General features: G+C 48.6%; 6 protein-coding genes, 1 long non-coding RNA gene and 1 pseudogene across 13 annotated transcripts in view; 3 read left to right on the top strand and 5 right to left on the bottom strand.

The window, feature by feature from the left end:
• The window catches only part of FOXJ2 (forkhead box J2), a 24125-nt gene extending 6328 nt beyond the window's left edge, over positions 1-17797 (top strand). The window contains exons 2-11 of one of the 2 annotated variants that reach the window (XM_083149740.1): positions 6144-6462; positions 8030-8104; positions 9656-9736; positions 9900-10031; positions 10227-10362; positions 10646-10861; positions 10937-11038; positions 11842-12060; positions 14100-14207; positions 15177-17797. In XM_083149740.1, the coding sequence (XP_083005866.1) occupies positions 6144-6462; positions 8030-8104; positions 9656-9736; positions 9900-10031; positions 10227-10362; positions 10646-10861; positions 10937-11038; positions 11842-12060; positions 14100-14207; positions 15177-15283 (1495 nt within the window). In that variant the 3' untranslated portion in view covers positions 15284-17797. The remainder of the gene's footprint in view (positions 1-6143; positions 6463-8029; positions 8105-9655; positions 9737-9899; positions 10032-10226; positions 10363-10645; positions 10862-10936; positions 11039-11841; positions 12061-14099; positions 14208-15176) is intronic. The other variant, XM_083149741.1, reaches the window with a different exon arrangement.
• Positions 17798-17862: 65 nt separating this feature from the next.
• LOC146009409 (uncharacterized) lies at positions 17863-45441 on the bottom strand. Of its 2 annotated transcripts, XM_083149738.1 has the most exons (18): positions 45367-45441; positions 42839-42985; positions 41582-41638; positions 40793-40851; positions 40525-40690; positions 36282-36388; positions 34565-35776; positions 33358-33502; positions 32767-32913; positions 32347-32571; positions 31433-31560; positions 31175-31302; positions 30966-31093; positions 23316-29060; positions 21999-22127; positions 21820-21921; positions 21653-21706; positions 17863-19820 (listed from the first exon to the last, which is right to left on the bottom strand). In XM_083149738.1, exons 2-18 carry the CDS (start codon positions 42950-42952, stop codon positions 19602-19604), a joined length of 8865 nt encoding a protein of 2954 aa, XP_083005864.1. In that variant the 5' UTR covers positions 42953-42985; positions 45367-45441; the 3' UTR covers positions 17863-19601. The 2 variants fall into 2 exon arrangements, with proteins under 2 accessions (XP_083005864.1, XP_083005865.1); XM_083149739.1 differs by lacking the exons at positions 36282-36388; positions 40525-40690; positions 40793-40851; ... (1 more) ...; positions 42839-42985; positions 45367-45441 and having other exon boundaries at positions 33358-33498; positions 34565-34667.
• Positions 45442-51317: 5876 nt separating this feature from the next.
• On the bottom strand, positions 51318-60974 carry LOC146007302 (C3a anaphylatoxin chemotactic receptor pseudogene; annotated as a pseudogene). The gene is made up of 2 exons (XR_014444321.1): positions 60840-60974; positions 51318-53449 (listed from the first exon to the last, which is right to left on the bottom strand). The product of XR_014444321.1 is annotated as a C3a anaphylatoxin chemotactic receptor pseudogene (transcript).
• A 9348-nt stretch (positions 60975-70322) lies between these two features.
• LOC146007301 (C3a anaphylatoxin chemotactic receptor-like) lies at positions 70323-72455 on the bottom strand. The gene has a single exon (XM_083145649.1). It carries the CDS (start codon positions 72450-72452, stop codon positions 71451-71453), a length of 1002 nt encoding a protein of 333 aa, XP_083001775.1. The 5' UTR covers positions 72453-72455; the 3' UTR covers positions 70323-71450.
• A 40754-nt stretch (positions 72456-113209) lies between these two features.
• Positions 113210-153666, top strand: LOC146009408 (uncharacterized). The gene is made up of 3 exons (XR_014444654.1): positions 113210-113462; positions 114593-114692; positions 153373-153666. It is a non-coding gene; the product is annotated as an uncharacterized LOC146009408 (long non-coding RNA).
• Positions 136096-164926, bottom strand: C3AR1 (complement C3a receptor 1). 2 transcript variants are annotated; one of them, XM_083149735.1, is made up of 2 exons: positions 164838-164926; positions 136096-138421 (listed from the first exon to the last, which is right to left on the bottom strand). In XM_083149735.1, exon 2 carries the CDS (start codon positions 138410-138412, stop codon positions 137336-137338), a length of 1077 nt encoding a protein of 358 aa, XP_083005861.1. In that variant the 5' UTR covers positions 138413-138421; positions 164838-164926; the 3' UTR covers positions 136096-137335. The 2 variants fall into 2 exon arrangements, with proteins under 2 accessions (XP_083005861.1, XP_083005862.1); XM_083149736.1 differs by lacking the exon at positions 164838-164926 and adding an exon at positions 149940-150077.
• A 22425-nt stretch (positions 164927-187351) lies between these two features.
• On the top strand, positions 187352-203135 carry NECAP1 (NECAP endocytosis associated 1). Of its 2 annotated transcripts, none has more exons than XM_083149734.1 (8): positions 187352-187510; positions 188647-188747; positions 194758-194862; positions 194969-195050; positions 195452-195560; positions 196010-196193; positions 200857-200947; positions 202348-203135. In XM_083149734.1, the coding sequence occupies exons 1-8, from the start codon at positions 187416-187418 to the stop codon at positions 202391-202393; spliced, it is 813 nt and encodes a 270-aa protein (XP_083005860.1). In that variant the 5' UTR covers positions 187352-187415; the 3' UTR covers positions 202394-203135. The 2 variants fall into 2 exon arrangements, with proteins under 2 accessions (XP_083005860.1, XP_083005859.1); XM_083149733.1 differs by having other exon boundaries at positions 202345-203135.
• Positions 203136-206780: 3645 nt separating this feature from the next.
• PEX5 (peroxisomal biogenesis factor 5) lies at positions 206781-230250 on the bottom strand. Of its 2 annotated transcripts, XM_083149731.1 has the most exons (16): positions 229988-230250; positions 229761-229907; positions 225696-225731; positions 225075-225207; positions 224888-225001; positions 216329-216428; positions 216158-216248; positions 215270-215389; positions 213589-213663; positions 213010-213129; positions 212503-212646; positions 210209-210279; positions 209911-210111; positions 208964-209129; positions 208727-208884; positions 206781-208645 (listed from the first exon to the last, which is right to left on the bottom strand). In XM_083149731.1, exons 2-16 carry the CDS (start codon positions 229896-229898, stop codon positions 208441-208443), a joined length of 1872 nt encoding a protein of 623 aa, XP_083005857.1. In that variant the 5' UTR covers positions 229899-229907; positions 229988-230250; the 3' UTR covers positions 206781-208440. The 2 variants fall into 2 exon arrangements, with proteins under 2 accessions (XP_083005857.1, XP_083005858.1); XM_083149732.1 differs by lacking the exon at positions 215270-215389 and having other exon boundaries at positions 229988-230249.
• Between the last annotated feature and the right edge of the window lie 1816 nt (positions 230251-232066).

Genomic DNA, 232066 nt, shown 5'->3' with positions numbered 1-232066 from the left:
GGGAAAGGCAGGCAGTAGCACGCAGTGGGGCAGATGTATCATAGCAGCGCTTATCGCGCCGCTATGATACTTCCTGCTTCGCCTCAATAGCGAGGCGAAGCAGGAAGGGACATCGACAAGATGTATTAACATCTTGTCTGCCGAAGCGGGGGAGCGTTAACTCCCCCCTTCGGCGATGTCCCTTTCTGGAGATAGCGCATCAGTTAATACTGATGCGCTATCTCCTGTCCCCCGGCCGGCCGCACTGGGCATGCGCGAGATCTCGCAAAAAACGCGAGATCTCCAGCGCAGCCCTAGCCAGAAGCAGGGCTAGCGTTGTCCCCACAGTGGGGGATAGGACAACGCTAGCCCTGAGCTGGCGAAGCGGCCGGGGCGAATTAACGCCTTGAAGGCTGTTAATACATCGCCCCGGCCGTTAATCCCTGGGGGGGATTGCAGGGACAGCCCCGCCGAGTGTAACTCGGCGGGCTGTCACTAGCGCACGTTAGGTGCGCTAGTAATACATTAGGACAGACGTAATCCCCCCCAGTTAACCAGCGTTAAGTGCATTTTTGCACTTAACGCTGGTTAATACATCTGCCCCAGTGTGAGGATAGACAGGCAGTATAAGGATATGCTAGATGAAGCGGACAGTGTGGGGATAGGCAGGCAGCAGTGGGTAGCATGGGGATAGGCAGGCAGTAGCGGGCAGTGTGGGAATAGGCAGGCAGCTGTGGGCAGTGTGGTTATAAGTAGGATGCAGCAGGCAGTATGGGGAAAGGCAGGCAGCAGCAGGTAGTATGGGGATAAGCAGGCAGCAGTGGGCAGTGTGGGTATAGGTAGGATGCAGTAGGCAGTATGGGGATAGGGAGGCAGCAGCGGGTAGTATGGGGATAGTCAGGCAGTAGTGGGCAGTGTGGTTATAGGAAGGATGCAGCAGGCAGTATGGGGATAGGCAGGCAGCAGCAGGCAGTATGGGGATAGGCAGTAGTGGGCAGTGTGGGGATAGGCGGGCAGTGTGGGGATAGACAGGCAGTAGCAGGCAGTGTGGGGAAAGGCAGGCAGCATCGGTCAGTGTGGGGATAGACAGGATGAAGTGGATAGTGTAAGGATAGGCAGGCAACAGCGGGCAGTGTGGGGATAGGCATGCAGAAGCAGGCAGTGTGGGTATAGGCAGGTAGCAGCAGACAGTGTGGAGATAAGCAGGCAGCAGACAGTGTGGGGATAGGCAGGCAGCATCAGGCAGTATGGGGATAGGCAGGCAGCAGCAGACAGTGTGGGGATAAGCAGGCAGCAGCAGACTGTGTGGCGATAGGCAGGCAGCAGACAGTGAGGGGATCGGCAGGCAGGAGTGTGCAGTGTGGGGATAGGCAGGCAGTATCAGGCACTGTGGGGATAGGCAGACAGTGTCAGGCAGTATAAGGATATACTAGATGAAGCTGACAGTGTGGGGATAGGCAGCAGCGGGCAGTGTGGGGATAGGCAGGCAGCAGACAGTGTGGGGATAGGCAGGCAGCAGCAGATAGTGTGGGGATAGGCAGGCAGCAGCAGACAGTGTGGGGATAGGCAGGCAGCAGCAAACAGTGTGGGGATAGGCAGGAGAAAGTGGAGAGTGTGGGGATAGACAGGCAGCAGCGGACGGTGTGGGGATAGGCAGGCAGCAGCAGATGGTGTGGGGATAGGCAGGCAGCAGAAGACAGTGTGGGGATAGGCAGGCAGCAGCGGACAGTGTGGGGATAGGCAGGAGGAAGTGGAGAGTGTGGGATAGACAGGCAGCAGCGGACGGTGTGGGGATAGGCAGGCAGCAGCAGACAATGTGGGGATAGGCAGGGTAAAGTGGACTGTGTAGAGATAGACAGGCAGCAGCGGGCAGTGCGGAGATAGGCAGGCAGTAGCGGGCAGTGAGGGGATAGGCGGGCAGTGAGGGGATAGGCAGGTAGTAGCAGGCAGTGTGGGGATAGGCAGGCAGTAGTGGACAGTGTGAGGATATGCAAGATGAACTGGACAGTGTGGGGATAGGCAGGCAGCAGTGGGCAGTGCGGGGATAGGCAGGCAGCAGCGGGCAATGTGGGAATAGGCAGGCAGGTAGTGTGGGGATAGGCAGGCAGTAGCAGACAGTGTGAGAATATGCAAGATGAAGCGGACAGTGTGAGGAAAGGCAGGCAGCAGCGGACAGTGTGGGGATAGGCAGGCAGTAGTGGGCAGTGTGGGTATAGACAGGCAGTAGCAGGCAAGATGTGGGGGGATAGGCAAGATGAAGCGACATTTTGGGGATAGGCAGGCAGCAGCGGGAAATGTGGGGATAGGCAGGCATCAGCGGGAAGTGTTGGGATGGGCAGTGGATAGTGTGACATAGTGGGGATTTTGAAGGCTGAGGCTGACATAGGGTGTATTGGGCAGACAGAGGCTGACATAGGGGAGATTGGGCAGGCAGAGGCTGACATAGGGGAGATTGGACTGACATGGGGGGGGGGATTGGGCAGGCAGGGGCTGACAAGGCTGACATGTCGGGGATTGGGCAGGCAGGGGTTGACATAGGGGGGATTGGGCAGATAGATACGGACATGGGGGGGGGGGGGTAGGGCAGACCGAGGCTGACATAGGGAGGGATTGGGCAGACAGCGGCTGACATAGTGGGAATCGGGCAGGTAGGGGCTGACATAGGGAGGTGGATTTGACAGACACGGGCTAACATAGGGGGGATTGAGCAGACAGCGGCTGACATAGGGAGGTGGATTGGACAGACATGGGCTGATATGGGGGGATTGGGCAGGCAGGGGCTGACATAGGGTGGATTGGGTAGGCAGAGGATTACATGGGGGGGATTGTACAGACAGGAGCTGACATAAGGGGGGATTGGGCAGACAGGGGCTGACAAAGGGGGAGGGGTGTTGGGCAGACAGAGCCTGACACAGGGGGGGATTGGGCAGGCAGAGGCTGACATGGGGGGGATTGGACAAGCATGGGCTGACATGGGGTGGATTCGGCAGGCAGGGGTTGACATGGGGGGGATTGGGCAGACAGGGGCTGACATGGGGGGATTGGGCAGACAGGGGCGGGATTGGGCAGACGTGCTGACATAGGGGGGATTGGGCAGACAGCAGCTGACATAGGGGGGATTAGGCAGGCAGGGTCTGACATAGGGGGGATTGGGCAGGCAGGGGCTGACATGTCGGGATTGGGCAGGTAGGGGCTGACATAGGGAGGTGGATTGGACAGACACGGGCTGACATAAGGGGGATTGGGCAGACAGCGACTGACATAGGGAGGTGGATTAGACAGACATGGGCTGACATAGGGGGGATTGGGCAGACAGAGGCTGACATAGGGGGGATTGGGTAGGCAGAGAAATACATGGGGGGGGGGGGTGTTGGGCAGGCAGAGGCTGACAACATAGGGGGGTGACTGGGCAGACAAAGGCTGACAAAGGGGGGGGATTGGGCAGGAAGGGGCTGACATAGGGGGGGATTGGGCAGACAGAGGCTGACATAGGGGGGATTGGGTAGGCAGAGGATTACATGGGGGTTGTTTGGCAGGCAGAGGCTGACAACATACGGGGGTGACTGGGCAGACAGAGGCTGACAAAGGGGGGGATTGGGCAGGAAGGGGCTGACATGGGGGGATTGGGCAGGCAGAGGCTGACATGGGGGGATTGGGCAGGCAGAGGCTGACATGGGGGGGGGGATTGGACAAGCATGGGCTGACATGGGGGAGATTGGGCAGACAGGGGCTGACATGGGGGGATTGGGCAGACAGGGGCGGGATTGGGCAGGCAGGGGCTGACATAGGGGAGGGATTGGGCAGGCAGGGGCTGACATGGGGGGGGGGATTGGGCAGATGTGCTGACATAGGGGGGATTGGGCAGATGTGCTGACATAGGGGGGATTGGGCAGATGTGCTGACATAGGGGGGATTGGGCAGACAGCGGCTGACACGGGAGGATTGGGCAGACAGCGGCTGACATAGGGGGGATTGGGCAGACAGCGGCTGACATAGGGGGGATTGGGCAGATGTGCTGACATAGGGGGGATTGGGCAGATGTGCTGACATAGGGGGGATTGGGCAGATGTGCTGACATAGGGGGGATTGGGCAGATTTGCTGACATAGGGGAGATTGGGCAGACAGTGGCTGACATAGGGGGGATTGGGGAGGGGGGAGGCACAAGAGATACAAATGGGCATACTTTACATTATTACAGACTGAATTTAAAGATAATGAACGATACAATGTGACACATAAACCAGTATTAACATCCTCAGACCAGTATAATATCACAGAGAGGCATACAGCGACAATCAAGACGGCTAAATTAGAGACTGAACGTAAAATAGCAAAACTAATCCCAAAAAATTCTACAGTTGTATAAATGGGAAATGGTTAAAGAAGGAAAAGATTGGCCCACTAAAAAATAAGCAGGGTACCCTGGTAATAGAAGGAAAAGAGAAAGCGGAATTATTCAATACATTTATTGCTTCGGTATTTACAAGGGAAGAATCTTCAGAAGATCTCCCACAGATTAAATGCTCGGATTTTGATTGCTCCCAAACTGTATGTTTGAGTGAGGAAATAGTCAAAAATAGATTACAGAACCTAAATAGTAACAAATCTCCTGGCCTGGACAAAATACACCCTAGGATACTAAAAGAATTGAGTTCTGTCATAGTACTACCATTATATCTGATATTCGAGGAATCAATATACTTGGGGACAGTACCAAGGGACTGGCGCATAACTAATGTAGTACCAAAATGGAAGAAAGGTAGCAAAACTAACCCAGAAAATTATAGACCAGTTGTGGGGAAAATATTAGAAGGAATAATAAGAGATAGTATCCAAAATTTCTTAGAAGAGGAGAAAGTGATAAGTAAGGCTCAGCATGGGTTCGTCAAAAATAGATCATGTCAGACTAATTTAACTAGCTTCTATGAGGAAGGCAGTAGGGAAATCTGTTGATGTAATACTGCTTGATTTCGCTAAAGCTTTTGACACGGTGCCTCATAAAAGGTTATTAATGATACTAGGTAATTTAGGGTTAGGAGATAAAATTTGTAATTGGATTAAAAACCGGTTGCACAATCGGGGACAGAGAGTGGTGGTAAATGGCATACATTCCAGCTGGGGTAAGGTCCAAAGTGGAGTCCCACAAGGTTCAATATTGGGACCCACCTTGTTTAATATATTCATTAATGATATTGAAAGTGAGTAAAATTGCAATATTTCGGACGACACAAAATTGAGTAAGGAAATTAACTCATGAGAGCATTCGGAAACCCTACAAAGTGACTTAAATAAACTGGAAAGGTGGCCAGAAAGGTGGAAAATGCAGTTTAACGTTGAAAAAATTAAAAGTAATCCATTATGGGAACACAAATGAACAAGCTACCTATAGGCTAAATTGAGTTCTTATAGGGAATTCTGCAGTAGACAAGGATTTGGGGGTCATCATAGATGAAAAATTGGGTAATAGTGCACACAGCTCAAGTGCAGCAGCAAAAGCAAACCGGACACTGCCATGCATTAAAAGTGGAATGGATACAAAAGATGCCAATGTGATAGTGCCTCTTTACAAGGCATTGGTGAGACAACACTTGGAATATTGTGTTCAGTCCTGGGCAGCGCACCTTAAAAAGAACATAAATGAATTGGAACAGAGAAGGGCAACTAAGCTAGTAAAAGGTCTCGAATCACTAGAATACAAAGATAGGATAACCAGGCTGAATATGTTTTCACTGGAGAAACGGAGGCTGAGAGGTGATATGATTAGTATGTTTCAATACAAGACTGGGAATCATATTGAACTGGGAGATGATTTGTTCACTAACAGGCCTATACTTAGGACACGCGGGTATGTACTAAGGCTCGAGGAAAATAAATTCCGTAATGAATTAAGAAGAGGATTCTTCACCATTAGAGCAGTAACATTCTGGAACTCATTGCCGGTGGGGTGATTACAGCAACTACTGTTAATTAATTTAAATCAAACCTGGAAACATTTTTGGCCACTAAAGGAATCCTATAGATATGACTTACTCAAGTCAATAGTTACACGTTAGATAGGTTGAACTTGATGGACTAACATCTTTTTTCCACCTTAATTACTATGTTACTATGTATTATAGCATTGTATTAAGTTCTGGATTAATACGCTATCATTTCCTCTCAGCCACAAGATGGCGTCGGACCTGGGAAGCAGCCTGACCTCTATAGACTGGCTGCCACAGCTGACCATCCAGGCTGCAATGAAGGGGTCCCAAGGGGGCACTGGTGGACGAAAAGGACCCGGATCTCCCACTGACCCCAATGCCATGCTCACCAAGGAGGAGGCGGCTGCCCACCGAGATGGGAAACCCCCCTACAGTTACGCAAATCTCATCCAGTACGCAATCAACTCTGCACCTGCCAGGCGCATGACCCTCAGTGAGATCTACCGCTGGATCTGCGACAACTTCCCGTATTACCGCAACGCCGGTGTCGGGTGGAAGGTAACCTGACCGCTGATAAGCTCTGCAGACAAGTGACAGCTAATAACAGTAGCCCTCAATGATCCAATGCCCTGGGAGGGTGGGCAGAAAGCATAGTGATGGTAGGAGCTAAGAGGATGGAGGGCCCTGCCTGTGACATCTAACAGCCTAAAGCTGAAAATAGGGGTTTGATATGAAATCCCGGTGTTCAAATTCCCGACAAGGGGGGGAGGTACGTGGATGCCCCCCCCTTGCCGGATCGCTGCGCTCGCCACGCAGCGGGCCCGGTGCCTCACTACGCTCGGCACACAAATTTATTCTCCATCTATGGGTGTCGTGGAGAAAGTGTCGGGATTTCAGTGGTCGGGATTCCAGCATCGGGATTTTGAACGCCGGGATTCCGACTGCCGGGATTATAACTGCATCCCGAAAATAGGACCATTGGGCCAGTGTGTACCAGCGATCTATATCTGCAACCCGGCCGATGCTAAATATATCGAAAGATATATCGGCACATCGTGCTGTGTGTACGGGTGATCCTGTAGCAAGAGCTGGTGGAGATCAACTTGTGAAGTTATGCAGGACGAATCGGGCATTGTGTATGGGGAACACACTGCCCAATCCGATGCGAGCTGGGGGTGGTGCAGCACTGGGCCGTCCTGTATGTGGGGCTGCGAGGAGGTCATCCGGACAGAGGTGAGAGTCAGAGAAAGCACTGTGGGCCGTGATGAGGTCGGAGATGTAGAACGGGGAGAAGTATCCTTAGTACCCAAGATTTCTGCAAAGTGCTCAATTAATCTCACCGCAGAGGTGAGAGGTCATTTAGGGGCCACTCCGAAGGTGGATGATGGGGATGGGAAGGAATTCGGACCTGTGTCTGAATTGGCGCATTATACCATTACCAGCCACAATATGAGACACCAAACTCCGCCAGCCCCAGATCACAGATCCTGTATTCCACTATAGAAAAGCTAGTGATCCTGTTTTCTGGGTGCGATTATATGTGGCTGCGGAAGGATCAGACTGTAACGTGGTAGAACCAGTTTGCCCATCGTATGCAAGACCTGGCTGTAATCTCAGCACAACATCTGGGCTAGGGACCTTATCCTGGTTGACTCGCAGTCCTGCGAGTCCCTCAGACGCACGCCGCGATCCCCGCACAGCCTTGGGTGCAGGGGAAAAATCATTCGATGCCCGGCGACCAGCGAATGATTTCTTCAGCTCTCGCAGATCGGAGACTCTCAGTTTCCAAGCACCCTGTGCGGGAAGCTGACATCCGCTGACGTCAGTTGCCCGCCCCCCCCCCCCCCCAGCAACTTTTCCATGGGAACGCCCATAAAACACTGGGTGTACCCATGGGCAAATCCCCCGGGACGCATCATCACTCCCGCCTGCTCGGACTTCCGTGTGCGAGCACACAGAGGCTGCACATGGGCATAAATAACTATGCGCAGTTGCCAAACGAATGCACGGGGGACCGATTAAATCAGAATCAGCCCCTAGGTGTTGGGATAATCCATCTGTTCCTATAATCACTGCATCCTGATCTTCTTAAGTTAACTTAATGATCCATGTCTGTCTTTTCCAGAACTCGATCCGCCACAACCTGTCCTTAAATAAATGTTTCCGGAAAGTGCCGCGTCCCAGAGACGACCCTGGAAAGGTCAGTATGGTGATGTTGGTGGCGGGGGAATTATTTTACAATGGTAGAAAGTAGGTTAGGGGCGGGAGATATGGGTCACGTGCCTCGATCTTATTTGGCGGATGTCCAGTATAAGAGACACTGTAAACGTATCACCCAGGCACAGCGCTGTAAGAAAGCACATTGGTTACTACGGGTGTCTGTCTAAGGCGATTCTGCAGGCACAGGGGACATATCCGCAAGATGGTTCTACAGGTGCTGATTGTGCTCCATGTGAATCTAAGGTGTGTTTTTATGTACTAGAGCAGAGAAACCTAGAAAGGAACAGGTTCTTCACAGCACATAATCACAACGGACTGTATTACGAAGGGTGTGTAATGTGGATGCAGATCAACAGTGTTTCGACAGTCAATTGGATGAATCCACTTCCATGGGCTAACCCTAATCACCCCCTTCATCGGCTAACCGTACAGCCCCCTTTAATGGCATAACTTTAACCCTTTCAAGTCCCAACGTCTAGTCAGGCTCAACAGCCCTAGCGCTAGTAGCAGATCCAGTGGTGAGCCACTTTAAAATAAGAACATTAACGTCGTTCAACATTTGATGTAGAACATTTTTGAATAATAATAAAAAATATATATATAATTAATTTAAACCGGACTGTTTGAATTGCAAAACAAACTTTGGACTGCAAAAGGTTAACCATCCACTTCCACGGACTAACCGCCCCTATTCCACAGGATAACCATAGCCTCCCGCATTCCACGGTGTAACCTTAACCATACCCTTCCACAGAACAACTCTAACCGTCCCTTCCGTGGGCTATCCCTAACCGTCCCCTTCCACGGGCTAACTATGTCAATTTCACGGGACAACCCTAACCGTCCTCCTCCATGGGATAACCCTAACTAATCACTTCCATGTGCTAAATGTAACCATCTCCTTCCACGGACTAATCCTAACTGCCTCCTTCCATGGGCTAACCCTAACCGTCCCCTTCCACGGGATAACCCTAACTAATCACTTGTGCTAAATGTAACCATCTCCTTCCACGGACTAATCCTAACTGCCTCCTTCCATGGGCTAACCCTAACCGTCCCCTTCCACGGGATAACTGTCGATTCCACGGGACAACCCTTACTATCCACTTCCATGTGCTAAATATAACCATCTCCTTCCACGGACTAATCCAAACCGCCTCCTTCCATACCCCTAAGTGCCCACTCTCATAGGCTAACCCTAAACTCCGCCAAATGCCTAACCCTAACCATTTCAATCTTTTGAACCCTGTTGGCCTATGTCCATGTTGACCATTTAAATGTCAACCTTTTGCCCCGTTGACCAAATGACTATGTACGGTCCGCTTTCCATCTGGATACCATATAATATACGGCTGGGGTAAGTGGTCTCCATAGAACAATCTATGTAGTAAATGAGCTGTGGAAGAGACCAGAGAATCACAGCACGAGGCATACTGTAGGACAGGGATGAGAACGCAGAAACAGGGATCTAGAATAACTGGAAGCCATCACCAAGAACTAGCTCATGTCCGTTCTGCCATCTGATTTCTAGGGATCTTATTGGATGATTGACAGCTGCCCAAAAGAAGACGTTACCCTGCCCCGCCGGAAGAGGGCGCACCCAGACGACGAGGTAACTGGTCCCCACCCCTCCCTATTGATGCTGGTCCTTACCAGCATCCGTATCATTTCCCAGTCACCCACCAGATCCATGTCACAGGATGAGACACAATGTAACGATAGTTGTTGGGGCTCAGCATAGAAGGATGCGCTAATGTAATGATTTCCACTCACAGCTCTCCCAGGACTCCACCGAACAGGAGGTCAATAAGAGCCCATTAAGTTCCACCAGTGAAGTGTCTTTACCTACAGAAAACACACAAGGACATCACATGGACAATAACTCGCCTCTCCCCAGCTACAGCCAGGTGAGTGACTTGGGGGTACTCCAGTCTGTCTTCCAATGTTCCCTGCTCTGTAACAGCTAAAAGTCTCTCTTCCTTGTGCTCGGAGCTACCTGCCCGGAACCCTATCCTCAGCTGTCCTGGTCTGAATTGACCATGTTGATGAGTTCCAGGTCTATGTCTATATCTGAGTAACATCCACGTTCTTGTGTCCCCCAGGCAGCCCCAACTCACATGCCGCCAGACTCCAGAGCGTCTTCATACAACAACGACTGCTACAAGTTTTCCTTCTCGGAGATCCCAGACCTCAGCTGCTCTTTCCGCAGTCTGTACCGTACATTGCAGGGTAAACAGGGTGAGAATGGGCACGGGGTAGAGTAGGAGCGTGCCAGGTAACCGAGGAGAGGCTACAAACGGCTGCAGATAAATGCACTTCATCCTAGATGAGAAGACCCTTTAGAAGTCTTGGCAGGGGTAAATCGGCCCCGGTCTCACCTCGGTTCCTCTGGCATGTTAGTACGCCTGTAAGCACAAGCAGCTTAATGACTTAGGACAGGGCTAGTAATGGATTAGTTCAGTTGGTTCTCCATAACCCACGTTGCAGACTAGCATCTGATTGTCTCCGTTACTATCTCCAGGACTCTCACCTCTACCGACGGATGTACAGCCGCCTCAGTCATCCAGCTGCTGCATGTACCAACATAATTCGGCAGAGTCATCCTCGCTGCACCCACACAGTGTCCCCAACATTAGCAACCCCTCTTCTCATCATCAAAGCCAGCACCAGCACCAGCAGCCCTCCTATTTACCCTCCCAGCAAATGCCCAGGCCCCCTACCTCCGGGATGTCTCTAGGTAGGTATTCTACTCTGGAAACTTCTCGCCACCTGAGCATTCGACAGCAGAGCTTACACTCTTATCTTTCCCCAGAGCTCCCGAGCGACTGGAGCTCCAATATAGACTCTCTAAAGGAGAGCTTCAAGATTGTCAGCAACCTAGACTGGTCAACGGTGGATCTGTCCCAGTTCTCAGGTGAGTCATAAAAGGGATGAGGGTCATGTTGCCCTGCAAGGATATGGCAGGTAATGCTTATGGGTATGGGTCATTAGGGAGATCAAACTAAGGTCCACATGTATTGGGTTGACCACTGAAGGTCGACAGACCTTAGGTTAACACATGAGAAAGGGCGACATGGCTCTAGGTCAACACAAGCATTAGGTAGACATTGGGAAGGGTGACATGGGTTTTTCACTGGGGTTTTTTTTTGTCCCAAATGTCGAACTGAAGAAGTGCACTGCGCCCCCTCGATACTCTCGCCATTCTTCAGGCACGTGCCTCGATGCGCTCCGCGCACTATTACATTCTCCCACCACACCGTAGTGGATGGTAGGGCATGGTATAGCGCCTGTCGGGTCAAAAAAACTTGAAAACCCAATGTAGACCTTTTGACTCTTGACCTTCCCAATGTCAACCTAATGCTTGTGTCTACCTAACGCTAGGTCAACCTTTTTCATGTGTCGAGCGAGTGACTTTATTTATGTGCGAAATAGGAAAAGGATAAAATGCACAAAGATAATAAACTGTAATTTAACATGGAATAAAATTGAGGTTTTAGCATAATATTTTGGGCCCACCTACCACGGCCAGGAGAACTCATCAGAATGGTCCCTAACATTCCTAAGGTGGAAGTCTAGTGCTAAATAGTCAGTGGCTCCCCCTACTGGTGACTTCTGGGACAAATATGATGCATGATGATTGTTTATAGGATCTGCTTTTTATATTATACAAATAACGAGCATAGACCGCGTCCTCAGACTGTTGTCTCCTTCCTCCAGACCTTATGGAGAGCCTACGTCAGGCGGAGCTGAAGAACTGGAGCCTGGATCAGCATCACATTGCCAGCCTCTGTGACTCCTTAAGCCATCTGCTAAATCACACGGGACTCCTGCCACCAACACATGGGCAATCTTCTTCCTGCCAGGCTCCATGTCTGCCGCCCACCACCAGCAGTGCCTGCGCACTCCAAGGCGGGAAGCCTGGGCACACCATGGCAGGTAAGAAAGGGACAATGCGGGGGCAGGTGACCGCTGGTGTAAGAAGAAATTAAGATCTCGATTCTGAGCCAGTACATCATCCATTTCGGACTCTACTGAAAATACGTCCGGGTCTAATTGGGGAAGCGCAGCCTCGGAAATACCTTCAGAATGTATTGGGCGGTAACTTGGAGGTGGCCCTGTGGTTACATGTAGATGGTCCGTCTTATGGGTGTGTTGCTAAGGGGTTGGAAATGGAGAGGCCAGACTCTTGCTGGAGAATCTGCTCCTAGCATGAGGCTGGTGCGAATTTTGATGGTGCAATGGATGGATTCATATGAAGATGTGCCAAGTGGTATCTGAGCATCTAAAAATGCTCAAACCAAGTGTCTCGGCCCTTGCAGATGCATGCTTAGACACGAGGCAATGGCATGAAGCGGATATTGCAGAATATCGCAAAAGGAACACCGGCAACAGACTCCGAGGGGTGCTGCAATGCCCGCCTCACAATCAGGCCGTTTAAAAGGTTTTGAAGGATCTACGCGCGCTTATAAAAGGTTGCTGCCTCTAGGAAATGTGCAGGAAGGGCCAGTTCCCAAATAGCCCTTAATTAAGTATATGGGTGTGGTGCACTTCCCACTTCGCACGTCTTAGAATCGTGTTTAATATATATTCAAAAAGTTCTTATCTGTATCTGCTGTCTTCTCTAGTCAACCTCACATTGCCTCAGTCTGGCAGTCTTGGTCCTCAGTATATATAAAGCAAGAAGAGGATATATGGTACTTTGTGTAGAATTGACAAAATTTCTATAATCCGGTATCAATCAAGCTTTAGAAATACCATCCAGTACTTCACATAGGAGCGAACCCCACCTCACTTCTACAAGACGTTATACTAAACATATCATGGTATCTTTCAATAATCTCCAATGAACAGGTGTATCCCACTCACTTCTACAAATAACTGAAGCTTATCAAGGTATCTTTTTCCAGATGCGTACCGGTACTCACGTCGTCAGATGTATTATGCAACACATAAAGGTTTCTTTCTCCTTATGTCAAAGGTGGAGCAGACATCTGAAAAAGGGGCAATTTATTTATAAAAGTAGCATGATATCTATATAAAATAATAAAATAGAGGAAAGGTCCTACAATCTGAGTACTTGTGTCGGGAGAGAAGACAGCCAGACCATCCAGATAACTGACTGCTTCACTCAGGACAAAACACCAGAAGTTTACCTTAAGGTTCCTCTCCAATAAAAAAGTATGTACTGGGCCAATATGTTTTGAAACTCCAGTGTTTCTTCCTCAGGGCTGTAGAGGACTTTAAAACCCCGCAAATGAGGAAGAGTCTTCTACAACCCTGAGGAAGAAACACTGGAGTTTTGAAACAGAGTGTAGGACCTTTCCTCTATTTTGTACAGATGTCAGGTTACTTGTATAAATAAATTGCCCCTTTTTGAGTGGTCTGCTCCATCTTTGACATAAGGAGAAAGAAACCTTTATGTGAGTCATGATACATCTGACGACGTGAGTACTGGTACGCATCCGGAAAAAGATACCTTGATAAGCTATCATTTGTAGAAGTGAGTGGGATACTCACGTATTCGTTGGAGATTATTGAAAGATACCATGATATGTTTAGCATAACTTCTTGTAGAAGTGAGGTGGGGCACGCTCCTATGAGAAGTTTGGTGTGAAGTACCGGATGGTATTTCTACAGCTTCACTGATACCGGATTATAGAAAATTAGCCAATTCTACACAAAGTATATCCTCTTCTTGCTTTTTATGTACTGCGGACCAAGACCGCCAGACTCTCTGACGCAAAGTGACGTTGACTAGGGAAGACAGCAGATACAGAGAATAACTTTTTGAATATATATTAATCACGATTCTAAGAGGTAGCGCCGTGGGAAATGCACCACACCCATAGGCTGTTGTTAAGTAAATAGATCAGAGTAATGTAAATTAACTTTAATATATTAAAAAGATGGAAACATAAATGGTGGGTGAAGAGGGGACTAACCAAAAGCATTAAATTCTTCTTTTTCACCTCCAGTAACCTATGGGCAGAACCAGCCAACCGCATCTGTCTGTGGTCACAATTTCACTGCACCCCCTGGATATCCCATCCAAAGCCAGGCGCCCCCAACATACAGCCAGCAAGGTGAGGCTTCCACAGCATGGGGCAATAACCTGATTGGGAAATGTTAGTGAATTGTCCTGCAGACATATTACATACAGTAAAGAAGCAATAGTAAGGAATACGTAAAGATGTTATATGTAACCTATCTACTTGTGAGCTGATGATTTCTATAAGTATACATTATATACGACTCTGGGGGGGTAATTCAGATCTGCTTGCTAGGCTGCGATATTTAGCCGGCCCGATGAACGCATCCCCCCACCGCGATACGTTGCGAGCGGATATGCGCGCTTACACATCGGTTTGCAAGCACCCGCACACAGGATAAATCCTCCGATGGTTACTCACCATTGCAAGACTTTTCCTCTGCTCACAGCCGAAGGGTGGCCCAGGACTTAAGGCCCCTACACACTACCTTAATTTGGGCCAATTTTGCCCATTCCAATGTCTCCGGCTTGCAGGTCCGACCTCGGACATCTCTCCTGGCACCGGGGAACAGGGGTTGCATGCGATCCAGCACAAGTAAAAAGACCGCAAGCGATGGACCTTCCCGGGCGGCTCGCGGGTGTTCGCCCTGGCATACACTGCTGCCCAGCTTTACTTTTCAGCTGCAGTGTTCTCCTGATGGCGGCCGAGGCGCTGATGTCACGTGGCCTCAGCCGCCCACCCCGAGCACGCAGGGTTTCTATGGGCGCACCCACCGTTATTGTGGGCACGCCCATGAAGTGCCGGGTGTCCACCCCGGAACACCCTCTACCTGTCAATCATTGTGCAAGCGCCCCGACGAGTGAAAATCTCACCAAAGGCGGTCGCAGCGGGACTCTGCACATGCGCGCGAGTAGACCTCCACCAATCGACAGCAGATCTGAATCAGCCCCTCTGTGCGAATGGCCCGAGTGTACTAGAGAATGTCACTGTAAGTCTGCACAATATGTCCCCAAGTAACAGCCAGTGTCCCTGTTTTGCTGACCCTTTTCTCTCCCCCAACAGGTCGCCACCCCCAACGCCCTATGTACCCGCCCAGCCGCCCGGCCCTCCGCTATCCGCACAGCAGCGACGAAATACAAGACGAATTTGACTGGGACTCTATTGCTTAGAAATTCTGCGCACCACCAACGCCCTGGAGGAAAAGAAATATAGGAGGGTACAACAACCCCTCCAAGTGTATAGATATAAATATATATAAATATATAAATGTATCTTCGCCTGACAATCAGGGACAACATGCCCCTCTCACCGGACAGGAGGAGACAACCATAGCAGACCAGCACCCCTCCCCATGCACAGCCCCTTCCTCCCTCCTCTCCCTGCGGCGCTGGATGCAGCAAAGCGGACAGTGACTTCTCTGCCTACAAGGAAGCGATCCCTCCAGTCTCCAAGTGCCAAGTATACTGGTGCTAGCACGGGGGAGGACTCTCGGTGTACGCGGGGAGAGGAAGGCCTGATCTATTTATAAGGAGTACACTGATTGCACAGCACAAAGTGTTACCCGGCATTTGCAGCCACCTTGGATTTGAGATACTCGTGAGATTGTACACAGATGGAATCCACCCCCCCCCCAAGCTCCTGAACAGACCTGAAGATCAGGACACAGCTCTCAGTGACCAGCTTCATGGTTCATCTTCCCGGTATTGCTGCAGCTTCACCTGTGGATGTAAAATATTGGTGCAATAATGGCGACTTAGTGCAGACCATCCCGCAGTCAGGATTCTGGTGATAGAGGTGTACTCGGTCCGTCTGTATGCGATGTGGTGCCTGTATCCCGATGACTGAGAAGTGTATGCCGGTCAGTCAGTCTCTCATGTTGCTGATCTGAGAAAGGTGTAGGCTACCAGTCAGTCAGTACCCTGATGACACAGAGGTTGAGCCATTGGTCAGTCAATACCCGGATGAGAGGTGTAGGCTATCAGCCAGCTGGCATTCAAGTGTAGGTCAGTCAGTCGCTACCCAGATGATGATAGAGATGTAGACCACCGGTCAGTTAGTATCCTGACTACAAAGATGTACAAGATCACAAGTCAGTCAATATCCTGACAGAGAGGTTTGGACCATCAGTCATGTAGTCGGTATATTGCAGTACTGGTCAGTCCGAGTCCTGGTGTTATACAACTGACAGTACCAGTCGGGTCCAGTCCTCGTGTTACACAAGGGCCAGTACCTGTCGGTCCGAGTCCCGGTGTTACACAAGGGCCAGTACCTGTCGGTCCGAGTCCCGGTGTTACACAAGGGCCAGTACCTGTCGGTCCGAGTCCCGGTGTTACACAAGGGCCAGTACCAGTCGGGTCCAGTCCTCGTGTTACACAAGGGCCAGTACCTTTCGGTCCGAGTCCCGGTGTTACACAAGGGCCAGTACCTGTCGGTCCGAGTCCCGGTGTTACACAAGGGCCAGTACCTGTCGGTTCGAGTCCCGGTGTTACACAAGGGCCAGTACTTGTCGGTCCGAGTCCCGGTGTTACACAAGGGCCAGTACCTGTCGGTTCGAGTCCCGGTGTTACACAAGGGCCAGTACTTGTCGGCCCGAGTCCCGGTGTTACACAAGGGCCAGTGCCAGTCAGTCCTAGTCCTGGTGTTACACAAGGGCCAGTACTTGTTGGTTCGAGTCCCGGTGTTACACAAAGGGGAGTACCAGTCAGTCCTAGTCCTGGTGTTACACACTCGGTAGTGAATGTCCAAACTGATCATGAAGGGTAGGTGGCCTACGAAAGAGGTGGAGCATTTATAACTCAGTGTCCTGCATATAAGAGGCTCTAGCCAGGCAGCACCCAGGTGATGAAGTATAATGTATGGGCGAGTGGACTCCCGATGAGAAAGGGGTGTATTGTGCCAGTAAATGTGTCCTTGTAATAGATGTACAGTGTTGGTCAGTGTGTGCTGGTGTAACTGTTGTGGTCAGTGTGTGTGTAGTTATCAGTCCGTACACTGGTACGTCATTGCTGGACAGTCCGTGTTCTTGTGTGAGTGGTAGGCAGTGCAAGTCTGGTGAGAACAGGGTACACATTGCTCATTGGTAAAGTTGTGTTCAATACCCATCAGTCGTCTGTCATAGGGAATACAAAGAGTTGGTCCGTCGGTAGAATGGTGTTTCCCGGTGATATTGGATGTTACGTTTTGTTCAGCGTCAGTCACGCCTACTCCTGCCATGCCTTCTCCAAGCTTAATGTCACCAGGAGCTCAGGAACGGTCCTAGAAGCCACCTTTATAAATCACCGTTTTCAAACGAAAAACCCGTTCTAACTACCCCGCAAACCACCACAAGGACTCTTCATAGACCAAGCACTTCATTCATGTAGCCCGTTTCAATCTCCTGGCCGCCAAGCCTGTGTTGTTTTACGGTGTGGCCATGTTTGCCTATGTAATGCCCAACGCAAAATAATTTTGCCATCCTTTCTCGGCTTTTGCCGTCACACTTTTGGTACTCTAAACCTGGCGAAACGCGTCAAGGGGGGCGATCCACATAGAGACTGCGGCTAAGAAGCTGGTTTTCCTGGCATCGTTAAATCTGGCCGCTGTTGTTCGCCATGGGAGCCATCTTTACTATGTAACGCCCTCTTATATGTCTGTTCAGAACGAGGCTCTTTGGACGCTTATTAAACATATCAGCAGAAAGTGGCTATGTGGGTGATGCTTCACGTTATTTCATTGGCTCGGTGAGTAAGGACACAAGACGGCCGCGCGCTTAGGTATTGTAGACCCATATATTTCATCTTACAGAACATATGTACACAGATACATGTACAGGTTAAGCCGCATGTTGACTGCAGCCTCCTCGCGGGTAGGAGGTTACCGTACTGCCTGTGTCACAGTGTTAGATACAATATCAAAATTCTGTACATAATACTGTTTTTGTTAAAATATATAAATAAATATCTATATATATAAAATAACTGTATAAAATTAAATTCCTCTAACATCCCGGTAACAGCAACCTGTCCGTGGACCACAAAGTGAATATTGCCACATTAGGAATGCGTGTAAGTTCACCCTAAAAAGTTGTATGAACATTACCCATACCACATCCTTACGTGCAGGTTAGATACACTCTGTAGCTAAATGTATCTTACAGGCATCATATGTCTGACATCACCATCAAGAATAGACATGGTTCTGTATGGGTGAGACAGGCGTGATCTTATCATATACACCTGTGCTACAATCACACCAATCAATCATCTCAACCAGACCCTGCGTCATTCACTGATTTGCTATCACGCTTTATCGCAGACACTGACCTCAAGACACAACCTAACCTTGGTGTGTGCCACACACAGACCAATCTGTCCCCACAGCCTGACGCCACGTCACCCATACACTAATCTGTCACCACAGCCCGACCCTGTGTTACCTATACACTAACCTGTCATCTGTCACCACAGTCTGACCCTGTGTCACCCGTACACTATTCCGTCACCAGTCTGACCCCGCATTACCCATACACTATTCCGTCACCAGTCTGACCCCGCATTACCCATACACTAATCTGTCACCACAGCACAAATCCACATCACGCGTACGCTAATCTGTAACCACAGCACAAACCCACGTCATGTGTACGCTAATCTGTCACCACAGCACAAACCCGCGTCACCCGTACGCTAATCTGTCACCAGTCTGACCCAGCTTCACCCGTACACTAATCTGTCACCAGTCTGACCCAGCTTCACCCGTACACTAATCTGTCACCAGTGTGACCCAGCTTCACCCGTACACTAATCTGTCACCAGTCTGACCCCGCGTCACCCGTACACTAATCTGTCACCAGTCTGACCCAGCTTCACCCGTACACTAAGCTGTCACCAGTCTGACCCAGCTTCACCCGTACACTAATCGGTCACCAGTGTGACCCAGCTTCACCCGTACACTAATCGGTCACCAGTGTGACCCAGCTTCACCCGTACACTAATGTCACCAGTCTGACCCCGCTTCACCCGTACACTAATCTACAACCTCACCATGAGCTGAAACACTGTTACTGGTACCTGACCCTGTAACACACAAACACACTCCATCCCGTAACACTCACACTCCATCCCGCAACACTCACACACTCCATCCCGCAACACTCACACACTCCATCCCGCAACACTCACACACTCCATCCCGCAACACTCACACACTCCATCCCGCAACACTCACACACTCCATCCCGCAACACTCACACACTCCATCCCGCAACACTCACATATACAGTAGGGGAACCGTGTAACAGACTATTATTGCTTGAACCCTGTACCGGACGATTTGTCATCACAGAAGCACCCTGTACTTTGAGTCACCGTAACTGGACATTATATGCCACAGCAATCTCCCAGTTTAACTGGTCCTGATGAATGTAAACTTAAAGAAGAGATCCTGAAACACTCTGTCCTCCTGTGAGTTCTGTGCTCCAAAGACGGCCTATTCCCTCCTAGCACAAAGTCAGACGGTGGGGAGCCCAAGGCTGCGGTTCAGTGTGTCATCCAGTCGAATCGCTTCTCGTTCTAGTACCTGAGGTCGAGTGTCAGAGGTCACAGCGTCCAGAGAACGAGTTAGATCATGCCGTAGGCTTAGAAGGTCATCAGTGGTGCGTGAACAACGCTGTATGTAGCGGGTGCGGTGACTGCGTTCGGCTTCAAGCTGCGCTTTTAGGAGAGAGACCTGTGGGGGCAAAGGTCAGATCACTGCATTTAGGTGTCTCTCCAATGCCTGCCACTACCTCTAGCAGCCCATCCTGGTGCCAGCACCCCACCCTTCAGACTCTCCCCCCACTCCAAAACAATGCAGCCCATATAGAGCGTATCCCCATACTGCTCCATCCCATAGCACCAGGTTACCCCGTGCTGTTTTATAGTGTTCTAGCATCTTATTCTCTATACATCTCAACACAGTTACCCCCATACTGCTGTTATACCTCTCCATACACTATAATATACTTCTACCTTCATAATGTCTTATTATACCATTCTGTATATACAGCTACCGCCATACTGCCTTGTTGCAGCGTCCTATACACAGCAGCACACCACTACCACCATACTGCCTTGTTGTAGCGTCCTGTACACAGCAGCACACCGCTACCACCATATTGCCTTGTTGCGGCGTCCTATACACAGCAGCACACCGCTACCACCATACTGCCTTGTTGTAGCGTCCTGTACACAGCAGCACACCGCTACCGCCATATTGCCTTGTTGCAGCGTCCTATACACAGCAGCACACCGCTACCACCATACTGCCTTGTTGTAGCGTCCTGTACACAGCAGCACACCGCTACCACCATACTGCCTTGTTGCAGCGTCCTGTACACAGCAGCACACCACTACCACCATACTGCCTTGTTGCAGCGTCCTGTACACAGCAGCACACCACTACCACCATACTGCCTTGTTGCAGCGTCCTGTACACAGCAGCACACCACTACCGCCATACTGCCTTGTTGCAGCGTCCTGTACACAGCAGCACACCACTACCGCCATATTGCCTTGTTGTAGCGTCCTGTACACAGCAGCACACCACTACCACCATACTGCCTTGTTGCAGCGTCCTGTACACAGTAGCACACCACTACCACCATACTGCCTTGTTGTAGCGTCCTGTACACAGCAGCACACCACTACCGCCATACTGCCTTGTTGCAGCGTCCTGTACACAGCAGCACACCACTACCACCATACTGCCTTGTTGTAGTGTCCTGTACACAGCAGCACACCACTACCATCATATTGCCTTGTTGTAGCGTCCTGTACACAGCAGCACACCGCTACCGCCATACTGCCTTGTTGTAGCATCCTTTACACAGCACCACACCGCTACCGCCATACTGCCTTGTTGCAGCATCCTATACACAGCAGCACACCGCTACCGCCATACTGCCTTGCTGCAGCATCCTATACACAGCAGCACACCACTACCGCCATACTGCCTTGTTGCAGCATCCTATACACAGCACCACACGGCTACCACCATACTGCCTTGTTGCAGCATCCTATACACAGCACCACACCGCTACCGCCATATTGCCTTGTTGCAGCGTCCTATACACAGCACCACACCGCTACCACCATACTGCCTTGTTGTAGCGTCCTATGCACAGCAGCGCAGTACACCACTACCACCATACCGCCTTGCTGCAGCTTCCTATACACAGCACCACACCGCTACCTCCATACTGCCTTGCTGCAGCGTCCTATACACAGCAGCACACAGCTACCACCATACTGCCTTGTTGCAGCGTCCTATACACAGCCCCACACCGCTACCACCATACTGCCTTGTTGCAGCGTCCTATACACAGCACCACACCGCTACCACCATACTGCCTTGTTGCAGCGTCCTATACACAGCCCCACACCGCTACCACCATACTGCCTTGTTGCAGCATCCTATACACAGCACCACACCGCTACCGCCATATTGCCTTGTTGCAGCGTCCTATACACAGCACCACACCAATACAAACATATTACGTTTTGTATTCCCCTGTCACTCACCTGCATCTGTAGCTCTCTCACATGCAGCCGTGATGTAGTAGAATTGCCGTCATCCTGCATAAGTCATGTGTCAGGAGAAAAGGAGATTTATCATCAGCGAATCACAAGAAGCCTAGCTGTGATATATAATACTCAATAATCATGTGACATGGACATATAACACCTACCCTCTTATTACTGGCTGCCAGTGTCCTGTCCCGGGAGTGCTGTGAGGTTTCGGCTGTTAGCTTGCGCAGTTCCCTACGGATGCTCCTCCTGTCGCTCTCCACCTGCGTTAGGCCACAATCGGCGTAAGAGTTAGATACCTGCAGACACTCACCCTACCCCTGCATCGAGTGGCACTCACTTCCTGTAAGGTCTCACTCAGATGATGCTTGTCATTCTCCAGCCTTGCCACAGCCTCTTGCAGGACCTCCAGCCTCCGCTGTACGTGGTCTCCGCTCTTTGTGCCAGCAGAGTCTGCAGGTGTGTAAACCTGCGTAACAAAAACAAGGCCTTCATTTTCCCCAAGGTCTAAAAAGGTCCTGCGGATTAAAGTGGACCTGTAGGTAAGTCTACAGCAGTAGTGTCAATCTCATGGCCCTCCAGCTGTTGTGGAACTATACATCCCAGCATGCCCCGCCACAGATTTTATATAATGGATTGCTAAAACTGTGGCAGGGCATGCTGGGACGTGTAGTTCCACAACAGCTAGAGGGCCATGAGTTTGACACCACTGGTCTACAGAAATCCACATAGTTGACGTGCCCACTGTCGGCATTCACAGTTTAGACATATCAATGTCAATATCTGATGTCGGCCTCCGGTCCATGTCACAGTGATGAGCATGGGAAGCAGACAGGATGCCGGCGTTCGGTATACACAGCTGGATTCCCTACATCAATTAGGATGCCGGCGCCAGAATCCCAACTGTATGTATGTGGGCAGCGTTAGAGCGCGGCTGGGGAAAGATTAAGCTGTGGGGGGATTAGGATACACTTAGAAGGAAGGGTTAGGGGCAGGGATGCCAGATCATTCCTTTAACAAGTGCACATATAAATTACACAAGTTCTTGACTGGTCATCGAATGTAGTGACAGTTGGCATGAACTCTGACCGCTCCCAACCATGCCAACGGTCATTACATCCAATGAGCAAACAAGAACCCGTGCTCCAATGGGACAGGACAAGAGACTGAGGTGAGTGACTAAACATTCTATGCTGCTGCTCCTGTACGTCCCCATGTGCGGGAGAAGGCCTTATCCTCAGATTAGGGGAAATGTTTGGTCCTTAATGTTTTGTGATGTGAAGCACAGTGCACAACCTGTGGGTATAGCTGCCCATGGCAACCAGATTGTAACAATTTTCTTCTAGATGGTTCTAGATAAATAAGTAGAATCTCATTGGCTGCCATCTACACTTCTATAATTCCCCAATTTAGTATATATACACACCAACTCTCTAGCAGCCTCATTAGAAAAAAAGGATAAGAATCAATTAAGCGAAGCACAAAGCTATAATGGGGTGTCATTAGAGTGCAGCACAGGAACAGACCGATGCTAAGATCCTTTTTTGTTTTAATGTACTATTTAGTCCACTTAGGTCATGCTTGTAATTTGGCAAAAAGTGTTGCCACTGTCTGTGCTATTGTGTGATCGCATTTACAAGTCACTAGGTCATCTAACCTTGTTAACCTTCTTCCCGGACTCCAGTTCATGAGATTTCTGCCTCCAAGCGATTTCCTCAGCCTCCATTTGTCTTAGTGCAGTCTCTGCTTTGTCTAGCCTCCTCTTCAAGTTCTCCTCCCTCTTCTTGGCTTCATCTCTATCATTATATAGAGCTCTCATATCTACCCAAAGCTCCTTCACTCTGGCCTCCTCTGTTTGCTGAATGCTGGTAAGGTTTTCGGACCCGTCTTTGAGCTCCTTATTTTCCCCACTAAGTAATTGAATGTCTCCTCCGGCCTCTTCCTGCCCAGTCTCCAGTCTGATCTCTGCAAATTTTCTTGCAGCACTTTGCTCGACCTCCAACCTCTCTTGTTCTCTCATAAATTTTTCTTCTTTATCTATAGTCCTCTTCCCAACCACCAGCTCTTCTATGTGCTTCTGTATACCCAAGGCAGAAGCTCTAACCTCAGCCTCCATTATAACGTTGTCCTTCATCTCCAGAGTCTGGGAAAGCTCGGACACTTGTTTCCTCAGATATATATTTTCCTCATTCTGGTTCTGTCTTTGCTCCTCAATCTCTTTCTCCTTATCTGCCAGAGCTTGCCGAAGTTCTCCTATCATAAGACTCAGAGATTGTATCTGCCTACCAGCACCATCTGCTTCCTTTTTTCTTTCTTCTAGAGCAAGTGAAAGTTCTGTCACTTTCTGTATTAAGGCGGTTTCTTTTTCCTCAATGTCACGTTCTTTCCCTTTTACCCTTTTCTCATTGTCCGTTAGAACTAGTCTCTGTAATCCTCCAATCTTTTCTCTTAGAGAATTCATCTCTAACTCTGTTTTCTCTGCTTCAAGTTCCTTCCCTGCTAAAGCCTGGGAAAGGTCCCTCACTCTGTTGCTCATAGAGGTCTTCTCTTCCTTACTGCGGCTCTTTGCCTCATCTATTTCTTGCTGTTTACCCACCAGTTTTTGGCTAAGTTTTTCTATGGTCTCTCTTAGTGAAATCACCTCTAGGATGGTCTTGTCAGCGGTATTCTCTTTCTCTAGGAGAGCCTGGGAAATATTAGTCAGTCTTTGCTGCAGAGATTTCTTCGCTTCCTCACTCTGTCTTTTCTCTACTTTTCTCTCTTCCTCCTTATCAGCCAGTATTTGTCTAAGTTCTCCCAACTTTTCTCTCAGGTCTTTAACCTCAAACTTGGTCTCATCTGTTTCTTTCTCCTTCTCCATAAGAGACCAAGAAAGTTCTGTCAGTCTCGTCCTCAGGGCTTTCTTTTCTCCCTCTACCTGTCTGTCATACCTCTTAATTTCCTGCTCCTTGTCTTGGAAAACTCGTCTTAGTTCTGCGATCGTTGAGCGAAGAGTTCCCATCTCGAACCTCGTCTTCTCTGCTTCTTGTTCTTTTTCTACTAATGCCTGGGAAAGGTCCTTCATTCTGTTGCTCATAGAGGTCTTCTCTTCCTTACTGCGGCTCTTTGCCTCTTCTAGTTCTTGCTGTTTACCCACCAATTTTTGGCTAAGTTTTTCTATGGTCTCTCTTAGTGAAATCACCTCTAGGATGGTCCTGTCAGCTGTATTCTCTTTCTCTAGGAGAGCCTGGGAAATAATAGTCAGTCTTTGCTGCAGAGATTTCTTCTCTTCCTCACTCTGTCTTTTCTCTACTTTTCTCTCTTCCTCTTTATCAGCCAGTATTTGTCTAAGTTCTCCCAACTTTTCTCTCAGGTCTTTAACCTCAAACTTGGTCTCATCGGTTTCTTTCTCCTTCTCCGTAAGAGACCAAGAAAGTTCTGTCAGTCTCGTCCTCAGGGCTTTCTTTTCTCCCTCTACCTGTCTTTCATCCCTCTTAATTTCCTGCTCCTTGTCTTGGAGAACTCGTCTTAGTTCTCCAATCATTGATCCAAGAGTTCCCATCTCTAACCTTGTCTTCTCTGCTTCTTGTTCTTTTTCTACTAAAGCCTGGGAAAGTTCCTTCACTCTATCACTCATGGACTTCTTCTCTTCTTCATTGTGTCTTTTCTCCTCGTCTATCTCCTGTTGTTTATCTACTAATGCTTGTCTAAGTTCTCCTATTGTCCCAATCAGTGATTTCCTCTCCAGATTTGACTCAGAAGCTTCTATCTCCTTCTCTGCAATAGCCTTGGAAAGGGAGGTCAGCCTTTGTTTCTTCTCATCCTCGCTCTGTATTAATTCTTGCTCCTTGTCAATGATAACTTTCCTAAGTGTTTCTAGATTCTCTGCTAAAGATTTCAGCTCTAATTTTGTTTCATTGGCTTCTCGTTCCTTCTCTACAAGAGCCAGGGAAAGGTCAGTAACTCTTTGATGAAAATTTTTTTTCTCTTCCTCACTTAATCTCTTTATTTCTTCCTCCTTATCAGCCAGCATCTGCTGTTTATCCAATAGGGCTAGTCTAAGTTGTTCTATGGTCTCTCTTAGTGAAACTACCTCTAAGTTGGTCCCATCAACTTCTTTCTCTTTCTCCACGAGAGCCTGGGAAATAGATTTCACTGTTTGATGCAAAGATTTCTTCTCTTCCTCGATATTTCTCTCTGCCTCCTTTCCTTCTTTCTCCTTATCAGCCAGAACTTGTCTAAGTTCTCCTAACTTTTCTCTTAGGGATTTAATCTCCAACTTTGTCTCGTCTACTTCTCGCTCTTTCTTCATCATGGCTGACTTGGCATCCTCATTCTGTCTTTTTGCCTCGTTCATTTCCTGTTCCTTGTCTATCAGGACTTGTCTAAGTTCCCATATATTTTTTTCTTTCTCGTCCTCCTCTCTTGCTTTCTCCACTAGAGACTGGTTAAGTTCTGCAACTCGCTGTCTTTGAAATGCTAGGCCTTCTGTGATCTCTCTCTCCCTCTTCTCCATTTCTTTTTCCTTCGCGATAAGATTACCCCGGAGTTCTTCAACATTCTCTTTTGATATTTTCAACTCTGTTCTGGCCACTTCTGCTTCTCGTGTCATCTCTGCTAGAGCTTTGGAACATTGTGTTATTTGTTCCCTCAGGGCATTTTTTTCTGCCTGGCTACATCTCACCTCCTCCTCAGTCTCTTGCGCTTTATCGACCAACACTTGATCAAGTTCTGTTATCCTCTCTCTCAAGAATTTAATTTCCAGCTGTTTGACCTCCATTTCTCTTTTATGTTCTCTTACAGCTTGAGAAAGATCTGATTCTCTCTGTTGGTGATATTTTTTCTCTAGCTCAATTAGATTTTCTTTCTCCGTTATCCCTCGCTCTTTGTCCATCAAAACTTGTCTAAGTTCTTCTATTTTCTCCCGCAGGTAATTTATTTCCACTTCCTTCTCCTCGGTTTCTAGCTTCTTCTCTGACAGAGAGTGGGAAAGCGCAGATACTTTCTGCCTCATCAATGACATCTCTTCTTCAATCCGTATCTCCTTATTCTTTAGCTCTTTTTCTTTCGTTAGGAGTTCGCCTCGGAGCTTGCCTATTTTCTCGGTCAGATATTTCATCTGTTCTTTGACCTCTTCCGACTCATTTTCCTTCTTCATAAAATCCTGGGTAAGCTTCAATACCCTTTCCTTCAGACTCTTTTTATCCATCATCTCTTCTTCACACTGCCTCTCCTTTTCTTTCAAAGTTTTTCCAAGAAGGTCCAGTCTTTTATTCAGGGCTGTATCATTTTCAATAAATTCATGGCTGATCTCCTCTATTCTCTTCTGAAGACCTTTCAACTGTCCTTCTCTCTCATCATACTGGTTATCATGCTCTATGAGCATTTGGGAAAGTTCTGCTATTTTCTGTTTCAAAGTCAAAATCTCGCCGTTGCTCTGGGTCTTCTCGTCCTCTGCCTCGCTCTCCTTATCTAGTAGGAGGCGTTGAAGCTCCTCCGTTTCTCTCTTCAGTTCTTGTAATTTAGCGCCCATCTCCCGTTCCTGCAGATCCCTTTCTTTCAGAACTTGCAAAAGCTCCATGGCTCTCTCATTTAAAGCCCAGGTCTGTCTATCGATCTGCATTCTGGCATCCCCCACCTCAACCTCCTTCTCAAGTAAAGCTCTGGAGACCTGTTCTAATCTCCCATTCAATTCCCTGGTGTCCTTTTGCCTTTGTTCCTCAACCAACTGTCTGTCTTTTAGGGCCTCAGAAAGCCTCTTCTCCAGATTATGATTAGTCCTCTGCAATTCTCTCTTCTCCGTCAACTCTCTCGTATTCTCTTTTCCAAGAGCTTCTAGTTTCTCATTGAGGGCATACCGCTCTCTCTCAAGTTCTTTCTCCAAGTCTTCAGCTTGTCTCTCTTTTTGGTTTAATTCCACAGAATATTCCGACAATCTTTCCCTCAGGATTGTTTCCTCCATTTTTGCTTGTCGCTCTTTAGACTCTTTCTGAGACTCCAGGCGCTCTAACATGGCTTCTGCCGTGGACCGCGCTCTTTGACATCTCACCAGGTTCTCTTCAAGACCCGTAATCTCTTTCTTTTGCTGCTCTGCAATTAGATGGAGTCGCTCATTTTCCTGCTGCCAGTCTCGCGCAGTATCTTGCAGCAAGACGTAAGCCTCATTCCTCTCCTTTAAGGCTTTTCTCTGGAACTCTAAGTCATTAAGAATAGTTTCTTTTTCTTCTTGAACTGTAAATAAAATTTCTTTCAAGGATTTTATCTCACCGTCTCTAGCACCTAACCAATCTGCCTGAGACTGCGCTAAACTGAGAGATTTCTCTTTTTCCTCTGTACACTGCCGGAGAGTCTCACTTAATTTTACAACATTCTGTTCACATTCTTTTTGTTTTAAAGCCAGGTGATCTTTCTCCAACTCGCATTCCACGAGTCTCGCTCTTAAGGATTCAATCAGAGCGTCTCTTTCATTTAACATCAGCCTTTGACGGGACACTTCTTCCTGTGCGCTCTCTGTTTCGGTCTGATGCTCCTTTAGGGAAACTCTTAATGTCTCTATTTCTTTATCCCTCTCTCCCAGGACAGTAACTGTGGCCTCTTGGTCTGCTTGGCATTGCCGGAGATGCTGATGCAGAGCCGACTCTTCCTTCTCTACCCTCGCAGTTGCAAGAGACAGTTGTTCCAGACCGGTCTCTTTTTCCTGCTGAAGTACTGTTATTTCTTCATTCAAAATGTTAATTTCACGTTCTCTTTCTGCCACCTCCAAGCTGCTTTTATGTTGTGCTTTCAGTGCGTTCTCTTTCAGTATTTCACTCTCTTCGAGACGCTTAGCCATCTCGGTCAGCTGTATGTCTGTTTCGGTGCATTTCAGGATCTGAGCCTGTAAAGTAGCAGCAACGGTCTCTTGCTCCAGCTGGCACTGCAGAATGCTCTCTCTAAGGGTCTTGATTTTGCGCTCTCTCTCTTGCACGGTCAGCTGGATTTGTGCGACAGTGGTTAAAGCGGTCTCCTTGTCCTTGCTGCACTCTTGGATATTCCTTCTGAGCTCTGTAATCTGTAACTCTCTCGCTTCTAACGTAATAGCCTGGTCTGACAGAGCAGTGACGGCGCTCTCTTTTTCCTCCGCGCACTCCTTTAAGGACTGCTTTAAAATCTCCATTTGATGGTCCTGTTCACTCGTGATAAGTGTTTGGCGCTCTAAGTTTTCTAAAGCAGTCTCTTTCTCGCACTGGCTGTTTTTCAAGCGGTCTCTGAGCTCAGATACTTCTCTCTCTAGTTGTTTCAAAGAGAGGGTGACTTCCTCCAGTTCAGACTTAAGTTGCTCCGTCAACTGCCTTTCTCTTTCCAGATCCTCTGCTTGGCCTTCGGCAGCCTGTCTCAGAGACTTTTCTTCCTGAAGTTGCTCTCTCAGAGTGTCCAGGTCGTTCTGGGAGAGGAAAAAGAGACCGAACGAGAGTGAGAGTCAGCAAATAAAATCACTACCCATCCTAAATACCTGTGCAGCAGCGGTTTTGAACAATCAGCCTTCAGCTGCTGTGAAACTACACGTCCCAGCATATCCTGCCAGAGATTTAACCTGCCCTAATAGATGTGTAACAGAGAATGCTGGGATGAGTAGTTCCAAACAGCTGAAGGTCTGCATGGTGAATTCCTCCTTGCCTTCATTTCCCCTCCCCATTAACAACTTCCTAGCATGTAATGTAAATGACTCCTACAGATGTGTCCACACACATCTATCCTCCTTTATCCATTAACTAGCGTCTTATTTGCAAAATGAAGTGAATCGGACTCACATACCACTAAAATATGTGCTTTGTCTATAATCAGCGTGTGAGTATCTGCACTAGAAATGGAACATTCGTTTTTTGTTTTTTTTTTAATCAGCAGAAGCTGCTTGTGTGCTGTATTTGATCTAATTTGTTATTTACCTGAGTCACCCCCCCAACAAACAAAAAAAAGACGCCCAGCACTACCGAGTCGAGCAGCGGACTAGGAGGCCTGTTTAATGCAGAAGGAGGATAGATTTACATGGACACAGCTATAATTGTACATACCTACAATAAAAAATAAAAAAAAAACAGTTCTCCTGCTGACACTGCCGTTTCTTACATTAGAATCGCTGGAACCCACTGGTAGCCGTGAGTGGGACAGGATCTGTGCTGCTGCCAAGCTCTTTGTAAGTAACAATAGCTCCCAGGTCCAGGCTTCCCCTCATAACCTCAACACCTATGCTGACTACAATGGGGTATATTCAATGCTTTTTGTGAGCTGTGACAGCGAGCAGTGCTGCCTGCTCGCTGTCACAGCTCGCACGGCCAGTATTAAACTGACCCCCCTGCACCTGCCGTTTCCACTGGGTTTTTACAGCGATGCGGAAACACTGTGTGCGGCCGCCAAAAAAGGCAAGGCTCGCGGGTAAATGCAACGGGCTCCCTGCATTAGCCGCAAGCCTCGCTGTTTTGGGGAATCCTCGCCATCATCCGACAACAAGGATTACCGCAGAACAATGAATACGGTGAGCAGCCGCCGCGGGGGTTAAATGGCCTCGCCGGCCGCATTGAATACTGCCCAAAGTGCTATACCAGGACAGCAAACTGCATAAGGCTCACATTATCAGCTGCAATTACAGTATAACCCAATATGGTCATAGGCTAGAACTATGGGGCTGATTCTCAGTGGGACGCAAGTTCAAATGTGTACGGAACCTACAGTATGTGCAAACTGTGCACCGTGCATGTGCCGCAGAAAGCAATTGCAGGCCGCGTACTTGCTCGCACACAAGCGGAGAACGTACAAGATCTGTTTGTTGCCCGATCACTCTTTGCACGAGCTGGGTCTTTCACGCAATATTACAGACCTGATCTGTCTCATGACCGTGTAGGCCAACTTCCATGCTCATCTGGTTCATGCTGACAGATGGGAGGTCTATGTCAGGTGGGTATCTCGTTCCCAGTAGGTCCCAATACTAAAGCGGAAAACTTCTGCAGAAAAATAGTAAGTGGCGCAGCATTTCCCGTGAAGGCAGATGGAGAAGTGGCATAGCTGGGCAGGTACTCACATAAGGTGGTAAAACGGCTGCCCATGTCCATAGGTATAAACAGCAGCAGATACGCCAGACTCCGATTCAGCTCCATAATAGGGGTCAGCCAGCGCAGAGCCTGCGTTATAATCAGTAGGGCCTGCAGAGCATTGTAGGAACAGTGGGAAGAGCGGTCACCCAATATCACACATGTTCCAGGTATGGTCACCACTAATCTTTCACAAATTTCATCCCATCAGACTAATAATCTGTATCTGCCATAACAGAGATCCCACTCGCTAGTCTGGTTACCAGATGCAGCTCCTCGCTCCGCGATCTCTCCGCTGCATGCTCCTCTTCCAGGTCCGACAGCCTCTGGGAAAGGGCGAGAAATCTCTTCTGCGAGGATTCCTGTTCGGCGTAGAGGAGGGAAACTTCATCTGCAACAGACCAGAAATATCTGTGAACAGCCGTTCCGCCTTCGCCCAGCACGTGGCGGCACGACGGACCTCCAGGCTCACCTTGGACAGTGTCCTTGGACTGAGTGACTGTTGCCACTTGCATCTCTAGCTGACTACACCTGATCTCCAACTGAGAGGATCGTTCTTGAGAGGCAAAGAGAGAGTCCTCGAGAGACTGTTTCATGGACCTACGAGACACAGAGAGAAACGCCTGGGTTACAGATACAGTAACACCCTTACACAGGTGACACCACTGACGTAAATAGTGACAACAGGAGCTCCATCATAGAAAGAAGATTAAAGGTGACCGTTCCTTACTGAATGTCACTCAGCTTCTGCCTCAGCTCCTGGCCCTCTCGCTCGCTCACCCCAAGCTGCACGCTCAGCGTAGACGTCTCTGCATCCTGTGACAAGCGCTCCTGTTCCTTCTCCAAGTAACCTCTCTCCTATCAGACAAGACAGATGATACCAGAGATGAAACTAGATACAGAAATGGAAGGAGAAAAAGCCACTGGGGGTCATTTACAAAGCATCTCCCACACGCCGGTTATATTACGGGGCCGATTCAAGGAAAGCTGATGGGACAGCATGGCCACATTGGTAATGGCACAACATTGCTCCTTTTCCCTCACTCCCCCTATAGCGGTGCCCAGTACAAGGAGAGATGTAGCTTCGGTGTAATTATCATTAATGGGCACAGCCGCCACATACAGCGAATCGCTGAATCGCCCTGTGCGGTCTATGGTGGTATAAATGGTGAATGGAAAGTCAGACAGAAGGAGTAGATGTCAGAGGGAGGAGATCCAGACAGCACCTGCCAGGAGCAGATACACTGGGACATTGCTGATGAATGGGGAAGACGCCTAATAATCTGCTCTACTCTTATATAGATTTTACAAATTAGAAGGAGAACAATAAGTAACATACATGTACATGGATATATTATTCTATATAAGGGTCCTGGTGAGGACGTCAACATTTAGAAAGTAGACACTTTCTGTTGTAACAACACTTCTGTATGTTACATGTCGACAATGTCCCTTTCGATTTTCTGGCTGTCAACAATCAGAACTTCACCACTGGTGTCGGCAGGCCCTTCCGCAGCTCCATGCAGCGGGAAATGGACGATTACATTTACCACTTTAATTCTTTACAAAGGTTTGAAACCACTCTGAGCGCGTACAGGAGTGCAGTCACCCAGAAAGATGGTCCCAGTCTGTCTATCCAGTCACCTGTCTCATTAGTTCAGCCTGCAGTCGGTCTCTCTCTCCACGGATGTATCTCAGCTCAGCTTCTGTGCGCTCTTGGACAATCTCGCTGTTCTGCAGTAAGAGCTGTCCCCTGGCGACCTCCGCTGTCTGCTCGGCCTCGCGCTGCTGCAGACGCTGACCGGCTGCAGCTAGCTGTCTCTCCAACTCCTCCTGAGTCTCTCTCATAGACGCCATCTCTTTCTCCTTCTGTAGCAACAAAATTAAAAAGAAGCAGGTACTGTGTGGGTGCATGCGGGGGGAGAGAGCGGAGCTGAATAGCTGCGCCCTCTTCCCAGGAACCGGGGTGCTGTCCCGCGCCACAGTCTCTTACCGCTCCGGCTGCTCTCTACAATAGAACATTAATATAAATCAGACATTGTGTAGTAACCTGGGTGTCCTCACCTGCTGCAACAGACGGTTCAAATCAACTTTATCCAGAGATAGGGCCTTGTTCAGGTCCCCCATCTTAGCCACTGCATCGTGCAGATCTTCTGTCTCCGCTCTGTGCCGGTTCCGCTCCAACTGCAGCTCCGCCACCTCGTTTTCTGCCTGTAAGAACATCGATATTTTAACCCCTTCAGTGGTGTTTTTTTTGGGGGGGGAGCGCTCTGCCTCCCTGGGTCCGGGCAGCGCCGCTGCACTGTCAATCAGCGGCTGCCCGGACCTGCGCCCCCCGCACCGCGTCCCTGTCCCCGGCAGCCATCTTGTCATAAGCCGGGGACTTCATACAAAACCTGGAGGGGGGGGGGGGGGGGGAGGAGGAGGGAGTCGGAGGGAGCCGGGCAGCGCTGAAGCTGCCTGAGTTCAGTGATTGAACTCAGCAGCGCTGCCCGGCTGTAAACAGTGGCAATCCCGAGAATTTTCCGGGCTTGCCAGACTGGGCACAGCCCGGAAAATTCTCGGGATTGCCACTGAAGGGGTTAATAGGAAAAAATAATAAATGATTATGAAATAAATCCTGTAATGACTCCCGCAGATAACTGGAGACGATACCTTGTAGAGAGCGCTCTGTAATCCTGAGCTCTCCTCGCGGGACAGATCGGCCTGCAGACGCGAGCGCAGCAACTCTTCCCGTAGTAGCATCAGATCGTGGAGCAGATCAGATCTCTCAGCCTCCATGGTAATAAGCGATTCCTGGCTGGACAAATAGCACGAAGGGTGTGAAGACGGTGTTTAGGTAGAACGGTACGGACAGTAAAAAAAGTCAGCAGGCATTGAGTCGACATGAAAGAAGGTCAACTTGGAAAAAGGCCGACTTTCATTTTCTCCATCATTGATGTCAATGTCGACATGGATATACGGTCATTAGGTCGACACGCATTTGGTCGACTACTGAAGGCCGACATGGCGTAGGTCGACACATGAAATAGGTTGGGAGGTCGACACAAGCATTAGGTTAACAATGACTAGGTCGAAAGTCAAAAGGTCGACATGAGTTTTTCACGGTTTTATTGAGCCGACATGTGCCGACAGGACGGTATTTCATGCCCTACCATCCACTGGGGCGTACAGTGAGAATATAATTTTTTTTTAAATGCATGAAAAACTCATGTGGCCCTTTTCCGTGTCGACCTTTTAAAGATGTCGACATTTTTACCAATAGCGGTCGACCTTGACTGCATCCTAGTATAAGTAGGTGCACTGGCAATTGGAAGTGGAGAACAAAGTTATAGGGATATTGCAGATTAGTGACACAGGCATGGGAACCTAGACCGGGAGGATTACATAGCTGTATCGCTCAGTCTGTGGGGCAGATTCGATTATCCATGAGGTCCGTGCTATGTGTCGGTGAATATGGTACCACTATAGGGCGCAAGCAAAGATGAGCGAGGCTTTCCTGGCCTAATGCCTGTGCAGCACTACTGTGAAAGCACTACTGTGAAAGCACTACTGCAAAATGTTCGGATATTGCCCTTATACAGTAAATTAGAAGCCCGAAAAAGAAACATCATTTCTATCCTGATCAACAAAAGCTCCGTGCATCTGACCTAACAAGCACCTGCCCATAGCCCCACCTGGCATCTCGCAGTAGACCGAACAGGGGATGTGCCCTACTGACTTATTCAACGGTATTAATATGGCTGCTCTCTGAGCAGTAATTCTGAACATTTACTTTATGTGCCTGTTAAATCATTTATTTGAGAGATGGATGAAGACAATAATTAAACAAAGGAAATGAATAGTAAGCCATTGTACTTACTGATTGCCTTGCAATTCTTGCTCCATTTTATGAAACCGTGACTCTTCCTCCATTTGGGAAGCCTTCAGCTGAGCCAGAAGATTCTCCGTCTCCAGAAAACTCCCTTTAAGCTGTGAGCTCATGGTACAAACTTCCTGTTCTAGCTCTTCGACGTGACGTCTCTTTGATTCTATTTCCTGTTCTGATGACCCTACTTTCAATGTGAGTGATTTTACTTCCTGCTGGGATGCCTCTAACTGTGATGTCAATGACTTTACTTCTTGTTCTGCTGACTGAAGTTGTGACCTCATCACGCTTGCTTCCTGTTCTGCTGACAGAAGTTGTGACCTCATTACAAGTGCTTCCTGCTTTTCAGACTGAAGCTGTGACCTCATAACGCTTGCCTCCTGTTCTGCTGACTGACGCTGTGACTTCATTACCCCTGCTTCCTCTTCTGCTGACTGAAGCTGTGACTTCATTACCCCTGCTTCCTCTTCTGCTGACTGAAGCTGTGACTTCATTACCCCTGCTTCCTCTTCTGCTGACTGAAGCTGTGACTTCATTACCCCTGCTTCCTCTTCTGCTGACTGAAGCTGTGACTTCATTACCCCTGCTTCCTCTTCTGCTAACTGAAGCTGTGACTTTAGTACCCCTGCTTCCTCTTCTGCTGACTGCAGCTGTGACTTTAGTACCCCTGCTTCCTCTTCTGCTGACTGAAGCTGTGACTTCATTACCCCTGCTTCCTCTTCTGCTGACTGAAGCTGTGACTTCATTACCCCTGCTTCCTCTTCTGCTGACTGAAGCTGTGACTTCATTACCCCTGCTTCCTCTTCTGCTGACTGAAGATGTGACTTTAGTACCCTAGCCTCCTGTTCTTTTGTCTCTAGTTGCGACGTGAGTGTCCTGAGCTCCAATTCTAACATCCGTACATGTGAACTTTTGTTTTCTACCTCCTGCTCCAGTGTCTCAACTTGTGCTCTCAATGATTGTTCTGCGCGCCTAGGTGTCGTAGATGATGGGTCTACTTTCTTCATTTCCGGTTCCACCTTTGCCCCCTCTTCCTGACCGGTCATGTCCACAGACTCCAGACCATGATCCCATGTAACGATCAGATAGCTTGGGGGCTTTGTTTTGCTCTCTGGACCCTGCAGCCTCCATGAGATGACAGAAGAACACGAGGTTTGAAGAAGACGGATGCATCTTGTCCAATCAGCCCGAACCGCAGATAAATCCCTGAGGGGGTAAAAATCACAACTGTGCTGTAATCCGGCCCCAGTTAACATGCTTCCCACCACTAATGTATTTTCACTATAAAAGGTAAAACAAATGGGAAGTTCAGTCTCTACGATTAAGCCTTATCCACATTGCATTTTTCCATTGTACACATGCACTGTGGATCCACTGCTGTTGGACTTACCTGCGTAACTTGGTAATAAAGAATTAACCAATCAGCTCCTATTATTTTTCAAACACAGCCAGTAACACAGCAGTTAGAACCAGATTGGTTGGTACTTTATCTCTCTCTAGTCTTGATAAATACCCCCAAAAAATACATAAACATGTCAATTTGAGAAAGAGCAAGCCACGGCTAAGTACTTCTCACTCTGCAGACGTGTTTTATAGAATAATAGTTAGCGTAGTCAGTCAGAGCCAGAGCCGAGAACGACATTCAATATAGGTCGTAGTACATGAAAATTAAACATTTGCATCCATGCAAAGCTGTGACGGGCATCTTTACCTCTCAGTTGCAGTCTTCAGCTCCCGAAAATGGCGGTGAAACGTTACCACCTCTGTCCATATACGCACGAGACGAGTCTGCTCTCCCTGTATGCGGCTGTTGTACAGCTGTATTGGAGAGGAAATAATGTATGGTCACAGCACTATCACAGGGGAACCAAGCAGACACAGAGAGAAATCGCTCATCATCCCAATAGTATTTCTTTTAAGTATAGTTTGACTCGACTTCCGGCAACTCAGAGGCTATGCCATTTACATTGCTAAGCTTTAGGTTTTAAAGAAACTCAGCAAGCACATAAAAAAGGCTGGTTGACTGCATGAAAGCAATGTAACAAGCTGAGTTATACAGCAGATGGCACCAGAGGAGACCCTTCCCTATTACACAAAGCCAAAGAGCACACTGGGCCCAGTTTGGATTGGAAGCAAAGCAAAAACAGCAAGCAACTATGCACAAGGGCAAAAACCATGCAGCACTGCAGGTGGGCAGATGTAACCTGTGCAGAGAGAGTTAGATTTGGGTGGGGTGTGTGGAAACTAAAATCTAAATTGCAGTGTAAAAATAAAGCTGTCTTAACATGTGTTGGCTACATGCAGAAGCTGGCAGTATTTACCCTGCACGGAAATCATGTAAGGGTATTTGCTCCTCATGGTAACACGGTTCGTTCCAGATACAAAGTAACTTGCTCTTTCTGCTTTACTCCAAAGCAGGTCCCCTGCTTGCTCTACAATCTGTCCAGGCCTCGTCTAGAGAGATCTATGGGGCAGTATAAAGCAGTGGGGGATCTCTACCAAAACACTTCTCTCCTGCCCACTACTGCTGGCTGGTGCAGAGGTGTTAAGTGGTGATAAAAAGGAAGGTGATAACGCACCAGCCAATCAGCTGTGTTTGCAAAAATGACAGGAGATGATTGGCTGGTGCGTTATCACCACTTTATCTGCTGCTGCAGTCTTCCCAGCCCAGAACACAGCAGCATGTGTTAGGCTGGGGAGAGAGGCTGTGCTGCTATATAGCAGACAGGGAGAGAGCAAAGCCTGCTGCTGAGTATCCCCAGACTGTCCCCAGCACAGCACACAGCAGCATGTCTTAGGCTGGGGAGAGAGGCTGTGCTGCTATATAGCAGACAGGGAGAGAACAGAGTCTGCTGCTGAGTATCCCCAGACCGCCAACAGCCCAGCACACAGCAGCATGTGTTAGGCTGGGGAGAGCAGCTGTGCTGCTATATAAAAGGCTGGGAGAGAGCAGAGCCTGCTGCTGAGTATCCCCAGCCCAGCACACAGCAGCATGTCTTAGGCTGGGGAGAGAGGCTGTGCTGCTATATAGCAGGCAGGGAGAGAGCAGAGCCTGCTGCTGAGTATCCCCAGCCCAGCACACTGCAGCATGTGTTAGGCTGGGGAGAGCAGCTGTGCTGCTATATAGCAGGCTGGGAGAGAACAGAGCCTGCTGCTGAATATCCCCAGCCCAGCACACAGCAGCATGTGTTAGGCTGGGGAGAGAGGCTGTGCTGCTATATAGCAGTCAGAGAGAGAGCAGAGCCTGCTGCGGAGTATCTCCAGCCCAGCACACTGCAGCATGTGTTAGGCTGGGGAGAGAGGCTGTGCTGCTATATAGCAGGCAGGGAGAGAGCAGAGCCTGCTGCGGAGTATCTCCAGCCCAGCACACAGCAGCATGTGTTAGGCTGGGGAGAGCAGCTGTGCTGCTATATAGCAGTCAGAGAGAGAGCAGAGCCTGCTGCGGAGTATCTCCAGCCCAGCACACTGCAGCATGTGTTAGGCTGGGGAGAGAGGCTGTGCGTTATCACCACTTTATCTGCTGCTGCAGTCTTCCCAGCCCAGAACACAGCAGCATGTCTTAGGCTGGGGAGAGAGGCTGTGCTGCTATATAGCAGGCAGGGAGAGAGCAGAGCCTGCTGCTGAGTATCCCCAGCCCAGCACACTGCAGCATGTGTTAGGCTGGGGAGAGCAGCTGTGCTGCTATATAGCAGGCTGGGAGAGAACAGAGCCTGCTGCTGAATATCCCCAGCCCAGCACACAGCAGCATGTGTTAGGCTGGGGAGAGAGGCTGTGCTGCTATATAGCAGTCAGAGAGAGAGCAGAGCCTGCTGCGGAGTATCTCCAGCCCAGCACACTGCAGCATGTGTTAGGCTGGGGAGAGAGGCTGTGCTGCTATATAGCAGGCAGGGAGAGAGCAGAGCCTGCTGCGGAGTATCTCCAGCCCAGCACACAGCAGCATGTGTTAGGCTGGGGAGAGCAGCTGTGCTGCTATATAGCAGTCAGAGAGAGAGCAGAGCCTGCTGCGGAGTATCTCCAGCCCAGCACACTGCAGCATGTGTTAGGCTGGGGAGAGAGGCTGTGCGTTATCACCACTTTATCTGCTGCTGCAGTCTTCCCAGCCCAGAACACAGCAGCATGTCTTAGGCTGGGGAGAGAGGCTGTGCTGCTATATAGCAGGCAGGGAGAGAGCAGAGCCTGCTGCTGAGTATCCCCAGCCCAGCACACTGCAGCATGTGTTAGGCTGGGGAGAGCAGCTGTGCTGCTATATAGCAGGCTGGGAGAGAACAGAGCCTGCTGCTGAATATCCCCAGCCCAGCACACAGCAGCATGTGTTAGGCTGGGGAGAGAGGCTGTGCTGCTATATAGCAGTCAGAGAGAGAGAGCAGAGCCTGCTGCGGAGTATCTCCAGCCCAGCACACTGCAGCATGTGTTAGGCTGGGGAGAGAGGCTGTGCTGCTATATAGCAGGCAGGGAGAGAGCAGAGCCTGCTGCGGAGTATCTCCAGCCCAGCACACAGCAGCATGTGTTAGGCTGGGGAGAGCAGCTGTGCTGCTATATAGCAGTCAGAGAGAGAGCAGAGCCTGCTGCGGAGTATCTCCAGCCCAGCACACTGCAGCATGTGTTAGGCTGGGGAGAGAGGCTGTGCTGCTATATAGCAGGCTGGGAGAGAACAGAGCCTGCTGCTGAGTATCCCCAGCCCAGCACACAGCAGCATGTGTTAGGCTGGGGAGAGAGGCTGCACTGCTCTATAGCAGGCAGGGAGAGAGCAGAGCCTGCTGCTGAGTATCCCCAGCCCAGCACACAGCAGCATGTGTTAGGCTGGGGAGAGAGGCTGCACTGCTCTATAGCAGGCAGGGAGAGAGCAGAGCCTGCTGCGGAGTATCTCCAGCCCAGCACACTGCAGCATGTGTTAGGCTGGGGAGAGAGGCTGTGCTGCTATATAGCAGGCTGGGAGAGAACAGAGCCTGCTGCTGAGTATCCCCAGCCCAGCACACAGCAGCATGTGTTAGGCTGGGGAGAGAGGCTGCACTGCTCTATGGCAGGCAGGGAGAGAGCAGAGCCTGCTGCTGAGTATCCCCAGCCCAGCACACAGCAGCATGTGTTAGGCTGGGGAGAGAGGCTGCACTGCTCTATAGCAGGCAGGGAGAGAGCAGAGCCTGCTGCTGAGTATTCCCAGCCCAGCACACAGCAGCATGTGTTAGGCTGGGGAGAGAGGCTGTGCTGCTATATAACAGGCAGGGAGAGAGCAGAGCCTGCTGCTGAGTATCCCCAGCCCAGCACACAGCAGCATGTGTTAGGCTGGGGAGAGAGGCTGTGCTGCTATATAGCATGCAGGGAGAGAACAGAGCCTGTTGTTGAGTATCCCCAGACTGTCCCCAGCACAGCACACAGCAGCATGTCTTAGGCTGGGGAGAGAGGCTGTGCTGCTATATAGCATGCAGGGAGAGAACAGAGCCTGCTGTTGAGTATCCCCAGACTGTCCCCAGCACAGCACACAGCAGCATGTCTTAGGCTGGGGAGAGAGGCTGTGCTGCTATATAGCAGGCAGGGAGAGAGCAGAGCCTGCTGCTGAGTATCCCGAGCCCAGCACACAGCAGCATGTGTTAAGCTGGGGAGAGAGGCTGTGCTGCTCTATAGCAGGCAGGGAGAGAACAGAGCCTGCAGCTGCAGACAGCAGTGTGTTCTGCGCTGATATATAGTGACCAGCAGTAGTGGGCAGGATAGAAGGGTTATGGTTGAGAGGAGGGGGTGTACTGGTAGCACCCTTTCCCCCCTGCTTCTCCTAGATCCAGGGGACTGGACAGATTCATCAATCACCATGAGCGGCAGGACTACCAGATTCAGGTAACGGGAAAGGGGGCGCTATGTGTAAAACAAGAGATACATGATTTGGTAAGGGAGCAAACACTTTACATTAGCATGAAATGAATGGATGCATCTCCCTCCATTACTGATCACATGACCCCACTTACACCTCTCTCAGACTCCCAATCACTTTCCTTCCGCTCTAGTTCCTGCAGGGCGCTAGACCAGTCCGCCGTCAGTTTGTGGATATCTTCCCCCAGTATTGTATTGGCTTCCTGTGTGCGATCCAGGTCTTCCCTGAGCAGCGAGTTCAGTGCAGCCAGACTCTCACACCTGTAGATGGGGACTCCCCGTTATTCCCGGCATACCTGCCTCATCATCCTCATTACCCTACGTCAGGCGCGTGCTTCGTCCGATCCGCTCTCCTTAGCTCACCTCTGCTGCTCCTCTTCCAACTTCTGAAGGGCGTTCTCCAGCTCCGATTCTCCACGGCTCTGTGGCAGAAATACAAGGCCGCACTAGGTATCTGCTGTGTATCAGGAATAACCACAGCGCCTGATTCAGGGCTGCACGATAGGCTGCGTATATACAGAGCATAGCGAGCAGGATAATGCTGCCCCGGCAACACGCGTCCTCCCCGCTCCCCCTCGCTACACTGCAAGCCCATGATCATGTGATGTCATCCACCCGCCCCGAGCAGGCAGGGGGGAACGGCTGCTTTCCCTGGGGCCCGCCAGCGTTTCTATGGGCACGCCCACTGTTTTTGTGGGCATGCCCTCATAAATAACGCTAGAGAACCTTGCGACTAGTCAGCTTCAAGTGAATTCGGTTACTCCATACTGGCTCTACAGAACATCGAAAGCTCATCCAATACCGTCACCACCCTTTTCCAATGATATATGGCCAATGATGTGTGATGGAACCCCCCACACCCCATGTCTTCGAACGTCAACCCAACATTATTGCAAAGAATAGAAACCACATCACAATCTCCTGCTGTAACGTGATGCTGACTCTTAGAACCTCATCACCTACTGTTTCTGCTATGGCTACACAAGCATCTATCCAGGACCAGCATCCACGTCTCCGCCAGCCCCATGCTCCTCACCCACATTCCCCATCTCCCCCACAAAGTCCGTCACCCATGTCCTGCTACGCTAGAGTCCTAAAGCTTTCCCCGAGATCGGTCTTTACGATTGTCCCTGTCCGTCCGTCGGTCAGTACCAGGTTCCACTCCTGAGTCTGCTGCAGCTCCTGATAACGATTCTTGTACTGTACAACCTGAGAGGAGGGAAACAAATACAGATGCGCTTAGAACCAAAGTATACAGCAAACATTTACAGTGTAAATGTCAATCACGGGTGGAATAGTCATAGGTCGGACCATGATCAGTCTATCAAATCCCCGGCTTGTGAGACCTTTCTGGAGGGTACGATATGGGAGGGTGGCACAGCCATTAGAATCATGAAGTTTTATAATATAGCAGGATGAGTCCCACTCTCGCCCACTAACTACCCTTATAAAAGAAATTGATGGCTACAACAGATATTGCTGGCTTATTGCTTTGCTGAAACATTGTTGCTGCAACTATTGTGGAAAAGAGGGGAGGTATATCAGCCATAAGATTTTGGAATTCTTCAGAAAGAAATGGGTGGTGGTCTCCTAACTCCTCACTGCCGGCGCCAATTGTATAGTATTCTAAATGGGGTGATTTTCAGGGCACTATTCGGGAAGGCACATTTTATATTAGAAATTTTTAAATTAGAAAAAAAAAAAAACATATTTAAAAAATTGCACACTGCACTGGGATTCCGCCCATTAACCCCTTTGCTGGTAATCCCGAGAATTTTCAGAAAATTGTTGGGATTACCGCTGGTTAGAGCCGGTCAGCGCCGCTGAGCTGATGGCTAAAATCAGCGGCGCGTCCCCTTCCCCTCCCATCTCCCTCACCCGGCTATGTGACAGTCTATGACTGTGCGGCGATGTCATGCCAGTTGCCAGGGGCAGGGCCGGGTTGACAGGGGGCAGAGCCGGGTAGCGTCTGATAAACAGTTCAGCGGCGCTGCCTGGACCTGAGGACACAGTGGTGGGTTTTTTTTTAGGGAGCGCTCCCCAGAAAAAACTCGCCCAGTGGGGAGCGCTGCCTAAAGAAAATAAAATACCACTGAAGGGGTTAAACATGTCATACTCTGCTATGCCCATTACAAGCCTGTCGTAATGACAATTACACATTATGGCAAACACTCCAATGCCTCTTACACATTATACCACACACCATAATGCCCATTACACATGATGGCACACACCAAAAGTTCTCAGTGGCAAGTCAGCACGGTGGGGGGCATCGTAAGGATGCACAGTGCCACACACAAAAAGGGCAGGGTGCATTTTGAGGTTTTAAAAATGGGCAGGGTACAGCACCCTGCAAAAGAAGCTTAGAGGGAACACTAATACATGGTGAGTACATCCCCCGCCACTCACTTTGGCCTGCAGCTTCTCCACCAGGACCGCCTGGCGCTTCTGAGCTTCTAGAGAGTTCTGCAGCTCCCTCTGCAGAGCCAGCCAATCCCGGCCAAGCTCCACCCCTTGCGTCATTGCTACGCGAGAGTGGTCTGCATCCACTTAGACCTGGGCAGAGATACAGACAGTACAGTACATATTAGCAACACCAATGTCGGACACATTTCAATGTCTGAAATTACAAATAATCTATATTGGTTTATTTTACAACAAATGTCACATTATCCTGGTCATGTCAATATTGGTCAGACAGATTTGGATTTACTCCGGCTGCCCAATACTACTTGGCCTTTTAGTCACTACGAGATTGCCTACGCGAAATGATGCCACTGTGATACCTTTCAGCTGTTAGGCTAGAGATCTCTCCTTCCGTTACCTCTCACTCATGGCAAGGTAGCGGCTAGTTCCCCTTTGCCGTAAAGACCTGGGGAGGAGAGGGGGTGGGGAGAGGGGGCGGGGAGGGGAGGAGCAAGGTTGAAACAATGGACCCAAACGGATCCTCTGCTCCGCTTGCCACCGTGCCCAAAGTGTGGCGGGCGAAGTGAGCCTGCGAGGGTCCATTCGAGTCCCTTGTTCAGACCTAGCTCCTCCTCTCCCTGCCCCCTCCGGCGAAGGGGAACTAGTCACAACCCTCACGGAAAACCCACCTGTAACTCCCACAGACTCCTCACCACCACAGAAACCAGGTGCTCTGCTACTTACGCTGCTGCTGCCGTATCATACCAAACCCCTTCGTCCCCCACCAGACATGACAATGACCACAATGATGGTGAAGAAGCTGCACAAGTGCCGGATGACTCCCCAATGGTCATTTCTCCGACATCATAATCTCAATTGTCAGGAACCTGGCAGTCGGAATCCCTGATTTACACATCTGTTTTCCCTCGTAGGGGTCCTAGATTCCCATAGTCAGAATAGAAAAGGTGGCAAGCCCAGCTCACCACCGAGCCCACAGCACTACGAGCCTGCAAGGAGCGCCCCATTGTCGCGCTCCTGACAGTCAGGATTCCGATGTCAGAGAAACAACCGTCAGAATCTCATCTGTCGGAGAGTTTCACCATACCCAGCTGCACCTTCCACGTCAATCCTCACAGAACCAAATCTTTCATTCACCGGCTTTCAGATCCACCTCTTCCATCCCAACTATCTTCAAATTCCACCATATGTCATCCATTGGGCAGTAATGGTTAGCATTACTGCCTCACAGCGCTGAGGTCATGGGTTCAATTCCCACCATGGCCCTAACTGTGTGGAGTTTGTATATTCTCCTCATGCTTGCGTGGGTTTACTCCCACAATCCAAAAATATACCGGTAGGCTAATTGGCTCCCAACAAAATTAACCCTAGAATGTCTGTGTGTGCATGTGGTAGGGAATATAGATTGTAATAGTGTTCACTCTAGGATTGACAGCAGGCAGGGTACCGGGGGGCGGACCGGGTTTGCCGACGTCACAGCTGGGGGCGGTCCCGGGCCGCCGACGTCACAATAGGGGCGTGCGCGGGCCGCCGATGTCATGAAAGAGACGTGCCCGGACCGCCGACGTCATGAAAGGGGCGTGCCCAGCCCGCCGCCGTCATCAAAGGAGGCAGGCCCGGCCACCACCGTCATCTAAGGGGGCGGGCCCGGCCCTTCCGAAGCCACCATGCTGCCGGGGAAGCGCCGGGCATTGCCGTCTACGGCGACGCTGGACTTCCCCGTGAGGCTGTTTTAGAAGGGCGCTGCGAGAGGGGCAAGGCGCATTTTGCCCTTTAAAAATCGGGCAGGGCGCAGCACCCTGCTAAAACAGCCTAGCGGGAACACTATTGTAAGCTCCACTGGGGCAGGGACTGATGTGAATGTTCAACAAGTCTCTGTAAAGTGCTGCGGAATATGTGTGCGCTATATCAGAAACTGTTAATAAATGAATAATAAATTTAGTACAGGCTTCCCCACTTTCTCTCCTCTGACCTCAACTTCCTCATCAAGTTGAACTCTAAACGCTGCCATCTCTTTCCCTCTCCTCCTCATTTGACCTCTCCCAATGGACCTCCATCAGTGGTCCCTCCTTTGACCAGGCTTTCCCCTCTCTCTCTCTCTCTCCTGTATGACACTGTGTATAATCCCGTCTCTCTCTCTCTCTCCTGTATGACACTGTGTATAATCCACTCTCTCTCTCCTGTATGACACTGTGTATAATCCACTCTCTCTCTCCTGTATGACACTGTGTATAATCCCCCCTCTCTCACACCTGCATGACACTGTGCATAATCCCCTCTCTCTCACACCTGCATGACACTGTGCATAATCCCCTCTCTCACACCTGCATGACACTGTGCATAATCCCCCCTCTCTCCTGTATGACACTGTGTATAATCTCCTCTGTCTCCTGTATGACACTGTGTATAATCTCCTCTGTCTCCTGTATGACACTGTGTATAATCCCCTCTCTCCTGTATGACACCGTGTCCCCCTCTCCAATGTACTATCATCCCGCAGTCCCGTTTCTCACCTCATTTTAAATCTCCCGGCAACTGGATTCACAGTCTCCAGGTTTGGATTGTGTGACCTCTGACCTATCTCAGACGGACATCAACCAACCACTTCCTGCTCTGAGATCATGTGATCATGTACAGCCTCTCCTAGCGACCGCTCCGTCCGTCCCCACCAATCAGAGCTGTCAGTTAGCAAATCTTGCACCGCCTACACCCTCCGTCATCCCGCACAGCACTTCGGGAGTTGTAGTTTTCATTCTGTTCTTTGCCTTCTGTTATACAGTAATGTATAAGATACCATTATAAATTCACCACAGACTTTCTTTATGTAAGTTGATGTAAGCACATCCCTATCTATTGTTCCACTCTGAGGTGATATGAAATATATTTTCCATGAGCAATCCTTGCATGGGGGATCCTGATAAAGAAACCTATTTAGTTTTTTTGACATATGTTGAATGTAAGACAAATGTGAGCTAATAGGAGTATCTTGTAATAATAGACCCACACGTTTTATTGGTTCTGTCTTTTTTTACTGATACAAACATTTATCTTCCTTTACAGTCCTCCACAAATGGTCGTCGACTGGAGGAGACACATCCTTGCGTCCCTACTGGACCTCTAGCGCCTGTCAGGGGTGTGCAGCATATACAACGTTACGCGTAAGTGCCAGATTATTGAAATGCTTGTGCGCCTTCAAGCAAGAAACCCGTGGCAATGAGCATGTAACCCCTGGCAACAAGCATGAAAACCCTGGCAAGGACAATGTAGCCCCTTGCAAATGAGCATTTAACCCCTGTCAACAAGCATTTTTATCTCCTGGCAATGAGTTTTTGAAAAGTTCTGCAAGTGGAGCTTATTATGGGCCTGGTTCTAGTTGCTTCAGTCCATGGCGTGTTCTCACGGGGGACCAATGTTTCTTACTGCGCATATTCACATATGCTACCCTCCCAATGGATGTTTATGCAAAACATGCATTCGCAAAGCGGCGGGGATATTTGCACGGCAGTGGGGGGGGGGGGGGGGGGGGGGGGGAGCCAACCAGAATGACCCCCTATGTTACTTGTGATTCTGTGAGGAGATCTCAAAAATATGCACTGTGCCGGGTCCTGAGGGCCGAGTTTGAGAGCCTGTGCGGTAAACCATCAAAAATCAATGTCCATCTTTAGATCTGCAGCGATGTGACCCTTTAAATCGTTGTAAATGAGCATACGTATAAGAATGAATAAAAAACAATGCTGGCTATTATACACTAAGGAATTCTGGGATGTGTTACTTATTTTGTGGAATATGTATACTGTATTATTGCTTGGTTGGGATGGTGTCAACCAATGTTTTCTGCTGTCCAGGCTTTTTTGACATCGGTATGACATTTGGACGATACAGTCTTTTAGTTTTTACTGCCCCACTCCTGACATACCATTCTGCACACTGGGGCTAATAAAATACCATGCACAGTCTAATGGTGGGTACACACCAGAACGCTGTGACCTCAATTCCACCATATTCGATCTCGACCAATTGTACGAAAATTGGGCATGCTTTGGCATGTTTTAGATCCGATCCGATGCGCGCCCCCGCTGGAACGTTTGGTCATTTTGGAGATCCTACCAGCTGCAGTCAGGATTTGTCGATGATCCAGATCTTAACCAGATTGTGTGCACCATACAGATCGTGCGACCATTGTACAATCGTCTCACGATCTGCTCGTTCTGGTGTGTACCATACATAAGAACCGCAGTCAAATTATGACAAATGTGACCACAGTTCACAGCGCAATGGGGGGTGGTGACCAAACGTTGGGGGGGAGGGGGTGGCGGTCAACCATTTTTGGGACACAGTTCAGACAATGAAAGCATGTCCGGACCGTTTCAGTGGGCGTGGTGGCTGTGTGACATCACGCGGAGCTGCTACTGCATGAAAAATGGCCTACACCTGTCTTCGCAGCTGGGCTGTGCAGCCAGGAGGCAACCGGTAATGTGCGAGTGCTTCGGGGAAGGACCCGGCTTGCGAGGCGGCTTTGCCCTCTGCTGGGTGGCCTCCATGCAGTCTAACACTGGGAGTTTCCGCAAACTGCAAATCATTCTGATTCATTCCAATTTTTGTTCATTTGAAATTTGTGTCATTATAGTCTATGAATAGTGTTGTGTTTAGTACAATAGTGAATAGGGGTCTCAACCTAACGCGTTTCACCAGTTCAACTGGCTTTATCAAATTCAACTTTGATAAAGACAGTTGAACTGGTGAAACGTGTTAGGTTGAGACTCCTCCACTCTCAGGATTGGATCCAGCCACCCTTCATTATACACCACTCGCATCCAGTGCCGCTCCGGAGATCCTTTTACAGGAAAACACCATCCGTTTCCGGGACCCCCCCAACAGAGATCCATCTCCAGGTGAGCTCCACCATCCCCAGCCACCTGTCTAGACACCAGCCTCCCAGGAATCACCAGCAAGGGACCACTGACAGAGACGCATCTCCCGGTCTGGCTCGCACATCATAGCCACCTGTTCCAGTAAAGTCCCCCCTGGGTAATACCCTGAGGACCAGTGCCTGTCCCCAAACATCTGACCTCCCAATACCTCCAGGTGAATACAATATCACAGTCACCTCCAGGAGGTCATCTCATTGCCATAGACTTGGTCTCATCTTCCACCGGCCAGGGCTGGCCTCACGTCCTTCGGGCTGTGATTGGATGCACAATTGCACCACTCCAAGCAGTGGAATTACATCACAAGCGGTCACGGTAAAGTGCACTTACCAATTGGACCACAACTTAAGATCTGTGTGTTGGTGGCTCCAGCATCCATCCTGACAGTGAGATTTTATATATCAATATTTTTAATAAGTTTATGCCAATGTCAATGTATTTATTTTATGTGTGTTTTTATTAAAACACAAAACAAGAGAGATAAATCTGCACTCTATTGCTTTGGGACCTTTAAATGTAGGTCTTACCACCTACAGTATTAATTTCTTTTTGTGGTGGGGGTGCTATCCTCACAACCTTTGGTAAGCTTATGTAAACAGGGAAAAAGAAGGGGTTGTAGGGTTGGATGCACACCTTTATTGAATTTTCTGATGAAGATTGATTTTTCTTGATTGTTTTTTTCTTGATTTTTCTTAGTTTTTCATAAAAATGTCCTCCTGGTTTTTCTTTTATTAACTGAAACCAGGGGACATGGGGACTATTAGGCCTGGTACACACCAGAACGATCCTGATTGTTAATAGATCGTTAGCAGATTGTGTGATGGTCGCACGATCTGTTGGAGCACACGATCTGCTAACTATCTGCTAACGATCTGCATCCAATCTGATCCCAATCCGATCTGAATCTGTATCCAGTTCAATGGATCTTTTACAGATCCTACTTGCAGCAGGTAGGATCTGTAAAACGACCAAACGACAGCGGGGACGCGCATCGGATTGGAATCGGATCGAAACATGCCCAATCTACATACAATCTGCATCCAATCGGTCGGAATTGGATCCAGATTGATGGAATTGAGCCCTAATCGTTCTGGTGTGTACCCCCCCTTAGATATGGTGAAATCAAGGTTAAAATGACATACAGTTACAACATTAATGAACCATAAAGTGCAAAGGAAAAGATTGACGGTGAAAGAAAAAATAGTTTTAAAATAGTGCAGAGCTAGGGTTGCTGTCGCAGTGATTATGGTTTTTATTTTTATTTTATGTGCGTGAATTGGCTCTGGTATACCTAATTCTTTATTTCTGCCTATTATTGCCTTTATAGATAGTTCTACTTTCTGGCACAGAGCCCAAGTCTATCTATTTCACAGTAGCAAAAAATAGCAACAGTAAAGTACTTGTGTTTGGCTCAGATCAACATTGCACCAGTCTATTGCTCAATTATGTCTTCTTGTTCCCTTTTATGTGGGAGATGGTATCAGCTTTGGTATTTATTGCAATCGTCAGAGTGGATATTTTTGGTTTATCAGAAACCTACAACTCGGGTTTCTTGGTTATTATAGTGGTTATACTGTTCCTTTATGGGGTTTCTGCCTGGACCGGCAGTAAACCTCGGCAGGGTCCTGTATTTTCTGGTTTGACTTAGAGTACTGTAATTGTGTGTCTGAGCTAGACAGTTTCTATGTACATCTCAAGTGCTATATTTCTGCTATCCCTTTTTGGGGATTAATTTTGCCTATGGCGGCCGTATCCCTCCTTGGGATTCCCAATATCACTGCATATTATAACATCAGTATACATTCATTATTTATAACAGCATTGCCCTAGCTCTGCACGTCCTCTGTTTTTATTAAAACAATTTATAACTTATATCCCATGGTGATCATTCCTCCTCAAATCAGCGCTGTGCCATTACTTTTTTCCTTTTTCTTGCTTGTGGGAGTAACTACCCCACTTTTGCACAGCAACTGGGATCTGAACCAATTCCAGCGCCTTTTTATCCCTTAGGGGTTCATCCTTTATGGACAGACAGATACCCGGCAGTAATGCTGGCATTCAGGTAAGTTTAGATAAACTGTGAACATAGATAAATAACCACTGGATAAATCCAGTGGTTACCTCTCCCAGCCTTGGTAGGTATAGTGGGTGAGATCACTGCAGCGCCCCAGAGGGCTGGCGGTGGTGTCTGTTGTCCCTTCCGTCTGCTTCCGTCTCTGGCCTGGATGCCGGTCACGTGTGTACACCACGTGACTCGGCAGGATTCCCTGACGTACGTTTCGCTGCGCATTGGGATCTGTCTGCATCTGTCTCACAGGATACACTCATTGTTGGCCTATTATGTCAAATTTACAATCAATTTTTGTGTTATGCATAACAATCTTTTTTGAGTGTGTTCATTTCTGGAGATTTAAGTTTTTTTTTTTAGAAAAAGTAACATATGATTTAAATCCTTATTACCACCAATACATCATGGTTTAAGAAAGGAAAAATGAGGCTCACACTTGATTTTTCTTGAATAAACCATCTCCAAAGGACCTACACCTAAGGCCATACTTGCCGACTTCTTGAAACTCCTCTCCGGGAGAAGCCCGAAGAGGAGTGAGAGGGAGGCGGGAAGAGGCTACGTTTTGGGAGCGGGGTGAGGATGACGTCACTAAGCCACACCCCCATGACTGGCAGCTGCAACAATTTGTGTGTCCGTGGATGGTGGGAGGAACTAAAATTACCCGAAATGACAGGGCTGTAGCGAAAATGCTGGAGACTTGCCCACCTTCCCGGGTGGCCGGGAGGGGGACCCGATTTGCGGGACCCTCCCAGCCATTCCGGGAGGGTAGGCAAGTATGCCTAAGGCAGAACTTGCCACATATTACCTATACATTTTTGCAGCGCTTTTTTAGCTTATTGTTGAACAAGGACTATTCCAGGGTTGCCTGCCTGACCCTCTCCTTCAGGGAGAAAATGCTCTGTTCCTGGACTTCCCTGGTAATGTAGGATTGCCAGCACCTGTGGGGACACCTTTCTTATCAATTACCATGCTCCACACAGGTGCTGACAATCATACATTACCAGGGAATGGTAATTACAGAGCATTTTCTCCCTGAAGGAGAGGGTCAGGTAGGCAACCAATTTATTTTTAATAACAGTGACTATCAACATCTTTTTCTGTGATGCAGGGGTGCTCCCAACAAGAGTTTTCTTTCTCCCTCTGCCTCCCTTGGCACTAACAATTCTATTGTCAATCTCGGGTGCACCACTGACAGTCAAATACTAAGGAACCCTAAAAAACAAGTTATTTCAGGGGTAACCTATGATATATATGCCTACAAAGTAGGCCTATGTCAGTTATCACAGGAATCCTAAACTACAACATTCTCTTGGTATTATACCACTTACCAGTTCGGGACTACTCTCAACCACCCCATATTCCCCTTCCCCACAAACATACATATCAATTTGTGACTGCTACAAAAAGAACCAGACTTTATTCATCCTTTGAATGAATGTGATTCAATTCTGTAATATTGTGGCTATTATGCTCTAAACATAAGTGTTGGCATCCTTACAGGTCCCAGGGCAGGGAGTCCTTTATTTGGTGGCACAACAATTATACTGCCAGAGGCTTTTCATGTTGGCATGAAATATGTACGTACATTAAAGCTTGAGGAAAGTATTGATTATTACAATTATTAACAAATTAAGGCATTTCAAGCAATAAAATAAAACCATCCGGAACATTTATAAGAGAGACTACATGATGACATCATAAACAGTGGGTAAACAGTGGGTTAGGCTTATGCGTAAGTGGCCAGGGGGGCATATGTAATAGGGTCAGAGTTGGCCAGAGGTGTGGGATGGCGTCCGATCTTGGACATTGTTTTAAAGCGGCAATCATTTACATGGTAAAACCATGTCTTGTAAATGATTGCAGATTTTAAAATAAAAAACACCCGAGATCAGTCGGCATCCCGCACCTCCGGACCTTCTTACATATGCTTCGTGATATTGTATACTGGCAGGACAATACTGTATGCAACAGTAGGACCAGGGGCTCTTTAAGAGCGAAGGAGGCCTGTGTGCAGCCCCCTCCATCCAGGCCTCCTCCTCTCTGATGGCAGCAGCGCTGTAGAGTCTGAACGCTAGAGGGCTCAGTCTCTGAAGCAGTAGCTATTTTCAATGCAGGTACAGATGGAGACACCATCGCCCTCCACCAGCAGCCGCCAGATACTGAAATCTGGCGCGCTGCCGGGGAAAAAGAGATTGGTTCCATCTGAACTGCAGTGCTGCTTTCGGAGGAGTCAGTATTAAAAAAATATGTAGGGTGTGGGGCCCCCTGGACTGTTTGAAATGCACATGGTAAAACCCAGCACCCATGGGAACTGCCAAGCGGTGGCAGTGACTTCCAATTGGACGGTCTCCCTGCTAATCACAGCCAGAGAGGCAGTCCCAGAGCTAGATAGTTCAGGTGCAAACAGCAGAGAGAGTACTTTGAGTGGGAAGCCACTCCCCTGATATTATGGTAGCCCGATCTGGCCTCTGGGATCTGCACCCAATGCTCTCCCTAGACCACTTAGTCGCTTGTTAATTTTTGCAATCCCATGCATGCACACATGCCTCACATTTCCAAATAGACAGCGGACCCCACAGGGAATTACAGGTAGGAGTTGCCCTGGTTTGCTACACTGCCCACGATGGTGGCTTCATTCCTGCTGCGAACAGTGGACTTTCTAATTGTATCTTCCCTAAGCGCGCTCTCCATGAGCTTGTGCAGGGATTGGCGCAGCTTGCTCTTGAAGTCTCTGCCAATGAAGACGTATAAGATTGGGTTGATACAACTGTTGGAGTAAGCCAAGGCCTGGGAGATCCCATACAGAATAATTACTGCCCTGCTGTCCTTGTATAGTAAGGTTACGCCAATGACATGGTAGGGGGCCCAGGTCACAAAGAACGCTACAATGATGCTGAATACCACCTTGGTGGTTTTGCCACCTTCTTTTATAAACCTGCTCCCTTGTACTTTAAGCGTCAGGTGGATGTAACAGGCAGAAATAATCACAAATGGCAACAGAAATCCGAATGTCATACGTGTCATAGTAATGGTGTAACTTATGGTTTTGTTGTCATGGTCACTAAATAAGTAATACTCATAGCTGCATATAGCGGTGTTCTGGATTAGGAAGATCTTTCTGTGAATGAAGATGGGGAGACACATCAGGAACGACAACATCCAAATGACCATGCAGGCCAAACACGCCATCCTCCGGCTGCGGTGATTCTGTGCCCACACAGGCCGCACAACCAGGACACAGCGGTCAATGCTTATAGCCACCAGGGTGAAGATGCTGGCACACATATTAAGAGTTATGATGGAAGGTAAAATCTTGCAGAGCGCTGGTCCATACAGAAATTCCCGGTAGAAGAACTGTGCGAAGGTGAACGGGATACTCAGGCAGCAGGTCAAGTCGGCAAGTGCAAGGTTCCAAAACCAAATGGTGGACACTGTCCATTTCATCTTCACGCCAGTGACCCATAGCACCAGGATATTGCCAGGAACACCCACCAGAAAGGTGATAGATAAAACAAGCTTGGTGAATAAGTGATCATGTTTGAAATTGGAGGTAGATGTTGGGTAACTGTCTTCATCACTGTTATTAAACATCCTGACTCCCTGTTGACATATTGAGAGTATAAATTATTTCTCCTAATATATATATATACATATTGAACAATAATCCACAGCGGGTTGGGATCATTTGGTCTATTGCATTATGGTAGAAAGTCATTAGGTCGAATCCATTAGGTCGACATGCTAAAAGGTCGACATGATTCTAGGTCGACATGGGAAAAGGTCGACATGATTCTAGGTCGAAAGGTCATTAGTTCGACAGGTCATTAGTTCGACAAGGTCATTAGTTCGACATTGTCTATGTCGACATTCACAAGGTCGACATGGGGTTTTTCACTGTTTTTTTACCTGAATGTCAACACAGTCGACATGGACACAGTTTAAAGTGCACTGCATCCCCTCGCATCGCTCGCTGCGCTCGCTATGCGTCGGGCACGGTGCCTCGCTACGCTCGGCACACTATTTTATTCTCCCACCACGCCCTAGTGGATGGTAGGGCATGAAATACCGCCTGTCGGCACATGTTGGCTCAAAAAACAGTGAAAAACTCCATGTCGACCTTGTGAATGTCGAAATAGACAATGTCGAACTAATGACCTTGTCGAACTAATGACCTGTCGAACTAATGACCTTTCGAACTAGAATCGTGTCGACCTTTTCCCATGTCGACCTAGAGTCATGTCGACCTTTTAGCATGTCGACCTAATGGATTCGACCTAATGACTTTCTACCATAATGCAGTAGACCAAATGACCGCATCCCTCCACAGCATAGTCAAGTGAGCCAATGCTCAAAATAAATCCTTCAAAATCAAATAATTTATTAGCTTTATTTAAATTCCTATCTACAACGGCCATGGTGGACTAGTGTTCCCTCTAAGCTTCTTTTACAGGGTGCCGCACCCTTACCTTTTTTAAAACCTAAAAATGCACCCTACCCTTTTTGTGTGTGGCACTGTGCGCCCTTATGCTACCCCCTACCACGCTGACATACCGCTGAGAACTTTCAGTGTGTGCCATCATATGTAATGGGCATTATGGTGTGTGGTATAATGTGAAACAGGCATTACAGTGTGTGCCATAATGTGTTATTGTCATTACAACAGAATATGTAATGGGCATAGCAGAGTATGACAATGTTTAATGGGCGTAATCCTAGTGCAATGTGGAATTTTATATATACGTGTTTCTGTTTTGTTTTTTGATCTACTGTAAATTTCAAAGATAAAATGTGCCCTCCCGATTAAAAAAAAGTGCCCTGCTTGGTGGTCTGCACCCTGCCCTAAAATATGGTGCGGACCACCAGGCAGAGCACTTTTTTCAATCGGGAGGGCACATTTTATCTTTGAAATTTACAGTAGATCAAAAAACAAAACAGAAACACGTATATAAAAAATGACACATTGCACTAGGATTACGCCCATTAAAGAGATGGTAGAACTGCAGCAGACATGGTCATAACTTCTGCATCCCCCCCCCCATTATAATTTTAGGTGATAACTAATATTTGTGGGTATCCTTTGGTACCAGCTGTTCCTGGCGTATATATGCCGCACATACTGAGAGCCACGCATCGACAGATTATTTATGATGTGCCCATGAAGAAGGGGGGGGGGGAATGCGCAAATATGAGTGGACAAATTCAACTCGTATTGCACAGTTATTCTGGCGCTGTTATATATCAAATATAGAAAATATATGTAATATATATTACACCACAAATGTGGTTCAATATAATTGATCCACTGCTGCTGCAGATGGCTTTATATGAGTTGGCTAGAGCTCATAAGGAAAACGTCAAAGAAATATGGGGTTTAAAACCACTTTGCGCTGCTAGTGGATGAATGTTATAGGATACCACCGGACAGAATGATACTGGACACTCTGTTCAATATTTAAGTAAATTTATAGAGAAAAATATAAAAATGATACATATATCAAAAAAGGACATAAATTACAACATAGATTCATATAATAGTATACAATGTTAAAAGCATTAATCTATATGGCCATGTGTAGGTCACGTTTGCAAACTAATATGTGTGGAAATACTCCGGAGTATATTGGTGATGAGGATTAGTAGCAGTCATTCATAGCAGTTTGAATGCATAAGCAGGAGAGGGGAGGAGGAGAGGGGTGAGGATATGGGAAGCAGGTTAGCCAGCGGCACAATCAGATGTAGCTCAGTCAATTCAAGCTTAAACAGCAGGTTAGTGCGAAGCTGAAAGGTATGCAATATATCTCACCCTCCGTTGATATGTTTGAGGGGATACGTGTATCGGGGAGCTTCTGATGGTAATTGGCTCAACCCGACCACAGTGCAGAGATAATGCGGGGAGCTTGTTGGGTCTTACCGCTCAACCCGGGATCCAGTAGTAGATGTATATGCCCAGAAATCATCCGGTACGGGCGGCTGTAATGGAAGCCAGATAGCGGAGGGGAGCGGGAGGGGAACCTCGACCGCCAGATGGTATTCACTCGCTGCTGCCAGATGACGGTGGATCACAAAGATTTTCAAAGGACCGCGGCAGACCAGCTCGTGTGATGGGCGGTGGGAAGGGAGACATGGAGGTTTGCAGACGTGACGTGACGTGACCAGTGACGTCGACGCGTTTCGTCTCAGGAGGCGGAGACTTTTTCAAGACGGATAGATGTTCCTTCTAAATGTTGGTATTTATTGGATATCAAGCGCTTGTTTAACCAATGGAGGCATTGAATCACATGTGCAGTCGTTAACAATATACCAAGCAAGTGTGTCCAGTAATGAGACATTTATATCGCAAAATAATTAAAACTAGTGCATATATAACGAACATATGAATAACCAGTACTCAAAAACGATCTATTGTTAAAATTTTCTCGTTTTTCAAAAATAGTAAAATAATCGCATTTAAAGGGGTAAACACAATATGTGATAAAATCAGAGAGAGTTAAACCTATTATCGTTCCACAAGATAAACAAGAGGAGTTTTTTGTAGTTGCAGTCGTAATTACATAGAGCAGAAGGTAGTAGGGAAGATATATATAAGTCGAACAGAGGTTTTTGATACCAGAGATATAAACTTATTTCATTTTATTTTATTTTATTTTAGTTTTATTTTATTTTGATTATAATTATTAGAAAAAAATATATATATATAGAAAACCTAGGTATCATAACTAAAATTAGTGAAAAAATATAATAAGTAGAAGATCAAGACACCAGATTATATACAGTAAGTAAACACAATAAAAACAGTTATTATTTTATTTTAATGGAAATGTTTTTGTTCTGAATTATGAACGTCATATAGTACAGGAGACCATTATATAAGGAGGGTATCCATGAATAATTGATTAGTGTTATATGGCTCTAAATCCGTGGGAACCAGGGGGAGTCAGGTCTGCAAACCCATGACGTCATGGGGGGATTAACCCCGACCAAGCATCATGGGTAGACCACATTCCCCCTGGCCCGCACGGAGTAGAGACTCAAAATATAGAAACATAGGATAGAGATTGTCAATCGAAAAGGGAACAGTAAGCCATATACAAAAGCACCATTAATCCATACAGGTAAGATCTAACGCTTCATTTAAGCCCTGTGGATTAAGTGTGTCTAACTTAAATATCCAAGAGGTTTCGGCCAGACACAATTTGGTAAATCGGTCGCCACCTCTTTTGGTAATGGGGATATGTTCTATTGCTGTTATGGTGAGACCCCCGGGGTCACTGTCATGATGTTTGGAGAAGTGACGAGGGATACTGTGATTTAGAAGTTTTTTTAGAATGTTGGTCCTATGCTCTCTAAAGCGAGTTTTTATGCTGCGGGTGGTTCTCCCAACATACTGCAGTTTGCAGGGACACTCAAGGAGATAGACACAATATGTTGTGTCGCAATTAATAAATTGTTTTAAAGAAAAAATACTTTTATTATGAAATGATGTTATGTTTTTAGCTTTATTTACCATATGTTTACATGTGAGACAGATATTTTTATTACATCTAAAATTTCCAGGAGGTTTATTGGGGATCCAGGTGTTCATGGATGTTGAAGGAAGTGAGGGTAGTAAACTTGGAGCTATTTGGTCTTTTAAGTTCCTGTTTCTCCTGAAAACTACTTTGGGTTTCTCTAGGGTACCTTTCAATACTTTATCGTAATTTAAAATTTCAAAATTTTTTAGTATTATCTTTTTTATGTTATGGGATTCTTTATTGTATTTTGAAATAAACACTAGGGATTGGTATTCATTCTTTTTACTCTCCAGAGGTTTCTTGTTATTTTTAAGTAAATTTACACGTTGTACTTTTGCTACAGTTTCAACTGCCTCTTCCAAAAGTCTATCGGGGTAACCCCTTCTTCTAACATGATCAAGCATTGATACAGATTGGGACTGAAAGTCTGAGTCTTTAGTGCAATTGCGGCGGAGACGCAATAGTTGATTTTTAGGGATATTGCGGATCCACGGTTTATAGTGTCCGCTATTGTAGTGTAAGTAATTGTTTGTCCCTACTGGTTTGAGGTAATTATTGGATATAAGGAGTCTATCATGGACAGAGAACGCAATATCCAGGAAATTAATAGATGTGAAACTGAAAGTGTGAGTGAAGGTGAGGTTATAGGAATTGTGGTTGAGATGATTAACGAATTCAAGGGCCGTTTCTTGACCCCCTCTCCATATAATGAAGAGGTCGTCAATGAAACGGCCATAGAGGACCAGGTTCTCTCTATACGGTCCGCCCCATATAATGATGTGCCCATGTCTAATTGGTTGTTAGATTTCTTGACTGACTGTCCACAGTCGTTCAAGATGGTGCTTCTCTCTCTCGTCTGAACATTTATTGAACAAAGGAGTCCATCCAGAGTGGGTTTTATATCCCTTTTTATGTTCCATAGATACATCGGATATACTATACTATGATAGTGGGCTTGTTTATCGAAAGGGAGGAGGACAGTTATATGGAGGTGATTCAACTTGTTAAATAGGTAGAGGACAATCATTTGCTTTTAAATAGCAAGGAAATTAAGGTTGTGGTGATAGATTTTAGGAGATCCAACAACACTGGGCCTGATTCGGACCTGTTTGCTAGGCTACGTCTATTCGCCCGCTGCCCTGCCGAATGCCCCCCACCATTTGATATTAGCATGCGAGTGCATGTGTACCAAATTAATGTCATCCGGTATGATGCCAAGGGACTGGAGATTAGGGGAAGTAGTACCAATATTCAAAAAGGGAAAAAGAGATGACCCAGCAAACTTTAGATAAAGGTAGATTAGGTAAGATCCAGGCCTATTTGGCATAGTATAATCAGTGGAAACCAGCATAGGTTTATTACAAATCGTTTGTGCCAAACCAACCTGATAACTTTTTTTACGAGGAAGTCAGCAAGAATTTAGATATTGGGAATGCAGTAGACATAGTCTACCTGGATTTTGCAAAGGCCATTCATACCGTACTGCACAAGAGCTTGATCAATAAAATGGAGGAGGTGGGACTAGGGTTATTAATCTGTAGTTGGGTAAGAAACTGGCTGTTATGATTAGCACATGTTCTATAGGGATAGAACAGGGAACTAGAGCAATAAGGTACCTGAAGCAGTTGCAGGACTATGCAGAAATTACAAATGAGTAACTTAAACTGAGAAAAGGCCTCAGGACTGACAAGATTAACTGACAGAAGCCAGGAGCATAGAGGTGAGGCTACAGATCATATGACCAGGGTATGGCTGTATGAATGGAAAATGGGAATAACAAAAACCAAGCTCTGAGGAAATGTCACAGCACCCTACTCTAACAGCTAACTCTATAGTTTCCTCTAGAAACCACTGGATACCTGCGGTGCTAAGACTTCACCTTTAACAGCCACGTTTGAAGCCTGACCCAACTCCGGTTCCACCAGGTCTTACAGGGAGACCAGGCACCAGTGGAATCAAGGGAAGACAAGAGGAAAACTAACTAAATAAAACTTGACGGCTACCTGAAAAACTAAGGAAAAGTGAGAAATAACAAAACACACAAAAACGAGAAGTGACCTCGTAGCACACACAAGAACAATAGCCACCTTTTCGCAGATAAGAATCAGAGGCGGCCTTGCTGCTAATAAGCCAGCATACATAAAAAAAATAACCTGAGAAGCAAAATAGACATAAACTAGTATATAAACAGAGCCCTAGCTGCAATGTGCAGGAGGCCTGCAGGAGATGCAGCTTGTTGTAGTGGATTTCAACTACAGGTGTAGAAACGCCAGACTGGGAACTCAGAAAGCAAATACAGGCTAAGGTATGCTGGAGACAGAAGGCTGGGCCGCAGACACATGGCTAGGCTAAGGCTGGCAAAATGAACCAAGGAGCAGCACCTTGTGCAGCTAATGCTGAACACTCACTAAGAGCTAAACAGGAAGTATCACCGGCGGGGAGCAGCTGGTGAGAATCCCTAATGAAGGGTTATCAGCTAATACAGGGGTGGCCAACCGGTCAGAGGTAAAGAGCCGAAAAATATCGGTAGTCAAGCTAAAGAGCTGACATCATGCGTGCGCCGAAGGCGCATGCGCCAAAAAAAGGGGTGTAGTCTATTTTGACCCCTTGGGTGGGTGTGATACAAATATGCCTCCAATAGTGCAGTGTCATATATACATATGCCCCCATGGTGCCAGGTATGCACCACACGGTACCGGGTATACCCCTACGGTGCCAGAAAGCTGGTATGCCCCCACAGTGCCACAAACTGCTATGCCCCCACAGTGCAAATTTCCCAGCAGCAGCACTCACCGTTGTTGCAGCTGCTGCCGGGCAGGGAGAGGACAGTCTGGCGTCCCCCTGCAGTCCGACTCCTGTCATGTCACCGAGGGGAGGGGAGGAGAGCACACACAAGCACAGCACAGCGCACGTCTCCTTCCCCCCTCACTTCCCTGTGACTGGTCTGTCCACCAATCAAAGCTCGCTGGCCGGCTCCTGATTGGCTGCTGGCCATGGTCCAGTCACAAGGATGCACAGTAAGGGGTAGGAGAGATGCGCAATGCGCGCTCTCCTCCCCTCAGAAGGAGAAGGGATTCAGGGAACCGGGAGCAGTGGGGACTGGGACGGACGGTGGGCGGCGGGCAGCAGTGGGAGCAGGAGCCGCACTTTACAAGGGGGAGAGCCGCATGAGGCTCAAGAGCCTCGGGTTGGCCACCACTGAGCTAATAAGATATCCAGTGCAGGTGGACTGCTACACAGAAAACCCAGTCTTTTCAAACAAGATCCCTATGCAATTTTTCTTTTTTTATGGATTTTAGCGATCTAAGCTGACCTTTTAACTGTCAAACTTGCCCATGTCGACATAATGCTTGTGTCGACCTAATGTCCTGTCGACCTTAGTTTGATTTTGCAGTGTAAAAGATTGCAGCTTTAAAAACAACTGGAGATTTCTTACCAAATCTCTCACTTTCTGAATCTCTCATCCTATTAAATCTCACCCTGTCATTCTTTCTTCGTTAGCGCTCTGCCTCAGAAAGTTTAGGATGCAGGATACTCCGGAATCTTCCTTCAGACAACAGAGTAGGGATAACCCTAGAATTATAGAAATTCAAATCTGCTGTTTTCTCTGCTTTACAGGATTGAGAAATAACTTTAGTGGAATATGAATCACCTCCAACAACTTCAGTAGTCAGCTGAATTTGGTCAGATGATGATTTTGACAACTGCTCAGCCACATTCTGAGTAACTCCTGATTGCCCAAACTCTGAAGGCAAAGAGCAGTCATTCTTATAGGTGCCATAACCTCCTTGTATGCATGATTGACAAAAATTAGATTTGTCCGAATTTTTTTTTTTCTTTAGTAGATACCTGCATGTCCTAACAAAACTTCAGTCTGCCAGACAGGACTAGAACTGGATCCTCTTCCATACTTTGGCTGGAAACAGAAAACTGGACTGGAATTTGCGGAGCAGGAGTTATCCTGCTATACTCCAGTAAATGGCCGGTGATAATGTTATGGTTTGCACCTGTTCTATAGCAATAGAACAGGGAACTAGAGCAATAAGGTACCTGGAGCAGGTGCAGGACTATCCAGAAATAAAAAATGAGTAACCTAAACTGAATACAGGACTGAATTGAGGTGAGGATACAGATCACATGACCACGATATGGTTGTATGAATGGAGAATGGGAATAACAAAAAGAAGCTATAACCAATGTAAGGAAAAAGTCCCAGCCCCCTACTGTAACAGCTAACTCTATTATTTCCCCTAGAAACCACTGGTGCAAAGACTTCACCTTTAACAGCCACGTTTGAAGGGGCAAATTAAGTCCACCCCAAATCCGGTGCCACCAGGTCTTGCAGGGAGACGAGGTGGCACTGGCACTAAAAAGCAAGCACCGTAAGCGACCTTGTTGCATACAATGGAACAGTGGTTCCCAACCCTGGTCCTCAAGTACCCCCAACAGTGCACGTTTTCCAGGTCACCCGGCAGGTGCACTCATTATTCAGGCACATTTGAAATGATCCACATGTGGAGCTAATTATAGCACTTGTGATTCTGTGTGGAGACCTGCAAAACATGCACTGTTGGGGGTACTTGAGGACCAGGGTTGGGAACCACTGCAATAGAACATTAGCGATTTTGTCGCAAATAAGAACTAAACCAATCATTTAAACGGGGTAGAATTGGGTAAATCAGAATTGGAAAAGGACCTAGGAGTCCAAATTAACTAAAAACAGTCAGGTACTAACCTGTATAAAAAGGGGCATGGAATCTAGGGACATCAAGGTAATCTTGTGTAATGTGTGTAATGGACAAAAAGGTTGTTTTAGATTTTTAGTGCGGATGCCACGCCCACTTTTCCGGATAGACCGTGCCCATTTAATGAGGCCACACCCACTTTTCCCGGGAGCACGCACGCCTTTGGCACGCTCATTAGTTAGAAGGGGAGATCTCCAGGAATCAATGATGAGTGAGGTGGCAACCCTAATTGTGACCTTTAACTATGAGGGCAGACCAGTCAAAATGTTAATGTTTTCAATGTTTCAGATGAAGTGATTGTCGCTTATCTTATCAGTGTGGTTTCCCATCCAGGAGCTTATACAATAACCGCCTACAACCGCCTGATTCAAACAACCGCCTGATGCAAACAACCGCCTGATGCAAAGTACTATGTTTTCTACGTACATTGCTACAACATTGAGGTCTTTATATTAGCTGTGTTTTTAATACTGTATATACTTTTACTGTATCGGCACCACTGTGTACCGCTTACTGCATTCTGCAGCGTTATCTAACCTCTAAAGGTGCTTACACACTATACAATATCATCTTTGGACCATATCGTCAACAATTTCCCCTTGAACTGACTAGTGAACAATCTAGTGCATACACACTGAACGATATTGTTAATGATATCGTTCAGCGATAAAGGTTGAGTATCCCTTATATGAAATGCTCATTTTGATTAACGAATTATTGTGGATATTAGAATTTTTTTTTTACATACTCACCTGGTCCCATGCTGGTGTTCCAACGGTCCCCCGAAATCCACGGTGTTCCCTGGTGTCCACTGTGGTCATTGGATTCCTCTTTAGAGGTATCACCGGTCCTAAGAATGCAATGCACATCCGCTCAATGCATCCTTGGGACCGGAGATGCCGCTGAAGAGAAGTCCGATGGCCACCGCAGACACCGGGGATGAGGTGAGTATAAATAAAGGTGCGGGGGGGAACCTATGGTTTTCGGAATATTTCGGTTTTGGTATGTCCCGATAAGGGATAGCCAACCTGTATCTGGCCTCTCTGCTGAACAAGCAGTCGTTGATGATATATTCAAATTGAGATGCGTGTACAGACAACAGAGGGGTCAGTAATGACCCTGAGGGAGAACGCACTGTTAACGATTGAGCGTATACACTTGTTCCTGGCACTGTGGGGGCATACTTGTTCCTGGCACTGTGGGGGCATACTTGTTCCTGGCACTGTGGGGGCATACTTGTTCCTGGCACTGTGGGGGCATACATGTTCCTGGCACTGTGGGGGCATACTTGTTCCTGGCACTGTGGGGTATATGTGTATACCCTTTTCCTCTCCAGTGTTGGGAGGTATGTTTGTGACACATTGGACATTGCAGTGTGTGGCATATTGTGTCTGGGGCATTGTGGTATGCGGCATAATGTGTCAGGGCCATTACAGTGTGTGGCATAATGTGTAAAGGGCATTTTTTGATTATTATGCAGATTTCTTGTTTTTAAAATTTTTTAGTAGCTCTTCAGGCGGTTTATTTTGTCTCGAGTAGCTCCCGCCCCAAAAAAGGTTGGAGACCACTGCACTAGATGATATTACAAATGATATTGTTCAAAAGGGCCACAATATGTGTAATTGTTTTTATATATTTTAGTGTGTACACTCCTTAATAGGGCGTACACACAATTCAATTTTGGCTATTTTTCTATTCGATTTTGCTTATATAAGCAAAATCGAATCAAAATCAAACAGAAATTGAGCGAATTCCATTTCCATTTGATCCCAATGCGTGGCCCCGCAGCATTGAAATCGAATAGAAAAATAGTCTGTGCAAGCAAGAGTGTATAGTACATATCTGTACTATATAGTCCAAATCGAATGCATTTTGCTTGCCGTTCAATTCGATCCCAATCAAATCGCAAGCAAAATCACACTGTGTGTACACCCCTGAATACAAACAGCTGCTATAGGTGTGATATTCTTCCTGTGCAAATTAGAGCTATAGGGTTGTTGTTTTTTTAAATTTTGGCAGGAATCACTGCACTGCGTGACTGTCTTCCTTGGGCTACACAACCATAATTTCTTGGTATCCCCATCTTCTTGTCCTGTTCTGTCCTATCACGTACAGTACCCGCCTGTCGTCTGTTCTGTCCTATCACGTACGGTCCCTGCGCTAATGTTTGTTCTGTCCTATCACGTACAGTCACTGCGCTGCCATCTGTTCTGTCCTATCACGTACAGTCCCTGCGCTGCCGTCTGTTCTGTCCTATCACGTACAGTCCCTGCGGTGCCGTCTGTTCTGTCCTGTCACATACAGTCTTGGCTACATTTTTAGAAAATATTGATAATGTACAGTATCTATTGATCTGATCTGATCAATGTTTTACCTTTAATCTATGCTACAGTACACCTGTAATTACTCTTACCTGTCCTTGTGAGATGGTGAGTGACGGGTATCTGTGGTCAGCCACTGACTTGGTATATCTGAGAGAATCTGGAGGCTAACCAAAGGTTTAAGGCTGTTTTATCTAATCTTACACAACTTCCTTCCTCTATGCATTCTTTTGTTTTCTCAAAAAAAAATATTAAAACCAAAAATGTCATCTATAGTATAAAACGTATTTACTCTTTGGTATCCAGTTCCGTTCTGCTTACAGCCTGAAGGATCTGTCGGGGCTGCAGACCCGCGCTTCCGTGCCGTTTCCTAGCTGCTGGATACACCAGGACACATCGCTTACCATAAATTCCAGGGATGGTCCTAGATTGCAAATGTTTTTGGTCCGCAAAGCCATGTCACGACCCATCGCCACTCCTGCCGTTCCTCAGGCTGTGGCCATATTTTTCCCAATATGATCACAGTTTCAAGGATCGCGCATGCGTGCTTGCAGATTGACGGAGAACACCATACAGCGGTTTTTGGTAATCTGGCCTACTGAATTACGCCCCCAGTTCTCTGTGTTTGCTGTGGAGTGACTCTCGGGAGATCTGTTCCACCTCTCTGTCTGGAAAAATAAAAATAATCTTATAATCTGTGATAATTCTCAGCCTTTCACCCACACTACGGCAATATTATGAGTATGATTCAATGGATGATGCTTGCGAAGGGGCGTGTGGAGGCGTCTGATGGCACCTAAAGGGCATATGGAAAGGTCTGATGGCACGTAAGGGGCATGTGGAGGGGTCTGATGGCATGTAAGGGGCATGTGTAGGAGTTTGGTGGCACCTAAAGGGCATATGGAAAGGTCTAATTCACAGCTTTGCAGCTCCTCTAAACGCCGCCCAGCGCCTGGTGTTTGTCTGTCACTGTTTAGGGGTGCTGACATGTGTGCCATAAAAGTCCAGGGGCGCTTCCCTATTTCTTTTTCAAAGAAAAAAAAAGTATTTTTTTTTCTCTTTTACTGCAAGGGTGCTGTTAAGGACCTTTGAGAGCAAGCACAAGCAACAATTCATTAAGGATCAGTCCTGTGACTGGATACAAAAACTCCAGACCCAGATTGAGAACTACAAGCGGGATCTGGTCAAATATAAACATGAGAAGTTAAATAAAGTCAACAGTGACTATGATTCTCATAGTGTATATGGTTGGCTGACGGGGGTGGATACAATTCCACAAAACCCCAATACAACAGAAGACCACGCCGTGGCCATAGATTTGACACATCCAATGAATCAGCTACCTCAGCGAGTGAGGGGGAAACTACCACTCGTAGGCGCAAGGCTACACCGGCCCCTTTTGGGACATGCAGGAGGGCGCAGCTACGATTACCAGATGCAGATATAACCGGAGAGGCGGCCAATGCAACCGCATCAAGAGGTCGCAAACCGCCTGCTCAAGGAAAGAGGAGTTAATTTTTAACCTCTCTACTAATCCGCTGACCAGTGATGAGATCAATGTGTTAAGCAGGGGATTGAACTTCGTACCTACAACTCCTTTTGATCCATTCCTACGGAAGATGAAGATATTTAAACTCAATAGACAGCTTAAGTTACAGGAATACTTTAAATCTTCTGATAAGGCAACCAGATCGGACAATGGCCCTTATTCTGATCGGTGCGGAATTGTCCGCATGCGGTCGTACCGCCGATGGTTTTCGACTGCGCATGTGCAGAGGTCACTCTGCGCATGTGCAAGCGGTTTCGCCGCACGTATTCTTTAGACGCCGCACAGAGGGCGGAGAGGGGCGTGAAGGGCTACTTAGCCTCATTACCCTATGCATACGCCCCGCGTTTCATGGGCGTTCCCATGCAAACGCAGGGCGTATGCATGGTAATGAAGCCGTGACGCATGTGTAGGGGGCGGGCATCTGACATCGCCGGATGTCAGCTGCCCGCCCCCATACATGATTTCATACGGACAAGTGTCCGTGTGGTCTAGGGTGGCGGGCGCTGGTGGAGCGTGCGGCCCTGCATTCGATGTTCGGCGACCATCGAATGCAGGGGCTGCTCCCAAGATGGAGGAGGCGTATCCCCGTCCACTTTCATGCGGACCGCCACATATCCGCGTACGGACGGAGGTGGCGATCCGTATGGAAGGCGGGGATTCGCCTGCACGGTCCTGGCCGCATATTTATGATCTGGCCGCACCGATCAGAATAAGGGCCAATATACCTGTCGAGTTGTGTAAATTAAAACCAAAGTCGCAGTTTGATCCGCCATTGATGAATCCTTCTACTAGGTCATTTACTCACACGCTGGAAGCCACGGTAGATACCCCAGAATTACATCCTAAACGTCAAAAGAGTAAATCAGAATGGACAGCACTTAAAGCGCTGGAGAAGAGAGAGGACATTATTATCCGTTCCTCGGATAAGGGGGCTCTATAGTAGTTCAAGACGTTGCTGACTATAAAAAAGGAGATAGAACGTCAATTGGCTGACAATCATGTGTATAAGAAACTCACCGGGGACCCTACAAACATTTAAAAAAACAAACTTGATCAATACTTGGGGGAGGCGGTTTCTACAGGCATCATCAGCATTCAGATAAAATCATTGCTTACTACTGATCATCCATCTAAGCCTCTTTTGTATACCTTAACCAAGGTTTATAAGAGCTTAGAAACCTCCTCTGGCAGACCCATTATATCTGCCAGGGGGTCGATCTTTCATGCTGTGTCTGAATACCTTGACACCTATCTCCAACCTTGTGTACAAGATTGACGTTATCTGCTGAAGGACACCACTGACCATTTATTGTCATCAGAGAGACTTCCAGATATCCCCAAGGACTGTATCCTGAGCAGTATAGATGTCTTCTCACTTTATTCAAGCATTCCGCATGCACAGGGTATACTGTACATGCAGTTCGTCAACTCATCACACAAAATGATTTGTATAAAGGTCCTCCAGTTGAGTTTTTTTGTGGTCTTCTCAAAAAGGTGTTGACTTAGAATAATTTTTATTACGATGGGGCTTACTACCTGCAGACGTCCGGGTGTTCCATGGGGGCATCCATGGCCCCGGCATACGCGAATCCCTTTATGATAGCCGTTGAACAGGACATATTCTTTTCATCATCTGTTATTTCCCAGAATATTATTTTCTATTCCAGATTTATTGATGACATGATTTTGTTTTGGGGTGGTAGAGCACTGGAATGTGTACTTGATGCTAGTACCAGTCCGGTAAAATTCACATCTGTCTGAAATATCTGTTGATTTTCTGGACGTCCGTATAGAAAAAGCATCGGAGGGGTTGAAACCGTCATTGTTTATAAAGCCCATGGACTGAAATGTACTACTACCCCCATCTAGCTTCCATCCACCCGCAGATCAAAAGGATATCCCTTTGTCTCAGATGCTTAGGGTCAGAAGAATCTGTAATACGGATTCTGATGCGGATAGACAACTTGATCATATGGTGGACACATTTGTTCAGAGGGGGCATGATAAGGATGAATTGATGAAAATAAAAAAGAAAGTCATGTACATTAAAATGGCGATAAGACTGCGCTGAACCTGCAGTATGTAGGAGGGTTGCTGCAGGAATTCCTGGGGTGGACTACAATAACACCCTAACACAAAGTCAGAACATAGAAGAATTGGATATTCTTGCGCAAAACCCAACTGCTTAATAACAATAAAGAGAAAGTATAGCCAATCTGTGGAAAAATAAAATGATGTGTTTATTATTTAACACAAAGACACAGTATTCAAATGCAATTAATGATGTACATTCAAATGGTACAAAAAGGCTAACGAGAAGGTGCCGCCTAGTACAGGTATACACTAACCAGACATACAAACACAAAACACAAAAGTTACCTGGGGCCCAATTCAGCACTTGTAATCCATGCAAGTAATATAATAGGTAGTCCAGAATGGCATCCGCCTGCAATCAGGGTAACAAATGTGTATAACCTGCTGTCAGGATCTCAGAGAGAAGAAAGGGTTTTACCTTATGTCCAGACATCCACTTCCCAAAAATCGATAACGTCTGCCGGCAGACTTTACTCCGACTGTAATGCTTTGAAGACAGTCTGGAGACAGATTCCTCTCTATGTCCCTTCAATGCGTTTCAAAATTGAAAATTGCAATTTCTTCCTGACGAAGCCACTGCAATTGCAACTCTATGGGGAGTGTGATGGCGCCGGTGCACTGCTGGCAGGGTGCGGGGCCGTGTTGTGCCCGCCATGCTGCCTGGGGGGGGGGGGGGGGGTTGCCGTACTGCTCGGGGGGGGGGGGGGGGGCGCCATGCTGCTCACTCACCGAGATGCAACTTCTTCCCTCCGGGCGGCTCGCTGCTGCTGCGGAAGCAGATGTAACATGTGCAGAGAGAATTAGATTTGGGTGAGTTATTTTGTTTCTGTGCAGGGTAAATACTGGCCGCTTTATTTCTACACTGCAATATAGATCTCACTTTGAAGAAAAACCCCACCCAAATCTAATTCTCACTGCACATGTTACATCTGCCCCACCTGCAGTGCACATGGTTTTGTCCATTTGAGAAGAAATTTGCCTCTGAGAGTGAACCAGAATAAGGCCCTATGTACGCTCCCTGTGCCTAGAAAATATTTGTATGCATTTTATCAGAAACTACAGTGGTAGCATCCCCTGCCTGGAGTAAGGGTATGAGTGCGGCAGGTCTGTTAAATTATTACATTGTTGCTTACAAAACCCCAAAAGAGGAAGTACCCATCAGTGTACACTAGGCGCTGTACCACTGTTTGCTTTTTTGCTGCTGTATACACTAAGCGCAATACAGTGATTGTTTTCTTAGGTTGCCTTGACAACTCACACAGAATGCTCCCGGCGGTCAGACCAGAAGTGATGCACATGCTGCGTCTGCCTACAACCCAGGAGAACACGTTGGTGATGGACTTTACACTTTCTTCTCCTACCAATATAAGGTAAGAGTCTCAATGTATTTTTGTCACCTCTGCACCTTGAAAACGGGGCTTGTCCCCAAAACGTTGGTTATGGGCCCCATACATCAGCAATCACAATTTATGGATTTTCAGATACAGGGATATTTTGGCCAGATAAATGGATTTTACAATCTATCTGACTTTGACCACACATTACAGATTTATTTCAGTGATCGGCAGATTTTTCCATCTAAAGATTGCATCTTCATATCTGGAAATTGCCCAATCGATTGCTGTTCATAATGTAAATAGATGAAGAAGATGAATTGGGAATGCCCACACATATAAAAAAGATCTGCAGATAATACCAGATTATTAAACATGTTTAAAAACCTGATTAAGCAATCGATTGGCGATTTTGATTGGGAATGCCAAAAGGGGGAGCCCACACATCTAAAATTAATTGTGGCAATCATCTCCATATCTGAAAATTGTCACAATTAATTGCTGATGTATGGGGCCCATTATCTGTTGAACTTCTTTATGCTTTTATAAAACAAAAAATGTTGTTACCAGCCTCTGAGTACCGTCATTCTTTCTTGGACTATCAATTTGTATTGGAAGGCTCCCCAGTACAATACTGACTGAAGGATCAAGTGCCGTTCCTCCCCCAAAGATTTATATATACACATATATATTTTTTATATTTTATACCAGCCTCTGGGTGCCGCCATTCTTTCTGGGACTATATGTGTATATGTATGTATATGTATTTAACCAAACTGAACTTACCAGTTTGAAACACAGGTCTTACCCAAGGATCTCTGCTGTATTGCTGAGGTTCCAGCTGTATTGTCCCTGTTCAGGTGCCAAATGTGACAAGGAATCACATACACTGGATACAATGAAGTCTTGGTCTTTATTTTATAGCACGTACACAGCATAAGCAAGAATGGTTACAGCCTTGCAGCATACAGGTATCATAGCATAGTAAAAACTCTAAAGTTCCAGGGGTCCTTACTGTAGCCCACACCCCAGCCTTTCACTTGGGCAGCTATTCCATCATCAAGAACCATAAGCACCTGACCTGGAAACACTTTTATTAGGAAGCCACAGGTGCTGCAAATCAGCCCAAACTTGAGCACAGCCGTTTTCTTGCTGCTGCAGCTCTAAAACCTGGACTGGATCATCCACATTACTTTCATGTGTAGGTGATTAATCGTCACAATAGGAATTCTGTGATATTGTTGCTATTATGCTCTAAACTTAAGTGTTGGTATCCTCACAGTTCCCAGGGCAGGGACTCTTTTATTTGGTGACACAACAATCAGATGATTTGCTGTCAGAGGCTTCTCATGTTGGCATGGAATATGTGCATTCATTAAACCTTGAGATAAGTAACCCCCTAAAAAAGTTATTTTAATGATTATTATTAACATATGAAGACATTTCAAGCAATAAAATATAAACGTCCAGGACCTTTATAAGAGAGACTACAATACGATATCATAAACAGTGGGTCAGGCTTATGCCTAAGTGGCCAGGGGGCAAATGGGTCAGAGTTGGCCAGAGGTGCGGAATGCCGGCCAATCTAGGACATTTTTTTTAAAGCGGCAATCATTTACAAGGTAAAACCAGGCGGCTATTTTACCGGCAATTACGGCATTGCTGCTTTCAGGGACTCCGGACTGGTCTGTGTTTAAAAAAAATAGGTGCAGTGTGGGACCCCTGGTCACAGGGGGGCTGTGTGTACCGCACATGGTAAAACCCAGCACCCATGGGGAGCGCCAAGTGGTGGCAGTGGCTTCCAATTGGACGGTCTCCTTGCTAATCCCAGCCAGATAGGCAGTGCCAGGATATGATGCTTCAGGTGCAATCAGCAGAGAGAACGCTTTCAATGGGAAGCCACTCCCCTGATATTATAGTAGCCCGATCTGGCCTCTGGGATCTGCACCCGATGCACTACCTAGACCCCTTAGTCACTTGTTTTTTGCAATCCCATGCATGCACCCATGCCACACATTTCCAAATAGACAGCGGACCCCGCGGGGAATTACAGGTAGGAGACGCCCTGGTTTGCTACACTGCCCATGATGGTGGTTTCATTATTGCTGCGATCAGTGGACTTCGTAATTGTATCTTCCCTAAGCGCGCTCTCCATGAGCTTGTGCAGGGATTGGCGCAGCTTGCTCTTGAAGTCTCTGCCCATGAAGACATATAAGATTGGGTTGATACAACTGTTGGAGTAAGCCAAGGCCTGGGAGATGCCATCCAGAATACTCACTACCCTGCTGTGATTGTAGAGTAAGGTTATGCCAATGACGTGGTAGGGGGCCCAGGTCACAAAGAACGCTACAATGATGCTGAATACCACCTTGGTGGTTTTTCCGCCTTCTTTTATAAACCTGCTGCCTTGTACTTTAAGGGTCAGGCGGATGTAACAGGCAGAAATAATCACAAATGGCAACAGAAATCCGAATGTCATACGTGTCATAGTAATGGTGTAACTTATGGATTCGTAGTCATGGTCGCTAAATAAGTAATACTCATAGCTGCATATAGTGGTGTTCTCGGTTATTATGGTGTCTCGGTAAATGAAGATGGGGAGACACATCAGGAACGACAACATCCAAATGACCAAGCAGGCCAAACACGCCATCCTCCGGCTGCGGTGATTCTGTGCCCACACAGGCCGCACAACCAGGACGCAGCGGTCAATGCTTATAGCCACCAGGGTGAAGATGCTGGCACACATATTAAGGATTATGATGGAAGGTAAAATCTTGCAGAGCGCTGGTCCATACAGCCATTCCCGGTAGAAGAACTGTGCGAAGGTGAACGGGATACTCAGGCAGCAGGTCAAGTCGGCAAGTGCAAGGTTCCAAAACCAAATGGTGGACACTGTCCATTTCATCTTCACTCCAGTGACCCATAATACCAGGATATTGCCAGGAACACCCACCAGAAAGGTGATAGCCAAAACCAGCATGGTGAATAATTGTTCATAATTGTAGGTAGATGTTGGGTCACTGTCCCCATCACTTTTATTAAACATCCTGATTCCCTGTAGACACATCGAGAACATCAATTATTTCTCCAGATCATCATATATTTACAGTACATATTATTATTATTATTATTATTATATTTTATTTATAAGGCGCTACATGTGTTTCGCAGTGCCATACAATGGAACAGTACCGGGAGACAAAACTTAACATTACAGTAAATAAATAATAAAAATAGAGTACATTGAAAGAAGAGCGCCACATTTAATACACATTACAGCTTAGATGTAAGTAGTGAGGATGACGTGATCAACATAGTACTAGGGGCTGGTGGCCAATGATGGAGATGAGTGTGTGGACGAAGATGGTCGCTGAGTGCTTGAGTATAGGAGAGCTGTGAATGACATGTGAAGAGAAGAGGGCTTTGACAACAAGAAGGAAGAGGGCCCTGCTCTGAGGAGCTTACAATCTATTAGGAAGGGGCGACAGACAGATTAAGGGCCTTATTCTTGTCTGTGCGTACATTCGCGCACTCTTTCGGATGGCGTTTTTTAGCCGTCTGCGCATGCGTGGGCAACGCTATGCGCATGTGCCACACATGGTCTCCGTACTTGTTCTCACTAATACCGTACAGAATTGTGCACCGCAATCACTCGGGAAATATGGGCGTATTATGGGCGTCATTCGGAACTACACAGGGGCGTAGATTCAAAGTGGGCTAAACTGGGCGTAAACATGGGCGTACACGAGGGAGTGCACTCATTCTGGTAGGCGTGCATTCGGACAGCACACCGAATGCACAAGAACCAAAAGGCTCAAAATATGCGGTGTCCATAAGCAAGTATTGCTTTGCGGACACCACTCGGTCATGCGCTACGCAATCGGAACACCTAATCACTACGGGGCGCACCGCAATCAATGTCAGCTGAACACAATACAATCCACTCCTTTACTAATTACTCATTAATTACACGCTTGTCAGTGCTTCAATTGGAACCATTGCAGCTTCAATGGACCATTACTAAACACACACATATATGCTGCAGTTTGGACACACATTTACACTGCAACCAATGGACAGAACTTACTATCACTAATAGAAATAGACATGTCACTTCTACATTTACCAATTAAACCACACATTTGGGGATAAAAATATACATTTATTAAAATAACTTAAAACAGAAAATGGGAAAAGCATGTTTTTCGACACATGTAACAAATTAAAAGGTACCATGCCAGGAATGTACACAAAGAAAACAAAATAAAAACATGTATTCTTGACATACATAGCCACAGCAGAATCATTAGGAACACATCAGGTGGCTTCACAACAAAAGTATAGCACCAACACTTCAAGTACAGCACACAGTAATGGTAGCCGAAAGAGGCCAACAGGGGAACCAAACAAGACATTCGAACCGAGGGCAAATGTGGGTACCCTCTGCACCGGATTGGACACAGGAAGCTGACACACACAGCTCAATGAAAGATTTGGGAAGACATAAGGGTGGAGATTAATGCGGACACAAGTTCATTTGCGGGCACGTTTGGCCCTGGTAGGCTCCTTGCCACGTGCAGCAGCTCTTCGGCCACGGCCACGTTGGGATGGTGGCCCAGGTGGAGCAGATGCTGGTGAGGGGGGGGGGGGGGATGGTGTTCCCCCTCTGCCAGCAGGGAGTGCTGCTGGTGGAAATGCACCAGAAACAGATGACAATAGGGCCCTATTGCTGGAAACTAGCTCCACCATAAGCTCATTATGGTGGAGGAGGAGGTCATTGGTCATTTTGCCGCAGGGCTTGATCTGCCAGCACCTGCAGGCTTGCAGCCATGGCCTGATGGGCCTCAGCCATAGCCTGCAGGCTCCCAGCTATTGTCTCCTGGGTGCTGACCAAACCCTGCATGACCTCCTCGGTCCTACGCATCCGCTCTGATGCTAAGTCTCCCTGCTGGTGAATCTGCCCAAGCACCTGCACCCACCTGTCGTATTCCGGTTCGGCCAGTGGCTGCTGCTGCTGCACATGCCTGCCACTGGTGGCAGGTGGCACAGACTCCGCCACCTCCTCAAGAGATTCTTGACCAAGCGGTGGGGATGCTGGTGAAAGAGAAAATTACAATTACAACACATTCCAAGCAAATTAGTACCAACTATTTATGCCATGGCAAATAATGACCTTCAACAAAAGCAGCAAACACTTCCGCTGGGGCCTCGCTATCCATGTTGCTCACCCCCCGGACCTCCTCTACTGCAATGCAGCACTCGGCCATCTCCTCCAGGGGGGTTAGCTTCAGGCGGCCTGGCATGGGGCCAGCCCCAGAGGTGTGGCTGTGTTCCCACCGTTTGGTCAGTTTCTTCTTGAGGTTGGTTTTGAAGTCGTGCCACCTGCAATCAAAGTTTACATATTACTACATGTCACTCCTGATGTTTGCTGTAGCACCCATTGCAATCTGCAACAGATTACAACATGTGCTTCATTACACACAACTTACATTCTATTAAAATATACAAACAACCCTTAGAAGATACATTCACACTCACCCTACAATAACTATCGATTAAATGACATGGCAATCATGTCTGTGGCTCCAAGCAACGTGACTGGCCATTTACCAACTCCATCTAACATCTATTTTAAACATTACTGGTCTTGTACTGGTCAAATGTAACACACATGAACTTGCCTCTTCTTAACGTGCTCCGCCTCACGAACTTGTGGAGCCACCGCATTAATCTCCGCAGTTATGTCCTCCCAAATCTTCCATCTCCTTGTGTGTGTCAACCTGTCCTGTGGACACTCGATCCAATCCTGTGCGCGGGGTACCAGTATGGCAAGCTCCTGCGGTTCGTATGCCATGTTCCTGCTGCTTGGTTCCTCCGTTGGCCTATTTCGGCCACGGCCACTTGTCGCTGTACTTGAAGTGCTGGCCAGGCTACTCTGTTGGGAAGCCACCTGTTGTGTTCCCAATGATTCTGCTGAGCCAGAAGATGGGCCAGCTGCAGATTGGGCTGATGTGGATGGCCCAGCAGCCTGCTCTTCTCCCACTGGCTGGTCTGTGGTGAGGGGCACATAGGAGGTACTGGAGTCCAGGCGTTGAAAAAGTTCCTGGCACTCCTGGTCTCCTTCAGATTGAGATCCAGCCATGTTTGCAACAACATTTAGTTTTTCTATCACACCTTTATATACTATTTCTGTAATTGGCGTACATCAGCGACACCCTGCGTTCCGTGCAGCAACGTTTCGTACGGCAGCGTAGACCACGCCCATACCAGCGAAAAAAAACAAAAAAAACAGGCATACTTGCTAAGTCTGATTTAGTAGTTAATGGCAGATTTGAACACCAATAAACACCTCAAACTGTGGCCAGACATGAAATGTATATGTGAATGTACATTTGTACTGTGCACTTGTTTGGTATGTACTACTAATGACACTAACCCATTCCATATGTAAATCCAGTCCACCACTCAGGCAATAGTAATCAGTGCTTGCATCCAAATCACATGTGAAAGGTCTCCAAATACTGGCTTGATGCTAGGTACATTGAATTCCACATCTCTAGTGTGGGCCGGTAGAAGGTAAGTGTTCACATGGCACCATGGCCTAATATTGGGAAAAGGGCTTGCACTATTTGCTATGTTTCTGGTGTATAGCTTTCACTATAATAAAGCTGTCTAGTTTAGTACCTTGTAGAGTTAGGTGTAACTGGCTAGTGATGCACACTATTTCACCTGTTGTTTTCACCCATGTTTGGTGAATGCAATAGATTATATATAATGGGTTGCAAACTTCTTTCACCCTGTCTGTTTTGGAGATACTAAGTAATGGCATGGTCTGCTCAACTATGCAACTATGCAAAGCTACAGCAAGTGTTGTTTTGCGATGCAATGGTTTAGCCGTCTGTTGTGACAAAATGAACAATAAAGTTAATACCAAATATCACTCTGAACAACCAATTACAGGACATGATTGCTTGAATTGTGCCATTGCTAAGATGGCGGCCTATGGGAGAGCAGCCCCATTCTCTCCTGCGGAGCTGAGGGCACTGGTCTCCGTTATGGAGACCAGGCTGGGGCGTGCGGGCCCTTTCATTACTAACCGCCAGAAGCGCCATGCATATGCCGCGGCCCGCAGGCGCATATTCGCGCGCACCCAGGTGCGCAGGACCATCGCACAGCTGGAGCGGCGATGGTCTGATCTGAGGCGGCGCCAGACGGAATTGCTCCAGGAAATCAGGGCCAGCATTGCAGGATGTGAGTGTTTACACATTAAATGGCCAATTGTACATTAATGCTTCCATTACCTTTTTTTACAAATTGCAGAAAAGGAATATGGCTTATGGAAGTCGAGTTACACACACGCCATTTTAGGATAGTATGGCCGCCATTTTGGTTCGCAGAGTTGCGCAAATAAAGTTTCCATACCCGAGTATGCGTGGCAAAGTGGACCAGAAGAGTAGCCATACTATCACACATAAATTCATAAATACATACTGACACTAAGTAAAATATAGTTAAAGGTTTAGAACGCCACACATAGCTTAGTTAGCCCTGCATACATCTATCTGTATCGTGTTTAGTACCGTTCCGTTCGGTTCATTATGCGAAGTATTCCGGTCATTGCGAATATTTCGCAATATACACTGCCCGATAGTTATGGATATAATCCATAATCCAGGGACAGTTTCTGTTGAAAGAATGTAACAAAGAAATCCAGATGAAACCAGTTCTTATCACTGCTGACGTCGAAACCACCGAACAAAGGACTCTTAAAGTTCACTCCCCTGGACCTAGCCAAACCAGGTGTATCAGCTTACCCCCCAATCACAGCTGACCTGACATTCGACCCCTGACCAATGAGAACGGCCTTTGACCTCCCCTTTCTGACCCTATAAGATAGGCGACCCAGAGCAGCCAAACTCTCTTCGGCACATCTACCTTTCCCTGACCTGACCACCGGACTATAGTTCATCCCTGAACGATAGTGAGCTCTGACCGGACTACACTTCGCATATTTGATGAGAACGGTAACGGTTGCATTAACGGTATTTATCCTTATTGTATTGATTGGCTGATTGTGTCTTGTATCTGTTTTCTTTCCCCTTAGCAGAGTCTGTTTAGTATTCATTGTTAGTATATTGTATTACTTGTCATACCTGTTTATTCTTATTTCTGTAACCCCCTTTTTGTCCATTAGGGACTTAAATACAACCTTTTACGGAGTTCTTATCTCCTTATTTCTATACAGTGGTCGTGTCTGTTTATTCGCATAATAGTGACAAGGTATATTGCGGACACTGTCCGATAAGGTATATTCGCAGATTAGAGACAAAATACTGCGAAGGAATCTCTGATTAAGGTACTGGTTCTCTGTGTACATTAATACAATAAAAGGTACACTACGCTGCGCTACGCTTTGTACGCACGTAGTTAGGTATAAAGGGTACGTTGGTTGCGGACTTATTACGTAACCTGCGCATTTCACTTATTGTCTCTCTGGTCATATTTAATCACCATTAACAATTGGGGGCACGTCCGTCCGCTCCACATTCCAGAACTCAGTACCAGGCGTGCGACTCGACCTATACCAGCAAAAGGGTGGAAGTATTTATTTGTTTCCATTGCTGGATAGGCCGAGTCCGCGGCGGTGCGGGGTTCGGGAAGTGCTAGCGCTGAACCCGGAGTACAATAAGTGAAAGCCACGTGTTTTAAAGCATATCATACCTAAGTGTTTAGTAAACTGTACTTCTGCCTGCCACAAGTAGTTTAACGGGGTATAGTGTCTTGGGTTGCTTGTTTATTATAGTATATGTACCACGTGCGATAAGGTTCGCACACGTGGAGTCTGTGTTTATTATAGTACATAGAGGATCCCCTCTGTGCAAAACTATAACTTTTATTGTAAGTTACTGCAAAACCAGAGACTCCGCCACGTGGCGACAAGCCCTGGGCCTTTTGCAGTAACGTAAAGCGTCTATTGTGTATTACGCAAGGTGCGCGCGCACGTGCCCATATCGGGAAATTTTCGCATCTTTGTACGTGATTTACGGATTGAGTGCGGGATTTATTTCGCATCTTGATACGTAACTTTCGGACGGAGTTAAGGGATTTATTCCACATTTAGGCGCAATTACTGCGTATAGCGAAACCCGAGTGCAACCTTGCAAATACACTATAGAACACGTGGGTGGCCGATTCACCGGCGGCCTGTGAACAGCGCATGTACACACGTGGCTGTTCATTGGTACTGCACATGCAGCACACATAGGAACTCAAAGGTGAACAGTATTGAACCACTAGCTTTATTTAAACAGTATAGCAATATACTGTGGATAAGGTGGTGATTAAATAAAGAGAAAATAAGTTTTTTTTTTCTTTTTGTTCATCTTCTCAGTAAGCAAGCAACTCAAGCATTATTTTAATAGATTCCTATAGCGTATTATAAGGGATTTATACCTGCATAAGTATCTAGTGAAAAGCTATCAGCCTGGGAAGATTTTCTGTACAGAAATATTTCAAATATATGCATAAGACCAAGGTGTAACCAGCGCCCAGTGTGAAAAATAACTGAGGCGAACGGGTGTGTGACGACACGACTCAAGCGCAGTGTAGTCCAGTGTAGGACAGTCCAGGTAGGACAAGGTTAGGGTTCACGTGACGACGTGCCCATAGGAACTGCCCCTTCAGTGGAATTGATTCCGCTAGGAGGGTACAAGAAGATACATCGGAACGCACTTGTTTCCGATTAGCTACTTTAGAAATCCAATTTTTGGGGGTATAGGAAAACAAGTTTGTTATACCCTGGAAAAATTGTGCCGCACCAAGCAAGTTGGCTAGAAGTTCGCTGCTAGTTGAAAGACTTGGTGATTGAGTATCGTACCTCGTATCCTTCGCACCTGCTTGACTGTGGGATGTTCTAGGAAGCTGTAGAAGTGAGTGTTTGGGGAGCTCTCAGATAAGTAATAACCCACCGATATCTATTAAGCTGTGAACGTTTATTCCTGTAACTATGGGTAATAACGGGTCACGCTGTGATAACGTGCATGTTAGGGAGGAAGCAAGCCGGCCAAAAGGATCGGCTGCTTTTATTATGTGCAGGAAGCACGGTGAACTCGCAGTTGTTTACCAAAATAAATGGAGAAAAATGACACAAGGCAGCAAGTTAGAATTTCCCAGTGTTGGTAGCTTCGATCCGGAAATCTTATCAGCAGTAAAAGATGAAATATGCCTACTCTCCAGTCGTAAGGAGAGAGTGAAGCATATCAATATTCTTAAATTGTGGCAGAAGGAAGGACAGGAACAATGGGGAAGCAGAGGTCTGGCAATACCTGACGCAATCAGCCACAATATAAATGCAACCGCTGCCACAATAGAATCAGCTCCCCCACCCCCATATGTGCCGAAGGGGATAATGACTCATAAGAAAAGTATAAGTAATAATGTATCCGTTGCTAACCTGTACCCTGTCTTATCCCCTTACAAGGAAACCCGAGAGGAAAACGAGCAGCTGTTGGCACTGGCCGTCTCTCATGCAATTAATATGATTGAGGGAAAAGCTCAACCCGCTGTTGAGGCCCCAGCACAGGAGGAGGAGACGGCTGATGCCAACAGCATAGTATTGGACTCAGGTAATGATGCACCACACAGCACAGACACAAATGACTCCCAAGCAGGTCCCAGTAATGCGAATGTGGTACAAACATATCCTATGCGCACACTGGAGGTTCCCTATGGTAAGGCAGACAGAGAGGGTGTGATACCTACCAGAAAGATGAACATGCTAAACCCATGAACACGGTTAGAGCTGCGGTCCATCATTTCAGATTTCCCTGACCCAAGGAAAGATCTGGCATTGTGCCGGAAATTTGTAAGGGATCTAGGAAACTCTGATGAGCCCACCAACAAGGATTGGAGAATCATGTTGAGGGCCTGTCTCCGCACTCACATTGACATCCCGAAATTCATTCAGGATAGTGGATTGAAAGTGGACAAGGAGATAAATGATGAGATCAACCAGGAGAATATACGCCTGATTAACTTACAGTTGGGAGTGTATTTTCCTGCAGCAGTAGAATATAGCAAGATTTTCACCATCAAACAGAAAGATGGCGAAACTGCTGCTGATTATTTTACAAAAGCCTTACTGGAGGTATCAAAGTACACTGGTGTCTCCGAGCCTAAGGACGACCCCCACCTGAGGGAGATGATTGTCTCTGTGCTGGTGGAAGGGCTTAGCGAAAACCTGAGAGCCAGAGTCCAAACTTCTTTTCCAAATTGGCGTGGAATGACTGTGGATGCCCTACGGGAATCTGCTGTAGACCACGACCGTAACATCAAGAAACGCAGGGAACTGCAAACTGACAAACTGATGATGGTTAGCATCCAAGCCCTTACTAATGCCCCAAACAAAGCTGCATATCAACGAAACACCAGGGACACAGGTAGAAAGCCAATTATCTGTTACAACTGCAATAAGGAGGGACACATTGCAGCTCATTGTAGGTTAGGAAACCACAGGAGTTACCAGACACATAAGCGAGAATGGGAATCTCACAAAGGTGAGACACGGAGATACCCAGCCCCTAGACAATGGGAGGAGACAGACAGGTCACGCAACATGCCTCCTCCCCATCTGATGGCTGACACTGTGCTAAGGGCAACCCAGGTCAGACAATAGGAAACAGGTCATACCTGTATCCTACAGCCAGTTAGATTAACTCAACACCTTAGAGAGGAACCTCAGGTGAAGGTTGATATAGCTGGAGTAAGGCAAACCTTTTTGGTTGATACAGGGGCGGCCGGATCTGTTCTCAACACTACTCTTCACTTGGGTTTCACTAACCAATCAGTAGCGGCAATTGGGGTAACAGGAAAAATACAACATTACCCACTGACGAAACCAGCAGAGGTTACAATCGGGCCTTTGCATACCAAACATTCTTTCCTGTTGGCTGCAGCGGCCCCGACTAACCTTCTGGGTAGAGATTTACTATGTAAAATGGGATGTGTCATCTATTGCACTCCCGATGGGGTATTCCTAGACACTCCTAAAAATCTTACACAAGAAGTGCAAGATATGCTGGACAGTCCTCAGAGGCTAATGTTGTATTCCACTGTTGTAGAATCAAATCCATCTAGGGTAGCTGAAATTACAGCACAAATACCGAGTTCCCTTTGGACTAAAGATGGACAGGACGCTGGGCTAATGGCAAATGTAGCTCCAGTAGAAATCCGCTTAAAAGAAGGCAGGATAGCCCCAAAAATACCGCAGTACCCTTTAAAACCTGAAGTTGAGCTAGGAGTATTCCCAGTGATCCAACGATTGCTCCAACAGGAAATCCTAGTTAGAACTTCCAGCACGGCCAATAGTCCCATCTTTCCTGTGAAAAAGAGCGGGGGGAGGGGCTACAGACTAGTGCAGGATTTAAGAGGGGTAAACAAAGTAGTTGAGAGCCAATTCCCCGTAGTGCCAAACCCAGCTGTCATCCTAATGCAAATCCCACCTCACTGTACTCATTTCACAGTCATTGATTTGTGTTCAGCGTTCTTCTCCGTCCCTTTGCACCCTGACAGCCAGTATCTGTTCGCCTTTACATACAGAGGAGTACAGTATACCTGGACACGACTTCCCCAGGGGTTCATAGACAGCCCCAGCATCTTCTCCCAGGCCTTGCATGATTGTTTACAATCCTTTCAACCCATGAGTGGTTCGATACTGATACAATATGTTGATGACTTATTGTTGTGTTCTGAGTCACTGGAGTCATCAGTGGATGACACTAGACAGCTGCTGATGCATCTCTCAGAGACAGGACATAAAGTATCAAAGGATAAGCTGCAATTATGCCAGACCAGGGTTAAGTATCTGGGCCACTGCCTTACCCAAGGGCTGAGACACCTCACCGACGACAGAATCCAAGCGATTCAGAACATGGTATTGCCACAGACCCAGCATCAGATCCGTACGTTCCTAGGCATGTGTGGATACTGTCGCAATTGGATCCCAGGATTCTCTATTCTGGCATTACCACTACAAGAGATGGTTTCCTCAACTAAGCCAGATCGGGTCTCTCATACTGAGGAATCTGAGCTGGCTTTCGAGGAACTAAAGGTGAGCCTAACAAAGGCCCCAGCACTGGGAATGCCAGATTATGGGAAACCCTTTGAACTGTACGGAACTGAATCAGGTGGGTGTGCGGCAGGAGTACTTGTACAAAAGCATGGTGATGCCAACCGACCAATAGCGTACTACAGTGGCCAGCTGGACACAGTAGCACGCTCACTCCCAACTTGCTTACGAAGTGTGGCTGCAATAGCACAACTAGTAAGTAAGAGTGAGGACGTAGTGTTGGGACACGATTTAACTGTTCATGCTCCCCATGCTGTCTCTGCCCTCCTAAATTCTGCCCAAACACGTCATGTGTCCTCAGCACGGTTCACTAAGTGGGAACTGGCGCTGATGGCCCCAGTAAATATTACCATCAAAAGATGCAACACACTAAACCCAGCCACATTCCTTCCTCATGTGCCCTCCAAGGCACAAAGGGTGGAGGGTGATGGGAATGTTGCTGAATATGGTAAAGCAGAGTTTAGTGAGGGTGAGGATAAACATGATTGCATGACCTACCTGAATCAGACCTTCACAGCACGTCCTGACATAAGCGACAGCCCATTAAGTGAGGTAGACATAACCTTATTCACAGATGGTAGCTGTCATAGACAGACGGACACGGGAGAGCTGTGCACAGGCTACGCAGTAGTAGATGGAGAAGGTATTGTGGAAGCTGAACCCTTGGGACCACCTCACTCAGCACAAGTAGCGGAACTGGTGGCACTGACCAGAGCATGTGAACTGGCCCAAGGAAAATCAGTCAACATATATACCGACTCCAGATATGCTTTCGGAGTAGTCCATGATTTTGGAGCCCTATGGCGCCTCCGAAATTTCATGATGGCGGCTGGCACACCAGTGGCGCATGCGACATATATTAGGAGACCTCTGGGAGCTATTCAGCTTCCAGACAGAGTGGCTGTTATCAAGTGCAAAGCTCACACATCAGAGAAGGACCCGGTGTCACTTGGTAACAGCCGCGCTGATGAGGCAGCGAAAAGGGCCGCATGCCCTGTAAATATTTTCACCCATCCCACCAACCTTTGTACACTGAACATGGTATCCACATCCAAACTGATAGACATGCAGAATTTGTGTTCCCCACAGGAAAGAGCAGTATGTAAGTCGAAGGGATGTGGCCAAGAGTCTACCGGACTTTGGAGAGATGGACACGGGAAACCAGTGGCCCCCAGAGCATACCTTCCTAGTCTAGCCGAGGCGGCCCATGGGCTGACACATCTTGGGAAGGAAGGTATGTGCAAGCTGGTAAAAGCCTACTGGTGTGCACCAGGGTTCGCTTCTCAAGCAGGTAGAGTGGCATTGTCATGCCTCACCTGTTTGAGGAAGAACGTTGGAAAAGCCATCCCAACAGAGCCATCCCACATCCCTCCTACAGAAGGCCCTTTCCAGGTAATACAAATCGACTTCATACAGTTACCACCCTGTAGAAATTTGAAATATGTATTAGTTTGTGTTGACATGTTTTCCAGCTGGGTGGAGGCTTTCCCCGCTGCCTCCAACACTGCTACCTTTACAGAAAATATGTCAGGAGTTTGTCTGTAGGTATGGTATCCCAAAGGTCATTGAGAGTGACAGAGGCACTCATTTCACAGGAGAGGTCTTCCAAATAATGTGTAAACTCCTGGGGATTAATAGTAAACTTCATACTCCATATCGTCCCCAGGCGAGCGCCAAAGTTGAGAGAATGAATGGTACTATTAAGAACAAATTGGGTAAAGTTATGGCTGAAACAGGGTTGTTATGGCCAGAGGCACTGCCTATTGTGTTGTATAGCATTAGGACCACTCCCAGGACTCCGCTCAACTTGTCCCCCTTCGAGATATTGTTTGGTCGGCAGCCACACATTATGATAGACCCACAGGATGATCTCAAATGTAACAATGAGCTAACTGTACAGTATATCCTAAAGCTAAACAAACAGCTAAGGGAGCAACAAAAGCAGCTGAAGTTACTGAACCCTGATATGCCTACCGAGAATTGTCATAATCTTAAACCAGGAGACTTTGTTATGATCCGAAATTTTTTACGCTCAGGTTGTTTGATAGACCGTTGGGAAGGACCGTACCAAGTTTTGTTGACCAGCACTACATCAATTAAAGTCGCAGAGAGAGAGACTTGGATACATTCGTCCCACTGCAAGAAAGCCAGTAACCCAGAATCCCAGTGTGCAGAGAGCGAAAGAGAAGAAGTGTCGCTAGAAGCATTGTTTCGGGAACACTGAGAAGCAGCCAAGGTCGAGCAACCTGAGCGAACAAAGGTCCCAGAGCAGAGCAAAATAAAAGTCTCCTGGGTAGAGATGATGGAAGGACTCCAAGCAACAGGTTCACAGTTATGCGTATATTTCTTTGTTTTCTTTCTGTGTTCTTTTCTTCATCCCAAGATACTCGGTGGCTGCCACATTCTAGAGCGATCGGAGCGGAGTTCTGACAGTGTAATAATGGACCCAGATATGGGTGAGGTAGAATCCCTAAACCAGCTTGACACTTTGCCCATGACAGGAGAAGGTAAAAGGTATGAGGGAAACGTAGTTCAAGGGCTATGTGATGAGTTATTGTCTGGTGAGTACTGTGTCTGTAGATATTGTCAACCTAAAATGGAAGAAGAATGCATCCAGCGATGTCAGTCGACAAGTAAGACAACTACAGGCCGACATCCTTTGAGTGATTACCACTCACTAGTTGGTAAGGTCTTAAACCAAACAGAATGCTGGGTGTGTTCACAAGTGTTACATAAAAGGAGTAGTGTAGGCCTAGTCCCATACCCGCTTAATATTTCAGAGATAAGCGTATTAAATAAGGGGAGGCCATTGGATAAGAGATACCTGTATACCAGGTCCCCTAGTCTTAGATTACACCCATACCAAGTGGATAAATCCCTGGTATGTATGAACTTCTCGAGTTCCAGAGCGATTGGTACTTGGGAAGTGACATGGCATAACCAGACAATAACTTACTCCCAGCGTCCAGATGGAGAGCCTATTGATAAAGAATTGTTGTTAAAAATCCGAACCAGTGGGAGACACTATAAATATGTCTACACGGTGAAGAGAAGTAAAATGATGGCCGGCAGAGTATCAGCCGGCTACTGTAATGTAACCCTACAGCCAGAAATCTGTGAGGAACAAGTCAGGGAACAGGGGACTGGGATGTTCTTATGGATAATGTGTGACAAGATCATGAAATACTCTGTCCCTTATTTTCTCCCTGACGATGTTTATTATATTTGTGGTAGGAGGGCGTACAAATGGCTCTCCATGAACTACGTTGGTATTTGTTATCTAGGCAGAGTGTTACCTGAAGTGATGACCCTCACACATGATGAGATGGTGAGCATACACAGAGGTATACCTCCTCCTTACACTCATACCCATTATGACCAAATCCATAAAAGGGATTTAACAATCAAGAAAGAACCCCTAGCTTCTGAAATAATACACGAGTCGTTCGGTATCCAACTCCTCATTGCTTTAGATATCACCCATACAGCCAGAGGAGTCATAAATTTTAAATACATACAAGCATTAGCCAGCTTGGTAGATAACATCACTGAGATTTATGATGACACCTTTAGATACACTGGGAAGGAGTTGCAAGCATACAAAAGAGAGCTAGTCCAACATCGGATGGTGCTGAACTATCTGACAGCTATGACAGGAGGATATTGTGTCACCCTCTCTACACAGTTTGGGGTGAAATGTTGTACATATATCACCAACAATACTGAAGACCCAGAAGAAATCATCGATCATCGGATGGATGAGATTCTTCAGCTTAAATGGGAATTTAGAAGGGAACATAATATCAGCCTGGCAGAAATAGATAACAAGGTTAGTGAATGGACCTCCTGGTTGAATCCAATGCACTGGTTCTCTGGTTTAGGAGAATGGGCGCAAGGGATCATAGCTAGCATAGGAAAACTCCTTCTCTGTATCGGTGGTGCCATCATAGTCTTTGTGCTATTGTTCAAATGTTTAAAGGTGGTGACCCGGGGAAAGACAAAACGTACCGAAATCATGAGTGTAAGAACGAGAGATACAGAGGAAGACCAGGGTTTGGTATATGACCCTAAAATCGAAACCACCTCCCTTTAAAGAAACCATATTTGTGAACGTGTATATGTTGTAACCACCCCTGTTTTTATTTTTATCCCAAAATTGTACATTATCCTTCGTGACCCTGAGTAGGTTGTTCGATAAATGCGGCCCATCGTTTATCCATGATCCTGGATCGGCCGAGAGCAGATGGTTTACTCCCCTTATATGTTTAATTCATGTATCCCAATTTCTCTGTTAGGATTATGAATTTCTGTATTGTCGTGTGAAATGTTTTGTATTGTAACAGTTTTATAATTACTGTTAAAGGGTGGACTATGGAAGTCGAGTTACACACACGCCATTTTAGGATAGTATGGCCGCCATTTTGGTTCGCAGAGTTGCGCAAATAAAGTTTCCATACCCGAGTATGCGTGGCAAAGTGGACCAGAAGAGTAGCCATACTATCACACATAAATTCATAAATACATACTGACACTAAGTAAAATATAGTTAAAGGTTTAGAACGCCACACATAGCTTAGTTAGCCCTGCATACATCTATCTGTATCGTGTTTAGTACCGTTCCGTTCGGTTCATTATGCGAAGTATTCCGGTCATTGCGAATATTTCGCAATATACACTGCCCGATAGTTATGGACATAATCCATAATCCAGGGACAGTTTCTGTTGAAAGAATGTAACAAAGAAATCCAGATGAAACCAGTTCTTATCACTGCTGACGTCGAAACCACCGAACAAAGGACTCTTAAAGTTCACTCCCCTGGACCTAGCCAAACCAGGTGTATCAGCTTACCCCCAAATCACAGCTGACCTGACATTCGACCCCTGACCAATGAGAACGGCCTTTGACCTCCCCTTTCTGACCCTATAAGATAGGCGACCCAGAGCAGCCAAACTCTCTTCGGCACATCTACCTTTCCCTGACCTGACCACCGGACTATAGTTCATCCCTGAACGATAGTGAGCTCTGACCGGACTACACTTCGCATATTTGATGAGAACGGTAACGGTTGCATTAACGGTATTTATCCTTATTGTATTGATTGGCTGATTGTGTCTTGTATCTGTTTTCTTTCCCCTTAGCAGAGTCTGTTTAGTCTTCATTGTTAGTATATTGTATTACTTGTCATACCTGTTTATTCTTATTTCTGTAACCCCCTTTTTGTCCATTAGGGACTTAAATACAACCTTTTACGGAGTTCTTATCTCCTTATTTCTATACAGTGGTCGTGTCTGTTTATTCGCATAATAGTGACAAGGTATATTGCGGACACTGTCCGATAAGGTATATTCGCAGATTAGAGACAAAATACTGCGAAGGAATCTCTGATTAAGGTACTGGTTCTCTGTGTACATGTCACACGCAGCCGCGGCGGTGCGCGGCGGGCTTACTACTCACCCGTTCGCGCCCGCCGTCGGCTAGCGTGTAGTGGTCTCCAGGTCAGCGGCAGCAGGCAGCGGCAGTCTGGTGGGCAGCAGGCAGCGTGGGACGCCAGCAAGTGTAGCGGTATGTGCTGTAGGGGCGCCGGGAGGCCGGCGCCGCCATCTTGATTAAGGGCAAATAGCAGATTGGTCCTTGTCTGAGGTTTCCGCCCATACTGACCTGACAGCCAATGGCAGCCGCCCTCTAGGGATATAGGGGATCTGCCTAGGCCTGTTCAGTGTCAGTACAAAGAGTCTCCAGAGGCGTTCACAGCTCCCAGCTGACTCCGGCTCTCTGACTCACCTCTCCTGACTTGGTGCCTTGCTTCAGTGCTCTGTGTTGGTCTCGATTCAGCTTAACCCCATCGCTGCCAGATCTCTCCACAGTCTGGTCTCTGCCTGCATCCCTGAGCTTCCTGGCCTAAGTTCTTCAAGTCGTCTGCTTCCAAGCAACTTCCCATTCTTCTGTCATCATCCATCTTCTTTCAGTCTTCAAGGATCCCTCATTACCATCAAGTGCATTCTCTTTCCGGATTTCTTCATTTCCCAAGACCCCAACCTGCAGTCCGCAGTGCTTGAACTGTCATTGTTTAAATGAACTTTTTCTTCTTTACAAAGTGCCGTGCCGGCTCAATTCTTATTACTGCTAAACTGCCACTTAACAAAGTATTCAAGCGTGTATTGTATATTTATGAATTCTATTATTAAACCTGCACGATTTAATCCTTCCTCCTCTGGTCCGCCTCCGGTTGCTACACACCACACGACTTCATCCAGCCCTTCAGTTGTGACAGTTTGTACTGACCCGATGGAGTCGGGTGAAGAACAGGCTTCCATGGCGGACGCACTTCACAGCATCATGGCTCGTCTGGAGCAAGTGGAGGCTACCCAACGTCAAGTGGCTCAATTCCTTCAGGTCTTGGCTTCGCCCCCGGCGGCTCCCTCAGTTTCTGTGGCTCCAGCTCCAGAGGTTCCAGTCCCTGTTCCTACACCTGGACCAATAGTTCCTCATCACATGCAATTACCAACCCCCAGCAAATATGATGGTTCTCCGAAAGGATGCCGTGGGTTTCTGAACCAATGCGATGTGCATTTCACCTTACAGTCTTCTCACTTTCCTACTTCCAAGGCAAAGGTGGCTTATATTGTGTCTCTCCTAGCAGGGTCAGCTTTGGACTGGGTGTCCCCTCTCTGGGAACGTGCTGATCCCCTGCTCAATGACTATGAAGCTTTTATTACCTCTTTCCGTCACATCTTCGACGAACCTGGCAGAGTGTCGTCTGCCGCTACTGAGATCCTGAGAATTCGCCAGGGTAGTCGCTCAGTGGGACAATATGCTGTGCAGTTCCAGACTCTGGCTTCGGAACTAAAGTGGAATGAAGAGGCTCTCGTCTCCGCCTTCTGGAATGGGCTGGCAGGTCGTATCAAGGACGAATTAACTACCCATGACTCTCCTGCTACTTTGGCTGAACTCATCTCCTTGTGCAACAAAGTAGATCTACGGATGCAGGAGCGTCAACTAGAGAGAAATCGCTCCGACCGTCTCCGCCCTCGTCTCACCACCAACGCTGGTCCTGTTCCTAGACCTGGGCCCTCCACAACCACACCACCAGACGAACCCATGCAGATCAACCGCTCTCGGCTTTCCTTTGAAGAAAAATCCCGTAGACGTCGTGAGAATCTTTGCATGTACTGCGGTTCTTCCGCTCATCTGTTGTCTTCCTGCCCACTGCGTCCGGGAAACGACCGCTCCTAACCTGCCCGAGGGAGGCCAGGTTAGGAGTTCTGCTTTCATCTCCCTCTTCAACTGTGCCCACCATTCCTGTTACTCTTGTGTGCCCTCAGGGAAAAATCAAGGTCCAGGCTCTACTAGATTCCGGAGCAGCCGGGAACTTCCTTTCTTCCTCTTTCGTTCTTCAACATTCCTTGATGGTGCAACCTTTGGCCCATCCGTTGGCTCTCACTGCAGTAGATGGGAGTCGCATCAGCAGCGGGCAAATCACCCTTCAAACCGATCCAGTGACAGTTCTCGTCGGTGCCTTACATCAAGAGACTCTAGAATTTTTTGTCCTTCCTCAGTCCTCACACCAGGTAGTCCTGGGCCTACCATGGCTTACTAAGCACAACCCTCATATTGATTGGACCAGTATGGAGATCACAGCCTGGGGTACGAACTGCCTAACTACTTGCATGCCTCGTGTCATTCCACTCCATCAAACTAATCCTCAAGAAGTAGGAGGTTCCAGTCTTTCATCTTCACCAGCTCCACCCTTGTCGTTACCCACACCATATCTTTCTTTTTCTGACGTCTTCAGCAAAGGAGGTGCCGATACCCTGCCGCCTCATCGTTCCTGGGACTGTCCGATAGAGTTGATACCTGGGAAGTTCCCACCGCGGGGCCGCATCTACCCCTTGTCTCTGCCAGAGACCAAAGTCATGTCTGACTACATTCGAGAGAACTTGGATAAGGGGTTCATTCGCCCGTCCACTTCGCCAGCCGGAGCGGGGTTTTTCTTTGTGAAAAAAAAAGATGGAACCCTCCGCCCGTGTATCGACTACAGGGGCCTGAACGATATCACGATCAAGAACCGCTATCCTTTGCCTCTGATCACCGAATTATTCGATAAAATCCGAGGGGCTTCCATCTTTACTAAACTGGATTTAAGAGGGGCGTACAACTTGATCCGTATACGATCTGGAGATGAGTGGAAGACGGCGTTCAACACCCGAGACGGCCACTATGAATACCTGGTGATGCCCTTTGGTCTTTGCAACGCTCCAGCCGTCTTCCAACAATTTGTAAATGACATATTTCGAGATTTATTGTATCATTCCATTGTGGTGTATCTCGATGACATTCTCATCTTCTCATCGAACCTCCATCTCCATCGGCAAACAGTAGCTGAGGTCTTGCGGCGCCTTCGCCAAAATAAATTATTCTGCAAGCTAGACAAGTGCGTCTTTGAGGTTACCTCCATTCCATTCCTTGGCCACATCCTCTCCAGCACTGGGATAGAGATGGATCCAGAGAAAGTAAGAGCCATCTTAGACTGGACAGCGCCCACCACGCTCAAAGGCATCCAGAGGTTCCTGGGCTTTTCAAATTACTATCGTCGTTTCATCCGGAACTTCTCCACCCTTGCTGCACCTCTTACTGCTCTAACCCGTAAGGGTTCTGATCCAAGTCAGTGGTCACCTGAAGCCTCTCAAGCCTTCCAACAACTAAAGGATGCTTTTGTCTCCGCCCCAATCCTTCTCCAGCCAAACCTCGACAAACCCTTTATTCTTGAGGTGGACGCATCCTCAGAGGGGGTAGGGGCAATCTTGTCACAGAGAGGGGAGGACCAGGTGCTTCATCCCTGTGCCTTCTTTTCCAAGAAGTTTCTTCCAGCGGAGAAGAATTACCCCATTGGAGAGCAGGAGTTACTGGCAGTCAAATCAGCGTTGGAGGAGTGGCGGTACCTCCTGGAGGGGGCACGACATAAAATTACGGTGTACTCCGACCATAAGAACCTCTCATTCCTCAAGCAGGCCCAATGTCTTACAGCTCGTCAAGCCCGCTGGGCCATGTTCTTCGAACGCTTTGATTTTCAAATCAAATTCAGACCCGGGACGATGAATGCCAAGGCCGATGCCCTTTCACGCTCTTTTGAAACTTCCGCTGATCTTGAGACTCCTCCTCGACCCATCCTCGATCCTCTGGTCTTTGCTCAAGTAACAGTCCAGCCTTCACCTCCACCAGGCAAGACCTTCGTTCCTCTCAATCTCCGGAAGAGAGTGCTGTCCTGGGCACACGCTTCCCGTTTCGCAGGGCATACCGGGGCACAGAAGACCTTAATGTTCCTATTGCGGTCATACTGGTGGCCTACCATCCGTCGCGATGTAAACTCCTTTGTCGCTTCCTGTGTAAAGTGCACTCAGCATAAGTCCTCCAGAACGTCTCCTGTCGGTCCTCTTCTACCTCTAGCCATACCAACAGAACCATGGTCCCACCTGTCTATGGACTTTATCTGCGAACTTCCTCCCTCCAAAGGGCATACAGTAATTTGGGTGGTGGTCGACCGCTTTTCAAAGATGGTGCACTTCTTCCCATTGAAAGGTCTTCCATCTGCTCCAGTGTTGGCTCAGCTCTTCATTTCCACCATCTTCAAACTCCATGGGTTGCCCAAAGAGATCATTTCTGACCGTGGCGTGCAGTTCGTCGCAAAGTTTTGGAGGGCTCTCTGTTCTGCTGTACAAGTCAAGCTCAAGTTCTCCACTGCTTTCCACCCACAAACCAACGGGCAGACAGAACGAGTCAACCAAGACTTGGAGGCCTTCATTCGTTTGTTCGTCTCTTCCTCTCAAGACGACTGGGTAGACCTTCTGCCTTGGGCGGAGTTTGCGCACAACAATTCTTATCATTCTTCCTCCGGCACCACTCCCTTTTTCACTGTCTTTGGCAAGCATCCCCGATCTCCGGAGTTCTCAGATCTATCATTGTCCGAAGTCCCTGCAGCTGCTTCTTCCCTACAACGGTTTGCAAAGATCTGGTCAGACGTCCATACAGCTCTCCTCAAAGCATCCGCTCGATATAAAAGGATGGCGGACAGGAAAAGAAGAGCAGCTCCTACGTTGAAGGTTGGAGATCGAGTATGGCTGTCTACCCGCCATATACGCCTTCGGTTACCGTCCATGAAGCTGGCTCCTCGGTTCATCGGGCCGTACCCGATCACTCAGGTGATTAATCCGGTGGCCTACAGACTACAGCTCCCTCCTTCCTTAAAAATATCAAATTCGTTCCATGTGTCTCTTCTGAAACCTTTGCGTTTGAACTTATATCAGAAGAAGGTGCCTAAACCGCCCAAGATTGGCTCGGAAAGAGAAACAGAGTTCGAGGTGAGGCGCATTATCGACTCACGTTGCCACAATACCCATCTTCAGTATCTGGTAGAGTGGCTTGGATTCGGTCCTGAAGAGAATTCCTGGGTTGATGCTGCAGATCTTCATGCTCCTCGTCTGGTGAGACAGTTCTTTCAAAGAAATCCACACAAGGTGCGTAGGTGCCCTGGGGTCACCCAGAAAGGGGGGGGTACTGTCACACGCAGCCGCGGCGGTGCGCGGCGGGCTTACTACTCACCCGTTCGCGCCCGCCGTCGGCTAGCGTGTAGTGGTCTCCAGGTCAGCGGCAGCAGGCAGCGGCAGTCTGGTGGGCAGCAGGCAGCGTGGGACGCCAGCAAGTGTAGCGGTATGTGCTGTAGGGGCGCCGGGAGGCCGGCGCCGCCATCTTGATTAAGGGCAAATAGCAGATTGGTCCTTGTCTGAGGTTTCCGCCCATACTGACCTGACAGCCAATGGCAGCCGCCCTCTAGGGATATAGGGGATCTGCCTAGGCCTGTTCAGTGTCAGTACAAAGAGTCTCCAGAGGCGTTCACAGCTCCCAGCTGACTCCGGCTCTCTGACTCACCTCTCCTGACTTGGTGCCTTGCTTCAGTGCTCTGTGTTGGTCTCGATTCAGCTTAACCCCATCGCTGCCAGATCTCTCCACAGTCTGGTCTCTGCCTGCATCCCTGAGCTTCCTGGCCTAAGTTCTTCAAGTCGTCTGCTTCCAAGCAACTTCCCATTCTTCTGTCATCATCCATCTTCTTTCAGTCTTCAAGGATCCCTCATTACCATCAAGTGCATTCTCTTTCCGGATTTCTTCATTTCCCAAGACCCCAACCTGCAGTCCGCAGTGCTTGAACTGTCATTGTTTAAATGAACTTTTTCTTCTTTACAAAGTGCCGTGCCGGCTCAATTCTTATTACTGCTAAACTGCCACTTAACAAAGTATTCAAGCGTGTATTGTATATTTATGAATTCTATTATTAAACCTGCACGATTTAATCCTTCCTCCTCTGGTCCGCCTCCGGTTGCTACACACCACACGACTTCATCCAGCCCTTCAGTTGTGACAGTACATTAATACAATAAAAGGTACACTACGCTGCGCTACGCTTTGTACGCACGTAGTTAGGTATAAAGGGTACGTTGGTTGCGGACTTATTACGTAACCTGCGCATTTCACTTATTGTCTCTCTGGTCATATTTAATCACCATTAACAGGCTCTAAGCGCTAGTGATGTTTGTCAGCAAATCAGTACACCAATAAGTGATTCACAAAAAACAGTGATACGGTTACCACCTTGAGGGGTAATTACCCATAAAAAGTCACTTATCCAGTGTATATTCCATAGGCTCTATAAATACAAAAAGAGCAGAAATAGTGCAGTAGGTCTCAAACATGTAACATTTTAATGAGATTTTGCACTTACAGACGTAGACAGAAATAAAACATTCAAATGTTCTCCAAGGCAAAGCAGCAAACAATCCAGTGTGTCCCAGGTGGAATTAGGGTAGCAGTTCTTGGTCCGGACCAAGGGGTTGCTGGCACCAGAAAGCAGCAGGATCACCAAGGAGTCAATCAGATAAAAACTGCTACCCTAATTCCACCTGGGACACACTGGATTGTTTGCTGCTTTGCCTTGGAGAACATTTGAATGTTTTATTTCTGTCTACGTCTGTAAGTGCAAAATCTCATTAAAATGTTACATGTTTGAGACCTACTGCACTATTTCTGCTCTTTTTGTATTTATAGAGCCTATGGAATATACACTGGATAAGTGACTTTTTATGGGTAATTACCCCTCAAGGTGGTAACCGTATCACTGTTTTTTGTGAATCACTTATTGGTGTACTGATTTGCTGACAAACATCACTAGCGCTTAGAGCCATATTCCTTTTCTGCAATTTGTGTTTAATCTAAGTGAAAGTGGGACTTCACTTTATATGTTGCACTAAGCTGCTTGTGGTTTATTAATATGCGCACTGACCCAAAGATACCCTCCGTATCCATCTGTTCTCTCATTACCTTTTTTTAGCCAATAAGGTAACATGGCTGATCACGAGTTAAACATGGCATACACTATATGTGTGGTACTTCATGTTTGACATGCTGTAATGTGGGTCTAATATGTCATTGTTTTTGCTGCATGATGAATGAACAAATCATGTGCCTTATTTAACACTTTGCATTTTGAATTTTCTTACAGCACGTGACCTTGCAAGACAGGCCCGTGAGCAGGGCCAGGAGGAGCAGGGCCAGGAGGAGGTGGCCTCGGAGGTGATGGGCCAGGAGGAGGTGGCGGGCCAGGAGGAGGTGGCCTCGGAGGTGATGGGCCAGGAGGAGGTGGCCGAGGAGGTCGTGGCGCAGGAGGAGCTGGCCGAAGAGGTCGTGGCTCAGGAGGAGCTGGCCGAGGAGGTCGTGGACGAGGAGGAGGCGTGTTAGGTGGTGGAGGTTGAAGGAAGTGGTAGGTAAACATAAGGCATCATTAATAATTGGTGGTACTACTATTTGTTAGGTACCACTGCTGAATCTAGTGTGTTTTACTCTATTATTAATTAATAAACAAAAGTGGGTTACAACAGACACACTTAGGGGTTATAGGCCCAAGCTGAAAACGTGGAATCTGGAGGCTCACGTAGGTGATGAGTGTTTATTTATGGAGGGCCTTTCTATACAAGCACAAATACAACATCAATGGAGTATGGTCAGGCCTGATTTATAATGGAGTCACAAGTGGGCAGTTCCCCTGGGCCCCCCTCTAGCCAGTTGGCCCGTGTTGTTGCCATGTATTTTGCAAAGCTATTTTGTAGGATGGATTGACCTTAGAAATTGTTTGGTGTATGGAAGCGGATTAGTGCTGCACTTTCACCTATCTGGCAATGTGACAATGATTCAGGAAGTAAGGGGTAGAGGGACTAGGCTAGCCTTTAAATGTGGTATCTATCCATCCATCCATGTATATATGTATCTATGTATCTATGTATCCATTTATGTATCTATCTATCATGCAGTTTAGCTATTAAGCAGTGACATGCAGGTATATATGTATGGCAAAATGTGGCATGTTCTAGTGGATGTAGCTTTCTAGTAGATTGGTGAGTGTTAAGGCAGGACAAGTGTGAGTGAGGCTCAAGTGTTGTTATGATTTTGGTAATTTTATCACTCACATATTCTGTAGTGTAACCCACTGTGTGTGTGTGTGTGGGCCCATCTTTTTTTTTCCATTACAAACAGTATTGCCTATGTAATTGTTTGTATGTATGAATTCTCATGCTGTAGGTACTTAGGATTGACTGTACAAGGTCGACCTGAATAGCATAATCAATGTTGATCCCCCTTTAACATGCCCACAGATGACTAGAGGCAAGAAGGCGAAGGGGTTGAGAGGGGCCCTCCTCAGGCTGCGCCAGCACCTTCTCCACATGGCTGCAGAGGTCCAGAACGTGTGCGACCTCCTGTGTGAAGAGTTTATTACATTTTTTGTGTTACATGTTAATAAATTTTTGTCATAAAAGTTAGAAGTAAGAGAAGTTTACAGTATAAGTATAAATATAAGTATATAAGTATAAATAGTGGTGTTTATTTATGTAAGGTGCAAAAGGGATATTCAGTATACATAGATGGGTTTAGTGCATAAAAGTGGTTGAAAGTGAAGGGGAATGTAAAGATGTACATAGTGTGTTGATGTGTATGTGTGTGTTTGCATGTGAAAAATAATTGATGATGTCATATGCATACATAACACATGGCCGTAAAGGGGCAAGAAAGAATGTTGTGAACTTAGCATGATGTAAGGGTTAATCTAAAGTGGTATTAAAGTGTTTAATTATCAATTAGATAAATAATAGATGACCATTAAAAACAATCCCTTTTGAATGAGGTTGCCTAATTGCATAAGTGGGTCATGTTACAGATTTGGGTGTTCTGATAATAGTGGTGATTTGTGCGTAAATACACCGCATCGGTGCGTACGGGCAGGTTCCCGTCCGTTCTGACGCTGTAAGACCGTGCATACGCTGTAAGACAGTGCAGAATATGTGCGTGTACACCGCACACGCAAGGTTTGTATGTCGTCCGTAAACACGCCCTCTTCTTAAACAGTGAGTCCGTCCGAATGCGGAGGACCGGTGGGCGTTTCTACGGACGATGTCCGCACAGCGTGGCGTGCGGCCCGCTACGTAAGAATTCGGGAAAGTACGCACCGATCAGAATAAGGGCCTAAATGAGGTGTGGCAATGTGTTCCCTTACACATCCATTCACTTGCGGCCATACACTTGAGAAATCATGCGATGGTCACTGTTTTTTTTTTTACCTGTTCGCAAATAAGTCAGTCTGCACCGTCTTTTATTTGCGACGGATATGACCGAATTCGGGGTGGGCGCTGACGTCATGTGATGCTAGCCACCCTACCCTGAGCAGGCTTCGAACCGCCTACGTTCACATGGGGACGCCCAGCGTTTTTGTGGGCATGCCCAGGAAACAGTGGGTGTTCCCATGCAACAGCCCACTATCCGCCCCCTTCCCACAGCGGGTCTGCACGTGTGTATTTTTCACCCATACGCAGGTGCAGAACCGCAAAATCTGGAAATACTGATTCAACCTGAATCAGGCCCAATGTAAATACCCAGCGATATTGCTGGCGACAGGGACCAGACAGGGTGCCGGCATGTACATGCAGGATGACGGAGGAAATCATACAGTGTACACACTAAGCGATAGTACAAAGAATATTGCTCAGAAGTCAGAAGAGCCATAACGAGAGAAATAGCTCAGTGTGTACGGGGCTTCATTCACAATTTTCTAGTTTTTCTGTGCACATGTTCACACTGGCTGAATGTGAAATGATAACGTTTCTAATGTTACAGATGAAGTGATTGTCGCTCTCTTATCACTCTTATCAGTGTGGTTTCCCCTCAAGAGGCTTATAACTGCTTACAACCACCTGATGCAAAGTTCTATGTTGTATATATACAGTATACTAGTCTTAAGGTCCGTTGGATGGGCAGGCAAAAGTTTATGCTTATGCAATTCTCAGTTTGTAAAGTGAAAATGTTCTTCATTTAATGGACCCTTATAGGCCTTAAACCCCTTCAGTGGTATGGCCGAAAATTTCTGTGGCTGAGCTGCTCTGCAGGAGTCGGCTCTCCCGAGAAATTTCCACGCATGCCAATGTAAAGAAAGGGTGCGGCACTGGTGCCTCCAGCAGTGAACCACTGGTGCACCACCATTCCCCCTGTTGCCGATCCCCCCCCCCCCGCTGGCGATCCTCCCCATCAGCGTCACCTTTGCTGACCCTCCCCGTCGCCGCTCAAGGAGGATCGGGGCCGCTCGGGGAGGATCAGGGCAATTTGGTAAGGTATGGCCGCGCTCGGCCATTTGTGTATTCAGGCGTCCAAACACCTGCCATGCTGCCATCTGTTCTGTACTATCACATACAGTCCCTGCGCTGCCATCTGTTCTGTACTATCACATACAGTCACTGCACTGCCGTCTGTTCTGTCCTATCACATACAGTCACTGCAATTCCATCTGTTCTGTCCTATCACGTACAGTCCCTGCGCTGCCCCTGTTCTGTCCTATCACGTATAGTCCCTGCGCTGCCATCTGTTCTGTCCTATTACGTACAGTCCCGGTGCTGCCATCTGTTCTGTCCTATAACGTACAGTCCCTGCGCTGCCCCTGTTCTGTCCTATCACGTACAGTCCCTGCACTACCATCTGTTCTGTCCTATCACATACAGTCCCTGCGCTGCCATCTGTTCTGTCCTATCACGTATAGTCCCTGCACCGCCATCTGTTCTGTCCTATCACGTACAGTCCCTGCGCTGCCATCTGTTCTGTCCTATCATGTACAGTCCCTGGGCTGCCCCTGTTCTGTCCTATCACGTACAGTCCCTGCGCTGCCATCTGTTCTGTCCTATCACGTACAGTCCCTGCGCTGCCCCTGTTCTGTCCTATCATGTACAGTCCCTGCGCTGCCATCTGTTCTGTCCTATCACATACAGTCCCTGCGCTGCCATCTGTTATGTCCTATCACGTACAGTCCCTGCACCGCCATCTGTTCTGTCCTATCATTTACAGTCACTGCGCTGACGTCTGTTCTGTCCTATCACATACAGTCCCAGCGCTGCTGTCTATTCTGTCCTATCACGTACAGTCCCTGCACTACCATCTGTTCTGTCCTATTACGTACAGTCACTGCGCTGCCATCTGTTCTGTCCTATCACATACAGTCCCTGCGCTGCCATCTGTTCCTCGGGGAGGATCAGGGCAATTTGGTACGGTATGGCCGCGCTCGGCCATTTGTGTATTCAGGCGTCCAAACACCTGCCATGCTGCCATCTGTTCTGTACTATAACATACAGTCCCTGCGCTGCCATCTGTTCTGTACTATCACATACAGTCACTGCACTGCCATCTGTTCTGTCCTATCACGTACAGTCCCTGCGCTGCCCCTGTTCTGTCCTATCACGTACAGTCCCTGCGCTGCCATCTATTCTGTCCTATTACGTACAGTCCCGGTGCTGCCATCTGTTCTGTCCTATAACGTACAGTCCCTGCGCTGCCATCTGTTCTGTCCTATCACGTATAGTCCCTGCACCGCCATCTGTTCTGTCCTATCACGTATAGTCCCTGCACCGCCATCTGTTCTGTCCTATCAGTACAGTCCCAGAGCTGCCATCTGTTCTGTGCTATCAAGTACAGTCCCTGCGCTGCCATCTTTTCTGTCCTATCAGTACAGTCCCAGAGCTGCCATCTGTTCTGTGCTATCACGTACAGTCCCTGCGCTGCCATCTTTTCTGTCCTATCACGTACAGTCCCTGCACTACCATCTGTTCTGTCCTATCACGTACAGTCACTGCACTGCCATCTGTTCTGTCCTATCACGTACAGTCACTGCGATTCCATCTGTTCTGTCCTATCACGTACATTCCCTGCGCTGCCCCTGTTCTGTCCTATCACGTACAGTCCCTGCGATGCCATCTGTTCTGTCCTATCACGTACAGTCCCGGTGCTGCCATCTGTTCTGTCCTATCACGTACAGTCCCTGCGCTGCCGTCTGTTCTGTCCTATAACGTACAGTCCCTGCGCTACCATCTGTTCTGTCCTATCACGTACAGTCCCTGCGCCACCATCTGTTCTGTCCAGGGGCGGATCCAGGATAAAATGACAGGGGGGGGCACCATGATAAAAAAGGGTTTGGGTGGGGGAGGAGTGGTGTTAGTCGTGCCAGTGTACATGCTAAGAGAGCGTCAGGAGAGGGTGGGAATGGAATTAAAAATAGGCCCTGAAATTTAAAGTACGCAGGCCCACCATGGCGACAAAAGTGAAAGATGTAGTTGTGCGGAAAAGGGTGTGTGGCCACTCAACAGGGGGGCGTGTCAACACCATATACAACTTCTACAAATTATTCAACAAAATACTAGACCCCATTATACTTGCCCCTTACATATGATGCCAAATGGAATGAGACAAAATTGACATAATGCCACATGGATTGTGTCAAAATTCACATAATGCCACATGGATTGAGCCAAAATTCACATAATGCCACATGGATTGAGCCAAAATTTACATAATAACACACACGGATTGAGCCAAAATTGACATAATGCCACATGGATTGAGCCAAAATTCACATAATGCCACATGGATTGAGCCAAAATTTACATAATAACACACACGGATTGAGCCAAAATTGACATAATGCCACATGGATTGAGCCAAAATTCACATAATGCCACATGGATTGAGCCAAAATTCACATAATGCCACATGGATTGTGTCAAAATTCACATAATGCCACATGGATTGAGCCAAAATTTACATAACAACATACACGGATTGAGCCAAAATTCACATAATGCCACACAGATTAAGCCAAAATTCACATAATGCCACATGGATTGAGCCAGAATTCACATAATGCCACACAGATTAAGACAAAATTCACAATACACTTCATAAACAGGGACATTGTCCACCAAAGGCTCGCATTAAACATTCACACCGTAATATCTATTATACGTTAAGTTACACGCCATTATGTCCATTATGTGTTATGCCAAACACCATAATGCCTATTAAAAATTATGCTACATAAGTGCTGCTTCTCTATATGCTCATTGCCAATGGTTCCATGCTCATTGACAGAGGTTCCATGCTCGTTGCCATGTGGGATTACATGCTCATTGCCAAGGGGGAATACATGCTCGTGGTAAATGGGGGACAGCCGCCGCCAGGCAGAAGTGATAGCCACTGACAGTGGCAGAGCCTGGCTGTATTCAGAGCACTGCAGGTCCCGGCTATTTGAAATAATACCCCTTTCACATCAGAAAATGCATTCCCAGGTTGGCCCCTTTTACACCAGCCTAGTCCCTGCATTTTCTGGTGTGAGGGGGAGAGAAAACCACCCCTCCCCCATTTAACCAGTTATCTCATTTAACCGGCTATATCTTCGGAACCAACTGACCCATTTACATGAGACAAGTATTATATTGAAGGACTTTTGAGTCGGCTTTGAATGATTTTGGTCCAGTGAAACTGGAATGTTTGGTTCCAGAGTAATCTGCCCTCAAAAACATGAACAGCCATGAAATTACATTTCAAAAATAAAAAAAATCGATTTACATGCAATATCTCTGGAACCGATTGACCGATTTGAACCAGCCTGGTATCATATTGAAGGCCCATCGATTTGGAATTGAATGAAATCAACCACAAGCTTCTGTGATGCCAGGGCGGGAACTGACAGCCGTCGGAACCAGGTGGGGGTCGGAATTGACGGGTCCCATATTATCCTATGGGGAAAAAACGTTACAGGTTTGCCAGGCGATATCTCCGGTTCCCGGGGGGCTAGAGACACGGGGCTGGGCTTGTTGGAAAGCTCTGGTCCTCAGCTACAAAATAAATGACAGGGGGGCACGTGCCCGGGTGCCCCCCCCTGAATCCGCCACTTGTTCTGTCCTATCACGTACAGTCACTGCGCTGCCGTCTGTTCTGTCCTATCACATACAATCCCAGCGCTGCCGTCTATTCTGTCCTATCACGTACAGTCCCTGCACTACCATCTGTTCTGTCCTATCACGTACAGTCACTGCGCTGCCATCTGTTCTGTCCTATCACGTACAGTCCCTGCGCTGCCATCTGTTCTGTCCTATTGTGGCACCCCGACCTGGATTAATTTGTCCAGCGGGGGCCGTGTTAATAGGGTTGCTGAGCAACCATGTTTTATATGCCGCCAGGACCGCAGACTTCAAGGGGTTAATACCCCGTTCGGTAGGGCGCGAAAACGGGTCCCCAGACTGATTGACAGCCAATGGGGGACCATTAAGGAGGAGGAGGTACCTGGGGGTGCAGAGGTCGAGGAGCAGGAGGACGCGCGGGCACTGGTGTTCGGGAGAGAGTGGTGAGCGTGGCAGAAGAGGAGAGCGGAACGGAGCTGTTCCGTCGGCGAGGCGGGGACAGAGCCTCAACACCGCCGGAGAGCCAGCTGACGTCGGGGGAAAGAAGAGGAGGCGCCGGGCGAGTGAAGCAGCCGGCAGCAGGGAGAAGCCAGTGCGGAGTCCAGCGGTCAGGAGAGGTGCAGCTGAGTGCGGCAACGCTGCATCAGCAGCGCCCACACTAGCGTGCCCTCCTGCAGAAGATTGCACCAGCCGTCCAGATGCCAGGGGACCCTACCGTGATGGGCAGGAGCCTGCAACTTGTTGCTGATGCCAGGTACCCCCTGCGCTTGTCACCCCAGGCCTGCCTCCCTATCCACTCCCTGCCACCAACGCAGTATACCCGGAAGGACACCCCTTTGCCCCCCATGAGCGCACCTACTCCTGTCCACACCCCATGTCACCCTCAGCACCCCACTAGGGGAATAAGGGGTGACAGCCATGGAAGCACCAGAGCCCCTGTAACGCCGGGCACCCAGGGAATACCCCAAGCAGGGCGAGGACAGCCCCACGGGATACCCACTAAACTAAGGGGACCAGCCCTTCATTCAGTGCATGTTTATTTGGAGGTGGCCTAAGGTTGTAGAGACGCTGCTGTTACTGCACCTACAGAGAGGGAGAACTCTGCCGTCATGGTGGCCTGAAGTTCATACTGCCAGGAGCCTGTTTATATTCTTATTTGGAGTTACAAGATTCATCCTTCATCCCGGGACAGCATCCTAGGGTGTACACTTAGGAGAGATTCATTCAGGACAGTGTTAGATAGATAAGTTTTGAAGGTCACATTTTGTGTCTCATATTAATTGTACTTTGTCTACATTATATTCCGTGCATATCGTTATTCCATCTATTAGGTGGCTAGACCCACATATGGTTTGTAGTATTGCCGAGTTAGGGCACCATCCTCCCCGAACCTGGTTCACGGCCTGCAGGATGTGTGCTCCCACTCTCCAGTGCCGCGAGGAGTCCGCGGCATACTTGAATGTGAAATTATTGATGCATAAGAAGCAGGTAACCTGCTAGGCAGGTGTAAGGTAGTAGTATAGTGCTAAGCTGTTACAGGGCGTTTACACGTATGACAATTGTTGATTTACCTGTACACTAAATAAAACGTAAGTAGTTGTACCTGCTGGGCGCCTTGCTTGAGTTCCTAGGGTGGTGTGTTCTCTGCGGTCGACACGGCGAAGAACCGGGGTGGAACCAAGAGTATCCAGCGACTCAAGGTATTTACCTACCCCCGCCGGCGGCGTGTCACATTTGGCGTCAAACCGAACAGGATACGAGTCGGCTGAGAGGACAACCAAGCAGGGAAGATGGAGCAACAAGCTGCACAACCGGCGGTACAAGCACCGGCGCAACCAGCTGCGCCAGCGCAAGGCGGAGAGATACCAGCACCTGGGGATGAACAACAAGGACAAGCCGCCGCTGCACCAACCACCCAAATCACGCTCCCTTACTACTTCGGGGCATCATGGTTGCCCAGCTACAGCGGAGACAAAAAGAAGGCACCGGGAACCACATTTGCGGAGTTCAAGAGGGGAATTTAGTCAACATGCCTACTGTATACCCTGCAGGAACAACAGAAGATTCAGATCCTAATAGGACAACTGACCGGATCTGCCCTCTGTGAAGTGAGGTCATGGGCACCCGAACACAAGACGACGGTAGCACAGATACTAAAGAAGCTATCCGCCACCTTCGAGACGCGAAGCCTCCCAGAACTAAAATTTAAGTTTTACGGAAGAAAACAACTAGCGGGCGAGACGTTGAGGGACTATGCTCTCAGCCTACTAGAAATGAGTAAGGCGATACAAGCCCTCGACCCAGAAGAAATGAGGAACGTGGATGAGACACTAATAGTTCAGCTGATCGAAGGAGCCGGGCGAGAGAGCATACGGGCACCACTGAGGCTGTTGCGAAGGCAGATGTCGGGTGCGACCTTCGCCGACTTCAAAGACGCCGCCATTGGGGTGGTCGGGACACAGGATGAAGCAGGAGAGGAGTACCCTGAATTACTAGGGTTTCACGAACAGCCGTACTCACGGAGAGCCTTCCCTACCAGCCCAGATGGGGCAAAGAAGAACAGAGACACAGCCATACGGGCCGCACAGAACGTACCGGACGACCAGTTCAAGGTTCTACAAAAGCAGATTGAGAACCTCACCGTCAGCATGGCAGATATGCAGGGGGAAATACGCCAGCGACCCGGAACACCGGGAGTAGACCCAGACACGGAGGAATGGTGGGCCCAGTACGTAGGACAATGCCCGAGGATCAAAGTGCTGATCAATGGGATAGAGACAGTGGCCATGATAGACACCGGGTCGCAAGTATCCATGATACAACTACCCACCCTCCAAAAATACTGGGGAAAAGAAGTACCATTTAGACCACCCCCCACGCAGGTGAAAGTGGTCACTGCCAACGGCCGAGAGGTCACCTGCAACGGGTACTGGGAGGCCGACCTGAAGATCGGACGAGCGCACTTACCCAAACAGGGGTATTTGGTGATCACTTGTGGAGAAGGAAAGGTTTCCCCCATCATCCTGGGTATGAACATCCTAAGAAATTGCCCTGAAGAGCTGATTTCGGCCCTAAAGCAGGAACTGGTTGACCAAGATCAGGCTGAGGAGGTAACCCTGCAGCACATCATCTGCGTCCAGAGGAGTCAGGTGGTGAAGAAAGCACTGGCCACACGGGTACGAGGAACTGTCAAGTGGTTTAACGGCCGAAGGGGATATGGCTTCATTAACCGAAATGACACAAAAGATGATGTTTTTGTCCACCGGACGGCCATAAAGAGAAACCACCCGCTGAAGTTTCTACACGGTGTCGAAGATGGCGAGACGGTGGAATTCGAGGTGGTAGAAGGAGAAAAGGGTGCTCAAGCGATAGACGTGACGGGCCCAGGTGGGGTACCAGTAAGAGGAAGCCGGTTTGATTCAGACAGGCGTCGTGCCCGCAGGCGCTACCACCGGTGCCGAAGTGGGCGCTGCCACAGTAACGCCAACGCCCCCTCCCGCTTGCCTCTACACCCAGAGGGAGAGGTGGAGGATAACAGAGAGCAGATAGAGACACCCACTTTCACCAATCCAGTACCTGGGAACCATGTGCACCCTGGGTGCAAGAACATCAGCCCAGATTGACTAACACAAGAGCCTTGGGTGACCAAAAGTTGGTGCAAAGTAGAGACCGCCAGAAGATTCATCCTGACCAGAATGCCCACGCTGACCGCATACCTGTTGGTACCCCGGTGTTCAAAAGAAACAATCGTCGCAAGCGTAAGCTCGATGCGAAGTGGGAAGCGGACCCCTACGTGGTAGCAGAAAAACCACGGGATACAGCAGCAGCCTACGACATCACCCAGCGCGTTGGCACCCACTCCCAGCGGATCAATCAAAGTCAGAGCAAGCCGTATCTGAGCCAAACTCCAGTAGATTCCAGACCGAATAGTGAAGAGAACCCCGAAAAGGAAGATCCCGTCACAAGGTGGCCCCAGGACCCGTGGGAACTGGGGCCGAATGTCGGTTGGTCCGTGCCACTCCTTCCGAATATACCGCCGCAGACCAGTCCGAGGATCACTGAACCTGCTCCTGAGGCCGTTGGGATCACGCCCCCTGGGACTGGAGTGAGGCGTTCAGTTAGGAGCACGCAAGGCGTGCTACCCCTGCGGTACAGAGAGTAGGTCTGCCGCTCATAATGTCTTGCTAATGGTTGTGTACTGTATATGTTGCGTTAAGAACTGTAAATGTGACTTATGTATGTGGCCCTCTCCCCGAGGACAGTGAATATCTGGGCCCAAACCCAGAAGACTTTTTATTCTCCGGAACATTTCTGTTACTTAGTTTGATGCCCGAGGACGAGCATCCTTAAAGTGGGTGGATATGTGGCACCCCGACCTGGATTAATTTGTCCAGCGGGGGCCGTGTTAATAGGGTTGCTGAGCAACCATGTTTTATATGCCGCCAGGACCGCGGACTTCAAGGGGTTAATACCCCGTTCGGTAGAGGGCGCGAAAACGGGTCCCCAGGCTGATTGACATCCAATGGGGAACCAATAAGGAGGAGGAGGAGGAGGTACCTGGGGGTGCAGAGGTCGAGGAGCAGGAGGACGCGCGGGCGCTGGTGTTCGGGAGAGAGTGGTGACGCGTGGCAGAAGAGGAGAGCGGAACGGAGCTGTTCCGTCGGCGAGGCGGGGACAGAGCCTCAACACCGCCGGAGAGCCAGCTGACGTCGGGGGAAAGAAGAGGAGGCGCCGGGCGATTGAAGCAGCCGGCAGCAGGGAGAAGCCAGCGCGGAGTCCAGCGGTCAGGAGAGGTGCAGCTGAGTGCGGCAACGCTGCATCAGCAGCGCCCACACTAGCGTGCCCTCCTGCAGAAGATTGCACCAGCCGTCCAGACGTCAGGGGACCCTATCGTGACGGGCAGGAGCCTGCAACTTGTTGCTGATGCCAGGTACCCCCTGCGCTTGTCACCCCAGGCCTGCCTCCCTATCCACTCCCTGCCACCAACGCAGTATACCCGGAAGGACACCCCTTTGCCCCCATGAGCGCACCTACTCCTGTCCACACCCCATGTCACCCTCAGCACCCCACCAGGGGAATAAGGGGTGACAGCCATGGAAGCACCAGAGCCCCTGTAATGCCGGGCACCCAGGGAATACCCCAAGCAGGGCGAGGACAGCCCCACGGGATACCCACTAAACTAAGGGGACCAGCCCTTCATTCAGTGCATGTTTATTTGGAGGTGGCCTAAGGTTGTAGAGACGCTGCTGTTACTGCACCTACAGAGAGGGAGAACTCTGCCGTCATGGTGGCCTGAAGTTCATACTGCCAGGAGCCTGTTTATATTCTTATTTGGAGTTACAAGATTCATCCTTCATCCCGGGACAGCATCCTAGGGTGTACACTTAGGAGAGATTCATTCAGGACAGTGTTAGATAGATAAGTTTTGAAGGTCACATTGTGTGTCTCATATTAATTGTACTTTGTCTACATTATATTCCGTGCATATCGTTATTCCATCTATTAGGTGGCTAGACCCACATATGGTTTGTAGTATTGCCGAGTTAGGGCACCATCCTCCCCGAACCTGGTTCACGGCCTGCAGGATGTATGCTCCCACTCTCCAGTGCCGCGAGGAGTCCGCGGCATACTTGAATGTGAAATTATTGATGCATAAGAAGCAGGTAACCTGCTAGGCAGGTGTAAGGTAGTAGTATAGTGCTAAGCTGTTACAGGGCGTTAACACGTATGACAATTGTTGATTTACCTGTACACTAAATAAAACGTAAGTAGTTGTACCTGCTGAGCGCCTTGCTTGAGTTCCTAGGGTGGTGTGTTCTCTGCGGTCGACACGGCGAAGAACCGGTGTGGAACCAAGAGTATCCAGCGACTCAAGGTATTTACCTACCCCCGCCAGCGGCGTGTCACACTATCACGTACAGTCCCTGCGCTACCATCTGTTCTGTCCTATCACTTACAGTCCCTACACTGCCATCTGTTCTGTCCTATCACGTACAGTCATTGCGCTGCCGTCTGTTCTGTCCTATCACATACAGTCCCTGCGTTGCCATCTGTTCTGTCCTATCACGTACAGTCCCTGCACTACCATCTGTTCTGTCCTATCACGTACAGTCACTGCGCTGCCATCTGTTCTGTCCTATCACGTACAGTCCCTGCGCTGCCATCTGTTCTGTCCTATCACGTACAGTTCCTGTGCTGCTATCTGTTCTGTCCTATCACGTATAGGAGCTTATTCTGATCGGAGCGGCCAAACGTGCGTACGTTCCAAAACAACGTACGCTATCCGTACGCGGCCGTTGGGGTTAAGTCCACCCACAACTCAGCCGCATACGTACGGCCAGAAATATCGGCAAAGGGGAGTGGCGTACAATTGAGCGTACGCCAACGTACACGGACGGGCCAGCCCTTACACTCCGACAACTGGCGTACAATTGAGCGTATACCACCGTTTACGGACGTCTCTCGGCCGTCTTCCCACCGACTTCTTGCGGCTATCTGAGCGTACGCCAGCTTGCACGGACGGGTCCCTATTGTTTTCAATAGAAAAGTCAGCTTATGTCACCGCTCGTGAGAGTGAGCGTACGTCCGTGTACGCTGACATACCCTTCATATATATGGACCTGCAAATCTTGCCTTTGAACTATAATGATGAAAATTAATTAATTGATTGAATTAATTAATGTGCAGAATAGTGGACATGGGCTTAAAACATTGCTGAAACATCCTTTGTAGGTGTTAGATGTGGTTTATGTTATTGTATCATAAATACAAAACCTATGTTTGTATTAGAGTGAACACGTTGACACATGTCGACTTGTGTAGATTGAGTGTGCTACTGTGTAAAGTCTATGAAAGCACGTAGTGAATGTGTATAACTGTTTAACAAATACCTGCCTTAGCATATATAAGCAGGTCTTAAAAAGATTCTTACCTTAAATTAAACAAACCTTTAAATGTTGAGAAGTTTCGAAAGATAAGCTTCCAATGTGTTTGAGTGCTGTGTGTGGCTTGCAGGTAGTGAAATCATGGTTTGGACTTAAAAGACTGCAGCATTGGTTATTACATTCAGGTGTATGTGTTTGGTAGTAATCAGCGTAAATTAGCAAATCCAGGCGCACGCTGGCATGCGATATCTGTAGGGGTGGTTTGAGATGTCGGTTGGCGGCCGCCTGTTTTGTGTCCGAAATGAACGGTGCTTTAGTCGATCGTGCGGTAGTAGCACCGCTCATTTTTGGTGCACACCCCCGTGTACGCCCATATTTACGCCCATTTTCCCTCATTATTTCGGCCGCTCCCCTCATCACGCCCCTATGCCGCCCCCAATGCCCGTACACTCGCGTATAGGTTTTTTCGCACGTAGAGACCCGTCCGTAAGCGTTGTGGAGTGTTCGCGCCTGCGCATTAGCGAATGTACGCATGCGCAGATCATTAAAAACCCCGGGACGTACACGTACGGCCCGGCCGCTCCAACCAGAATAAGGCCCATAGTCCCTGCGCTGCCATCTTTTCTGTCCTATCAGTACATTCCCAGAGCTGCCATCTGTTCTGTGCTATCACGTACAGTCCCTGCGCTGCCATCTTTTCTGTCCTATCACGTACAGTCCCTGCACTACCATCTGTTCTGTCCTATCACGTACAGTCACTGCGCTGCCATCTGTTCTGTCCTATCACGTACAGTCACTGCACTGCCATCTGTTCTGTCCTATCACGTACAGTCACTGCGATTCCATCTGTTCTGTCCTATCACGTACATTCCCTGCACTGCCCCTGTTCTGTCCTATCATGTACAGTCCCTGCACTACCATCTGATCTGTCCTATCACGTACAGTCACTGCGCTGCCATCTGTTCTGTCCTATCACGTACAGTCCCTGCGCTGCCATCTGTTCTGTCCTATCACGTACAGTCCCTGCGCTACCATCTGTTCTGTCCTATCACGTACAGTCCCGGTGCTGCCATCTGTTCTGTCCTATCACGTACAGTCCCTGCGCTGCCGTCTGTTCTGTCCTATAACGTACAGTCCCTGCGCTACCATCTGTTCTGTCCTATCACGTACAGTCCCTGCGCCGCCATCTGTTCTGTCCTATCACATACAGTCCCTGCACCGCCGTCTGTTCTGTCCTATCACGTACAGTCACTGCGCTGCCGTCTGTTCTGTCCTATCACATACAATCCCAGCGCTGCCGTCTATTCTGTCCTATCACGTACAGTCCCTGCACTACCATCTGTTCTGTCCTATCACGTACAGTCACTGCGCTGCCATCTGTTCTGTCCTATCACGTACAGTCCCTTCGCTGCCATCTGTTCTGTCCTATCACGTACAGTCCCTGCGCTACCATCTGTTCTGTCCTATCACTTACAGTCCCTGTGCTGCCATCTGTTCTGTCCTATCATGTACAGTCCCTACACTGCCATCTGTTCTGTCCTATCATGTACAGTCACTGCGCTGCCGTCTGTTCTGTCCTATCACATACAGTCCCTGCGTTGCCGTCTGTTCTGTCCTATCACGTACAGTCCCTGCACTACCATCTGTTCTGTCCTATCATGTACAGTTACTGCGCTGCCATCTGTTCTGTCCTATCACGTACAGTCCCTGCGCTGCCATCTGTTCTGTCCTATCACGTACAGTTCCTGCGCTGCTATCTGTTCTGTCCTATCACGTATAGTCCCTGCACTGCCATCTTTTCTGTCCTATCAGTACAGTCCCAGAGTTGCCATCTGTTCTGTGCTATCACGTACAGTCCCTGCGCTGCCATCTTTTCTGTCCTATCACGTACAGTCCCTGCACTACCATCTGTTCTGTCCTATCACGTACAGTCACTGCGCTGCCATCTGTTCTGTCCTATCACGTACAGTCACTGCACTGCCATCTGTTCTGTCCTATCACGTACAGTCACTGCGATTCCATCTGTTCTGTCCTATCACGTACATTCCCTGCACTGCCCCTGTTCTGTCCTATCACGTACAGTCCCTGCACTACCATCTGTTCTGTCCTATCACGTACAGTCACTGCGCTGCCATCTGTTCTGTCCTATCACGTACAGTCCCTGCGCTGCCATCTGTTCTGTCCTATCACGTACAGTTCCTGCGCTGCTATCTGTTCTGTCCTATCACGTATAGTCCCTGCACTGCCATCTTTTCTGTCCTATCAGTACAGTCCCAGAGCTGCCATCTGTTCTGTGCTATCACGTACAGTCCCTGCGCTGCCATCTTTTCTGTCCTATCACGTACAGTCCCTGCACTACCATCTGTTCTGTCCTATCACGTACAGTCACTGCGCTGCCATCTGTTCTGTCCTATCACGTACAGTCACTGCACTGCCATCTGTTCTGTCCTATCACGTACAGTCACTGCGATTCCATCTGTTCTGTCCTATCACGTACATTCCCTGCACTGCCCCTGTTCTGTCCTATCACGTACAGTCCCTGCACTACCATCTGATCTGTCCTATCACGTACAGTCACTGCGCTGCCATCTGTTCTGTCCTATCACGTACAGTCCCTGCGCTGCCATCTGTTCTGTCCTATCACGTATAGTCCCTGCACTGCCATCTTTTCTGTCCTATCAGTACAGTCCCAGAGCTGCCATCTGTTCTGTGCTATCACGTACAGTCCCTGCGCTGCCATCTTTTCTGTCCTATCACGTACAGTCCCTGCACTACCATCTGTTCTGTCCTATCACGTACAGTCACTGCGCTGCCATCTGTTCTGTCCTATCACGTACAGTCACTGCACTGCCATCTGTTCTGTCCTATCACGTACAGTCACTGCGATTCCATCTGTTCTGTCCTATCACGTACATTCCCTGCACTGCCCCTGTTCTGTCCTATCACGTACAGTCCCTGCACTACCATCTGATCTGTCCTATCACGTACAGTCACTGCGCTGCCATCTGTTCTGTCCTATCACGTACAGTCCCTGCGCTGCCATCTGTTCTGTCCTATCACGTACAGTCCCTGCGCTACCATCTGTTCTGTCCTATCACTTACAGTCCATGTGCTGCCATCTGTTCTGTCCTATCATGTACAGTCCCTGCACTGCCGTCTGTTCTGTCCTATCACGTACAGTCCCTGCGCTGCCGTCTGTTCTGTCCTATCACATACAGTCCTTGCGTTGCAGCCTGTTCTGTCCTATCACGTACAGTCCCTGCACTACCATCTGTTCTGTCCTATCACGTACAGTCACTGCACTGCCGTCTATTCTGTCCTATCACGTACAGTCCCTGCACTACCATCTGTTCTGTCCTATCACGTACAGTCACTGCGCTGCCATCTGTTCTGTCCTATCACGTACAGTCCCTGCGCTGCCATCTGTTCTGTCCTATCACGTACAGTCCCTGCGCTACCATCTGTTCTGTCCTAAAGGTGCCCATACACTAGTAAGATTTATCTTCAGATCTGGCTGGTTGGAACAAAAACATGGTTATAGATGAGTGACAGGGTGTCAGTTTTCCAGCATTTCCAAGCAAATGGTCAACTGTAATTTGCTCCCATCCATAACCATGTTTTTGTTCCAACCAGACAGATCTGAAGATAAATCTGCATGTGTATGGCCACCTTTACAGTCCCTGTGCTACCATCTGTTCTGTCCTATCATGTACAGTCCCTGCACTGCCGTCTGTTCTGTCCTATCACGTACAGTCACTGCGCTGCCATCTGTTCTGTCCTATCATGTACAGTCCCTGCACTGCCGTCTGTTCTGTCCTATCACGTACAGTCACTGCGTTGCCGTCTGTTCTGTCCTATCACGTACAGTCCCTGCACTACCATCTGTTCTGTCATATCACATACAGTCCCTGCGCTGCCCCTGTTCTGTCCTATCACGTACAGTCCCTGCACTACCATCTGTTCTGTCCTATCATGTACAGTCCCTGCACTGCCGTCTGTTCTGTCCTATCACGTACAGTCCCAGCGTTGCCGTCTGTTCTGTCCTATCACGTACAGTCCCTGCACTACCATCTGTTCTGTCAGGGCCGGCGCTACCCGCTCAGCACATCCTGCAAAGCAGGTAGGCGCCGAGAGGCGCTCCCCCCTCCACCATCCTCTGACACTGCAGCTGCCGTCTCGAGTGTCACTGTCGCAGCTGTAGGGGGCACCTGGCTCCTTCATTGTGCACCGCTGCTCTCACTCCTCCACATGAGTGACAGCGGCCATGGCGTCACCCTCCTGTCTGCACACTATTTCCAACTCTCAGCAGCTCCTCAGTCAGACACGCACACTACACAGTGCAGCCTGCAGAGCGCCGAGCCTAGGACACAGAGGGGGAGCGCCGACATCATCAGAGTGTTCCCCCTGTGTCCTAGGCTCGGCGCTCTGCAGGCTGCACTGTGCTGTGTGCGTGCCTGACAGAAGCAGCCTGACTGAGGAGCTGCCGCGCCGAGTTTGAAACAGTGTGCAGGCAGGACTGGTGATGCTGTGCCACTGTGAGTACATCAGGCTTGCCTGTGATGTAGCCGGAGCTGCTGCGTGCTGACAGGAACTTAAGTCAGTCTGTGGCTGTACATCGGGAGTGCAGAGAGCTGTCAGCCAGGGGTCAGGAGTCAGGACTCTTCCTGGAAGCTAGCCCCGCCCACCACTGATTGAGCTCCGTGAGGCCAGCAACTGCTCTGCAGCTCTTCTTCCTGCGGTGAGTGCTGTGTATCCTGGGGGAGTCAGGGGCTGGATATAATTTGTGTAATTGGGTGAAATATAATACAGTGATGTGTGTGCTGGGGGCTGTATATAATGTGTGTGGGGGAGGGGGGGGGACTCTGATGTGTGTGCTGGGGGCTGTATATAATGTGTGTGGGGGAGGGGGGCTCTGTAATATAATACAGTGATGTGTGTGCTTGGAGCTGTATATAATGTATGTGGGGGGCACTGTGTGTAATGTAATTCATTGATGGGTGTACTCAACTAGCTGGGGGGGGGGGCATTTGTATAATGTAATATAATAATGTGAGTATTGAATGTAATATGGGGACGGATGTATGTACAGATGGGGCAGGCCTCTTCTTTGCTGGCGAATCGCCAGAACATCACTGCTGGCTATCCGCCAGCAGCCTGCGCCTCACGCGCACGCTCGTCTCAATCTCCGTCGGCGGGGTGACGGGAATCCTGTCCGTCTCCGCTTCAGGGAGACGGACAGGGTTAGGGGGGGTGGCGGCGGGGACCCCGGGTGACCGCCAACAAGCCGACGGTGACCCGGGGGAAGCACCGTCGGAAGGGGACACGCGCGCCTCTCGTGCGCGCGCGTCCCCTTCTCGCTACACAGATGGCGCTGGCGGGGGATGGCGGCTGGCGTCGCCATCCCCTGCAAAGATGGGACCTGCCCCATCTGTAATTTATCATAGTGGTGTGTATACGGGTGTAATATGGGGGGATGTGTGTTATGTAATGGCAGCGTGTACTTGCTGTAGTATGGGGGGAGAGATTTTCTGGCAACCTGTGGAGAGACTCCCAGGCGAATGCAGTCTTCCGCTGCCCAGAAAGCCACATAATTCTACTGGATTAACCCATTGCCATCGCAAATATAGGTCATCTGGATGTTCCAGAGTCCCCGCTGCCCCGGCCGGATAGAAAGAGGCCGGGCACTGCAGAGTTAGGAGTAGTGGAGGCCGTGCCTGGAAGCCGTACCCTTACTCTGGCACTGTGCCTGTAGCAGTTCCTCAAACTGCAGCAACAGATGGGGGCCTCTCAGAGTGGGGGTTCCGTGCCCATGAGCTTCCCTCCTCAAGCCAGCTCTGCCAACTGTTCCACCTTTCTAATTTTATTTAGGTGTAAGAAAATCATTTGAAGAATTCAAATTGGTGCAGCACAGGTCTCCTGGAACCTCCATGGTTATTGGTGTGTGCAAGGTGAGACTGGTCCCTCCAAGGTGAGCAGCCATCTTACTGCACACAGCAGCTGTCTAGGTTCCTCCCTCTTTCTCTCTCAGATTCTCCTCTATCCCTCTCACACTTTCCCTCTATCTCACACCCACACTCTCCTCTATCCCTCTCACACTTTCCCTCTATCTCACACCCACACTCTCTCTCACAAGCACTCTCCTCTAACCCTCTCACACTTTCCCTCTATCTCACACCCACACTCTCTCTCACACACTCTCCTCAAACCCTCTCACACTTTCCCTCTATCTCACACCCACACTCTCTTCTATCCCTCTCACACTTTCCCTCTATCTCACACCCACACTCTCTCACACACACTCTCCTCTAACCCTCTCACACTCTCCCTCTATCTCACACCCACACTCTCTCACACACACTCTCCTCTAACCCTCTCACACTCTCCCTCTCTCACACCCACACTCTCTCACACACACTCTCCTCTAACCCTCTCACACTCTCCCTCTATCTCACACCCACACTCTCTCACACACACTCCCCTCTAATCCTCTCACACTCTCCTCCCTTTTTTCTCACACCCACTGTTTCCCTCTCTTTCACACCGACACACTCGCTCTCAGTCTCCCCCCCTCTCTCTCACACACACAGTGAGGGAGTGTATGTGAGACACACGCTCTCTCCTAATTTCGCACTCCCTCTCTCAAGACTTTCTCCCTCCCTCTCACACTCATTTTCTCCCTCACATCCACTCTCTCCCCCTGTCTCACACTCTATCCCTCCCTCTCACAATCTCTCCCTGGCTCCCTCTCTCTCTCTCTCTCTTTCACACACATACACACACACACACACAGGCAGAAAAGTTTTCTTTCAAATGTTTAGTGCTACAGTCAGCAACACCCACATCTGACCCAGGCCCAGAGTGTTCCACAGTTTTCTTCTGCCACTGCAGGACACACCCCTTAGTGGCGATAGGTACGCCCCCAAGTGAAGTTAGACACGCTGGGTGGAGCATGACACATCCTCTCAGGTGTGTATTGAGTACATGTGTGGAGGCAATATTTTGAAGTAAGGCAAGTATGGAGTACATGTGTGGAGAAGTGAGAGCAGCAGAGGCAGCAATGGGTATGGTACTCAAAAATAAACAAAATGTATCCCAACAAAGAGGGAGGGGGAAATTGCTAGGTACCTATACACAATGCTGTTGTCATTTTATGAAGCTGATACAGATATTACTGTACCTGTTCAGATTGTCTTTCAAGCAAGAAACTCTAGGTCACTACAATTCAGTAACAGTGGAGGGGGAGATAGCTAGGTACATATATACATACATACGTACATACATGTTACTGTATCATGATGTATGTAATATATGTGCTGGGTCGATCCCCCCAGGGATCGCCAGCGCTGAGAGCATCGGGCGCTGCAGCTGGGAATCACCATAAACATCTATGCACTGTTAAGCCCACCCTCCAGACTACTCATTGCTGGCGATCCCTGGGGTATTGATCCAGCACATACATTACATACATAATTACATGTATGTATATACAGGTATGTGCCTAGCGATCCCTCCCTTCACTGCTTGGTCGGTGCAGCACAAACTGAATTGGAGCATGATACAGGGGTGTTATGTGTATGGGCACTAATCTGGGCATTATGTGTAACCATCTCTACTCTGGGCATTATGTATATGGACACTACTCTGTACATTATACAAGTGCGCTACTCTGGGCATTATGTGTATGAGGCACTATGGGCATTATGTATATGGGCACTACTCTGTACATTATACAAGTGCGATTACTCTGGGCATTATGTGTAACCATCTCTACTCTGGGCATTATGTATATGGGCACTACTCTGTACATTATACAAGTGCGCTACTCTGGGCATTATGTGTATGAGGCACTATGGGCATTATGTGTAAGTGTTACTACTTTGTGCATTATGTGTATGGGGCACTACTCTGGGCATTGTGACAGTGCAACTACGCATTGTGTAAGGGTGACGCTTCTGTGAACATTATGGGAGTTTTTCTGGTTCACTCGCAAAGGCAAATATGGACAAACTGATAGCTATATTGCAGTGTAAAAATAAAGCAGCCAGCATTTACCCTGCACAGAAACAATATAACACCCAAATCTAACTCTCTCTGCACATGTTACATCTGCCCCACCTGCAATGCACATTGATTTGTCCATTAGACAGTGAATTTGCCTATGCGAGTGAAGCAGAATAACCCTCTATGTGTAACCTACACTACTCTGGTCATTATGTGTAAGCGGCATTATGTATAAGCAGCATTACTGTGGGCATTATATGTAAAAGGCACTATTACTGTTGGCATTATATATATATATATATTAAGGGCACTACTGTGTGTAAGGGAAACTAGTGTGTGGTGTGATGTGAATCTGTGACACTACATGCAGTGTAATTTGAATAAGATTGTCCTGCTGTGTGCCGTAATTTGTAAAAACACTCCATATGAGAACATACCCCTTTTTTTTATCGTGCGAGCCTCAACCATGCACTATCTCTATTATAAGGTATGGGAGGGCGCAAATTTATAGTTTGCAGGAGGGCGCCCAACACCCTTGCACCGGCCCTGTGTTCTGTCCTATCACGTACAGTCACTGCGCTGCCATCTGTTCTGTCCTATCACGTACAGTCCCTGCGCTGCCATCTGTTCTGTCCTATCACGTACAGTTCCTGCGCTGCCATCTGTTCTGTCCTATCACGTACAGTCCCTGCGCTGCCATCTTTTCTGTCCTATCAGTACAGTCCCGGAGCTGCCATCTGTTCTGTGCTATCACGTACAGTCCCTGCGCTGCCATCTTTTCTTTCCTATCACGTACAGTCCCTGCACTACCATCTGTTCTGTCCTATCACGTACAGTCCCTGCGCTGCCATCTGTTCTGTCCTATCACGTACAGTCACTGCGCTGCCATCTGTTCTGTCCTATCACATACAGTCCCTGCGCTACCATCTGTTCTGTCCTATCACTTACAGTCACTGCGCTGCCATCTGTTCTGTCATATCACGTACAGTCCCTGTGCTGCCGTCTGTTCTGTCCTATCACATACAGTCCCTGCGCTGCCGTCTGTTATGTCATATCACATACAGTCCTTGCCCTGCCGTCTGTTCTGTCCTATCACGTACAGTCCCAGCGCTGCCATCTGTTCTGTCCTATCACGTACAGTCCTTGCGCTGCCATCTGTTCTGTCCTATCACGTACAGTCCCTGCGCTGCCGTCTGTTCTCTCATCCTCTGTTAGAGGATCAAATTTCTAATCCAATTTTTTTTTTACATTTTTTTTAAATATTGATAATTTATATACTTTATAGCTCTAATCAATGTTTTGCATACCTGTAATCTATGCTACACCTGTAATAACTCTTACCTGTCCTTGCCAGCTGGTGAGTGACGGGTATCTGTGGTCAGCCAGTGACTTGGTATATCTGAGGGAACCTGGAAGTTACCCAAAGGTTTAAGGCTGCGTTATCTTACACAACTTCCTTCCTCTATGCATTCTTTTTAGTTTTCTAGAAATACATTAAAAACAAAAAAAGTCATCCATAATACAACGTATTTACTCTTTGGTACCCAGTTCCGTTCTGCTTCCAGCCTGAAGGATCTGTCGGGGCTGCAGATCCGCGTTTCCGTGCCTTTTCCTAGCTCCAGGATACACCAGGACACATCTCTGACCATAAATTCCAGGGACGGTCCTAGAATTCAAATGTTTTTGGTTCGCAAAAGTTTTACTGTAATAAAGGTGCCTATAATGTGCTTCAGTATACTTGTCTGCTCTCCAGGAACGCCCAGAAGGTGCCGTCATCTTGGGTGGCACCCCCTGTTATTTGGAAGATTTTTTAAGTATCCCCATGTGGTCCTCATTGCATTGGCATTGTAGTAGCAGGGGTCCCTGCAAGATTTTGTGGTCACATCACTATTATGGCTGCCTAGTCTAGCTGCGATGCCAGACATCGGACCGCCATGTCTTAGGTCACATGTTGCATGAGATCACACACAGCTGCCTCGGCGCACCCCGCAAAAATACTAACACACCTTTGATGTGTAGACTGCGTCCCACCAACACCAAGTAGCCACCCTTAACCCAAAGTTTCAATATGACCACAGTTTCCAGGCTCCCGCATGCGTGCTCCCAGATTGCCAGAGAACACCATACAGCGATGGTTGGCAATCTGCGTGGCCTACTGAATTACGCCCCCAGTTCTCTGTGTTTGCTGTGGAGTGACTCTCGGGAGATCTGTGTCCGGAAAAATAATTGATAATTCTCAGCCTTTCACCCACACTAAGGCAAAATTATAAGTACTATTCACTGGATGCTGTTTACTAAGGGGCGTGTGGAGGCGCCCGATGGCACGTACTGTACAGTAAAGGGCATATGGAAAGGTCTGATGGCATGTAAGGGGCATGTGATTGCACTTGATTGGCTTGCACGCATCCTACGACCTTTTCATACCCCCACTATCCACGTCGGCGTGCAGTTGATTTTATATAGTGTGGGGAGCACAGCGAGCCACGGAGCCCGAAGTGTGGCGAGCGCAGCACGCCCCGCGAGGGGACACGGAATACATGTAAAGTAATATGCGTCCCCTCGCGGGGATTGCTGCGCTTGCCACGCTTCGGGCTCGGTGGCTCGCTGCGCTCGCCACACTATATAATATCAACTCCACGCCGACGTGGATAGTGGGGGTATGAAAAGGTCGTAGGACGCGTGCCGCCGCCCCTCGGGTGCTTATACAATTTAAAATCGCATCGCATGCCGGCATATGGCATGCGATGCCGTATGACTGAATATCGTGGGCGCCGTGCTAGGAAACAAGTACCCCAAATTGTTAGAGTAGCATTAATAGTTGGATGGATGGGGGAAGGCTTATATGTTTAGGAGTCCACGGTAAGTTCTCTATCGGGAAAGGTATAAATGACGCCTCAGTGCTTACCCACTGTTTATTATCCCTCTCTCTAGTCCACTCTTGAATCCTATTTAAATGAATAGCCTGGTAGTACAGCTTAACCCCTTCCTGACAGAGCTAGTTTTTGCGTTCCTGACAGAGCCATTTTTTTCAAATCTGACATGTCTCACTTAAGTGGGGATAACTTTTTTTTGCTTTTACTTATCCCAGTGATTTTGAGATTGTTTTTTCGTGACACATTGTACTTCAAATTAGTGGTAAATTTGGGTCGATACAGTCTGTGTTTTTTTGTGAAAAATACCAAAATGTCGTGAAAAAATGGAAAATTTAGCGATTTGCAAAATGTTAAATTTTCTGCTTGTGAGACAAATAATCATACCACTCAAAATAGTTAATAACTAACATAGACCATATGTCTACTTTATGTTTCCATCATTATTTCAACTTCCTTTTAATTTTTTTGGACACTAGGAGGCTTACAATATGAATAGCAAATTCTCAAATTTTCAAGAAAATTTCAAACACTGATTTTTTTAGGGACCAGTTCAGTTCTGATATGACTTTGAGGGACTTGTATGTGAGACACCCCCATAAATGATGCCATTTCAAAAACTGCACCCCTCACAGTATTCAAAACAGCATTTTGGAAGTTTGTTAACCCTTTAGGTGTTTCACAGGAATTAAAACAAAGTGTAGGTGAAATTTCAAAATTTCATTTTTTTTGCAGATTTGCAATTTTAATACATTTTTCTAAGGAACACAGTACATTTTACTAGAGAAATGTGACTAAAAATTGATTCCCCCAATTCTTTTGTTTTCAAAAATATCCTATATGTGGCCCTAGTGTGCACGTTGACCAAACCACAGGCTTCATAATAGAAGGAGCACCTACTTGATTTTGGAGCCTCCTTTTTATGAGATTATTTTTTAGGCACCATGTAGGTTTCTAGGCACCATAAGATGCTAAAATTTAGGAACCCCCCCCACAAGTTACCCCATTTTGCAAACTACACCCCTCAGGGAATTCATCTAGGGGTATAGTGTACATTTCAAACCCCCAGGGGTTTCACCAATTGTGGTACAACTGGGCAGTGAAAATGAAAAATTACATTTTTTACACAAAAATGCAGTTCTGGCTCAAAATTTTTCATTTTCACAAGGAATGAAGGAGACAAAGCACCCCAAAATCTGTGCCCCAATTTCTCCCGAGTACCGCAATGCCTCACATGTGACCAAAAAATACCAGTTGGGTGCATGGCAGGACTCAGAAGGGAAGGAGTGATTTTTGGATTTTGCAGCTCAGATTCTGGTGGAATTTTGGTGGGTGCTATGTCGCATTAGCAAGACCCCCCAAGCACCAATACAGTGGAACCCCCCCACAAGTGACCCCATTTTGCAAACTACACCCCTCAGGGAATTCATCTAGGGGTATAGTGTACATTTCAAACCCCCAGGGGTTTCACCAATTTTGATACAAGTGGGCAGTGAAAATGAAAAATTACATTTTTTTACACAAAAATGCAGTTCTGGCTCAAAATTTTTCATTTTCAGAAGGTATGAAGGAGAAAAAGCACCCCAAAATCTGTGCCCCAATTTCTCCCGAGTACGGCAATGCCTCACATGTGAACAAAAAATACCAGTTGGGTGCATGGCAGGACTCAGAAGGGAAGGAGTGATTTTTGGATTTTGCAGCACAGATTTTGGTGGAATGAATGGTGGGTGCTATGTTGCACCAATACAGTGGAACCCCCCCACAAGTCACCCCATTTTGCAAAGTAAACCCCTCAGGGAATTCATCTAGGGGTATAGTGTACATTTCAAACCCCCAGGGGTTTCACCAATTTTGATACAAGTGGGCAGTGAACATGAAAAATTACATTTTTTTACACAAAAATGCAGTTCTGGCTCAAAATTTTTCATTTTCAGAAGGTTTGAAGGAGAAAAAGCACCCCAAAATCTGTGCCCCAATTTCTCCCGAGTACGGCAATGCCTCACATGTGACCAAAAAATACCAGTTGGGTGCATGGCAGGACTCAGAAGGGAAGGAGTGATTTTTGGATTTTGCAGCTCAGATTCTGGTGGAATTTTGGTGGGTGCTATGTCGCATTAGCAAGACCCCCAAAGCACCAATACAGTGGAACCCCCCCACAAGTGACCCCATTTTGCAAACTACACCCCTCAGGGAATTCATCTAGGGGTATAGTGTACATTTCAAACCCCCAGGGGTTTCACCAATTTTGATACAAGTGGGCAGTGAACATGAAAAATTACATTTTTTTACACAAAAATGCAGTTCTGGCTCAAAATTTTTCATTTTCAGAAGGTATGAAGGAGAAAAAGCACCGCAAAATCTGTGCCCCAATTTCTCCCGAGTACGGCAATGCCTCACATGTGACCAAAAAATACCAGTTGGGTGCATGGCAGGACTCAGAAGGGAAGGAGTGATTTTTGGATTTTGCAGCTCAGATTCTGGTGGAATTTTGGTGGGTGCTATGTCGCATTAGCAAGACCCCCAAAGCACCAATACAGTGGAACCCCCCCACAAGTGACCCCATTTTGCAAACTACACCCCTCAGGGAATTCATCTAGGGGTATAGTGTACATTTCAAACCCCCAGGGGTTTCACCAATTTTGATACAAGTGGGCAGTGAACATGAAAAATTACATTTTTTTACACAAAAATGCAGTTCTGGCTCAAAATTTTTCATTTTCAGAAGGTATGAAGGAGAAAAAGCACCCCAAAATCTGTGCCCCAATTTCTCCCGAGTACGGCAATGCCTCACATGTGAACAAAAAATACCAGTTGGGTGCATGGCAGGACTCAGAAGGGAAGGAGTGATTTTTGGATTTTGCAGCACAGATTTTGGTGGAATGAATGGTGGGTGCTATGTTGCACCAATACAGTGGAACCCCCCCACAAGTCACCCCATTTTGCGAAGTACACCCCTCAGGGAATTCATCTAGGGGTATAGTGTACATTTCAAACCCCCAGGGGTTTCACCAATTTTGATACAAGTGGGCAGTGAAAATGAAAAATTACATTTTTTTACACAAAAATGCAGTTCTGGCTCAAAATTTTTCATTTTCAGAAGGAATGAAGGAGACAAAGCACCCCAAAATCTGTGCCCCAATTTCTCCCGAGTACGGCAATGCCTCACATGTGACCAAAAAATACCAGTTGGGTGCATGGCAGGACTCAGAAGGGAAGGAGTGATTTTTGGATTTTGCAGCTCAGATTCTGGTGGAATTTTGGTGGGTGCTATGTCGCATTAGCAAGACCCCCAAAGCACCAATACAGTGGAACCCCCCCACAAGTGACCCCATTTTGCAAACTACACCCCTCAGGGAATTCATCTAGGGGTATAGTGTACATTTCAAACCCCCAGGGGTTTCACCAATTTTGATACAAGTGGGCAGTGAACATGAAAAATTACATTTTTTTACACAAAAATGCAGTTCTGGCTCAAAATTTTTCATTTTCAGAAGGTATGAAGGAGACAAAGCACCCCAAAATCTGTGCCCCAATTTCTCCCGAGTACGGCAATGCCTCACATGTGACCAAAAAATACCAGTTGGGTGCATGGCAGGACTCAGAAGGGAAGGAGTGATTTTTGGATTTTGCAGCTCAGATTCTGGTGGAATTTTGGTGGGTGCTATGTCGCATTAGCAAGACCCCCAAAGCACCAATACAGTGGAACCCCCCCACAAGTGACCCCATTTTGCAAACTACACCCCTCAGGGAATTCATCTAGGGGTATAGTGTACATTTCAAACCCCCAGGGGTTTCACCAATTTTGATACAAGTGGGCAGTGAACATGAAAAATTACATTTTTTTACACAAAAATGCAGTTCTGGCTCAAAATTTTTCATTTTCAGAAGGTATGAAGGAGAAAAAGCACCCCAAAATCTGTGCCCCAATTTCTCCCGAGTACGGCAATGCCTCACATGTGAACAAAAAATACCAGTTGGGTGCATGGCAGGACTCAGAAGGGAAGGAGTGATTTTTGGATTTTGCAGCACAGATTTTGGTGGAATGAATGGTGGGTGCTATGTTGCAGCAATACAGTGGAACCCCCCCACAAGTCACCCCATTTTGCGAAGTACACCCCTCAGGGAATTCATCTAGGGGTATAGTGTACATTTCAAACCCCCAGGGGTTTCACCAATTTTGATACAAGTGGGCAGTGAAAATGAAAAATTAAATTTTTTTACACAAAAATGCAGTTCTGGCTCAAAATTTTTCATTTTCAGAAGGAATGAAGGAGACAAAGCACCCCAAAATCTGTGCCCCAATTTCTCCCGAGTACGGCAATGCCTCACATGTGACCAAAAAATACCAGTTGGGTGCATGGCAGGACTCAGAAGGGAAGGAGTGATTTTTGGATTTTGCAGCTCAGATTCTGGTGGAATTTTGGTGGGTGCTATGTCGCATTAGCAAGACCCCCAAAGCACCAATACAGTGGAACCCCCCCACAAGTGACCCCATTTTGCAAACTACACCCCTCAGGGAATTCATCTAGGGGTATAGTGTACATTTCAAACCCCCAGGGGTTTCACCAATTTTGATACAAGTGGGCAGTGAACATGAAAAATTACATTTTTTTACACAAAAATGCAGTTCTGGCTCAAAATTTTTCATTTTCAGAAGGAATGAAGGAGACAAAGCACCCCAAAATCTGTGCCCCAATATCTCCCGAGTACGGCAATGCCTCACATGTGACCAAAAAATACCAGTTGGGTGCATGGCAGGACTCAGAAGGGAAGGAGTGATTTTTGGATTTTGCAGCTCAGATTCTGGTGGAATTTTGGTGGGTGCTATGTCGCATTAGCAAGACCCCCAAAGCACCAATACAGTGGAACCCCCCCACAAGTGACCCCATTTTGCAAACTACACCCCTCAGGGAATTCATCTAGGGGTATAGTGTACATTTCAAACCCCCAGGGGTTTCACCAATTTTGATACAAGTGGGCAGTGAACATGAAAAATTACATTTTTTTACACAAAAATGCAGTTCTGGCTCAAAATTTTTCATTTTCAGAAGGTATGAAGGAGACAAAGCACCCCAAAATCTGTGCCCCAATTTCTCCCGAGTACGGCAATGCCTCACATGTGACCAAAAAATACCAGTTGGGTGCATGGCAGGACTCAGAAGGGAAGGAGTGATTTTTGGATTTTGCAGCTCAGATTCTGGTGGAATTTTGGTGGGTGCTATGTCGCATTAGCAAGACCCCCAAAGCACCAATACAGTGGAACCCCCCCACAAGTGACCCCATTTTGCAAACTACACCCCTCAGGGAATTCATCTAGGGGTATAGTGTACATTTCAAACCCCCAGGGGTTTCACCAATTTTGATACAAGTGGGCAGTGAACATGAAAAATTACATTTTTTTACACAAAAATGCAGTTCTGGCTCAAAATTTTTCATTTTCAGAAGGTATGAAGGAGAAAAAGCACCCCAAAATCTGTGCCCCAATTTCTCCCGAGTACGGCAATGCCTCACATGTGAACAAAAAATACCAGTTGGGTGCATGGCAGGACTCAGAAGGGAAGGAGTGATTTTTGGATTTTGCAGCACAGATTTTGGTGGAATGAATGGTGGGTGCTATGTTGCAGCAATACAGTGGAACCCCCCCACAAGTCACCCCATTTTGCGAAGTACACCCCTCAGGGAATTCATCTAGGGGTATAGTGTACATTTCAAACCCCCAGGGGTTTCACCAATTTTGATACAAGTGGGCAGTGAAAATGAAAAATTACATTTTTTTACACAAAAATGCAGTTCTGGCTCAAAATTTTTCATTTTCAGAAGGAATGAAGGAGACAAAGCACCCCAAAATCTGTGCCCCAATTTCTCCCGAGTACGGCAATGCCTCACATGTGACCAAAAAATACCAGTTGGGTGCATGGCAGGACTCAGAAGGGAAGGAGTGATTTTTGGATTTTGCAGCTCAGATTCTGGTGGAATTTTGGTGGGTGCTATGTCGCATTAGCAAGACCCCCAAAGCACCAATACAGTGGAACCCCCCCACAAGTGACCCCATTTTGCAAACTACACCCCTCAGGGAATTCATCTAGGGGTATAGTGTACATTTCAAACCCCCAGGGGTTTCACCAATTTTGATACAAGTGGGCAGTGAACATGAAAAATTACATTTTTTTACACAAAAATGCAGTTCTGGCTCAAAATTTTTCATTTTCAGAAGGAATGAAGGAGACAAAGCACCCCAAAATCTGTGCCCCAATATCTCCCGAGTACGGCAATGCCTCACATGTGACCAAAAAATACCAGTTGGGTGCATGGCAGGACTCAGAAGGGAAGGAGTGATTTTTGGATTTTGCAGCTCAGATTCTGGTGGAATTTTGGTGGGTGCTATGTCGCATTAGCAAGACCCCCAAAGCACCAATACAGTGGAACCCCCCCACAAGTGACCCCATTTTGCAAACTACACCCCTCAGGGAATTCATCTAGGGGTATAGTGTACATTTCAAACCCCCAGGGGTTTCACCAATTTTGATACAAGTGGGCAGTGAACATGAAAAATTACATTTTTTTACACAAAAATGCAGTTCTGGCTCAAAATTTTTCATTTTCAGAAGGTATGAAGGAGAAAAAGCACCCCAAAATCTGTGCCCCAATTTCTCCCGAGTACGGCAATGCCTCACATGTGAACAAAAAATACCAGTTGGGTGCATGGCAGGACTCAGAAGGGAAGGAGTGATTTTTGGATTTTGCAGCACAGATTTTGGTGGAATGAATGGTGGGTGCTATGTTGCACCAATACAGTGGAACCCCCCCACAAGTCACCCCATTTTGCGAAGTACACCCCTCAGGTAATTCATCTAGGGGTATAGTGTACATTTCAAACCCCCAGGGGTTTCACCAATTTTGATACAAGTGGGCAGTGAAAATGAAAAATTACATTTTTTTACACAAAAATGCAGTTCTGGCTCAAAATTTTTCATTTTCAGAAGGAATGAAGGAGACAAAGCACCCCAAAATCTGTGCCCCAATTTCTCCCGAGTACGGCAATGCCTCATGTGTGACCAAAAAGTGGCAGGACTCAGAAGGGAAGGAGTGATATTTGGAGTTTGCAGCACAAATTCTGGTGGAATGATAGTGGGTGCTATGTCGCATTAGCAAGACCCCCAAAGCACCAATACAGTGGAACCCCCCCACAAGTGACCCCATTTTGCAAACTACACCCCTCAGGGAATTCATCTAGGGGTATAGTGTACATTTCAAACCCCCAGGGGTTTCACCAATTTTGATAAAACTGGGCAGTGAACATGAAAAATTACATTTTTTTACACAAAAATGCAGTTCTGGCTCAAAATTTTTCATTTTCACAAGGAATGAAGGAGAAAAAGCACCCCAAAATCTGTGCCCCAATATCTCCCAAGTACGGCAATGCCTCACATGTGACCAAAAAATACCAGTTGGGTGCATGGCAGGACTCAGAAGGGAAGGAGTGATTTTTGGATTTTGCGGCTCAGATTCTGGTGGAATGAATGGTGGGTGCTATGTGGCATTAGCAAGACCCCCGAAGCACGGTGAAATTATGAACCTAATATTCCATAGATGTGTGGTATATTTTAAAACACTCCTTTATACATAGGCCGGGTTTGTCGGGGCAAGTGTCACACTGGAAAATAGTTTGCTTTCTTATTCCCTTTTTATAGCAAACTTTGCACCTTTTTTGTGTCCTGCCCTTTTTTCCAGTGGAGGGGATTTCATCAGGAAAATGCTGCCCTGGTACAATACGGGGGCCAGTACTAGAAGTACTGGGGCCCTCTGCCTGCTGGTTCCCAAATATTAGGCCCTTTATGACTTCCTCTTGAAAGTGCATAAATGTCCCCCTCTGGCCGGTAGAACGGAATAGCACGTAAGCGTTATACAGTGCCATCTGGATGATATACACGGCCACCTTCTTGTACCAGATTTTTGTTTTCCGCAGGGCACTGTACGGCTTCAGTACCTGATCTGAAAGATCCAGTCCGCCCATGTACCTATTGTAATCCAGGATACAATTAGGTTTTGAGGTGTGGGTACTGGTACCTCGTACAGGGACGGAGGTGGTACTGTCTCCGTGAATTGTTGTCAGTATAAGGACATCCCTCTTGTCCTTATATTTGACCAACAACATATTTTCGTTGCATATTCCCCTGCTTTCACCCCTTCTCATTACTTGGGCAATGTGCGTTTTTGGGAGGCCTCTTTGGTTCTTGCGCACAGTACCGCAAGCTGCTGTACCTCTTGAACCAAGGGCCTTAAACAGGGGGATGCTAGTGTAAAAGTTATCCACATAGAGGTGATAACCTTTATCCAGGAAGGGGTGCACTAAATCCCAGACAATTTTCCCACTAACACCTACGAGGGAGGGGGGGCATTCTGGCGGTTCAATTCTTGAATCCTTCCCTTCATAAACCCTAAACCTGTGGGTGTACCCTGAGGTGCTTTCACACAGTTTATACATTTTTATGCCATACCTTGCCCTCTTACTGGGAAGGTACTGGCGGAATTTAACCCTTCCTTTAAAATGTATAAGGGACTCGTCGATACAAATAAATTTTTCAGGGATGTACACCTCTTCAAATTTGGCACTGAAATGATCAATGACCGGCCTGACTTTGAATAGCCGGTCAAAGGTGGGATCATCTCTGGGTGGGCACTGTGCATTATCGGTGTAATGTATAAATTTAAGAATTGTCTCAAATCGAGTCCGGGTCATGGCCATACGGCAGTGGTTCCCAAACTGTGTGCCGTGGCTCCCTGGGGTGCCTCGGGACACTTGCAGGGGTGCCCCGGGTTGGTGGTCCAGGACCAATTCAAATGAATTATTTATGGGCAAACCCAGTGCTGGTGGCTGACAATCATAACATATGTACAAACAGAAGCAAATCCTGCCCTTTACCACTTAACTGACCCTTAGGACCGCATATAAACCCAATCTACTTAATGTAATATGCATTCTGGGTTTTTTGTTTGTTTGTTTTTTTGGCCATGGGGTGCCGTGAAAAAAAATTCTGATACTATAGGGTGCCGTGATTCAAAAAAGATTGGGAACCCCTGCCATACGGTAAAATGGAGTACTGTACAGAACATCTGTACTCCAATATTGCCTAATTTCTGGCTTTTTTACTATGCCCATATGAAACACCAGACCCCAAAACGTCATCATCTCTACTGCATCTACAGGGGTCCACCTAGCAAATGATGACGTGGGGTTTTAAGCAATAAACTGCTGGGCATATAAATTAGTTTGGTCCACCATTAAATTTATAAAATCATCAGAGAAAAATAATTTGAAAAAGTCAATTTCTCTGAGACCTGTGGAATCAAATTGGATTCCTGGCATGGCCAAAAACTCAGGAACCTGGGGCTCAAAATTGTCTGGTGGTGGGGTCCATACGAGATCAATTGTTGGGGGGGGGGGTCTCAGCTGCTCTACGGGGGCGTCTTTGAGGGGGTCCCTCATCACCAGAGGAGGAAGAGGAGCTTAAGACGAATCCTTCAAATTCCCCGCTTGCATCACTGGCTGTGTCAGAGTCAGAGGCAAGCATGGCATATGCCTCCTCCACTGAATACATTCTCCTGGATGACTGGGAGGACATTTGGGAGGACATTTGGGAGGACATTTGGGATGCCATTTTTATTTTTGTGTTACTGGTAGTGAAATGTTTCAACACGTGTATAGTGTAGGGGGGGGTACAAACTTTATTTCAACCCGGGGGGTATGTAGTGTGTAGTGTGTATGTAGTGCAGAAAAAAAAAAATACTTTATACCAATAAAAAAAAAAAAAAATTAAGGGGTTAAAAATAAAAAATTGAAGGGGTTAAAAAAAAAAAAAAAAAAAGGTCCTGCGCCAAAAATTGAGCACAGATGTTGGTCAGTAACGTCTGTCACTGAACAGCGCTCAAAGGCAACAGGAATTTGATCAAAAAAAAAAAAAAAAATAGATCAACCCTGTGCCGAAAAAGCTGATCAGTGATGTACGTCACTGATCAGCGCACAGTGGCCACAGGACACCCACAAAATCACAGTGTGTGTAAAAAAAAAATTAAAAAAAGACCCCACAGCACTCACAAAAAAAAAAAAAGGTGATCAGTGATGCGACACTGATTACCAGTGAGGTGCAGCAGGTGCACAACCTTTGGTGCAACTGACAGTGCAACTGACAGGTATATATATATAAAAAAAAAAAAACCTCTGTACCCCCAAAAAAGTTGCTGATCACCTCAGATATAGTGATCAGCACAAAAGGCGGGGGCAGCAGACACAAAATTTAGCACTCTCTATCACTCTCTGTCACTATCTCTCTCTATCTCTCTATCTCTCACTATCTATCACTCTATGACACTGCAGCAGCAGCACTGACAGGTATATCTATATATAAAAAAAAACCTGCGCCCCCAAAAAGTTGCTGATCAGTTAATTTATACTGATCAGCACAAAAGGAGGGGGCAGCAGTCAGTTATATAAAAAATATATAGCACAATCTGTCACTATCTCTCTCTATCTCTCTCTCTCTATCTCTCTATCTCTCTATAACTATCACACTGCAGCAGCACAAAATATAGCACTCTGTCACTAGGCCTCTCTATCTATCTCTCTCTCTCTATCTCTCTCTATCTCTCTATCTCTCTCTCTCTATCTATAACTATATCACACTGCAGCAGCACAAAATATAGCACTCTCTGACACTATCTCTCTCTCTATCTCTCTCTATCTCTCTCTATCTCTCTATCTCTCTCTATCTATCTCTCTATCTAGCTATTACACTGCAGCAGCACAATTTCACAGCACAGGAAGGCACAAGTAGCAACAGGATCCAGGAAGCATCCAGCACACTACAAGCACAGATCAAGCAGTGATCAAGCAGTGATGAAGCAGTGATCAGGTAAGTATGGAGCAAGGTTCTGGTCAGTATATGGCGGCAGGTGGGCACGGTGACCGCACTGCACGCTATTCCAGACCGGAATGGCGTCTGCAGTGCAGTCACCGTTAGTTTAAACCCCCCTCCATGGCTGTGATTGGTCCGTCGGTCCGACGGACCAATCACGGCCTTTGGGGGCGGGCGGGGTGAGGTGGGGTGACACCAGTGTCACCCTTACACCCCGCGGTGATTGGTGCTGTACTTTACAGCACCAATCACCTCCGATCCCGTGTCACCGGCGAACGTTATTCGCCGGTGACACAGGAAAACGCTGTGAATGGCTGTTCACACTGAACAGCCAATCACAGCGATCGCCGACGGGGGGGCGGCATCGCAGCCCCCCCTGGGCATGCACGGACATGTCTGCTGTCAGGGACAGCAGACATGTTGAAACTGTCACCGCGTCTATAGACGCGGTGACAGTTTAAATCCATGACGTACATTTACGCCATGTGTCGGGAAGTGCTTCCCGACCATGACGTAAATGTACGTCAAATGTCGGGAAGGGGTTAAACTTTGGAAGCCGAAGACCTCCCATCTCTTCTGGACTTGACTATAGACGAAAGCTTAATTCTCTGGTATTTTTTGCCCCATATAAATTGCCTAATTAATGAATCAAGTGATTTAAACCAACATTCCATGATCTGTATTGGTAACGTCTGAAATAGATATAGACATTTGGGCAGAGTGTTCATTTTAAGTACATTTATCCTTCCTATCCAGGAGTTGTTTCGGTACTCTTTACCTAGAAGGGCGCCCACGATTTTGATCTTGGGCATCGCAAGGTAAAAAATCGCGTTGGTCGCATCGCATGCGACCAAAAAATCGCATGCGATGCGACCGACACGATTACCGCGATTTCCCATAGGGAACAATGTTAAATGTCCCAATTGACCCGATTTTACATAGGGAACAATGTTAAATGGCCCACAGAAGCCAAATAGGCACCCTGAAGTGTGAAATGGCCCCCCCAATTGTTAACGCCACCCCACGATCAACGTGAACCCGAAGCGCGGCGAGCGCAGCGAGCCAGGCCGCGAGGGGCGGCGGTACGCGTCCTACGACCTTTTCATACCCCCACTATCCACGTCGGCGTGGAGCTGAGAATAGAAAGTGTGGCGAGCCCGAAGCGTGGCGAGGGGACGCGGATACCTTCACAGGTATCCGCGTCCCCTCGCGGGCTTCACAGATGTCCGCGTCCCCTCGCCACGCTTCAGGCTCGGTGGCTCGCTGCGCTCGCCACACTTTCTATTCTCAGCTCCACGCCGACGTGGATAGTGGAGGTATGAAAAGGTCGGAGGACGCGTACCCCTGCGCTCGCCACGCTTCGGGTTCACGTTGATCGTGGGGTGGCGTTAACAATTGGGGGGGCCATTTCACACTTCAGGGTGCCTATTTGGCCTCTGTGGGCCATTTAACATTGTTCCCTATGTAAAATTGGGTCAATTGGGACATTTAACATTGTTCCCTATGTAAAATCGCGGGCATCGCATCGGTCGCATCGCATGCCATTATAATGGCATGCGATGTACATGCGATGCCCGCGATGGGCGCCCTTCTAGGTAAAGAGTACCGTTGTTTCATGTTCCATCTGGAAAGTTCCGATCTAAGTGAAGAAAGTAGTGGAGTGAAATTAGTAGAAAAAAGATCGTTTACATTTTTTTGTAATCTTTACACCTAAATACATGAGATATGAAGGGCTCGCTGCGCTCGCCACACTTTCTATTCTCAGCTCCACGCCGACGTGGATAGTGGAGGTATGAAAAGGTCGGAGGACGCGTACCCCTGCGCTCGCCACGCTTCGGGTTCACGTTGATCGTGGGGTGGCGTTAACAATTGGGGGGGCCATTTCACACTTCAGGGTGCCTATTTGGCCTCTGTGGGCCATTTAACATTGTTCCCTATGTAAAATTGGGTCAATTGGGACATTTAACATTGTTCCCTATGTAAAATCGCGGGCATCGCATCGGTCGCATCGCATGCCATTATAATGGCATGCGATGTACATGCGATGCCCGCGATGGGCGCCCTTCTAGGTAAAGAGTACCGTTGTTTCATGTTCCATCTGGAAAGTTCCGATCTAAGTGAAGAAAGTAGTGGAGTGAAATTAGTAGAAAAAAGTAGAAAAAAGATCGTTTACATTTTTTTGTAATCTTTACACCTAAATACATGAGATATGAAGGGCTCCAAATAAATGGAAATGCTAATTTTAGTTTTACTGTTACTTCATGTGGTGCTGAAATATTTAGTGCAAGTGATTTTGAAAAATGTATTTTAAAATTTGAAAGTTCGCCAAATCTTGTAAACTCATTCATTAAATGTGGAAGTGAAGTAGTAGGGTAAGTAGTGGAAACACAAAGGTCGTCTGCCAATAGTGCCAGTTTATATTCAGCTTCTCCTATTCGTATTCCGGAGATATTTTTATTATCTCTTATAGCAAGAGCAAGGGCCTATATACACAGTACAAAAATAAGAGGAGACAAAGGGCACCCCTGTCTCGTGCCGTTGCCAATTCCCAGTGACCCTGACAGTGCCATTTATCTTAACTCTTGCTGACGGCAACCTATACAGGGACAAAATCCTATGCAACGCCTTTGGACCCAGTCCCATTATGCTCCAGTGTTGATCTCATAAATATCCAGTTCACTCTGTCAAATGCTTTTTCCGCATCTGTAGACAGGAGGATCGTTGGGACGTTCTTTATAGAAGCACGTCAAATTAAACTGTTTTGTTGTATTATCTCGTGCATTCTGCAGGAGACTCCCTGAAATAGCAGCAATCTCCCTTTCTCCCTCATTGGTCTAACAATCTCCCTCATTTTACCTAGCCCACATTACGCTGTTACATTTTTTGGGGACAAAAGGAATCAGAGATAGATATGTTCACATTGAATCATCAGCACCAATTCCCACCTCTCAGATGTAGCAGTACACACCCACGCTTCTAGGGGCCACGTTCACAATCTCTTTTCACAATCTCTCCATATATGGGACTAGACATGCCCTTTAATTGGAGCATGACACGCCCCCCTCAATGGGGCGCTGTGCAAATTTCTACTACCAACTATAATCTCCCTGAAACTAGTTTTCAAAAGTAGGCAAGTTTGACTTGGTCCCCATGTATCAGCTGGGGCATCAACACCTTCAATCTGTTAGCAATACGTTTGGAATACAATTTAGGATCAACATTCAATAGGGATATCGGCCTATAACTGGAGCATAGGGAGGGGTCCTTTCCTGTCTTATGAATTACTGTGATGTGTGCTTCTAGAGACTGGGGAGAAAAATGCTCTTCACTGGATACTTCAGTAAACGCCTTTAGTAGCATTGGGCCCAATGTGACAATATCATCAGCTACTGCATGTACGGAGCAGGGGGGTGGGGGGTTGTGTCACTGACCGATATCATAAATGATATCGGACAGTGTGTACACTTAGTATCGTTCTCCCACAGGAATGGCTAAATGTGTTCTCAGCTTTAGTAAATTTACCCCAGAGTTGTGTTTTTTTTTTTTCACTATAAAGCATATGGGATGCAGTCATTGGGTCGAGCTTTTGCCTTTCGACCAATAGTGGTTGACCCTAGCGCCCACAGTAAAGCATACCTGCCTTCTTTCCATAAGGCATATCAGGGAGATTGTAAAGGTGACACCTAGAAGCAGAAGTGGATTTTCCACAAGGCAACCTAGGTGCCTGTCTAGTGCAGGGTTGCCTAACTACCCAGAAATTGTGTCCCTCTCCTGTCCCCCTGGAAAGGTGGGTAACCCTCCTGGAATCTGGGGGAGCCCCGCTCTGCCCCCTGATTGTGGCTTCCTCTTCCTGACCGCGGCATTTAAATAACCCTATCTGCCGATCTCCGACGAGGGGGCGGGGCTAAAGTGTTATAATAATGCCATGCTAGCCACGCCCCCTCCGCGGAGATCGACAAATCGGGTAATTTACCTTCCAGGAGCGGGGCTTAATGTCATCACGCTCAGGAGGGTAGGCAGCTATTCTTAGTAATTTCTAAAAACTCTACAGATTGAGTAACACTTGTTCTCTTTTCTTATACAAGTTATTTTCGTCCTTATCTCTCATTTGCTTCTGCAATATAATAAGCTTCCTGACAATTCAGTTCTCGGCAAAGTACAAATCTCGTGACTTATCTTTCATCAACAGCAGATAGCAGCAGCTGTATGTATATCTATCCATCAACAGAACCTTATGCCTGCGCTCAAATCTATCTGTAAAATATCCTATATCAAGTAATATATATATATATATATATATATATATATATAAAATATATATCAGCATTTCTCAGTACAAGATTTCACGAAAACAAATACGTTACCAACCCCAGGAGTGCGCTGCTGTGTAGTATTTAAATCAAACTGGGCAGGGGCGTGTTAAGGGACCAATTCTGGATCAATCATAGTGTTATCCCCAAACTGGACCAGTAGCGCACGCAGGGGGGGTTTCCGAGTACCCAGAAACCCCCCCAGGAATCTAAGGGCCATTGTCTGAAAGCTGAGGGTCTCCTCTTTCCAAGAGTACAAGAATTTTTAAAATCGGACCTTGGGAACCAGAGATATCTGACTTCAAAGCAGTGGTCCCCATCCAAGCCTGTTAATTGCTGTTCCCAGTCAGATATTTCAGGTTGTGTCTGACGTAGAGTTTTTCTGAGGATATATTCCAAAATCTGTGGCTCTCCCCCTTTGAAGGACACTAGAAGCTTGTCTCTACTGTTCCCAGAACCAGAGATATCAGCCTTCAAGCAGCTGGTTACTGCTCCAGCTCCACACACCTGGTATGTAGTTTTATATACTCCTTGGCAGATGGCTCTGCCTCCTGAACTCTGATCCCCTAGTCCCCAATACCATTTGGTAAGTGGCATTCTCTAGTTTTTAATTCCATTAAAATCTAAGAAATCTATTTCCGGGAACTGGAGATATCTGCAGTCTAGCAAGTTGTCCTCCCACCAGAAAATTATGAATAATAAGCCCATTCCACTATACACCCCTCCTCTGCATATTAAACATCCTCTACCACACTGGAAGTTATGTATCAGGGGCCCTTCATTCAGCCCAATGCCCCCTTCTCCCACCATCTGTGCAGTAAAGGGGTAATTAGTGGAAATTACTGATCCAGGCCCTACATACTGAGCGGTTGATATAATACCCCCTACCACCCGCGGGACATCAAAACATACACTGGGTCACCTAAGTGTCCATCTCTGTACTTTGCTCCGCACCTCTGGAAACCCCCTTCTGAAAATCCTGCGTTTGCCCCTGTGGACCGATGACCCTACTCCGCGGCTGTTGGCTGCTGATCAGAAGTAGCCTGGGAATATACAGATGGAGCAGCTCCCATCAATCAAATCGGCCACCACCAGCCGCTGCCATCCATTGGAAGGGGGCTCACGCGCCCTGTTTAGACAGATCCCTCCGCTGCCCTCTGCCGCCTCCTGCAGCTGCCCCGATGCCCCCAGTAGCTGCCCCCAGATCTGAAGAAAAAACTCTAAGAAGGGGAAGGGGGTAGGGCACTTCTTAAAGGTTTGTTGCTTTACTCAATAGCTGCTGCTGTAAACAGGGTAATAACTCCTGTAAAAAAATTACACAAGAAAACCCCCTAGGGGCGATATATAAATGTATCAGATGGAATAGTCTTCACAATTTTAATTATATAATAATAATTTTTTTTTAAATCACAATTTATAACAGCATGATATGGTATATGATGGAATACGGCATGAACAGCTGAAGTACAGAGTGCAAGAACCTATGGATGCCCTTTGTACAGTTCGAACTTCAAAGCAATGCTCAAAATGCTGGTGTGATATTTAGCGAGTAATATTCCCCACTCCTGGTTGGTGGAATCGCTGTAATATCCATTGAAAGTCAAGCGGTAGCGCTGTGATGTTGAAGGCATGGACTAGCCCGTCCCTCTAGGGGGTGATGAAATAACTTGGAGTCCACTTTATCCAAGGATCTGGATGATGGCACATATATCAATACTCACTTAGAATGCTAAATGTATATAACAAAGTAAAGGTACATTCGGATGTTGCGATTTTGCCATTCTTGGATAGGCTGGAAATGGTGTATTACAACGTTATCTTCTTTACTGATGAAACTCAACAGTACGTCGTACCTGCACCTTTATGTTTTTGGTATAATTTTTAATTCTTGTAACTAGTTCTTGTAAAACGGGTAAACCAGTGAAACCATTAAAAAAATTACTCAAATAAATGTCTTAACTTAAGATACAGTGGGGCGGCAGATGTATTAAGTATGGTGAAGAGATAAACTGGAGATAAAGTGGAAGGAGGGGGAGGACTACTTTGTCCATTCTCTCTACCTGCTGCCTCATGTTCTGACCATCCCTGCCAGGCTCACTTCTTGCCTTCAGGTTTCCTTACCTGCACCTCAGCTGGTTTCTTTAGGTGAGTATCGACACCTTGTTTTCCAGAGTACCGCTACTACCTTTTTAATGGGATGAAAGCACAGGTAAAACATATAGAATACCAAGTTTTAAGTTCAGCTAGAGGTTGAGAAGATGACTACAAATTAGAGAAGTTTTGGGATAAGAGAAGACTATGAGATACTTCGCATTTCCAAAAATGACCCCACCTTCCCAGAAGGCTCAGCTTAGGTGGGAAAATGTCCACCTTTCCAGGTTTTGAACGTTGCCTATTTGAGATGTCCACAAACATTGTTCCAAATCCCAGACTTGCCTACATGAGTACATGTGTCCTGTATACCTCTATATATATCCTTGCTCTTAATGCGAGAGCCCCGATAATCTCTTGATACCGTCACAGTGTAACACTCTCTTGGTTGCTGGTTTTACTCTTGCTGCAATCGGTGGGTTTTGTCATCTCTTCACTAAACGCGCTCTCCATGAGCTTGTGCAGGGATTGGCGCAGCTTGCTCTTGAAGTCTTTGCCCATGAAGACGTATAAGATTGGGTTGATACAACTGTTGGTGAAAGCCAAGGCCTGGGAGAGTTCGTTGAGATGTTCCATTGCTGTGTCTTTAATGTACAGTAGCAGTATGCCAATGATGTGGTAGGGGGCCCAGGTCACAAAAAATGCCACTATGATAGCAAATACAACCTTTGTGGTTTTTCTACCTTCCTTCCCAAATCTGGAATGTTTTACTTTTAGTGCCAGACGTATGTAACAGGCAGAGATGATCAAAAGAGGAAATAGAAATCCAAATATCATACGTGTAACAGCAACAATGACTTCAGGAACTGGAGTAGGATCATGAGCTTCCAAAGGCCCAACGATGTAATCTGTGGTCAAATTCATGAATGAGTAGTCAGTGTAGTAACTGTCTGGATCTTCAAAGTCTACATGGCCGTACTCATAGCTGCACAGAGTGATGTTGTCATCGTCTAAGAAGGTCTCTCGGTAAATGAAGACGGGAAGGCACATCAGGAACGACAGCATCCAAATGACCAAGCAGACCAACCATGCCATCCTCAGGCTGCGGTGATTCTGTGCCCACACAGGCCGGACAACCAAAATGCAGCGGTCAATGCTTATAGCCACCAGGGTGAAGATGCTGGCAAACATATTAAGGATTATGATGGAAGGTAAAATCTTGCAGAGCGCTGGTCCATACAGCCATTCCCAGTAGAAGTACTGTGCGATGGAGAAGGGGATACTAAGGCAGCAGGTTAAGTCGGCCAGTGCAAGGTTCCAAAACCAAACTGTGTTCACTGTCCATTTCATCTTCACGCCAGTGACCCATAGCACAAGGATATTGCCAGGAACACCCACCAGAAAGGTGATAGCCATACTCAGTATGGTGAGGAGACGTACTGGGCAGGTATTGCAGAGAGACTGCAGAGTGTGGTCACTGTTCACATCGCTTGCATTGAACATCCTGATTCCCTGTAAAGACAATGAAGAGAGTTACTGGTTATTTAGGCGACCTGTTGCCATCATTCGTATTTACCGGTACATATCCCGTAACAGTCCACTGCAAAAACGTTTCAGTGACTATGGACCAAGACTTGTTTGGGCAGAGAATGATATGGCCAAAGGCAACTGGAGTATGGCCAAGTGTGTAAGATGGGGTGAAGGGAAAATGGTTTTCTGCACCGTGAGCTCTGTTCTTACAGCAGCTGATATTCTTTATAAAAATGGTTTACAAATGGTTCATTTATCTGCATTTTTTGGTACTTGTTTAGTTTTATGGTGGCAGTTACGTAGTTTACGTAGTGCTGTATTGAGAATAGCAATACAGCATTATGCTGCCTACGTAAACTACGTAAGTGCTTCTGGTGCCCTGAAACGACACAATGGTTCATATCCCCACTATCCCCTCTCGCCGCACTCGCCACACTTCGGGCTCGGTGGCTCGCTGCGCTCGCCAAACTTTATAAAGTCAACTCCACGCCGACGTGGATACTGGGGGTATGACGTGGATAGTGGGGGAAATGTGTGTGTGTATTGTGCTTTATACTTACCGTCCTCCGGCCCAGCCACTGCGTCCATCAAGTTCACCGATGGGCAGCGTTCATTCCCCCTCCTCCGGCAGTCACTCCCCGGCAGCAGCGTTCAGTCCCCCTCCTCCGGCACTAGCAGTGGACAATGTACGCAATTAGCGTAGTGCCGCTGGGGGGAGCAGGGAAACCATGTGATGCTCCCCCATCGGCAATACACTGAATTACGTAGATTTCTGGCGCCAGGGAGTGACTGCCTGAAGAGGGGGACTGAAAGCTGCCACCAGGGAGTGACCGTCACCCACAGGGATTGCCGACCGGAGGACGTTAAGTATAAAACAAAGCATCCACCACCCTGCTCCCCATGCTCCCAGTGTAGCTTAGGCTACGTTGAAAACATAGCGTAGAGCTGCCGCCGTGAAACTAGACAAGTACCCATTTTTTTATATGGGTCTGGGGTGTTTTTAATCTTAACACCTTGGGGGAAATTTACTTAGAATGGCCGTATATGGCTGATCCCCATACAAACGGGTACAAATGGTATCGGCCTTATTCATAAATATGAACAGAGAATACAGCAAATTTTCAAAGCTGCTATATTCTCCTCATTCATATCTTCCGATGTTTTAGCCATTAGTAGACGTTCGGATTTGACGGCCCTATTTACGGATCAGCCAGATCAGTGCAATGCTGCCCTGTGTAAAAAAAGAGAAAAAATAAATAAAAAAAAAAAACAATGTGGGGTCCCGACGCCCGGCTATAATCAGCCCTGGGCTCATTATAAGGAAGAAGCTTACCGCAGTGGAGAATTGGCCCTGTACAAACAGGCCAGAAGCTCCCTAACACGGGAGATCAAGCAGGGGAAAAAAAAGTTTCTCAGACAAGCTGGCGAACAACCTCTCAACCAATGACCACTCGTCACTGTGCAGAGGCATGCAAGCCATAACAAGCTACAAGATCTCTTGAACCCCCACCGCCACGCACCAGAAACTAGTGGACGAGCTGAACAAATTCTACTGCAGGCTTGAGAAGGGACCCACCTGCATCGGCTCTACTCCAAACCAGTGCAAAGCTGCATGCCCACCTCCCTTCCAGAACCGCCACCCTCAGGCTCTTTGAGTAGACCAAACAGAGGTAGAAGGTATGTTCATGAGGGTTAAACCTAGGAAAGCTGCAGGCCCAGACAGAGGGCGGTATTCAATGTGAATACCGGCGGCGTGCAGCGAATCCTGTTTAGGATTCGCTGCACATTCACCACTGCTCGCTGCGTTCCGGAGCCTCGCCGGCTCCGGTATTCAACGAGTCAGGGGCTCGCTGCCCCTGACTGGCGAATTGGAGCTCCTGTGGCGGACGCCGCAGGGAGCCTGAGGACAGTGGCAGGCAGGGAGATGGAAGACTCCCTGCCTGCCCCAGAACGTTTGTGGGGAGGAGGTGGGCTCCCCGGGTGCCAGGCAGCATAGGCTGCCCCCCGGGGGTGCCAGCAGGGGACCGGGTATATTCACTACACCCGATCATGAATATGTAATGATCGGGTGAAGTGAATATATGAATATCTAATGAGCGGCTCGGCTCCCGGCCCCCTGCTGGCTGGTCTGTGTAAAAAATATATATATATATTTTTTTTTTATTAAATATATATTCATGTGCTTACAGCACATGAATAAAAATAGCATTTTCCTCCTCAGAATAAAATTCCTGATTTTTTGACACCAATTGTAAAAAAACAAAACACTTTATTTTAAAAGTTCACCTTCCACTTCACCATAAAAAGATAGCGATTGCTACTCGGTGAATCATGGCGAAAAAAACCTTGAAATGTATTCGCCATCTGGTCATTGAATAGGGTGATTCACCATTTTAGTCAGAAATTCACCTTACAGCACAAAATCGCCATAAAAACCTGGCAAATCAGCCTCATTGAATACCGCCCAGAGTGTCTCCATCTGCCCTAAAGTCCTATGCCACACAGCTCTTCCCACCTCACTGGAAATGTGTAAGGTCTCCTCCTGCTTCAAAGGCACAAGTATTGCCCCAGTTCCCAAGAACTCAACTGCGAAAGACCTAAATGGGAAACCCTCCCATCAGGCAGACACTATGGGGTGACATTCTATGGGATGAGATTTGTGTTTTTTGGCAAAATTTGCGCAAAAAACGGCCGAAATCCGATTTTCGCATATTTAATGAGATGCAAAAAAGGCAAAAATCGCAGATTTTGCCGCGAAATCGCACTTTTACAAAGTGCGATTTTAACTCGCGACGGAACTCGCATCCAGATGTTTTCCCATTGAAAAGTATACAAATCGCATATTTAATGAGATGCGAATTTGGGAAATGTGTCTTAAATTCGGCAAAAAATCAGTCCAGGTTCTGATATGTGAGTTGGCCAGAACCCTGCACAGATCATTGAGATCTGTGCATGGTTCTGTGGTAAAAAATGTTTTTTTTTTTTTACGAAAAAAATTACGTGGGGTCCCCCCTCCTGAGCATAACCAGCCCCGGGCTCATTGAGCCGGACCTGGTTCCAAAAATACGGGGGACAAAAAGCGTAGGGGTCCCCCGTATTTCTGAAACCAGCCCCTGGACTATTGGACCGGTCCTGGTTCCAAAAATACGGGGGACAAAAAATCTGGGGGTCCCCCGTATTTTGAAACCAGCACCGGGCTCCAACAGCCCGCAGTGTCATGCCACAGCCGGGGGACACTTTTTACATAAGGTCCCCCGGCCGTACCATGAGCACCGTGGCTGGTCAGCCTTGGACGGGGTACCTGGAGGAGTGGGGACCCCCCCATAAAGGGTCCCCCCCCCAGGCTTCACCCGTCCAGGGCTGAAGCCCGGGGCTGTCACTGGCGTCCCTGGCCAGTGGACGCGGGCCTGATGGGGTTACCGTATATTCCGGCGTATAAGACGACTTTTTAGCCCATAAAAATTTTCCCTCTAGTGGGGGGTCGTCTTATACGCCGGGTATGGCATATATTCACTAAAGGGTACCTCTCCTCGCCCCCCCCCCCTTCTTATGCATACGTACCGTACCTTAATAATAAGAGATAGAAGTACGGTATTTGTCTGCATCAGTGTTTTCTTCAGCCTAACGGCCTGTCAGATTACGCATTTGATGTCGGCGGCAGGCTCGGGTGTTTTCGGTGGGGCTCGGGGGGACTCGTGTGCCTGAGCGCTCCCGAGTCCCCCCGAGTCCCGCCGAAAACACCCGAGCCTGCCGCCGACATCAAATGCGCAATCTGACAGGCCGTTAGGCTGAAGAAATCACTGATGCAGACAAATACCGTACTTCTATCTCTTATTATTAAGGTACGGTACGTATGCATAAGAAGGGGGGGGGCGAGGAGAGGTACCCTTTAATGAATACCGAGGTACCCTTTAATGAGGACAGCGGCATCACTGCAGGGAAGCTGCAGATGAGGGGGTATTAAAACTTTATGTGGTGGGTTATGCTGGGGCAGGACAAACCTGCCCTGATAGGTTTGTCCTGCCCCAGCAAAACCCACCACTCAAGGGACCAGACAGCTGCTAGTGACAGGGAGGTGTGCGGAAGAGGGGGTAGTCTTATATGGCGAGTATATAACAAACTCTACATTTTGAGTGGAAATGTTGGGGGGTCGTCTTATACGCCCAGTCGTCTTATACGCCGGCAAATACGGTAAATCTTTCAATCCTAACATTCATTTATACAGGAGGACTACAAGTACCAGCAGACCTCCCCCGCAGGCTGGGACTTGGAGAACCACAAGTCCCAGCATGCGGGGCATTAATGGGCCCGCTGGGACTTGTAGACCACCTGTAAAAAGAATGTTAAAAGAAAACACACACACAGAAAAAGTCTCACACTCTCTCCCGTTCCAATCTGTCGGATCCTCAGTGCAGCGCTTCTTGCTGACAGCACTGTGTTCGGCTGTCCATCAAAGCTCTGTAGCGCTGGCCAGGCAACTGTCAGCAGGAAGCACTGCACAGCGGATCTGACAGATTCAGTGCCTCTCTCTAATTTTTTTTTTGGGGGGGGGGGGGGGGGGGGGGCTAGCTGCCTCACATAATGCCATATGTTTCAACCACCCCCACCCACGGCATCCTCACACCAAACCCTCACCGCCCACACCACTGCCACACCCACCAACCCACCACAACACCGCACCCCCCACTCCTCCACTCCCACCTCCCCCTTGAAAAATCACCACATCACACCCACCCCTCCCGCACCCACACTATTTTCCCACCCGCCCATACTCCACAACCCATATTTCACACAATAAAAACATTCACAAGTTAAGGGGGCGGAGTCCCTTACGCCGGTGTGAAGAGTGCCCATAGGGCACGATGAATCACCTAGTTCATACATACTGTATTTACCTATGGATTCCACCGTAAGCCAGTCCCCTTGTCCACGTAGAATCCAATAGGGTACCCATGGAAATAAATTATACTAACCAACCAATCCGGCGTAGATCGTGTCCATTTAGGCATCCAGTAGTATATAAAAAGAAAAGTACGAATGAACTGGAGAAGCCCCAAGTGTTTGTTTACACTTGGGGCTCCTCCCCCGAACTGGAGGATTTGCCGGTGACATCAGACACTGGGTCCTCCTCCAGCCAATCAGCAGCAGGCTCCAGGGGAGCTCCGCTGCTGATTGGCTAGTCGCGGCTGCATAGGACTCGCATGTTAAAGTTTAACCTGGGTGTCTATGGGCGATTCCCATCATAGATGCTAATGTTAAGATAGGCCCAAGTGCATCTAAGAGCCTGTGAATTTGTGATTGTAAATAAAGCTATTGAAAGATAGGGTAGAGGCCAAAAGGAAATCACAGGTGAGTGGCAGCTAGATCTGCCTATCAGGTAGCAGGTGGGAGTGAGCTTAGAAGAGGGGTATATATAGGCAAGTTGCTGGCTTGAGGAGGCTTCTCGCCCGTTAGCGCATGTGGCGGGGCGCGGCGGAGGTAGTGTGCCTGTTAGGCCTAGTTACTCCACGGCTGCAGCGGGCAGCGCTGACGCCGGCACGCATGAGGCGTCTGCGTCACGCAGCCCCGCTGACCCCCCGGTTACAGACGCCGCATATGCGCCGGTGGATACGCCCCCAGCGTCCCAGGTCCCTGCTGTGTGCAGCAGCGCACCAGCTGACGGGGGGATGCCAGGTGAATCACTGCAGCGCGCGGATGCGCGCGCAGTGACGCCGGACCCAGCATCCACCTCCCCTTTTCCCCGGTCCACGCCGGGCACCTTGCTGAGGGATGCCGGCTCCCCTAACCTTCCCAGCCCGGTGGTTGCCCATAGCACCCCTGCGCACGCATCGGGTGGGCGGGCATCCATTGCTGGTTTCCCGGAGGGGGATTGCAGGGGCAGCCCCCTGCAGGTGATCACGGGGGGGCCTAGTGTGGGGACATCCACATCATTAGGGCCTCCCATATTCACAGGACATCCGGGCATAGGCCCTGCCTTACACCCAGAGGTCAGGCACCTGCTGTCTGCCAGCATGGATGCTGGCACTGGGCCTTCTCGGGACGGTCGGAGGGTGGCCCCTTCATATGCACCCTCTTAGGGTTTCCCCTCCGATCACGGCCACAGCCGGGCGGCATTCCCCTTGGCATCACGGCCCCAGCATTTCTCCGGCCAGTGGCACCAGCCTGCAGGCTCAGGTTTCCCTGCTCCCCCTATGGGAGCGGGCCTGCAGTCATTTATGCAGCACCAACCCCCACCACAGGCCCAATCCACCTGGGCTTTAATGGGGCCACAGGTTCCCTGTTTCCCGGTTCCCCCAGCCCCACAACAGTGGGGGGCCCAAGCATCTGGGGGCCACGGCTCGACATTCCCGTATTTTGCGCAGTCGGGCGGGCATTTTGCACTGCATCCTGGGCAGGGTTTCACGGGGTATCCCACACAACAGTGCGGCCACTGGGCACCCACCCAGCAGCAGGCATACCCACCGAGCGGTTACCCTTCACAGCAGGAGCAGCGGGCTGCCTATCATACCCAGACAATATAGGTCCCCACAGCCCCTCCCACAACTAGTGGTCGTGCTAGGGAGGATGATGAGGGATCTACTGTTTCGAGGTCCAGTGTTAATGTTCTCCCTGTTTTAGCAGACATGACTACAGTGGAGGATCGGTGGCGGGATCAAGCCGCTCTTCACGGAGGGTTTCAATAGCAGTTTCGGCCCCCAAACGGCCCGTCGTCCCCGCGGGACCGTCCACATCCAGTGGGAACATGGTTCCAACCCCCTTGGCCCAGGTCGGTTCCAGCAGCAGGGGTCAGTCCGAGAAGGCGCTCTCGACCAGCACTCAGGTGGGGTGTCAGGTGGTCTCTGTGAGGTATTGGCCCACCCCCTGCCAGGATGGCGGGCGAGTCCCGACTCAACGCGGTGGGGCGTTGGGCACTTCCTGGAGGTGTCCTCGTCAGGCCATAGGAGGGGTGTGGCATACCCGTCACAGCGCAGGCTGTACCCACATTTGAGTGATGTTAGCGAATTGGATCGACACGGTCGCTGCCATGAGTGGCCTCCGCGCGGGGGTGCTGGTCTCAAGTGCTTTCTTTGCCATCCCTTAACAAATAGGGTCATACCACTTATAATAAATATTTCCATGACCTTTAAACTTACGCACTTGGTGTCCGTGTCTTATTTTTAGTATAAGGTTTCGGTGTGAGTTATTTCTAGGCTTAAGAGTTAAGCAAAGGTATAGGCCAAGCAGCATAATTCACTAGGCGCCTTAGATTTATCGCATGTAACAATGGCACATCAAGTTCCAAATTGTAAGCAAGTTCTCCCGGGAAGCTGCTGGGAGAGCTCAAGGGAAATCGGGTCTGACTTGTCCTAAATACAAGTTTGCCTTCAGAAGCGCATTTGCAGCCCCTCCATTCAGGCCCCCTCCTCTCTCCCAGCTGCAGTGCCATGTCAAGCACTAGAGGGCTCAGACTCTATTACGCATGCGAAGACCTTAAAAAATGGTGCCGATTCCAGCAGCTCTGCTTAATTTATTGCAGAACTGCGGAAGGGTAAGTATAAAAAAGTGTGTGCGGTGTGGGCCTCCCTGGGACTCTGCACACATTAATCCCTTTATAAATACGCCACTGGTCGGGAGGTACTGTATGCCAGGTGGCCAGTTGAGCTGTGTCTGTGTGTGTTGCATTCACATTATAAGTGTCAGCCTTTCCCCACATCCGTATATACAAATCTATTCTTAGATATATTTGTGACTTTCCTCCAAGGTGCGTTTTTTGCTGAAAATGACAAGAAAGTGTCAGCAGTGTGACACCTCTCCTATAATTAGAATGTATTATTCATCCTGATATATCACCTACGTATAAAGCTTATTTAGTTTAATACTTTAATGTAACCAAGTAAACCACAACCTTTTCCAAATGTACTGTGCTCTAATTGTAATACTTTACAATAAAATGTAAAATCCGTGCTAATGAGATGATAATTACCAGCTATTCAAATAAATTGGTGCATAGTCGTCCGCTGAAACCTTCGACCATAAAGCAGGACCAGGGACACTCCTCAATGATAATTCCGCCCACACAATTCATCTAAATATGTCTTTGTCATGTGACTGTGGAATTAAAGACTGATGGCCTTAATTAATATCTTCCAATAATTGGTATGATTCAAGCTAAGCAAAGCTTAGAAGTGTAACTCACCTGGCTGATAAAATATAAGGTGAGGAATTATATAAGCTTGAAATTAAACTAACCACGCAGGAGCTGTGCTAGGTTATTCGCAGCCCAACTGCTAACTGCAAATGTGCGCCCAATCTTCATAAACGGACAGTGCACATAGTAGTGCCCCTAATTCACAATATGTCACACAATAGTGCTCCTTATTCCTGTTATGCCACAAAGTTGTAGTGCCCCTATACATATAATGACATACAGTATGAGTGCCCCTTGCAGGGGCGGAACTACTTCCGGTGCGGCCAGTGCAGTGCACCAGGGCCCAAGGCAATCCCCTGAATCCTCTACAGGCCAGGTTGGGGTTTCGGCAGTGGTGCGCAGCTGACAGAAGCGCACTGTTTGTGCTTGTAGAGTCTGTCAGCCACACACCACCTGCGCTAATGCAGGTGCCAGACAGCGTGCAGAGCCAGGGACTGGTTGGACAGGAAAGCCAACGTAGATCCTGTGGGGGAAGGGGACTGGAAACTGCAGCAGGAGCCGGTCCTTGGATGGTCTCCCGAGGCCGCGACAGGAGCCGCTCCTGGAGGGGACTGGAGACTGCAGCGGGAGCGGATTCTGGGTGGGGGAGGGCTGCTGCAGCCGTTTCGGGAGGGGGCTGAAGACTGCAGCTGGAGCCGATCCTCGGAGGGCTGGAGTCTGCAGAAGTAGCTGGTCCTGAGGGGAGTCCTAGTCCTGGATGGGGCTGGAGCCTGCCGATCCTCGGGGGGCTGGAGGCTGCACAGCGAGGGACAGTCATGGTGGAGGGGAGCAGGTCTGTCGGTTCCAGCCTGTAAGAGGGCTGTGATGGTGAATGCAGCATTTGGCCCACAATCTGTCCTCTAAGAGCTCAAGCTACATTATGGTAAAATCGCTATTGCCGGTGGAGGGTCTGATTCAGGTGAGTGACTGTGTTCATTATGGTGGGGGGGGGGGGGCTGTGTAAACTACAGTAATGGAAGACAATAAAATAACAACCTAGGGCGTCTAAAGCCACCAGGCCCTATAACAGCTGCCCCTCCCATCAGTCCCGAGTCTCTATGCCTCTTCCCATTTGTCCCTCACTATATTTTCTCTTCCATCTGTCACTCTCTACGGCCCCTCTCATCCGTACCTCTCTCTATGTTCCCTTCCGCCCATCCTTCTCTCTTTGCCCCCTCCCGTCCACCCGTCTACTCCCCCTACTGTTCATATATCTATACGTCTATGCCCCCATTTGTGGCAACGAGTATGAAATCCCTATGGCAATGAGCATGTAATCGCTGTGGCAACGAGCATGTAATCCTTGTGGCGATGGACATGTAACCCTCCCCCCGTGAAAATGAGCTTGTTGGCAATGAGCATGTAGGTGAGCACACTTGTGTGGCATAATATGTAATGGATATTATGGTGTGTAGAATAATGGGTAATGGGCACTACGGTGTGCTCTAATGTGCATTTTGGTATGTGGCATAATGTGTAATGGGCATTGCTGTGTGTATAATGTTCAATGGACACTACAGTGTGTGGCATAATGTGCAATGGGCTTTCAATTTGAAGTAAACAAAACAAAAAGATACTATGCAGTATTTTTTGTGTGTGATTGGGGGGCCCCAAACCATATTTTTGCACATGGGCCCACAACTCGCTTGTTCCGCCTCTGGCCCCTCTCATCCGTACCTCTCTTTATGTTCCCTTCCGCCCATCCCTCTCTCTTTGCCCCCTCCCGTCCACCCGTCTACTCCCCCTCCTGTTCATATATCTATACGTCTATGCCCCCATTTGTGGCAACGAGTATGAAATCCCTATGGCAATGAGCATGTAATCGCTGTGGCAACGAGCATGTAATCCTGGTGGCAATGGACATGTAACCCTCCCCCCGTGAATATTAGCTTGTTGGCAATGAGCATGTAGGTGAGCGCACTTGTGTGGCATAATATGTAATGGATATTATGGTGTGTAGAATAATGGGTAATGGGCATTACGGTGTGTTCTAATGTGCATTTTGGTATGTGGCATAATGTGTAATGGGCATTGCTGTGTGTATAATGTTCAATGGACACTACAGTGTGTGGCATAATGTGCAATGGGCTTTCAATTTGAAGTAAACAAAACAAAAAGATACTATGCAGTATTTTTTGTGTGTGATTGGGGGACCCAAACCATATTTTTGCACATGGGCCCACAACTCGTTTGATCCGCCTCTGGCCCCTTGTACACATAATGCCACACAGTTGTAGTGCCCCTAATACACATTACGCCCACAGTAGTAGTGCCTCCTTATACACATAACGCCCACAGTAATGGTGCTTACAAATTGTCACACCGACATAGCACTATACTCACATATCAACCTTTTTTTCTGTCGACATCTTTTACCGGTTGACATTATGTGTCAACATTGCGATTGTGGTAATTATTAATATTAATATCAGGGGCAGTTTAAGAATGGCAGGATCTATGCGGGCTTCCTCATCTCTGGCAGCACACTGAACGGAATAGACTGCCCACAGGAGTGATCCATTACCACTGGTGGTTTTTGCGCAATTCCATTTGAGTATCTATTGCCATTGGGGAATCCTGTCACTAGTGGGGGGTGTAGTGTAATGTTATAATAGGACCTATGAACACTGTGGGGGGGTAGACACCCCTAAGCCTATTTTTCACAAAAAAATTATGAAAAGAAAAAAAATCAACATTTTAATTTAAACGTTGTCCTCTGAATTCGGGGCGGCAGTCTGCAGGGGTACGCCCAGCATTTTTACCCTCACCTGTTGACAGTTTTTGATAGTTTGATTTTCTAAAGAAACATAACTAGCTGATGTCACTTATAAAAGTCATCCTTCTTCTATTAATATATAATATATGCTATAAACAGCAATGTTGTGTTGGCCAACCTGCGACTGCATAATGACGATGCCAAGTGCTATGTGGGATTGGGTTGGCCATCAACGTTTCCCAATCATCAATGGCTTGCCAGCACTAGTTGATAGTATTTTTCCATTGACGTTGGCTGGCCAATGATTCCCTACCATTGACTTAGCCCCACCCATATTGTACGGCTTAGCCCTGCCCCTCCTCCAATTGACCCGTTCATGTCAAAAATTTGATAAATGAAACAATTCCCCCCCCCCCTCCTATTTATAAATCAGGATGTTCTTAAACTTTAAACTACATATCCTACAGCTTTACAAACTATACACAAAAAAAGGATATAATATATTAAAATTCAAACATTTTTAAAAGTCTTAATATATAAAATGATATAAAATGATTCTATGCTGTATATGTTGATCAGGTTTTAGCTGGCAATACTACACCTGTAATAACCCTTACCTCTTCCTGCCAGATGGAGAGTTGTATATGGAATCCACCACAATCTTAATCTGAGGGAATCTGGACGTCTTTCAGTGTCTCTGTTCTATGTATATTCCAATGTTACAAAACTTCCTTCCTCTAAAACCTTTTTAGTTGTCAGCATAACACTTGATTCAGATTAAAAATACTTTCATTTGGGAACCAAAACTCTGTGGGTCTTAATTTATAGTCTATAAAATACTAATTAGTAAAGGGTCCAGGATCACCTTAGTGCGTCCCCCCAACCCCACCCGCACCTTCCTGCTCTTTCTGGCTCCACCCATCTTTCCACTGATCCACTCCTACTCTGACCGCAGCTATTGCTCCACCCATTTCGCTTCCTTTTTTCCATACTTATCCCGCTCCTGGTGGCCGGTCCTCTTCTTCTGCCTCGTTGAAAGGACTTCTCCTTGCCCCATTGTTCTCGCTGCACATACTGTACATGTCAGAAACGGGACAGATCCTACAGAATTATTATACTATATAAACTTTAGTTTCGAACTTGTGGGGGTGTCAGGGGTAATTATCAAAAGCATTCTGTGATGCTGAAGGGTGTGTTTACTGAGATCTAATGAAAATGGCTTGTTGCTATGGGAAGCCAATCATATCAGTAGATTCTGATTGGTTGCCAATAGCAACATCCTGTCTTCAATAGAACTCCCATGTTTTGTAAATAAACCCCTGAGTGGTGCATGTAGAGGATAAACTGAAACTTTCGTAAATGTTCTCCTTAATATCAAGCTGGTACCTTAAGAACCAAATGACAGCCTTCCCATTATCAGTGGTGATATCAGAGGGCTGTGCAGCAGTATAAGGGAGGAGAGGTCCTGTGTGACGGCTCTGGAGGTTATGCTGGTTGACTTGAAAGCATGTGAATTTCGCAGCCTTGCGTGTCCATTAAACGCTACCCTCCGCCCGCAAGTCTGGGTGCCCCCCACCTCGCATGACGATTTCCCCCACACGATTGCGAATTGATGCTTAGCATGAACATCCTTGGTACTTGTGTATTATCACGGCACCCTTTACGTAGTTTGCGTAGTGGTGTATTGAGAATACCAATGCACCACTATGCTGGCTACGTAAACGTAAGTTATGTAACTTGTTCAGGAGCTGTGCTAATACACAATGGTTCATATCCCCTCTATCCACGTCATACCCCCAGTGTCCACGTGGGTGTGGAGTTAAATTTATAAAGTGTGCGAGCTCAGCGAGCCCCCGAGGCCGAAGTGTGGCGAGCTCGCTGCGCTCGCCACGCTTCGGGCTCGGTGGCTCGCTGCACCCGCCACACTTTATAAAATTAACTCCACGCCCACGTGGAAACTGTGGGTATGACGTGGATAGTGGGGATAGGATTGTGTTAGTGGGTGAAATGTGTGTTGTGTGTGTAGTGCATTATATTTACCCTCAACGATGTCCCCGGCACCAGCGTTCCCCTCCTCCGGCGCTTGCCTCCTCTATGTCACTCCTAGTGAACGGTGTCCCCGGCGCCAGCGTTCACCTCCTCCGGCGCTTGCCTCCTCCATGTCACTCCTAGTGAACGGTGTCCCCGGCGCCAGCATTCCCCTCCTCCGGCACTCGCCTCCTCCATGACACTCCCCAGCGGCAGCAATGTACGCAATTAGCGTAGTGTCACTGGGGGAGCAGGGAAACCATGTGATGCTCCCCCAGCTGCAGTATGCTAAATTACGTACATTGCTGCTTCCGGCGAGTGTCATGGAGGAGGCGAGTGCCGGAGGAGGGAAACGCTGGCGCCGGGGACACCATTCACTAGGAGTGACACGGAGGAGGCGAGTGCCGGAGGAGGGGAACGCTGGAGCCGGTGACATCATTCACTAGGAGTGACATGGAGGAGGCGAGTGCCGGAGGAGGGGAACGCTGGCGCCGGGGACACCATTCACTAGGAGTGACATGGAGGAGGCGAGTGCCGGAGGAGGGGAACGCTGGCGCCGGGGACACCGTTCACTAGGAGTGACATGGAGGAGGCGAGTGCCGGAGGAGGAGAACGCTGGCGGCGGGGACACCATTTACTAGGAGTGACATGGAGGAGGCGAGTGCCAGAGGAGGGGAACGCTGGAGCCGGTGACATCGTTGAGGGTAAGTATAATGCACTACACACATATTAGCAGGGCGCCTGGCTACGGTACGTTGTTAGCATAGCGTAGCCGGGCGCCCTGCTAATACACAAGTACCACATCCTTTTGGCCCCTTGCGTGCGAGGAGGAAATCATGCGATGGTCGCCAACCATCGAAGGATTTCTACAGCACTCACAGATATAAGGCCCCTCTATGGTGCCCTATATCTGCGAGCGCCCTGTGCGGGAAGCTGACATCCACTGACACAGCTGCCCGCCCCCCACACACCCGCATCATTGACAAATTACCATGGGAACGCCCATGAAACGCTGAGCATTCCCATGGGCAGGACCACTCACCTCCGCCCCACGCCCCCCCATCTGCTCACACGTCCAGAGGTGTGTGTGTCCCGCATACGCATCATCTGTTCGTAAAGAAAAGGAAACCTAAACTTACTTTTCAGATGGATGCTTCCCAACGAATTTGGGGCTGAAGTCATGTGATGTCATCCGCTCGCCCCGAGAATTTCTATGGGCGCGCCCACCGTTTTTGTGATGAAACAATGGGCAGACCCCTCTGCCTGTCAATCATTTTGAGAACTCGCCAGCAAGTGAAAAACTCGCCGAAGGCGTTCGCTCAGGGGGATTGTGCCAGCGCATGTGCTCACCCCCACCATCAATGAGCAGGGCTGAATCACCCCCTATGATTCGGACAGCAGTATGGGGGTATGACAGCGCAGCTGTGTCACTGTCTTACGCTCTGTATGGTTTCAGAACTTGCGGAACAAACAGTCCTAGTAAATCAAGCATGACAGCAGACGCAGCCAGTAAAACCCCCTTCAGACCGGAATCATAGATAGTCAGGTGAAATAAAGATTCTCTATCCTTTCTTTCTTTTTTTGGGGTGGGGAGGGGGGGGCGATGAATAATAATTACTTCAGCATGGACAGACAAATATGCATATATATATATATATATACAATTCGATAAGACCAGCACTTGGAACCACCGACAAATGGACAGGTGCCCTCCACAATGTGAATTCATAGAAGCAAGTTTCCCAATAAATAAGAAACAGGAGGCGGCACTCTCAAAACGTGAAAACTTGTATTAAAACATCACACGAAAATATGGTGCAAAACTTCAGCCTTACATGTCAACCGTTTCGGAGCCGAGGCCCCTTCCTCAGGACAGCTGATAACATAACTGTGTCACAAAAGTGTCCCCAAATAGTGGTATAGTGCCTTAACACTTAAAAATGTCCACAAGTTCCATAATCTTTCAAAAAATGGATGAAGATAGTTTTCCAAGAATAATCTTTTATTTCCTTCTTTCAACAGTGGTAAAAAATGCTTTCCAACGCGTTTCGTCTTACAAAGACTTCTTCAGGGGAACATTTCACAATCTACAAGTGTAAACAATTGTTTCAATGTATAAAGATGGAACTAGGACAATGTTAAATGACTAATTCAATTAGGTATTTCTACGAGAGCAGAATCTTAAACAGAATGACCAGAATTCAAAGAGAAGATAAGTGGTGGTAAGGGTGAAAAAAGGATAATAATGTTGTATTCTTACTGTGGCGTAAAGTGCTTGACTATTGTGAAGAAGTGGTTTTTGATTAAAATTATCTATATGCGATTATCACCTCTTGTGTGTTTTATTTCGGATACTTCATAAGAAATTTTTAATTTGGATGTGAACAGCAAATATTAACTTCCTATAAATATAATTTATTTTACGTTAGTTGTGAGAATTTTTTTTTTAACATGTTGTTATATACATCCACATATATAGACACTACATACCTAAGTTCCAACCTGGAACACGGGTGAATATTAATATGTGTTTTCCATAGATAAATAGATACTTCATCTAAAAAGTGAATTTAAAAACCTAAGATTAAAGAGATGTGTGTTACTACAGAACTATGGACCATTCTAGTGGTGGTCATCTTATTGTGATAATTACCTTTATATATATATATACTAGGTGATTCATCGCGCCCTCTGGGCGTTCTTCACACCGTCGTGAGGGGCTTCGCCCCATTAGAAGTAGAAATATATGTGAGTAAGGTGTGTTTGAAGAGGTGTAGTGGCCTAAGAGTGTTTGGTATGGGGTGCTGGGTGCCACGCAGCAGGTACTGGCTTTCAATGGAAGGGAGCTGTGTTTGGAGATTAGTTGGTGGTGTATTGGTATGGGGTGGTGGGTAGTACTTACAGATGGTGTGGGGTAGAGTTGTGGTCTGGCGCAGGCAGTCTGGGAAAGTAGAGTTCGTTGGCAGCAGGTCCTGGAGGGTGTTGGACGGTGGCAGTAGATCCAGGAGGCTGGCGCTCGGCGGCAGCAGGGCGTGGAGGGTGGTGGTCTGCAGCAGCAGGTCTAAGAGAGTGGATTGCGCCAGGAATAAAGAGGGGGGGGGGGCGTTGTTTGGCTGAGTGTTAGTACGCAGGGTGCTTGTGCTACTCATACAATCCTGACTGGGGTACATTGGACTTCCCTGGCCTGCTCCCCGTGGCCCCTGATGCCCCCCTGCCACTGCCGGGCTGTTTGATGTCTCCTTGTTAGTGTGAGCGCGGCGGGACCCCTGGTGTGGTTTGTGCTGTCCCTGGTGCGCTCGCGGGCATGTCATCTGTGTCCTGCAAAGTGTGTGGTCTGCTGTAGCGCGCCGCTCACTGAGAACTAAACAGGTGGCGGGTGACAGTGATTAGGGGAGTGTCTGTGTCAGGTGGGGGCGGCAGGCAGCGTCTCCTGTTTGTGTGTCTGGTGAGGCAGGGCAGGCTGCTGATCCGTGCGGGTGTGGGGGGACGTCCCTTGGACGTGAACGGGGCGTAGAGCCTGGGCTGAGTGGCATGATGTCAGCAAGGGGCGTGGGGCTGATCGTGTATGATCGAGAGGGTGTGGGGGGGCAGTGTGTTGCCATGGGGCTATCCGTATATGGGTGGCCATAGGGAGTGCTGGGCTTGGTGGGGTGGGTAGTGTGGGAGGTTGTGTGCCAGACGGATGATGTGGGGGGGGGGGGCGGTGTGTAGCCGTAGGGCGGGATTTGGCCGTGTATGGGCGGGCATGGGGAGTGGTGGCCGAGGAGGGGGCGGATATGTGGGAGCTGGTGTGTAGGACGGAGGGCAAGGGGGGTGTTGTGTAGAATGGAAGAGGTTTCGCAGTGTGGCGAACGGTGGACGGGCCTGTCAATCGCCCGTGGAACCCCGCCCACCTTTAGCTACACTGTTTAGAGTGACGGATCTGGCTTAATATATAAGAGATATAATAATGTTACACACATGCATAGTATGTGCAATGATATAGCCAGTTGCTGGGAACACAGAGCATCTGATTCTTTGGCGGGATGTAATAAAAGGGAAAATGCGGTTAAACGGGGGTTTTACCGCATTTTCCTATATACCAATACCCGTCCGCCCCGTCTTCGTCTGGCAGGATATCACCACCCAGAGCATATGGGCTTCTATCGCCGTCCGCGCGCCCCCCCCCTCCCATCCTCCTTTGATCTCCTCCTCCCCCAGCAGGTGTCACAGCCGGGAGGACATCCGGCTGCAGGGGGGAGGAGGAGATGCAGGGGTACACTGTCAGCCGCCGGTATGTGACGGAGACTCCCGCAGACCACATAACAGGTATGGCGGGGTCTCCGTCACCGCAACCCGATGCTAGCCGCATATGTTAGTACATATGCGGCAGCATCGCGGCGGCTGTCAGGCGAAGGGCGGCGATGTAAATTAATACATCCCGCCCTTTGTCTGTAGCATTGAGCCCCGTTGCTGTGCAGAACAAAGTGGACAGTGATGGGTACGGTGCCTACTAAGCCTCCTTTACCTGCAGGCGCAGGGGGTTCCCTCCTCCAGTTTAGTTCCTGAAACTGGCGCTGAGCCCCGGAGCCGGCTGAGCTGCTGTGCTGGGGACAGGTGACTGCACACGCTGCCATGGGACTGACATGTCTGAGGCTGCTGCTGCACACTGACGCTATTACAGCGTCCTCCTCATGTGCTGCTGTTGGTGCTGCTCCCTCCTCTCCCTGGCAGCAGTCAGAGCGCGGGTTACGGTGCCCAGCACATGGCAGCCTTCGTGCTGCTGCTACTGGCGGGGACCGGCGCTGTGCGGAGAGGAGAGCAGGTCTCTCCCCTCTCTGGGTTTCAAACCATTTCCCTAGCTCCGGACGCAGGAGTCCGCACTCCACCCAGATCCCGCCCCCTTTCCCCCGATCGTTGGGTACTACATCTTAATGAGAGTGAGGTGAGGTGGGGCGCGCGGTGTGTAGCCGTGGGGCTGGTGCTTCATCGAGAGTCTGGGGGGGGGGGCGCGGTGTGTAGCCTTGGGGCTGCTCATGTATGGGCGGCCATGGGGAGTGCTGGGCATGGAGGGGGTGGGTAGTGCGGGAGGTTGTGTGCCGGACGGATGATGTGTGTGTGTGTGGGGGGCGCGGTGTGTAGCCGTGGGGCGGGGTTTGGGCATGTATGGGCGGGCATGGGGAGTGGTTGCCGAGGAGGGGGCGGATATGTGGGAGCTGGTGTGTAGGACGGAGGGCAAGGGGGGTGGTGTGTAGAACGGAAGTGGCCAGGTTTCGCAGTGTGGTTAATGGTGGACGGGCATGTCAATCACCCGTGGAACCCCGCCCACCGTTACCAACACTGCTTTGAGTGACGGATCTGGCTAAATATATAAGATATATATATATATATATATATATATATATATATATATATATATATATATATAGAGCATTTATGTATTGATATGTTCCACTGGACTTTACAGTTGATATCTTATTTCTTTTCACAGGATAATGGCATACTCGCTATGGGCGGATTCACAACCGTTCTGTAACACTGAGCCCTTTCCTTGTGTTTGTGCAGGAGCGACGCAATCTGCCTTAGATGGCCGTACAATTGGGCTGAGCGTTTCCATGGGTGGCCCCTGTTCCCGCCCCCCCCCCCCCGGCCCGACCCTGATCCTTGCAAACAACTTGGCAACTGTGCAAGTCACCAAAGCCGTTCGCAAAGGCGAGCTGCACATGCACATAATATACCATAATATGCCATGCTCATGCGCAGAGCCCCAAACATTGGAACGAGGCCGAATTCACCCCATTCCAAATGAATTAGAATGAGGCCTAATCCCTGTAGAGGATTGGGATATCTCTTTGACCACAAACGGTAGTAGCAAATCCCAGAGACTGTCCTTGTTATCATTTGTTTAAGGGTCTGATTAAACCTTTCTACCCGGCCGTCTGTTTGCGGGTGGTACACTGAGGTGGTAATCCTGTCTACCTTTAACAACCGGCATAAGTCCTTCATAAGCTTGGAAACAAACACGGTTCCTTGGTCCGTTAGAACCTCCTTTGTTATTCCGAAGCTGGTATACAGGGTTAGTAGCTCTCTGGCAATAGTTCCAGATTTCATATTACGCAGGGGTATAGCATCCGGGTATTTGGTGGCATAATCCACTACCACTATGTATTGGTGCCCTCAAGCAGATTTTTCCACTGGCCCTATCATATCCATTCCAATCTGCTCAAAAGGCACGCAAATGATAGGGAGGGGTAACAGTGGAGCCCAAAACTCTGGCCGAGGGGCCGTCTTCTGGCACACTGGACATTCCTGGCAATAACTCTTGACTGAGGCAGAGATGCCGGGCCAAAAGAACCTTAACTGGATGTGTTGGAGTGTTGTCTCCTCCCCTAAATGGCCTCCCCACAAATGCATATAGTATGTGCAGCTTCTAATACCAACCGCTCCAGTTTTCTGGGAACTAAGAGCTGATCTACCCTTTTCCCCTGTAAAGTAGTTACATGATATAACAAATAATTTTTCAATACAAAATATGGCAGCAACCACCCTACCATTTGCCACTTTTACAGTCTCAAAGGAGTGTACCAGAATGCTGTCATTGCGTTGATTTTGCCCAAAGTTCTGCAATGATATTTTCTCACCAACAAGGTTCCATTGGGCCTCAGTCTCCTGGGGTGGTTCAGTAGCTGCAGTAGCTCTCCCCGATGCCAAGCCTTGGTAGTCTCTGCTCTCTGTAACCTGAGACAGCTCAGCGGCTGACTGTCTGTAGGTGTCATGCCATGTACCCAGCTCCTGCAGCAATGGGAAGTCACCGGGCCCAGGATTAACAGATAAGATGGTCTGGAGGTCACCACAGCTACCACCTTTAATGACCGTCCTTGGATGATCAGGGGTAAGTATACATGTGGCCACTCCTCAACTTCGCAATGCGAAACACCCTGAGAAGAGGCAGGACTTTGTCAGCTCACTGACAGTATCCATCAGTGCACAGATCTCCCGGCCTTCCAACTGTACCACCATTGGGAACAAGGTGGACTCTGCCTGGGATACACCCACAGCTGCCATGCTGACCAATGGCCAAGCAGTTTTTGCTGCACTGCAATCCATCGGCTCTCCCTGTTTTTCAGTCCCGCCGTACATGACCAGGCTTGCTGCATTCAAAGCACACCATGGTAGGCGGAGCCTTTGGCTTAAACTCTGGGACCTGAGTTCTGGGCTTTGGTACTGGCACGAATCCTGATCTGGCTTTACTCAATTTTGCCAGCTTCAGGTGCTGCTCAATCATTACTGCCAGAGCCTCAAATGCCTGGGGGTCAAACTGAAAGGCCCACTGCTGCACAGAGCGGTCTAACACTCTGTTAGCCTGGTCCAGTGCGACTATCTCCGCATTTTTATCCGGCTGCAACCAGGCCTTGGCCAGCTGAATCCTCCAGCTGCTAGCCATGGAATTCCTGGGCTTAGCTGGGGCCCGTCACTCCATTATTTCAAGTATAGACTTCTTAAGGCTAGTATAGGAGCGTGACTCAGCCACAGACTTATCAAAATAAGGAGCCAGCCTGTCAGACCATTCCTCCGCAGGCCATCCCAAGCTCATGGCAGTGCGTTCAATCTTGCAAAGGAATGCTTCTATGTCATCAGCTGGGGTGAGCCTATCCCACTCCTGCCCACTTTACCTCGGATTCAGTATTGAATCCCGGCGTTCAGAATCCCGACGCCGGAATCCCGACAGCCGAAATGCCGACAAGGGGGGGACGTGGATCGCCTCCCCTTGCGGGCTCGCTGCGCTCGCCACGCAGCGGTCCCGGTGCCTCGCTACGCTCGGCACGCTATTTTATTCTCCCTCCAGGGGTGTCGTGGACACCCCAGGAGGGAGAAAGTGTCGGCATTTCGGCGGTCGGGATTCCGGCGTCGGGATTCTGAACGCCGGGATCCCGACCGCCGGGATCTTAACTGCATCCCCTTTACCTCATCTCTTTTAGCTCTTCATGCAACATCTGAATCTGTGCTGGCTGCCCCTGAATTTAGGTATTCTTTTTAGCAGGCAGATCCTGTTGCCCTTCGTGTATCATCTGGACCTGAGCTTGCAGCCCAGCAACCTTTTTTTTTTTTTTAGCAATTCCGCCATATTACCCTGCACTTTTCTGGCTCCCAGACCAGCTGCACAGTGTAGAACAGGGCTGCCTACCTGACCCTCTCCATGAGGGAGAAAATGCTCTGCTCCTGGACTTCCCTGGTATTACAATGAGAAAAAAAAAGGGGGGGGGGGGGTAGAGAGTTGGTGGGTGCACACTGCAGATAGCTGTATACGGCGTCCAACTGATAACAACAAACTTAAAAATTAACTTTTATTCGACATATTTGTTTAAAAAAGAAGTGTGCTAATTACATCTTCTTGTTAGAATGATAGTAAAGAGGTGATTAAAGTTTTGAAAAAGTGATTAAAAAGTTTGTGATATAGATGCTCTCTTATACTGGTGTTTCACTGACTCCTAATGTCTCCCCTCTCTGTTGTTTCAGAGAGAGGATGATGTCCAGTATGTGCTTGTAAGCTCTATCTCTGACTTTGGTGTCTCATCTGTCTGTTCCTACTGCATATGTCTCTTCCCAGCAAAATGCCTGGTACTGTTATGTGTGCAGTATCCTATTACAAAGTTGCCATTTTCACGTTTATGGAAACTTTGTTAGGGATAATTGGATACAGTTATGTGTCACTTGTAGTCAGATGTAAGTTATTTTTAAATAAATCCCATCTCACACTGTTTATTCTCTTGTTTTTTTAAATTTTTTTGTGTTGTATTGTCCCACAACACCTTTATTTTAATGCGATCTTAGTGGTTTTTACTCTTACATGAATTCCGATTCTGCTCAGTGCTGTATACCCCTGTGATGTGTCACTTAATACTTGGGTTTTATGCAGCTTAACATGCACACTATAGTCGGGCTGCCGTCACTCGTCGCTTACTGACAGATACACACTATCCAATCTCAGGTCTTTTAGCCTTTATGTTGGATTCATGGGATATTAATGATCCCTACCTCATGCTGCTTAACTGATATACCGGTTTTCTCAGGATGCTGCTTGTAGATAATCAAAGAGTTTATCTGATATTGATACTCTTTAGTAAGTACGTTCCTCTGCAGCTTATCCGGTATCAGTAATGTACAGTTTACTGTTCAGTCCCGTTTTGTGTGGTTCTGTATATTGTCGTTTCTGGGTATTTATAATGTGTATTAATCCCACTAAATGTAGGTTGTTAGGATTTATTACAGTGTGACCCTTAATACTCTTCTCATTCACCACATACCGTGTGTGAACGCCGGCCACTTCTCCTGATATTGGCTCTCGATGTGCAAGTGGGGTTTGTGACGGTAATTGTATTTACAGCATACAGTATGTATAGTACAATAGAACTTTTCAAACATTAATCAGATTCTGCTCCCATATTTTGAGAACCATCTCCAATAGGGATCGCTGCGTTATAGCATTTAACACTCCTGTCGTTTGCCACGTGCAGAGTATGAACGCTAGCCGCTTCTCCGAGCACAGTGCTCGGAGAAGCGGCTAGCGTTCATACTCTCAGGGGCGGCTCTACCACTAGGCAGCTTTAGGCAGCTGCCTAGGGCGCTAGGATCTTGGGGGCGCCATCAAGTCTACAAATCAAAAAATCAAGGATGTCTATGAGGATCCTTGTTGTCCTTAATGCAGGTGGCGGTTGTGGAACTTCTAAGACCTCACCTCCATACTTCCCCTTGAGACATACTTCCCTATATTGCTGCCCCCCTCCTTGTACTCTGTTGTGGGTAGCAAAGGGGAGGGTGCAGAGGACCTCCAGGGAAAGCAGGGGACTTGGCCACTCCCCCCCCCCCCCAAAAAAAAATGAGGGGAGGTAGGGGGGAGTAAGTTGAAGTTTTGCCTAGGGTGCTGAGAAGCCTTACACCGGCCCTGCATACTCTGCACGTGGCAAATGCAGGGCCGGTGCAAGGCACCGGAGCGCCCCAGGCAAGTCGGGCTGGGGGCGCCCCGGTGCCGGGGGGGGGGGGGGGGGGGGCAGAAACGTGGCGCAATTGCCGATGGACCAGCAGTGAGGTGTGGGGGGGGTTACCTGTCGGTCGGCGCAGTCTATTTAAATCCGGCGGCGGAGGCAGCGGGGGTCCCTGCAGTCTATTAAAAATCACGAGCGCTATCCGCCGGGCTATGCGGAAGCGCTTCTAGTGTGAAAACTCTGGCAGCACGCTGATTGGCTGAGATCAGCGTGCGCCGTGCTGCCAGAGTTTTCACACTAGAAGCGCTTCCGCATAGCCCGGCGGATAGCGCTCGTGATTTTTAATAGACTGCAGGGACCCCCGCTGCCTCCGCCGCCAGATTGAAATAGACAGCGCCGGTAAGACAGGTACCCGGGCGGCATTTTCCGCCCTCCAGTGGCCGGCGCCCTAGGCAAATGCCTAGGTTTGCCTAGTGGTGGCGCCGGCCCTGGGCAAATGGCAGGAGTGTTAAATGCTATAACGCAGTGATCCCTATCAGAGATGGTTCTCAAAATATGGGAGCAGAATCCGAATAATGTTTGAAAAGTTCTATTGTGCTATACATATGCTGTAAATACAATTACCGTCACACGCCTCATTTACACACTGTGATTGTACTGTCAATAGCAGGAGAAGTGGCCGGCGCTCACACACTGCATGTGATGAATGACAGGAGTGTAATGTGTTATGACGCAACGATCTCTATTGGAGATGATCTCACAAATATTAGATCATAACCCGACTAATATTTGAAATACCTTTTTCACTCCACACATGCTGTGAGTGGAATTGCTGTTACAAACCCCACCTGCGTATCGAGACTGTGCTGCCAATAGTGGGACAGATGTATTAAGCTTTGCGAAGAGATAAACTGGAGATAAATTGGAAAGAGATAACGCACCAGCCATTCAACTTCCAACTGTCATATTTCAAACACAGCTGATTGGCTGGTGCGTTATCTCCTTCCAATTTATCTCCACTTTATCTCAAGTTTATCTCTACGCCAGGCTTAATACATCTGCCCCAGTAGGAGAAGTGACCGGCGTTCATACACTCCATGAGATGAACGGCAGGGGCATAATACGTTGTGAATAACGATCTCTATTGGATATGGTCTCATGAACATAAGAGCATAAGCCGACAAACATCTGAAATACTTATGGCACTCCACACATGCTGTGAATAAAATGATTGTCACAAACCCCACTTGCACATCGAGAGCCAATATCAGGAGAAGTGACCGGGGTTCACACATGGTATGTGGTGAACGAGAAGAGTATTAAGGGTCACACTGTAATAAATCCTAACAACCTACATTTAGTGGGATTAATACACATTATAAATACCCAGAAACGACAATATACAGAACCACACAAAACGGGACTGAACAGTAAACTGTACATTACTGATACCGGATAAGCTGCAGAGGAACGTACTTACTAAAGAGTATCAATATCAGATAAACTCTTTGATTATCTACAAGCAGCATCCTGAGAAAACCGGTATATCAGTTAAGCAGCATGAGGTAGGGATCATTAATATCCCATGAATCCAACATAAAGGCTAAAAGACCTGAGATTGGATAGTGTGTATCTGTCAGTAAGCGACGAGTGACGGCAGCCCAACTATAGTGTGCATGTTAAGCTGCATAAAACCCAAGTATTAAGTGACACATCACAGGGGTATACAGCACTGAGCAGAATCAGAATGCATGTAAGAGTAAAAACCACTAAGATCGCATTAAAATAAAGGTGTTGTGGGACAATACAACACAAAAAATAAAATAAAAACAAAAGAATAAACAGTGTGAGATGGGATTTATTTAAAAATAACTTACATCTGACTACAAGTGACACATAACTGTATCCAATTTTGCTGGGAAGAGACATATGCAGTAGGAACAGACAGATGAGACACCAAAGTCAGAGATAGAGCTTACAAGCACATACTGAACATCATCCTCTCTCTGAAACAACAGAGAGGGGAGACATTAGGAGCCAGTGAAACACCAGTATAAGAGAGCATCTATATCACAAACTTTTTAATCACTTTTTCAAAACTTTAATCACCTCTTTACTATCATTCTAACAAGAAGATGTAATTAGCACACTTCTTTTTTAAACAAATATGTCGAATAAAAGTTAATTTTTAAGTTTGTTGTTATCAGTTGGACGCCGTATACAGCTATCTGCAGTGTGCACCCACCAATTCTCTACTTTCCCTCCCCCCCTTTTTTTCTCATTGTATATCCAAATACTAGAGAAGGGTAGCACCACCTATCTTTTTCAAAAATAAATAAATTAATACCTTAAAAAACTCAATATAGAATAATTAAGAGATAGCAGATAGAGCCTAAAAGGCGAACCAAAGGATGCTTTTCAGTGCGGAATTAATTCCTTGCCCCTTTTCCCTTACTCCTATTTATTAACTTCCCTGGTATTGTAGGATTGCCAGCACCTGTGGGGAGCTAGGTAACTGATAAGAAAGGTGTCAACACAGGTGATGGCAATCCTACATTACCAGGGAAGCCCAGGAGCAGAGCATTTTTTCCCTGAAGGAGAGGGTCAGGCAGGCAACCCTGGTGTAGAACCAAATGAAACGTACAAGTTTGAAACACAGGTCGCTGCTTACTCAGGGTTCTCTGCTGTATTGTAAATTCCAGCTGTATGTGCCTCACATTGGGCGCCACATGTGACAAGGAATCACATACACAGGATAAGATGAAGTCTTATTCTTTATTTTGTAGCAATTACACAGCTTACCAGGTAATTAGCATAGGCAAGGATGGTTACAGCATTGCAGCATACAGGTGTCACAGCATAGTAGACTCTTCGGAAAGCTCCAGTGGTCCCTACCATAAAAAACACACACACACACACACACACACACACACACACACACACACACCCCACCACCACCACCACCACCCACACCCCCCCCCCCCCCCAGCTATATGACCCTCTGTGCTGGAAACACTTATATCAGGAAGCCACAGGTGTTGCTAATCAGCCCACCACCACCACCACCACCCACACCCCCCCCCCCCCCAGCTATATGACCCTCTGTGCTGGAAACACTTATATCAGGAAGCCACAGGTGTTGCTAATCAGCCCAACTCTGATCACATCAGTTTCCCTGCTGCTGCTGCTCTAAGTCCTAGACTGGATCTTCCACATTACTTCTTTCATATGAAAAGATGATGTCCCTGACTATAGATATAGATAGATAGATAGATAAAACAGTGATGGACTCATAGTCCTTGCAGGGCCGCTAGACTTCAGCCTAGTTAGCATTATAAATAAATACAGCCCTGGGTGTCAGTGTCCAAATCTACTAAATGAAATCATGCTGAGTGCCCTAAATTAATTGACACAGTCTCATTACTAAGTAGTCATATATACATAGAAGCACATCTCTCACATTACATGATCAGCGTATAGCAGTACACAAGAATACTGGACAATTATAAGTAAATGCTCACATACCGTAAACCACAATGTACAGCAAGCCGAAATAAGACCCAGGTCTAGTGCACAGATGTAGGAGACATGCAAATACACTGCCAGCTAATCTGTAACCACTAGAAAGGAAGTTGCTGGGCTGGGTTACATGTATATAGTGCAGTCCGAGGTGCGATCATCTGAAATTGTCCCAGCTCGGAGAGTCAGGGAAGATCCTGGAAATTAGAACAAGGGCTACAAGCAGGAACAGGTATACTGGGGGAAATTTACCAATATGAAAAACCTAGTTTTTCGTATTGGTATTTCCCCTCCGACTGCATACGACTGTGTCAGTCGTATGCAAAGTCGTGTTCCGGAGGGGAATGTACAAAGCAGTCAGATACGACTGCTTTGTAACCCTCCGATGGTGTAACCATTCTTATTAGCGGCACATATATACGGCCGCTAATACGAATTCGTACAGGCAGTCTGCACGGATCAGTCAGATCCGTGCAGGCTGCAGTGTGTAAAAGAAATAGAAAAATTAAATAAATAAATAAAAAAACGGCATGGGGTCCCCCCCACAGCTGTAGCCAGCACCAGGTTGAAGGAGCCGGGGCCGGTAATTAAAAATCAGGGAACCCGACAAATAAGGGATCCCCGATTTTTAACAACCAGCCCCAGGCTCCAGGTCCGGGGCTGGTTCCCAAAATACGGGGGACAAAATGACTAGGGGTCCCCAGTATTTTAAGAACCAGCTCCAGGCCAAACCAGCCAGCAGGGTAATGTCACAGCCGGGGGACACTTATGATATAAGGTCCCGTGGCCAAAACATTAACCCTACCGACCAGTCAGCCTGGCCAGGGGCCCTGGGGGAGTGGGGACCCCCCCAATAAAGGGGTCCCCCCCTCCAGGACTTACCTGACCAGGCTGAAGCCTGGTGCTGTCCTCGATGCCCCTGGGCGGTGGGCATCGAGCTGATAGTGGTGTAAAAAATAGAATAATCTATTGTCTAATACTGGGGCACTAGGAGTCCCAGCAAGCCTCCCCCGCAAGCTGGGACTTTGAGAACCACAAGTCCCAGCCTGCGGGGCATTAAAGGGCCCGCTGGGTCTTGTAGTGCCACAGTATTAAAAATAGTAAAATAAAACACACTGACACACACTTAAAATAAAACTTTAATACATACAAAGCCCTTACATACTAATACTCACCTATATTCTTTCCGTAGGTAGCCCGTGTCCTGAAGTCCTGTGTCGGCGTTCTTCTTCATGTCGACGTCGCTGTCGGCGATGGCATCGGGAGTCCGACGAAATCCATGGAGGAAGCTGTGGAAGGAAACCATACTCACCTGTCCCAGGGCGACGTAGTCCAGGTAAGGGTCTTTGCAAAAAAACAAACCGACACGCGAAACCAGCCGGACAGATGAGCCGCACGGTGTTTGTGTACATCGTGCGGCTCCGCCTCCCGAATACCGCTATTGGCCGCCTTGCGGCCTAGCGGCCAATCAGGAGCCGCTAGGCCGCAAGGCGGCCAATAGCGGCATTCGGGAGGCGGAGCCGCACGATGTACACAAACACTGTACGGCTCTCTGCTGTCCGTCTGGTTTCGCGTTCTCGGTTTGTTTTTTTGCAAAGACCCTTACCTGGACTACGTCGCCCTGGGACAGGTGAGTATGGTTTCCTTCCACAGCTTCCTCCATGGATTTCGTCGGACTCCGGACGCCATCGCCGACAGCGACGTCGACATGAAGAAGAACGCCGACACAGGACTTCAGGACACAGGACCAGGGCTACCTACGGAAAGAAGATAGGTAAGTATTAGTATGTGTGGGCTTTGTATGTATTAAAGTTTTATTTTAAGTGTGTGTCAGTGTGTTTTATTTTACTATTTTTAATACTGTGGCACTACAAGACCCAGCGGGCCCTTTAATGACCCGCAGGCTGGAACTTGTGGTTCTCCAGGTCCCAGCTTGCGGGGGAGGCTTGCTGGGACTCATAGTGCCCCAGTATTAGACAATAGATTATTCTATTTTTTACACCACTATCAGCTCGATGCCCACCGCCCAGGGGCATCGAGGACAGCACCAGGCTTCAGCCTGGTCAGGTAAGTCCTGGAGGGGGGGGACCCCTTCATTGGGGGGGTCCCCACTCCCCCCGGGCCCCTGGCCAGGCTGACTGGTCGGTAGGGTTAATGTTTTGGCCGCGGGACCTTATATCAGAAGTGTCCCCCGGCTGTGACATTACCCTGCTGGCTGGTTTGGCCTGGGGCTGGTTCTTAAAATACGGGGGACCCCTAGTCATTTTGTCCCCCGTATTTTGGGAACCAGCCCCGGACCTGGAGCCTGGGGCTGGTTGTTAAAAATCGGGGAACCCCTATTTGTCGGGTTCCCTGATTTTTAATTACCGGCCCCGGCTCCTTCAGCCTGGTGCTGGTTACAGCTGTGGGGGGGACCCCACGCTGGTTTTTTTTTTATTTATTTATTTTTTCTATTTTTTTTACACTAAAGCCTGCACGGATCTGACTGATCCGTGCAGGCTAAAGGCAAATACGACAGGGAAAGCAAGGTGTATTTTCCTGTCGTATTTGCGTGGGTGTTTTACACCACTTAGCAGCCGTATTATCAATACGGCTGCTTAGTACATCGGGAACCACCATTCTTTTGAATGGTGATTTCTGTCGTATTCTATCGATGGTGTAGATATTCGTATTTGTAAATACAAATACGAATGTTCCATCTTTAGGAATACGAATTGTTGTATTTTCGGGATTGTAAATCCCGAAAATACAAATTCGTAAAAAAAAAGGTGTATTTCTGCCTACGAATACACCTTTTTTCTACGAATCCATTTTGGTAAATGTCCCCCACTGTGACAGGGGGTCTACCGACTTTCTTGGCTCCTGTTTGGTCGCTAGGCGGCCAATAGAATCATTCAGTGGAGAGGCGCTGAAGATGAAACATCAGCGTCTCTCTCCTCAGTCCGTCACGGGTACCGGCCGGAATAGTCGTTTTTTTAAGAAGACCTGGACTACGTCGGAAAGAAGAGGACGTGATCTTCGCCGGAGGACCTTGGTGAATAGGATTTTCTTCAACAGGTACCCTTATGGATTTCTTCGGATCCTGGACCATGGAGCCCTGGACCCCAGACCCTGGTGCCCCGGACCCCGGGACCTACCTACGGGCTCAAGATAGGTAAGTATCAGTGTGAAAGGGCTTTGGATGTATTAAAGTTTTATTTTTCATGTGTCAATGTGTGTGTTTATTTTACTATTTTTAATACTGTGGAACTACAAGTGCCAACGTGCCCTTTAATGCCCCGCATGCTGGGACTTGGGGTTCTCCAAGTCCCAGCTTGCGGGGGAGGCTTGCTGGGACTCATAGTTCCACAGTATTAAACAATAGTTTATTCTTTTTTTTACACCAGATCATCAGCCCAATGACCACAGCCCTGGGTCACCGGGGAGAGCACCAGGCTTCAGCCTGGTCAGGCAAGTCCTGGAGGGGGGGACCCCTTTATCGGGGGGGTCCCCACTCCCCCAGGGCCCCTGGCCAGGCTGACTGGCCAGTAGGGTGAATGTTTTGGCCGCGGGACCTTATATAATAAGTGTCCCCCGGCTGTGACATTACCCTGCTGGCTGGTTGGGCCTGGGGCTGGTTCTTAAAATACGGGGGACCCCTAGTCATTTTGTCCCCCGTATTTTGGGAACCAGCCCTGGAGCTGGGGGCTGGTTTTTTTTAAATCGGAGAACCCCTATTTGCCGGGGTTCCTAATTTTTTATTACCAGCCCCAGCTCTTTCAGCCTGGTGCTGGTTACGGCCGTGGGGGGGACCCCACAACGTTTTTTTAATTTAATTATTTATTTTATTTTTTTACACACTGCAGCCTGCACGGATTTGACTGATCCATGCAGACTGCCTGTACGAATTTGTATTAGCGGCCGTTTATATGGCCGCTAATACGAATCAATACGACATCGGAGGTTTACAAAGCAGTCGTATCTGACTGCTTTGTAAATTCCCCTCCGGAACACGAATTTGCATACGGCTGAAACAGCCGTATGCAGTTGTATTCATTCGTATTCAGAATACGATATATCGTATTCGTATTCTTAGTAAATTTCCCCCTCAGGGTCCAAAAAAGTTGGAGTTTCCCTGTATTTCTAAAACCAGCACCAGGCTCAAGGGCCGGTCCTAGTTTCCAAAATACGGGGGACAAAATGACTACGAGTCCCCCCCGTATTTTGAGAGCCAGCACTGGGCACCAAACAGCCAAAAGGGTAATGCCATAGCCGGGGAAAACTATATTAGCATTCACCCTGTGGCTGGTCAGGCCGGGCAGGGACCCTGGGTGAGTATAGACCCCCCCCAATAAGGGGTTCCCCCCTCAAGGATACCTCCTGCCTGGCCAGAAGCCCAGGGCTGTCCCTGATGCCCCAGGGCGGTGGGCAACGAGCTGATGGAATTGGTGTAAAAAATTGAATTAACTATCTGCTGTGGAACTGTGAGTGCCAGCAAGCCTTCCCCGCATACTGGGACTTGGAGAACCACAAGTCCCAGCATGTCGGGCATTATTGGCCATGCTGGGACTCATAGTTCCACAGCAGCACCAATAGCCCAATAAAAACACACACACCAGAAATGTAGAACTTTATTACACACAATTCCTATACATAGTGATACTCGCCTACAGTACCTTGACACAAAGGTTCCGTCCACCTGTCCAGTAGAATCCAAGTTTGGGTACCTGTAGAAGGAAATGATACCTACCAGCTCCTATGGCATGGATCGGTCCTCTTGGGTTCATGTAGGCATCCCCATACATGGCAAAACAATAAACGCTGTTCGCAAAGCCACCACGGACTGGTAGAAGCGCAGAATGCTGTTGTTAACATAGTGTCACTGTGCCGCTACTTTATGCCAAACCAATGGTATCCACATCATAACATCACTGTGCCTTAACTACAGATTGAGCGCCTCTCGCTCTTGCCCCGCCAGCGCCAGAATCTGTCCACTGGCTAACGCCGGTGGAGAGGCGCTCCATCTGACTGAGACGCGCGTGCGTCTCACACGCACGCGCGTCTCAGTTTCCCGTCGGCGGGGTACGGGAACCCTGTCCGTCTCCGCTTCAGGGAGACGGACAGGGTTAGGGGGGAGGCGGCAAGGCGGCGGGGACCCGGGGCGACCCTCGGCTAGGCGGCGGGAACCCGGGGGGGAGCCCCGGTTTAAGGTGACGTGTGCGCATCTCGTACGCGTGCGTCCCCTTACGGCGGCCGGCGGGGAATGGCGGATGGCGAATCTTCCGCCATCCCCTGCAAAGATTAGACCCACTGCATCTGTAGGTCTGTTCTAGCATACCCATTATGTTATCATATTACCTCTGCATCAGGGGCGGATAGGCCCACCAGGAAACCGGGCCATTTCCCGGTGGGCTGGCCCAAATCTTATTAAAAGGGGCCGGCCGTGCTCCTCCCTGGGCTGACGGCGGCCGGGGCACTTTGCCCAAATAAAAAATGGCTGCGGGAGGGCTGCTGCGCATGCGCGCGTAGCACCTCCCAGGCTCCCGTTCCCCCTCCGCCCGGCAGCTGAAGAACAGCAGCAGGTGAGCCCGCCCCCCCGGGCATACCGCCTCCGCCCCCCCACCCACCCCCCAACCCCCACTCTGGCCTGCATTATGCCACATTCCTGATCCAGGATTCAGTGCAAAATAAGAAAAGGTGAAATGAGTTCCAACACCTCTCCAGCACCACGTTACGCCCTGAAGTCTACCATAAGATGAAGTCTGCACAAGAGCAGATAGAGGGTTCTCTACAAGGTGCAAACCAGGGGCCTGATTCTGCTTGGTATGCTATTCAGCATATTCGGTCTGGGGACCGATGTTTGGGGTCTCTCCATGCAAATGCAGGCGTGGCAAGTTTTGGCTCAATCGGCGCTGCAGGCAGGGGGGAAACCATTCCAGGCTGAGTGATCGCGAATGGTTTTCCCACTATGTGCACAGCTGCAAACGTATTCACAGCCGTGCGCCTGGGCACTTACCCGAACACTCACAGCCCAGTGATCAGGTCTGAATTGGGCCATAAGTTCGGTTCCCACAACTGTAACCACAACTGCATTATTGGATCACATGCTAAAAAGTGACCTTTACATGAAAGTCAAAGACCCGCTGAGTCAGGGACAGAACTGGGAAGTCCTGCATTGAAGTTTGATTTTGGAAAAACGAGAAGTACAAAGAGCATCGACAGCGCTGACACATCGGGAAACGCAAGTGAAAATCTCTCTATAAATAATAGCTGCATAGTTGGAATAGACTGAGGGGGTTATTCTGAGGGGGTTATTCTGCTTGATACAAGTTTGCAGCCTTGCGAGTCAACCAAACCCCATCTTGCGAATGGTGGCCTGGCCGCCACCCATTCGCACGTGTGTTCGCAGCACTGGATGAGAGTGGATGATTTACATAACATCCATTTGCAGCCTGTGGGGGAACACCCACATCATTCGATGGTCACCTTAGAGGTGTGTGCGCATTCTGAGGGAAGAGGGCGGGCAGCTGACAGCAGGTGATGTCAGCTGCCCATCCCCAGTGCCCACGTTACTATGCAATTATTATGGGAACGCCCATGAAACGCTCTGTGTTCCCATGGGTGAGTACCCCTGCCCGCAGGGATTAGCAGTTTACTGCAAACAGGAACAGCAGGATGTGCCGAGACTAGCCCTGGGATTAGTAGTGCGCTGCAGACAGGAACAGCAGGATGTGCCAAGGCCTGCACTGAGATTAGTAGTGTGCTGCAGACAGGAACAGCAGGATGTGCCGAGACTAGCCCTGGGATTAGTAGTGCGCTGCAGACAGGAACAGCAGGATGTGCCGAGACTAGCCCTGGGATTAGTAGTGCGCTGCAGACAGGAACAGCAGGATGTGCCGAGACTAGCCCTGGGATTAGTAGTGCGCTGCAGACAGGAACAGCAGGATGTGCCGAGGCCTGCACTGAGATTAGTAGTGTGCTGCAGACAGAACCAGCAGGGCGTGACCTAACTAACGTTGAGTATAGAAGTGTGCTGCAGACAGAACCAGGACAGAACCAAGACTTGCGCTGAGATTAGTAGTGCACTGCATACAGGAACAGCAGGATGTGCTGAGAATAGCACTGGGATTAGTAGTGCACTGCAGACAGGAACAGCAGGATGTGCTAAAACTAGCGTTGGGATTAGTTGTGCGCTGCAGTGCGCCGCAGACAGGAACAGCAGGATGTGCTGAGACTAGCGCTGGGATTAGTAGTGCACCGCAGACAGGAACAGCAGGATGTGCTGAAACTAGCGCTGGGATTAGCAGTGCGCTGCAGACAGGAACAGCAGGATATGCTGAGACTAGTGTTGGGATTAGTAGTGCGCTGCAGTGAGCTGCAGACAGGAACAGCAGGATGCGCTGAGACTAGCGTTGGGATTAATAGTGCACTGCAGACAGCAACAGCAGGATGTGCTGAGACTAGCGTTGGGATTAATAGTGCGCTGCAGACAGGAACAGCAGGATGTGCTGAGACTAGCTTTAGCATTAGCAGTGCGCTGTAGACAGGAACAGCAGGATGTGCCGAGACTTGCCCTGGGATTAGTAGTGCACTGCAGACAGGAACAGCAGGATGTGCCGAGGCCTGCACTGAGATTAGTAGTGTGCTGCAGACAGGAACAGCAGGGCATGACCTGACTAACGTTGAGATTAGAAGTGTGCTGCAGACAGAACCAGCAGGGCATGCCAAGACTTGCGCTGAGATTAGTAGTGCACTGCATACAGGAAGAGCAGGATGTGCTGAGACTAGCACTGGGATTAGTAGTGCACTGCAGACAGGAACAGCAGGATGTGCTAAAACTAGCGTTGGGATTAGTTGTGCGCTGCAGTGCGCCGCAGACAGGAACAGCAGGATGTGCTGAGACTAGCGCTGGGATTAGTAGTGCACCGCAGACAGGAACAGCAGGATGTGCTGAGACTAGCGCTGGTATTAGTAGTGCGCTGCAGACAGGAACAGCAGGATGTGCTGAGACTAGTGTTGGGATTAGTAGTGGGCTGCAGTGAGCTGCAGAAAGGAACAGCAGGATGTGCTGAGACTAGCGTTGGGATTAATAGTGCGCTGCAGACAGCAACAGCAGGATGTGCTGAGACTAGCGTTGGGATTAATAGTGCGCTGCAGACAGGAACAGCAGGATGTGCTGAGACTAGCTTTAGCATTAGCAGTGCGTTGTAGACAGGAACAGCAGGATGTGCCGAGACTTGCCCTGGGATTAGTAGTGCACTGCAGACAGGAACAGCAGGATGTGCCGAGGCCTGCACTGAGATTAGTAGTGTGCTGCAGACAGGAACAGCAGGGCATGACCTAACTAACGTTGAGATTAGAAGTGTGCTGCAGACAGAACCAGCAGGGCATGCCAAGACTTGCGCTGAGATTAGTAGTGCACTGCATACAGGAAGAGCAGGATGTGCTGAGACTAGCACTGGGATTAGTAGTGCACTGCAGACAGGAACAGCAGGATGTGCTAAAACTAGCATTGGGATTAGTTGTGCGCTGCAGTGCGCCGCAGACAGGAACAGCAGGATGTGCTGAAACTAGCGCTGGGATTAGCAGTGCGCTGCAGACAGGAACAGCAGGATATGCTGAGACTAGTGTTGGGATTAGTAGTGCGCTGCAGTGAGCTGCAGACAGGAACAGCAGGATGCGCTGAGACTAGCGTTGGGATTAATAGTGCTCTGCAGACAGCAACAGCAGGATGTGCTGAGACTAGCGTTGGGATTAATAGTGCGCTGCAGACAGGAACAGCAGGATGTGCTGAGACTAGCTTTAGCATTAGCAGTGCGCTGTAGACAGGAACAGCAGGATGTGCCAAGGCCTGCACTGAGATTAGTAGTGTGCTGCAGACAGGAACAGCAGGGCGTGACCTGACTAACGTTGAGATTAGAAGTGTGCTGCAGACAGAACCAGCAGGGCATGCCAAGACTTGCGCTGAGATTAGTAGTGCACTGCATACATGAAGAGCAGGATGTGCTGAGACTAGCACTGGGATTAGTAGTGCACTGCAGACAGGAACAGCAGGATGTGCTAAAACTAGCGTTGGGATTAGTTGTGCGCTGCAGTGCGTCGCAGACAGGAGCAACAGGATGTGTTGAGACTAGCATTGGGATTAGTAGTGTGCTGCAGACAGGAACAGCAGGATGTGCTGAGACTAGCATTAGGATTAGTAGTGCACTGCAGTGCGCCGCAGACAGGAACAGCAGGATGTGCTTAGACTAGCACTGGGATTAGTAGTGCGCTGCAGACAGGAACAGCAGGATGTGCTGAGACTAGTGTTGGGATTAGTAGTGCGCTGCAGTGAGCTGCAGACAGGAACAGCAGGATGTGCTGAGACTAGCGTTGGGATTAATAGTGCGCTGCAGACAGGAACAGCAGGATGTCCCGAGACTTGCCCTGGGATTAGTAGTGCGCTGCAGTCAGGAACAGCAGGATGTGCCGAGGCCTGCACTTAGATTAGTAGTGTGCTGCAGACAGGAACAGCAGGGTGTGACCTGACTAACGTTGAGATTTGAAGTGTGCTGCAGACAGAACCAGCAGGGCATGCCAAGACTTGCGCGGAGATTAGTAGTGCACTGCATACAGGAAGAGCAGGATGTGCTGAGACTAGCACTGGGATTAGTAGTGCGCTGCAGACAGGAACAGCAGGATGTGCTAAAACTAGCGTTGGGATTAGTTGTGCGCTGCAGTGCGCCACAGACAGGAGCAACAGGATGTGCTCAGACTAGCATTGGGATTAGTAGTGCGCCGCACACAGGAACAGCAGGATGTGCTGAGACTATCATTGGGATTAGTAGTGCGCTGCATTGCGCCACAGACAGGAACAGCAGGATGTGCTGAGACTAGCGTTGGGATTAGTAGTGCTCTGCAGACAGGAACAGCAGGATGTGCTGAGACTATCATTGGGATTAGTAGTGCGCTGCAGTGCGCCGCAGACAGGACCAGCAGGATGTGCTGAGACTAGCACTGGGATTAGTAGTGCGCTGCAGACAGGAACAGCAGGATGTGCTGAGACTATCATTGGGATTAGTAGTGCGCTGCAGTGCGCCGCAGACAGGACCAGCAGGATGTGCTGAGACTAGCACTGGGATTAGTAGTGCGCTGCAGACAAGAACAGCAGGATGTGCTGAGACTAGCACTGGGATTAGTAGTGCGCTGCAGACAAGAACAGCAGGATGTGCTGAGACTAGTGTTGGGATTAGTAGTGCGCTGCAGTGAGCTGCAGACAGGAACAGCAGGATGTGCTGAGACTAGCATTGGGATTAATAGTGCGCTGCAGACAGCAACAGCAGGATGTGCCGAGACTAGCGTTGGGATTTATAGTGCGCTGCAGACAGGAACAGCAGGATGTGCTGAGACTAGCTTTGGCATTAGTAGTGCGCTGTAGACAGGAACAGCAGGATGTGCCGAGACTTGCCCTGGGATTAGTAGTGCGCTGCAGACAGGAACAGCAGGATGTGCCGAGGCCTGCACTGAGATTAGTTGTGTGCCACAAACAGGAACAGCAGGATGTGCTGAGACTAGCGTTTGGATTAGTAATGTGCTGCAAACAGGAACAGCAGGATGTGCTGAGACTTGCACTGAAATTAGTAGTGCGCTGCAGACAGGAACAGCAGGATGTGCTGAGACTAGCGTTGGGATTAATAGTGCGCCGCAGACAGGAACAGCAGGATGTGCTGAGACTAGCGTTGGGATTAGTAGTGCGCCGCAGACTGGAACAGCCGGATGTGCTGAGACTAGTATTTGGATTAGTAGTGCGCTGCAGACAGGAACAGCAGGATGTGCTGAGACTAGCGTTGGGATTAGTAGTGCGCTGCAGTGCACCGCAGACAGGAACAGCCAGATGTGCTGAGACTATCATTTGGATTAGTATTGCGCTGCAGAGAGGAACAGCAGGATGTGCTGAGACTAGCATTGGGATTAGTAGTGCGCTGCAGACAGGAACAGCAGGATGTGCTGAGACTAGCATTGGGATTAGTAGTGCGCTGCAGTGCGCCACAGACAGGAACAGCAGGATGTGCTAAGACTAGTGTTGGGATTAGTAGTGCGCCGTAGACAGTAACAGCCCGATGTGCTGAGACTAGCATTCGGATTAGTAGTGCGCTGCAGACAGGAACAGCAGGATGTGCTGAGACTAGTGTTTGGATTAGTAGTGCACTGCAGACAGGAACAGCAGGATGTGCTGAGACTAGCACTGGGATTAGTAGTGCACCGCAGACAGGAACAGCAGGATGTGCTGAGACTAGTGTTTGGATTAGTAGTGCACTGCAGACAGGAACAGCAGGATGTGCTGAGACTAGCGCTGGGATTAGTAGTGCACTGCAGACAGGAACAGCAGGATGTGCTGAGACTAGTGCTGGGATTAGTAGTGCGCTGCAGACAGGAACAGCAGGATGTGCTGAGACTAGTGCTGGGATTAGTAGTGCGCTGCAGACAGGAACAGCAGGATGTGCTGAGACTAGTGTTTGGATTAGTAGTGCACTGCAGACAGGAACAGCAGGATGTGCTGAGACTAGCGCTGGGATTAGCAGTGCACTGCAGACAGGAACAGCAGGATGTGCTGAGACTAGTGCTGGGATTAGTAGTGCGCTGCAGACAGGAACAGCAGGATGTGCTGAGACTAGTGTTTGGATTAGTAGTGCACAGCAGACAGGAACAGCAGGATTTGCTAAAACCTGTCCTGAGATTTGTAGTACACTGGAAGCAGGAACAGCAGGGCGTGCTACAGTAAGTAGAATTTACAGAGTTCGCAGTCAGTTGAGCAAGACAGAAACATCAATATTCTGGCCTCGCTGACTCCACTATGCAGAGTGCTTCTGGAAAACCCGTTCTGCAGGACAGACGAGTGGTGAAGCGTTTTGAAGCTCCAGATTTGAGAGCACAAGCAGGTTTTCTTGACCCGATGTGTAACATTCAGCAGACAGACAGGACCAGAGTAGCACGATCTTGGAAAAGTGCGATTATAGGCAGTGACTGGGAGGTGGCTAAACAGACACACGGGGGCGCTCTATCTGATGGGCATACTATGGAAATGTCACAGGTGTGTTTCTGAATCAGATGGTCAACCTTAGGTTTAGATGGTGCGACCAATGGTAGCGTTTAAAGATGCACCAGGCAGTATTACAGCCTGTGCGGAAGCTGTCAGTGGGCATCTCGGTCCTTGTACATTTATAAGAACGACTTTACACCAGGGAAGGACTTTATAGCCGCATTCGCATAAAGTCACAGACAGGTGACCTTCAAAAGAAGTGGTCAATGTCTCCTCTGCACCCACTTCTATATCAAGACATTAATCTTTCCATAAATTGTAATTTGAGATTGCACTGGTTGGAATTTTTCCTACATTTGTCCCCAAATCATGTGTTAGTATCCCAACGGCCTCATCCATACATCTTGTTACCATAGCATTTTAGAATTTACCAAAAAAGCGGACATTTAATTACTGCAGAATGTGCTGCGTCTTGCAGAAATTATGATAAAACAAAAAGGGAAGCAGTGACAGTATTGTTACAACACTTAGAGCCTTTTGTTTCGGGCTGGGGGGGGGGGGGTAGGAAACATATCACGAGAACATACACAATAGTGATGTTCGGGTGGGCTGTTAACCGCATAAACTCATGTTGACCTTATTCATGTCGACCATGTCGATGTTGACCTAAAGCTTGTGTTGACCTTATGTCAACCTCTGGTATGTTGACCGTTCTTAGGTGTCGACCTAGTCCCTGTCAACCATTAGTGGTAACCTCCACAACCACACGAGAAAAGAAAGTGTTTTTGGGTGCACTAGGCGTCCTTTATGATAAAATATAACTTTTAATAAATTTTACAAATAAAAAGGTGAAATTATTTAAAATATATAGAGCGACAGATGTGACAAAGATTAGAAAATTTAGAATAAGTGTTTAAAAATGGTGTCGGACCACTGTCTTATTAAATCCTTTATTTGCAGGGATGTAGTGTCCCTGTGTGGTTTTTTTATATGTATATTGCTGTCAGGATGGCAAATAAATTTGTAATAAACACCACTCTTCTCTGTTTGTCTGTTTGTTTATATAATTGTTGTAGTCAGTACAATTTTATTTAGGTACAGAGATAGTGTGTATCGCTTTACTGTGTTGCCAATACCTATGTTGTCAATGTATATTTAAAGATTTTACAAATGTGTCATTTTTTTCTGTGGAATTGCCAGATTTCCCATTTGCGTACACACCAGGCAATTTCTGTATTGGTGGTTCTATTTTCTTGCAGATATCGTTATTTAATATAACTGAGGCTCTGCAGTGTGTAACTTTAGTATATTTCCACAATCTGGCGTGTAGTGTTTTATACAAGTCCCACCGGGGGAATTAGCGACTTTTATTTATACATATATTGCCGTCCTCCGGCTTTTACCTGCTGCAGCTCACGACTTTGCAGCATATGTTTTCAGCCACCTTAGGTACTTTATTACTGCGACCGAGGCTTGGATGTGCCCAGTCCCTTAGTCGCAGGTACCGTGGCTGACTTATGGGGTGACATTCTATGGGTTGAGATTTCTGTTTTTTGGCGTTAATTAGTAAACAAAATGGCGACATCGCATTTTTCCGTCAAATCGCCTATTTAATAGGGACTGAAATCGCATATTATGTGCGTTAAAGCATGCGGACCAAAAGGGCGTGATAAATTCGCAATTATATCGCATCCAGATGTTTTCGTACAGAAAAGTATACAAATCGCTTATTTAATGCAATGCGTTTTCGCAAATCGCACTTTTTAGGTGTCTAATAATCGCACTTATTTCAGATCAGGTTCTGTTTGGGGATTTGGCCCAGAACTCACTTTGGTCAAGTGCACACATTGTTAATTTCAGCACAGGTGCCCTCATTTTCACTCAGAAACACCCCTACATAAACCCCAACATCATTAAGGACATCTGTGAGGGTTTGAGACATGGAGATTTTGCAGAGTGGTTTGGAGTTGCTTATTTGTGATGTGGCCCATTTGGAGGAGCTGCGCAGGAGGGAGGAAGCTGCGCGCCAGATCCAGGTAGCCCCCCGACTACTGCGTATGTATCGTGCTCGGCTGTACCTGGACTCCCTCTCGGATCAACAGGTTGTGGGGATGTTTAGGCTGAACCGCATTAACCTGTTGGACTTATATGAGCAGGTGAGAGATGATTTGGACCCTTTTGGGGGTGGCAACTATGCAGTGTCTGGGCTGCACAAATTAATGTGTGCCCTCTACTATTTGGCCACAGGCTCCACTCAGTCTGTGACCTCATGGTCCTTGGGGGTATCACAGGCCACTTTCTCTAAGCATTTTACTCAAGTGTTACTTGCTTTAAAGAAGTTGTGGCGGACATACATTAGATTCCCTAGTTCTGAGTTGGAGTGGCAGGACCACAGGTTGGCTTTCTATAGACTCTCAGCATTCCCTCACGTGCTGGGAGCTATAGACTGCACACACATTGGGATTAGGGCCACGTCTACGTCAATAGGCGTGGGCGGCACTCCCTGAACGTGCAGGTTGTTTCCAATGCTCACCTCAAAATCCTGAGTGTTGTTGCAGGCTTTCCTGGAAACTGCCATGACGCATAAATATTCTGAGACACTCAGCCCTCTGGAATCGATTTACCGACCGCCAAATGCCAGAGGGCTGGCTACGAGGTAAGTACCTTTTTACATATTACCCTGTCTGTCCTTATTTGTACCTGCTCTAATGTGTGTGTTTCCTATTTCACAAGCATATTGTTCTTCTACCAGTGTCTCCTGTTTGCAAAAAACACATACCTTACCATATAAGGCAATCACTTCCTATCTGTGTTTTAGGTGACTCAGGATATGGGTGAGTTTCCTGGCTTATGACACCTTTGCGCTCCCCAGAGGGCCCTGCACAGCACCGGTATAATGAAGCCCATATTGCAACCCGCAATGTGGTGGAGCGCACATTTGGCGTTTTGAAGAGTAGATTCCGGTGTTTGGACCGGTCATCGGGTACGCTGCCACCCTGCAAAAGTAGTGATGATCGTCCAGGCTTGCTGCATGTTGCACAACATAGCCCTGTCCCAACCTGCCTATGTGGAGGAGGAACATGCAGCAGTCGTGCAGGAAGCCCAACCTACCACACCTCGGGTAGTGAGGGGTACGCAGAGGGGGGATCTGGTGCGCACACACATCATCAGCCGTTAGTTTTCTGGTAAGCACATGTGCCCTGTATTCCAAAATGTACCTTTGCTGTAAGTGTACTCATAAACAAATTATTTACCAATACCATATGTTTCCACCCACATTTAGCCTAATACACAGAGCCCAACGGATGCAGCTGGTGGTGCTGACCTATCCCTTGCTGGTATCAAGCTTGTAAGTACATTTGATACATGTATGAATGAAGTTTGCTGTAAAACATGGCTCACTGGTGTTGTGGAACTACACGTGCCAGCATGCCCTGACACACTATAACCATTATAGTCCAATCCATGAGTGTCAGAGCTTGCTGGAATATGTAGTTCCACAACCTTTGACAGGCCAGGAGTTACCCAACACTACTTTACAGCAATCCCATTGTCATGTACCATTACACTATGTCATAATTCACACAACAATTGGTTCATAAATAATACACTGACAAAATGGTATGCGGTTAGACATTTTTACTGCAGTATACTATGTCAGAAGCAATCTGCATTTTTGTCAGTAAAACATTAAAACTGTCGGGGGATGTAACAAGATGTATTGCATATTAAATGCAAATTACAAAAGTATCAAAAATATGACCTATCTTCTCCCACCATCAGGCCACCCTACACCACTTCTTGAACCTGCACCCAGGCCACCACGGGTCCTAATACTCCGACGGGGTGGGGAAGTGGGGGAGCCACTTATTGGGGTGCTAGATACACTACGGAGAGTTGATGCTGCTGCACCTACGACATTGGCTTCCAGCTGCTGTAGTTGGGCCTGCATACCTACTAAGGCATTGGTCTGTGCTGTGCATGATTGGCTTAGTGCAGCTACAGTATACTTTGCGCAAGGCTGCCAATATGGCTATTCTGTTCCCTTACAGAAGAAGTTAGATCTGCAAAATGGGTGTCAATGCTATTAGCAATGCGCACATGAGTACCTACACCTACCCGTACACTACGTGCAATTTTTCGTAATTGAAGAAACGTGTCACGCATGTACCCCTGGATGTTACCTATTTGCAGGCTTTGGGAGGCCATAAATTCTATTTGTTTCTCCTTGAAATTGACCAAGGAGTTAGCTATTTGGGAAGCAGAAGCTGCTGTATGGGGTGTGTTTGTGGGTGGGGGTGGGTTGGGAGACACCCCACTTGGGGGAAGATCACTCTGTGATGAGGACTGTATTTCTTCCTCTGCCGCAAAGGTCTCCACCGGTTCAAGAATGATGTCCATTTCGTCTAACACCATTATTGAAGAATCTGTTTGGTTGGTCCCTAGTTGTATAGTACCTGTGGATACAGATGAAGAGGTAAGTACTGATGCATATATAGGCCAGACTCTCGTCTGTACTGTTTTAGAAAGGGCTAGAGATGCTGGACGCACATACCTAGTTGTGTTATGTACTTACACATGTACCCCGATACAGCATGTAACATTGACATGAATAATATGTCACATGCCTAGCTCAGATGACATTCATTTCCGTTGCAATGTAGCAGCAGGAGATGAATGTAGTGTGACATATTGTTGATGTGACATGGGTGTGTGTACTGTATGTGTAATGGCCTGTTTTTTGTTCATTTACCTGCTTCCACAGATTCTGCAGCAACGGGCCTTCTTGTCTTGGATGCGTGAGCACTTCGGGACGGACAATCTGTGAAAGGAAAGATGGGCAGCCATTATGTACCTTGCAATGGATAAGCATTTACGGCAAACATGCATTGAAATGACATTAATGGACAATACTTTCTTTGGTTAAGGACTACATTATTTAGTCCCCACATTATTTGACATCTGTTTTTTACCTGATTATTTTGTTAGAGTATTATTAAACTATTGTACACATGACAACTATTGGATAATCTGTGGTATGTAGGCATGGCAGCTAAACCACCAGTACACCTATGTGTTTTTGGCCACATACATGTTAGGCTGCTAGAAAGAATGTTACAGTGTTGATCAATATCAGCAGTTGTGGAACTACAAGGCCCAGCATTATGAGCAATTTGAAAGTAGGAGCAGGCAATTTATTGTGCATGACCTTGCTGGGCTATGTAGTTCCACAGCAGCACTTTACTTAGCATAACAATTCAAGTGAACATTACAGTTATAAAACATTGGCATGTATGTTTAAGATTGCATGTGGTCACACTTACCAGCTCTGGATGGCGTTTGCGGCCTATCAGTATCTGCCACGTGCATGCCAGGCAGGACCTCAGGGGGGATGATGCGCTTCAGCTTCACCTCATACGAATTGTAGCACACAGTGGTGGGGCTTCCTCCTCCAGTCTTGGTGGCCTCCTCCAACTCCATGGCCATTTTACTTTTCAGCTGCCTTTTGATGTCATTGAATCTCTTCTTGACATTTCTGACCAGGCGCTTGTGCTGACTTACAGCTTTCACCGCCTGGGTGATGTCCTTCCACATAGCCCTTTTCCACTGTGCTGTGGTCTTGTGGTGAGTTTTCCCAAGTAACCGGTCAAACACAGGCATGATAGCCCGGACAAGCGCAGCATTTTACTCGTAGGAAAATCTAACATTTCTGCCACTTTTTGTGCAGCCAGCTTCCACCTCCTCCTCCTCATTTTCTACTCAAGCCATGTACCCCTCCTCCTCCATGCCAGTGTCTTTCTCCTCCACACCTCCATCTACCTCCACCTCTGACATGTGGCCCTCCTGCAGCTGCTGTGGGGTATGGTCAAGGTCTTGGCTATAGAATGGGGATGCCAGCGGATCCTCCACCTCCTCCTGCTGGGATTGGACGAACAGGGCCTGGTCTGGGGCTGGCCTTGCTGTGGCCATGCTGCCTGCCACACTGCTGGCTCTCCCACTTGGCTGGCTGCTGCCACTGCTCCCTCTGCCACTGCTCCCTCTGCCACTCCTCACTCTGCCACCAACACCTCTTCCTCTACTCACACTGCCACTGCTCCTCTCCATGCTCCTTACTTCCTATCAAAGAGTGAAATGGCGCCAGTGCCCCTTTATATAGGGGGTGTGATGCATAATGGAGGGGACAGAGGTGGGCCAATAGGTTGGTGGGTTCTTAGTCATGCAGAGACAGTTTTGTAAATCGCACTCCAGTTGGTCCAAAACTCGCACATGACCGGCGGAAGAACTCGCACTTTTTTGTGACTTAAATTCGCACCACTTCGCCGCAAATCGCACCACTTCGCACTTTTCAGCCTCCAAAGCGCATCCCATTAAATATGCGAATTATAACAAAAAAATGCGATTTTAAAAAGGGCGAATAGCGGCGATGTGGTGCGATATAAAAACATGCGCATTTATCTCAACCCATAGAATGTCACCCATGGTCTTTTCACCTTTGCTGCGGGGAGAGTTAGTGGCCCATTTATCATGATCGCATTTACAATGCGATCTGGGCGGAATATTACCGCCCAGGATCGCATTGTAAAATGCGATGATATCGGGGCAATGTATCTATATTAAGGGCGCAGGGACAGGGCTCCAATAGGAGCCCGTCCCTGCGAAGCCCTAACCCGGAAGCTGGGAGGTCAGCGCATGCGCGGTTATGTGCTGACCCCCGCCGGCGCCGACCCCTCTTACCGCACTGCCCCAGGGGTGCAATGCCGGGCTGCCTGGCAGCTTCGCATCCCTTATAGAAACCTATGGGGGATGCGGCTGGCGGCGCTGCAGGGAGGATCACAGCTCCCCCTTTAATACATTTGGGGGATACTAAATATTTGCGGTGAACCCCCCGAAAACTGATGTTTTCGGGGATTTAACCGCAAATATTGCTTGATAAATGCGGCCCTTAGTGAGCCGGCCAGTCAGCACTGCTTTAGTGCCGCTCACTCTCTCCTGCTGCCCGTCCTGCACAGATTTCAGGTGGCCACGGGGACCCGTTACACCCTCTAATCTGGGTTAAATTATTCTATTTTTCAATACATGGGTTATATTAGACAATACACATAACACAATTTAACACAATGACAGTTGCCCTATGAGCTCCTCCCTGCAGCGCCGCCGGCCGCATCCCCCATAGGTTTCTATGGGGGATGCGAAGCTGCCCGATGTATGAACATCGGGCAGCCCGGCATCGCACCCCTGGGCTATCGCCATTGTAATGTGGCAATAGCCCATTGTAGCCTATGGCCCGAGCAGGGTAGTGCGGTAAGAGGGGTCGGCGGGGGTCTGCGCATAACCACAAATGCGCTGACCTTCCGGGTTAGGGCTTCGCAGGGACGGGCTCCTATTGGAGCCCTGTCCCTGCGCCCCTAATATTGATGCAGTGCCCCGATATCATCGCATTTTACAATGCGATCCTGGGCGGTAATATTCCGCCCCGATCGCATTGTAAATGCGATCATGATAAATGGGCCCCTAACTCTCCGTGACACTGTTCACCCCCGCAGCAAAGGTGAAAAGACCATAAGTCAGCCACGGTACCTGCGACTAAGGGACTGGGCACATCCAAGCCTCGGTCGCAGTAATAAAGTACCTAAGGTGGCTGAAAACATATGCTGCAAAGCCGTGAGCTGCAGCAGGTAAAAGCCGGAGGACGGCAATATATATATAAATAAAAGTCGCTAATTCCCCCGGTGGGACTTGTATAAAACACTACACGCCAGATTGTGGAAATATACTAAAGTTACACACTGCAGAGCCTCAGTTATATTAAATAACGATATCTGCAAGAAAATAGAACCACCAATATAGAAATCGCCTGGTGTGTACGCAAATGGGAAATCTGGCAATTCCACAGAAAAAAATGATACATTTGTAAAATCTTTAAATATACATTGGCAACATAGGTATTGGCAACACAGTAAAGCGATACACACTATCTCTGTACCTAAATAAAATTGTACTGACTACAACAATTATATAAACAAACAGACATACAGAGAAGAGTGGTGTTTATTACAAATTTATTTGCCATCCTGACAGCAATATACATATAAAAAAACACACAGGGACACTACATCCCTGCAAATAAAGGATTTAATAAGACAGTGGTCCGACACCATTTTAAAACACTTATTCTAAATTTTCTAATCTTTGTCACATCTGTCGCTCTATATATTTTAAATAATTTCACCTTTTTATTTGTAAAATGTATTAAAAGTTATATTTTATCATAAAGGACGCCTAGTGCACCCAAAAACACTTTATTTTCTCGTGTGCAGGGTCGGCGCTGGACGCTCAGCAGCTCCTGCAAAGCAGGGAGGCGCCATGGTGAGAAGGCGCACTCTCCCTGCTCTGCTGCTAAAGCTGCCAGCCCGGCCCCTCGCCTTCACTGTCTGCCTGATAGCCGCCCGCCGCAGCACTTGTCTGACAGCGCCGGGCGGCAGTGTGGAGAGTAGATGACTGAGAGATGGATGCTGCTCCCTGCGCCGGGTGCGCCCCGCTGTGTGCGCACACAAACCCTCCGATTCCGACTCCTAAAAAGTCCGCCTCCTGCCTCTATGTATAACAGCAAAGACAAGTGCGGTCACGTGACGTGACTCACGCCGGTGCCTGGCTGTTTCCCCCCTAGTCTCCTAGTACAGCCTATGCAGTGCGACGTGCTCGCTCGGATTTAATTTGTATTTATTTATAATATATGCTACTACTGTATTGACTGTGTTAGTTAGCTACTGGCTGCCGCAGCCTGTCAAATATTATGACAGGCATCCAGCGGCACCAGCAGCTCCCCTCACTCACCGACACAATGCCTGATATCATGATGGCCGCCCCCTACCCATTGCTCCCCAGGCTGTCAATCAAATGAGCAGCACTGCAGAGCCTTCTAACTTCTAGAAAGTGTCACTACTATGGTGGGCATTGTGTACATAGGTTATTACTTTGTAGCGTCATATGAAAAATGGGTACTACTGTGTGTGGTAATAATGTGAATAATGTAGACTGCTATGTGGTGTGAAAGAGATTAAGCTACTGTGTGGTGTAATATGAAATGTGGGTACTAGTGTGGCCATGCTACTTGTGAGAGCAAGCACTTTTTCTGGCGTGCGTGCCGAGAGGTATTTGAGGGCGCAATTTTTTTTTTTGCAGGAGGGCGCCAAACACCCTAGAACCGGCCCTGCTCGTGTGGTTGTGGATCTTACCAAAAGTTAAGGGTAGCACCTCTACAAACAAAATCAATAAAGGGCATTGATCCCAGATTTACAAAAATAAATAATATTGGAGTAAGGATTGTCCTTAATATATTTATTTAATCTGGTGCGGGGGTTCTCTTCATAAAATAACATTAGTGGTAACCGTCTATTTCCACACAAGTGCTTAATGATATCATCGTGCATATCGCTCAGTGTGTGCACACTATAACGTTAACGATGCGCGCTTCTATCCTCTGAATGTGCGGTATTTCAGAACTGATCAGTGGCAGCTCGTACCTTCTGGGGGGAGGGGCTGCCGCCATGCAGGCACAACCCTCCCCTTCTGCCACTGACCCACCGCTCCTCCTGGTCCCCACAGCGTTCCCGGCACCTGTGGACTGATGTTTAGACTGGACACAACTCATTGCAGGCTCAGGGCAGCCAGAGACTCACTCGGAGGTGCGATGGAAACCTTTTATTTGATGGTAATTTTACGAAAAGACCGCCGTGTGGGTGACCCGGGTCACGCATAATACAGCAGGTTTTATTTAATACCCTATTCTCATAAAGATCACGCACACTAAGTAGCCGTACCACTATGATTTTGCTTGTGGTCCTGACAAGACGTTCTAACCCCCCCCCCCTGCCAGGTGACCTTGGAAATGTGTCAGTGAGTAATGAGGACACATGTGCTACTGCTAGGTGGCCGGGGAAGAGTGTCAGTGATTAGTGAGGACTAGGGTGACCAACTCATCCCTTCAATCCGGGACACATATTAATTACACAGGTTCTGTGGCTGGCTTTCACCTGGTTTTAAACTGCCACACCTCAAGACTCCATTTCACCTGGTTTTAAACTGCCACAGAACCTGTGTAATTAATATGTGTCCCGGATTAAAGGGATGAGTTGGTCACCCTAGTGAGGACACCTGTGCACCTGCCGGGTGACCTGGTAAATATGTCAGTGAGTAGTGAGTACACCTGTGCATCTGGCGGGTGACTTGAGCAATGTTTCAGTGAATAATGAGTACACCTGTGCACCTCCCGGGAGATCTGAGCAATGTGTCAGTGAGTACACCTGTGCACCTCCCGGGTGACCTGACATATGTGAGCTCTTTGGGATCCTGATTCCTGAGGAGAGTGCGGCAATGGGAACCACTGCGGCATATACACATAGTATAGCACCACCTACAGGCGGCCAGCAGGTACTGCTCACACACGTACCAGGACCAGGACGAGCGGCTGCACTGGGGCGGAGTCCAGGCCAATCACGGGACAGAACAGACAAGGCCCGGATGCGGTCGCCATGGTGACGAGCGGAAGTCGGCGCGCCAGCTGCTAGGGCTAGGGGTCGGGAAAGATGGCGGCGGAGGCGGAGTACGAATCGGTGCTGTGTGTGAAGCCCGAAATCAGCGTGTACCGGATTCCGCCGCGGGCGTCCAACCGGGGCTACAGGTGGGTGTACCCGGGTCTTGCCACCCCCCATACATTGCACCCTATCATACCAAATACTCCGCCTCCCCCTCCCGTACAGTGCGCCCTGTCACCCCAAATACTCACCCTCCCCATACACTGCGCCCTGTCACTCCCAAATACGCCCCCCTCACCATACACTGCGCCCTGTCACCCCAAATACTCCCCCCTCCCCATACACTACGCCCTGTCACCCCAAATACTCCCCCTCCCCATACACTGTGCCCTGTCACCCCAAATACTCCCCCCTCCCCATACTGTGCCCTGTCACCCAAAATACTCCCCTCCCCATACACTGTGCCCTGTCACCCTTAATATCTCTCCCCCTCCCCATACACTTCACCCTGTCCCCCAAAATACTCCCCTCCCCATACACTTCACCCTGTCCCCCAAAATACTCCCCTCCCCATACACTGTGCCCTGTCACCCCAAATAATCCCCCCCATATGCTGCACCCTGACAGCACAAATACTCCCCTCTCCATACTGTGCCCTGTCACCCCAAATATCCCCATACACTTTCCCCTGTCGCCCAAAATACTCACTCTACCCATACCCTGCACCCAGTCACCCCAAATACTCCCCTCTCCATACACTGCGCCCTGTCACCCCAAATACTCCCCTCTCCATACACTGCGCCCTGTCACCCCAAATACTCCCCTCTCCATACATTGCACCCTGTCACCCCAAATACTCCCCTCTCCATACACTGCGCCCTGTCACCCCAAATACTCCCCTCTCCATACACTGCGCCCTGTCACCCCAAATACTCCTCTCCATACATTGCACCCTGTCACCCCAAATACTCCCCTCTCCATACACTGCGCCCTGTCACCCCAACTCTGTCCCCTCTCACCCCCACTTTCTCAGCCATCCCTCATACATTGCATCTTATCACCCCAACTACTCTACCTTCCCCCCCATACACTGCGTCCTGTCACCCCAAATTCCCTGCCCCCATACACTATGCCCTGTCGCATCAAAACCTCCTCCCAATACACTGCGCTGTCACCCCAAATACTCATCCGCCCCCATACACTATGCCCTGTCACCCCCAATACACTGCGCTCTGTCAGCCCAATAACCAGTCTCCCCCTTCTCTGTCTCCTCTTATCTCAGGGCCTCGGACTGGAAGCTGGATCAGCCGGACTGGACAGGGAGAATGAGGCTGACGTCCAAGGGGAAAGTGGCCTTCATCAAACTGGAAGACAAGGTCTCAGGTACATCAGAGGCCTCACATATGACCCAGATGGTGTCCCCCACCTGTCATCATCCCACCATAGCGCTGTGTCCCACCTGTCATCATCCCACCATAGCGCTGTGTCCCACCTGTCATCATCCCACCATAGCGCTGTGTCCCACCTGTCATCATCCAACCATAGCGCTGTGTCCCACCTCTCATCATCCAACCATAGCGCTGTGTCCCACCTGTCATCATCCCACCATAGCGCTGTGTCCCACCTGTCATCATCCAACCATAGCGCTGTGTCCCACCTGTCATCATCCCACCATAGCGCTGTGTCCCACCTGTCATCATCCCACCATAGCGCTGTGTCCCACCTGTCATCATCCAACCATAGCGCTGTGTCCCACCTCTCATCATCCAACCATAGCGCTGTGTCCCACCTGTCATCATCCCACCATAGCGCTGTGTCCCACCTGTCATCATCCCCCACGTAGCGCTGCGTCCCACCTGTTCTCATCCCCCACGTAGCGCTGCGTCCCACCTGTTATCACCCCCCACGTAGCGCTGTGTCCCACCTGTCATCATCCAGCCATATCGCTGTGTCCCACCTGTCATCATCCAGCCATATCGCTGTGTCCCACCTGTCATCATCCCCCACGTAGCGCTGCGTCCCACCTGTTCTCATCCCCCACGTAGCGCTGCGTCCCACCTGTTCTCATCCCCCACGTAGCGCTGCGTCCCACCTGTTCTCATCCCCCACGTAGCGCTGCGTCCCACCTGTTCTCATCCCCCACGTAGCGCTGCGTCCCACCTGTTCTCATCCCCCACGTAGCGCTGCGTCCCACCTGTTCTCATCCCCCACGTAGCGCTGCGTCCCACCTGTTCTCATCCCCCACGTAGCGCTGCGTCCCACCTGTTCTCATCCCCCACGTAGCGCTGCGTCCCACCTGTTCTCATCCCCCACGTAGCGCTGCGTCCCACCTGTTCTCATCCCCCACGTAGCGCTGCGTCCCACCTGTTCTCATCCCCCACGTAGCGATGCGTCCCACCTGTTCTCATCCCCCACGTAGCGCTGCGTCCCACCTGTTCTCATCCCCCACGTAGCGCTGCGTCCCACCTGTTCTCATCCCCCACGTAGCGCTGCGTCCCACCAGTTTTCATCCCAGTTATCATCCCCCACGTAGCGCTGTGTCCCACCTGTTGTCATCCCCCACGTAGCGCTGTGTCCCACCTGTTGTCATCCCCCACGTAGCGCTGCGTCCCACCTGTTATCCCCCACGTAGCGCTGCGTCCCACCAGTTATCATCCCAGTTATCATCCCCCACGTAGCGCTGTGTCCCACCTGTTGTCATCCCCCATGTAGCGCTGTATCCCATCTGTTGTCATCCCCCACGTAGCGCTGTGTCCCACCTGTTGTCATCCCCCACGTAGTGCTGTGTCCCAGCTGTCGTCATCCCCCACGTAGCGCTGCATCCCACCTGTTATCCCCCACGTAGCGCTGCGTCCCACCAGTTATCATCCCAGTTATCATCCCCCACGTAGCGCTGTGTCCCACCTGTTGTCATCCCCCACGTAGCGCTGTGTCCCCCCTGTTGTCATCCCCCACGTAGTGCTGTGTCCCAGCTGTCGTCATCCCCCACGTAGCGCTGCATCCCACCTGTTATCCCCCACGTAGCGCTTCGTCCCACCAGTTATCATCCCAGTTATCATCCCCCACATAGCGCTGTGTCCCACCTGTTGTCATCCCCCACGTAGCGCTGTGTCCCACCTGTTGTCATCCCCCACGTAGTGCTGTGTCCCAGCTGTCGTCATCACCATGTTGCGCCGCGTCCCACCTGTTGTCATCCCTCACGTAGTGCTGTGTCCCACCTGTTGTCATCCCTCACGTAGCGCTGCGTCCCACCTGTTGTCATCCCCCACGTAGCGCTGCGTCCCACCTGTTCTCATCCCCCACGTAGCGCTGCGTCCCACCTGTTATCCCCCACGTAGCGCTGCGTCCCACCAGTTATCATCCAAGTTATCATCCCCCACGTAGCGCTGTGTCCCACCTGTTGTCATCCCCCACGTAGCGCTGCGTCCCACCTGTTATCCCCCACGTAGCGCTGCGTCCCACCAGTTATCATCCCTGTTGTCATCCCCCACGTAGCGCTGTGTCCCACCTGTTGTCATCCCCCACGTAGCGCTGTGTCCCACCTGTTGTCATCCCCCACGTAGCGCTGCGTCCCACCTGTTGTCATCCCCCACGTAGCGCTGCGTCCCACCTGTTCTCATCCCCCACGTAGCGCTGCGTCCCACCTGTTCTCATCCCCCACGTAGCGCTGCGTCCCACCTGTTCTCATCCCCCACGTAGCGCTGCGTCCCACCTGTTCTCATCCCCCACGTAGCGCTGCGTCCCACCTGTTCTCATCCCCCACGTAGCGCTGCGTCCCACCTGTTCTCATCCCCCACGTAGCGCTGCGTCCCACCTGTTCTCATCCCCCACGTAGCGCTGCGTCCCACCTGTTCTCATCCCCCACGTAGCGCTGCGTCCCACCTGTTCTCATCCCCCACGTAGCGCTGCGTCCCACCTGTTCTCATCCCCCACGTAGCGATGCGTCCCACCTGTTCTCATCCCCCACGTAGCGCTGCGTCCCACCTGTTCTCATCCCCCACGTAGCGCTGCGTCCCACCTGTTCTCATCCCCCACGTAGCGCTGCGTCCCACCAGTTTTCATCCCAGTTATCATCCCCCACGTAGCGCTGTGTCCCACCTGTTGTCATCCCCCACGTAGCGCTGTGTCCCACCTGTTGTCATCCCCCACGTAGCGCTGCGTCCCACCTGTTATCCCCCACGTAGCGCTGCGTCCCACCAGTTATCATCCCAGTTATCATCCCCCACGTAGCGCTGTGTCCCACCTGTTGTCATCCCCCATGTAGCGCTGTATCCCATCTGTTGTCATCCCCCACGTAGCGCTGTGTCCCACCTGTTGTCATCCCCCACGTAGTGCTGTGTCCCAGCTGTCGTCATCCCCCACGTAGCGCTGCATCCCACCTGTTATCCCCCACGTAGCGCTGCGTCCCACCAGTTATCATCCCCCACGTAGCGCTGTGTCCCACCTGTTGTCATCCCCCACGTAGCGCTGTGTCCCCCCTGTTGTCATCCCCCACGTAGTGCTGTGTCCCAGCTGTCGTCATCCCCCACGTAGCGCTGCATCCCACCTGTTATCCCCCACGTAGCGCTTCGTCCCACCAGTTATCATCCCAGTTATCATCCCCCACGTAGCGCTGTGTCCCACCTGTTGTCATCCCCCACGTAGCGCTGTGTCCCACCTGTTGTCATCCCCCACGTAGTGCTGTGTCCCAGCTGTCGTCATCACCATGTTGCGCCGCGTCCCACCTGTTGTCATCCCTCACGTAGTGCTGTGTCCCACCTGTTGTCATCCCTCACGTAGCGCTGCGTCCCACCTGTTGTCATCCCCCACGTAGCGCTGCGTCCCACCTGTTCTCATCCCCCACGTAGCGCTGCGTCCCACCTGTTATCCCCCACGTAGCGCTGCGTCCCACCAGTTATCATCCAAGTTATCATCCCCCACGTAGCGCTGTGTCCCACCTGTTGTCATCCCCCACGTAGCGCTGCGTCCCACCTGTTATCCCCCACGTAGCGCTGCGTCCCACCAGTTATCATCCCAGTTATCATCCCCCACGTAGCGCTGTGTCCCACCTGTTGTCATCCCCCACGTAGCGCTGTGTCCCACCTGTTGTCATCCCCCACGTAGCGCTGCGTCCCACCTGTTATCCCCCACGTAGCGCTGCGTCCCACCAGTTATCATCCCAGTTATCATCCCCCACGTAGCGCTGTGTCCCACCTGTTGTCATCCCCCACGTAGCGCTGTGTCCCACCTGTTGTCATCCCCCACGTAGTGCTGTGTCCCAGCTGTCGTCATCACCATGTTGCGCCGTGTTCTCCCTAGGGTAACATTTCTGGGCAGTCCACCAGGCAATAGATGCCCTGACGTCTGGCATTTGCTGACACCGGGCACTCTTACCAGTTAGAACTTGTTGCAGGCAGATGCTGATTGCAGGCGGACTGCCCGATAGGAAGATGTAACTGACACAGCCGAGCTACACCGCCATCAGCATCATATGATTTTCCCATCAAGCACTCTGTGTCCGCCTGCGACAAGTTCTAATTGGTGAGAGTGCCGGTTGCCTGGTCACGGTGCTCTGTGCAGGGAGTGGTGCACTTCCTTATGACGGATATGGCCTGGCTGCCCCGCCGTGTGCCGCTTCACCCGACACTGCACCTTGCACATCACTGGGTAGTGAGTGACTCCCTTAGCCCTCCTCCCCTGGTCTCATTCATATAGCAGTATTGGCAGGAATGAGGATATGCAGTGACATCGTCAAGTAGCCCAATTGTTAGGAAAAAGATACATAAATAATTATATTTTACAAACAAAGCTGTCCTGCCAACTAGTGTGAGCCTTCTATGGCAGGGCAGTAATTGTGTCAGTGACAGACTAAAAGTGCGTACACACGGGGCGATTTTGTATAATATTGCGGGAAATATGGCGGCTAAGCGACCATATTGCCCACGATGGGAGTGTGCACCGGCGATATATCGCTGGGTGCGCGCTCTTGTTTTTACCCCTGTAGTGATCGCTGGTCGCAGGAACATGCTCCTGCAACCAGCTGATTACCATCTCTGGTCGCTGATGAAAAGGAGAAACTGAGCAATATATCTCCCCCGTGTGTACGGGGCTTAATTGTGCACTTTATTATTGCGAAGACCCCCACCCGGGTACTTCTTGATGCCACCCGGCTGGTAAAAAATTCTGGGAGAACACTGTCCTACTTTTCATCATCCCCTTGTGGTGCCGTGCCCTAACTGTCATCAACCCGCTGTTGCACTGTGTCCCAGCTGTCTCCTCCCCCCGTGGTGCTGTGTCCCAGCTGTCGCCTCCCCCCCGTGGTGCTGTGTCCCAGCTGTCGCCTCCCCCCGTGGTGCTGTGTCCCAGCTGTCGCCTCCCCCCCCCCCCCCGTGGTGCTGTGTCCCAGCTGTCGCCTCCCCCCCCCGTGGCGCTGTGTCCCAGATGTTGCATTCCCCCTTCTCCTGTGGCGCTGTGTCCCAGATGTTGCATCCCCCCCCCCCCTTCCCTTGTGGCTCTGTGTCCCAGCTGTCACCTTACCCCCTGTGGCGCTGTGTCCCAGATGTTGCAACCCCCCCTCCCTTGTGGCGCTGTGTCCTAGCTCCTTCATCTTCTCCACCCACACACCGTAGCTCTGTGTCCCATCTCAGTCATTCCCACAGTAACACTGTGTCCCTGCTCCTCCACCCCCCTCTCCATAACTACCTCCATCCCACTATCACTGTGGCACACAGTCTCTGCCATCCTTTTCTCCACTTTCCTACGGTGTACCCTCATTGGTCGCTAACACAGGGCACAGTGTCCCTTCCCATCGCCCGCTGAGGCACTGTACTGTCCTTCCCTCCTCTCCTGCCCCTGGGTCCCTCCCATCCATCAGACACTGTAGAGCTCCACCATCTCCCACCCCCAAGGCCTTATGTTCCCCTCAAACACACGATCGGAGACTTCATCATTTGACATTCTCCACAGTTGCTTAGAAAGTAGCGGATTATAAAGTCCGGACCCTGCAGCCAGTCCCAGAGGCCAGATCAGTACTTGCAGACTCCATAGGAACATCATATACAGGACCCTACAATATACACTTCTAACTGGACATCACGGTATTGCAGCTAGGGAGAGGGTTGACACTACCAAGCCCCAACAGCACATCATGTTGCAGTGTAAGCTTGCAGACTCCGCTGCTGTATCGGCCAGTGCCTAGAGATCCATAACTCCTTTCCGTTATTTCTCTATTTAATTAGGTGCATGCATAAACAGCTTCTAATCCGTGGATGGGATCGATAACATCTCTTCTCCTAGACCGGGCATATTGCCTATCCATGCTGTCAACGCTGGGCTTGAAGCAAGACAGGTGTACACGGGCTCTACACTGGGCAGCAATGCCTAACTCTCAGTAATGTCCTTATTTCTCACTCAGGGGAGCTCTTCGCTCAGGCCCCAGTTGACCAGTTCCCGGGAATTGCAGTGGAAACCGTGACTGATTCCAGCCGTTACTTTGTCCTCAGGATCCAGGATGGAAATGGTATGTATAATGAGGGCGGGGGTTAGTATGTAAATGAGGGAAGATCCTGGGAGCTGCTGCTCTGCATTGGATGAATCCGTGTGACCCCGCCTCTCCTCTCCTGCAGGAAGAAGCGCTTTTATTGGCATTGGGTTCTCAGATCGGGGCGATGCTTTTGACTTCAATGTATCTTTACAGGATCACTTCAAGTGAGTGGGAAGCGAAGTGCTGTCCTGGGGCTAGATCTCCACCGGGTCCTTTTGTTAAGAACATCCTATGCTATAGACTTCACTGCAATCCAACATTATCTGCAATGGATCTTTGGGACATGACCCAAGTGGGATATAAGGGTGGGGTTTAATAAATTCACAACCTTACAGGCTCCTCCCATTCTGGGCCAGTTGTCTTGCCATCAGGTCTGAATAAGGCCCTCAGTACTGACTATTTTCTGTATTAGTACCGCAGTCTGCACATAGATGGCGCCAGTCTGCGCGTAGATGGCACCAGTCAGCGTTCCACTCTGTAGAATTGCAGGTTGCCAGCTCCTAGCATTTTGTAGGGACTCCTCGCCTCTCACAAATGACTGACCATGACCTGTAATCCATCACAGGTGGGTGAAACAGGAATCTGACTTCTCCAAAGAGCCCCAAGGACAAGACAATCACCCCAAGCTGGATTTGGGGTTCAAAGAAGGACAAACGATCAAGCTGAACATTGGGGTACGTGCTGCAAGGTTACAATGAATGTATTATACATGCGTTTGCTGCACTAAATGTGGCACTGGCAGTTCTTGGTCTTATTAAATGTGAACATATTACTTATGCGCCTGTTTATGCGGGATACATATGATGTCCCAGCGGTCAAACGACTCACCCTGGCATCTCGATAAGGGGCTCTGTAAGTGACTTATCCCTCTCCTCCTTACACCCCCCCCCCCCCCCCCACAGCCAGATCCTAGCCTTCTAAGTGCCTAACCTTCCCCACCGACTAACCCTGTCGTCATCCCCAAGTGCCTACACTTTGCAAACCCAGCCTGCAACATGACAGTTAGGAGCTGGTTGGCTGGTGTGTTACCACTGGATACTTCACCAGACTTAATACATCTTCCCCATGGCGCCTTACTCCATACATTCATGTACAATTTTCCTGTAATCTGATTTTCTTTCAGCAAACTAAGAAGAAGGACGGTTCCTGTAAGCCTCAGAGGAACGCAGGTGCTGGTGGACTTGCTTTGCTGCCTCCTCCTCCTGGGGGGAAAATCTCAGCACCCACTGTCCCTGTGACCACTGTACCTGTTGCTAATCACATCGATCCTCCACACCTGCCACCAAGCAACACCTCCCCCAGCCCAGGTATCAGATAATACTTTTCCTCCAGTGTATAAAACCCTTCCCCCAGCCCAGGTATCAGATAATACATATCCTCCAGTCTAGATGACCCCTCCCCCAGCCCAAGTATCAGATAATACATATCCTCCAGTCTATATAACCCCTCCCCCAGCCCAGGTATCAGATAATACTTTTCCTCCAGTGTATATAACCCTTCCCCCAGCCCAGGTATCAGATAATACATATCCTCCAGTCTATATAACCCCTCCCCCAGCCCAGGTATCAGATAATACATATCCTCCAGTCTAGATGACCCCTCCCCCAGCCCAAGTATCAGATAATACATATCCTCCAGTGTATATAACCCTTCCCCCAGTCCAGGTAACAGATAATACATTTCCTCCAGTCTATATAACCCCTCCCCCAGCCCAGGTATCAGATAATACTTTTCCTCCAGTCTATATAACCCCTCCCCCAGCTCAGGTATCAGATAATACATTTCCTCCAGTGTATATAATCCTTCCCCCAGCCCAGGTATCAGATAATACATATCCTCCAGTATATAACCCCTCTCCCAGCCCAGGTGTCAGATAATACATTTCCTCCAGTCTATATGACCCCTCCCCCCGCCCAGGTATCAGATAATACATATCCCGCAGTGTATATAACCCCTCCCCTAGCCCAGGTATTAGATAATACATATCCCCCAGTCTATATAACCCCTCCCCCAGCCCAGGTATCAGATAATACATATCCTCCAGTCTATATAACCCCTCCCCCAGCCCTGGTATCAGATAATACATATCCCTCGGTGTATATAACCCCTCCCCTAGCCCAGGTATCAGATAATACATATTCTCCAGTCTATAACCCCTCCCTCAGCCCAGGTATCAGATAATACATATTCTCCAGTCTATATAACCCCTCCCCCAGCCCAGGTATCAGATAATACATATCCTCCAGGCTAGATGACCCCTCCCCCAGCCCAGGTATCAGATAATACATTTCCTCCAGTCTATATAACCCCTCCCCCAGCCCAGGTATCACATAATACATATCCTCCAGTCTATATGACCCCTCCCCCAGCCCAGGTATCAGATAATATATATCCCTCAGTGTATATAACCCCTCCCCTAGCCCAGGTATTAGATAATACATATCCTCCAGTCTATAACCCCTCCCTCAGCCCAGGTATCAGATAATACATATTCTCCAGTCTATATAACCCCTCCCCCAGCCCAGGTATCACATAATACATATCCTCCAGTCTATATGACCCCTCCCCCAGCCCAGGTATCAGATAATATATATCCCTCAGTGTATATAACCCCTCCCCTAGCCCAGGTATCAGATAATACATATCCTCCAGTCTATAACCCCTCCCTCAGCCCAGGTATCAGATAATACATATTCTCCAGTCTATATAACCCCTCCCCCAGCCCAGGTATCAGATAATACATATCCTCCAGGCTAGATGACCCCTCCCCCAGCCCAGGTATCAGATAATACATTTCCTCCAGTCTATATAACCCCTCCCCCAGCCCAGGTATCACATAATACATATCCTCCAGTCTATATAACCCCTCCCCCAGCCCACGTATCAGATAATACATATCATCCAGTGTATATAACCCTTCCCCCAGCCCAGGTATCAGATAATACATATCATGCAGTGTATATAACCCTTCCCCCAGCCCAGGTATCAGATAATACATTTCCTCCAGTCTATATAACCCTTCCCCCAGCCCAGGTATCAGATAATACATATCCTCCAGTCTATATAACCCCTCCCCCAGCCCAGTTATCACATAATACATATCCTCCAGTCTAGATAACCCCTCCCCTAGCCCAGGTATCAGATAATACATATCCTCCAGTCTATATAACCCGTCCCCCAGCCCAGGTATCAGATAATAAATATTCTCCAGTCTATATAACCCTTCCCCCAGCCCATGTATCACATAATACATATCCTCCAGTCTATATAACCCCTCCCCCAGCCCAGGTAACAGATAATAAATATTCTCCAGTCTATATAACCCTTCCCCAGCCCAGGTATCACATGATACATATCCCTCCGTGTATATAACCCCTCCCCCAGCCCAGCCATCAGATAATACACATCCTCCAGTCTATATAACCCCTCCCCCAGCCCAGGTATCAGATAATACATATCCTCCAGTCTATATAACCCCTCCCCCAGCCCAGGTATCAGATAATACATATCCTCCAGTCTATATAACCCCTCCCCCAGCCCAGGTATCAGATAATACATATCCTCCAGTCTATAACCCCTCCCCCAGCCCAGGTATCAGATAATACATATCCTCCAGTCTATAACCCCTCCCCCAGCCCAGGTATCAGATAATACATATCCTCCAGTCTATAACCCCTCCCCCAGCCCAGGTATCAGATAATACATATCCTCCAGTCTATAACCCCTCCCCCAGCCCAGGTATCAGATAATACATATCCTCCAGTCTAGATGACCCCTCCCCCAGCCCAAGTATCAGATAATACATATCCTTCAGTGTATATAACCCTTCCCCCAGTCCAGGTAACAGATAATACATTTCCTCCAGTCTATATAACCCCTCCCCCAGCCCAGGTATCAGATAATACTTTTCCTCCAGTGTATATAACCCTTCTCCCAGCCCAGGTATCAGATAATACATATCCTCCAGTCTAGATGACCCCTCCCCCAGCCCAAGTATCAGATAATACATATCCTCCAGTGTATATAACCCTTCCCCCAGTCCAGGTAACAGATAATACATTTCCTCCAGTCTATATGACCCCTCCCCCCGCCCAGGTATCAGATAATACATATCCCTCAGTGTATATAACCCCTCCCCTAGCCCAGGTATTAGATAATGCATATTCTCCAGTCTATAACCCCTCCCTCAGCCCAGGTATCAGATAATACATATTCTCCAGTCTATATAACCCCTCCCCCAGCCTAGGTATCACATAATACATATCCTCCAGTCTATATGACCCCTCCCCCAGCCCAGGTATCAGATAATATATATCCCTCAGTGTATATAACCCCTCCCCTAGCCCAAGTATCAGATAATACATATCCTCCAGTCTATAACCCCTCCCTCAGCCCAGGTATCAGATAATACATATTCTCCAGTCTATATAACCCCTCCCCCAGCCCAGGTATCAGATAATACATATCCTCCAGGCTAGATGACCCCTCCCCCAGCCCAGGTATCAGATAATACATTTCCTCCAGTCTATATAACCCCTCCCCCAGCCCAGGTATCACATAATACATATCCTCCAGTCTATATAACTCCTTCCCCAGCTATCAGATAATACATATCCTCCAGTCTAGATGACCCCTCCCCCAGCCCAGGTATCAGATAATACATATCATCCAGTGTATATAACCCTTCCCCCAGCCCAGGTATCAGATAATACATATCATCCAGTGTATATAACCCTTCCCCCAGCCCAGGTATCAGATAATACATTTCCTCCAGTCTATATAACCCTTCCCCCAGCCCAGGTATCAGATAATACATATCCTCCAGTCTATATAACCCCTCCCCCAGCCCAGGTATCACATAATACATATCCTCCAGTCTAGATAACCCCTCCCCTAGCCCAGGTATCAGATAATACATATCCTCCAGTCTATATAACCCCTCCCCCAGCCCAGGTAACAGATAATAAATATTCTTCAGTCTATATAACCCTTCCCCAGCCCAGGTATCACATGATACATATCCCTCCGTGTATATAACCCCTCCCCCAGCCCAGGTAACAGATAATAAATATTCTCCAGTCTATATAACCCTTCCCCAGCCCAGGTATCAGATAATACTTTTCCTCCAGTGTATATAACCCCTCCCCCAGCCCAGCCATCAGATAATACACATCCTCCAGTCTATATAACCCCTCCCCCAGCCCAGGTATCAGATAATACATATCCTCCAGTCTATTTTCCCTCCCCCAGCCCATGTATCACATAATACATATCCTCCAGTCTATATAACCCCTCCCCCAGCCCAGGTAACAGATAATAAATATTCTCCAGTCTATATAACCCTTCCCCAGCCCAGGTATCACATGATACATATCCCTCCGTGTATATAACCCCTCCCCCAGCCCAGGTATCAGATAATACATATCCTCCAGTCTATAACCCCTCCCCCAGCTCAGGTAACAGATAATACATATTCTCCAGTCTATATAACCCCTCCCCCAGCCCAGGTATCAGATAATACATATCCTCCAGTCTAGATGACCCCTCCCCCAGCCCAGGTATCACATAATACATATCCTCCAGTCTATATAACTCCTTCCCCAGCTATCAGATAATACATATCCTCCAGTCTAGATGACCCCTCCCCCAGCCCAGGTATCAGAGATGACCTGACCTCCAGTTTATAGAACCCCTCCCCCAAGTATCTGCCTAAGCCACACTCCATCCAAGCCCACGCCTCATTCTGGCCGTAGAGCTACATTAAAGTGTTGGCTTTAACCTGGAAATCTAAAGCGGCCATTATAATATTATAATGAGGTATATAGTCCGGCCTTCTTTGCAGTATTGCCGTTTTCCATTTCCATGTGAAACCGCCGATAAGCTTCAGTTTACAGAAAACACCGCTTAGTAAATCTCGCCCTTTGCTTTGTGCTTATGGTGGTTTTAATTTCATCTCTGCTTCCTCCTCAGATATCTTGCTAGATTTGGGTTCCCCACTGCCAGCACCTAAAGCAGCTACGGCCTCTGCGGACCTGTGGGGTGATTTCAATACTGCCAGCAGGTGAGAAAATGTAGGCCCACCAATGGGTCCAGGTGACCATCCCAGGTCCATTTAAAAGCAGGAAAGTTACCCGGGTTATTAGGCCTAAGGCTAATGGTGGGCAGAACTTTGTGTGCCCATATATAGCGGTGTATGGGACCTGGCATTTATATACAGGCAGGATTAGCTGGGTGGGTAGGAAGTCATTATGCGGACAGTCAGAATCCCGGCGGTCACAATCCCGACTGCTGGCATTATTGCCAGCCGTAATCCAGCGAACGTGGGTCTATTTTCCCTTGTGGGGGTTCATGACCCCCTATAGAGGGGGAATAGAACCTTGCGGGGAGCAAAGCATGCTACCGTGCCCGCAGTGACCCCGTAAGGAGTCTCGTTCTGCCCCCCTTATTGTAGCAGCTGGGATACAGCTGTTGGGATTGTGACCGCCAGGATCTTGACTGTTGGCAAATCATACTGAACACACTGGGTGACCCCTTGCCTGGCATGGGTTGTGTGACCTGGATACCCTACTGTATTCGGGGAACCACCAGGTACAGACAGTGCCCATGTGTAGCTAGTCTCAGTAAGGTGATGGTGGCGGTACTCTCCACTCACTTCCCAACCCTGGTCCTCAAGTACCCCCACCGGTGCACATTTTCCAGGTCTCCACACAGAATCACAAGTGATATAATTAGCTCCACCTGTGGATCTTTTAAAATGTGCCTGAATAATCTGTACACCTACTGGGTGACTTGGAAAACGTGCACTGTTGGGGGTACTTGAGGACCTGGGTTGGGAACCACTGCCCTACAAGGTGCCAGCTTTGTCCGTTATTATGAAGCTCACCCTTTATTGTATATAAGATGTGGTACAGGGACCTGCATTCTCCTGTTACATTCAGCATATAGGGTCTAACATTCCTGGCAATGGGTGTGGTACAGGGGTTCCGACAGTCGGGATGCAACAAAGCCCCTTGCAGGCACGGTGGCTCGCTACCTATTCTATTCTCCCTCTATGGGGGTCGTGGACCCCCACGAGGGAAAATAGCGGGTGACCGTCGGGCACCCGTCTGTCTGCGTTTTGACAGTCGGAATCCCGACTGTCGGGACTGCGTCCGGCACCCCCTGGCAATAAGGGGATTACCTACTTGATGTGAGACAGCCAAAGGTGATAATGCAGCAGCCAATCAGCTCCTAACTGTCAAGTTACAGGCTGGGATTGAACAATGACAGTTAGATGCAGACTGGCTGCTGAATACATCTTCCCTTGTGCCCTTTTAGATGGGAGTAGGCTGGGAGACCCTGTGTACCGTCCAGCAGGCTTCTTTCTCCCCCTGTCGTAGAACTACAAGTCCTAGCATGCTGCCACTAACATCTGCTGCTTGCTCTGTCCTCATACTTGGTGTTTCTCCTGCCCCCCAGCAGTCTGTCCTCTCAAGCTCCGCAGTCTTCTAGCTGGGTACAGTTCTAACTCCTGCTGCTGCGAGTCTTCCTTTCCCTCTTCTGGAGAACCGACAGCGCCCTCCGCTGGCAGGAACTACAGCCACACGGCCGTAACGCGTATCATTGTGACGTCTCCACCTTCTCTGTCTCCGTGGTACCCCCAAGAGGACAATGTCGTGCATCTCATTTTCTTTCTGCCAAGCCTGTCCTCCTCGCTCCTCCCCTCCACCCCTGCCTGCACCCTCTCTGTTACCGTATCATCGCTTCGTTGTCAGTCCTCCGTTATCATTCCAGGTGCATGCAGGGTAATAATCTGACGATGGTAGCTGGCATAGCTACCCCCATAGTTACTGTATGCAATGAGGGCAGACTAGTAGTGCAGCTGCCCTCAGTGTACAGGAGCCATTGGCCCCCCCAATATCAGTATGTGTCAGACCCCCTACAAGGCTCTTCCACTGAATCATGCAGGGAAGTCTTCCGTCTGGGGGTTTCGGACTTGGTTTTACTTTTACCGAATATTGAAAGACATTGTAAAGAATAAACCTTTCCGTCCCGCGATTGGATCATTGGGTTTTTGGCTAGACTTTCCCTTTCTGAATAGAAGTGGGGGGTTACTCCTGCAGGTTGTGGGATTAGGGACTCAGGTGCGGTAGGGTCATTTAGATTTGTGTACTTTGTCTTGTGTATCATGAAACATATTTATTACATAATAATCCTTATGGAATAAAGGAACAAACTGTATATAATATCAATAAATTAAATGTATCATCTCTGCTTGTGTCATTGCGTCGATCTTAATGCGCCAGACGGTTCTCTAGATCCACCTGAAGAAATTCTCCAGGACATGCTGGTACTTGTAGTGCCTTTCTCTGCACTTCATTATGCGGTATTAGATGAAGAATAGTAATCCTACGCTCATTTCAATTAAGATCATTTGTTTTATTATTACAAAAATTGTACATAGGAGTAATATACATGATGGTGTAACAGAGCGATATCGCTGCAGGACATTCGGTGTGAAATATGGAACTTCAGATATTACATCGCGTTGTATGCAGCAAAACCTGCACAGGTACCGTCTATAACAGTGATGGCTGACCATGACACTCCAGCTGTTGAACTTCACATCCCAGCATGCCCTGCATCAGTTTTAACATGGCCAAATAGTACAACTGTAGCAGGGCATGCTGGGATGTGTAGTTCAACAGCTGGAGTGTCAAGGTTAGCCATCACTAATATGCAAATATCTGCATGTGGCCTCAGGAAAACGGTAGTATATTTCTATAATCTTAGTATGTAAGCTTAGAGCTCCCACCCCTACCTGTGACGTCTGCTGTCCGGGAGACAGGAACTGCTGCGCATTTATCCGCTACCCCTGCTCGTACAGGAGACAGGAACTGCTGCGCATCTATCCGCTACCCCTGCTCGTACAGGAGACAGGAACTGCTGCGCATTTATTCGCTACCCCTGCTCGTACAGGAGACAGGAACTGCTGCGCATCTATCCGCTACCCCTGCTCGTACAGGAGACAGGAACTGCTGCGCTTTTATCCGCTACCCCTGCTCGTACAGGAGGCAGAAACTGCTTCGCTTTTATCCGCTACCCCTGCTCGTACAGGAGACAGGAACTGCTGCGCATCTATCCGCTACCCCTGCTCGTACAGGAGACAGGAACTGCTGCGCATTTATCCGCTACCCCTGCTCGTACAGGAGACAGGAACTGCTGCGCATCTATCCGCTAGCCCTGCTCGTACAGGAGACAGGAACTGCTGCGCATCTATCCGCTACCCCTGCTCGTACAGGAGACAGGAACTGCTGCGCATTTATCCGCTACCCCTGCTCGTACAGGAGACAGGAACTGCTGCGCATCTATCCGCTACCCCTGCTCGTACAGGAGACAGGAACTGCTGCGCATCTATCCGCTACCCCTGCTCGTACAGGAGACAGGAACTGCTGCGCATTTATCCGCTACCCCTGCTCGTACAGGAGACAGGAACTGCTGCGCATCTATCCGCTACCCCTGCTCGTACAGGAGACAGGAACTGCTGCACATCTATCCGCTACCCCTGCTCGTACAGGAGACAGGAACTGCTGCACATCTATCCGCTACCCCTGCTCGTACAGGAGACAGGAACTGCTGCGCATCTATCCGCTACCCCTGCTCGTACAGGAGACAGGAACTGCTGCGCATCTATCCGCTACCCCTGCTCGTACAGGAGACAGGAACTGCTGCGCATTTATTCGCTACCCCTGCTCGTACAGGAGACAGGAACTGCTGCGCATCTATCCGCTACCCCTGCTCGTACAGGAGACAGGAACTGCTGCGCTTTTATCCGCTACCCCTGCTCGTACAGGAGGCAGAAACTGCTTCGCTTTTATCCGCTACCCCTGCTCGTACAGGAGACAGGAACTGCTGCGCATCTATCCGCTACCCCTGCTCGTACAGGAGACAGGAACTGCTGCGCATTTATCCGCTACCCCTGCTCGTACAGGAGACAGGAACTGCTGCGCATCTATCCGCTACCCCTGCTCGTACAGGAGACAGGAACTGCTGCGCATCTATCCGCTACCCCTGCTCGTACAGGAGACAGGAACTGCTGCCCATCTATCCGCTACCCCTGCTCGTACAGGAGACAGGAACTGCTGCGCATTTATCCGCTACCCCTGCTCGTACAGGAGACAGGAACTGCTGCGCATCTATCCGCTACCCCTGCTCGTACAGGAGACAGGAACTGCTGCGCATTTATCCGCTACCCCTGCTCGTACAGGAGACAGGAACTGCTGCGCATTTATCCGCTACCCCTGCTCGTACAGGAGACAGGAACTGCTGCGCATCTATCCGCTACCCCTGCTCGTACAGGAGACAGGAACTGCTGCGCATTTATCCGCTACCCCTGCTCGTACAGGAGACAGGAACTGCTGCGCATTTATCTGCTACCCCTGCTCGGACAGGAACTGCTGCGCATTTATCCGCTACCCCTGCTCGTACAGGAGACAGGAACTGCTGCGCATCTATCCGCTACCCCTGCTCGTACAGGAGACAGGAACTGCTGCGCATCTATCCGCTACCCCTGCTCGTACAGGAGACAGGAACTGCTGCGCATTTATTCGCTACCCCTGCTCGTACAGGAGACAGGAACTGCTGCGCATCTATCCGCTACCCCTGCTCGTACAGGAGACAGGAACTGCTGCGCTTTTATCCGCTACCCCTGCTCGTACAGGAGGCAGAAACTGCTTCGCTTTTATCCGCTACCCCTGCTCGTACAGGAGACAGGAACTGCTGCGCATCTATCCGCTACCCCTGCTCGTACAGGAGACAGGAACTGCTGCGCATCTATCCGCTACCCCTGCTCGTACAGGAGACAGGAACTGCTGCGCATCTATCCGCTACCCCTGCTCGTACAGGAGACAGGAACTGCTGCGCATCTATCCGCTACCCCTGCTCGTACAGGAGACAGGAACTGCTGCGCATTTATCCGCTACCCCTGCTCGTACAGGAGACAGGAACTGCTGCGCATCTATCCGCTACCCCTGCTCGTACAGGAGACAGGAACTGCTGCGCATCTATCCGCTACCCCTGCTCGTACAGGAGACAGGAACTGCTGCGCATTTATCCGCTACCCCTGCTCGTACAGGAGACAGGAACTGCTGCGCATCTATCCGCTACCCCTGCTCGTACAGGAGACAGGAACTGCTGCGCATTTATTCGCTACCCCTGCTCGTACAGGAGACAGGAACTGCTGCGCATCTATCCGCTACCCCTGCTCGTACAGGAGACAGGAACTGCTGCGCATTTATCCGCTACCCCTGCTCGTACAGGAGACAGGAACTGCTGCGCATCTATCCGCTACCCCTGCTCGTACAGGAGACAGGAACTGCTGCGCATCTATCCGCTACCCCTGCTCGTACAGGAGACAGGAACTGCTGCGCATCTATCCGCTACCCCTGCTCGTACAGGAGACAGGAACTGCTGCGCATTTATCCGCTACCCCTGCTCGTACAGGAGACAGGAACTGCTGCACATCTATCCGCTACCCCTGCTCGTACAGGAGACAGGAACTGCTGCGCATTTATCCGCTACCCCTGCTCGTACAGGAGACAGGAACTGCTGCGCATTTATCCGCTACCCCTGCTCGTACAGGAGACAGGAACTGCTGCGCATCTATCCGCTACCCCTGCTCGTACAGGAGACAGGAACTGCTGTGCATTTATCCGCTACCCCTGCTCGTACAGGAGACAGGAACTGCTGCGCATTTATCTGCTACCCCTGCTCGGACAGGAACTGCTGCGCATTTATCCGCTACCCCTGCTCGTACAGGAGACAGGAACTGCTGCGCATCTATCCGCTACCCCTGCTCGTACAGGAGACAGGAACTGCTGCGCATCTATCCGCTACCCCTGCTCGTACAGGAGACAGGAACTGCTGCGCATCTATCCGCTACCCCTGCTCGTACAGGAGACAGGAACTGCTGCGCATTTATCCGCTACCCCTGCTCGTACAGGAGACAGGAACTGCTGCGCATCTATCCGCTACCCCTGCTCGTACAGGAGACAGGAACTGCTGCGCATTTATCCGCTACCCCTGCTCGTACAGGAGACAGGAACTGCTGCGCATCTATCCGCTACCCCTGCTCGTACAGGAGACCGGATCTGCGGCTGGGATGGAACGCACATCGCAGTCGCATGAAATGACATGCAATTATTCACTTTTCATGCGATCTGTTGCAGCGATGCATCGGAATCGCACTAGTGGATGGCCGCCTCAACGCTTGAATTTGGTCTCTCTGGTGCCATCTAGTGGCTTTCACAGTACTGCATTGGGGGCCGATACAGCCATTAACCCTTATGCAGTCCAAATTGTTTTGCAATTCAAACAGTCCGGTTTAAATAAATTGTCTTTTTTTTTTATTATTATGATGATTCCAAAATGTTCTACATCGAATGTTGAACAATGTTAATGTTCTTATTTTAAAGTGGCTTTACCACTGGATCTGCTAGGCCTGACTACATGTTGGATCTGAAAGGGTTAATATTACACCCTGTACCTGAATACAGCCTACAATCAGAATAGCTGCAAATGTTGTTTTCCAGAGACCAATGTTACTGGTTCCACTCACTTCACTGATCTGTGCAGGAACAACGAAACACTTTCCTCCTCTATCATAACAAAGACTTCTGTATAATAGTAACTATAACACACAGGCAGTTGGATGCACGCACAATGCAGACAGCCGCTGGCCACACTGAGCAGACACTGGGCGGCTTCTGTCATTTAAATAATAACTGAGTACATGGCAACTAATGACTGCATTTTAGTAAGTATTGGGGCAGCGTACAGAAGCACAGCCTGCACTGTAACTACCGCTATGCTATAATACTATTATAAATAGTTATGTTCTAAGACCAAGATATCTTAAACACCCCACTGTACTAGAGAGGAGACTGTAGGGACTGAAGTTACAATAGCCAGAAAGAGGAGGGAACATGGCTATTGTCTGGCTATTGTACACTGCTGCTGCTGCTGGGTAATTGTGAGTAGGAAGGATGCACAGTGGTTGATATGAAATGTTCTTTACAACCCACCTTCACCCGAGAGGTAGAGCAGCATAATAACGATCTACAAGTCCGTGGGGAGGGGCATAACCGCTCCAGTGACATCACTGATAGCAATACAGGAGGGCGGTTATCTCTGCAGTGACATCACTGATAGCAATACAGGAGGGCGGTAATCTCTGCAGTGACATCACTGACAGCTACATATGAAGGGCTGTGATCTCCGCCGTGACATCACTGATAACATAAGATCAGACTCTTACCACAAGGAAATTAAATAAGATTAATGTACTTATTAGAAACATATCGAGATTGTTACTTCATCCCTGTACCAGCCAATGGAGTGAAAGTACAAGTCCAATGTGGGAGAACTGGCCCAGTGGATCCGGACAGGGACAATACATTACGGGCTTGTATACAGTTCCGGCTGAGGAAGCCCGGTGCGCTGCTGCCACGCTGCTCTCCCGGTACACTGTGTATGCTCTCCCAGCATACACTCGCACAGCAGCGGGTCAGGCGGTAGTCATTGCGCCTGGGTGGTGTTAGGAGGAAATGCCGCCTGTAAAACGGGGAGATCACGGGCATCTGCTGCCGCGTACAGGTTACTCTGTCCCAGCATGGAGAGCGCCATCCGCAGGGTGCTCCATATATTGTCAGACATGGCTCCCCCAGGGCCACCGCTCTGCTGCTGCATGCTCAGAGCCTCGAGAAAGTGCTCCACCGCCTCCCTGCAATAAAACACGAGGGGAGTGAGGTTACAGGTGAGGAGAAATCTGGACGGGTGTATGACTCTGCATCTCCTCTCCTACCTGTGCGCCCCCAGATTAATGCAGGCAATGCCCAGGTTATATCGGGAGCGGATAAACCCTGGTTGTAACTGCAGTGCCCGTCTGTAAGCTTCCACCGCAGCCTCACTGTCATTCCCATTGGCGAGAGTGGCTCCCAGCTTATTCCACAGTAAGTAATCCTGCAAGGTACAACATGGCTCAAGTATACAGATCAGTCCCTCATTCAGCACTGGGTCACCCCATCCCAACCCCACTCACGTCTGGCCTCTGACTCAGCGCGGCGGTGAAGCAGTCCACAGCTTTCTGATATTCCCCACTCAGATTGAAGAGGACGCCAAGACCGCACTGAACATCAGGATCCACCTGAGACGGGTCCAGGCGGACAGCGGCGAGGAACAGCTCCCGAACCTCAGAAAACAGGGAGCTTGCCGAGAAGGACAAAGACCATTAATGAAGAGAGGCTAAAGGAATATCAGCTCAGATGTGTCAACACAAGCCGTCTATTAGCCTGTTTACAGAGGGATGTAACTTACGTCGGCCAACCAATATTCAGCCTGCTTATTAACTAGCAATGTCATGAGACAGGAAGTGGGTACCAAATGATCCAGTGAGGTGCCCGTGGCAGCGCAACAATTCAGCCGGATACAGGACACACAGACTACAGGGATCTTATGGTGAGATCAGCAGAAAGAGCAAAGTCTATATAGGGTTTCAGATAAGGGAAGATTGCACCATTGTTTAAATACTATGGAGGTTATTCAGACCTGATCGCAATGCTGCGGTTTTTGCAAAGGGACAAAACCATGCTGCACTGCAGGTGCAGATGTAATAGGTGCAGAGAGCGTTAAGTTTGGAGGAGGGGAGTGTTCAAACTGAAATATAAATTGCAAAATGAAATTAAAGCAGCCAGTATTTACCCTGCACTGAAACTACATATCTGACCCAATTCTAACTCTCTCTGCACGTTACATCTGCCCCACCTGCAGCATGGTTTTGTCCATTTGCTAATAAAGCAGCTTTGGGATGTCAGTATTTTGACCATTTCGGTCAGTTGAACATGTCGGTATAATGAATGTACGAATTTTGACTGTTGGTCAAATGTCCGTCGGTAAATCCTACCGAACCCTGTGCCTGCCGTGGGTCAGCAGCATCAGGCGACTTATCATCTAGAAAGCTCCCAGTTTAAGAGTCCAGTCTGTACTCACTCTGACAGCAAAGTCCCCAGGGAGCGTTTCCGAGCAGCATCCCCACCAGCGTTCTCTTCCTTCACTAGGTGACTGTATTTGGGGCTGTGCCTCAGCCACTCCCGCAGCGTTTCACACGCCTGCTGCTGGAGGCATTCATTGGTGAAGCTGACTGCCAGAGCCATCAGAGCACTCAGGTTGTCCGGCTTCAGCTCCAGGCACCTTTAGAGAGAGCGAGAGACAGAAATTCACATGGTAACACAGCAAAAGGAGAAAGATGGCAGCTGGAACATGGTCATGTGACAGGAAGTAACCTCACCTTCGAAGTGCACTGATAGCCGCTAGTTCCTGCTCATTTTCTGCCTGCGTGGTGCCCAAATACTGCCAGGCCTATGGGACAGAGGAGAACGTAGCTCCAGTAAGCGCTGGGGACCAGAAATCGGCCACAATCTGCACTTAAAACGATTCCCTAATATAATACGATTAAACGGTATCCCGGTAGCTGATAAACAATGTCTAGGTCGACACTAACAAAAAGTCAACACAAAGGTACAGATGTAGCTATGCCCATAGTTGACGTACCGCCAGCGCTCATGGCCGTTTGTCACGCGATATCACCATTCAATGCATTTTTATGAGCCACAGGAGCTGGGATTAAGTCACACATGGAGATTGGTGCGGCAACAATGAGCGTGGCTACATCTGTAAACGTGGGAAAGGTCCACACGTGGAAAGGTGGAATGGAGTATTTGGGGGATTTTTTTTCTCCTTAATTTTTTTTTACTTTTTAAGACTTTTCATTCCCATCGACTCCGATTGGGAAGTGCCGAGTAATGGCAAAGCAAGGGTATGTGGTACACTAATTGGGGATCCACATTCTCAGGTGACACCCCCAAAAATTTGAAAGACTCTTGTCGACCTTGCACATGTCAGCGTTTTGGTGTCAACCTAGACAGGGTCTGTGAGCTAATCCACACTCCTACTACACACATATGCAGGTGTTCATCGTACCCTTGACCATGTCCCTTATTTCCATGGCATTCTGTCATTCCTAAAAAAAGAGAAAAGGTGGAGCGCTAAAGATTGGATCAATATGGTCAAATGATATACGTGGTTTTATTTGCTTAATAATATGTGGATTTAAAGCCACTTTGTAGGTATAAAATGTTTTACACAATAATACAATTTTTGCCCAGTGGACGATCCAGCTGTAAGAAGATAATTTTTGTGGTCCTCTGACAGCTTTTTCAAAGGGGTCATTGAAAAGGGGCCACAAAACATGTCAGGGAGCATCTGCTGATTTTATTGGGTTTACTGGCTGCACTCGGATCCCCTGTCTTGGAGAATTATCTTACCTTGCAGCTGGATCGTCCACTGGGCAAAAATTCTTCCATATTCCACCACCTGCACAATAAGGATTACAAGGACGCATACTATCGTTGAGGACACCCACCACCCCTTGGGTTACCATCTTCCTCCAGCGCTCCCCCATCCGGCAAGGTTTATGGACCCCACTACAATCTAGCCTCAGGACGGTAAAATCCAGCATCCACAAGTACCTCCATAAAAGGACACTATCAAGGGAATCCATGCCATAAGTATTACCCCCATTTTGCAATTTATTATATGTACCATTATAATATTCCTTTTATTTATTTTTATCTAAGAAAATCTTTTGTATTTTGCTCAAATATGTCTAGATGTATTATTGTGTAAAACATTTTATACCTACAAAGTGGCTTTAAATCTACATTATTATTAAGCAAATAAAACCACGTATATCATTTTACCGTATTGATCCAATTTTTAGCGCTCCACCTTTTCTCTTTTTTTCACTATACCGTTTTTAGGGGTGTGACACCCCCTAGCAGGAGCTGCTTGGCACAACACCCTATTAGGCGCTTGTATACCTTTAGCCGCAAGGCTACTAGTTTATCTTGTACATTCTGTCATTCCTAGCTACATGAGCAATACTCTCCCATGTTATATACAGAAACGGACACAAACAGCCGGGAGTGGTTTAAAGAGGGGGGGGGATATGGAACGAACCCCCTTGCAGGCTCGCTGCACTCGACACGCAGCGGGCCCGGTGCCTCTCTATGCTCGGCACACTCATTTATTCTCTCTCTATGGGTGTCGTGGACACCCACAGAGGGACAAAGTGCCGGGATTTCGACCACCGGGATTTCAACTGCATCCCAACAGCCATCTCACATAACAGGGGGGACCCAGGGACCTCTTTCTCCCTAGCAACAATGACTTCCCCTTCTGGGTGCAGGGGGAGGAGCCTGGGAGTCTCTGCAGCCATGAACAGGTGGAGGCTCCTGGGTGCAGGAGGTGCCAGCAGCATTGCAATGGGCAGCTCTTTCGATGGCACTGCCCTTAGCGATACTAATTAAAACATATGCGATTAGTCTTTTTGTGATGCAATTTCACAATGATAATAAACCCCAGGCTTAAGTAAATGAGTCCCAATGTGTAGTACATAGTACACGTGTTTCGCCATCTTCCTCACAGTAACGCACGGGACGCGGATACTGGATGAGGTGATGTTCAATTACTCAGATCCTTTTGTACACTGAAGACAAAAACCATCAACCCTGGCTGTCTCACCTCCATGTGCTGGGGGTCTCTCTGCACTGCGGTCTCAAACAGTCTCACCGCGCTAGGGAGATCGCCTTCCTGAAGGCGCTTCAGACCCTCCTCAAATGGTTGCGCCTCCTCCGAGAAGGGATTGTCGCTCTCGAACACGTAACCCTGGGAAGAGAGAACCAGAGGACCTCAGTGTCAGCAGCCCAGGCAACATGGGTCCCACATAGGAGCCTTGACGGGTGGTAAAGGTGGGGAACATCCCTGCTGGGTACTGCAATACCCGGAATGGGACCTCGCGAGGAATGGAATCTGCCTATCTGGGTGAGACAGTTCAGGTCATCTCTCGTTAAATATAATACACTACAAATAGCATTCTATGCTGGACACCGGAACTAGACCTGGGGTGGAGCAGCAGACAGAGCTTTATAGGAAGAAGGAGGAGTCAGCCCAACCACCCCACCAGTCTCCTGCCTCCACCATGTGTCCCCGTACTAGACCAAGCAGACGAAGCCAAAATCAGCGCCTCACCTTGTCATAGGATTTGGCAGACAGGTCCTGGAAATCGGAGAGCCACGGGTGTGCTTCTGCGTCCCTCTTGGCCATCTCCTCCCACTCTTCCTGTAGCTTGTCCCAGAAATCCACATCTGCCTAGAAGACAACAAAGCAATCAAAGAACCGCTGTCACCCCCCCCCCCCCCCGGGCCACCGACTCAGTGTTGTGGTTCCTATTAGGCTCTTCCTTATTGCTATGTTTATTTCTGTTTGCTATATTTATGTTTAATTGGGCTTTCTAATTTATTTAAGACCCTCACATCAAAGGCACACAAATAGTTCTCGTGCTGGGTCCATCTGGTGGGAGACAAGCAGAGCCTGGGCGGAGGAGAAAAACAATCGCTGCAGTCTGTGGTTGGTCTCCATGGCTACAGATGGTTGTAAGAAGCGCCAGATATTCATAACACATCTGCCAAATGGCAACAACAGATCCGTCTGTTTCAACAGCTGATTTCAGGTACGAATCAGTAAGTTGTGGTAACCAGCATAAAATACCTGGATTCGGTAGAATCATCAATTAAATTGTGGTTACAACTTACTGGCTCCGTCACTTACCTCTACCGCCGCTTTCGCAGTTTCAAAGTCTTTCTCCATTGGGTTAAACTGATCGACCCACTGCTCAGACAATGCCTGCAAGAGAGACGGATTACCAGGGAGTCAGACGCGGGATGAAGAGAGACAGATTTCTTCTGTAATAATCACGGATCAGAGGGGAAAAATAACAAATTTGAGCACACTGTTCTACAAGAACGAGAAGGGGGTTCTGAGAAACCAAAACGCCTGTTCACATGAATCCTTAGACAGGGTGGCATCCTAAGTGCCTCTTCGGTGTAGTGTAGGTGTGTTTAAGGAGCGCTCCCCATTGAACACCAATTCATCAGGCCTGGTGAAGTTATAAAGTGGGCTTTCATAACGCACCAGCCAATCAGCTCCAAACTGTCAAGTTACAGGCTGGGCTTAAAAATGACAGGTTCTTATTGAGCCTCTCTCCAAAAGTATTGTACAAGGTCTCAACCTCTCAGGGTTGAAGCTTAACAAGAAAGGCATGGTAAATGCAATTCATAATGTTAATACATAACCTAAAAGCGACTGGAATACAGTTTATTTTCAATTCGTTTTGAATATGATATCCCTTTATTTTTCATAACCAGAGGAACTTCTGTCACTGGGCGGAGAACGATCCTCACCCGCTGCATGCGAGGCCTTTGCATGGCCAACAGGACCCTCTGACAGTGGAGGTCTACAAGCATTGGCTACCCATTGGCTGCCATCTGCCAAATTCAAAACCAACGGAAAATAAACCGTATTTTGTGCACTTTTAGATTATGTACTAAAATTCTGAAATCGCAGTCACGGTGTCATTTTGCAAACCTGTAGAATGTGCACGGCTTTCTCACTGTATATAATGTATAGCATAACAAATCTGTAGGGATGCTACCTACTACCCGAGTATATGGTTTGGTGCCGACAAATAAAGAGGTGGGGGTTTGGTGCACATAGAGGAACGCTGGTCAGAAGTTGTGTGTACGGGTTCATGACCTCACATTATGTCCGGGATTATCAGAGCTAATAGGGTTCCGTCCATAGATCTCTAGTGTCTAGATAGTCAGACAATAGGTCTACCCCAAAAGGTCGACAGGGTCAAAATATTGACATGAAAAAAGGTTGACATGATTTTTTTTTTAAACCGGCTTGATCTTTCTTGATCCATGTTGGCATCGAGTCCGAAGCATGGTGAGCCATGTGAGGGTACGCGTCAACAGGTGTTGACATTGGGAAAAAATCGTTACGTTGCCCTTTTATCGTGTCTACCTTTTTCATGTCAATATTTTGACCCTGTTGACCTTTTGGGGTCGACCTATTGACAGACTAGACACTGTCTCTTTAATAATCCACACACATTTCTAAGGCTGTAAGAGAGTGCGAGGAGAGTGCGGAACGAACACCGGTGTGAACAAGCGAGTGAGAGACAGTTATGTTTAGAAAGCATATTGTGTGACCACACGGGGTAAATGGGAGCCACTAGCAAATACACAAGACATGAACGACTGGTTAATAAATGCGAGAAACTTCTAGAACAATGACTTGGTATTAAACACCACAAGAATTACCATGAAACATACAGATGGGATATAACATATGACTGTGATACAGAGAGTGATCAGAGGACAGGTCCGCGTCACATCTCCCTACGTCTCTCCCTCCTCGCCCCCCTATCCACAGCGCGGATCACTACCTGCTCTTGTATAAACTGCTCTGACCACTGCTCTGCCTGCGACACCGTCTGGGAGGGAGCTCTTGGAGTCTGCGAGAGGGAGACCTCCCCGTCTCCTATCTTCCTCACAAATTGTAAGAACTAACAGAGAAAGAGAGATGGAGGCAGTGAGACGACACCTGAATAATGTAGGATGCAAACACAATGACAGGATATGCAAGAGAGACTGTGAGAGGTTGTATGAGACACAATAATCTCCAGCATCCATCCCTCCTCCCCCGTGTCCACAAGGTGAGGAACCCTATACATCAGGGGCAACGGTGACATTTGTAAGGGGGAGGGGGGGGGGGGGGTCCTAAGCGTGAAAGGATTCGTAGAACTGAAACAATAAGGAGCAAATTTATTAAGCCTGGTGAAGGGATAAAGTGACCGGTACTAACGCAGCATCCAATCAGCCAAGTTACAGACTGGGTTTGAAAAATGACAGTTAGGGGTTGAATGCTTGATGCATTATTACTGGCTACTTTATCACTTCACCAGGCTAAATAAATCTGCCTGTGTGACACAAACAGAATTTCCATGCGTGACATTACATCCGTATGTTTAGGTAAAAGTCATTGTGCAGTTTACACATGAGAAATATTTTGTGCCCTGGGAGAAAGCTGCAATAAATCTCACTGCCCAGTTAATTAGTGGTTTGTATGACAAGTGTCTGCACTGCCACCCAGTGGTCATAACTAACACTGCACCCCTGGAAGAAAAAAAAAAACTATCGTCATCCAACCAAACTTGGCCGGGTATGGCTTATTTCTATACGTCAGTGGCTTTGATCTCTCCCCACCCAATGTGTATATGAAACACCATCACAAATGCAAAGGAGTATGCAGAAACACGGACGTATCCCAGTACCTGGCTGTTGGCTAGTTTGGGGTCAGTCACTTGGGACAGAAGAGATTTAGCCTCTTTCTGCAAGTCGTCCTCTGCCCGGTACTCCTCACTCCTACAGAGAAAGGGGAAATCACCAGGAATGAGGGTATGACAATACACACACACAGCCCTCACATTGTTACACCCTCTTACCACTTCTCTGCCATCGTCCCCTCCGCCTCCCCCAGCCACAGCTTCTCCTCAGACTGCTGCAGGTACTCCTCAGCCCAGCGAGACGGCGAAGAGAGGGGATCTGTGCGAGAGAAAAGAGAGAACATTATTCATTGTGTGACATCATATAAGCAGGTACTTGAGCATGGTAGATATTTGTCACAAACACTTCATGAATGGATGTATCTGCCCAAACAATGGTTCAAACAACAAAATGGCTGTCAACAACATGTGACTGGGCCCCTTACATACTGCACTGTGATTGGCAGAGACCAGTGTTATTCATCCCAGGATAGTACCGCAGCAGTCATGGAGACGTGCCTGTGGTGGGACGGCTGGTCAGATAAGCTCACATCCAGTCATGCCCGCCATATACAAGGCTCCCTGTCTCAGTGTATGTTATAAAGCAGACAGAACATCACTGAACAGAGTTTTATTGCTTTTCCACAGAGCAATCTGTTAAAGTCGTATATTGGGATATAGTGTAATAGGGTCACAAGCAGAGGAAGGGGATTTAGGAGCCTTCTCCATAAATAGTCATTGTTAAGGGACGTGGCCCTTTAGTTCTGCCCTGCCAGTATACTCAGACATGTTTGGGAATTGTACCGTTTACATTCCTGTTTTCTTAGCTCTTTCTGCAGCTGCCAGGACAGTTTACACTAAGAACTGCTACAGATGGAATACTGATATCATGGCTGTGACTACTGGTTGGCCGGGACGGTACTCACCACGGGCACTGGGCTAGGGAGAAGGGTAACTGCCAGGCTCTGCCACTAACTCAGTGCAGTATGTATAACCCACGCTGTACCTATGTAACATCTATCACTGGTAACACAGCGTGGGGGGTCCTCACATTACTATTAGTGCAGTATGTATAACCCACGCTGTACCTATGTAACATCTATCACTGGTAACACAGCGTGGGGCGTCCTCACATTACTCTCAGTGCAGTATGTATAACCCACGCTGTACCTATGTAACATCTATCACTGATAACACAGCGTGGGGGGTCCTCACATTACTCTCAGTGCAGTATGTATAACCCACGCTGTACCTATGTAACATCTATCACTGGTAACACAGCGTGGGGGGTCCTCACATTACTCTCAGTGCAGTATGTATAACCCACGCTGTACCTATGTAACATCTATCACTGGTAACACAGCGTGGGGCGTCCTCACATTACTCTCAGTGCAGTATATATAACCCACGCTGTACCTATGTAACATCTATCACTGATAACACAGCGTGGGGGGTCCTCACATTACTCTCAGTGCAGTATGTATAACCCACGCTGTACCTATGTAACATCTATCACTGGTAACACAGCGTGGGGGGTCCTCACATTACTCTCAGTGCAGTATGTATAACCCACGCTGTACCTATGTAACATCTATCACTGGTAACACAGCGTGGGGCGTCCTCACATTACTCTCAGTGCAGAATATATAACCCACGCTGTACATATGTAACATCTATCACTAGTGGCACAGCATGGGGGGTCCTCACATTACTCTCAGTGCAGTATATATAACCCACACTGTACCTATGTAACATCTATCACTGGTAACACAGCGTGGGGCGTCCTCACATTACTCTCAGTGCAGTATGTATAACCCACGCTGTACCTATGTAACATCTATCACTAGTGGCACAGCGTGGGGGGTCCTCACATTACTCTCAGTGCAGTATGTATAACCCACGCTGTACCTATGTAATATCTATCACTGGTAACACAGCGTGGGGGTTCCTCACATTACTCTCAGTGCAGTATGTATAACCCACGCTGTACCTATGTAATATCTATCACTGGTAACAGCATGGGGGGTCCTCACTTTACTCTCAGTGAAGTATGTATAACCCACGCTGTACCTATGTAATATCTATCACTGGTAACACAGCATGGGGGGTCCTCACATTACTCTCAGTGCAGTATGTATAACCCACGCTGTACCTATGTAACATCTATCACTGGTAACACAGCGTGGGGGGTCCTCACATTACTCTCAGTGCAGTATGTATAACCCACGCTGTACCTATGTAACATCTATCACTGGTAACACAGCGTGGGGCATCCTCACATTAGTCTCAGTGCAGTATGTATAACCCACGCTGTACCTATGTAATATCTATCACTAGTAACACAATGTGGGGGGTCCTCACATTACTCTCAGTGCAGTATGTATAACCCACGCTGTACCTATGTAATATCTATCACTGGTAACACAGAGTGGGGCGTCCTCACATTACTCTCAGTGCAGTATGTATAACCCACGCTGTACCTATGTAACATCTATCACTGGTAACACAGCATGGGGGGTCCTCACATTACTCTCAGTGCAGTATGTATAACCCACGCTGTACCTATGTAACATCTATCACTGGTAACACACGTGGGGGTTCCTCACATTACTCTCAGTGCAGTATGTATAACCCACGCTGTACCTATGTAACATCTATCACTGGTAACACAGCATGGGGGGTCCTCACATTAGTCTCAGTGCAGTATGTATAACCCACGCTGTACCTATGTAATATCTATCACTAGTAACACAGCGTGGGGGGTCCTCACATTACTCTCAGTGCAGTATGTATAACCCACGCTGTACCTATGTAATATCTATCACTGGTAACACAGCATGGGGGGTCCTCACATTAGTCTCAGTGCAGTATGTATAACCCACGCTGTACCTATGTAACATCTATCACTGGTAACACAGCGTGGGGGGTCCTCACATTACTCTCAGTGCAGTATGTATAACCCACGCTGTACCTATCTAACATCTATCACTGGTAACACAGCGTGGGGGGTCCTCACATTACTCTCAGTGCAGTATGTATAACCCACGCTGTACCTATGTAACATCTATCACTGGTAACACAGCGTGGGGGGTCCTCACATTACTCTCAGTGCAGTATGTATAACCCACGCTGTACCTATGTAACATCTATCACTGGTAACACAGCGTGGGGGGTCCTCACATTACTCTCAGTGCAGTATGTATAACCCACGCTGTACCTATGTAACATCTATCACTGGTAACACAGCGTGGGGGGTCCTCACATTACTCTCAGTGCAGTATGTATAACCCACGCTGTACCTATGTAACATCTATCACTGGTAACACACGTGGGGGGTCCTCACATTAGTCTCAGTGCAGTATGTATAACCCACGCTGTACCTATGTAACATCTATCACTAGTAACACAGCGTGGGGCGTCCTCACATTACTCTCAGTGCAGTGTGTATAACCCACGCTGTACCTATGTAATATCTATCACTGGTAACACAGAGTGGGGGGTCCTCACATTAGTCTCAGTGCAGTATGTATAACCCACGCTGTACCTATGTAACATCTATCACTGGTAACACAGCGTGGGGGGTCCTCACATTACTCTCAGTGCAGTATGTATAACCCACGCTGTACCTATGTAACATCTATCACTGGTAACACAGCGTGGGGGGTCCTCACATTACTCTCAGTGCAGTATGTATAACCCACGCTGTACCTATGTAATATCTATCACTGGTAACACAGCGTGGGGCGTCCTCACATTACTCTCAGTGCAGTATGTATAACCCACGCTGTACCTATGTAACATCTATCACTAGTAACACAGCATGGGGGGTCCTCACATTACTCTCAGTGCAGTATGTATAACCCACGCTGTACCTATTTAACATCTATCACTGGTAACACAGCATGGGGGGTCCTCACATTACTCTCAGTGCAGTATGTATAACCCACGCTGTACCTATGTAACATCTATCACTGGTGACACAGCGTGGGGGGTCCTCACATTACTCTCAGTGCAGTATGTATAACCCACGCTGTACCTATGTAACATCTATCACTGGTAAAACAGCGTGGGGCGTCCTCACATTACTCTCAGTGCAGTATGTATAACCCACGCTGTACCTATGTAACATCTATCACTGGTAACACACGTGGGGGGTCCTCACATTACTCTCAGTGCAGAATGTATAACCCACGCTGTACCTGTGTAATATCTATCACTGGTAACACAGCATGGGGGGTCCTCACATTACTCTCAGTGCAGTATGTATAACCCACGCTGTACCTATGTAACATCTATCACTGGTAACACAGCGTGGGGCGTCCACACATCACTCTCAGTGCAGTATGTATAACCCACGCTGTACCTATGTAACATCTATCACTAGTAACACACGTGGGGGGTCCTCACATTACTCTCAGTGCAGTATGTATAACCCACGCTGTACCTATGTAACATCTATCACTGGTAACACAGCGTGGGGGGTCCTCACATTACTCTCAGTGCAGTATGAATAACCCACGCTGTACCTATGTAACATCTATCACTGGTAACACAGCGTGGGGCGTCCTCACATTACTCTCAGTGCAGTATGTATAACCCACGCTGTACCTATGTAACATCTAACACTAGTGGCACAGCGTGGGGGGTCCTCACATTACTCTCAGTGCAGTATGTATAACCCACGCTGTACCTATGTAACATCTATCACTGGTAACACAGCGTGGGGGGTCCTCACATTACTATTAGTGCAGTATGTATAACCCACGCTGTACCTATGTAACATCTATCACTGGTAACACAGCGTGGGGCGTCCTCACATTACTCTCAGTGCAGTATGTATAACCCACGTTGTACCTATGTAATATCTATCACTGGTAACACAGCGTGGTGGGTCCTCACATTACTCTCAGTGCAGTATGTATAACCCACGCTGTACCTATGTAATATCTATCACTGGTAACACAGCGTGGGGGGTCCTCACATTACTCTCAGTGCAGTATGTATAACCCACGCTGTACCTATGTAACACCTATCACTGGTAACACAGCGTGGGGGGTCCTCACATTACTATTAGTGCAGTATGTATAACCCACGCTGTACCTATGTAACATCTATCACTAGTAACACAGAGTGGGGGGTCCTCACATTACTCTCAGTGCAGTATGTATAACCCACGCTGTACCTATGTAATATCTATCACTGGTAACACAGAGTGGGGGGTCCTCACTTTACTCTCAGTGCAGTATGTATAACCCACGCTGTACCTATGTAATATCTATCACTGGTAACACAGCGTGGGGGGTCCTCACATTACTCTCAGTGCAGTATGTATAACCCACGCTGTACCTATGTATCACTGGTAACACAGCGTGGGGGGTCCTCGCATTACTCTCAGTGCAGTATGTATAACCCACGCTGTACCTATGTAACATCTATCACTGGTAACACAGCGTGGGGCGTCCTCACATTACTCTCAGTGCAGTATGTATAACCCACGCTGTACCTATGTAATATCTATCACTGGTAACACAGCGTGGGGCGTCCTCACATTACTCTCAGTGCAGTATGTATAACCCACGCTGTACCTATGTAACATCTATCACTGGTAACACAGCGTGGGGGGTCCTCACATTACTCTCAGTGCAGTATGTATAACCCACGCTGCACCTATGTAACACCTATCACTGGTAACACAGCGTGGGGCGTCCTCACATTACTCTTAGTGCAGTATGTATAACCCACGCTGCACCTATGTAACACCTATCACTGGTAACACAGCGTGGGGCGTCCTCACATTACTCTCAGTGCAGTATGTATAACCCACGCTGTACCTATGTAATATCTATCACTGGTAACACACGTGGGGGGTCCTCACATTACTCTCAGTGCAGTATGTATACCCCACGCTGTACCTATGTAACATCTATCACTGGTAACACAGCGTGGGGGGTCCTCACATTACTCTCAGTGCAGTATGTATAACCCACGCTGTACCTATGTAACATCTATCACTGGTAACACAGCGTGGGGGGTCCTCACATTACTCTCAGTGCAGTATGTATAACCCACGCTGTACCTATGTAATATCTATCACTGGTAACACAGCATGGGGCGTCCTCACATTACTCTTAGTGCAGTATGTATAACCCACGCTGCACCTATGTAACACCTATCACTGGTAACACAGCGTGGGGCGTCCTCACATTACTCTCAGTGCAGTATGTATAACCCACGCTGTACCTATGTAACATCTATCACTGGTAACACAGCGTGGGGGTGTCTCACATTACTATTAGTGCAGTATGTATAACCCACGCTGTACCTATGTAACACCTATCACTGGTAACACAGCGTGGGGGGTCCTCACATTACTCTCAGTGCAGTATGTATAACCCACGCTGTACCTATGCAATATCTATCACTGGTAACACAGCGTGGGGGGTCCTCACATTAGTCTCAGTGCAGTATGTATAACCCACGCTGTACCTATGTAACATCTATCACTGGTAACACAGCGTGGGGCGTCCTCACATTACTATTAGAGCAGTATGTATAACCCACGCTGTACCTATGTAACACCTATCACTGGTAACACAGCATGGGGGGTCCTCACATTAGTCTTAGTGCAGTATGTATAACCCACGCTGTACCTATGTAACATCTATCACTGGTAACACAGCGTGGGGCGTCCTCACATTACTATTAGAGCAGTATGTATAACCCACGCTGTACCTATGTAACACCTATCACTGGTAACACAGCATGGGGGGTCCTCACATTAGTCTCAGTGCAGTATGTATAACCCACGCTGTACCTATGTAACATCTATCACTAGTGGCACAGCGTGGGGGGTCCTCACATTACTGTCAGTAATAAGCTAATGCAGTATGTGGAGTCCAGTGTGTGATAACACATCAGCTTCTGGAAGATAAACAGGTGCCACGGGGTACAGCACAAACATCTGACACTGCAGCAGGAAGGCTGGCGGGAAGGGGGGGGGGGGGGGGGGTTGGGGGGTGTCTGTTTCCAATCACTAGTCTACAGCAGGATTCTCCTGTATTGTGACCTCAAAGTGACGGTCACAGCTGGTGGGTTCTCCCACTTAGCTCTGGACCCTGGGCCAACCAGCTCCTGCCTAAACCAGAGCAAGGCGGCTGCTCTCTATCACTGGGGTCCTGTAGCACTGCTTATTGTCAAGGGGGGCAGGGTCCATGAGCTCACAGACTGTGTCTACGTTGACAGACATTAGGTCGACGTTGACAAATGGTTGACACAAGCAAATGATCCACATGGGTTTTGACATTTTTTGGGGGGTATCGATACCTAAACACGTGGACCTACAATTAGTGTTTTTTATGTCAATGTCGACACCTGCTCAAGTGGACTGTAAAACTGGCGTCGACCTTCTGTCAATGCCGACCTATGGCATGCTGACCATTTTCAGGCGTGGACCTAGTCACTGGTGACCATTAGTGGTCGAACTATACATTGTTGACCCAGGGAACCGGACACCTTTTGTCAATGTCGTCCTTTGTGCACGTCGACTAGACAGTGCCAGCCATCCGGATCCCCCAATGCAAAACCATCTGAGAGTCTCTGGTCTAAAGGATCCTGTTAGGAGTTTCGGCAACACAGCTATGCTGCCATAGGATGGCCTCTATACATTGTGGGCCTGATTCGGGACCTTAACGCTTTCCGGCGACCTCCTGCCCCGATCCCCCCTCCCCTCCCCCGCTGTTGAATCCCCTTGATACCATGAAAGAGAATGTGTACGAGAACACACCCCACCCCCCCGTGCAGAACACCCCCCACCCCCCCGCGCATGCGGCCGAAGGGGAGAGAAATCAAAACTGAACTGACTTTTCTTTCCATCTGTGTCCGCAGAAGAAAGGGCGGGCTCTGATGTCATGTGATGTCAGTTGCCCGCCCCCCCCCCGGCATGCAGCAGGACACCTGCGTTCCCATAAAACACTCCCCCATAAAGGTGAGGAGCAGCGTTAGTCTTTTATTATATAGCAGCTTCATTTAATAGAATTTCATGGTGGCCGTCCAATGGATACAGGTCAGATACTCCTGCTGGGATCCCGGGAGCCGATTCATTCAGAGGTATAGATAAGAGGATGAATTATACGGCATATACATTTTCTTAATCTTCAGTGTGATTATAAAGGTGGCCATACACACGCAGATTTATCTGCAGATCTGTCTGGTTGGAACAAAAACATGGTTATGGATGAGAGCAAATGACAGTTGATCATTTGCTTGGAAATGTTGGAAAATTGACAAACTGTCACTCATCCATAACCATGTTTTTGTTCCAACCAGCCAGATCTGAACATAAATCTTACTAGTGTATGGGCACCTTAAGACCGCAAACGGTAGTCTCTATGGGGGGAATTCAATCAGCTGCAGGGTTTACCATGTGAATAACTGCTGCTAGTGTGCATCCTTGCATTCAGACAGAACCTGGGACCCCCCCCCATGGTAAAGTCAGCGGGGGGGACGGGGGACGACGACACAACATCGGACCTGCGCACGGGGAAAACCAATACATGCATTCCTTTGTTTATGTGGAGTCCGCGGCTAATTGAATACCGCACCATGAGTGCTGCCTCTGAGGACACCTTCTCCTTTACTGTAAATACCTTACATTATGGTAACCTCGGAAGACACTCAGGATTGGCCGCAGGAAGTGGGCGGACCTTAGTTAGAGGCGGGACAGCTTTCCTATTATCTCACCTGCCTGGTCAGTGAACTCTCGGGTCCAGTCCTCCTCTTCTACATGATCCGGTTCTTGTCCAAGGAACTCATCGGTCCAATTCTCGGAGAGGGCCAGATCCGCCACACCAGGAGCTAGGAAGAAGGGGCAGGTGAGTCGGGACACCCACTGCCAAGCATCGCCGGCAGCAGCGCTCATGGTACCCACCACGTAAGGGCTGCGGACGGAAACTGCTCTGTTCAATCTGCTGCATCTCTGCCAGGAGACCGTCCATCTTGAACGTGTGCGGAGCTCGGGTGTGTAGGTGAGGTGCACGGGAGTGCAGGAACTCCGACACAAGCTGAACACATGGGGAAAGGTGCGGAAAGATGAAGAGTGCAGAGACCCTTCGCCAACACTCACGACAAGCCGGCATTTTATGGACTGGACCCATACCTAATATATGTACTAGGAATACATGTATCAGTATTGTATATACTATTCTTTCTTGGTTTGTTCCTTAAAACGAATTAATAATTTATAATTCTAACAGTGTTATTGGCTACCATGACAACCACAGTCACATAGAACACAAGGTATTGTGCGGAGTGGTTTTGGAACACCTCTCTGAGCTCTGCCTCATGGCTGTTCCAATGTAACATTCACCCCCACTCTACCGTCACATGACAAGGGGACAGCAGCAAGCCTGTGTGTGACCGGCTGCTATTTGTTGCACCCTCTAGAGAGACTTTGAAAAGGAGATAGTGATTTGTAGGAGTGCATAATAAGGTACTTCATGTATACAATGTGATAGGGCAAGGAAACAACTTATGACAGTAACGGTCTCACCTCATCTTCTGTAGCTTCTCCAAGTGGCTTTGAGATCTGTCAATAAATAAATATTGATTTAGGTATTTGATGAAGGTGTTATTTGTGCTCAATGCAGGATACCAACAGGAGATGTGGGGTTGGGGGGGAGGTTGTTACAGCTATTACACAAGTAACAAATAGCTGCTGCCTGGCAATCACATTATACAGACTGGAAAATGAAAACCAAAAACCTGGTTTGGTCGATGGACGGTGATCTGTGGTCAAGTTTGCAGCAACGTCTGGGGGCTACGGAATACAGATCAGCGTCCCCCACCAGAGAAACACATGGGGGGGGGGCTACGGAATACAGATCAGCGTCCCCCACCAGACACACACACCGGGGGGCTACGGAATACAGATCAGCGTCCCGCACCAGAGACACACATCAGAGGCTACGGAATACAGATCAGCATCCCGCACCAGAGAAACACATCGGGGGGGCTACGGAATACAGATCAGCGTCCCCCACCAGAGAAACACATCAGAGGCTACGGAATACAGATCAGCGTCCCCCACCAGAGAAACACATCAGGGGGGCTACGAAATACAGATCAGCGTCCCCCACCAGAGACACACATCGGGGGGGGGGGCTACAGAATACAGATCAGCGTCCCCCACCAGAGACACACACATCGGGGGGCTACGGAATACAGATCAGCGTCCCCCACCAGAGACACACATCGGGGGGCTAAGGAATACAGATCAGCGTCCCCCACCAGAGACACCCACATCGGGGGGCTACTGAATACAGATCAGCGTCCCCCACCGGGGGGGTCTACGGAATACAGATCAGCGTCTCCCACCAGAGACACACATCGGGGGGGGGGCTAAGGAATACAGATATCAGCGTCCCCCACCAGAGACACACATCGGGGGGTTACAGAATACAGATATCAGCGTCCCCCACCAGAGACACACATCGGGGAGCTACAGAATACAGATCAGCATCTCCCACCAGAGACACACACCAGGGGGCTACGGAATACAGATCAGCATCTCCCACCAGAGACACACATCGGGGGGGCTACGGAATACAGATCAGCATCTCCCACCAGAGACACACACATCGGGGAGCTACAGAATACAGATCAGCGTCCCCCACCAGAGACACACATCGGGGGGGCTACAGAATACAGATCAGCATCTCCCACCAGAGACACACATCGGGGGGGCTACAGAATACAGATCAGCATCTCCCACCAGAGACACACATCGGGGGGGCTACGGAATACAGATCAGCATCTCCCACCAGACACACACATCGGGGGGCTACAGAATACAGATCAGCATCTCCCACCAGAGAAACACATCAGGGGAGCTACAGAATACAGATCAGCATCTCCCACCAGACACACACATCGGGGGGGCTACGGAATACAGATCAGCGTCCCCCACCAGAGACACACATCGGGGGGCTACGGAATACAGATCAGCGTCCCCCACCAGACACACACATCGGGGGGCTACGGAATACAGATCAGCGTCCCCCACCAGAGACACACATCGGGGGGGCTACGGAATACAGATCAGCATCCCCCACCAGAGACACACATCGGGGGGGCTACAGAATACAGATCAGCATCTCCCACCAGACACACACATCGGGGAGCTACAGAATACAGATCAGTGTCCCCCACCAGAGACACACATCGGGGGGCTACAGAATACAGATCAGCGTCCCCCACCAGACACACACATCGGGGGGCTACGGAATACAGATCAGCGTCCCCCACCAGAGACACACATCGGGGGGGCTACGGAATACAGATCAGCATCCCCCACCAGAGACACACATCGGGGGGGCTACGGAATACAGATCAGCATCTCCCACCAGACACACACATCGGGGAGCTACAGAATACAGATCAGTGTCCCCCACCAGAGACACACATCGGGGGGCTACAGAATACAGATCAGCATCTCCCACCAGAGACACACACCGGGGGGCTACAGAATACAGATCAGTGTCCCCCACCAGAGACACACATCGGGGGGGCTACAGAATACAGATCAGTGTCTCCCACCAGAGACACACATCGGGGGGGCTACGGAATACAGATCAGCATCTCCCACCAGACACACACATCGGGGGGCTACGGAATACAGATCAGCGTCCCCCACCAGAGACACACATCGGGGGGCTACAGAATACAGATCAGCATCTCCCACCAGAGACACACACCGGGGGGCTACAGAATACAGATCAGCATCTCCCACCAGAGACACACATCGGGGGGCTACGGAATACAGATCAGCATCTCCCACCAGACACACACATCGGGGAGCTACAGAATACAGATCAGCATCTCCCACCAGAGACACACATCGGGGGAGCTACAGAATACAGATCAGCATCTCCCACCAGAGACACACATCGGGGGAGCTACAGAATACAGATCAGCATCTCCCACCAGAGACACACATCGGGGGGCTACGGAATACAGATCAGCATCTCCCACCAGACACACACATCGGGGAGCTACAGAATACAGATCAGCATCTCCCACCAGAGACACACATCGGGGGGCTACAGAATACAGATCAGCATCTCCCACCAGAGACACACATCGGGGGAGCTACAGAATACAGATCAGCATCTCCCACCAGAGACACACATCGGGGGGCTACGGAATACAGATCAGCATCTCCCACCAGAGACACACATCGGGGGGCTACGGAATACAGATCAGCATCTCCCACCAGACACACACATCGGGGGGCTACAGAATACAGATCAGCGTCCCCCACCAGAGACACACATCGGGGGGGCTACAGAATACAGATCAGCATCTCCCACCAGAGACACACATCAGGGGGGGCTACATAATACAGATCAGCATCTCCCACCAGAGACACACATCGGGGGGCTACGGAATACAGATCAGCATCTCCCACCAGACACACACATCGGGGAGCTACAGAATACAGATCAGCATCTCCCACCAGAGACACACATCGGGGGGCTACAGAATACAGATCAGCATCTCCCACCAGAGACACACATCGGGGGAGCTACAGAATACAGATCAGCATCTCCCACCAGAGACACACATCGGGGGAGCTACAGAATACAGATCAGCATCTCCCACCAGAGACACACATCGGGGGGCTACGGAATACAGATCAGCATCTCCCACCAGACACACACATCGGGGAGCTACAGAATACAGATCAGCATCTCCCACCAGAGACACACATCGGGGAGCTACAGAATACAGATCAGCGTCCCCCACCAGAGACACACATCGGGGGGCTACAGAATACAGATCAGCATCTCCCACCAGAGACACACATCGGGGGGCTACAGAATACAGATCAGCATCTCCCACCAGAGACACACATCGGGGGGGCTACAGAAGACAGATCAGTGTCCCCCATACTGCAGATGAGTCGTGTATCATCATCTACTCATAGCTAACTACATGCTTCACTACAGGCACATATGACAAGCACATACAATTACAGGTACACACAATGTATCACTTACACGGCATCTGCAGACATGCATGTAATCTGACTGCCAGACAGCATGTGTGTGTACCATATACACCAGCACAGGGAGACATGATGCATCAGCACAACACCTGCGCGAAGGGTGACCATGTGCCACCTGCAGCTTTCCAGCCATGCTGGGACTAGTAGTTCCACACACTGCAGTTAGTATAAACCAGTCTGCACAGATAACATAGAGACAGTGACATAGAAAGGGGGTTTCAGTGCTGAGTACACTGCATGCAGATAACATAGGGGCAGCGATAGGGGGGGGGGGGGGAGGGAGTGTATGTACACAGATAACATAGGGACAGTGACATAGAAAGGGGGTTTCAGTGCTGAGTACACTGCATGCAGTGTGTATATACACAGATAACATAGGGACAGAGATGGGGGGGGGGGGGAGTGTATATACACAGATAACATAGGGACAGTGACAATAGAGGGGGAGGGGGGGGTCAGTGCTGAGTACACTATATACACATATAACACAGGGGCAGTTATACATACAAGGGGGGCAGTGCTGATAATAAGGGGGGTGGTGTCACTCACAGCAGGGGCCCCTGGGGGCCAGGCTACATGGGGCAAGCCTTCCTCTCGCAGTCCCTTGTCCTGGGTGAAGTGGCCGGTGAGTTTCATGAGTGGGTTGGCCCCTCCACACTCCGTGTCCACCAGTCCACGCATCGCCATGGTAACCGCCTGCAACATGGAGGTCAGACATGAGGTGAAACCCCGCAGACGCCCCCCAGGTGTCTCACCCCCCTGGCCCAGCCTCTTACCTGGTGTCTCACAGCCGGCACTGTCCCTGGCTGTCTAGTGTCTGTCAGTGCTGTGGCAGCTGTCTCTCCCCCTATGCCCGGCTCTCTGTTCCAGCAGGATGTGGGATGTCTCTGGTCGCCATGTATCTCGTCCCAGTCTCTTCCTGTGTCTCCCGGCAGTCAGAGTTCAGGGAGGAGGGGCTGGTGATGGTACCGAGACCGGCTGGGCGGGGAGAGGCTGTGAGGGGAGGAGATACTGGGCGTCTGTCACTGTGTGGGGAGGAGAGACTGGGTGCCTGTCACTGTGCGGGGAGGAGAGACTGGGTGTCTGTCACTGTGTGGGGAGGAGACAGAGGCTGTGTGGGGAGGAGAGACTGGGTGCCTGTCACTGTGCGGGGAGGAGAGACTGGGTGTCTGTCACTGTGTGGGGAGGAGACAGAGGCTGTGTGGGGAGAAGAGACTGCCTGTCACTGTGTGGGGAGGAGGAGAGATAGACTGCCACTCACTGTGTGGGGAGGAGGAGAGAGAGACTGCCACTCACTGTGTGGGGAGGAGGAGAGAGAGACTGCCACTCACTGTGTGGGGAGGAGAGAGACTGCCACTCACTGTGTGTGGGGAGGAGGAGAGAGAGACTGCCACTCACTGTGTGGGGAGGAGAGAGACTGCCACTCACTGTGTGGGGAGGGGAGAGAGAGAGACTGTCACTCACTGTGTGGGGAGGAGAGAGACTGTCACTCACTGTGTGGGGAGGAGAGAGAGAGAGAGAGAGACTGTCACTCACTGTGTGGGGAGGAGAGAGAGACTGCCACTCACTGTGTGGGGAGGGGAGAGAGAGACTGTCACTCACTGTGTGGGGAGGAGAGAGAGACTGCCACTCACTGTGTGGGGAGGGGAGAGAGAGACTGTCACTCACTGTGTGGGGAGGAGAGAGAGACTGTCACTCACTGTGTGGGGAGGAGAGAGAGAGAGACTGTCACTCACTGTGTGGGGAGGAGAGAGAGACGGTCTGTCACTGTGAGGGGAGGAGAGAGACTGTCAGTCACTGTGTGGGGAGGAGAGAGTGAGACTGTCACTGTGTGGGGAGGAGAGAGACTGTCACTGTGTGGGGAGGAGAGAGAGACTGTCACTCACTGTGTGGGGAGGAGACAGAGAGAGACTGTCTGTCACTGTGTGGGGAGGAGAGAGACTGTCACTCACTGTGTGGGGAGGAGACAAAGACTGTCACTGTATGGGGAGAAGAGAGAGAGACTGTCACTGTGTGGGGGAGGAGAGAGAGACTGTCACTCACTGTGTGGGGAGGAGAGAGAGACTGTCACTCACTGTGTGGGGAGGAGACAGAGAGAGACTGTCACTCACTGTGTGGGGAGGAGAGAGACTGTCACTCACTGTGTGGGGAGGAGACAGAGAGAGACTGTCTGTCACTGTGTGGGGAGGAGAGAGACTGTCACTCACTGTGTGGGGAGGAGAGAGAGACTGTCACTGTATAGGGAGGAGAGAGAGAGACTGTCACTGTGTGGGGAGGAGAGAGAGACTGTCACTGTGTGGGGAGGAGAGAGAGACTGCCACTCACTGTGTGGGGAGGGGAGAGAGAGACTGTCACTCACTGTGTGGGGAGGAGAGAGAGACTGTCACTCACTGTGTGGGGAGGAGAGAGAGAGAGACTGTCACTCACTGTGTGGGGAGGAGAGAGAGACGGTCTGTCACTGTGAGGGGAGGAGAGAGACTGTCAGTCACTGTGTGGGGAGGAGAGAGTGAGACTGTCACTGTGTGGGGAGGAGAGAGACTGTCACTGTGTGGGGAGGAGAGAGAGACTGTCACTCACTGTCTGGGGAGGAGACAGAGAGAGACTGTCTGTCACTGTGTGGGGAGGAGAGAGACTGTCACTCACTGTGTGGGGAGGAGACAAAGACTGTCACTGTATGGGGAGAAGAGAGAGAGACTGTCACTGTGTGGGGGAGGAGAGAGAGACTGTCACTCACTGTGTGGGGAGGAGAGAGAGACTGTCACTCACTGTGTGGGGAGGAGACAGAGAGAGACTGTCACTCACTGTGTGGGGAGGAGAGAGACTGTCACTCACTGTGTGGGGAGGAGACAGAGAGA

This window comes from Crinia signifera, chromosome 6 (assembly GCF_055691185.1).
Source record: "Crinia signifera chromosome 6, ASM5569118v1, whole genome shotgun sequence".
In the NCBI taxonomy this organism is placed as follows: Eukaryota; Metazoa; Chordata; class Amphibia; order Anura; family Myobatrachidae; genus Crinia; species Crinia signifera.
The sequence above is the reverse complement of the archived record's forward strand: the minus strand, read 5'-3'. Positions and strand labels throughout refer to the sequence as shown.

Bases quoted from the DNA above. Each gene is read 5' to 3' on its own strand.
- LOC146007301 (XM_083145649.1), bottom strand. From the start codon at position 72,452: ATGTTTAATAAAAGTGATGGGGACAGTGACCCAACATCTACCTACAAT.
- NECAP1 (XM_083149733.1), top strand. From the start codon at position 187,416: ATGGCGGCGGAGGCGGAGTACGAATCGGTGCTGTGTGTGAAGCCCGAA. The intron at 195,051-195,451 runs GTGAGTGGGAAG...AATCCATCACAG, and splicing joins TCTTTACAGGATCACTTCAA to GTGGGTGAAACAGGAATCTG. The intron at 200,948-202,344 runs GTGAGAAAATGT...CCTGCCCCCCAG, and splicing joins GATTTCAATACTGCCAGCAG to CAGTCTGTCCTCTCAAGCTC.
- C3AR1 (XM_083149735.1), bottom strand. From the start codon at position 138,412: ATGTTCAATGCAAGCGATGTGAACAGTGACCACACTCTGCAGTCTCTC.
- PEX5 (XM_083149731.1), bottom strand. From the start codon at position 229,898: ATGGCGATGCGTGGACTGGTGGACACGGAGTGTGGAGGGGCCAACCCA. The intron at 225,002-225,074 runs GTGGGTACCATG...CCTTCTTCCTAG, and splicing joins CCGTCCGCAGCCCTTACGTG to CTCCTGGTGTGGCGGATCTG. The intron at 208,646-208,726 runs GTAGGAGAGGAG...GTTTTATTGCAG, and splicing joins ATTAATCTGGGGGCGCACAG to GGAGGCGGTGGAGCACTTTC.
- LOC146009409 (XM_083149738.1), bottom strand. From the start codon at position 42,952: ATGACGCAAGGGGTGGAGCTTGGCCGGGATTGGCTGGCTCTGCAGAGG. The intron at 31,561-32,346 runs GTGACTGGATAG...CTTGTCTGATAG, and splicing joins AGGCTGAACTAATGAGACAG to GAGAGAGGTTACTTGGAGAA. The intron at 22,128-23,315 runs GTTAGATGACCT...TTTGTTACGCAG, and splicing joins CCGGGAAGAAGGTTAACAAG to GTTTACACACCTGCAGACTC.